Below are 288,358 nucleotides of genomic sequence, written 5' to 3'. Positions count from 1 at the left end.
GAGAAAATTCAGTGTCAATTTTTAAAAAATATATATTTTATTGATTTTTAGAGAGGAAGGGAAAGGAAGAGAGAGAGATAGAAACATCAATGATGAGAGAGAATCATTGATTGGCTGCCTCCTGCACATCCCCTACTGGGGATCGAGCCCGCAACCCAGGCATGTGCCCTTGGCTGGAATTGAACCTGGGACCCTTCAGTCCACAGGCCGGTGCTCTATCCATTGAGCCAAACCAGCTAGGGCAGTGTCAATTTTTATGACTTTGCTACAAATGCTGAACAATGACTAATTTGAATAAAGTTGTATATAGCGTGGTTGTCTTAGTATTTGTCAAGGTAGAAAAACTGGTTCACATGGAAGCCACCCCCCACTTCCTTTGTTCTCCAAACACATACCAATGATAGGCAAAACATCTTTTAAACACAGTTGAAATGCATAACCATCTCAACATCAAGATCAGCATGTTTTCAAACCAGAACCGGATACAAACATAAAGATATTATCATATAAAGATACTATCATATCATATCACAGGTGTACCGGGCAGTCATATTGTTGTCTGTGTAAATGGCTTCCCCTGGGGTAGAGCTCCCATGGGACCAGGAGGCCAAAAGTGCTCCACAGAGGGCAGCAGCTGGACCAGGTTGTTAATAAAACAGCCAATAGGAGCTGTGAAAAGATATAGAACCCTGCTCAGGACTGTGCTTGGCATTGAGTGGCATGTCTGCCAGAGTAAACATTTGTCATTTGTGGCTGCTTAATATTTTGACCACCTTCCTCACATGGTGACAATTCTCTATGTTGTCTTGCTTTCCCAAAGTGGAAGTCAGAAAATCTGCATTCCTGGAATTCCCTGGAGCTAGGCTGCAGGCACACTCCTCTTCCATGCCGATCAGATGCGTCTCCATGAGGGTGTGGACTTGATAGTGAGAAATGTGTCATGTCCCACAAAATTCATAGGTTGAAACCCTAACCATCACAGTGACTTGTTTGGGAATAGGGGCTTAAAAGAGGCAGTTAAGGAGGTCATAAGGTGGGATCTTAATCCAATTGGACGGGTGTCCTTATAAGAAAAGGAAGAGACACCAGGGATGTCTGAGCAGAGAGAAAAGGCCCTGTGAGGACACAGGGAGAAGGAGGCCATCCTCAAGCCAAGGGGAGAGGCCTTAGGGGAAACTAGCCCCGCTGACCCCTTGACCTTAGGTGGCCCGAACTGTGAGAAATACATTTCTGTTGATTGAGTCCCCAGTCTGTGTCCTATGTCAGTGGAGCTGACTAGCAGCCAAGGTGACACAGCATCCCACGTGTGCCAGAGGCATCTCTCCCTTGGAGCTGGCAGTAGGGGAGGTGCTGGTACCAGTTCTGAAGGTCATCAGGAAGAAGTGGAAGTGGTACTGCTGTTAGCATAGCACCTGTGATGTCGTCAGGCATTGCTCTTAGTTGTGTAGTGCCAGAGCTTAGTGTTCTAGCCCTGCCCAAACCCTCTAGTTACCTCACATCTATATATATATAAAAGCCTAGGTGACCAAACCACCAAACAACCAGTCGACCGGTCACTATGATGAGCACTGACCACCAAGGGGCAGCCACTCAATGCAGAACTGCCCCCTGGTGGTCAGTGTGCTCCCACAGCAGGAGCGCCGCTCAGCTGAATGACAGGCGCCAGACGCAAGGCTCATGGCTGGCCACTGCAGCCTGGAGACCGCATTGGAGCAGCAGCGAGCCTATGGAGTGGCAGCAGTGGCAGCAGGAGCAGTGGGGCCGGGATGAGCAGGAGCGGCAGGCAGGAGCAGTAGGCAGCATTGGACAGCCAGTTTCCGCCTGATCCCCACAGTTTATGCTGAGGGACCCCACCAGTGCATGAATTCATGCAGCAGGCCTCTAGTCTTTTAGTAAATATATTTTTCTGTTTAAACATGTCATTTGCAACTAGTAACCCTAATCAATAACAAGATTTTTCTGGAGAAGATAGTGTTGGAGGAAACCTGATTATAGTGACTTAAGCATGAGCAATGCTTGTCATGTACCAGGTAGTCTTGAGGTGGGCAGTCCAGGGTGGACGATTTACCCTGATCTGTTGTCCTTACTATGTTGCTTTGTCCTCAATGTCTTCTATATCAGGGTCAGCAAACTCTTTCTAAAGGGGCCAAAGAGTCCTGACTGGTTTGGCTCAGTGGATAGAGCATTGGCCTGGGGACTCACGGGTCCTGGGTTCGGTTCCGGTCAAGGGCATGTACCTTGGTTTCGGGCACATCCCCAGTAGGGAGTGTGCAGGAGGCGGTTGATTGATGCTTCTCTCTCATCGATGTTTCTAACTCTATATCCCTCTCCTTTCCTCTCTGTAAAAAATCAGTAAAATAGATTTTTTTTAAAAAGGACAGGGGGGGGCCTAGAGAGTGGCTGCGGCCCAAAGGTCTTTGTCATAGCTGCTCCACCCTGCCCTCTTCACACAAACCAGACACAGACTATGTAAAATGGGCATAGCTGTGTTCCAATAAAAGGTGATTCACAAAAACAGGCAGCAGTTGGAATTCGGCCCTCGGGCTGCAATTTGCTTATCTCCTGTTCTACATCCACACTTCAGGAAGAGGAGGAGGGCTTATGGCTTATCGGCCAGAGCTGTCATGGACTGCCCCTCGCTGCAAAGGCAGGTGGATGATGGAGCATTTTTAGTATGTACGGCCTTCAGAGCAGCGCTTCCCAAACGTTTTCATGCCTTGTCACACAGAGAAGATGACATTGTGCAGCATGGAGGGGGAGTGGTTGATGCTACTTACTGTAGAACAATGTGCCCAGGGGCAGTGGCTACCCCAAGACCCACCTGCTGCTGCAGGGCTGGCGGGAGCAACCTCTCCGGCACACCTGTAGCCCATTTGTATTCTGTGGCCATACACTCCGCTCTGGAGAAACATGTGCAAGAAGGAAGGATGCAGGGCCCCGCAGATGCCCAATGTGTGCACAGCCTCGGGGGCTGTATCTACAATAATTTACACAAATGCAAACTCCCAGACAGAATAGGAAACCTGATTTTAATCAAATATCTATTCTAAATTTTGATTGCAACTATCTCTACAAATAGGACAATCTTAAAATGTTTTCATAACATGGTGTGATGCTTATTCTGGTGCTTACTGGGAAGTAGAGTTGACTCTTCAAATTATAGTTTATTCATCAGAAATAAGGGTTTCTTTTTGTATCCCAGGAGTGGCTGTGACAAGACACCCCAGCACTGGCCAAAACCACAAAGCTCCATATTTTTGGACCAGTGTGGATATTTAAAAATAATTCCAAACCCTAAAAGCCTTCCCTCTGCCCAGGCGCAGCTCCTGTTTTCTCTGATCCCTTTAGGTCCTGTCCTCCCTTTTGTACTCAATCCCTGGCTCTGTTTGTCCTTTGGGTTTCCTCCCTGTTCCTGAGACACAAGGTGTTGTTATGGGTTGGCTCAACGAGATAGACCACCGACTCAGAATTTAAATTTAATAGCCGTTATTAAGCTGGCCAGCTGACCACAGCCCATACCTTCCCCCTCTGGGAAGCCTCGCGGCATGTGGTAGAGACCAAGGGTGCAGTATGATCCTTTATAGCAAGACAGTGTTAAGAAAAATTAACTACAAAGCATTCCATTAAGGTTAAACAGAGTCACACCTGGCTGGAGCATATCATAACACATTGACCCTGACTCACTTCTTACTCATACATCCCCCCTCTCCCTCCGAGCACATTCAATTTCTCATGTCTCATTTCCCCCCCTCAACACATTCCGTAACCTTCTGTAACCCTTCCATGCCGCAGTCCCTCACCCTAGCACAGTGTGCCCCAGAGCTGCCGTGGTCATAACTAGAGAGATGTTTCCTGACACGCCTTTGAACTTTTCTGTGTGCCTGCCTGGTATTTGCCGGTGGCTGCAGATGATGGGCTATTTGCTAAATGGTTCTTCAACCAGAAAGATGAGTACTGTTTACTTAACAAGAAGCCAGGAAGTGGGTAGCACGGGAGTTGGTTTGGCAACTCAATAATGTCACCAAGGACCAGACTCTTTCTGCTGTCCTTGGTAGGACAGGTATGTTTTCCTTCGTGGACACAGCATTAACTTCTTGTCACACTGTCCAAAGCATGAAGGAAGAGGGGTCAGAGGTTTTCTCTTTCTCCACCGCTTTAATATAAGAGGAGAAACTCCCACCGTGTTTGCCCATACATCTCAGGCAGCATGGGCCACTTGCACAACCTTGGATTAAACCAGTGGTTCTCAACCTTCCCAATGCCACGACCCTTTAATACAGTTCCTCATGTTGTGGTGACCCCCAACCATAAAATTATTTTTGTTGCTACTTCATAACTGTAATTTTGCTACTGTTATGAATCGTCATGTAAATATCTGATATGCAGGATGTATTTTCATTGTTACAAATTGAACATAATTAAAGCATAGTGATTAATCACAAAAACAATATGTAATTATATATGTGTTTTCCGATGGTCTTAGGAGATGCCTGTGAAAGGGTCGTTCGACCCCCAAAGGGGTTGCGACCCACAGGTTGAGAACCACTGGATTAAACAATGGCAAGGAGAGAGACTGGCAAGAATGGCTCTTAGACCAATCATGATTCAACCCCCATGACTGAGCACGCCATTGACTAGACAGTGGGATTCCATGAGCAAGAAAAGGAGGGATGGTTACTGGCTGGGTAACCAATAGCCCCATCACCTCACCTTCAGAGCTATGAGTCACCTTCCTTAATGCCTTTTCCTTACAGTTGGACCAAGCTTCCTGGGGTCAGTAGAGGTCCTGCCGTCTCTGTCCTTATTGTCCCCTCTTGGAGTCCTGTTCCAAGGGAGGCTAAATAGAAGTTTTAAAAAATATGTGTTCCTTTTGGAATACTATCCAGCAATAAAAAAGACAAAGTACAGATATATGAAACAACATGAATGAATGCCACCGATAATGTTATGTTGAGTACATCCTGCGTGATCCCACTTATCGGAATATCCAGAACAAGTAAAGATATTTTAAGATGAAAAAGGTCAGAACAGTGGTTACCACTACGAGTGTGGGGATTACCTGAGAGGGGACACAAAGAAGCTTTCTGGGAGAAGGGAAACAGCCTATTTTGTGATAAAGTATGGATTAGAAGAGCAAATCATTTGTCAAAAGTGTCCTAGAAGCTGCATTCATCTCAGTACATTTGACCTCAGTAACTGAGTGGGGAGAGATGACGTAAGAATGGCAGAATGTTGCTAATTATTGGAGCTGGTTGACAGGACTATGAGGTTCGTTATCTTTATTCTGTTTCTTTTACACACTGAGTTTTTAAAATAAAATAAGTATTTTCTTCTATCTCCTTCATTCCAACTTGATCTTTAGTGTGTATCTCCTCTTTATGAGACTTTTCTGCAGAAAAGGGGCCTTGGTCAGCTCCCTTTGCTGCCCCTGTGAGTGTCGGGGTGGTTGGGCCAAGGCCCAGGTGCAGGCTCTGCCTCCATCGCACCATGGACCCTGTCTTTGCAATTTGTAATCTTTGAGCTCCTTGAAATAGAGATGGCCACTTCCCTGTGTGCCTAGCCTCTAGTACAGAAAGCCCTGTTGAGAGTGGGTGCTCACCCAATGTTTGTGAATGAATCAATTAATGGAAGAGTTGACTCTTCAGATTGTCATAATAGGCTGTAAACTTTTCAAAAATAAGTGTATTATAGACAGAACCCAATTTATAAATGAATTCTACTCCAGATATTTAGTTATTAACTGGACTTCTTTTTCTTACTGGGATATAATCGACATGTAACATTATATTCAGGTTTACAAAATAATGACTCGGGTCCTCACAGTCTGACATCTTGGTGAGGCAGCAGCGGAGCCCTGCTCTCCGAGTTTCCCTGTGCCTCCGAGGATGACAAGAAGAAGAAAGATGCTGGAAAGTTGGCCTAGAAAGACAAGACCCTGTGAATAAGTCAGGGGTCAAGGCCAAAAAGAAGTGGTCCAAAGACAACGTTCAGGACAAGCTCAATAACCTGGTCTTGTTTGACAAAGCAACATATGACAAGCTCTGTAAGAAAGTTCCCAGCTACAAGCTTATAGCCCCAGCTGTGCTCTTGGAAAGACGGAAGATTCACAGCTCCATGGCCAGGGGAGCCCTTCAGGGATTCCTCAGTAAAGGACTTATTAAACCAGTTTCAAAGCACAGAGCTCAAGTAATTTAACCAGAAACACCAAAGGTGGAGATGCCCCAGCTGTTGGAGAAGATGCATGAACAACAGGTCTTACCAGCTGAACATTTTGAAAAATAAAACTTTATTAAAGGAATAAAAAACAAAACAATGATTTAATATTTGTATACACTGCTAAATGATCATCACAATAAGTATAGTTACCATCCATCACCATACAAAATTACAAATTTTTTTTGGATTTCTTGATGAATTTCTCCTGAGTGGTAAAGTTTCCAGATCAGCTACAAAGATGGTGGCCTACTCCTAATTATAATCAAGGTGCTGGGCTAAATTCCTTCTGGAAGCTCTAGGGGAGAATCTGTTTCCTTGTCTTTCCAGCTTCTGGAAGCCCATTCCCCCATCATTCCACCTCCTGCTCTGTTGTAGCACCTCCCACTGCTGTTTGGGACCTTGTTGCCTCCCTCACAGGATACTTATGATTATATTTTAGGGCCCATTGGGATAATTCAGGGTAACCTTCCCATCTCAAGATCTTCACCTTAGTCATATCTGCAAAGTACCCTTTTACCATGTAAGGTAACCTTTGCAGGTTTCTGGGGTTGGGCAGTAGACACCTTCAGGAGCCATTATTCAGCTGACCCCACCCAGCATTCACCCAAGGATCCAGGGTCCAGGGGCAGGATCAACAGGCCAAGTAAAAAATTCACATGGAAATGTAAACTTCAAAATATTGAAAGTATAGAAGAGACAAACCATCCACTGCCCCGTGAACAAATCAACACCTTTGATTTTTTTCCTGTTTCCCCTCTTGTCATTGGCTCAATGCAGACATGCTTTTATGTAATCACAGTATCAGATGAGTACAATTTCCTGTGCTGCTTTTTTCACTTAATATATATTTTTAAATATTTGTAATTGTAACTGAGAACCTGTTTTAAATTACTTTTAATGTAAGGAAGGTAAGATACTTCTTTAAAACACTAGGGACCACTGAGATTAACAGAGTGCAAAAGGATTGTACCCCAGTGTTCTTGCCAGGACCTCTATCACCATTCCTCTCCTAAAGTCAACATTAGGGCCCCAGCCCCAGTCCTCTGACATTATGCCCCAGGACAGTTTAAGATGCTTTAAATAGAAATATGTCTCATTTCTCCAGAGAGGACATACAGATGGTCAATAGACATATGAAAAAATGCTCAACATCACTAATCATCAGAGAAACGCAAATTAAAACCACAATGAGCTACCACTTCACACCCGTCAGAATGGCCATCATCAATAAATCGACAAACAACAAGTGTTGTCCAGGATGTGGAGGAAAGGGAACCATTGTGCACTGTTGGTGGGAAGGCAGATGGTGCAGCCACTGTGGAAAATAGTATGAAGGGGAGCCCGCTGTATGGGAGAACATATTTGGCAATGATACATCTGATGAAGAGTTAATATCCAAAACATATAAGGAACTCATACAACTTAACAAAAGAAAGACAAACAATCCAATTTAAAGAATGGGCAAAGGACCCAAATAGACACTTCTCCAAAGAGGACATACAGATGACCAAGAGACATATGAAAATATGCTCAAAGTCACTGATCATCAGAGAAATGTAAATTAAAATGACCATGAGGTGTCACCTCACACCTGTCAGAGTGACTGCCATCAACAAATCAACAAATGATAAGTACTGGTGAGGATGTAGAGAAAAGGAAACCCTAGTACACTGCTGGTGGGAATGCAGACTGCTGCAGCCATTATGGGAAAAAGTATGGAGTTTCCTCAAATAATTAAATATGGAACTGCCATTTGACCCAGTCATCCCACTCCTAGGAATATAACCTAAGAAACCCAAAACACCAATCAGAAAGAATGTGAACTTCTAAGTTTATAGCAGCACAATTTACAATAGCTAAGATCTGGAAACAGCCCAAGTGCCCATCAGTAGATGAGTGGATAAAAAAAGCTGTGGTACATTTATACCATGGAATACTATGCAGCAGTAACAAAGAAGAATCTCTTTCCCTTTGAGACAGCATGGAGGGACCTGGAGAATATCATGCTAAGTGAAATAAGTCAGTCAGAGAAAGACAAGTATCACATGATCTCACTTATATGTGGAATCTAAGTAACAAACTGTTTAACAAAGTGGATCCAGAGACATGGAAACATGGAATAGAGTGTGGAATCTCAGAGGGAAGGTGGGTGGGTAGGAGATAATCAACTAAGGACCTTGTATGCATATACTAGTATACATGGCCCATGGACACAGACAATGGGGTGGTAAGGGCCTGGGGAGGGGGGCCGGAGCAGGCTGGAGTGAGTCAATGGGGGAATAAGAGGGACATATGCAATACTTTCAACAAAAAAGAATTAAAAAAAAAAAAGCAAATAGTATGAAGGTTCTAAAAAATTAAAATTGGAGCTGCCATCTGACTCAGCAATTTTACTTCTGGGTATTTATCCAAAGAAATACAAAATATATACATATAATTAAAAATGTATGTACCCCTATGTTCATTGCGGCATTGTTTACAATAGCCTAGATATGGAAGCAACCTAGGTGTTCATTGACAGACAATTGAATAAAGAAGATGTGGTACATATGTACAATGGAATATTACTAAGACATAAAAAGAATAAAATTTTGTGACAACATGGATGGACCTAGAGGGTATTATGCTAAATGAAATACATCAGACAAATAAATATAAATACCATATGATTTCACTTATATGTGGAGTCTAAAAAACAAAACAAATGAACAAACAAAACAGAAAGAAACTCATAGATACCGAAGACAAACTGATGGTTTCCAGATGGGAGGGGGTGGAAAGGTGGGTAAAAAAGGTAAAAAAGATTAAGAAGCACAAATTGCCAGTTATAAAAACATGGATGTAAAGTATAGCATAGGAAATATAGACAACAGCATTATAACTATGTATAGTGTCAGATGGGTGCTATACTAGTATTTATTGGGGGGATCACTTTGTCCGTCATATAAATGTCTAATCACTATATCATACACCTGAAACTAATATAATAATGTATGTCAACTGTAATTAAAAAATAATTTTTAAAAATGTGTCAACCCTTTCATATCATTTGTAATCCCTTTGCTTTCTGCTGATGCAAAGGACATGTAGGAGTCACATGGATGGTGGGGAAGAGAAGAGGAAATAAATACATTAGAAGGAACACTGAGCAGACACTAGCCTGTGTATTATTATAAGTTTATTTCTGAACTCACCCCAGCCTAGCAGCTGAGCCATTTGAAGGCTGTCGCACTGGCTGACTGTTTGGGCCTCTCTTATACTTGAAGTATTTCCTGCTGAAACAGCGGCTGAATATGTCCCCCACCGAAAAGGAAAAAAAACAGCCAGCGTTAAAAATGGCCTGCAAGTTTATTCAGTTCTTGCATCCAAAGGTTATTCTGAATCTGCTATTTTCTCATGTTAATCCTATAAAGGTAAAGCAGGCACAACTTGGACTGTATGAGAAAAAGCCCAACCCAGCCCTTGGGCCTGTGGTTTCAATAATTAGCTCAATGTGCTAATGAGAGTCTTTAGGGAGAACAGCAATAATTAATGGGTGAATTTCACTTTAATAAATGTATAAGCAATTTTCTAAATGCAGATGGCCGAGTCTGCCCTGATGGCTGCACCTAGAGCCACTCAATATGGTAAGTGTCTGAGGAAAGTGGTTAATTTGTAAAATGCTCCATGATCCTGATTAGAAGAGAAATAATGCTTATGTTTGCTTTCCAATGTATTATTCATCTCACAGTCCAACAACTCCATCCTCACCCCCACCCCTACCCCCACCACAATGTCCTAAGGCTTTTTGTTGCTCTATTGTCCTAAATGGGAAGACACCTATCTCCCTCCTGGGGGAGCAGAGGGGGGGGGGGGTGGTGTAACTGGGCTCCCCCATCTGTGAGCTTTCTCTCACAGTTTCTATTCCCAAGGCCAGCGGGGTCTTTATCTTCTCTCTCTGAAAACCCTGAAGAGCCAGACTATGGTCCACGTGAGATCACTGGCACTGTTTTAGAGAAGGTGCCTTCCAGGAAATGTGACACTCTGTAGCCATCATTTCCTTAAGAAATAATTTGCTAGTAGTTGGTTATAGACATTTAAAAACACCAGTGATAAAAAAAATAAAAATAAAAATACCAGTGATGACAGGGAGCTAAGAGAAGAAGTGAATTCCTGTCTTCGTTTAACCAACCCTGTGGGGTCAGCTTTGTCTTCCTATGTCACAGGTGAACCTGGACTCCGATTTGAATCGGGATTTCAAGGCCTTTGGAGCTGCTCTTGCCAATGGATTAAGCACTTTCTTGGGTGCACCTATTGGGAAAACACAACAACACAACTACAATGCAATCAAACTGATTTGCATCAATGAACCTGAAAAATGACAATAAGTCAAAATCCATAATAAGCCTTATCTTGACAATAAAATCTCAGCTTAACAAATTCTCTATTAGCTAGATTCAAACGGATTGCAAAATCCAATGAAATGGAAATGCCTAGGCCTGTGATTTGGTGTTTTAAGAATCAAAATGGGAAAGTGTTCCCACTCATTGCTTTTGCTTAGGAAAAAGATGAATGACAAAACCACCTGTTTGTGCCTGGAGCAGGCTCCTACTGCACTGGGCATTCCCCACACTCACTGGAGACCTCGTCACCACCGTGCACCCCACACACCGGCACTGACACTCAGGAGGTGACTGAGGAACTGCAAGCACATCAGAACAGGCCCCGCCTCACCGTCTTTGTCTGACACGCCTGAAGGGGAGGTAAGGTGCCCCATTCAAGGGACACTTTAATGTACATGAAGTGGAATATTTTTTGCCTTCAATAAATAATGAGTAGCAAGCTAAGTTAATTAGATGCTATGATTTGATAAATCAGTGGTTCCCAAACTTATTTGGCCTACTGCCCCCTTTCCAGAAAAAATATTACTCAGAGCCCCCTGGAAATTAATTTTTTAAAAATTTTAATAGCAATTAAACAGAAAGATATATGTATTAATGTTTCTACCTTTTTCGTAAAATATAGTAAAGAAAGGTGTAAATTAGAAACATTGAAGTTTGAAATTATGAAACTATTTATTGAACTCAGAATAGAAAGGTAATACAAAAAAAGTTAAAACAAATGCACCTGTGGCCATCACCGCCCCCCTGGATGGCTGCAGCACCCACCAGGAGGCGGTAGCGCCCACTTTGGGAATCACTGTGATAAATAGACTCTGAATCCAGCACAAAAGTCCAGTGCAGTCACAGAATCTGTATGGTCCCAGAATCACAGGGTTTTACTAAGAATCAGAATGGAATTTGGGCTGTCAAGTTTTAATAGATGAGAAGAGGTTTGGGGACTTGCTCAAAGCCGCTGGATAAAACAGCTCCCTACCTACAGACAGCCAGACGGCGTTCTTCAAGACCCATGGGGAAGCTGAGAGCTGCCTGCTGGCTTTTTTCTTGCCAACCCCCCTCTGGGGCAGGGCCATCATCACTGTGGTCTTGGCTGGATTCTAGTCTTGGGAGTAAGTAGGCTGTTAAATTTAGACAAGGGCAACAGATTTAGCAAAGTGAAGAAGCCAGCATGGCCACGTCAGCATGCACAGCAACTCTACCAGATGTAACCGATGTGTCTGCTGGAGCCACCCTCCTAATTCATGGATCCTGGGAAGGCAGGAGAGCAGTGATCTGTGTCTCATTTTCTAAGCAAGCTAAGAAGAGAAATTCAGGCCTGGTTTCCTCTCAGGATATTGGTTATTGGGAATTGAGTCCTTTTTTAAAAAAAGTGCTTGGAAAATTTGTGCTAAAAGTTAGAAGAGGGTGTGAAGGGCCAGGAGCACACAAACCCCTCTGGACACTGGTCAGAGGCCCTAACTAAACCAGGTGAGCCCATCTTCTCTGTTATGAGAAATCAAGGACCACTGAGAGTCAGCCACAGTGGCTGGGACTGCATTGTGGGCTTTTTGGTCTAGTCCAGGGGTGGGCAAACTTTCTGACTCGAGGGCCACAATGGGTTCTTAAACTGGACCGGAGGGCCGGAACAAAAGCATGGATGGAGTGTTTGTGTGAACTAATATAAATTCAAAGTAAACATCATTACATAAAAGGGTACGGTCTTTTTTTTTTTTAGTTTTATTCATTTCAAACGGGCCGGATCCGGCCCGCGGGCCGTAGTTTGCCCACGGCTGGTCTAGTCTGAAAAACCCTCTTACCCATATGGCATTGAGATGGAGACCATTTACTGAACTACTTCTGTGGTGATGTTAAAAAATACCAGAGGAATTGTGTAGACCCTGTACACCTCCACTGGGTGTGCCCAACTGGAGATTTTCATCTCCTAAATGATTCATTCATTTATTCAACAGCTCTTTAATTGACCACTCTTTTTTTTTTTTGCCAGGGACTAGTGTTGGGGATAAGATAGTGAGGAGAGTGGATTCAGGTCCTGTCTGCATGGAGGGTACAGTGTAGCAGTGGAGAGCAATAAAGGATAATTGCCATTGTAGATCAATTAAGTAACACACCCCAAGCTTTGTTATGGGAATGGTGGTGGTGCCTTGGGTGTTAATGGGACAGGTGGGTCTAGCTGAGCCAGCGAGGTGCAGGCTCTAGATAGCAGAGAGATCTTACAGTCAGAATGCCCAGATTACTGTCTTGTCCCTGCCACTCACCTGTTCTGTGACTTAGGGCAAGTATACCCATGGTAACTATTGGCTGGCCAAGAGTTCGTGGCCAGAAATTCAGTTTGTTGAGGGAAATTGAGTTTATTCAATTAACAATAGCAGCAGTCTAAGCAGCAGAGAGGGTCTGGGTGTCTGTCACAGGAACATGGTAGCAGGGTTCAAAAAGTAAGGCTGGTCTTGGGCAGGGAGGTCCTACACGTCAATGAGCTGGTCCCTGACCCCAGGCCTGACCCTAAGGCTCTGTTTTGCATTTCCTGAGACAGTTAGATGGGGAGTACTTGGGGCATCAAGAGAGATACTCCTGTGTTGGAAGCTAGTATACATTCTGAAATCAGAAAGATTTCCTAACGTTTTCTTCTTGCTCTCCTTTAGACAGAACGAGCTCAATCCAGGCCACATTCACTCCTGTCTGTCCGCCTTGCTATTCAGAGGAAGACAGGACCATATTCTTTTCTCTATCTTCTCACTGGAAGCATAAGAAGTGGGGACACCTGTCCTGTGCATGTCTGTAAGAGAGTTTAAGTTCATAGTTTAGGTTTTACTAGTAGAGTGCAATCTGAGCCCATTAGAGAGAGATTGGGCTCCTGACATACACAGAAAACAGTGCATTAGCCTATTTCCTTCCCGTAAAGACCTGTAAAAGCCAGTGTGATTTGTGCAGAATGAGGTTGATGCAGCCAGCCATTGGCTTGGGTAACCCCAGAGGCACTGAAATACCCAGACAGGGTCAAAGAAGGGCTGGACGGGGGCAGGTGAGGTAGCAAGGTTCTGTGCCTGATATGGAATGTGAACTACTTTATCTTAATACTCATAGTCATCAGATGGGGTCCCCATGAGCCCCATTTTATGGATGGGGAAGCTGAGGCTCAAGCCATTTGCAGGCCAGACAGGAAGGAGGTAGTGGAGCTGGCTATTGCTGACTCCCACTAGGAGTGGAGCAGCCCCAGAGAGGAAAGTCCCCACGGGGTTTGAATCTTGCCTTTGCACCCACTAGCAGTCTTGGGTAGGTTCTTGAACACAGTCCTTGACTTGTGTGATCTCAGTTTCCTCATGTAAGTAACCTTGCTTCACAGGACAGTGTGGGAAATTAAAGCAGAGAATGCACCAATGTGCTTATCCCAGCACCTGTGTCTTGGACTAAATAAGGGAAAATACAAAAAAACAAAAAAAGCCAAGTGCCCCGCAGCCATCGCCAGCTGCCCCAAAAGCCTCGATGCGGGGAAGCTTTAGTCTGCTCAGCATAGGTCCAGACAGGGGGTAGACAGCACATGGAGCAGCAGCTTCCAGCTCATTCCCTGGACTTTTGCCTTGGGATTCCTGGCTTCCTCATCTAGGAGCAGGGGTAATTGAGTGGCACACCCTTTGGGGAAACTTTGAGGATCACTCATAATTATTTAGAGCGCTTTGAGTGCTCAGGATTAAGGTTGATCATAATGATCATCACTAGGACACTAATGAACTCACCATATATTTTGCCTAGGAACCACATCTTTGAAAATCATTATTTGTAATTTTACAAATAGGATGGCCCCAGCTTCATCAGCTGCCAGCCAGGAGACTTAAAGGAAGATCCAGGAGGGCCCTGGACTGAGTCTCTGAGCATCCCAAAGGTGGAGTGGGGACAAACCACCTCCTTGAGAGTCCCTTGCTTCTGAGTCAGTAGATACCACACTAATATAGATGCTGGAATCAAAATAGCTCTTTCTAAGCTGTTGAGAACCAGGTGGCATCCCCCTTCTCTCCCTCTTCCAAGTCAGTGGTCCACCTACATGTTACCTCTTCCCAAATCACTGCAGTCAGAACGCTCACCTGAATGTTCTTTGAAAGAACATTTATTTGTCAAATTCTAACTCTGTTCTAGGAGCTGTGGAAGGAAGCTTATTTCTTCTCTGCTGCTCAGAGACTATCAGGGCTGTGGTTGCAGAGAAGAAGCGGACCGTTTGAGATGGGAGAGTAGGAGGGATGGAAGAGGGAGATGAGTTATGGTGACTATGGTGTGATTTGAGGGGGTTGCTGAAGGCCACTTGCCTTCTTTCAGGGTCTCAGTGGCCCCATGAGGCAGGAAGCATGCCTTTTTTTTAGAGGAGCTCTGATTTTGCAATCCCAACACCCAACTGGGCTGCCAATCACTATGGTTTGCAGCTGGTGGAGGTAGGAGAGCAGAGGATGCTCATGGAGGGATGAGTGGGGACCACAGCTGCACGCGCATACACCGTGTGGGGTGCCTGCACTGATGTAGAGAAGAGTGACACAGGGGAAGGACACAGGGAGAGACCCAAGACACTAGCAACAGGCTCTCACCTCTGCCACTTGGCTCCTGCTTCTCAGCTGGCCATGGGAAGAGTTCACCGCAAAGGTCCCTTCCGGCTGACTCTATCGTCTACATACCTCGCAGATACCATGTTAAGAAGCTGGTGCAAATCAAAGGTCATGTGTGATGTGGATCCCAAGATGCTTCCAGAATCGCTATGCAGGCTGCACCTGTTGCCCTTTGGGTCTTCGTTTTGCCTCTTCTTAGTAGTTCTGTTGTTGCCTGAACTCCTTACAGGCTCTAAGTTCTTTGGAGATCCAACAGTTGTGCTGGTGTCTGCTGTTTACAGATAATCTGGAGGCTTCCTGAGGCAGAACTGAAACCAGCACTTAAAGGGGAAAGATGGCGGGACTGGGCTACGGAGACCTCTGAGTGGTATCCACAGAGTGGTCTGCTCACATGCCCTGCATTGGGAGGCAACATGGCCTTGGGAACCCTCTGTGCTACCCTGAGAGGCCTCATGAATCATCTCCACCTTGTTATTAACTCAGCTTACACAGCTCCTGACTGGGCTGCTGCCTAATGCAACATTTTCAATGTACCTCATGTATGAGGAGCTCAAGAGAGCATAATGTGTAACTATGTCTTCTTAATAAGTCACTCACTGCATTGTGAGGGACAATTCTTTCATTGATGTCTGATTTAGGAAAAGTAAACCTCTACTATGGACAGTCTCTGAGTAATTTGGTCCTAAAACAATGACCTAGAAACAATCAACAACGGCAAGCCCTGTTAGGGAAATGGGGCTTTCCATGGGCGGCTTTGAACAACTCAGAAGTCATAGGCCCAAGAGATGGACAAATTCCCAGGTTCAGACGCACAAGGTAGTCTGAATACTCTGGATGCCACTTCTCCAAGCCCAATGGTGCTGAAGAAGACTTCCTGTGGCCTCCCGGGAGGGACCGGGGCACACTCCAGTGCCATCTGTTGGTGATCATGCAGCAAGTTTGAGGGTGTTCTCTGCAGAAGCTTTTTACCTATGGGGTTTATTATCCTGCTTGGAGCTCCTTTAAATGATGACAATCCATGCCAGCATTGTTGCCTCTGGTCTGTTTACTCCCAGCTCCCTTTAGGGAGGAAAAGGCTGGAAACTGTGTCCTAATGGCCAATTAGTCCTAATGCTGCGTAGTGTTGACTGTTTAGTTACCACCATATTGTGTACAAAACTAATTGTGGTGAAAGCAAATGAATGGTCAGGAAACAAACAGGCTACTAGAAAATAATTACTTGGAGTGTCTCTCTTTAGTACCTGCGCAGCGGATTTCATTATCGTCAACAGCCTCTAAGCTGCTCGAAATAGTGGTATTTGTCATTTTCATAGAAACTTGATAATGACATTAATTTATCTTAATGGCCTGTTCTATTGTTATAAATAGTAAAATTAGCTTAAATTGTCTTGCTTTTGCTGGTTTTGGATGGCTGCAGAGGCCCTGCCGTAGCCGATGAGTAGATAATTTGGTGTGCTTGACAGATTTCCAATAATTTGTTATGTGGAGCATGAGTAATGCTAGTACCATTAATGTTCATTTTCCTCTAAATTCATTACTGCCCTTTTCCCTTTTATCTTTTTTAATGTCTGGGCCATTTTTCTATATTTCAAGTGGAGCCACAGAGCCTGTTCATATTCAGCCGGCTATTAACATTCTGCACATAGCGAACCTCCCCCAGAAACGGCTCCTTATGAAATGATGAGCCTGGATGCTGTTTAGGACAGAAACACAGGAGAAATGGGGGGCTTCCTGTGTTGGGGCCTGGGTATAATTAAATCAAATGTAATTTTAAAGAAATTTAAATGTTTTTCATTTTATGGCAAAGGTAAAACATACTCAAGGGAGAATCAAAGAAGGCCTAAAAGCATTAATACTACTCGTGCCTCCCTTTCATATCACCCCTGCTTCATGGCATTTCATCAAAGGTGAGTGGGCAACATTCCCTATTCATCCGATTCTAATTAACCCCCAAAATGTTGTAACTAGTTTCATTTGTCTAAGCAGATATGTTGACATAATATCTGGAACAAACGGGAAGACCAGAAAAACTCAGAATTGAGTTTATTCACTCTCAGTTCCGAATCTTTGTCTGTATAGGCTGGGAAAGACCACAGAATCAGTTGCTTCCATCTCTCCGCATTTTCCAGATACATCTCTTCTTTTTTCATGTCACGATATGAAGGCTTCTGAGTAATAAATAGGCTGATTAGAGCTTGTTATTATTTTAATAATGTGTATGTTTTCCCTAACAAACATGAAAAAAAAAATGTGTGCAGCCATTATCCTGGACAGGGAAAGGACATGGAGACTCAAAGCTATTTTTTTGTGTTTTTTGTTTGTTTGTTTGTTTGTTTTATTTTGTTTTGACAACTTGGGCAGAATGGAGGTTGAAAGGTCAGTGCTTATAGATGCGAATTCTTAGCCTGAGAGCCACAAGCCAGCCCCCTACCACCATCACCCCAGGTGAAAATGCTCCTCTGGGGTATAGTGAAAATGTAAGCATAATTGGTGAAAAATAGGCTTTTACATGATAAATTATGTCTTTTAAAACAGTAAACTTAACAGAAAAGACTTACTTTCTTATGATGCTTTGTTCTCAAGATGAGAGCAATTCTCCTTCCTGTAACTGTGCACAACCCACCCAGTGGTCTCACTGGGGTGCTGAGGAAGGAAGAGACACCAAATTTTTAAAATGAGACCCTGGACATTTCTGTCAAACCAAAAGTCCTCAAATGATGACTTTCCCACTGAAATAGCAAATAATCATTTAAATACCTTTTTCTGTTCATGAGACAAAATGATTTCTTTTTTCCACTGATACAAACAGATTTTAAAAGCAGCCTGCTCAATAAGATCACCCAAATGTACTTTCGAGTGTATGCCTGGGCCCTTCAAACCTTAGGGAGGGATGAAAGATAATGTACTAATAATGTGGTGTATCAGAGGAGCAATTCATAAAATATTTATCTTAAAGCAGAAAATGTGTCTATCTGCCTTGTTCATTTATAAAATAATAGTTTAGGGGAATTAGGTACCAGCTAAATCCCTTCGTCAATGTGGTTGGTTTCACCGAGAGTCCATTAGACTAGGTTATGTATCTGCTAGGAAGATGCAGCCTGTCAGTGGAGCATAATGGATCATGAAAGATAAATGGAATTAGGCAATTGAATAATTAGAGTAGTGTCCGCCAGCACGGCTCTAAGTAAAGGGTGCAGGAACTTCCATTAGAAACCTCCCTTTCCATGGTTAGAAATCCATTGGGGGAAATTTGGCTGGTGCTGGAAGTTAGTGCTCTTTGGGGAACTAAGGGGAAAGACTCTCCCCATGGGTATCCTGGCACCCAAGGCCAACGTTGGGTGATTTAGGGTCCACAGTGCTAAGAGGAACTTAAGGTCTGTCCCTATCCCTGCCTAAGTAGGTCTCCCATGCACCAGATTTGATGAAACGGGACATTTCCCTGGGGAGGGGGCAGTGTGATCTGCTCCTCTGTCCTCAGGCTTGGAGCACTCAAAGATGCCTTAGGAAAAGGCTATACTGTGAATGGTGTGCCTTGGGCTTGTGCCATATACCGCCTACACAACTGTGCTCAGCCACCCTTGAGGGCCACTTCTCCAACACTTAGCACAGTGCCTGGCACACAGGGGCTGCTCAACAATATCTGATTAATGAACAAAGAAAGTATGACTTTTACTGAATTCAATGAGAAGTGAGAGAAGACAAGTTGCACAAAGATGGCCCCACCACTATTGACAATATTAGACAACCTGACAGCCTTTGACAAGACAAGGTTAGAAGAATAGGTGTAACTTCCCACAGGCCCATTATGAGAAGAGACTAGGTCTCTGGGTCACTTTTAAGTAACCCAGAATCTATTCGTGACTCAATAAGCATTTTTTGAGCAGCTATTTTTTGAGCAGCTACAACATGCCAGGCTATGCCAGGTGATAGCAATAAAAGATGACTCGCAAGGTCCTGCCTCGAGGGCTTCTGGATCCTGGGGCACATCCTGATGGAAGAGAGGACTGTTTCCAGCGCAGGGGACTGTGAAAGGCACCTCAGTGTGCCTGGAGTGCCTGCGGAGTCCAAGGACATTTGTGTGATAAAAACTGCATAAATATGCAAACGTCTATTTTAATTCAACAGCTTCTAGCTCTGAACACTATGGCTGGAAGGAAAAGGGGTTTTTATTAAAGACTAGAGGCCCAGTGCATGAAATTCGTGCTGGGGGCGGGGAGGTGTCCCTCAGTCCAGCCTGCAGTCCAGGAGCCCTCAGGAGATGTCCTACCGACAGCTTAGGCCCACTTCCCTGAGGGAACGCACTGACCACCAGGGGGCAGCTCCTGTGTTAAGCATCTGCCCCTGGTGGTCAGTACGCATCATAGCGACCGGTCATTCCACTGTTCGGTTGATTTGCATATTAGCCTTTTATTATATAGGATGTGACTATGTGTAGGGGGAAAGGCAAAATCACCTGGCCTTTGGCTTGGCCTCTTATTAGCAGGGAGACCTTGGGCAAGTCACTGAAGGTCTTTAAGCCCCGGTTTTCTTGGTGTTCATGGAGTTGTAAGAGCCAGCTCACAGGGGTCTGGGGATCGAGTGAGAGACAGTACACCTGAGTGTGCTGTGAACTCTAAATGTTCACTTTCTGGTTATGGCCCTCACTATTTACTGGAAGTTCAAACAAGTCCGTGTAGCTTTTATTCATGAGACACATTTGAAATAGGTCGTGTTGGCTTATTTCATAGAGGAGACTGAGACTTTAGAAGGCTCAGGTATATGCTCTAATTCGATGGCTGTAACTAATGACATGGCAGGGCTCAAACTCAGGTCTGCCTGGCAAGAGGCTCTTGGGCAGCAGGTTTTGTTTGGCCCGCACAGAGTGGGGTCCTGGCACAGCAGGAAAGGTGCTGGCTGGGTGTACGGACAGTCTCCACATCCAAATCCATGATGCTATGCATAAAAAAAAGTAGTGTTCAAAGCCACAAATTCTTAATTATGCACATTTTATATCTCCTGATATGTAATAAAGGGGCCTATTTTCTTCTTTCTTAAAGTAGTAAGTTGAAGGGAAAGTCAGTCCTTCTATGATCTCCAAGGGCTTGGGGATGGGGGTGAGTGAAAAGAGGGCGCCAAGCTACAAGTACAGTATAATCTTGCTCATAACAGTAACAACAAAATCAACTGGGGGCATTTGGTGAGTTTTTGTGATAAAAATTCTGTAATCATTATTTTACTGAATACTCATAGCAACCCATGAGGCAAGAATTATTCCAATGTTCTCAGCAAGAAAACTGAGGTGCGGGGTGGGGCGGAAGAGAGAGACAGCAGTATATTGTGCTGTTCCTGAAAATAGGCTTCTTCACTCTGCAGGGGACCTGGGGTGTTATTATTTCTTGGTGAATTCTTTCAGTTTCCCAATCACAGAGGAGTGAATGAGGTATTCTCTCCATATGCAGTTTGACATCCCGTCAAAGAAGACTGACGGGCCTGGCTTGGGTCACATGTCCGTTCTTGAAGCCATCACTATGGTCAAGGGAGATGAGTAATATAATTGACCCAGTGAGAGCTGGGCCCTTAAACCAAACAAACACCCATGTCTTATTGGAGAGCACAAGACACTTGGTTGGAAAGTTTGTAAGGAGGTCATTCTGATAAAAGGGAAGTGTGTGGAAGGCTGCCTGGCCTGTTTATTGGAATTCTGACTTAAGGGAATGTTGAAGGCAGCGCCCTTAATTTATTTCTTAACCTTTCCAAACAAGCCTGTGCATGTGCAGACCCCCGGGTGTTTACTGGAATCCCTATGCTTAATCCCTGGATGCCCTTGCCTAGAGGACAATGTAAACACATGTGTCCTCCCAAGTTTACTCACCCTACTGATGGTATCAAAAGATAAAAATTCCAATAAAGGCCTAATGAGGCAGACAATCAAGGCTGCCTGGCTCCTTCAGCGGGCTGTCCCTTAGCCCTCTCCCCCCAGTCAAGGTATGTAGGAGTAATCTGTTCATCCATTGTTCAGCCCAGGCAAGGTGGTGCCCCGTGTGAGGACCAAGGAACACAGTGAGACGCTGCGGAACCCTCGAAAATGAAGAGGAAGGAAATGAAAGTAACTGTGCAGTAAGTCATTGGAGCCCACTTGGGATTTCCAAGTTCTAGGGAATTGTTTTTCAGTTAAGGTTTCACAATAGGACAGCAACTATCCACCGAGTAACATCCCTCTGTTACATAAAAGTTATTAAATGCAAATGGTGCCTATAATTTACAATCCTTGGTTCCCTGATGATGGAACATTAGATGTTGATCTCTGGGAACAAGTAGGCAGGAATTTAAAGAGAAATCAGGCTCAGGGAAAATGTGTGCCTTTATCATCTTTAACTATGTGGGCTCTTGTTCGAGCTGCACCATGCCCATTTCATATCGAGGATCAAAAGCCCACAGAACACCAGGATGATTTACCACCGCCCCCTCCTCCTGAAGTAGAGCCTGTAAAGCCTGTAATACGTAAGATTCCCGATCCTCTGCCTCCTGATTGGGAAGGCTCAGAAAGAAAAAATATGGGAAATAATCACTTAACCCCCCCCAAGTCTTTTTCCTGGGAGGATTACACCTGTAGACCTGCCTTCCAGCAGGCTGCAGAAATAGCGGGGGGGGGGGGGGGGGGGGGGGGGGCAGGGAGCACTCCCATTTAAAAAAAAAGATAGTACTTTCACTTTTAAGCCACAGAAGGCCAGTGAGTTATCTCTGTTACAAAATTTACCAAGAAAATGCCTTGAGTAATAATAATTGGCTTTAAAATTTCAAAGTTGTTAAGGCAAAATAAATAAAACTAAAATGAAGGTTATATGATAAAGCTTTTTCAGTGGTAATTATATATGCCTAAACATAGTTTTCCAAAGTGTTTGGTAACTTAAAACTTTGGAGTTTGCTGGATTAAATAGTAAAAATTCTTAAATATCTAGGTATTTTTAAATAACAGGATACGAAATACTAATCTAAATTTGCCACATATGGAAAATCTAGAGGATGGATTTGAATCTGTTAACGAATAAGTCTTGGATTTTATTTGAAATATCTCTTAAAATGTGAATGTATTGCTAATCTGAGGAATGTTCATTACTTATATTTCACCTAAAAATTAAGGGTTCTAAGGGTTAAGAATTCTAACTAATTAAAAAGAAAGTATGGCTTTGGTGTAATAAAGCATGAGGCATGGAGATGCATTTTGAAGGAAAAAGAAAGTGGTTTCTAGAGCTTGTTATTTCTGAAAGTTGTAAGGTTTCTGAAGAAAGATTTGTGAAAGTTGTAGAATTTTGTGAAGAGAAATGTTGAAAAGAAGTTATGTAAATGACACAGGCCAGTAAGCCCGGATAAATAGAATAGGGAAACTGAGATGGTTAAACAGCAATTTGGAGCCGTCTAGTAAATCCTATCTTCCCTAAACCAAGGACACTTAAGAGTAAATGATTTGCATTTTGCCTCCCTAACCAGAGGGTATAACCAGATGGTAAATAGCTTATATCAATGTACTCTGGGAGACTGATAGCAGAAATCCAATTACAGTGGAGCCTTGACTTACGAGTGTCCCGACTAACGAGTTTTTTGAGATACCAGCTGTCTCTCAGCCAATTTTTTGCATTGAGGTGACAGAATAATTTGAGTTAATGAGCTCCTTAATGAGCTCCTTAACGAGCTCGGTCTCAGAACAAATTAAACTGGTAAGTCAAGGCCCCACTGTAGTGTCATTTGCTGACCACACCCAAGGACAAATGAAGTGAGAAACTTTTTCTTGACCTAGAATTGGCTTTAGATCATTCCAATAAGCCTTCTGAAATGCTTCAAGTGTTTGTTTTTTCTCTCATGAAGGAAAATTTTCTGCTTAAGGTCCATGGGAAGCTTTGTCAAACAATAACTATATTATGCTTCCACTTATAGCTCTAATTGTTATTCTGGAATCTTGTGTTTTGCAGAAAGGACAAGATTCCATGTCATTTGCAAGTATTGCTGATTCTTAAACTTTTTGTTTTTCTGATATAAGGAAGCATTTTTAAAGCAAATTTGGTAAATTACATATATTCTCCCCACCTGTCCCTACAGAATTTGGCAATTTTTAATAAGTGGCAATATGTTTCTTTATATGAATTCAATAAGACCTGTTTCCAATTGTAGCTATATTAACCAAGATAAACTGATAATGGACCTGTTTATAGCAGCCATGGCTTTGCCACCTTTTGTGGAACTTGGTCCATCCAGCATTTCACGGGAATCCCTTACAATCCACAAGGGCAAGCCATCATTGAATGTGCCCATGCTACCAGAAGGTATGCTAGTAAAACAAAAAAGGAGGAATATGGGACTCAAGGACCCTGCTACACTACTATCTAAAGCATTCTTTACCCTTGATTTTTTGAATTTGAATGATCACTTTCTATCCCCCATAGAGTGTCACTTTACTTCTTTAGCATCAGCTCAAACCACAAGTCTTGTGGTGAGACATGGGTATTAATAACTGGATGGGACCTAATGCATTATTAACATGGGGGAGAGGATATGCCTGTGTTTCTACCCCCACAGGGCCCTTGTAGATTCCAGATCAGCGGATTAAACCCTACCATGGCATGGCACGGGATGGATCCTTTTCCCAAAATGAAGAATTTAAAGGGCCTGGGGACTCCGCAGCCCAGTACATTGCTCCTTCCCCGGACCCAGATGACCCCTGGAACAACCTGGGGAATGATGAAGAAGCTGATGGCAGAGGCTGAGCAATTGTTGGAGCATACTCACACTCCACACATTCCAGATAACTAACCATTGCTCTTTTTGTTTTTCTTATAGTCTGTAAAATCGGGACTCCAGCTGTAAACGAACTTCATGGACCCTGACATTCCAAAGCAGGAAGTTCACCACCTCCCTCTGTCTTCTACATTCAGCAAAACAAAAAAGAAGGAGATGTTGGGGAGCACAAGAGAGTTGGTTGGAAAGTTTATAAGGAGGACATTCTGAGAAAAGGGAAGTGTGTGGAAGGCCGCCTACCCTGTTTACTGGAATTCTGACTTAGGGAAGACTTAGGGGAGTGTCGAAGGTGGCGCCCCTAATTATTCCTTGACCTTTCCAAACAAGTCTGTGTGCATATACAGACCTCTGGGTGTTTACTGGAATCCTTATGCTTAATCCCTTGATACCCTTGCCTAGAGGACAATGTAAACTCAGGTGTCCTCCCAAGATTACTCACCCTACTGATGGTATCAAAAGATAAAAATTCCAATAAAGGCCTAACGAGGCAGGCTATTGAGGTGGCCTGGCCCCTTCAGCTGGGCCGTCCCTTAGCCCTCTCCTCCCCAGTGAAACTGTGTCAGAGTAATCTGTTCATCCATCGTTCAGGGCTGCTGGTCAGCCCTGGCAATGTCTTATACCTGATTTTAAGGGAGATGCATCTGATCTATGAACATTTAAAAAGCACAAGTGACAAAAGAAAAAGAATAGATGAATTGAACTTTATCACAGTTAAAAACCTTTGTGCTTCATTATTAAGAAAGTAAAATGAAAACTCAGAAAAGGAGACGCACATCATACATTTATAAGGGACTTCTATCAAGATAATATAAAAAACTCTTACAACTCAACAAGAAAAAGATAACCCAAAGGATTCAAATACACATTTCTCTGAAAGATTTACAAACGGCCAATAAGCCCGAGAGAAGATGCTCGACATCATTGGTCATTAAAGTCATGCAAGTCAAAACCACAATGAGACCCACGTCACACCCACTGAGATGGCTATCAGAAAAGACAGACAGTAACAAACGTTAGCAAGGGTGTGGAAAATGGGGCCCTCATATATTGCTAGAGGGAACGTAAAATGGTGCAGCTGTTTTGGAAAACAGTTTGACAATTCCTCAAAAAGTTAAACATGGAATTACACATGACTCAGCAATTCCACTCCTAGGAGTATACCCACGAAAATTGAAAGCATATATCCACACTAAAATTTGAATATGAAAGTTCATAGCAACATTATTCATCATAGCCCAAAAGTGAACACAACCCAAATGTGCATTAACTGATGAATAAACAAAATGTGAGGTAGCCATACAATGGGATATTATTCAGCCATAAAAAAGGATGAGGTACCAATACATGCTACAACATTGGTGAAACTTAAAAATATAATGCTAAGCGCAAGAAGCCAGTCATCAGAGACTACATAGTGTATAATTCTATTTATATGACATGTCCTAAATTGGCAAATTCATAGAGATAGAAAGTAAATTAGTTGTTGCCAGGGGAAGGAAGATTTGATATTGGTTGCTAATGGCTATAGGTTTTTTTGAGGGTGATGAAAATATTCTAGAATTACACATTGATGGTGGTTTCACAACTTTGTGAATATACTGAATTGAACATTTTTAATGTAGAGAATTAAAAAGCAATTGACCCTAGCTGGTTTGGCTCAGTGGATAGAGCATTGGCTTGTGGACTGAAGGGTCTTGGGTTGATTCCTGTCAAGGGCACATAACTCGGTTGTAGGCTCCTCCCCAGCCCAGGCCCTGGTCAGGGTGCATGCAGGATGCAACCAATCGATGTGTCTCTCACACCAACATTTCTCTCTGCCTTTACCTCTCTCTTCCATGCTCTCTAAAAACCAATGGAAAGATATCCTCAGGTGAGGATTTTTTTAAAAAGCAATTGAATTTCTATGCATGTGATACATTTAGAAAATATAAATATATACTAGTATTGTTTATAATATCAGCAAAAGCACAAAATATGTAGGAATAAATCTAACACAATTTTTAGAGAAAAATTAAAAGGCATTGAAACATTTTATTTTTCATTTTAGCAGTTTTTCATGGAAGTTTTATATAAGATTTTTGTACTCTTGCATTTATTCAACTGTTTCTTCCTTATATTTTTTCCCTTTTTTAAAAATATATTTTATTGATTTTTTACAGAGAGGAAGGGAGAGAGATAGAGAGTTAGAAACATCGATGAGAGAGAAACATCGACCAGCTGCCTCCTGCACATCTCCTACTGGGGATATGCCCGCAACCCAGGTACATGCCCTTGACCGGAATCGAACCTGGGACCTTTCAGTCCGCAGGCCAACGCTCTATCCACTGAGCCAAACCGGTTTCAGCTTTTTTCCCTTTTTATTTTCTCTGGACAAGATTGGCTTTGGGTTGAAGGATCTTTTGCAGTCTTTGTCTAGTATTGATTAGTGATGGCCACCTTGCTGGGGTGAATGCCACTTGGACACTTGTGCCCTTGCCTCCTCCAGCTCATTCAGTGTAAACGGCATAGTTCTTCCTGTAAGCCTGGGCTGCTTTGCCAGTGTGCTGACTTTCATTGTGTCCTTGAGTGACCTGAACCTCATCATCCTTTTGTGTGGGCCTGGATAAAACCTCGTTCTTCTGTCTCAGCTTTTGTAGACAGAAGACATGATCTTCCCATGATTTTGGCAAGGGGCATTGATGTGCCTTTCAGAGTTCTTGCTCTAGTCCCAAGTTCCAAAGGGATTGAACTTCATTTTGGCTGCTGGTGTGTCAGCGATGGCCACAAAAGGGAAGAGTTGAAAACATACTGAAAAGACCCCCACAATGTAAAAAAATGAAGTTCATGGATAGAAAATGTTAATTTGGTAAATATGTCAGTTCTCTCTGAATAATCTCAATGCAATTCCAATCAACATGCCAATGGGTTTTTTCAAGGATCTTAGCAAACTGAATCTAATATTTATGTAAGAGTAAAGAACTAAGAGCAGACTAAGAATATCTGAAGAAGAAAAAGGCAGAGGGACTCTCATATCAAATATAAAGTCTTGCCCTGGCAGGTGTCGCTCGATGGTTAGAGCACTTGGCCTGATTCCTGGTCAAAGGCATGTACCTGGGTTGCAGGTTCAATCCCTGGCCCTGGTGGGGGTGCATTCAGGAGGCAACCAATCAATGTGTCTCTCTCGCATCAATGTTTCTTTCTCTCTCTCTCTCTCTCTCGTTCTCTCTCTCTCTCTCTCTCTCTCTCTCCGTTGTGTCCTCACACGACCTGAACCTCATCATCCTCCCTTCCACTCTCTCTAAAAAGCAATGGAAAAAAATATCCTTGGATGAGGATTAACAAAAAACAAAAACAAAAGGTCTTATTATACAGCTGTTACCATTGGAAAAAAAATAAAATTGAATCCGTGTGTAACATCATGTAGAAAGACCAATTTTGATGGAAGAAAGATTTAAATGTGAAAGGCAAAACCTAAATATAGGAGAGTATCATAATGACATAGACATAAGGAAGAATTTCCTTTTTAAAAATTAAATGTATTGAGGTAACATTGGTTAATAAGATTATATAGGTTTTGCTTTGGCCAGTGTGGCTCAGTCGGTTGGAGCATTGTCCCATACACCAAAAAGTTGAAGTTTCGATTCCCAGTCAGGGCACATACCCCGGTTGTGGGTTTAATCCCCACTCAGGGAGAGTTTGTGAGGCAACTGATCAATGTTTCACTCTCATATTGATGTTTTTCTCTTTATCTCTCTCCCCGTTCCTCTCTCTAAAAAAAATTTATATAGGTTTCAAGTATACAATTCTATGATACATCATCATTTGCATTGTGTGCCCTCCACCCAAAGTTAAATCTTCTTCTGTCATCATTTATTTCACCCCTTTGTCCTTTAGTACCCCCAACCCCTTCCCTCTAGTAACCACCATACTATTGTCTGTGTCTATGAGTCTTTGTTTCCTTGTTTTTCTTGATTGTTCATTTGTTGCTCTCAATTTATAACCCCATAGGAGTGAAATCACATAGTTCTTAACTCTTTCTATTGACTTATTTTGCTTAGCATGGTATTCTCAATATCCATTCATGTTGCTGCAAATGAAGTATTTCATTTTTTCTTGTGGTTGAGTAGTATTCCGTTGTATATATGTACCACATCTTCTTTATAATCGTCTAGTGACTTCAGTTATTTCCATGTCTTGGCCACCATGAATAATGTTGCAATGAACATATATCTTTGAACATAATGTTGCATATATCTTTGTGAATAAATGTTTTCAAATTTTGGGGGTAGATGTCCAGAAGAGGGGTTGCTGGGTCATATGGTAATTCTATTCCTAATTTTTTGAGGAATAGTCTCCATACTATTTTCTATAGTGGCTGTATCTACCAGCAGTGAATGAGGGCTCATTTTTCTCCACAGCCTCTCCAACACTTGTTATTATTTATCTTGTTGATAATAGCCATTCTAACAGGTGTGAGGTGATATCTCATCGTAGTTTGATTTGCATTTCCCTAATAGCTAGTGAAGTTGAGTATCTTTTCTAATACTTGTTGGCCATTTATATGTCTTCTTGGGAGAAGTGTCTGTTCAGGTCCTCTGCCCACTTTTCAAATGGATTATTGTTTGTTTGTTTGTTTGTTTGTTTGTTTGGTGTTGAGTTGTATGAGTTCTTTATATATTTTGAATATTAACCTCCTGTTGGAGCTGTTGTTTGCAAATATCTTTTCCCATTCAGTTGATTGCCTTTTTGTCCTTTTGGCAGTTTCTTCTGCTGTGCAGAAGCTTTTTAGTTTGATATAGTCCCATTCATTTATTTTTGCCTTGTCTTTGAGGTCAAATTCATAAAACCTTCTATAAGACTCAGGTCCATATGTTTAGTACTTAGGTTTCTTCTATGTAATTTACTGTTTCAGGTCTTATATTTTGGTTTTTGATGCATTTTGAGTTATTTTTTGTATATGGGGACAAATAGTAGTCTAGTTTCATTCTTTGTACATGGCTTTACAATTTTTCTAGCACTAGTTATTGAAGAGGTTTTCTTTTCTCTATTGTATGTTTTTGGCTCCTTTGTCAAAAATTATTTGCCCATATACATGTGGCTTTATTTCTGGGCTCTCAATTCTGTTCCATTGGTCTGTGTGTCTGTTTTTCTGCCAATACAATACTGTTTTCTTTAATTAATTAATTAATTAATTTTTTTTTAGAGAGAGAGGAAAAGAGAGGGAAAGACAAACATTAATGTGACAGAGAAACATTGATCAACTGCCTCCTTCTCGCCCCCTACTTGGGATTGAGCCCTCAACCCTGGGCATGTGCCCTGTCAGGGAATCAAACCAATGACAACACTCAACCAACTGAGCAACACTGGCCAGGGCTACAATGTTAATTTGATTATTGTCGCTTTGCAATATAATTTGAAGTCAGGGAGTATGATACCTCCAACTTCATTCTTCTTTTTTTTTTTCTTTCAGGATTCTTTTGGCTATTTGAGGTCTTCTGTGGTTCCACACAAGTCTGTTGATGTTTTGTTCTTTTTTTTTTAATGTCATTGGGAGTTTGATGGAGATTGCATAAAATCTATATATTGCTTTGGGTAATACAAACATTTTAACTATGTTGGTTCTTCCAATCCAGGAACATGGAACAGTTTTCCATTTTGTTGTACCTTTTTCAATCTTTTAAAATAATGCTTTGTAGTTTTCAGTATCTAGGTCCTTTACATTGTTTGTTGAGTTTATTCCTAGATATTTTATTGTTTTTGTTGCAATTGCAAAAGGAATTGTTTTGTTCCATTTCCCCCCTGGAATTTCATTGTTAGTATATAGGAATGCAGTGGATTTCTGTACACTATTGTTTTAAATGTATATTTTTATTGATTTTTAGAGAGAGGGGAAGGAGAGGAATAGAGAGATAGAAACATTGATAAAAGAGAAACATTAGTGGGCTGCCTCTTGCACGTCCCCTACTAGGGATCAAGCCTGCAACCTGGACATGTGCCCTGACCAGGAATTGAACCGGTGACCTCTTAGTTCCTGGGTTGATGCTCAACCATTGAGCCACACCAGCCAGGCTGTACACTGATTTTGTATCCTGCCATTGTACGTATTTATTGTTTCTAATAATATTTTAATGGTAATTTTCCCCTCTGTGTTCATTTTATTGCAGCGGTTCTCAACCTGTGGGTCGTGACCCCTTTGGCGGTCGAATGACCCTTTCACAGAGGTCGCCTAAGACCATCCTGCATATCAGATATTTACATTACAATTCATAACAGTAGCAACATTACAGTTATGAAGTAACAACGAAAATAATTTTATGGTTGGGTCAGAACATGAGGAGCTGTATTTAAAGGGCCAGAAGGTTGAGAACCACTGTTTGAGTGTTTTAATCATAAGTGGATGTGTATCTGATCAAATGCTTTGTTCTGCATCTATTTTTATGCTTTAATTTGTTAATATGGGGTATCATATTGATTGATTTGCATATGTTGAACACTTGATTGTGATGTATTATCTTTTTTTAAATTAAAAAAAATCTTTATTGAAACTATTACGTATGTCTCCTTTTTCCCCCATTGACCCCTTCTAGCCCACCCTGCCCCCGACACCAGGCCTTCACCACCCTATTGTCTGTGTCCTTGGGTTATGCGTATATGCATACAAGTTCTTGGGTTGATCTCTTCCCACCCACCCACCCTCCCCTGCATTGTATTATCTTTTTGATGTGTTGTATCCGATTTGCTAATATTTTGTTTAGAATATTTGCATCTGTATTCATCAGAGATAGTGGTTTGTAGTTTTCTATTTTTGTGTTATCCTTGCCAGGTTTTGGTATCAGGGTTATGTTGGCTTCATAAAATGTGTAAGGAGGTATTGCCTCTTCTTTGATTTTTTTTGAAGAGTTCAAGAAGGATATGTATCAAATCATTGACTGTTTGAATTGATCTGTAGAGAGTGGAAGGGAAGGGGAGAGACAGAGAGAAACATTGATGTGAGAGAGACACATTGATTGGTTTCCTCCCACACGCACCCCACACGGGGCCAGGGATTGAGCCTGCATTCAAGGTACGTGCCCTTGGCCAGAATCGAACCCATAAGCCTCAGTCCACTGCTGACACTGTAACCACTGAGCCAAACCAGCTAGGGCAACTTATCCATTTCTTCTAAGTTATTGAATTTGGTGGCAGATAGTCTTTCATAGTATTCTTGTATGATCTTGGTTTTTCTGTGATGTCTGTGGTAACTTCTCTTTTATTTCTGATTTTATTTATTTGAGTCCTTTCTCTTTTTTCCTTAGTGAGTCTAGCCAGAGGTTTGTCAATTTTATTAATCTTTTTAAAGAACCAGCTCTTTGTTGCATTAAGTTTTTGGATAGTCTTTTTGTTCTCTGTTTCTCTTAATTCTGCGCTAATTTTGTTGTCGTCGTTGTTGTTGTTAATCCTCACCCAAGGATATTCTTCCATTGATTTTTAAGGAGAGTGGAAGGAAGGGGGAGAGACAGAGAGAGAAACATCAGTGTGAAAGAGACACATCAATTGGCTGTTTTCCACACACACTCCGACCAGGCCAGGGATGAGCCTGAAACTGAGGTACGTGCCCTGGACTGGAATCGAACCTGCAACCCTTCAGTCTATGCTCCAATGTTCTATCCACTGGGCAAAACCAACTAGGGCAAATTCTGCTCTAATTTTCATTATTTCCTTTCTTCTGCAGACTTTGGGCTGCTTTTGTTTTTTGTTTGTTTGTTGTGTTGTGTTTCCTAGTTCTTTGAGATGCATGTTAGGTTGTTTACTTGGAATTTTTCTTGTTTTTGGAGGTAGGCCTGTAATGATATAAAATTCCCTCTTACCACTGCATTCACTTCATCCCAAAAGTTTTGTCATTCTCATTTGTCTCTATGTGTCTTTTGATCTCACCTTTTATTTCATCTGTGACCCAGTCATTTTTAATAGCATGTTATGTAATCTCCACATATTTGTGGATGGATGAAGTTTGTTTCCTTTTTTTGGAGTTGATTTCTAATTTCAAAGCATTGTAGTAGGAGAATATGCTTGGTATGATTTTAATAAGATTCAATAAGGAATAATTTCTTAACCAAGTTCCCCACAGTACTAGTTATGAATGAAAAGATTAGTAAATGCAATTACATGAAAATTGAAAACTCCATTAATCAAAGACAACATAAAGTGAATTGAAAGACAATGCATAGTGGTATCCTGGATTGTCCTGGAAAAACAGGTAACCTCTGAATAAAATCTAGAATTTTGTTAATAATCACATATACCAATGTTGGTTTCTTTGTTTTGGCAAATGCACCTTAGTAATGTAAGATGTGAACATTAGGAAAAGTTGGGTAAGTAGGGGATGAAATTTTCTGTACAACCTTTGCAACCCTTCTGTAAATCTAAAATTATTCCAAAATAATTTTTAATCTGGGAATTAATTTTTACAATATATGTAATCAATAAAGTATTAACTTTAAAGCACTACAAAATATCAACAAGAAAAAGTCATGCTATCCCCCAAAAAATGGGCCAAAGTCATGAATAGATATTTTTCAGAAGAGGAGAAGTTAATGGCAAATAAACTTTAGGGAAGATGACAAACTCATCTTAATAAACAGACAACTATAAATTAAAGCAACAGTGTCATCCCATCTCAATCAATCCTCATGAACTTCTGGTAAGAATGTGAAATGGTACAGCCACTCAAGAAACAATTTGGAGGCCAAGCGATTCCTTTTCTAGGTATGTACCCTAGTGTTGCTGTTACTCTTGCACTTGGGTGCCAAGAGGCATCTGGAAAAATGTTCGCAGCAACATTGCTCAGAAAAGACAAAAACTGGAAGTGACTGAAATGTCCATCAAATGTCCATCACAGTATGGATAAGGAAATCATACTGTGACCGCACAGTGGAATATTACACAGCAGTGAAAATGGGTGACTGTCAGCAATATGCATAAGTAAGAATGAGTCTTAGGGAAAATGATAAATCAAAAAAGTCTCAGAAAACTAACATATAGCATATTTTATGAAGTTCAAAATCAAGCAAAATAACTTTATATTATAAAACTATAACTAAAAAACACACACCAAGGAGTTGATAAACAGAAAATTTAGGATAATGGTTGCCCCAGGGTTGAGGATAAGGCAGGGGGATAGGTCCATCCTTGGCGACATACTTGTTTTCAGGTCAGAGGGTGGGTTCTCACATGTTTCCAAAATTTATGAGAGGGTTTTTTTGTTTGTTTTTTACTCTAGTGTTTCTAGAGGAAATGGAATCTTTTAAAGTTTTCAAGAGACAATGGAAGCATCCACATGTCTTCTCAGCTGGAATTAATGCCCAGAATGCAGAAAAGACTGCTGATCTTAGTCACTTTATGGAGAGGATATGGTGGGTGCATCATATGAAGTGTTATTCAGCCGCTCACCAAACCTGCACCGGGAATGGTGAGTGCTCCGGCCACTGGTGCTGGGGGACACCGAGATGAGAGGGACATAGCTTTGTCCACAAGGTCTCTATGCAAAATCTTCTGGAGACCTGGCTGTATGCTGAAATGTGGGGGATCATCAAGAAGCGCCTCTTCACTCTGAGCCCCATCTGCCTCCTACAATTCCCAACTCAGCACCAGCTCCGCTGTCTGTGGCGATGTCTGCGCGCTTCCGCACAGCCTACAATGATGAAGGCAGCAGGTGTGTGCCGGGTCATTCAGGGTAAACATCCGCATTTCCTCAATCATAAAGCACTTGACAAGGATCCCAGAGCTCCCTCCCGGACGCAATCCATATTCTCTTGTCCACCGTTGGGAGTGCCCACAGGAACAGGATGCGACGAGCTCAGAACAAAGGACAATGGGCACTCCCTCCCTTCCTGTAGACGCTATGCTCCAACTGTTATATAACTGAAAACTGCACGGGCGGCCAGGTTACATGTGAATTATATGAGTTTGGGGCTGTCAAGAATTTCTAACTCCCCTCCCACCCCGTCTTGTACTGATGCAATTAATTATTTGAACCTAAATGAGACACTTTACCTTTTAAAAGGTCATCATTTTAGTTTCAGCTTATTAAGATCTTTTTGAATCCTGGTATTTGGTCTTCTAACCTTTTAGCTGTCCCGCCTAGCTTTGTGCCATTTTGAGGTAAAATATCAACTAGGAGAACCCCAAGAACAGAGCTCTGACCTGTGACATCACAGTCTCTTCTCAGTTGCCTTTGAAGCATTGAAAATTAGTTGATATCATTTTTAACCATATCTTAATAGCTCCAAATATAATAGCCGCCATTTCTCATCTCAGAAATCTTTTTTTTAATTACTTTTGCCCTAGCCCCATGGTCGGCAAACTGCGGCTCTCGAGCCACATGTGGCTCTTTGGCCCCTTGAGTGTGGCTCTTCCTAAGCCTTAGGAGTACCCTAATTAAGTTAATAACAATGTACCTACCTATATAGTTTAAGTTTAAAAAATTTGGCTCTCAAAAGAAATTTCAACCGTTGTACTGTTGATATTTGGCTCTGTTGACTAATGAGTTTGCCGACCACTGCCCTAGCCGGTTTGGCTCAGTGGATAGAGTGCTGATTAAAGGGTCCTGGGTTCGATTCTGGTCAAGGACACATGCTCGGGTTGCAGGCTTGATGCCCCTGGGGGCGTGCAGGAAGCAGCTGATCAATGATTCACTTTCTATCTTTCCCTTCCTCTCTGAAATCAATAAAAATATTTTTTTAAATTACTTTCACCATGGAGATTATACTTTCAGGCCATTTTATCCCCAGTTCAGGGAGGCCAGCGTGTTATTCTTTTTGTTTAGGTGGTGGTATAATTAACATTATATTAGTTTTAGGTGTACAATGTAATGACTTTATATTTGTATATATTGGAAAATGACAACCATAAGTCCAGTTAACACCCATCCCCATACATACTTACACATTTTTTTCTTGTGATGAGGGCAAGATCTATTCTTTTAGCAATTTTGAAGTATATAGTAGATTATTATTATTATTATTATTACCTATAGTCACGTTGCTGTACATTACAACCCCAGGACTTATTTACTTTATAGCTGAAAATTTGTATCTTTTTGACCCCCTTCACCCATTTTGCTTGCCCCTACCCCCTGCCTCTGGCAACCACCAATCTGTTCTATGTATCTATGAGCTTTCTTAAAAATTTTAGATTCCACATATAAGTGAGATCATATGGTATTTGTCTTTCTCTGTCTGACTTATTTCACCTAGTGTAATTAGCATAACACCCTGAAGGTGCATTCATGTTATCACAAATGGCAAGATTTCACTCTTTTTTTTCTTTTTAATCCACCTGAGGAAATTTTTAAAATATTGATTTTAGAGAGAGGAAGGAGGAGAGAGGGAGGGAGAGAGAGAGACAGAGAGAGAGAGAGAGAGAGAGAGAGAGAGAGACATCAATGTGAGAGAGAAACATTAATTGGTTGCCTCCAGGACACACCCAGACTAGGGACTGAACCTTCAACCTAGGATGTGCCCTGATTGGGAATTGAGCCCACAACCTTTTAGTGTACTGGATGACACTCCAACCAACTAAGCCACCCAGCCAGGGAAAGATTTCATTCTTTTTTATGGTTGAATAGTAGTCAGTATTCCATTTTGTGCATATGTGTGTGTGTATACATATCCTTTATCCATTTATCCATCGATGGACACTTAGGTTGTTTCTGTATCTTAGCTGTTGTAAATAACCCTGCAGTGAACATGGGGCACATATAGCTTTTCAAGTTAGTGTTTCCACAACTCTCCACACTGTTTTCCTTAGTGGCTGCAATAATCTACATTCCCACTAACCATGTACAAGAGTTACCTTTGCGGAGAAACCAAGATGGCGGCATAGGTAAACACTGGAAATTGCTGCCTCGCACAACCACTTTAAAAATACAACTAAAAGACAAAACGGACATCATCCAGAACCACAGGAAGGCTGGCTGAGTGGAAATTCTACAACTAGAAGGAAAGAGAAAAGCACACTGAGACTCAGAGGAAGTGCGGAAGTAAAGTGCAGAGGTACAGAATGCGCACGTGGAAAGGGCTGGCAACTGAGGACGTGGTTGTCTTTTTCAATCGGGAGGGAGACACAAGCTCCGACTGCTCTGAACTCCAGTTCTGGGCGAGTCTCTGGGGACCCAGACTCATACAGGGAGAAAATGAACTGTCTGGCATCAGTTGGAACTTGAGGGCGGCTTTCTCTCAGAGGTGCTTGCAGCGATTACTGAGGTACACTGAGACCCGGGGCCTCTTAGGGCAGGACTGAAGATCAGCCATAGCTGTTTGCTCTGCCCTGTTGATTCCCTGAGACCCCGCCCCACCCAAGCTGTGGCAGAGGCTTTTGCATATGAATGACCTGGCCCTTTGCAATCTAAAATTACCTAACAAACTGCAGCTGGGTCAGAGAGACCCAGAACATCCAAAAGAAGGCCCAAGGCCTCACAGCAGCTTGCATTGCTTCACAGCTGGGCCTCATCTGGGCACCTCCAAATCCGAAACAAAGAAGAAGAATCTGCAGATCTCTCCATAGCTCCTGCTGGGTAGCCTCAGGCAGAGGCTAAATTAGCACCTCCTTAGAGATCAAAGTGCCAGTGTATCCAGTGGTCAGAGTGGGACCATCCAGATTACAACTCCTCAGATCCATAAGCGACACACTCAGGGGGCAGACTCAGTGAGCACCAAAGCCCCACTGAAGCAAACCTTGCCCCATAAGGGTGTCTCCAGCACAGAAGTTCTCCCACTGTAGACACAGCTGATTCTCACAGCCAATTGGCCTGGAGGTCAATTCCTCCCAGTGATACCAACCACAATCAAGGCTTAACTACAACAAGACTGTGCACACAGCCCACAAAGGGGTGCACCAAGAGTGTCCACCTCAGGTAATTGGGGAGGCTGAGCTACTGGGCCCTATAGGACACCTAGCACAGAAAGCCACCCTATCAACACAGGGAAGCAGCCAAAATGTGGAGACAAAGAAACAGGTCACAAACGACAGAAATGGAAGAAAGCAAACGACTGGATATAGAGTTCAAAACCACACTTCTAAGGTTTTTCAAGAATTTTCTAGAAACCGCTGATAAATTTAGTGAGACCCTCAATAAATCTAGTGAGACCCTCAATAAATCTAGTGAGACCCCCAAGGATATGAAAAAGGACCAAACAGAAATTAAGCATACACTGACTGAAATAAAGAATATTATACAGAGATCCAACAGCAGACTAGAGGATCACAAGAACCAAGTCAAAGATTTGAAATACGAAGAAGTAAAAAACAAAAAGAAAAAAGAAAAAAGAATCCAAAAATATGAAGATAGTGTAAGGAACCTCTGGGACAACTTCAAGCATCCCAACATCCGAATTATAGGGGTGCCAGAAGAAGAGAGAGAGCAAGATATTGAAAACTTATTTGAAGAAATAATGTCAGAAAACTTCCCCTACCTGGTGAAAGAAATAGACTTACAAGTCCAGGAAGCACAGAGAACCCCAAACAAAAGGAATCCAAAGAGGACCACACCAAGACACATCATAATTAAAATGCCAAGGGCAAAAGACAAAGAGAGAATCTTAAAAGCAGCAAGAGAAAAACAGTAAGTTACCTATAAGGGAGTACCCATAAGATTGTCAGCTGATTTCTCAACAGAAACTATGCAGGCCAGAAGGGAGTGGCAAGAAATATTCAGAGTGATGAATACCAAGAACCTACAACCAAGATTACTTTACCCAGCAAAGCTATCATTCAGAATTGAAGGTCAGATAAAGAGCTTCACAGAGAAGAAAAAGCTAAAGGAGATCATCACCACCAAACCAGTATTATATGAAATGCTGAAAGGTATTCTTTAAGTAGAGGAAGAAGAAGAAGAAAAAAAAGATAAAAATTATGAACAACAACTACATATCTATCAACAAGTGAATCTAAAAATCAAGTGAATAAAAAAATCTGATGAACAGGATAAAGTGGTGAATATAATAGAATCAGGGTCATAGAAAGGGAGTGGACTGACTATTCTCGGGGGGCGGTGGGGAGAGGTGTGAGGGTGCAGGAAGAGACTGTACAAAAATCATACACCTATGGATGAGGACAGTGGGGGGGGGGGGTAAGGGCAGAAGGTGGGGTGGGAACTGGGTGGAGGCGAGCTATGGGGGAAAAAAAGAGGAACAACTGTAATAATCTGAACAATAAAGATTTAATTTAAAAAAATCCCCAGTGTGCGGCGTACAGGAAGCATCTGAAAAAAAAAAAGAGTTACCTTTGCTCCATATCTTTGCCAACACTTGTTATCCCTTGTCTTTTTGATGATAGCCATTCTGACTGTTGTGAAGTGGCATCTCCTTGTGGTTTTGATTTGCATTTCCCTGATGGTTAGTGATGTTGAGCATCTTTTCAGGTATCTGTTGGCCATTGGTAAGGATTGTTATTCTTACTAAAATGTCTTACTAAAGTGTCTGCACTGAGTCAAATGTCCATGACAGTCAAACCTTGGGAAGTCCGTAACAGCCTCTCACTAGTTTCTCCAGAATCTTTTACTGTGTTCTTGATGTCATGTTTCTATGTCACTCACCTTCTTTTATTACCTAAACTCTTTTCATCTTTATCCCTCTTAGGTTTCTTTTAACCACCAGCACGTGTCTAACCTAATTTTGAATTTTTTTTCCTGTTGCCTATAAAGATGAAATTCCCCAAAAGCAGGTAATTTGGATGTGTGGGAGTGTGGGGGGGGGGGGGGGAGTAAAAATGGAATGTCCTGACCCAAAATGTTCCTAAAGTCCCCTCCCAGCTATGGGGCCAGATACAGACTTGGGAGCAGGGGTAAGAGGTGCCAACTGTTGAGCCAGTAAGTTCCACTCCAGATGTCTCTAGCAGGAGGGGCCACGGAGGTACACCGTGCAAGTTACTTTACTTAATTTCTACATCTATCAAATGGAAATGATAATACTCACTTTGCAGGATTTGCTTTGCTCTGGGTCAGTGGACCAGATTCTGCTTTTGTCTCTGTCCCTTCCCAGCTAGTGTCTGTAGAAAAGCTCCACCTCTGTTTCTTCCTTGTCAGCAGGGGGTCCATCCACATGTCCTCTAAGGTCTCTTGCAGGGCTAAATGCCAGGTGCGAGGTAATTTTCTTGAGTTCAGTGTTCGTCAGAGGAACACACAGACCGAGGTATGGTTAGTCATTTGTTTATTTTGAAGAAACACCTACTGCACAGCGTGCGTAGGAGGAAGGTTTGCATCATACGAATTATTTTCCCATTTGAAACCCAGAATCTCACTCAAATGGCTTCCCAACCCATATTGTACTGAAGTATCTTGTTTGTTCCATTAACTATTCACAGAGTCAACTGGGGAAACATTGTTATTAATTTCAATGGAAAGCTAAAATGCAGTTCATTTTCTATAATTGCAGGCCCACAGTCTAAAGAGCCAGCAAAAGCTTTTAATCTGAGGCATTTTTAGAGGAGTATGATCAGAATTACATTGAACATCTTTTGAAGGTACATAATTATGAAAGCCTCAGAAACATTGGCATTCAAAGAGCTCTATACCATAGATGATAAACTCGCATGCAATGAACAAGCCAAATTGCTGTCTTAGTTACTCAGGATGGAGAAATGCCCACGGGGAAGGGGGGCAATGCTTGCACACCTTGCTTTTCCATTTTATGCCAATGATGTGAGCGCTTCATACGTGGGAGGGCATACTCCCTCTCCCCTCGTACATGTAAGATTTTTGTAGCCTCAGGGAGCCTGCCCTCCTGCCAGGACCTCACTCAACACCTCTTCCCTGGGCAGAACGGGAGCTAACACTGGGGAGCACCTGAGGGTGGACACGTCCTCCGGCCACCAGAGGGCGCGAGAACGCGTGCAGCCCCACGTCCCTCCCCCAGCTCAGTCGCGGGGCGCGCAGCTCCGAGGTTCTGAAGGTCTCAGTAGCCCAGAAAAAACGAAGCGGCTCCTCCTTCCTCCAGACTCTCCTGAGCCTCAGGTGTTTGGTCAGGGCTGGCTTTCGTGGTCACCATTCGAGGAGGACAGAGCCTCACAGGAGGAAGGGCGGGGGCAGAGGGGGAGTGACCCAGAACAGCCACAGTGAGCCCCGGCCCCAGGCAGGGTCACCTCTCAGCTCCGCGGACGGCGAGAAACCACGTGCAGGAGAGAACTTGTCAGCTTTCGTACAAAACTGCAGGTCGTTTCACAAACCTACCCGGCGACAGCTGCTCGGCCAGGAAAATGCAGAGACAACCAGGCGTGGCCCGCGCGCCACAGACGTGCCAGCCCGGCCGGTTCAGCACTGACACCTGGATGGAGGGGGGCTGCCCCTGGACCTGCGGGGGCAGAGGGAGGGAATCCTTCGCTCTGAAGGGGACGGTCCGAAAGGCTGCAGGGAAGCAGCGAGCAGCCAGCTAGCTTTGGCAGATAGAGGTCCAAGGTGGAGGGACACGGGGGCAGCAGCGGGAACGAGTGTAGGAGGAAGCGATGGAGAAATGCCCGCGGGAGGCAGGTTGGGGCCAGGGTGGTGGGGCCCCTGTTCACACAAGGCAGGAGAGGAATCTGGACTTCCTCCCATGGCCCTGAGGAACCAGCTGGCGGGCGGCACGGTCAGATGTGCAGTTCACCTGGACCACCCCGGGCCTTTGCTGTCACCCTAGTTAGATGGGAGGAGGAGGCGCCTTTACCACCGTGGGCTGAAGACACAGGGAAGCAAACTCCTTACTTCACGGGGCCCCTGGGGTGGGGGGCATCCTCTTCAGTGTCTTTGGGTGGTAGGGAGAAAACATTAGAATTCTATTTTTTTCCAAAAACTAAAAAAATTAAACTTTTCAAATAGTTAAAATACAGATTAATGCTGGCATCCTCATCCAGTCTGAATGTCAAAAGCACACGTGATGCGGTAGGTAAGATAAGCCATTACAAAGAGAGGTGGTTCTCAGGAAGGGGTATCAGAGGGAGCCCTCGTAGCTCCACTTGCTTTCAACATGTTGTGACTTGAGTACTTTGTATACATCCGTTAAGTGGATTTAAGGATTTTATTATTTAGTGTTAACTAAGTTAAACCTTGAAAATGGATGGGAGCATGAAAAGAGATTAATGCAAAGAAATGGCAGATTGGCAATATTAGGAATGAAGGCACAAGTGAGCAGAGAGAATGGCGGAGCTGAGGCCTCTGGGCCCTTCATCAGCCGCAGCACAGAAAGGACAGCGAGGGGCTGTCAGGTGGGCAGTCGTAGGCCACCAGCGTTTGTTTTAAGGAAGCCAGCAAGCCCATCATTTTAAGAAAAAGATGATTTAACAATAAGTGAGACCATAATTTTCTTCCCCCAGAGGAAATGTATGCTATTGGGAGAGCATTTTGGAAATAGGAAGTTTGGAAAAACGCTCATATATGGACCTGAAATGGAAAAAACAGCATTTTCTAATTATATGAAAATCTACCAAATCTCTCCTTACAGTATTTTGAAACCATTTGTCCAAAATGTAAAATTGTGAGACCTTTTGATCAGCATGCAAAAACTGACTGACATCAGAAAAGATGAAAATTTGCCAGCAGAAGTGAGTGTGTAACCTCGCCCCAAATGCCCTTCATCCACAGGGACTGACCAGTCTCAGGGACTTATTTGTTTGCTGTGACAGCCAAGTACCAAGGTAAACTAGATCCTACAACCAGTCTTTCCAGATTTCTGTATCACATAATGCAAAATTCAGGTTAGAAAATGAATGATGAGCCCTGGCCAGCGTGACTCAGTTGGTGGGGCGTCATCCCGTGCTCCAGGAGGTTGCTGGTTCGATTCCCTGTCAAGGGAACAGGCCTGGGTTTGGGGCTTGATCCCCAGTGTGTGTGTGTGTGGGGGGGCGCATGCAGAAGGCAGCTGATGTGTGTTGTGCTCTCACATTGATGTCTCTCTCTCTAAAAGTCAATAAACTATTCTTTAAAAAAATAAAAGATGCTAGTGAGATTGCTTCAACTAAGTCATTAATAGAGAAAAATTATTTTTACATTTTAATAAACTAAATCCATTTAAAATAGTATTTATCTTTCTCTTATCTTCATATTTTGTTTTATAATGAGCTTACATATTAGTAGATGTAATTGATCATTAATATTCCTACATTTTAGAGCTGGAAGGGAAAGTGCTCCTAATCCTTTACTGAGGGGCACACAATCTTAAATGTGAAGAAATCTGCTTGGATGCAGAGCATGGTTTGCAGCCTCTCTGAGCTCCCCTCCGGCACTGCAGCCCGATCCCGTGCTGGAAGCCCTTGGGAAGTGCTGTGCAGACACCCCTGTCCCCACGGCTCTGCTGTGCTCCTTCTTTGTGTGGGATCTTGGGTGCCTGCCTGGAGTGAGTGAGCAAGACCATCAGCGGGAGGGGAACTCTGGACCTGCAGAATGAAGGCTCTTCTGGAAACAGAGATGGGCTGGGGAGGGTCATGAAGCCTGGTGGGACCCAGGACAATGAGGGATGAGGTCATTATTACCATCCCCTCGAGTCCGCACAAGATAGAAAGACGAGGGGGCTGTTGGGAGGAGGGGTGAGGGGCCAGGGAGGCCTCAGGCTGTAACTCCAACCCGGACCACAAGCCGTTTCACCTGGCGCATCGCCTGCAAAGGGTGGGCCTTGATTTGGTACCTTCTCTGTGGCAGCACTTTGGGGACTTGAAAGAAACAGCAAAGCCCGGTGCCCGTCCTGAAGGCGCTTAGAGTACTTTTGCCAAAGCGAAGCTTCCACGCGTGAGAAGTGCAGCGCGCGCGCGCACACACACACACACACACACACACACACACACACGAAAGTGGGGCCCTGGAGAGGCCCACACCGAAGCTCAGGTCATGAGCTGCCCTGTGTGCTGGGGGCTGAGGAGCCTGAGAGCTGGCTAGGGGAGCTGTAAGAGGAGCACGTGGAGGAAAGTGCATGGCAGGCGGGGTTGGGGCCGAGGGATCATATATGAGAAGAAATTGGAGAGAAGAATGGAAATGAAGGTTCCGCCCTCTGGAACTAGGGGCTCCCGTGACCCTGGGGTGCGAGAATAGACGGACACTTGAAATTCAGCCATAAACACGTTGAAAGCCCAGTCAAAATGCAACAGAAAAGAGCTGTTGGAAAGACGTGTGGTTAAAAGCAGTGTATCAGGCCGGTGAAAGAAAAAGACAGAGCAGAAGGAGGCAAGGAGGAAAGGGGAGGAACCGAGGCACGGGCACCAAACAGCGGTGCAGAGGGGACCACAGTGGGAGGCGGGTGGGGAGGAGAGCGGGCAGGACCTGGGGAGGGCTCTCTCACAACCTGGCGGGTTATTTAGACTGCCCTGTGTCAGCCACTCCCTCATTCATCCCAAACCCGCCCTGTGCAAAGCCTTGTGGGTGCAGCAGCGACCTTGACAGCCCCTGACTGGTAGTGTACTCGGTGGGTTCAGCAGGAGGTCTGCTCCTGGTGGGATCACCCTGACTCTTGCTTCAGACAGCCAGTGTTCTTGACGAGGCCGGCAGCCCAGGCCAATGTAGCTGGCCCTGGGGAGGGCAGGGCCACTGGCTGTGCCTTTGGAGAACAGGCATTTTGTCAACGACACATGAAGTTTCTAAGAAGCCCTTTCTCATATTAACTTCTTCATTAAAGGAAATCCCATCTATAAAATCACATGAAGACAACTCTGCATTGAATATTGTTCTTATCATGAAGCAGCATAAAACAAGTCAGAGCTGGGCAGATCACGAAGTCTGTCCAGGTAGCAGGAACCGTCTGGCAGGGGCTGATGGGGCTGGCCCCGGGGCAATGTTTCCATCCCCCGCTGCTGCCTAGCATGGCAAATGGCGACAAGAGAATTGTGACCACGGGGAGGCAAATGTTAGGCAGGAAGACAAAGGCAAAAGCAGGTTAGAATGTAGATTTCTGATCCCCGGTCAGTGCTTACACACAAAGTCAAAGGGATGGAGCCCATAGCTGGTGTGGGATCTTTCCTGCTCTCATGTCAACGTGGGACAGAATGTAGCATAATGGATTCCAAGCCCCAGGAGCTAACCTCTGTGCCTCAGTTTCCTCTGCCTGTAGAATTGTGATAATTGCAGTATTTACCTTAGGAGCTTATGAGGGGCGAATGGGTTAAATGCATGTGTACACTGCTGAGCATATAGTCAACTTTCAATAGCTGTTAGTGCTTGTAAATTCCCTTAACCACAGAAACCAAATAATTTTTTTTTTTCAGGTTGAGATGTGGCATTTTTGGAGTTCTCCAAATTTTTTACTGAATTCAATGTCAAGTTCTCAACATATGCAGTCTCTGAATCCCAAAGTGCCCTTGAGAATTTCTGCAAAGATAAGTAATGTCAGAGTCAAGAGCAGGAATTGAGAAGAACGCCCACAAAGTTCCCCTGTTTAGAAATCAAAATGGAAAATTGGAAGGTAAACAGCTCAGATAGAAAGGATGGGCTGAAATTAGCTGGTTTGACACTATGAACCAAGAATGCCAATCTTTTTCAAAGTCAAGGACAAGAGTTAATCAGAACATAAATTTAGCGCAATTTGCAACCTTGCAAAATTCCTACTCAGTAGAATTTAACGCCTGACCTCTCCGAAGGCCTGGCCGAGTACAATGATATTATTCACTTTTCACCTGACTTGTCTACTTGCACTGTAACCGTCCCAACGGCAGGACTGTCCCTCAGTGTCACTTTTGCTGAATGCATGTGGACTGCATTCATCATGGGGAAGGCAGGCGAGAGAAGGGGTGGAAAGCATTTCTCTCTGTATTTTCAGGAAGTGCAGTGTGACCAGGAAACTGATGAAGTGCAGTGAGGTAGTCCCGCTATGGGCCGGTGCGGGGCGGGGTGGGGGTGGGGAGCGGCGCAGGGGCAAGGGAGGTGGAAGTTCTGGTTTCTGGTGTGTTTTCACTTGCCAGTTATGTGCAGATAAGTCACTTAACCTCAGTTTTCTTTATCGAATGGGACTATCTATGCCAAATGTACGCCATAAAGATATTATGAGAATCAAATGAAAGCTGTGTAACGAATGCAACAAGAGTGAAAGCAAACTGTTTACTGTATTGAATGTTAGACAAACGCAGGGTCACTGTGTCAGACATTTGTCACTGTGCTCCTTGAACATGTAGAGAAGGTAAACACCAGCAAATTTGCCTCAAAATGAAGCCAAAGTAGGTCAGCAAAAGTGAATAAATCCCTTTCATGTGTTTCTAGTGCAGAATCATTGTACCGATTCCAAACTACAGGGGTCTGGCTAACGGCAGCCATTTTTCTCATTTCCAAACTTTTTTGTTTGTTTATTGCTATTGTGCTATTTCTATGGTGGAAAAGTTCAAACATTCCCTTACTTCCTCTATTCCCTTATCCCATTTTTTCTTCGTTTGCTGGAGTGTTTGAAAGCAGATCCCAGATACATGTTATTTCATCAGCAAACACTGGCACATTCTACCCAACGTCTTGCAACAGCAGCCTGTGAACGCCTCCCTGCCTCAGCCTGTACTCCTTAACCCTTCGCCTTTCCCAGCTCAAGCTCACTGTGCAATCTGTTCTCTTAAAAGTCACCAAGGATGTAATCCAGAGACTGTCTTACAATTTCCATCCTCAGCTTCTCTGAAGCTTCTGTTGAATTTAAATCAGTGAGCACTGCACAAACGCCAGTTCCAGGCAGTTAGGTATGTGGGGGGCTGCATACCCAGACCTTGGAGGAGCTCACGGCCCCTGAGGGCACAGCCATGCGGGGGACAGAATGCACACAGCGGAAGGGCGACCGCAGGGGGAGGAAAGAATTTGGAGGGACAGTGCTGGTGCTGGGAAGCCTTGCAGCTGGCATTTGAGCTGGGCTTGGAAGGATCAGCAGGGCTTGACCGGCTGGGATCGTACGTTCCTGGGGGTGGGTGGGAGGTGGAACAGCATGAGCAGAAGTCTAGCCCACACAGAGCTTAGGGCCATGTCTGGGGAAGGTGACTCACTTCTGTGATTAAGGTGCATGGGAGAACCTGCTGATTAGTGTGTGGTGCTTAGAATACTCACAATAGGTTCAGAGTTCACAGAGGAAACTAAAGGTGGATAACTCACTTGTAGCATGATTCTTCCTGATTCCCAGGGATGAGTAAGTATAGTCTAGGTCTTTTAAGTGGCAGGAGCAGATCTAGGCTTGCCTGTCTCTGTCCACTGTGCCACAGAGCTGGCCTCCGTGTAACACGGTATCATGCGTGTACTAGCACAGATCAGCTTTTGCTACAGAGCAGAAGGAAAAGAGAAGTGGAGTCCAGCTAGCGTGCTGTCACCCAGCAAGGGCTCACTGCCCAATGTGCATAGAAGCCAATACTATGGCACCAGCTTTGGAGAAAAGGAAAAAGCTTTCTTGAGAAATCCATCAGCAAGGAGACAGGCTCAAATCTGTCTCCCCACCCAGGGTCTCAGACCAGATATTCCCGAGCAGCAGACCCTTTGCTTCTGAAAGGGTCCTGGCCCGCAGGCTGCGGTCGGTCCCTGTCCTTTGGCTCTGTGGGGGGAGAAACTTTGGTTCCGGGTGTAAATTGCAACATTTTCTCCTCTGCACATGCTTTGGCTGCATAACTTGCAGTTTTGTTCTGTTGTCTCTGAAAAACAAATCAGTATCTTGTAAAAACCAGGAGAGGGCCAGTTTGAGCTGGTTTTGCAGTTACAGTGCCATGAGCCCAGAGCCCATCACGTGGGCACAGCCGTCCTAGAGTGAGTGCCTCCAAGTGGGACAGAAGCTTCGAGAGCTTAAACAGTTATTCACAGCGCATCGCGCAAGTGACCCGTGATGCCTCCTTAGAGGCCTTCCCCTACCACCTCTCATTCATTTCCATCCCATGTTCTCCATCCACCTGTCGCCATTCTCTCCATAGCATTTCTCACCACCTACAATTATATTGCTTATTTTATTCTTTGTCATTCCCCTCTTTAGCTTGTCAGGTCAGAGAGAGCCAACAACTTGGTCTTGGTAACTGATGGATTCTGAGCACCTAGAATAGTACCGGGCACATGATAGATGCTAAATGTTTGTGGGGTAGAAGGAAAAGATTAATTAGTGTTTTGTGTATTGTGCTTGCCTAATGCCCATTTAAATATTAAAACAAGAAGAGATATTTTTCCTCCCAGTTTCCACACTACAGTTGGAAAGAGGGACAGGGACAAACTATTTCTGAAAGAGCAGTCACTCAGACTTGCCAACAGGGGAAAAACCTGAAATGAAGTAGGAGCTACATGGCCATGTCACAGAAGTGATTCTTATGCCAGGAACATGGACAAGGACCTTCAGTTCTAAGGTTCTATGATTTCGGGTCAATGTGGGAAAGACTACTCAGGGTGTGGGGACTTGGATGACATGAGGACATCATAGCCTTTGAGGTGACTTCTGAATGAGAGGAGGCAAGAGCTCATTTTCCTTAAACATTTACAAATTACCCGCAGGGTAAGCTTTGCTGCTTGTGAGCACCCACCTTCCTCAGCACAGGCTGGGACCCAGGCAGGAGTCTAGCCCACAGCGTCAGGGCCAGGCGAGGAGCCGGACTCAGACCATGAAGGCCGGCTGCACAGAGGCAGCAGGCAGAGAGAGGGCAAATCTACACAACTGTCTGGGTGTCGCCTCCCTGGGAAGTCAGTTGGTGGGACAGGTTCTCAGTCATGGGTATGTGCTCACCACATCCAAGGACCAAAGATGTTCTTAGATGGATTCTAGAATTGTGTGCGAAAGAAGATTTTTAATACAATCTAGGCAAAGTAAGGAAAAACTTTATTTTTAACAGCTGCCTTCACCCTCAGAACCTTGACAATGGACTTCTCATCCATCAAATCCTAAAGCAATAAATCTTTCTAACTTGACCTCTCTTAAAGTCAAGTCTGTAGGCAATCCAAGGAAGGGTTGTGGTTGGGTTCACCTGAAACTGTAAACTATTGAGGAAACAAGTCTGACAGAGTTTGTGCAATAGCCCAACTTCAAAGTGTGACTTGCAGGTGAGTGAACAGCTCAGATGGAAATCTTTGCGTCTGGCTCGGCGCTGCAGCCGCCTTTTCCTGTGGGAGGCACCTGTGCTGGGTGCCCTCGGGTCTCCAAGGCTAGTCTTCCACTCCTGTGTGATTACATTTCAGCCTCCTCCCCCTTAGACACTTGCCCGCCAGTAGGCACTGCACTTATATGTACAACTTTACTCCTAAAGAGCTTTTGTGTTGCCATAGAAATTAATTGGTAGCTTAGTTAAATGGAAGATTTGCACTGTAAAATGGCAAAAGAGCTTTTTGATAAGGACCCTGAGGAGTTGAAGCCTCCAATAGTAGAGAAGAGAGACTGAAGAGGGAAAGCACAATTATGTATTCCTAGCCAGTGACCGGGCAACAACTTACCAGGCCCATGTAATCTATACAGCATATTGCCAAACGAGGACAAATGGAATAAAGTCTGAATAATGAAGGATAAAGTTCACTGTTTTAAAGAAGTGATCCAGAAACATTTTGGTGATTGCCAGATAAGAGGGGTGGTGGTGGAGGGATAGGTAAAAAAGGTAAAGGGATTAAGAAGTACAAGTTGGTTGTTACAGATTAGTCATGGGGATGTAAAGTATAGCATGGGGAATACAGTTAGTAATAGTCTAATAACTATGTATGGTGTCAGATGGGTGCAAAATTCATCAGGATGATCACTTAGTAAGTTATGTAATGTCTAATTATTGGGGTGTATACCCAAAACTAATATAATATTGTATGGCAATTGTAATTGAAAAATAAAAAATTATTTTAAAAAAAGGAGTGATCCAGAACCCATCAATGCACTGTGCACATAGCTGGTGCGGAATAAATTCTTGCTGAAATGACTCTGTGGAAAGGAAACACACCAATCAGTTGAACGTGCATGGGTGTTCTTCAAGTGCTGAGGGCAATTTGAAGACAGCACACTTCAGCATGCAGCTTCAATATCCATTTGTTAATTCTTTATATAAAGTGCCAAGTTAACTTCTGCTCTAAGCACTCAAATACCCAATGAGGTTAAGTCTGAATTAATGAGGCTTTGCTATACTGTAACATGGGAACTTCAGGCATGATGAGCTGGTGACAACCCTTTGAAGCTGAAATTCAGGTTTGTTAACTTCGAATGTAATTTTAACCATTTATCTGACTAAAGCTTCAAGTATTGGAGGAACCAAAAAACAACAGCCCACTTTAGTACACAGAGTGGAAATCAACTCTGGAAGTTGCAGCAATGGAATCCGCAGACTCCATGTTCTTTCAGGGAGAAGAGTACAGTAGGGACGAGGGAGCACGAGACTGGCCGACAGCCTGTGGGCACCGTGCGGTAGTATCAGAGAAAACGAGCCCTCTAACTCTGCCTTCCAACTTTCCCTACAAAACATGCCCTGGTTTATAAACACAAGCTTCATTTGCTCCAGAGAAGTTGGTGGCAGGTATCTTTGCTGGACTGCTTTTTTCATCCAGCCCCCAGCCCTCCAAATGAGAAATGCTTTAGTCATCCAAACAGCAAACTGGCAACATGATGGTGGCGATGCTCCTGCATCCCAAGCTTGTATGAAATCTGCCCTTACACTAGGACTTCAACTTCACTGTCCAGGTCTACAAGTTGCCTGTAATCCCCTCTAGGCCTTCTGTTTCCTACACGTTCGTTGTGGGATATTACTGTAATGTTAAGAGCTACCATGACCTGTACTTATGTCAGTTTTTCTGTATTTCATGTAGTACAGAACGTAGATCTGAACAAATCTTAGACTACTTAAAAAATGTAATGACTAGTTGAAGAAAAAAACAGGGAGGAAGTAAATACTAGCCAACGTGTTAGACTGGAGGGTAACTGGAGACAAAGTTCCCTGTGTGGTGCACAGGAAGGGCAAAGCTATGGACCAACTTAAGACTTAATGTTAAGTGTGCACAAAGAGAAAGGGAAGGGGAACCACTAAATGAGCAGAAACAGACTTATATTCAGCAAAAGAAAACATAAAGCACAGAGAGCAAAGGAAGTTGAAAGCACAATATAAGAAGGAAAAAATAAAATAATGTAAATGGACAAAAGAAGAAATTGGCAGAAGAAATTTCAAAAGCAGATAAAAAACAGAACCTGCTATTTATACATTTGTTTACATTAGAATGATAAACTGCAGTTTATCACATCGTTACAAATTGAAAAGAGAAGTCACAAGTCAGGGGAACGTATATGCACCACAGATAATTCACTCAGTATTAATATCCTGAATAAAAAATTTATATAAGGAAAGTGCAAACAACCTATAGAACATGATCAAACAAGTTATTCACCAAAGAGGATACTGGAATGGCTGGTAAACATGTGAAAAGATACTAGATTTCACCAGTAATCAGGAAGATGCAAATAGAAACTACAATGAGATGCCATTTCACCCCCTTAATTCTGATTGGTTCTCCTGTGGAGCTGGTGCTGAATAACCACTGCCCCAGAGAAACTCTCCCGGTGCACAAGGAAGCTTAGTTCTCAGTGCTCACAGCAGCACTGCCAATGACGGCAAAAAAAGGGGGGGGGGGGGGGGGGGAATAATTGTTCATCAACTAAAAAACAGGTATAAAATTGTCAGTCACTGAATATATAGCCATGAACATGAACTTGAACTACATACAACAAACATTAATGCTGTTGAAGCAAAAGCAGTTAGTTGCTGAACACCACATAAGCATGGCATCACTTCTATAAAAACACGCACAACAAAACTGTGTTTGAAGGCTAAATAGGTTGTATAATTATGACGAGACACATGGGGAGACCAGAAAGAAGGTGGATCCTAGTAGAGAAAGACCTTCAACAGTAGTGGCTGTTTCACTTTGGTCAGTGGGTACACACGTATTCATTGTCATTTTCACAACTTTTTGTGTTGGAAAAACTGTTGTTAATTTAAAGAGTGAAAAAGCACAAAGACAAATCTTCTGGGAATTTTACTATGAAATAGCAGAGTCGAGGGAGGGTTTTTAGGAAAGAAATATGTTCCTGATATTCTTAACCAAGGATCCCGCTTCCTTGCTTGCACCACAGACAAGGCCTTCTCTTTGCAGCGCCTGCGCCAAAGGCCCCTCATTTCCCCGGCAGCTTAAAAAAAAAAAATAGAGCAGAATCCCCACTCTTTGTGGGTTGTGCAGTGATTTCTGGGGCGGGAGTTAGAGGAAAGAGTAACTTTATTGTGGAGAAAAATGATAAACACAACTTAGGTCAACATCAAACCAAGTAATAAATGATGTCGACAGTACATACACTCAATATGACATAAGGGAAACGGCACTTTACTGTGATCTTCCTCCCCAAAACTGGTAACCCCAGTCTAATCATGAGAAAAACCAACAAATCCCAGTAGAGGGCCTTGTACAACATCCCTGACCAGTGACATGGTCAAGATCCTCACAAGTGGCCCTAACCGGTTTGCTCAGTGGATGGAGTGTCGGCCTGCGGACTGAAGGGTCCCAGGTTTGATTCCGGTCAAGGGCATGTACCTTGATTGCGGGTACGTCCCCAGTGGGGAGTGTGCAGGAGGCAGCTGAATTGATGTTTCTCTCTCATCGATGTTTCTAACTCTCTATCCTTCTCCCTTCCTCTCTGTAAAAAAATCAATAAAATATATTTAAAAAAAAAATCCTCACAAGGGGAAGACTGACAGAATGGCACAGCCAAGAGGAGCCTGGGGAGAAATGACAACTAGTGTGTCCTGGATGGGATCCTGGAACAGAAGGTGAATACCAGGCTGAGGTTCTTCCTCTGGGATAGCCTGGGCTCCGCAGAACCAACATAATCTCTGATATTCAATGTCTTTTAAAAACTGCTACAGACAGTGAACATCAAACACCTATCTGACAAGTTTGTTTTCTTCCCCTGAGTGCACACCTATGACTATAGAAATATAATTTAATAAACCTTTAAAGAGAGAAAAAATGCTTGCCCCAAGAGGTGGGTAAAGATTTCCTTTTTTAAAATTAATTAATTAATTAATTTTTAAAATCTTTATTGTTCAGATTATTATAGATGTTCCTCTTTTTTCCTCCAAAAGCTCCCCTCCACCTGGTTTCCACTCCACTCCACCGACCTCGTCCATAGGTGTAAGCTCTTTGTCCAATCTCTTCCCGCATCCCCACAACCTCTTTCCCCCGAGAATTGTCAGTCTGCTCCCTTTCCATGCCCCTGATTGTGTTACATTCACCAGTCTGTTCTGTTCATCGGGTTTTTTATTCATTTGATTTTTAGGTTCACTTGTTGATACATATGTATTTGTTGTCACTTTGTTGTTCATAATTTTTTCTCTTTACCTTTTTCTTCTTCTTCCTCTTCTTAGAGAATAGCCTTCAGCATTTCATATAATCCTGGTTTGGTGGTGATGATCTCCTTTAGCTTTTTCTTCTCTGTGAAGCTCTTTATCTGACCTTCAATTCTAAATGATAGCTTTGCTGGGTAGAGTAATCTTGGTTGTAGGTTCTTGCTATTCATCACTTTGTATATTTCTTGCCACTCCCTTCTGGCCTGCATAGTTTCTGTTGAGAAATCAGCTACAGTCATATGGGTACTTCCTTGTAGGTAACTGACTTTTTATCTTGCTGCTTTTAAGATTCTCTCTTTGTCTTTTGCCCTTGGCATTTTATTTTATTTTTTTTATTTTATATTTTTTAAAAATATATTTTATTGATTTTTTACAGAGAGGAAGGGAGAGAGATAGAGAGCTAGAAACATCGATGAGAGAGAAACATCGATCAGCTGCCTCCCGCACATCCCCCACTGGGGATGTGCCCGCAACCCAGGTACATGCCCTTGACCGGAATCGAACCCGGGACCTTTCAGTCCGCAGGCCGATGCTCCATCCACTGAGCCAAACCAGTTCCGGCAGCCCTTGGCATTTTAATTATGAAGTGTCTTGGTGTGGTTCTCTTTGGATTCCTCTTGTTTGAGGTTCTCTGAACTTCCTGGACTTGTAAGTCTATTTCTTTCACCAGGTAGGGGAAGTTTTCTGTCATTATTTCTTCAAATAGGTTTTCAATATCTTGCTCTCTCTCTTCTTCTGGTACCCCTATAATTCGGATGTTGGTACGCTTGAAGTTGTCCCAGAGGTTCCTTACACTATCTTCATGTTTTTGGATTCTTTTTTCTTTTCTGGTTGGGTGTTTTTTGCTTCTTCGTATTTTAAATCTTTGCCTTGATTCTTGGGATCCTCTAGTCTGCTGCTGAATCTCTGTATATTATTCTTTATTTCAGTCAGTGTATGCTTAACTTCTGATTGGTCTTTTTTTCATATCCTTGAGGGTCTCACTAAGTTCCTTGGAGGTTTCTAGAAGATTCTTGAGTAACCTTATATAACCGTGGTTTTGAACTCTATATCCAGTATTTTGCTTTTATCCCTTTCGTTTGTGACTTGTCTCTGCATTTTGGCTGCTTCCTTGTGTTTGTTTCTATGTACTGGGTAGCTGCTAAGTCTCCTTGAGTTGCTAGAGTGGCCTTGTGTGGTAGGTGTCCTGTAGGGCCCAGTGGCTCAGCCTCCTCAGTCACCTGAGGTGGACGTTCTTGATGCACCTCTTTGTGGGCTGTTTGCACAGTCTTGTTGTAGTTAACCCTTGATTGCTGTTGGTATCACTGGGAGGAATTTACCTCCAGGCCAATTGGCTGTGATGATGAGCTGTGTCTACAATCGGAAGATCTGTTGCGTAGGAGACATCCTTTTTGGGCAGGACTTGCTTCAGTGGGGCTTTGGTGTGCACTGAGTCTGCCCCTTGAGTGTGTCACTTATGGATGTGAAGAGTTGTAATCTGGATGGTCTCTCTCTGGCCACTGGGTACACTGGCTGTTGGATCTCCAAGGAGGTGCTAGGTCTGCCACTGTCTGGGGCCGCCCAGCAGGAGCTACAGAGAAATCTGCAGATTCCTCCTCTTTGTATGAGGTTTGGAAGTGCCCAGATGAGGCCCAGCTGTGAAGCAAGGCAGGCTGCTGCTGCCGGGCCTTGGGCCTTCTTTTAGAAGCTCTGGGGCTCTCTGACCCAGCTGCAGTTTGACAGGTTTTAGGCAGAGAAAGGACAGGCCATTCATATGCAAAAGCTGATGTGCACAGCTTGGGTGGGGTTGTAAATTGGGTGGGGCAGGGTCTCAGGGAATCACCAGGGCAGAGCAAACAGCAATGGCTGCCAGTCAGCCCTGCACCGGAGAGGTCCCCAGGTCTCCGCGTCCCGTGCCCCCGTGCAGGAACAATAATCGCTGTGAGCATCTCTGAGAGAAAGCTGCCCTCGCATTCCTGTCGCGATGCCAGACTGTCCAGTTTCTCCCTGTGTGAGTCTGGGTCCCCAGAGTCTCATCCAGAACTGTATCTCCCTCCCGATTAAAAGAGCAGCACATCCAGGTGCCAGCACTTTCTGTGCCTCCGCCCCTCTTACCAGTCTCAATGCGCTTTCTTCACCTCTCTAGTTGTGGAACTTCCACTCAGCCAGCTTTCCTGCGGTTCTGGGTGGTAGTTGTTCTGCCTTTTAGTTGTAATTTTGATGTGGTTGTGAGAGGCAGCAAGTATAGGTGTTTACCTATGCTGTCATCTTGGTTCTCCAAGATTTCTTAAAAGAGGCAATGTCACTTGAGCCAAGTTAGCTCCTGTGGACATAGGAGGGCAAGGATGTGAGGGTGTGGGTGGTGGTTTAGATCTGAAGCAAGGAAGGGTGGAAGGTACAGTTGAAGAATAGGCAGGAGCCACATTTTGAAGAGACTTTCATGCTGTGCCATGCCCTTCTGACCTCCTTCTGCACAGCAGAGAACCATTGACAAATTTTAAACAGGCCAAGGATATGATCAGAACGATGGTCAAAATTAGTGTTTAGAAAATTTTCTCTGATAGGAGTTCATATTGAATATGGAGTGGCCCTGACTGGGTGGTTCAGTTGGTTGGAGTATCATCCTGTGCACCAAAAAAGGTGGTCGGTTCAATCCTGATCGGGGTTCATGTGGGAGGCAACTATTGATGTTTCTCTCTCTCCTTTCCTCTCTCTCTAAAATCAATAAACATATGCTTGGGTGAGAAAGAAAGAAGGAAGGAAGGAAGGAAGGAAGGAAGGGAGGGAGGGAGGGAGGGAGGAAGGAAGGAAGGAAGGGAGGGAGGGAGGGAGGGAGGGAGGGAGGGAGGGAGGGAGGAAAGAAGGAAGGAAGGAAGGAAGGAAAGAAGGAAGGAAGGGAGGGAGGGAGGGTCTGAAAGTAGGCTAATGCTTGGGGATACTGTTTTAGTTTGGAGGACTGAGATGGTGTACCTTAAAGCAATAGGACAGACTGTGGGAGCTAAGACTTAGGGCACCAATGGTATTCAAAATTACAAGATGGCTATCAAAGATGGTACTTAAAACTGTGACAGTCATTAGGTAGAAAGTGGTCAGAGCCATAAAACAAACAAATATGAAGGCTGGCTGAGGTTCTATCACAAGGAGGATAATTCTCTTGAAAGTGGAAGTGGAGGTAAGAGGAAGCAAGATGCAGTTGTGTTCAAGTTATGCCTCCAGATACAGGGCCATGTGAGATACACAGAAGGGAGAGCACTGCAGGGAAGCGGTAGAGGGAACTCTGTAAGCCTGTGTATGGGGGCAGCACTGAGGGCAGGGGGAGCCTGATGGAGTACTGAGGGGTAAACAGGACTGCAGAGTCATCTGAAAAACCAGATTAGGGGTCAGACACAGTGGCCTTGGTTTGAACTTAATTTATTAGAAAACCAGCATCAAGTTTCTTTTCATTAAAAATTTTTTTTGATGCAGGGAATGATCAAAGCCCCAGAAAAATAGAAACCATGTCAGGGCAGCTGGCCTGATAAGTGCTGTGACAATGTAAAGGTGAGGAGACCATGGCTTCTGTCCAATAGAAATACAAGGTGAGCCACATATGTAATTCAAACTTTTCTGGTAACCACATTTTAAAAATGTAAATATAGCCCTAGCTGGTTTGGCTCAGTGGATAGAGCATTGGCCCACGGACTGAAGGGTCCCGGGTTTGATTCTGGTCAAGGGCATGTATCTTGGTTGCAGGCTTGATCCCCAGTAGGGGTTGTGCAGGAGGCAGCTAATTGATGCTTCTCTCTCATGGATGTTTCTAACTCTCTATCCTTCTCCCTTCCTCTCTGTAAAAATCAATTATATTTAAAAAATGTAAAAATAAATGGGTGGAATTAATTTTAATAATCCTATATAATAAAAGCATAGTATGCAAATTGTCCCCTTGACTGGAGTTCATCCGGGAGTTCGACCAGTGGGTGGGCAGGCCAGGGGAAGGGAGGGAGGCCCTGGTGCTGGCAGGTGGCCGGGGGAAGGGAGGAAATACCCAGCCGGCAGCCGCTAAGGACCCTACCAGTGCATGAATTTTGTGCACTGGGCCTTTAGTATATTTTATATAATCCATACATCCAAGGTATTATCATTTCAATATGTAGCACTGGTCACATTTCAGGCACCCAGTAGCCACCCGTCTAGAGGTACTGGCACAAGCAAGTCACTAGGGATCATATGCCTAGAGGATGAGAACTAGAAGATGGATTTGTGTTCCTGAGGTTTAAGCTTAGGATATTGTAATGACAACAATGGTGCACAAACAAAAATAAGGATCACACATTGAGTTAACATCTGCTGTTACAGAAAAGATACAATGCTGCTATTATGGAAATGATGACTTTTATTTCCATCAAGAATGATCATCACACCATTACTTAAACATATCTGGAAAATCCTGAAATAATTTAAACTGAAGGCACAGAACAAATAGAAATATTTAACTGTTTAAGCTTCAAATGACAAAATTCAAATATTTCAACAGTAACAATAAATTATGAATAAATTTCCATCACCAAATATCATTCTGACCAAAAGCTATATAATCTTTTGTAATAAAACCAAATTAGCTTAAGCTGATTTCAACATTTCCATAATAAAAATAATATTGAAAAGTATTTCTTCTTTCAGAATACTCATTATACCACTAGGTTCAGTGAAAACTATTTTATATATAACAAAGTAGCAGTTAGGGTATTTGTTGATGGATGGCCACTCCCCAAGAAGTGACTCATTTTTACAAAATGTTTAAAAAAATAGCAAAGTGGGTTACAAAATTCTACTTGGGGAGCAGGAATAAAACTTGTTCCATGTCAATTAGAATATCAAAGCATTTCAGTATCAAATTGCTTCCAAAGCCAATCATGACATAACAGTAATATACTGCATGGGGCATTCCACTGTATGTTGGTTACCTGTCGACTACAGTGTGGCTCAGGGATTGAACAAGTTAGTAATAATTATTCCATTTCTTATTCATTCAAAAGAGATATATTTTAAAAAATCATTATAAAACTAACTGGAATAATTAGTGGCATGCTAGAATACAATGAACACAGCAATGCAATTGCTAAGTTTGAAAACAAAGTGGTCATGCTTCATAATACACTGTAGTATTTTGAAATATATCCTCTGATCATCAATACCATTCATTACAGAGGTCATTTGTAAATTAGCTCAGATTCTGAACTATGTTTCTAATGAAACTTTTTTCAAGTATGCACAATATTAATAAGGTAAGGGTATTTTTATCTTATTCACACCTTTATGTGTTCTTCTGAAGGTCAACCATATTGAATAAAGGACAAACATAATGGGCTGGTCATAGCTTTCAAAAACTTCTCAAAAAATATGAAATAGTCTAGTGACCAAAAACTGATAGAAAGATATTCATATCTAAAATCTACTATTTCAGATTTTAAAAAACAACACAGAACTTTTCACTTAAAAAAAAATAATGAAGTTCGTAAGTAAAGGACTAATGGTGAAAAATAAGGGTTTCTAAAACACTCAAGAATCTTACAGAATAAAATTTTAAAAGTCTAGTTTCTCCTACTTAGCTGTGTTGGATAAGTGTGTATTGAATGGTTTTATCTTTATGATCTAATTGCATAAATCACAAAAACATATCCAGCCAGGTTTACTGACAGAAGGATAATACAAACTCTAGAAAATAGTTTTAGCAAAAACTGCTTCAAGATTTTCCTATATAAAACATTTCTTTGGAAATGAATCTTTAATGCTTTTGTACTGTTCAAGTATATGCAGCTTTTAACATCTCTAGTACTAAACTATAATTATCTCCCAATTCCTGTCACTGGATAATGTTATCTTTTATTCTCTAATATTCTAATAAAGGTATGTTTTTTTAAATAAATCTCTTTTGTGGTGTCAAAATTATTTCTTCATCATCTCTGAGCACTGAGAGATTAAAGAAGAAATAAGTCAGAAAAATCACCTTATAAACAGTATGAAGTTTTGAAATGTTGGCACCTATGAAAAATGGGAAACGGTTACCATCCAAATTTAAAATCTATCCATTCCTGGCTTTGGTAGTAACAGCGATAGCAAATGCTATTGCTCTTGTCTTCACTGATACCAGTCTTGGGCATATGTAACTCATTATCTGATTAAGTCAGTGAAAACAAAGAGCCACCAGAAGTCCTCGAATCTAGCTGGCTGGGTCACAGTTTTGACAAACTTCATTCATTATTATAGGTCACATTCTGAAAATACGAACTCATAGGATTAGTGGAAGACTGTTTCCAAGAGGAAAGAAATGTGGCTAACTTGAGTTAAACCACTTAAACAACAACAAAAGAACAATCTTAGTGGTTTGGGGCCCTGCATATACCAGCTGTGACAATAGCTCCTAACAACCAGAAATACAATAAAACAAAAGGGTTTTTTTTCCCAAAACCTAAAAAAGAAAGATGTTTGACTCAAAACCAATTTCAAAATCTACACCAGGCTGCCAGGCCAGCAAATAACCGTGAGAGTGACTTTGTTCCTCTGCTCCTTCAACATGGGAACTAATGCGGAATGGCTCATGCCCACAGTTGACAGGCCGTTCACGGCCACGATCATGTCTCCACATCTGGACAAAGACAGACAGAAACAGAAACAGACTGTCATGATTTTCATGGTATTAAAACCACTAAAAAATATGTCTTTACTGATTTGAGAGAGAGGAAGGGAGAGGGAGAAACACTGATTACCTTGAGATTTGTTTAGCATAAAAATCAGTTTAACTTAACCATTAACTGTCAATGATTAGAGTGTATTATCTACTGTGAGAAACATCTGGGGTGAATTTTTTTTTTTTTTTATATATATTTTATTGATTTTTTACAGAGAGGAAGGGAGAGAGATAGAGAGTCAGAAACATCGATGAGAGAGAAACATCGATCAGCCGCCTCCTGCACATCTCCTACTGGGGATGTGCCCGCAACCCAGGTACATGCCCTTGACCGGAATCGAACCCGGGACCCTTGAGTCCGCAGGCCGACGCTCTATCCACTGAGCCAAACCGGTTTCGGCGTGGGGTGAATTTTTAAGTCTATGTTGCTTTTCCATGGCTACCCTCTGCCACCCTCTCTCCTTTAACTAGTGGGTGATTTCAAGGGCAAGAAGAATAATTTTCATGTAAGCATAAGGCAAAATATAATTAGGTGAATAAATCTTTTATGATTTTTGGTCTTTAGTTTGTAATATGAACATACTATTTTATTGTTAGTTACCTCAACTTCTTTTTGGAAGTAGGTGGAATGCAAATTATAAACTAACCGAGACTCAACCTGGTTAATTTAGCTAAGAGAATGGCTAATTCATTTCCCCCTACTCTTTCCTTACAAAATAATGCTTTCCATTGTATAAAATAATCTGATAAAAGACTGATTTGGAGCATACCAACCCTGATCAACTTTTCACAATATTATTTTGATGTAACTTTCTGTTTGCAAGCACTGTAATCTCTGTTTGTGCTCAATTCTGTCTACGATGTCAAATTTAATTTCTGCAAATTGGTTTTTTCATCAAAAACTAGGCACTAAGAACTTACAATCACCCACCTCCTCTTTGTTTGTATAATCTCTTGATATAATACCTTATTCTTTTCTCAGCACCTGAGTTTTGAAAAAGAAAAGAAGGCTGCACGGAGCCTAGCAGGTACTTTCTGCCCAGTGGTGACAACTGGCCGAGGGGTTAGTGGGAAAGGCTCTGGAGCCAGGTAGTCTGGGTTTGAGTTGCAGTCAACCACTTTCAGCTGTTTGATTGTGGGCAAGTTTCTTAACCTTTCTAAGCCTTAGCTACCTCGTTTATAAATGGGAATTACAACACCTCCTAGGGTTAAGAGGATTCAATAATCCAATCAATCCCAAGCACCTAGCACTGTGCCTGGCACACCATCAACTATCATACACTCGTTCACTAAATATTTGTTGAGACCTTACTACATATGCAAGGCACTGCTCTGGCTACCAGGGATGTAAATATAACGAAGTCCCCTCTCCCCCTCCCTGTGTGGAGCTTGCATAAATATACTGTTAGGCAGACATAAGTGCTGAGGAGAAAAATAAAGCAGAGGCATCTAATGACAGGACTAGACCTGAGTGAATTGTGTGGCAAAACTGCTCCGAGCTAGTCACATCACAGTATGTGCAGCGCAATGACTCATGTTCAGGCCTGTCATCAGATTAGAAAAATACAGCTATGAGTGGCAACACTGTAAAGGTAATGCTTCGTCTACATCAGGTTTGACAATATTTTCCTATAAAGGGCCAGATGGTAAATAAATATTTTAGGCTTTGCCAATCATATGGTCTCTGTCACAAGGAATCAACTCGGCCACTGTAGCTCAGAAGCAGTGACACACGACATGTAAACAAGTGAGCATGGCCATGTTCCTATAAAACTTTATTTACAAAAACAGAAAGCTGCATTTGGAGCTGATCCCTGGTCTAGATCATGTCCATCACAACAAACATGAATCACATCAGTAAATAACAAGACTCACTTTAATCTTCCATCATAATAAGCAGGAGTTCCCAAGACAATGGTTTTAATGAAGAAAGGCTGATTGGTGTGGTTCTCTTCATATCCACCAACAATACTAAAGCCCCAACTTCCCAAGTAGCTTCTTCGTAAAACTATATCATGGCAGCTATGAAGGGAACTATAAACAAATACAGACATCAGGAAACAATTAATGGAGGCAATTACAGCCTGCTCATCTTCGTTATAACTGCATACCATGTTATACTTTCCACCACTGGGAAAAGAAAAGGGCTACTTTATTTTCTTCTGAATGTATTATTCTGACCACCCACTTTCCAGCACAGGTGCAGTTCTACGTAGACTTGAATTTCTTTCACTTTTTTCAGCCTTCTCTTTCCAAGTGAATAACACACACACACACACACACACAGAATTTAAATAAAGTTGGTTATAAGTTACACTTCAGAAATTGTATAAAATGGTTCTAAACATGTATTTTCTTACTGTACTGTCAACAGGTCCTCCATTCTGATATCCATTGGTACCTCCAAAATTTGTATGGTGGTACGCTTGGCTGGGGTGGCTGGAGGTTAGAGCATCGGCCCATAGTCTGAAGGGTCCCAGGTTTGATTCCTGGTTAAGGGCACGTGCCTGGGTTGCAGATTCTATCCCTGGCCTTGACTGGGGCATGTAAGGGAGATAACCAACTGATGTTTCTCTCTCTCTTCCCCCTCTCCTCCTATCCCTTCCACTCTCTCTAAAAAATAAATGGAAAAAAATATCATTGGGTGAGGATTAACAAAAACAAAATAACAAAAAAAGTGGTATGAGGGTCTAGTACTGCTGACTTCAGCACTCAATTGAAAGAAAATGAGATTCCTAAAAAATGTAAGATCGCTATCCCTCTTTTTAATCTACACAAGGAGTTAGAATTTGTTGTATTTTCCTTCTTCACTTAACATGCTTCCATTTTAAGAGAGACTCTAGTTGACAAAATAGGGAACTCAAATATGGAAAATAGTAACAAAAATCTCCTATTTCAATTTTGGTGCATGGAATAAATAGATATCTAGTAGCTAAATCATCTGTCATAAAAAAATCTCCCTCCACAAGTTCCACATACAAGGTCCCTACAGGTCCCTGAGACATGAATTCTATTATAATTTTAGGCCTCTTTGTTGTTGTTTTAATGTTTTTTTTAAAGTTTTTTTTTTTTATTGATTTCAGAGAGGAAGGGAGAGGGAGAGACAGAAACATCAATGATCAGACAGAATCACTGATTGGCTGCCTCCAGCACGCTCCCCAGTGGGGATCTGGCCCGCAACCTGTGCCTGCACCCTGACCAGGAATTGAACTGTGACCTCCTGGTTCATAGGTCGATACTCAATCACTGAGCCACAATGACCTGGCAGCCTTTTTGTTTGTTTGTTTTTAACCAAGAAGACAAATCAGCAAGTTAGATTATAAACAAATAACCTAATAATCTGATTGGATAATCTAATAATATCCAATAATATCCTTGTTTCTTTATTGTTCTTTCTGTGAAAGTACTTTATAAACTAGAGTGCTATACAAATTCTAGTTATTACCAATTTATTCCAAATGAAGCTAGATAGCTCAGAAATTGGCACATTCTTATCCTTTATTTTTATTATAAATGAGTAATTTTCATACTTTGTTAACAGTCAAAATGTTTCATCATAGTTTGGTTTTAGGAGTCTTTTATATGTTAAGAATCTAAGCTGATTTGGAAACAAAGATACGAACACATTCTTCCTATCTCAATATCAAACTGTGCAATAATCACCTGGAGGTTCCAAGTGTTTCCATGACCAGACGCTGACCAAGTTCAGAACCCCTTGGCTAGTCAGTCAGTCATGAAGCAGTGAATTCTTCAGAAACGTGGTTAGGAGCACTTATGCTTGACTACCAATCATTGGGCTTAAGACTCTATGTCCAATAAAAACTGAGTTTTATACCCAGCCATTTTAGGAAAGTTAAAAGCATTAAGAACAAAGGGCTTTTAGAAAGCCTTCTGGGATAGGACAAGGCTCTGCACTTTGACCCCATGAACATGAAGGCTAAGCATGTATCAGAATGAACCTTGATAATGACAGCTTTCCTGAGCAAGAGACTGAACATCCCCTCTCAAGGCCTGCCCACTTATGAGCCTTAACAGAAACAGAAAAATGGCTTTATTAATTTGTATAAACGGACATCTTTTTAGCTTGGTTCTTATTATTACATTTACCTTTTAAATATAATAAGCTAAGAAAAATTACCATTTTCTTTTGTAACTTGATTTGATGTTGCTACTTTTATCTAAAATTTACTGGGTTACAGACTAATAAAAGTTGTAATTATGATTACTTCATAAAGCAACAAAAAAGCTGTCAGTACCTGGGAAGCCCAAGCCACATGATCCACGATGGGGACCAACTGGCATCATACTCATTTTCACTGAAAGTGCTTGGCTGCTCATCCGTGGCCTGGGTGGCCTCCTCAACAACCTGGACCTCAAGGGCTTTAAGGGCAACAGCAGGGGATGCAGCACTGGCTTTCAGCATAGCAACAGCCTCACTGTGACTTAAATTGGTCAAATCAATGCCATTGATATTCAACAACACATCACCTGTTCAAATGACAAGACAAAAAAAAAAAAAAAAATGAGCTGAGCTACCAAGTGATTATCTCCCTGTAAATTCTTCTACTGGTAAGCTAATCAACAAAAGTTAGTTTCAATGACTCAGATGAGATAAGGTAAAAGACCTTTTTTTTCCTTCTTCGTAATTTTTATAATACTGAGAAAAAATTCAACTCATGAAAATAATTCCAAAACAATTCAAAAATTTAAAATAATTTCATAGTACATAGGGAAAAATGTGGCTTGAGGCACTGCGATTCCACTGGAAGTCCAAATCCTTGGCCCTGGCATGTCATAGGTGTAGCTGGGTACAGGCCCTTGCACATTCAGTTCTCTTCTTTGAGCTTCAATGATTTCTCCTGTTCTTTCCAATTCAAAAATCATTTGACACTTTGCTAACTTACACATGAATTTTAATATTCTATGTTTACACAGTTTTATACTTAAAGACAGCCCCACATAGTTCACTCAGTGCAAACAGATCAGAATATGTAGAGAGAGGATATTCTTGGGCCTACACAAAGAAATGAAACTAGTGATTTGAACTTCTCTTCCTTGAGGGAGAAAAAAAGTATTTATTCCTCTGTCAAGTAATATGCTAAAAAGGGCAATGAGGATTAAATAAAAGGCTAGGAAAAAAAAGATTACTTCTGTAGGAAGCACACACACTTGTATCAAGAAACCTACAGAAAACTTCCTCTCCCAATTCATCTGTTATTCAGATTGTTAAAGCAAAACATTTTCATTGTAGAAAATTTAGAAAACATAATAAATAATAAAAAGGAAATAAAATTATCCCTAATTCTATAACTGGACAAATAACTGTAAAAAATAGCAGCCTTTTAAAGAGATTATTCATATAACATTCAATTCATTCAAAGTTACAATTTTATGGTTTTTAGTATAGTCACAGAATTGTAGAACCATCACCCATCATTTTAAGATCAACCCCCCCCCCCCCCCAAAAAACATGTACCCATTAACAGTCACTTTTCTTCCCCCAGACCTAAGTAATCACTAATCTACTTTCTATCTCTATAGATCTTCCCATCTGGGCATGCCATATAAATGGAACCACATGTGGTCTTTTGTGACTGGCTTCTTCTTTCAATAGGCATAATGTTTTCAAGGTTCACCCATACCAGTGATTCTCAATCTTCCTAATGCCGCGACCCTTTATTTTATTTTTATTTTTTAAAATATATTTTATTGATTTTTTACAGAGAGGAAGGGAGAGGGACAGAGAGCTAGAAACATCGATCAGCTGCCTCCTGCACACCCCCTACTGGGGATGTGCCCGCAACCAAGGTACATGCCCCCAACTGGAATCGAACCTGGGACCCTTCAGTCAGCAGGCCGACGCTCCATCCAACTGAGCCAAACCAGTCAGGGCAATGCTGCGACCCTTTAATACAGTTCCTCATGTTATGGTGACCTCCAACCATAAAATTATTTTCGTTGCTACTTCCTAACTGTAATTTTGCTACTGTTATGAATCGTAATGTAAATATCTGATATGCAGGATGTATTTAGGCGACGCCTGTGAAAGGGTCATTCGACTCCCAAAGGGGTCGCAACCCACAGGTTGAGAACCGCTGACCTATAGCTTGTGTCAATGCTTCATTCCTTATTATAGTCAAATAACATTCCATTGTACGGATATACCACATTATGTTAATCCACTCGTTAACTGACAGATATTTGGGTTGCTTCTACTTTGGTTATTATGAAAAATACTGCTATGAAACTTCATGTACAAGTTTTTGTGTGGCCACATATTTCCATTTCTCCAGGAACAGAATTGTTACATATCATGGTAACACTATGTTTAACTTTTTTGAGGAACTGCTAAACTGTTTTCCAAAACAGTTGCACCATTTTACATTCCCACTGGCAATGTCTGAAGGCTTCAATTTTTCCAAATCCTTGCCAATGTTTGCTATTGCCTGTCTTTTTTATTATATTCATCCTTGTGAGTGTGAAGTGGCTTTGATTTGCATTTCCCTAATAACCAATGACACTGTGCATCTTTTCCTGGGATTACTGGCCACCTGTATATCTCCTTTGGAGAAATGTCTATTCAGATCCTTTGCTCGTTTTTCAATTGGGTTTTTACCTTTTTATGTATTGAGTTGTAAGAGTTCTTTATGTACTCTAGATACAAGTCCTTCATCAGATATACAATTTACAAATATTTTCTCCCATACTGTGGGTTATCTTTTTACTTTCTTGGTGGTGTGGGTTCATCATCAAATTTGCAATTTTGATGAAGTCATTTATCTATTTTGTCATTGTTGCTTGTGTTTTTAGTGTCATATCTAAGAAAACCACCACCTAATCCAAGGTCATGAGTTTTCCTCTGAATGTTGTAGATCTTACATTTAGGTCTTGGATCCATAATAAGTTAATTCTTGTATGTGGCTTGAGGTAGGATTCCAACTTCACTCTTGAAAAAATAGCTTTTAAGACTCACTTTTCCACATGAATAAACCAAGTGTATGAAGAATGCTGTTTTTACCACTACCACTCCCACGTACACAAATAATATAGTATTGATGTGGAACGTGAACTTCTAAATGTGTTAATCCCCAAACCCACTATATTTTAAAGTTTGTCTTCTGCTCCATGTCCTCTGTGAACCCCTCCCACTTTAGTATAAGCAACATTTGTATTTTGGAGACATTTGTATTTGTATCTAGCCTGCCATCATGTAGGAAACATAAATTTCTTAGAGAGTCTTTTCTAGTATAAAACAGTCCAACAGTCTCCATAACTGTTAGAAAATGCCAAGCTGTGGCAATTTCCCTTTACAGTAGGCATTTTTCTAACCTTATAAAGAGGCTTTATGCTTACATATGCAAGGGACATTTTAATGAATTAAAAAAGTCATGTTTAAAAGAAAACTTTGTACATATTTTTTATGTACGAAGTTGAATTCAGGGAGATTCGGTGACATTATTGACAAACCTATCTTACCTCTCTTGATTCTGCCATCGCGTGCAAGGCAGCCATGAGGTGGCACACTGGTCACAAAGATGGGCAGTTCACCACTCTTACTTCCTCTGCCCCCAGCTACTGTCATCCCAAGGGACTCATGAGGTTCCTTCTTTACAGTAATGTGTTTTTCTTGGCATGTAACACACTGGGTAAGATCCTAAATCATGAGAGGAAAATTTTGTGGAATATATTTATTGGAATGAATAATATAAAACAAGGACAGCTTAAACTAATGTACAAACTTATGTGGTTACTGTAAGTAATTTTTTTTATCACTCAGTATAGAACTGAAAGTAATACACCGTTCCTCATAGGTACAAACACTACACTGATCACTGTGGATCATAATGTCAAACTTTGGATTACCATTTTTTCGTATGACTATGGAACTAAAACAACTTAGGACTATTGGCATGTGGAGGTTAAAGTAAAATAAGCACATCATTTATATGGTTACCTTAAAATCCAAGATATGATCAATTCTATAAAAGTAAATAATGTGCTTGAGTTTTAAGATTCTGAATATGAGCCAATTAACTTTTCTTCCATTTTTCTCCCCTATTCTTTGAAAGAAAAGTTGATAGTACAAGATTGTATTAATGTTACTAACAATGTCAACAATGGAAATATATGAATTATATTTTAACAAAATTTTAACATTTCCTTTAGTGACATAAATTCAAAGAGTTGACATGCACGTATCTGTTAACCAGGTCCTAGAATTCCAGGCCATGTGTCTTCTCTGGCCTGGACCCCTGCACTCCTGAAATTTTTATCAAGAGAACTATTTGTAATAACAGCAGAGCATTCCTAGAAGTAGTTATAACCTAGCAGAAAACTTGTAAATGTCTTAAGGTGGTCTCCTATCTAAAGGTATGAAATCTATGTTAGTATCCTTCAAAATGGGGCAAAACCATTTTATTATGAGGACAAGTCATGTAAACCTAGCCTTGAGGATATTTACTTAAACGTTTCAGCTCTCAGGTATTTCATTATTTAAGGGTAGGGATTCTATTTCTCTGCCAGCTGAGATGTATTCATTTTTTTTCCTCAGGAACAAAACATAACAACGTAAATGATTATACTGGGTAAACTTTAAGGAAACTTCTCAGGGTTCAACACCACATGAATGTTTATCTAAGCAGCTACTAGAAGCTTATTAGTAAACTAATATATATTTTAATTTTTAATGATTATAATCGCCTGAACAGGTTGTTTTGTGAATTTGTGTTTTGGCTTTCCCTAGGAGACCTTTATTTTTCTATATCAGATTTGACATAACAAGTGCAAGAGTAAATAGCTAAATTAACTCTTAAAAGTACATTTCATGTGGTTGTTCCAACTAACAGGTTTGCAGAGTACCTAGAATAAGAATAAATTCAGCATTACTATGTAAAACACTGTGACATAAAATTAAGGAGAATAAGAATTAGCAGAGTTAAAAGAGAAAAATATATGTACTTCAAACAAAATGAATCAGTTATCTATATGAATGTTGAAATAATTAAACACAATTTTAAAAATTGTCTTATGTGTTAAAATTATAATGTTGTCAGACATCCATATCCCAAATCATTGTAGAATTCAATGACACAAAAGATTCAATAATCAACTTTTGGCTTATACTACAATTCTTTAGGAATATATATCTTGTAAAGCAAGGACAAGCTATCTGAAACGACTACTATTAAAATTTCCTGTTCAAAACACTAACTCCTTTTCATAGTCATCATTATGAAGGCAAAATTATAGGTTTCCCTCATACATTTTGGTTTTCGTTCAAAAATGAGAACAAAGACTGTGGTTATAATTTTGTGTACGTATTAAGTAAACCAAAGATCAGTGACAAGTCTATACTTAAGCTCAGAAAACCAGACAAACTTGATGGGCCAAAAATATTCATGTCTTTAAGCAAAGCTTTTTTAGGGTACCCGTGACATTCCAAAGGTAATTACTTTCTCAAATACTGTACTTACATTAAGAAGCCATTTTAACACACAGGCAACTTCTATGGTTTTTAAGCAGACCAATGAATAAGTTTTTGTTTGATAAAGGAATTTAATTTTACTTAAGGAAAGTCACTTTTGAACCTCACATTTAGCTTATATTTTCACATAGTTGGGTGAACGTCATCGTTGAAAAAATCCTGGCCAATCAGAAGTTCAGTTCAAGTGAAGGATCCAATGAAGTAAGTAATACAAAAAATGCAGTGAAGTACCACCCTTTTTTGATTTCTGGAACTAAAGTTAGAGAGTATCAAAATTTTCAGTACAGATATACATGTCCTAGGAATATATTATAATACCAGTGAACTATTAATGAAGCTGTAAAAATGCTCAACATATGGGAATTTAAAATAATTTAGGGTAGTATTCCTATTAAGCTATAATATTTAAAAAAAGTGCCATACTAGTATGTATGAAAATGTATGATTTACACGTTTAATAATCACATATCTAATTCTGTTGTTGCAGGCAACCTGTTCAATTGCAAAGTATAGACTTGTCCATCACTGTCTTCATTTTGCTTTTTCAGTCAGACAACCAACTGCTGCATTTAAATGAGCAACCCAAGATAAAGCCCACTTTCAAGGAAGACTAAATAGAAAATTTTTTCTGGAAGATCAAACACTTCTCATCAATCACCTGGCAGAGGGACTTTCTTCACTAAGAAACCATCTCTATTGTCTGAAGAACTGAGACAACAGAGTCACTCTCCAAGGCAGCAAAACATGCACATTTCACCTCCTCAACACCTATGTTCACATTCTCCAACAGAATAACAGCCCTCATTTAAATTTTACCAGCTTGTAACAATGATCCTTTGAGGGTGGATAAATTAAAACACACAAACACAACGCCTCACCTTATGTGAGCTGGGTCTGCTGTAATACAGTGGCTGCGCGTGGTGCTGGCTGCTGCTCTGAGTTCCTGCTTCTCGGATAGTGTTACCAGGCTGGGGTTTCCCTGGTCTAGCAATTGTTAAATTGACCCTTTCTCCACTAGCCTGGAGGAAACACACATACATTACCACCAGTCATTAATGAAGCTTCTCATTGTAAAAATTATAGGCAGTATAATTTCCAATGCACTTATCGTTATACCAAAGCCTTGCTTGGGTAGTAAATGCAAGCACCTGGTGGTGGGGAAGAAGGAGGTCCATTTCATGAGTTAATATTTTAAAACTTCTGCAGGTGAATCACACACACAGAGCTCCTGGATATGCCCTCCCCAACTCCACCTCCAAAACAACCAAGGCAAAGCAGTAAAACTGCCTGTGTTCTCATCTCCCCTTGATTTCTTGAAAGGGAAGGTAACTTTTTATTTTATTTTTTAAATATAATTCTTATTGATTTCAGAGAGGAAGGGAGAGGGAGATAGAAACATCAATGATGAGAGAGAATCATAGATCAGCAGCCTCCTGCACGCCCCCTACTGGAGATAGAGCCCACAACCCGGGCAGGTGCCCTTGATCGGAATTGAATCTGGGATCCTTCACTCCGCAGGCCAACGCTCTATCCACTGAGCCAAACCAGTAAGATGACTTTTTAAAAATACTTCTTTGCCCTTTCAATACTAGCCCTGGCACTGAGAGGGTCACAGCAAAGGAAAGAAGATAGAAAGGAAGAAATGATTCAAAGCTTAATTAAAATCCATTGTGACTTTTGAAATAAATTTTATGGTGGCTACTTTGGAAGTAATAATCAATGAAACTACCCACAGCTTTGTTTTTGCCTGCGATAGGTTTGAGTCAAAATAGGACCAAATTTTTGAACAGTCCTGAAAAGAATGATTATAGAGATCCTGTATAACAAGACTATATATATATATATATATATATATATATATATATCCACACACACACACAGTATGTGTATGACACAGCCACATGTCCCTAAGGTTTATTATGGTAAGTTACTTTAGAGGTTTATGATGATTATTTTAAATTTAGAGGTCCATCATCTATATATCTGTATTTTAAACAGAGATTCATATTTAGTATATTTTCAAAATACTTTGTTACTTAATTTTTACTTTAAATTATTTTATCTTTGCTTTTAATGTACAAGACTAATTTATTTGATGTTGACTCTTGGTCATGACCACAATTTCCAATTTTATTATTATTTCTCTGGGAAAATAGGATAGCCTACTTTCAAGGAATTGTGGTAGAAAGAGGGGAACTCCTTCATAACTATAGTCAATAATGTTAAGAAATTACTCCATTTTTAGTTCTTAAATTGGAAAATAAGTGATAACCAACTTTAAACACCAATGAAAATCATTCTTATTCAAGCATTTTATTGCACTAAATAATTTCAGACAAGTTCTTTAGCATAACTGAAAGAACAGTTAATATATAGCCAAACTTCCAAAGCAGAGGCTGGGACTTGATCTAAAGGATAAATAACGAAGTAGAATGTTTAGAATTCTCATACTTAGAATTCTGACACTTCAGATTATTAGATCACACAGTGTGAAGTGATGAGATGCTCCCTTTGTGACTTCATTTCAATGTACAGGATCATTTTCATTATGCTTAACACCTGATAACTACTAAATATTTCATAATCAGTATTTCAACTTTACTGGAAAACCCTGTTTACAAAACTTTAAACAGAAACAAACCATTGATCTTAGATTGCTTCAAAGACAAAATTCTTTGCATGAGGCAATTAGGCTTGAAACAACGAATCAACATTTGCGTTTAGGCTAACTTTAAACAGACTGCACATGTAATATTCCAGGGTTTCAAACACAGCAAAAGAGTTGTGTTAAAGTCAAGGTATTTTAAAATGCAGGATGCCCAAATGACAATACCCATGATTCATAAATAAGTAGCATGCTTTGTTACTAGGTGTATAAATTAGTATGGTCTGATCTTTACAGAAGGAAGTTTAGCAAAATGTCTTAAACTTGAAAACAAAACATAAGTTATAGAACACAACATGCCCACAGGTATTAAAAATCATGATGTGAATCTACACTTACTGTTATGATAAGAAGTCCACAACATACTGTTGACGTAAAGAAAAAGTTGCAAACTCAGAATTTATAAGATAAGTGCATATGTTAAGTATTTGTGTAAATATGTACCTATATACCTGTGTAGTATACACATTTTTTAGTGACTATCCACCTACTTTAATTCCTGATGCTCAATTATATTAATTCTTGATTTCCTTTAGAGCAGTGGTTCTCAACCTCTGGCCCTTTAAATACAGTTCCTCATGTTGTGACCCAACCATAAAATTATTTTCGTTGCTACTTCATAACTGTAATGTTGCTACTGTTATGAATCGTAATGTAAATATCTGATATGCAGGATGGTCTTAGGCGACCCCTGTGAAAGGGTCGTTCGACCGCCAAAGGGGTCGCGACCCACAGGTTGAGAACCGCTGCTTTAGAGTGTTCTGTTGGGCTTACTTAAAGAAAAAAAAAAAAAGGCACTTTTGTTTCACCCTGATCTTTTTAGGAGATACCCACATTGGGTTAAATGCCATGGCATGTTGCAGAACCTGAAATCTTCTCTGGGTAGTTTTCTAAATTTATCTGGTTTAATACTCTTCCTAAAAACATGGTTTTTCTGTGATGATAACTATCCTTACTTTTTTCACAGGGATACTGTGAGGAGAAATGTTATGTGTTTGAATTGCTTTAAATTCCTTAAGAGGAAAAAAAAAAGGCATTATAGGGATGGCAGTTATTCTTAATAAAAAACGACTTTCTATTTTTATGTATGTTAGAGTGAAGATGGAAAGGTAAGAGATGAGGTAAGTCACAACCTCGGTAATCACAGATCCTTTGAACCTTACTTTTCTCATTTGTTATATGTGGACAACACCATATGTTATGCTTAGTGCTAGATGGAGCCAAGGGAGCAAATGAAAACTTTAGAGACTGCATTCTATAAATAGCCAGCCTAAAAGTTCATGGAACACAATGCTTAGAAAAGCTTCTATCTATAATGAAGTTATACCACTGTGGATTTTGAAGAATTTAAATAGCTGTGCTTGATTTTTTCAATGAAATATCAAATATGCCCAGATTTTTATGTTATTGGCCAATGAAAACAAAATACTGATATATGGTAATGAAGGCCAAGCATCAGGAATGCATATCTCAAGTGTACCTGAATGATCTGGGCAGCCAACTCAGGAGTTCCGTGCTTCAGGTCATGCCCATTGATGGCGAGCACACGATCATTGCTGCTGAGCCTGCCGTCCTGCGCAGCAAGCCCCCCTTCCAGTAGGTCAAGAATAAAAACTCCTGGCTCATCTGTCCTTCGTACAAGTTTGATGCCGAGCTGTTCACCATAGTCCCGTTTATAAAGAACCACATTGAAAATCTCTTCTCGTGGAGAGTTCCCATCAGAATGGCTATTCACTCGGTTACCGAAGCGTCTCTCTCGAAGCACAGTGAGCTGTAGGGTGCTGCAGGGCTGTGAAAGGACAGCCCTGGCATAGTTGTGCGACACATTGCTAATATCATAGTTGTTGACCTAAAAAAAAAAAAAAAAAAGAATTATGACTATACTGTGACTATCTTCTGCCCCCCACCCCATTTATAGAAATACTAGTAACATTTCCCAAGGAAACTAATATTGTAAAAATGATATACAATCATTATTTACAAAGAAATCTACTCTAAAAACATATTAAAGTACAGAATTCCTAAAATTAATTTACAATTAGCATTAAGTAGAGAATAGCAGTTAGGATTACAGGGTTAGTGATAGTCTTGAATTAGCATCCTTGGATCTGCTATGTACTAGCTGGATGATCGAGGGCAATTATAGAACTTGTTTGAGTATGTTTCCTTATGTGTAAAATGTGTTACACATGTGGGACTGAAATTAAGGTAGGAAGAAAAAAATATACTCCATGTATATCGGTAAAACAGAAGAAATTACAAAATTCTAATGTTTTACATAAAAGAACAGCAAAATTCACCTTCATATAATTTAAGTTCCACAGTACCATGATTTTTCAAGTTTTAAATTTATGAATAAGAGCAAAATGATACAAATTAACAGAATTAAAATTGATACCTGAAGAATCTGGTCTCCAGCAAGGAGCCTTCCATCTCTGGCAATTATCCCATCCCGATAGACTTCCTGGATAACGATGTTAATCAGTGGTGTTTCATTGCCACCCACAACGCTAATTCCTAACTGAATGTAAGGATTAGATCGGTGAATTTCAATCGTGGTGATTTCACCTTCTGGTAAACTAGGTGGCTGTTGTGTGGCTGCGAAGTTAAAAATGAGAAAGAAAAGAGAAAGAAAATAAATGTTTCATATTTTGATGTTCTTCAGGTAAATAAATCATCTTATGTTAATATATGATTAAAAACTAGTAATACCACTGGATAAGAAAAAGATAGTGACAAAAAATATCTATACGTTAAGATTATCTAAACATTTCCTCTTTCAAAGGTGATCAGTATATAACCAACAAATAGCTACTATGTATCAGATCACTAGGGAAGACACAATGATCTGATAAAGAAATATTAAAAGACAGTCATCTTGTCCTAACTATAAGAGAAAGTCTGAACCATTAACATCTGTGAACATGCAAGGCAGTTTAAGGAAAAGACTAACTTTGTGGTATGTAATCGCCATAGATGCTGAGAGAGTAATCACATCACCTCTAAGAGGTGGGTGTTGAGCCTTGGGAGATGAAAAAAGTTATAGCTGTGGCAGGGAAAATTGGAAATGTTTAGTAAAATTTGAAATTTTTAAGGGAAAATCATATTTAAGAGTAAATACCTAGGGCCAACTACGAAATATGCCCAATATCTAGGACTACAGGCTTTCTGTTTGCTCCTAGTCGGTTGTACAGTCAGATTAGTGGCTGACAGCAGAGTGCAGTAGTCACAAGTGTGGCCTTAGAGACAGATATCCAGCCATTTCTTGGCAGTATGGGCTTGACCAATTAATCTCTCAAGACTCAATTTTCTCACCATTAAAAAAAAATCCCTTAATACTGTAACAAGCACTTAATCAGTTAATTTATGTGAAGTGCTTGGCACAGGACCTGCCACAGAGTAAGCACTTAATCCAAGGTATTAGTTTTGTCATTCTTGATGTTACTGATTTCTTAGACAAGAAGCAACAAACTCTGAACATAGGAGCAAACAAGAAGAAGCTGTTAATTAATGACTATCGAATTCATGAACTACAACAGAAGAGGGTGGGGGCATCTTCCTCCAGGGTAAAGGTCATGTTCTGTTTCTAAAATGCCAATTGTTCAAATTATAGACTTAGGGTGATTACACCCTATCTCAATAAAATTATTTCTTTTAAGAGGAAAAAAATGCATGTTGAGAAAATTGGAGGGTGAAGTAGGAAGGAAGTAAATGTCTGATTTGAAAACATAAAAAGAAAGAGGTACTAGCACATACTATCAGCAATGGTGCTCTCCTCGAAGGCAGGGTTGTCCAGGCCAGGCTCCTCAGTCCATACAGGAAGAGAGGCAGAGGTCAAGTTCCGTTCGGCGGGCACTGTGCCTGTCCCTGAGCAGTCCGTTTCGGGCGATAGGGTACTTGGGAGATCTATTATAGTGGTTCCATTTTCATTCTCAATCTCTGTCTGAGTTTTACTGGTTTTCCTTCTCTCTAGGGCAACTCTCTGATGAGAAGCTCCAGGACATCTAGAAAGAGAATATTAGGTGGTTTCCAGATTATTTGAAAGGGGGAAAAAAGTGATTAATGGCTCGTACCACAACAAAAGAATGGCAGTGGCTTCTGTTGCATAAAGCACCTAGAGGTACCCATATGGGTACATAATTCCACTTGAAGTAAGTTCTTACCACTCCACATAGTGAATTTAAAACAAGGCATCAGCATAAACAATGGTGTGGTATATATCTCAAAGAATGTTTCAATAAAAATTTGAGCATATATTAGTACCAGAAACATATACAACAGTATAGTATACAGTATAGCTGTCTCAATACTGCAAGAATTATTCTGAAATTCTGAGTACAACCCTTTCTACAGGTTTACTGACTTAAGTACAGAACTGGAAATTAGCGCTTAGACCTTAATGCCCATATGCCTCTGCACTCTCACGGCCGATGTCACACATTTACTCAGTAATGATAGCAAAACATTTGAAGGTTTACACTTTGCAGGAAAACAGAGCAAAGGCCCAAATAACTTTACTAGTATAATAGACATGGAAGGAAATAAAGAAAACATATCTCCTAGTTTGTAAAATTAGAATTGCAATAGTGGAATTACAGTTATGCTATCTAAGTTAAACATATATTCCAAGTACTTGGGAAACTTACATAAGCACTAAGAAATAAGAACTATTAACTTGTTTGATTTTATTTATTTAAGCAAACAAAAGGGCACAAGGTGCTTGTTTAAACATTTAAATAAAGTTTTACACAGATATTAGAAGTGTCTTTTCCATCTGACCCGTTTACTGGAGAACATGACTAATACCCAGTTTGAAGAGTGGGAGAAGGAAAGGGGATTAGTGGAGAGCTAGATGCACATCCCTACAGCCCAACATGACTCAGACACCATGTATTTTCATATTGGGGTAAGCAGGGACACAATTTTATGTCTAGGATCGTAGATCTTCATTCAATGACAATATTGTTTAAAAATGTAGCATTTTGATAAAAATTAAGTATAGGATTAAATTAAATTAAAATGGAAAGCTATCTCTTAAGTATTAAGAAATAAAATTTCCCTCATGAACTAAAGATTGAAGTACTGGATTTCAAGTTCTTGAAAAGAATCATTAGGAAGTTTTTACCCAACTTTCTCCCACTAGTTATTTTCTATTCCTCTCATTAAGAAGATGACTGACTTTCCCTACTGCACTGCTGTGCAGCACCCTAGGGAATGTTCCTACAAGGACTTGACAAATAAGTTTGAAAATTGTATCACTGAAAAACTACTTTTGTAAGTAGATTTAATTAGAAATGCATTTAAAAATATTTTCTTCAATAAAAAATTGAGACAAAACTGGATCATAAAAAATATTTGTGACTAAACAGATAAACATTTAAGTTCCAAAATGTATATCATACACAAATTTATACATGGGCAATAGCTAGTCTTCAATGAAAAACATGGACTAGGAAAGGGAAATACAAACAGAATGTGAACACTGGGAATTAGCTCAGCTAACAAACAAAAAACTCCTACAAACTAAATAACTACAAAGCCTATCCTTATTGTTGTTAAAAATGAAAAATAAATTTTAAAAAGATAATCTGCCCTGACTGGTTTGGCTCAGTGGATAGAGCATTGGCCTGCGGACTGAAAGGTCCCAGGTTCGATTCCGGTCGAGGGCATGTACCTTGGTTGCGGGCACATCCCCAGTAGGGGGTGTGCAGGAGGCAGCTGATCGATGTTTCTAACTCTCTATCCCTCTCCCTTCCTCTCTGTAAAAAATCAATAAAATATTTAAAAAAAAAATTTTAAAAAGATAATCTAAAGTTGTTAGAGAGGTAAAGAAACAAGTATACTTAAATTCCCAATGGGGCAGCAAATTGCTAATAGGAACTAAATAAAGATACTTTAAAATATGTGAAAATATGAAAGAGTGATCTTAGCCAGCACTGGAGAAGGCTACAGAGAGAACCTTTGAGAATACCCATCCTATATAATAAAAGCCTAATATGCAAATTGACCAAATGGCAGAATGACCGGTCGCTATGACACACACTGACCACCAGGGGGCAGACACTCAATGCAGGAGCTGCCCCCAACCCGCACGCCCCAGGCCAGCCAAGGTGGGTGCCAGCAGGGCCCCCCATATCATCCTGCTGGTAGCCTGTAAAGGGAGGCAACAGGCGGCGGCAGGGGGCAGAGCCAGCCGGAGAGTGGGCAGTGGCAGGAGGTGGGGCCAGCTGGCAAGTGGGCTGGCGCCACCCCCCTATTGCCCCACTGGTCGCCCTGCAGAGTGAGGTGACCAATGGCAGCAGTGGGGCGATTGGGGGTTGGGGCCAGCTGGTGAGCGGGTCAGCTCGGTCCCCCAATTGCTCTCAAGGCGGTGCAAGCAAGGGATGGGGCTGGCAAGCAGGCAGTGCCAGGCTGGCCAAGGCGGGTGCCAGCGGCCCCCGCCCCCCCATCACCCTGCCGGTTACCCCACAGATCAGCCTTGACCGCCGGCCAGGCCTAGGGACCCTACCTGTGCACAAATTTAGTGCACTGGACCTCTAGTATTTAAATAAGATGGGACAGATGAGTAGATTAAGAAAGAACTAGATGAGAGGAGACAAGGAGAGCAAGACTTCAAAGTACGTAATCAAGGGAGACAAGAGTGTCACCAAAGAAAAAGTGGCCAATAACACAAATGCCACACAAGGGACAAATAAGATAAAGATCAAAAGCATTAGTTTGATTAAGCATTAAAAAAGTCATGGTGACCTCAGAAAGAATACTTTGATGCTGAGGGCAAAAGCCCAAACTATAATGCCAGCATTTCTGCTACCTTAATACAAGCATCTACAAAACACTAAGAATTACAGGGCTTAAGTAAGAGAAATGAGAAAGACCATGCAAAATCTGTACACCTGGGAATTGGAATGGCTGCTAATGGGGATGAGTTTTCTTTTTGGAGTGTTGAAATGGTCTAAAAATTTGTAATGATGACTGCATACTTCCATGAATATAATAAAAACTACTAACGTGTACGCTTTAAAAATAGATCGACTTTTATGGTATGTACCTTCCTTCCTAGGGAGGGAGCTCTATTGCAGGTATGTTTTTTAAATTTTAAAAATAAAATCAAAAAGCTCTTACAGCAACCAGAGCCAAAATGAGGAACTTCCTCCTTTCCTGCTGAAGGTTATACTTCCATTCCCATTAGTCTGGCTCTTCTTATGGAGAAAAAATTACGTAAAACTTATAATATAGTGGCATCATTCCCCTATATAACAATGATTCACATTAGGAAATATACAGTGTAACAGCATACACGATCTTATTAGTAGCAGTATTAGTGTCGGTGGTGGGGCAGCTGTAATAGAAGTAAAATAAAACAATGCATGGTTAGAAGTGAAATAAAACTTGATACATGGTAAGTGCCAGCACAATGACAAGTACTTAATGAAACTCAAATAATATGAGCATCTTAGAAACAAGAAAAATGAGCCCGGCCTGCGTGGCTCAGTGGTTGAGCATCAACTGATGAACCAGAAAGTCACAGTTCGATTCCTGGTCAAGGCACATGCAGGTTGCGGGCTTGGTCCCCACTGTGGGATGTGTAGGAAGCAGTTGATCGATGATTGTCTCTCATCATTGATGTTTCTCTCTCTCTCTCTCTCCCTCTCCCTCTCTGACATCAATACAAATATATTTTCAAAAAAGAAAAATGATAAAAATAGTTATGGGTTAAAATATGCAAAAATAAATTCAAGTGATGCCAGTGAAAATGGTAGGTTAAGGATACCTGAAAAGCCTCTCTTTCATAAAGCAATGTGAACACTGGCAAAAACTGTTAGACCCAACTATTTCTGAGATCTTGAAATTAGCCAAAGTTCGGTAGCAAGCCAAAGTGCATTTATTAAAGAAAAATGGCTAAATTTCAGTACAAACAGTGAGCTCTATGGCATTTGAACTTGCCCCGTTTCCGTCCCCATCTCCTTAGCTCCATAGGAGCCTGGAAAAACAAATGTCCATAATCACAGTTGGAAGGGTAGACTGGCATGCTTTCAAAGCCCCATTTCTTGATAATTGTCATTAATTGACCTGTTGGTTCCCTGAAAGACCCCACTCACAAGGATGTCTTTTAACTAACCTGACTTGGAGCTCACCCAGTAAAGTCAAACTTTACACTGGGGGCATTCATTGGGGAAAAAATCAGAGGCAACTGTTTAAGATTGTGGCTGCCTAAGGAGGGCAAAAAAGGCTAACCAAAAGTGTTGCTGTTGTTTTTTAACACTAGGGATAGAAATTTCCATAGGGGTTTTGACATGTCCAGGCTGTGTGCATGCATCTGAAATAACTGAAAAGGCACTGAGCTCTCACTTCTGGCTGATCCTGACATTTTGTGAAAACCAGCAATGAAGGCTAAGGAGGAATTGTCTATTGCCTGAGTGTTGAAGATGTGCCCCACAATGAACACAGAGTCCCTCAGAAAGACTGGGAAATTTATTGGTTACAGGCATTTAAGGAATTATCTGTCTGACCATTAGCTGGCCATAACCTGAGCAAAGATTTTGAAGAATTAGTTTAGAAATGTCACTGAACAAACAGACAACAAACAGCAAAAACAAATCCTGAAAAAGGAAGAAGAATCTGATTTCCAGAGCTTCTATATTACATTATTTAAAATGTCAAGTGTTCAATAAAATTTTTTTAAAACATCCAAAGAAACAAATGAGTATGGCCCCTACACAGGAAAAATAGCAGTCAACAGTAACTGTCCCAGACATTTGCCTTATCACAACAATGACTTAAATAAAATATTATAAAAGTGTTCAAAGAACAAAGAAACCATGTCTAAAAACCTAAGGAAAATATCAGATTGTTTTACCAAATAAAAATATCAATACAGAAATATAAGTTATAATAAAAACCAAATAGAAATGCTGTATTTAAAAAATGAATAAATGAAATGAAGAACTCACAGCAGATCTGAACAGGCAGAAGAAAAGAATTGGTGAACTTGAAGTTAGGTCAATTGAGATTACCAGTCTGAGGAATAGAAAGAAAAAACAAATAAAAGAATGGACAGAGTCTCAAGAACCTGTGAGACACTATAAAAAATATTAGATATGTATAATGGGAATGCCACAAGAAGTCAGAGAGAAAGGGGCAGAAAGAATATTTAAACACGAAATGACCAAAATCTTCCCAAGTATCATGAATCTTGAAAGCAGCAAGAGAGAAATATCTCATTACATAGAAGTGACTCTCAATAAGATTGGCGGCTGATTTCTCTTCAGAAACCATGGAAACCAGAAGGCATGGATGACATAATCGAACAGCTAAAAAGAAAAAGAAAACACAACAACAAAATCACAAGACTTTCAACCAAGGAGTCTATATCCAGCAAAACTATCCTTCAAAAACAGGAGAACTGAAGACATTTCCAGATAAACAAAAACAAATATTTTGTTACTAGCAGATCTGCCATACAAGAAATACTAAAGTCTTTCAGATTGATATGAAAGGTATTTAGACAGCAACACAATCCACATGAAAAAATAAATAGCACTGATGAAAGTCACATAGATAAATATGGAAACAGCATAAAAGTATTTTTTAATAGCTCTTCTTTTGTCCTATCTGGTTTAAAAGACAACCACAAAAAGTAATATTATAATTCTGTTTTGATAGGCATATAATGCATAAAGATGTAATTTGTATAACTATAACAGCACATAGGCAGGAGGAAGGAATGGAGCTATATATGAATTTTTATATACCAGTGAAATTAAATTGGTATTAATCTGAACTAGACTGTTATAAATTACAATGTTAATTGTAATCCCTAGCACAACCACTAACAAAACAAAACAAGTATATATATATATATATATATATATATATATATATATATATATATACACACATACACACACACACACACACACACAGTTGGTTGGAGCATTGCCCCATATACCAAAAGGTCCGGAGGGTTTGATTCCCAGGCAGGACACATACCTAAGTTATGAGTTTGATCCCTGGTGGTGGTGGTGGTGGTGGTGGTGGTGGTGGTGGTGGATGCGGGAGGCAACTGATTGGTGTTTTATCACACACATCTATGTTTCTTTCTCTCTCTCTGGAATAAATTAAAAACTGTATATATATGAACAGAAATGACAAAAGAATTAAAATGACATACTAGAAAATATCTATTTAACGTAAGAGGGAAAAATTGGAGGAACAGATAAATAAAAATGAGATACAGAAAGTAGCAAAGTGGCAGACATAAATCTTACCTTATCAGTAATTATATCAAATGTAAACAAATTAAACACTCCAATCAAAAGTCAGTGATTGGCAGAACAGATTAAAAAGAAAACATGATCAACTATATACTGACTATAAGAGACACACATCAGATTCAAAGACACAAATAGGTAAAAATTAAAAGGAGAAACAAAGATACACCATGCAAATAGTATCTTTTAAAATATATATATTTCTATTGATTTCAAAGAGAAAGGGAGAGGGAGAGAAAGATAGAAACATCAATGATGAGAGAGAATCATTGATTGGCTGCATCCTGCACACCCCTTACTGTGGATTGAGCCCACAACCTGGGCATGTGCCCTTGACTGGAATTGAACCCAGGACCCTTCAGTCCATAGGCCTACACTCTATCCACTGAACCAAACCGGCTAGGGCGCAAATAGTATCTTAAAGAGGACTATGTAGGTATACTAATTTCAGACACAATAGATTTTAAGACAAAAATTATTTCTAGTGAAAAGAACATTTTACAATATGAAAGGTTCAATTTATTAACAAGTTATGACAACTATAAACATAACCACAACATATCCCTAAGTACATGAAGCAAAAATTATAGAATTGCCCGGCTGGCGTGGCTTGGTGGTTGAGCGTCGACCTATGAACCAGGAGGTCCTGGTTCAATTCCTGGTTGGGGCACATACCTGGGTTGTGGGCTTGATCCCCATTAAGGGGTGTGTAGGAGGCAGCCAATCAATGGTTCTCTCTCATCATTGATGTTTCTATCTCTCTCCGTCTCTGAAATCAATAAAAATATTTTTTAAAAAATTATAAAATTAAAATAAATAATTCAACAATAGTAATCTAAGATTTCTACTTTCAATAATAGATACAACAACTAGGTATAAAAACAAGAAAAAATAGACTAACCTAACAGATATCTATAGAACACTTCACCCATCAAGAGTGGAATACACATTCTTCTTGAGTAGACATGAAGCATTTTCCAGGATAGACCATGTGCTAGGCCATAAAAAAGAGCTTCAATAAAATGGAAAGGATTGAGTTGTACATAGCATGTTCTCCAATCACAATTTAAAATGGATCAAAAACCGAAATATAAGAGCTATAACTAAAAAAGTGTTAGGTGTAAATCTTCGTGACCTTGGAGTAGGCAATGGTTTCTTAGATATGACACCAAGCCAAGGAAACAAAGAAAAATAGATAAACTGAACTTCATAAAAATTAAACGTATTTGTCCTTGAAAGGACGTAGGAAAGTGAAAAGACAATGGATAGATTGCGAGAAAATATTTAAAAACTGTGTATGTAATAAGGGTCTATAACCAGAATATACATAAAATGCTAGCAACTGACAAAAACACAGCAATCCTATATAATAAAGAGATAATATGCAAATTAACCCTCACACCCTCACAAGATGGCTGCCTACAACCAGGCTGGCAGGGGGGTTAGTGAGAGACTACCAAACGACTGAACAAGCAGGCTGCATGGGGCAACCAGGCCAGCAGGGGGGTTAGTGGGGAAGACCAAATGACTGAACAAGCAGGCTGCGTGGGGCAACCAGGCCGGCAGGGGGGGCCGTGAGGGGCAACCAGCCTGGCAAGGGGGGCAGTTGGGAGTGACCAGGCCAACAGGGGGGGCAGTTAGGAGCAACCAGGCCAGCAGAGAGGGGCAGTTGGGGGTGACCAGGCCAGCAAGGGGGGACAGTAAGAGGTGACCAGGCTGGTGGGGGGGGGGGCAGTTAGGGGCGGCCGGGGCAGTTAGGGGCAGGCAGGCCGGTGGGGGGATGCAGTTGGGGGTTACCAGACTGGCAGGGGGGGCAGTTGGGGGCGATTAGGCTGGCAGGGAGGGCAGTGAGGGATGACTAGGCTGGAGGGGGGGGGCACTTGGGTGCAACCAGGTTGGCAGGGGGGGCAGTAAGGAGTGACCAGGCTGGCGGGGGGGGGGGGGGGACAGTTAGGAATGACCAGGCCAGCAGGGAGGGGGCAGTTGGGGGTGACCAGGCCGGCAGGGAGAGCAGTTAGGGGCGATCAGTCCGGCACACAGAGGCAGTGAGGGGTGATCAGGCTGGCGGGGGCGGGGGGGGGGGGCAGTTTGGGACCACCAGGCAGGCAGGTAGGTGAGCGATTAGGAGCCAGCGGTCCAGGATTGTGAGAGGGATGTACGACTGCCTAGGTTTAGGCCCAATTCCCGGGATCGGGCCTAAACCGGCAGTCGGACATCCCCCAAGGGGTCCCAGATTGGAGAGAGTGCAGGCTGGGCTAAGGGGAAACCCCCCGCCCCCATTATAAAAATAGACTAATAATTTTGAACATTTGTTCATGTGCTTATTGGCCATTCAAATATCCTTGGAGAAATATCTATTCAGACACTTTGTCCACTTAAAATTGAATGACTTGAGCCCTGGACAGTTAGAGTGTTGGCCAAGCACCGAAGGGTTGTGGATTCCATTCCAAGTCAAAGTTATGTACCTGGGTTGCAGGTTCGATCTCCAGCCCCCAGACAAGGCATGTACAGGAGGCAACCAATCAATGTGTCTCTCTTACATCAATGTTTCTTTCTCTCTCCCCGCCTCCTTCCCACTTTCTCTAAAAAAATCAATGGAAAATATATCCTCAGGTGAGGATAAACAATAAACAAACAACAAAAAAACTGAATGATTTGACTTTTTATTAACTGTAAGAACTCTATATATAAGTCTGGATACTAGACTCTTATCAGATACATGATTTGCAAATATACCTATCTGTTTTTTACATTATATATGAGAAAAGAATGCTGGTAAGAATGTGCCAAACTCACCCGAGCTGGTTTGGCTCAGTGGATAGAGCTTCGGCCTGAGATTGAAGGGTCAAGGACACATGCCTGGGTTATGGCCTTGATCCCCAGTGAGGGGCGTGCAGGATGAAGCCAGTCAATGATTCTCTCTCATCATTAATGTTTTCTATCTCTCTCTCTCCCTTCCTCTATGAAATCAATAAAAATATATTTTTAAAAATGTGCCAAACTCAAACTTTCTTCCAAGCTAAAATGTGAAAGTAAAAGAGCAATCTTGCCTCAGCCTATCCTGACCCATAAAGGCTTCAAAACCATTGGATGAATCCTGGCTATTGTGGCTCAGTAGATAGAGCATTGGCCCATGCACTGAAGGGTCCCTGGTTGGGTTCCTAGTCAAGGGCATGTACTTGGGTTGCAGGTTCATCCCTGGTCCCAGTGGAGGAGCGTGTGGGAGGCAACCAATTGATGTGTTTCTCACACATTGATGTTTCTCTCTCTCTCTCTCCCCCATCCCTACTTCCCTTGAACTCTCTCTAAAAATATCAATAGAAAAATATCCTAGGGTAAGAATTAACAAAACACAAACAAACAAAAACACCATTTGATGACCTAGGTCTCAGCATGGAAAAAGACTTCTTTAGAGGTTTTCTCTATAGTGTACACACTTTTTACCAGACTGTTAAATTGTTACGATTTTTAAAGAGGAAAATAAAGTGGTCCTGAACCTTGTCATAAACTAGACACAATGCTCAATTTAACAACAAAAAAATATTTACAATTCCTATAAGCTTTACATGTTAAACTGTTGAGGGTGAGGCAGGAGTGAGGGGTAAAGCAGGGGAGGAGGGATGTTTTATAGTTGATGGTGTTTGGCAGAATTTCACAAAGGAATTACTAAAATGTAATATGCTTAGTACAATATACAGAATATTTCTTAAAAGCTTTAAGTCTCCTTTCAAAGATGGGCACTTTTTCATGTCTTAAAATTCTTCATTGTTTTACTAAATATAATCTGTTAATAACTAGTAATTTTATTTAAAAACACATTCATCTTTCATAAATATTTTACTTTTAGTTGTAGCTGAAAAGTCAGTGGGCCAAATCCTAAAAATTCAAGAACAAAGATACATGATATCATAACTTTTATACAATGAATCACTCGCTGGTGATAAAATTCTATGCATATTCCATTGATTTTTAGAGAGAAAAGAGTGGGAGGCAGATATATATATATATATGAGAGAGAGAGAAAGAGAGAGAGAAAGAGAGAGAGAGAGAGAGAGAGAGAGAGAGAGAGAGAGAAAGAGAGAGAGGAAGAGAAACAATGTGAGAGAGACACATCGATTGGTTGTCTTCCACACTCACCCTGAACAGGGGCTGGGGATTGAACCTGCAACCCAGGTATGTGCCCTTGACCAGGAACTGAACCCATGAGCCTTTGGTGCATGGGACAACGTTCTATCCAATGGGCCACACTGGTCAGGGCTAAAATTCTACTCATTTCAATGAAACATCAATTCCTAACAAATGAGTGAGAGGTTTTCAGAGATGAGCCTCAGTCATAATCTTATTCTGTGCCTCATGACATCACTTTTGTTACTACTGTGTGTTAGTTTTAAAACATGGCTATCATCACAAATTGAAGCCTCTTCTTGCATCTAGGAGGACTGCTTCAAATAGAGTAGAGATGGTGTGTGGCTTCAAGGCTAAATCATACAAGGCCATGCAGCTTCTGCCTTATTCACTGGAACACTGAGCATCATGTAAGAACTTGACATACAGTGAGGCCACCATGCTGGAGAGGCTACCTTTAGGCTCTGCAGCTGACAAGTCCTAGCTGAGCCGTGCTGCTGGTTATCTCCATCAAGGTGCCAGATGCGAATAAAGAAGACATCTTGGAAGTAGCTTCTCCAGTTCCAACTGTTGCAGTACCTGTCCTTCAGTTCTTCCAAGCTGTGGCCTAGATATACTAACGTAACAAAGACAAGCCATAGCTGTGGCGCCCTGTCTGAATCTCTGACTCACAGAATTCATGAGCAGAACCAAATACTTGTTTTATGTCACTGTATTTGGGGTGGTTAGTTTCTCAGCAATGGATAACCAGAACATAAGTAAAAATTTAACTGGACAAACATGAGGTGAGTGTCAACTTTGCACAAGGGAATTCAAAGACTGCTAAAGACATGGTTCTTGCCTTCAAAGAATTTACAACCCAGAAGTAGGCTCTAACCTGCCATCGTTTACAGAGACTGCTTAACAACTAACAGTATCTGGCACATAGTAGATAATATTTACTGAATGAACAAATGAACTAAATATTATTTAGTACTGAGTGTTGGATAATAACCATTTCTACTTAAATTTCAACTTATTTATTTATTTTTAATCCTCACCTGAAGATATTTTTCCATTGATTTTTAGAGAGAGTGGAAGAGAGAGGGAAAGACAGAGAAATATTGGTGTGAGAGAAACACATCAATTGGTTGCCTCCTGCACAAGCCCGACCAAGGCCTGGGCCAGGGAGGAACCTGCAACTGAGGTATGTGCCCTTGACTGGAATTGAACCCAGAACCCTTCGGTCCGCAGGCCAACACTCTATCCACTGAGCCAAACTAGCTAGGGCTGAATTTCAACATTTTTAATTGAGAAACTACTCAGGCTGTTAATCACACATCTGTTCAAATGGGATATAAAAATTCTATTTTATAATTTACCATTTTTTATTTTTAATAATTAATAGTTACTCTTAGGTGTTTATATCAATCAAGTCACCCACCATTACAAAAGGACATATTTTTCAAATTATCTTTCACAATATAGGCCTAAGACACTTTGGAAATTATTACATTAGTAGCTCAAATATTAATAAGCACACTGGAAAATAGAACTTTAAACTAGACATAACTGCTTGCACTTTATCTACCTATAAATGAAAGAAGAGTTTGCAATACTTCAACTATACACAGGCAGACCTCAGAGATATGTGGGTTCGGTTACAGACCACCACAATAAAGCAAGTCTCACAATAAAGTGAGTTGTAATCGTTTTGCTGGTGGAGGATTTGCCTTCAATTTGTAAAAACAAAAAACCCTGCAGCATGTGTAAAGCACAATAAAGCAACACGCAATAAAACGAGGTATGCCTGTATTAAATTATTGTACATATTATAGGTAAGTGAATATTTCTAACAACGTTTCCTGACCAGTGTGGGTCAGTAGATGAGCATCAACCTATGAACCAGGAGATTCCTGTTCAGGGCACATGCTGGTTGTAGGCTCAATCTCCAGTAGGGGGCGTGCAGGAGGCAACCAATTGGTGATTCTCTCTCATCATTGATGTTTCTATCTCTCCCTCTCCCTTCCTCTTTCTGAAATCAACACTCAAAATATGTTTTAAAAAAAATTTATATTTAAAAAAAATTTACTAACAATTTTAACATATTTTTAAAAAATTTACTAACAATGTGAAATTTTTATCTCACTGCTATCAAAATAATTAGTAACTGAATTGAGACTCTGCTTAGTTCCTCTAATATCCCACAACTGATGTTCATAAAAGAACTACAAAAGAACCAATTCCCGAAAAAGAACAGTTCTACTGAGAGAAATAAGACAATCCTAACATATTCTTTAACCTCCGCTGTACCTAGGCCTGACCCAGACTAGCATATTAAAAAGTTTGGTGTCTATTTCCAGGAGGTCTGTTACCATGTTCGGGTTCCCTGCCTTTTGTAGACTGAAGATGCACAAAAAACTAAGGCTACAGCGTTTTTAAAAGCTTATATAACTATCCTACACTTTTTCTTAACCTGTTTTTAATACAGCTTAGATTTAAGTAATAAATCTTCATGTTTCTGATATGTTAAAAATAACATTCTTTCTCATTTTTCAAATTATTTCTAAAGGGTGCAATCATTTTATAACACTGATATTAGGAACAGAATGAACATGTATACTCCCATGGGTAGAAAACATTTACTACCACATAGCAGTAGAGAACATGATTTAACCTGTGGAAAAGTCAGATGGCATATTAGAATGGGAAAGAAGAATATGGAAGTTTTAGTCTAACTATATTAACTAGCACTCTATATTTGTGACCCAGTTTCCTGATTTATAAAGTGAGGAGATTAGATTAATATCTTAAAATTCTATGATTTTATGTGTGAATATAATGACAAGCTATTCTACTAGTATGCCAGATTTATACTATTTCTAAATCTACTCTAGAAGGTAAGGCAAAAGTAGGTTTATAGTTTTAAGTACATGAAACAGTTTATTCTTGTATTATTATTTACTAGAAGCCCGGTGCACAAAATTCATGCACGGGACGGGGGGGTGGGGGGGGGGGCGTCCCCTCAGCCCAGCCTGCACCCTCTCCAATCCGGGACCCCTCGGGGAATGTCCGACTGCCAGTTTAGGCCCGATCCCTAAACCGGCAGTCGGACATCCCTCTCACAATCCAGGACTGCTGGCTCCTAATCGCTCACCTGCCTGCCTACCTGATCACCACTAACTGGCCCCCCTGCCAGCCTGATCACCCCTAACCACCTCTGCCTGCTGATCTGATCGCCCCTAACTGCCCCCCTCCCCCCGCTGGCCTGGTCGCCCCCAACTGCCCCCCTGACAACCTGGTCACCCTCAAATGCACCCCCCTGCCAGCCTGGTTGCCCCCAACTGCCCCCCCCCGCCAACATGGTTGTCCCTTACTGACCCCCCTGCCGGCCTGGTCACCCGAGGCAGCCTGCTGCTCAGTCACTTGGTCATCCCTCACTAATGCCCCTGCCAGCCTGGTCGCCCCATGCAGCTTGCTGCTCAGTCGTTTGGTTGTCCCTCACTAACCCCACTGCCGGCTTGGTTGCCCCACTCAAGCCTGTTTGGTCGTCTGTTCGGTTGTTTCAGATGCGATGGCCCCTGGCTTTTTATATAGAGAGATATAGATTAACTAGAGGCCCAGTGCACAAATTCATGCGTGGGTGGGGTCTGGCTGGCCCAGCCCCAATCAGGGTGAATTACGGTCAGGCCTATTGGGAGGAGGAGACAGTGGGAGGTTGACCGGCTGGCCTGCCCTGGTTGGGGCCCAATCAGGGCAGGGCCGGCTGGGAGGAGGGCCATGGGCGATTGGCCGGCAGGCCCCGCCCCCAATTGGAGTTGGGGGGCTGATCGGGGGTCAGAGGCCAGGGAGGGGCAGTGGGAGGTTGGACGGCCAGCCCCACCCCCAATTGGTGTGTGGGGGACTATAGGGGGCAGAGGTGTCTGGGGAGAGGGGCCACAAGCTGATCGGGGTGGTGGGGGCTGATCAGGGGTGGGGCCGGAGGTGGGGAGGGGCTGTGGGTGGTGGGTTGGCTGGCTGCGCTAAATGGGGTGGAAGAGCAGATTGGGGGCCAGTGGCCTGGGGGAGGGGCCATTGGTGGTTGGCTGGCTGGCCCTGCCCCTGATTGGAATGGGGGGGCTGATCGAGGATGGAGCTGGCTGGGGGGAAAGGCCGTGGGCCGATCGGGGTGGTGGGGACCCAACGGGGGTGGGGCTGGCCAGGAGGAGGGGCTGAAGGCGGTTGGCCAGTTGGCCCTGCCCCTGATTGGGGTAGGGGGGCCGACCTGGGATGGGGTGGGTGGGGGGAAGGGCTGCAGGAGGTTGGCTGGCCGACCCTACCCCCTATTGGGGTGGGGGGGGGGGCAATCAGGAACGGGGCCGGCTGGGTGGCGGGGGCTGCGGGCCAATCAGGGTGGTGGTGGCTCATGGAGAGTGGGGCCGGCTGGGGGGAAGGGCCATGGTGGGGGGGGGGGGGGGGGTTGGCCAGCTGCCCCGCCTTTAATCAGGGTGGGAGAGGCCAATCAGGGGCAGGGCTGGCTGGAGGGAGGGGCCACTAAAGGTTGGCTGGCTGGCCCCACCTCCCGATTGGGCCCGTTTGCTGGCCGCAGTGGGCGTCATAGTGATCAGTCGTTCTGGTCATTATGGTGTTCTGGTCGCTGGCTTTTTATAAATACTAGAGGCCCAGTGTGCACAAAATCATGCACAAGTAGCTCACTTCCACTTGCCTCAGCTGGCCACCCTGCCCTTGGCCGCTCCTAGTTCTCTGCTGCTAGCAGCTTGGTGCCCTGCCCTCCGCCGCTCATAGCTCTCCGCCGCTTGTAGCTCTCTGCCGCTAATAGCTCCCGCCCCGCCCTGCCCCACTCGCCACGAGAGTCGCTGCTCATTTGGTCATGATGGCGTTATGCTGTGACAGCCACAGGCCTTTTATATAAGAGATAGATTATTGTATTATTTTCCATACAAACAACTGTAAACCTACTTCTGCCCTACCCTGTATTGTACTATACATTGTTTTCACATAACTTAAAATTATTCCAGCTTTACACTACACAAGTGACTTAAATTTAGAAATGAATACATTTTTTTCTGTCACTTTATGTGATTCCACTTACTTAAGACATGAGATGCATTTTATTCCTTCCTAAGGGTATAAAGATCAAGAATTTACCAAAGAAAAATTATAAATCTCACTAAATAATCAGCTAACTAAATTACCTAACCTTTAAAAAAGTTTTTATTAGGACAAAATTAAAACCTAAATGTTTTAAAATTTCCAACCCCTAGTTCTTATTCAGACTAGTCCCTAAATGCAGAATCTTTTCTTTTTTAAAAAAATACCCCTCACCCAAGGATATGTTTATTGATTTTTAGAGAGAGGAAGTGGAGAGGTGGGGAGAGAAACATCAATCAGTTGCCTCCCATATGTGCCCTGACTGGGGATTGAGCCTGCAACCTTTTGGAATATGGGACAATGCTCCAACCAATACACCACCAGACCAGGGCCGAACACAGAATCTTTATAAGACCTTGGGCAAATAAAATCATATGTACCATTTTCAATGATACAACAAATCTATCATTTTCATTGGCTACATAATATCCCACTGAGTTTATGTACTATTGTAATTTTAACTCTTCCTCTACTGTTAATTAGATTGAGTTTAATTTACTGAACAATGCACAATGTTGCAATGAACACCCTTATATACAATCTTTCCTTTTTTTGGATTATCTGGATAAAAGGATATTTACATTTACAGTTTTCTAAATGTCTTGAAAAAGAGTCTATCATTATATCCTGCTACCCATATAAATAAATATAGCAGCTTCATATTTTACCAGCAAAAATATTAACAGGTATACAATGGTACTTCACCATAGTTTTTGTATTCATGTTTTTTTTTTATAAATACTGATATTCTATACAACTTACTCATTTTTGTATCTCTTATATTTTATTTGTCCATTTACTTATTGATGCCTTTGTAGTCTTTTAATCAATTTTTTGAACAGCCATTTTAAAAACCTAGAGTCACTTTTCTTTCTTTCATATTTTTTACTTACCTGTTTTTAAGATGTGCCTCCAGATCACAGCGCTGCATTACATCTTGGCACACTGAAGAAAAAGGACATGCAACTAATAATTTGTCCAGAAGTTTATGAACTAGAATACTAGACTTCTTACACAACTTAAAGTGAAGTCTTTTTCTGTCCAATGGACAGAAATCTTTCTCTTGTAAGAAGTTTCTGAGGCACTTGCAGCAGAATGTGTGTCCACAGGGGGTATCTAATGGCTGCAACAGAGGCTGCAGGCAAATATGGCAGACCAGGTCATCATCCACTTCATTCTGGTAATTATACAAGTGATTTTCTCTTGTCCAGTGCTGCTGACCACATTCAAAACACAGAGGATTGAAGGACGAGGAGGTGTGTTCCACCGATACCATCTCATCACTTGTTGTTCCCATTTTGAATCAACTGAAGCAGTTTCTGTATATTCATACATTAGATTTCTACTTCCACTTCAGGTCTGGTTTCCTTTAATAGTTAGTGATGTATCTGACTAAAACAAAGGGTTTCTAGATTAACAAAAAAAAACAAACAAAAAATAATTAACACCCACCAAGAGAGGCTAAAAGTATTAATATAATATTACCAGTTAACTTATTTTTTAGTAAAATATTAAAATTTAGGTCATGTTGGACTTAGAGTAAAGATGGTGAAGTAGAATGTCAACTGTAATTGAAAAATATTATACATTTTCAAAAACAGTAAAAAATATTAAAAAGAAATCACAGTAACATTTAGAACAGGTAACAAATTAGTCATAAAACATAAAAATGATATTAATTTGCTAGTTGGGTAAGAATGAATTACACCGCCAAGTTCTCAGTAAAAAAAAAAAAATTGTGATTAAAAGCAAAGATGTCATATACTATATGACATGGCATAAGAAACAATCAATTTGTTTTATTTACTAACTGAAATCCACAACTACCTCACTGCTCAATGATTGTTTTAAAGACCATTAATCTACAGAGTATATAATCTAATTTGAGGTATACTACATAATACATTTGCACGGGCAATCCCAATCATGGTTCTTTGCTACTGACTGGTTTTATGCATTTGTAAGACAACATCAAAGATTGCATCTCTAAATGTAGTTTCAAAGATAATTCAGTGTATGTTTAAAAAATGGCCTTTGCTCCACACTATGTTTGGGGAGAAATGGATTTCAAAATACCTATGATTTGAATATTCTCTCTCTATATAACATAGATTATACAAAGATAAATATTCATAGCATATATGCAACCGTTATAAAATACAATGCTATTTAATGCCATTAAAAAAAAAATCCTTATGTAATTCAATTAAACAAATAATGTTATAAATTTCAATTCTGCCCTAACCGATTTGGTTCAGTGGATAGAGCGTCAGCCTGTGGACTCAAGGGTCCCAGGTTCGATTCCGGTCAAGGGCATGTACCTTGGTTGTGGGCACATCCCCAGTGGGGAGTGTGCAGGAGGCAGCTGATCGATGTTTCTCTCTCATCGATGTTTCTAACTCTCTATCCTTCTCTCTTCCTCTCTGTAAAAAATCAGTAAAATATATTAAAAAAAAAAAATTTCAATTCCACCTCATATTATTCAATTATTCCATTTGTCCTGGCTTGCTCAGGGCAGCAGCAGCAGAGTGTGCGTGTGCGCGCATGCACGTGTGTGCGGATGTGTGTACACGCACACATCCCCTCCAACACAATACTCTTAAAACAGCCTACCCCAATTTAGTGTAGGCTCCCCTTAGGTGAAGTTTCCAGATTCCTGCCGCTGGAGCACCAGGGGTTAAAATTCAACACTAAAGGCAGCAGCCGTCTCTATTCATTTTTCTGTTCATATTTACAGTGTCTAGTATGTGCCAAACATTGGACAAGGGCAGAGAAGTAGGGAGAGGACAGTTAAGCAAACCCACTATTAAAATTCAATGTAATAAGTACTCTGAGAAAGTTATGCTCAGGATGCTATGTGGACATAGAGAAAAGGGAGAAGAACTGGCATCTAATTTAGTTTAGTTTTGAGGCCAGAAATACTTTCAAAAGGAGAAAAAATACGCACTGCTGGGTTGTGACAGGAAGCATTAACCCAAGAGAAAAATGGACAAGGGCATCTTAACCCTACCAGACCGCTGTACCGATTTTTCAGTAATTTCTACACAAAGGTGGAATATTGGCGCTAGATGAAAGGTAGATTAAAGGTAGACCTATTTTCTACAATGTCTTCAAGTTCCATCTTATTCTAACCACTTGTTTGCATGTAACTAACATTTTCCTATATCATGTTGGTTTTTTCTCTTTAATGCTCAGGAGCCCAGGTATAGGGGACAGTTAGGTTCAGGGCCTCAGGTCTGGTAGGATTAATGCTAAGTCACAGGAGCTTGAGAGTACACATATATTCAGGGAATATGGAGCAGATCAAGACCTCTGAGGCAAAGAACAGGGTTAATAGAACAGGGTAAGCCAGGCTGCAACCGCTGGGACCGCAGGGGCTGGTCGGGCTCCCCGTGGGTTTGTGCAGGAGCATGTCTGCGAGGCCGGCCTGGAGAGAGCGTGCTGCCCGCCTGGCTTCCATGCGGCGCCACCGGCAGCCCAGAGGCCCATGCTGCGCCCAGGCCCGCAGCATCCGGCCGCGCTCACCGCACCTCCATATGGGAACTCAGGTGCCGTAACTTAGGCAGAGGGGGATACACGGGGGCCTAGGGGCCCTGGTGCTGCCCAGGGCCCAGAGGTTGGCTGGGACCTGACCTTCCACACCAGATGCTCACACTTCGATTGCCAGCCAGGCCTAGGCACCACACCCGTGCAACAATTTCGTACACCGGGTCTCTAGTATTAAGATAACCTTTTATCTTTATCATCCTATATAATAAAACCCTAATATGCTAAGTGTCTGGTCAGCCATTCAACCAATCAAAGCATAATATGCTAATGATATGCTAAGGCCACTCAACTACTCACTATGATGTGCACTGACCACCAGGTGGCAGACAGTCGACCGGTCGACCAGTCACTATGACATGCACTGATCACCAGGGGGCAGATGCTCTGACTGGTAGGTTAGCTTGCTGCTGGGGTGTAGCTGATTAGGACTGAGCGAGAGGGGCCGGACATGCCCTGGAGCCTTCCCGTTGCCCCTCCCTGGCTGGCCAACCCCCCGTGTCTCTCCCTGGCCCTGATTGTGCACCGGTGGGGTCCCTTGGCCTAGCCTGCACCCTCTCACAATCCGGGACCCTTCGGGGGTGTCGGAGAGCCAGTTTTGGTCCGACCCCACAGGCCAAGCCAAGGGACCCCACTGGTACACGAATTCATGCACCAGGCCTCTAGTATTACTATAATTATTTTTCCCAAGCCTCCTGTTTGCCTACTGGCACAAAGAAGTCAATTTTCATGTAATTGAACACATTCACATTCCTGTCCAAAAATTCTTCCTCTACTTATATTCCCTCCACTATAAAAAGAAAAGATAAAGATTTGCCTCTATTTTCTTCATATGTGTAGTTTTAAAAAAGTGATTATCACTCTCTTCTGATTGATATGCAGTATGAGAATAGATTTAACTTTATTTTTCTCCCAACTGTTAAATAATTGTCCCAGTTCCAATATATCTGACTCACATTTATTTCAAAACCTATGTCATCATTATTTCCCTCTCAATGACTCTATTACTGCACTTTCTATGGCACTTCTGTACTACTCCAGTGTCCTATAACTAGAACCAGAAACTCCTTTGTTTCTTTTTCTCACTTTTGCCTCATTCCCCATACCCAGTCACTAAGTTCCTATTGACTCTACTCTGGAATATGTTACTTATGCTTCCTCTTCCTCCATCCCCACCACTATGCTTAGATTAGGCCTGTTGCACTTGCTTGTTTGGTAGTCACTCAAAGGTTTTCAGTCTTGGTCCTCTCCTCTTTGTCCTTCACAGCACTAGCATCCAAAACCCACTGATAAATACTTTTCTGTAGCCTCCAATTGCTTCTACAAAATGAAAGACTGGCACTTAAATCTTCAAAACTGGCTCCTTTAGTTTCATTTACTGAACACAGTTCTACACATTCCATGCTTTGGCTACACCAAACCTCAATCATGCTATTCCTTATGCCTGGAATGTCCTTGCCTACCTTTTTGATCTGCAGAATTCCCACCCACATTTAATGGCCAGCTCAGGCAAACCCTATGCTAAGAAGTGCCTTCTGATCAAACCCAAACATAATTACTCATTCCGTCCCTTACACCACCATTTACTACTACAGTCAGTATGCCCCGCACTGCTGTGGGTTAGCAATCACTTGTTTGCATGTGTTTGCAGGGCTCCTATAGTTTAATGGTGGGAGCATGACATGGGTGGAGAATAAAGATCTTCATGATCTCTTGGCATGAATATTTTCTTCAGATGCCAAATCAAAAGTATCTGTATTAAACTTTCTCAAAAGTGACAGATTTCAGTAACATAGCTTGTGAAATGTTAAAAGGGGACTAATTAGACCAAGAAGATTCCAGAGGAAGGGAATAAAAGAAAATAGGAACTTCCTATTATAGGAAATTCCCTATCTCCATAAATAACTTGTACAGAAGTCACATACTCAGAGAACACCACCCCAATGCAGCAAGCATGTGAATCTGACCAGGACCTATCTGTAGAGGTACAGAATTAGGCCAAACACCTAAGACTGTGAAAAAGAATTCATTCAGGGAGAAAACCAAGATGGCGGCATAGGTAAACACCGGAGATTGCTGCCTCGCACAACCACTTCAAAAATACAACTAAAAGACGAAACGGACATCACCCAGAACCACAGGAAGGCTGGCTGAGTGGAAAATTCCATACCGAGACTCAGAGGAGGCGCAGCGCGGAAGTGAAATACTAAGATGCAGAGGTGCGCACGGAGCGGGCTGTCGGCTGAGGGCGCAGTTGTCTGTTTCAATCGGGAGGGAGTCACAGGCTCTGAGCTCCAGTTCCGGGCGAGTCTCTAGGGACCCAGACTCAAACGGGAGAAGCAGGACTGTCTGGCATTGGTCGGATCTCGAGGGCAGCTTTCTCTCTGAGGTTTGCAGCGGTTGCTGGGACACTGAGAAGTAGAGCCTCTGGGGACGGGACTGAGAGCAGCCATAACTGCTCGCTCCGCCCACCCTGTAGATCCCCTGGGACCCGCCCCGCCCAAGCCCTGCCCAGAGGCATTTGTGGGATAGCCTCAGGCAAAGGCTAGATTAGCACCTCCCTAGAGGACAGAAGTTCTCCCACTGCAGACACAGCTGATTCTCACAGCCAGTTGGCCGGAGGTCAAATCCCTCCCAGTGATACCTACAACAATCAAGGCTTAGCTACAACAAGACTGTGCACAAAGACCACAAGGGGGTGCACCAAGAGTGTCTACCTCAGGTAATTGGGACACTTAGCAAAGAAAGCCACTCTATCAACACAGCGAAGCATAAAAAAATGCCGAGACAAAGAAACAGGAAACAAATGACAGAACTGGAGGAAAGCAGGCTGCTGGATATAGAATTCAAACCCACACTTTTGAGGTCTTTCAAGAGTCTTCTAGAGTCTGCTGATAAACTTAATGATATGTACAAGAAATCTAATGAAACCCTCGATGTTGTGATAAAGGACCAACTAGAAATTAAGCATACACTGACAGAAATAAAGAATATTATACAGACTCCCAACAGCAGACCAGAGGAGCGCAAGAATCAACTCAAAGATTTGAAATGCGAAGAAGCAAAAAACACCCAACCGGAAAAGCAAAATGAAAAAAGAATCTGAAAATACAAAGATAGTGTAAGGAGCCTCTGGGATAGTTTCAAACGCACCAACATCAGAATTATAGGGGTGCCAGAAGAAGAGAGAGAGCAAGATATTGAAAACCTATTTGAAGAAATAATGACAGAAAACTTCCCCTACCTGGTGAAAGAAATAGACTTACAAGTCCAGGAAGCACAGAGACCCCAAACAAAAGGAATCCAAAGAGGACTACACCAAGACACATCATAATTAAAATGCCAAGAGCAAAAGACAAAGAGAGAATCCTAAAAGCAGCAAGAGAAAGAAAGTCAGTTACCTACAAGGGAGTACTCATACGACTATCAGCTGATTTCTCAACAGAAACTTTGCAGGCCAGAAGGGAGTGGCAAGAAATATTCAAAGTGATGAATGCCAAGAACCTACAACCAAGATTACTTTACCCAGCAAAGCTATCATTCAGAAGTGAAGGTCAGATAAAGAGCTTCACAGATAAGGAAAAGCTAAAGGAGTTCATCACCACCAACCCAGTATTATATGAAATGCTGAAAGGTATTCTTTAAGAAGAGGAAGAAGAAGAAAAAGGTAAAGATACAAATTATGAACAACAAATACGCATCTATCAACAAGTGAATCTAAGAATCAAGTGAATAAATAATCTGATGTACAGAATGAACTGGTGATTATAATAGAATCAGGGACATAGAAAGGGATTGGACTGACTATTCTTAGGGGGGAAAGGGGTGTGGGAGATGCGGGAAGAGACTGGACAAAAATCGTGCACCTATGGATGAGGACAGTGGGTGGGGAGTGAGGGCGGAGGGTGGGGTGGGAACTGGGAGGAGGGGAGTTATGGGGGGAAAGGAGAGGAACAAATGTAATAATCTGAACAATAAAGATTTAATTAAAAAAAAAAAGAATTCATTCAGTTGTATCTAAATTTCTTTACATGATAGGAACTCACCAGACCGTGGAATTCTACCTGTGAATAAGTCCCTAAGACTAAAGGGTCCTATTTTGCGCATGCATGGGGTGGATGAACAGAGAGAGATTCTGAGGGATGGACTGTGGTAGAGACAGGAAGCTAGTGGGATTGGCTAAGCCACTAGAGCGACGGTTCTCAACCTGTGGGTCGCGACCCCTTTGGCGGTCGAATGACCCTTTCACAGGGGTCGCCTAAGACCATCCTGCATATCAGATATTTATATTACGATTCATAACAGTAGCAACATTACAGTTATGAAGTAGCAACGAAAATAATTTTATGGTTGGGTCACAACATGAGGAACTGTATTTAAAGGGCCTGAAGGTTGAGAACCACTGCACTAGAGAGTTCTGAGTCAAGAAATGATGTGCAAATGTCTTTGTGTTAGGGAAGATCACTCTGGCAGAAGGTTTAGCATAGGTAAGGGGAGTGTGGTATGGCAATAATGAAGGAAGGCAAAACAGGAAGTCACTGCAATGGTCAAGATGAATTGTAATGAGAACTTCAACTATGGTACTGAGTAGGAATAATCAAAGGAGGGATGAATTTGAGCAACATTTTAAGATGTAGAAATTTAAAAAAAAAAGATGCATGATGGTAAGAGAAGAAGTTAGCATACCAAAACAGGCACGAACATAGCAAAGAAAAAAGACTTTAAGTGAACTCTTCATATTTCCCATCAAAATGTACCTATAATAATAAAAAAAACTGATGACATTAAAAAAATGCACCTGTATTCCCTATAATTCAAGATTCGTTTCTCCGTTATATACATAAGAATTTCCTGATATCTCCCAAATGCCAAAATTTAATACTCCATTTAACATTATACTCAGTTAAGAAGTAAAATGTCTTTCAAGACTTATAAAAAATTGTCCATCATTAGGAGTTGAAGTCTCATGTCCTAACCTTCCACTTTAAACAACTAGGGCACTGGACTAACTGGGCTAGATAATCCATAAAGTTTCTTCCAGCTGAAACATTTCAGCGAAGTGGGGTGAAGGGAACATGGAGGAGGGGAGTCTCACCATTATTTAAAATAAAAAGACAATGCCCAATATCATAAATACACAGGGTAGCCAGAAAAGACTGAGAGGTAGGCAACTAAAAAGAGAGCAAGTGAACACAACAAGCACATGTGGTAAAGACAAAATATTAGGGTTTTTGTTGTTAGACAAAAGGGGATAAAGGATAAGAGTGGTGTCAAAAAGAGATAAACGCTAGTCTAAACTAACAGGGATTTACTCATGAGGGTAATTTTGATGTCTAAAGGGAATAAATTAGAGGAGATAATTATAATGGCTAGTATTTATTTACTAGAGGCCCAATGCACGAAATACATGCAAGAGTAGGGCTTCCTTCCCCCGGCTGCCAGGACCCAGGCTTCCTCCAACCGCTGGCAGGCACCCGGGACACAGGCTTCCCTTCGGCCGCTGGCAGGCACCCGAGACCCAGGCTACCCTCCAGTTGTCGGCAGGGACCCGGGAACCCGGATTCCCTCGCAGCCCCGGCTTTGTCTGGAAGGTCATCCGGAAGGATGTCTGGTCTAATTAGCATATTACACTTTTATTATTATAGATTGAGTTTTTACTATGTGTCAAGCAAAATATTAACTGAGATGGGGAATTAACAGATTTGTAGACAGTCCTTGGGTTACGTCGGACTCGACATATGTGGTTACATTGCCATCTCCCATTTATTTATAAAAAAAAAAGTTCCATCATTTTGACATATTTATATATGTGCTTTATGTTTTTTATTATTTATTTACCTCAAGTAAAGGTCAAGAATTGTTATCTTTCTTTAAATTTTTTTTACTGTTTCACTTCCTTACTGCTGTGTATGTGCTCCATGTGAGCGACATAGGTGCTTATGTAGGTGGGTTCCAACTTACAGAGAAAATCTCGATACGTCGCGCCGTATGAACGGACTCCGACGTAAACCGAGGACCTACTATACTCTTCATGATAACCCTGAGTTTGATATTATCCCCATTTTTCAGATGAGGAAACTGAAAGAACATTAGGTAACTTGTTCAAGATCCCAAAGCTAGTAATTGATGGAACTATGATTCGAATCAGGCAATCTGATTCGAGAATTATACTTTTAAAAAATATATATGTATATACTTTAAAAAGTATATATACATGTAGTTTTAAAGACTTAAGTCACTAAACCAGAAAAATCGTAGAAGAAAACAGAGACAGTTAAAATTTCAGACATTTCTCACAGCAATATTTTTGTAGATATATTTCCTTAGGCAAGGAAAGCAAAGGAAAAAATAAACAAATGGGACTGCATGAAACTAAAAAGCTAAAAAGCTTCTGCATAGCAAGAGAAACCATCAATAAAATAAAAAGGGAACATATTTGCCAATGATAGATCTAATAAGGGGTTAAGTTCCAAAATATATAAAGAATGTATACTACTCAATACCAAGAAGACAAAAAACCCAATTAAAAAAAGGGCAAAGGACACTTCTACAAAGAGGACATACTGATGGCCAATGGTCATTTGAAAAAATGCTCAACATCAATGGTGATCAAAGAGATGAAAATTAAAACTACAATGAGGTATCACCTCATGCCTGTCAGAATGGCTATCATCAATAAATCAACAAATAATAAGTGCTGGAGAGGATATGGAGAAAAGGGAACACTCCTGCACTGCTGGTGAGAATGCAGATTGGTGCAGCCACTGTGGAAAACAGTATAGAGTTTCCTCAGAAAATTAAAATATAACTGCCTTTTGACCCTGTGACCCCACTTCTGGGAATATATCCAAAGAACCAAAACAGTAATTCAAAAGAATATATGTGCCGGAGTCCATTCATTGTCTTCACTAGCTGAGTTTAGACAGAACCCCGCCCCCCCCCCCGCCCCCCCCAAAAGCTAGTAGCCATTGAAAGTCCTAGTAAAGGTCAGGGCTGTGCACCACCCAGTTAATCTAGGAACCATTCAGTTAATTTAGGTAATAATAGTTGAAGCATCCCCACCTTAGTTCCCTTCATTCCTTAGATAGTTATGTAGATCCTTGTTGATTATTGTTCATCAATTACTCTGCCTACACTCGGAAATCTGTTGATAAGCTAATCAGTTACTCTGCCTACACTTGGAAATCTATTGATGAGTTAATCAGATACTTTTGTCTACTCCTGAAAATTGCTGATCTGTGTGTCATTGAAACTTCCTTTTCTTAAGGGCTACTCCAGATCAATAAAAGATTGGAGCAGCCTGAGCATGGGTGGAAGTCCTTCGGGACTTGCCCGCCTGGTCCTCCAATATTGCAAAATTATCTCGTGTCTTTTTCTCTCATTTGCTGTGCGGCTCCTCTTTCAGGTACCGAACCTTACTCCACGCAGAACGTGGAGGGAGTGTTACTCGACATATATGCACACCTATGTTCATTGAAGATTTACAAAAGCCAAAATCTGGAAACAGCAAAAGTGTCCATCAGTAGAAGAGAGGATAAAAAAAACTGTGGCACATTTACATAATAGAATACTACTATTATTCTATTCTAAAAAAAACAGGCAATCTTAACTTTTGCAATAGCATGGATGGACCTGGAAATTATTATGCTAAGTGAAATAAGCCAGTCAGAGAGAGACAAATACCATATAGAACCAGAGGCATGGGTACATGGAACAGACTGACAGCTGTCAGAAGGGAGAGGGGATTTGGGGACTGGATGAAAGAAGATGAAGAGATTAAGCAAACACATAGACACCAACAACAGTGTGGTGATAGCCAGAGGGAAAGGGGAGTGGGAGATAGGTGAAGGTGGGCAAAGAGGGGAAAATGGGGACAGAAAGAGACTTTGCTTGGACAGTGGGAGTACAATGCAGTGTGCAGATGATGTTTTATTGATTTTTACACTTGAAACCTGTATGTTTTTGTGAACCAATGTCACCCCAATAAATTTAATTTTTAAAAAAGGAAAAAAATATTAATTCACAAAGCACTATGGGCAACGTTAAGGATTTGGGTCTTTAGTCTATAAATGTAAAAAGTTATCAGAGGATTTTAAGAAGAATGGCAAGATGAGATCTATATTTCAAAACTTATTCTGAATATATCCTATATAATAAAGAGCTAATATGCTAATTAGACCGAACAGCAGAACAACTGTCTGGACAAAGCTGGGTCTGCAAGGGCCTGCCGAGGCTGCGAGGGGCTGAGAGGGCCAAGCCTCTTGCATGAATTTTGTGCATCGGGCCTTTATTTATAAAATGAGAATTAAGAGAAGTTTGAATGAATGGGGGAAGTCCAGTTAAAAGGCCATTGCAGTAGTCCAAGAAGAAAAGATAACTTGAACTAGGACAGTGGTAGTGTACAAAAAGAGAGTTGAGATTTCAAAGGTTAAATAGATGGGTTGAATATTGTGTGGGAAGTGAGGGTGAGAAAGACTCCCCAGGCTATTGAGGCTTATAAAATAGTCAGTAGTGCTCCTCTCTAGGGATTGGTGCAAGAGGGATCAAGAGTTGCAGTTTGGACATATTGAATGTGATATGCCTGTCAGAGACATTTATCTAAATTAGGATACCCAAATCTGGTGACTAGAAGACAGGTCTGGACTTGGAATGTATGTCTGGGAGCTATTAGTATAAGAAGACAACTGAAGATATGAAAAGTAAGTATGAGTGCTTACAGCTCTTTTTGAATTTGTCCAGCAGGTCTTCCGGCTTTTACCGGAAGGCCCTAAAAAAAAAAGAAAGAAAAGTAGGTCATCTAGGGAGATAGTATAGAGTGAGAGAAGGGATAAGGACCAGTAAACATCAATACTTATCCATTTCAGGTTCCGAATTGTATTTTTGTAAAAATAAACATTCAATGTGGATTTTTAAATACAGCAAGATTAACATATAATACATTCATCTTGATCTTAAACTTACCAACCTAAATCTTTTGCCAAAGAAACAGGATCAGAATGATTATCAGGCAGATAAGGATCAAAGAGATTCCTAAATTATAATTACAAGATTGAGATAATATAAGAGATGCAAATGTAAAACTATTTGGGGGGGGGGGATACTTCCTTCATAGCTTGATAAAACAAAATACATACTGATTGTTTCAAAAGTACCATAACATTTCCAAAATCAAACCCAAGATCATCTCCACCAAAATGTGGTACTCCTGCAGTGAATGGCATCACTAGCACTCCCCATATAGGCACATAAGCCAGAAACTCAAGTAATTTTTGATACTGCCCTCCTGCTCACCTTCCATATATAATCTATTACGAAGTCCTACCAATTTTCCTCTGCACAATTTTGTTCTGACTTAACTCTTGAACTTTTTTTTTTCTTACAACAGTCCTCATGACTTCACTTTTCCACTCCACAGATTTTCTATTGGTTCCTTGAAAGGGTCAAGCTATCTGTTTTGACTCAAGACCTTTGCAAATATTCCATCTGCCTGGAATATTCTTTCCCACTACCTTCTCCTAGGTAACTTTTTCCTCATCTTTCAAATTCTGATTTCTTAAACATAACAAAACAAAAACCTTCCATGCTAGCACTCAAGACTAGGACAGGTCCCTTCTTATATGGTCTTATAACATCTATGTCTTTCCCTCGTAGTACTTACCACAACAATTATTTACTTACATGATTACTCAATATCTGTCTTCTCTACTAGATTGGAATCTCTGTAAGTGCCGGGCCTGTGCTCTGCTCATTATAGACTTAGCACCAAGCACACTGCCTAGCAAGCATGAAATGATAGATAATAGTTTTAAGTAAATCCTTAATTCTAAATTACTAATAAAGTACTCAGCATATCTAAAGGAGAGAAAGAATTTAGGCTGGGTCTCTGACTCCAAGCCTTGAGTACATGAGCCCTATATCATAAAGACTGCCTCTCTAGTTTGAGACAGGAGGGTCTGGTTGACAGGAGAGAAAAAAAGGAGGGATCAAGGGTCTAGATCAGCACTGTCTAAAGGAAATATAATGTGCAGGATCTAGAAACCACATTAAGAAAAGAAAAAAAAAACAGGTAATATTCATTTTAATAACATATTTTATTTAATCCAATGTATCCAAAATTATTATCATATCACCATGTAATCAATATTTTAAAATTATTAATGGGGTATCTCACATTGTAATTAAAGTCTTTGAAATCAGTGTGTATTTTATACTTACAAAACATCTCAGTTGGGATGAGCCACATGTTAAATTCTCAAGAACCACAGAAGACCAGTGGCTACTGGACAGCACAAATATGGGCATTTATATCTATATGAGGAAAAAAAGTATATTTAATAGGAGTAAGATAGTCTTTTCCTTCGAAGAACTTACAATCTAACCATCAGATACAACTATTATACAAGCAAAGTATATGTGACAGGGACATACCAACCAGTCTGTAGAATCACTCAGGAAATAAAGAAGCCCTTAAGCAATGGTACTGATAGATACATACAGGTGAGCACCGTTGTGGAAGATCCTTTCTGCAAATGATAGAAAGCCTGACTAAAACTGGCTTAAGTAAAAAGCCAGATGGTTGTGACTGGACTTAGGATTCTTTCACCCAACTCTGCTTCCTGTGGATTGGGCTCATGTTCAGGCTGTACCTGGCAGCCAGTTTCCAGCAATTTTAGGGTCACAAAGTCATAGCCCTTAGTCAGCTTCCACATTATGCCAACAAGAGCCCCAGAATGACACCTTCCTATCTCTGATGGTCATGTACTCATCCTGAACCAATCACTGTAGCCAGGGACATGTGATGCTTTAATGGGCTAGACCTGGGTTACTTGAGTCAATGCCCCCATAAGCACATAGACTAAAGTAGAGAAAAAGTGGATCCCAAAAGAAGGGAATTAGGAGCTGGAAGTAAGGTGAGTGGATGCCATGCACACATACTCAGAAAAGTCTACTACTTTAACTTTTTCTCATTCCCAAGCACCACTCTAAATGTTAATCATTAGCACATTGCTCATTTTTAGCAGCCTATTGATCCACTATCTTTAGGGAGGAATCGATAGATGTCCTTGGTCCTAAGTGTCCATTCAGGATCGATCATGAATGCGGACTATTTTCATCTAAGCATATTACCTTACTGCTTTACTTCCTCCTCAAACAAACTGAGTCTTAAAATTCATTTCCAGAGATTTAACTATTCTCTCCTAACTCTATTTATCCACTATTACTATATGCCAGACACTATGGCACTAATTGCTCTACAAGCATTACTTAACTTAATCTCTTCAACAAACCCTATGAAGTAGTTACCATCACCATTTTATACATAAGGAAAATGAGGGTCTGAGGGATTAAAACAAGTAGGCTGAAAGGGACTAAAATGGGAGTCAAACTCTGGTCCATCTAGTTTCAAAGTCCATGTTTGGTGGTCCTGAAACTGATAAAATTCTACCATTCCCTTCCTTTTCCCCATCAATAAAGAAACAAAAAGACATTATTATAAGCAATATGCAATACAATCCCAGAGAAACCACATGATTTTTAACAATTTTTCTGAAAGCATTGCCATTGTCCTACTCTTTGTAAAAACAAAAACAAAAAAAGTAAAACTGTGATGATAGCCGCAAAGAAAGGCAACTGTACTAATGAGCTAGAATTAAATTTCTCTGCAATCTGACTCTTCAAATAAGGCTATGATCTAATATAATAAGAGCAATATGCAAATTAGCTGGGACTCTGTAATGTCACAACTGATCTACAAGCGCGGAGAGCTACAGGAGGGCGGTGCAGCCAACTATGACCAGCAGAGAGCTACCAGTGGCAGTGGGCGGGGTGGCCAGCTGAGGCAAGCGGCAGCAAGCTACCATGCGCAGGGCTACTAGTTTAGTATAATTAACAGTAAAGATAAATTCTCAGACAGCCAGAAGTTCACATATGAAATTAGGAAAAAGATCACTGCAGCAAAGAGAAACAAAATAGAGTTTGTAAGAATACATCATGCACAAACAATTCCATTATAAATTAATATTTTTCCAATAATTTATTTTATTTTTTCAAAGCTTAGCATTTTACAGCAAATGCTTGTATTTCGCAAGCCTACCATTAACATTTTATATACTTGCTTTATCACAGATCTACCCATTTTTCTAGCCATTTTGTTTTTTTAGGCACTACAAAGTACATTTTTGCACAAGTCAGTACACTTCTCTTTAAATATTATAGCATGTATATCATTAACTAAAGTTCAATATTTGTTTACATTTTTCTTAAGTGTGTATTCACTGAGTTTTTGACAAATGCATATACCTTTGTATCTCTATTAAGATATAGAACATAACCATCACTCCAGAAAGTTCCCTTACCTCCCCTCTAATCAATATTCTGATTTTTTTCCATCATAGATTACTTTTGTCAATTCTAGAATATCATATTCATGAAAACAACAAATATGAGCTCTTTTGGTTAAGGCGTCTTTTACTTAGCATGTTTTGAGATTCATCCATGCTGTGATATATACAAGTAGTCTGTTTCTTTCCATTGCTCAGCAATATCCCATTGTATCCTGCTTCTTACTGATGGACAACTGGGCTGTTTTCAGCCTTTGAGAATTATGAATAAAAGCTTATATAAACATTCTTTCAATAAACATATGTTATCATTTCTCTTAAGTGAATATCTAAGAGTAGGAAGGTTGGGCCACAGGTTAGGTATATACTTAACTTTTTTTTTTTTTAACTGCCAGACCTTTCCCAACGTGGTTGTACCATTTGATGTTTCCACCAAGAATATCTGAGTTCTGGTGGCTTTGTATCCTTGCCAACATTTAATGTTGCCAGCCTTTTAAATCTTAGTCATTATATGTAATCACTTAACATTTTAATTACTTGTGAATTGCAACTATTTATAAGAAGATTATTATAGCTCAAGAATAACTGTGTTACATAAAATATAGGGCATTAAGGAAAACTACAATATTATAAATACACTAGTGGCCCAGTGCACGAAATTCGTGCATGGGGAAGGGGGGGGTGTCCCTCTGCCCGGCCTGCACCCTCTCCAATCTGGGATCCCTCTTGCAATCTGGGACCGCTGGCTCCTAACCACTCACCTGCCTGCCTGTCTGATCGCCCCTAACTACTCTGCCTGCCAGCCTGGTCGCCCCCAATTACCCCCCCTCTCCCCCCCCCGCCCCCCCCCCCTGCTGGCCTGATCACCGCTAACCACCTCTGCCTCGGCCCCACCACCATGGCTTTGTCCAGAAGGACGTCCAGATGGTCTCCTGGTCTAATTAGCATATTACCCTTTTATTAGTATAGATTTTATGTATAACTTTTATATAAACTTTTTACTATTTTCTAGAAGTCATATGATTGAAACTATACTTTCATTTAGTGTCTTATAAAAATTATGCTGGCAAATATTAGCACTGTTACATAGAAAACTAGTGCAAAGTACTAAATTTTCTTTCTGGTCATCTCTTACTACTTGATAACATCGACAATTTATGGCTCACTTAACAATATATAATTTAGGATCCATAATATGAACTGAATGACATTTGTTAAGCAGAATACCGTTAAAGTCTACCTTTAAAATATAATTCCTATTTTCTATACTCAAAGAATATTATCACCTTTCCCAATATTAGCTAAAATTCCACCTTTCCATTTTGAAATTGTAGTTAAGGTCTTTCAATTAAGTTCTACAGAAAGAATAGCAAATGATGCTACCCCTTAAAATAAAAACCAAAAACACACCTTGGTACAATTACAACATCTGAATTAGCCTGTAAAAGCAAGATGACTGTCCTAGAAATGAGTAAGTCACTACTTGAATATATTGTGCCCATTTCATGTAATCAATGCATTACAGAACTCAGTAGGTGATTTCCCAATTAGTTAAACTGCCAGCTATCTGGTGATGACAAAGAAAAATTACTAACCACAGAGGCTTCCAGACGCCACCAGCAGTGCTTGAACAGGTGAATAGCTTCAAAGCCAGGTCTCTCTTGTTATGCATTGTCCCTTACCTGTTCATATACCCTGAGTGGCCAGATTATTATGACCATCTGACGTTTGTAGGCAAGTTAGCTATAATTTCACGCTGAAGTTGCTAAAGCAGTGGTTCTCAACCTTCCTAATGCTGCGACCCTTTAATACAGTTCCTCATGTTGTGGTGACCCCCAATTTCATTGTTACAAATTGAACATAATTAAAGCATAGTGATTAATCACAAAAACAATATGTAATTATATATGTGTTTTCCGATGGTCTTAGGCGACCCCTGTGAAAGGGTCGTTCGACCCCCAAAGGGGTCGCGACCCACAGGTTGAGAACCGCTGTGCTAGAGGGCCAGACCATTATAAATAAGGAAGCACGTTGTTTACCACAACAGTAGAAGTGATTTTTTTCTGAAGATATGGGTAAACAACTCGATTTAACAGCCTTTGAACGTGGGATATATTTAAATGTGAGTGGCCAGATTATTACGACCACCTGACGTTTGTAGGCAAATTAGCTGTACACTGCATAGTATAGGATATGGAAGCCAAAGGCCTGTTCGAACACCTTTGCTGTCTGCAGTTACCAAGATAAAATGTCTCTAATTCACACAGGAACACAAGGATTGGACAGTCGAGGATTGGAAAAAAGTCATGTGGTCCGATGAATCACGTTTCCAGTTGCATCATGTAGATGGCAGAGTGAGAATTTGGCGGAAACAGCATGAAAGCATGCACCCCACATGCATGAGTACAACCCTTTAAGCTGGTGGGGGCAGTGTTACGGTTTGGGGCATGTTTTCCTGGCATGATTTGGGCCCTTTAATTCATGTGGAACAACGTCTGAATAGCACAACATACCTAAGTATCGTTGCTGATCAAGCTCATCCTATCATGTTGATGGCGTATCCCAATGGAGATGGCTTTTTCCAACAAGACAATGCGTCATGCCATGGTGCTCATATTGTGCAGGAGTGGTTTCAAGAACTTGAGGGAGACTTTACCTTGCTTAGGTGGGCCCCACAATCACCAGATCTCAATCCAATTGAGCATTTGTGGGACAAAGTTAAGAGCCATCAGGCAGCTGGTTCCACAACCATCAAATCTCACAGAACTGGACAGTGCTATTCATCAGGCATGGTGTCAGATTCCTCGCATTACCTTTCAACATCTTGTGGAGTCAATGTCAAGAAGAATTGCCGTAGTATTGAAGGCAAAAGGTGGCCCAACGAAGTACTGATGGGTGGTCAGAATAATCTGGCCACTCATAATAATATATATTCCATGTTCAAAGGCTGTTAAATTGCATTGTTTACCCATATCTTCAGAGAAAAATCACTTCTACTGTCGTGGTAAACAACCTGCTTCTCTATTTATAATGGTCTGGCCCTCTAGCAACTTCAGTGTGAAATTATAGCTAATTTGCCTACAAACGTCAGGTGGTCATAATAACCTGGACACTCAGTGTATACCAAGAGGCAGCCAGTGCCTAAATAGCTATTTTAAGTTGTCTTTGTACACAAATACCAGGACTGGGACATAAATTTCTAAGAAATGTTGCCTGTTTATTAGCCTAATATCACTACACTATATAGTAATAAACTTTAACTCAGTAAAAGAAAATGACTGCAACTAATGTACCCCTGCCCCCCATACACACATCAAAAAAGCAGATGCCTGCCCTAGTCGGTTTGGCTTAGTGGATAAAGTGTCAGCCCATAGATTGAAGGGTTGCAGGTTCGATTCTGGGCACTGGTCTGGAGCATGGAGGCCACCAGTCTATGTGTCTCTCACATGGATGTTTCTCTCTCTGGCTCCCCATCCCCGTAACACTCTCTCTAAAAATCAATGAAAAAAAACCCCAAAAACCCTTGGGTGAGGATTAATAATAACAAAAAGCAGAGGCCTCACAGAGATTTTTTTAAATTAAATCTTTATTGTTCACCTCACAGAGATTTTAACACATACTCATCTTATTAGTACCATTCTTCAAAGCAGAACTTGTTTTTCTTATGTTTTTCCTGAAATATTTTTCTTGCTAAAAAAATATGAATTTACAAAAAAACCCATACTTAACACCTATTTTCCACATGCTGTGCTATGATGCCCCCTGATGGAGAGCAAACACGGCCAGTGGAGCCTCACAACTTGGCGGAGTCAATGGCACACACTGCACACATGCTCTCTAGACCCACACTAAACTGAATGTGTTCTGCAAAATGAATTGTTTTTCTCAATTCTCATTGCATTGTTTACCCATATCTCATTGCATGTTTACCCATATCTTCAGAGAAAAATCACTTCTACTGTCGTGGTAAACAACCTGCTTCTCTATTTATAATGGTCTGGCCCTCTAGCAACTTCAGTGTGAAATTATAGCTAATTTCTTTCTGCCCTTTATTTCGTGATCTAGGCAAAAGTTTGATCCATATGACTACAAACGATATGCATGCAATAGTGCTGAAAACAAAGATGTAGCTCCCAAACTTTAAATGAAAGTTTTGCATGCTGAAGTACCTTCAAGGAGACAGTATAAAAAGTAAGAAACAGGACGCCCTAGCCAATGTGGGTCAATGGTTAGAATTCTGGCCCTAGCTCTGAAGGGTCGTGGGTTTGATTCCAGCTCCAGGGCTCACACCTGGGTGGCAGGTTCAATCCTTGGCCTCGGTTGGGGTGCATGCAGGTCTCTCCCCCCACCCCCATTTCCACTCTCTAAAAATCAATGGAAAAATATTCTCAGATGAGGATTAACAAAAATTTAATAAAATTAGAGGGTGAAGAAGGATTACAGGAAGTCCTTTGAAAATATAAAAAGCATCATCAATTTCACTGAAGATTAGGATGTTGTTAAACAGTTATGAATGGGGATAGGAACTATGGATGTGAGCTATAGTTTATGTAGTAAAAGCTATTACACATTATTTTTTATTACTCTTGCTTGTCTATCTTCTAGGTTTTCAATGAATATCTATTATAAAGTGTTCTACAATTTAACCATTTTCATAACAAAAAGTGAAAATCCTATTATTCCACAGATAAATATTTTAAGAAAGAAAGAAGGAAAATCTAAGGCCCCTAGGGTCAATGTGAAAAATACTCTAGCTAAGATCATGTTACAGGTGTTTTTTTTTATAGCAATCCATTTTCTTATGCTTGCTCCTAAATTGCTATTTTTATCAGATTTTAATGGAGGGAGAGACACTACTTTGTTAGAAAACACCATAAAAATAAATACAGTCCTAGCTAGTTTGGCTTAGTGGATAGAGTGTTGGCCTTCGCAATGAAGGGTCCCAGATTCATTTTGGGTCAAGGGCACATGCCTGGGTTGCGGGCTTGATCCCTGGTGGGGGTGCGTGCAGGAGGCAGCCAATCAATGATTCTCTTTCATCATTGATGTTTCTATCTCTGTTGGGGAAGATTCCTCTCTGAAATCAATAAAAATATTAAATAAATAAATACAAAAACCATGCAGGTAATCATCTCACTAAACAAGTATCACTATAAAAAGGGTTAAATCAAATCAAATCAAAGTTCTTGCTGACAGCTCATTACAAAAGTCAAGGTACATATACATTTTTAGGTGTCATCTCTGTAACAAAGAAGCAATCACTCTTTTTAAAAACATTTTTTAATATTTATTTTTTCATTTCTAGTTTACCTTTATTATCCTATATAATAAAAGGCTAATATGCAAATTGACTGGATGGTGGAACCACTGGTCACTATGACGTGCACTAACCACTAGGGGGCAGACGCTCAATGCAGGAGCTGCCCCCTGGTGGTCAGTGCACTCCCATAGGGTTAGCACTGCTCAGCCAGAAGCCCTGAGTTGGGCTAATGGCTGGCGAGCACAGTGGCAGTGGCAGGAGCCTCTCCCACCTCCGCGGCAGCACTAAGGATGTCCGACTGCCGGCTTAGGCCCGCTCCCGGGGAGCAGGACTAAGCTGTCAGTCAGACATCCCCCAAGGGGTCCCAAACTGAGGGACCCCCCCCCCTCCCCAAGTGCACGAATTTTGTGCACCGGGCCTCTATTTTATATTAGTTTCAGATGTACAGAAAGTTGTTAGACATTTACATAATTTATAAAGTGATCCCCCTCATAAATCTAGTACCCACCTGGCATGATACATAGTTATTACAATATTATTGCCTATATTCCCTAGGCTCTACTTTAAATCTCTTGACTATTTTGTAACTACCAATTGTACTTCTTACTCCCTTCTCATTTTTCACCCAGCCCCTCCCCCATCCCATATTGCAACCATCAGTTTGTTCTCCATCTATCAGTCAGTTTGTCCATTTATATTGTTTAGATTCCACATAAAAATAAAATCATATGAGATTTGTCTTTCTCTGTCTGACTTATTTTACTTAGTATAATACCTTCTAGGTCCATCCATGTTACTGCAAATGGTAAGATTTCATTCTTTTTTATGGCCGAGTAATATTCCATTGTATATATGTACCACTTCATCTTTATCCAATCATCTATTGATGAGAACTTAGGTTGCTTCCATATCTTGGCTATTGTAAATGAACACAAGAGATGCATATATCTTTTCTAATTAGTGTTTTAGATTTCTTCTTTAGACAGACACCCAAGTAGTTCTATTTTTAATTTTTTGAGGTACCTCCATAAAGTTTTCCATAGTGGCTGCACAAATTTGCAATCCCAACAACAATATATAAGGGTTCCCCTTTCCTACATTCTTGCTAATACTTGTTGTTATGTTGATTTATTCATGATAGTCATTCTGACAGGTGTGAGATAATATCTGAATGTGGTATTAATTTACATTTCTCTGATGATTAGTGATGTTCAACATCTTTCCATATGTCCATTGCCTATTTGTATGTTCTCTTTGAAGAATATCTACTCAAGTCCTCTGGCATGTTTTTTGTTGTTGTTGATTTGTATGTCTTTATGAAATTTGAATATTAACCCATTACCAGATGTATCATTGGCCAATATCTCCTCCCAATCAACTGGATGTCTTTTCACTTTGTTGATGGTTTCTTTTGCCGTGCAAAAACATTTCAGCTTGATGTAGTCTCATTTGGTTATTTTTTTGTTTGTTTCTCTTGCCCAAAAAACTATATGAACAAAAATATTACTAAGAGTAATGTCAGAGAGTTTACTGCCTGTGTTTTCTTCTAGGAGTTTTATGGTTTCAAGTCTTACATTTGATTCTTTAATCCATTTTGAGTTTACTCTCGTATATGGTATAAGAAGGTGGTCTAGTTTCATTTCTTTGCATGTATCTGTCCAGTTATCCCAACACCACTTATTGAATAGATGTCTTTACCCCACTGTACAGGGTTGACAAAAGTAGGGTTACAGTTGTTTATATGGATAAAGACATGCATGTTATTATTACAATAGCTTTATTACTAAAAATAATGTCACAATGGCACAGTGTACTTAGGTACAATCTCCTAAGTGCTCAAATTGCCTATCTTCATTATTGACACATTCTTGTAGCATACTTGCTATACTCAAGCACACTTTAGTAGAGACCTACTTTTGCCCCCCTCCTCCTGTATGTTCTGGCCTCCTTTGTCATAGATTAATTGACCATACAGGTATGGGTTTATTTCTGGGCTATTCTGTTCCGTTGATCTACGTATGTGTCTGTTTGCATACCATTTTAAATACTTTAGCCTTATAGTACAATTTGGTACAAGGTAGCATGATACCTCCAACTTTGTTCTTCTTTCTAAAGATTGCTTTGGCTATTCGGAGTCTTTTGTGGTTCCATATAAATTTTAGAATTATTTGTTTTAGTTCTATGAAAAATGCCATTGTATTATATATGACTGTTTTCTTAATTTCTCTGATAGTTCGTTATAGGTGCATAAAAATGTGACCAATTTCTATATATTAGTTTTGTATTCTGCTACTTTACGGAATTCACTTATCAGTTCTAGTTGCTTTTTAGAGGAATCTTTAGACTTCTCTCTATATAGTATCAAGTCATCGGCAAATTATGACAGTTTAATTTCTTCCTTACCAATATGGATGTCCTTATATACTTTTCTTGTCTGATGGCTGTGACTAAGACTTCTCGTATTATGTTAAATAAAAGTGGTATAAGTAGGCATCCTTGTTTTTAATCTTAAGGAAAATGCTTTTAGCTTTTCCTTACTGAGTATGAAGTTAGCTCTGAGTTTGTCATAAAAGGCCTTTATTATGTTGAGGTATCTTCCCTCTGTTACATTTTGTGAGAGTTTTTATCACAAATGGACACTGGATACTGTCAAATGCTTTTTCTGCATCTACTGATATGATCATATGATTTTCATCATTTGTTTATGTAGTGTATCACCTTAATTAATTTGTGGATATTAAACCAACTTTGCATCCCAGGAATAAATTTCCCTAGATTACAGTGTATGATCCTCTTAATGTATTTCTGGGTTTGGTTTGTTAATATTTTGTGGAGAATATTTGCATCCGTGTTCATCAGAGAGATTGGCCTATAATTTTCTTTTTTTGTAATGTCTTTGTCAGGTTTTAGAATCAGGGTACTCCTTCACAGGAGGCCTAACATGCTGCTGCTGCCATGTCTCTAGTGATTCCTGAGAAGTTCCAGCACATTTTGTGAGTATTCAACACCAATATTGATGGCCAAAGGAAAACAGACTTTATCATCACTGAAATTAAGGATATGGGGCAAAGATATGCTCATGTGGTGTTGAGGAAAGCAGACATCAATCTCACCAACAGGGCAGGAAAGCTCAGAGAGGATGAGAAGGAATGTGTGATCACCATTATCCACAGAATCCACACTAGTACCAGATTCTAGACTGGTTCTTGGACAGAAGGATGTGAAGGACAGAAAATAAAGCCAAGTCTTTGCCAATGGTCTGGACAACAAACTTCATGAAGACCTGGAGCAGCTGAAGAAAATTCAGGCCCACATAAGGCTGCACCACTTCTGTGGTCTTCATGTTCAAAGCCAGCACACCAAGGCCATGGGATGCTGGGGTTGCAGTGTGGGTGTGTCCAAGAAGAAATAAATCTATAGGCCTTGTATGTTAATAAATAGCTTATACACCTAAAAATATGACCTTAGGAGCCATCCCTCCTCTTGCATTTTTTTGAAACAGTTTAAGGACAGATATCAATTCTTCTTTGAATGTTTGGTAAAATTCACCTGTGAAGCCATCTGGTTCAGAACTTTCGTTTACTGGGAATTTTTTATTTCGTCAATTACCAGTCTATTCAGATTTTCTGTTTCTTCTTGATTCAGTTTGGAAGAGTGTACGTTTCCAGAATTTATCCATTTCTTCCAGATTGTCCAATTTGTTGGCCTATAACTATTCAAAGTATTTCTTATAATCCTTTGTATTTGTTTCAGTATTCACTTCTCCTCTTTCGTTTCTGACATTATTTGTGTCCTCTCTCTCTCTCTTTTTTCTTGATAAGTTTGGTTAAAGGTTTATTAATTTTATCTTTTCAAAGAACCAGCTCTCAGTTTCATTGATCTTTTGTAATTTTTAGACTCTATTTCATTTATTCACACTCTGGTATTTCCTTCTGCTAATTTTGGCCTTTGTTTGTTGTTTTTTTTCTAGTTCCTTTAAGTGTAAAGTTAGGTTGTTTGAGATTTTTCTTGTTTCTTGAGGTAGGATTGTAATGCTATTAATTTCGCTCTTATAATTGCTTTCATTGTTCCTCATAGATTTTGGGTTGTGTTTTATTTTTGTCTCTTTGGATTTCTTTCTTGACCTCATTGATTTCTTCCTTGATCTCACTGTTAACCCATTCATTATTTAGTAGCATGTTACTTAGCCTCCAAGTATTTGTGTGTTTTCATTTTCTTCTTGTAACTGATTTCTAATTGTGGTTGAAGAAGATGCTTGATATAATTTCAACCTTCTTAAATTTATAGAGATAGTTTTGTAGTCTATATTAGAAAATGTTCCATGTGCACTTGAAAAGAATGCATATTCTGATGCTTTGGTGTAAAGTGCTATTAAAATATCCATTAAATACATATTGTCTAATATGTCACTTAAGGCTGCTGTTTCCTTGTTGCTTATCTGCCTGGATGTTCTATCCTTTGATGTCAACAGGGTGTTAAAGTCCCCTGCAATTATTGTATTACTGTTGACATATCCCTTTAAGTCTGTCAATATTTACTTTATGAATTTAGGTATGCCTAGGTTGGGTAAATGTTTATGTTTATAAGGGACTTATCCCTATATTATCATGTAGCTTCATTCTCTGTCTCTTGTTACAGCCTTTGTTTTAAAGCCTACTTTGTGTAAGTATTGCTACCCTAGCTTTTTTGTTGTTTGTTTCTATTTGCATGAAATATCTTTTCCCATTCCTTAACTTTCAGTCTGTGTGTGTCTTTCAATCTGAAATAGGTCTTCTGTAGACAGCATATGTATAGGTCTTGTTTTCTTATCCAGTCAATTATCCTATGTCTTTTGATGGGAACATATAATCCATTCACATTTAAGGTGATTACTAACAGGTATGTAGTTGTCAGTTCCTTATTTATATATTTTCTTCTTTTTTTTAAAAAAATGTTTTTATTGATTTCAGAGAGAGGAAGGGAGAGGAAGAGAGATAGAAACACTGATGATGAGAGAGAATCATCAAACAGCTGCCTCCTGCACGGCGTCTACTGGGGTTCAAATCCACAACCCAGGCACATACCCTGACCTGGAATTGAACCAGTAATCTCCTAGTTCATAGGTCAACGTTCAACCACTGAGCTACACTAGCTGGGCTCTTCTTCTTCTTCTTCTGAAAGAATTCCCTTTAACATTTTTGTAATACTGTTTTCTTGTCTAGGAAGCTCTTTATCTCTCCTTCAATCTTAAATCCTTGCTGGGTAGAGTAATCATGGTTGCAGGTCCTTGCTTTTCATCACTTTAAATATTTCATGGCAACCATTTTCTAGTGTGCAAAGTTTCTGTTGAAATATCAACTGACAGTCTTATGGATGCTGTTTTATAGGTAACTAACTGCTTTTCTCTTACTGCTTTTTCTTTTGAAAATGTTTTTACTATGATTTTAGGGAGAGAAGCAGGGAGAGGGAGTGAGATGGAAACATTGATGAGAGAAACATCAATCAGCTGCCTCCTTCACACCCCCTTACTGGGGATCGAGTCCACAACCAGGCAATGCCCTGACTGGAAATTGAACCAGCGACCTCTTGGTGCATAGGGCAATGCTCACCAACTGAGCCACACTGGCCAGGTGTCTCTTGCTCTTTTAAGATTTTCTCTTTGGCCCTGGCCAGGTAGTTCAGTTGGCTGGAGCATCATGTTGTACACCAAAGGTTGTAGGCTTGATTCCCTGTCAGGGATGTACCTAGGTTGCGGGTTTGATTCCAAGTTGGAATGTATACAGGAGGTAACCAATCAATGTCTCTCATATCAATGTTTCTCTCTCTCCCTGCCCCTTCCTTTCTCTCTCAAATCAATACAAACTTGTCCTCAGGTGAGGATTAAAAATAAAGGTTTGTCTTTAACCTTTGGTATTTTAATTATGCTAGTCTTGGTGTGGATCACTTTGGGTTCACTTTGTTGGTGACTCTGCATTTCCTGGGATGTGTGTCTATTTTCTTTACCAGGTCATGGAAATTTTCAGTCATTATTTCATCAAATAGATTTTCAAAACCCTGGCTCTCTGTTCTTTCCTTCTGGTACTACTATAGGCAAATTTTGGTATGCTTAATGGTGTCCCAGAGGCCTCTTAACTTTCCTCATTTTTTAACATTCTTTTTTCCTTTTGCTGTTCTGATTGTTCCCCACTACCTTACCAGGTGTACCGGTTAATAATGTGGATTTTGTAATCAAAGAAAGCACGATAATTTCAAGAGAAACATCAAAAGTGCTTTATTCAAAGTAATGTCCATCGCTAGCTACACACTTCCCCCATCTTTCAGGTAATTTGTGGATACTGTCCCAATAGAACTTTTCTTGTTTTGAGGCAAACCATTCAGAGACCCAATTTTCCACTTCTTCATACGTTTTGAAGTGCTGCTCAGAAAGTGCGTGTGCCATCGATCAGAACAAGTGGTAATCTGAAGGAGCAAGGTCTAGTGAATACAGCAGGTGAGTTAATACTTCCCAGGCAAGATCTTTTAATGTGTCTTTAACTGGTTTTGAAGTGTGTGATGGTGCGTCATCATGACGCAAAATTACTTTGCCATGTCTTCTGGCCCATTCTGGTCGTTTCATGATCAAAGCGTGGTTCAAACTGATTATTTGTTGTTAGTAGCGATCAGTATTAATGGTTTCACCTGGTTTTAGAAGCTCATAATACACACCTTCCTGATTGCACTAAACGCGGAGCATTGTCTTCTTTCTGAAGCGATTTGGCCTTGCAGTTGATGTTGATGGTTGACTTGGATCAACCCATGACTTTGTGCTCTTGGGATTCTCAAAATAAATCCACTTTTCATCGCCAGTCACAATTCGATGCAAAAAAGACTTTCGTGTCGTTGAAGCAACATTTTACTGATGACTTTTCGGTTTTCCATTTGTCTTTCATTCAGTGGCACCCATTTTCCTTTCTTTAAAATCTCTCCCATTGCTTGTAAACAATCAGAAATTGTTTGCTGAGCAACGTTTAATCTTTCTGCAAGTTGTTTTTGAGTTTGATACACATATTCATCCAATAATGCTTGTAATTGTTAGTCTTCAAACTTTTTCGGTTGACCTGGACATTCTTTGTCTTTCACATCGAAATCATCACTTTTAAAGTGTTTAAAGCAGTGTTTACAAGTATCTTGAGATGGAGCATGTTCATCATAAGCTTCCCGAAGTATATGATAACTTTCAGCAGCAGTTTTCTTCAAAATAATGAATTAAAACTTCCCGCAAATGCTCTATTTTTGACACGAAATTTGACATTTTTAAGCGTAAAAATATCTATGATGTGCCCTAACCGGTTTGGCTCAGTGGATAGAGCATCGGCCTGTGGACTAAAAGATCCCAGGATGGATTCTGGTCAAGGGCATGTACCTTGGTTGCGGGCACATCCCCAGTAGGGGGTGTGCAGGAGGCAGCTGATCGATGTTTCTCTCTCATCGATGTTTCTAACTCTCTATCCCTCTCCCTTCTCTCTGTAAAAAAATCAATAAAATATATGTTTTTTAACAAATATCTATGATGTTAACACCTTCAGAAAATTTGACATATGAAGTTTTGAAGCTTGCTGTCAATATAACAAAACAGCATACATATAAAATCGCATATATATCAACATATGTGTAACTCCATCTATTGAAAAAAATCCGCATTATTAACTGGTACACCTGGTGTCTTCCATATCACTGATTCCATCCTCTGCTTCATCTATTCTACTCTGATTCCTTCTAGTGTATTCTTTATTTCTGACTGGTTCTTTTCTATGGTTTCTATGTTCTTTTATTGCTTTTTGTTTTTGTTAATCCTCATCTGAGGATATTTTCTCATTGATTTTTTAGAGAGTGGAAGGAAAGGGGAGAGACACAGAGACAGAAGCATCCATGTAAGAGAGCCAAACCGGCTACTGAGCAAAACTGGCTAGGGCTCTATGTCCTTTTCTATGCTTACTTTCTCTTTGTTGAAGTTCTTTCTCTATGTTCCTTGAGAAGTCTTATAACCAGTGCTTTGAACTCTGTGTCTGGTAGATTGCTTGCTTCCATTTATTCAGTTCTTTTTTTCTGGAGTTTTCTCCACTTCTTTAATTTGGGACATGTTTCTTTGTCTCCTCACTTTGGCTGCCTCTCTGTATTTGCTTCTATGTATTAGGCAGATCTGCTATGTCCCCTGGTCTTGGCAGGGTAGCTTTATATATAAGGGACCCAGTGACCCTCTTTAGCCACCTGAGCCCGGTGCTCCAGGAGTGTCCCTTGTGTGGATTGTGGGTGTCCTCTTATTGCAGTTAAGCCTTGATAGCTGTTTGCTAATCAGTGAGTAGGGATGATCCTCAAGCTAACTGGCTGTGAAGACTGGCCACAACCACAGTGTGAGGTGACCCTACAGAGTGGGATTCACCCCAGTGGGGCTCTGGTGCCCAACAAGACCTTGGGTATGCCATTCATGGAGCTAATTAGGTAGTGTTCTATTGTGGTCTGAGACTGGCTACCAGGTGTGTTGATTCTGGGGCCTCTTAGAAGGGACTCCAGTGCAGGCCAAGGTCATCTGCTACCTGTGCTCAGCCTCTGGTGCCTTTCAAGCTGCTTTTCCTTCACTGGAGCCCAGCGTAAGAGCCTGTGAGTGAGCCTGTGCATGGGTCCTTTAAGAGGACACCTGGATTTTCAGCAACACTCCATCTCATGGGGACAGAATCCTCACTGATTTCACAGCCAGCTGCTGGCTCTGGAGCCCTGGGGTGTGGAGCTGCAACCCCTCGCTCCTTAAGGGAGCACCCATATAGACAAGATAGTACTCCCGATTCTCAACCACTACACGTGGGTATGTGACCAGCCTGTTTCGTGTCTTCATCCCTCTTATAGGTCTCAAAGTGGCCTCTACTTTATATCCTTAGTTATAGAAGTTCTGTTCAGCTAGTCTTTACGTGGTTCTCCAGGTTGAGTGCTCTATAATTTAGCTGTAATTTTGATGACATCATGGGAGGAGGTAAACACAGCACTTACCTACTCCACCATCTTGACTGGAACACCAAGAAGCAATTACTCTTAAACCCCTTTACCCTTTCAAACATTCCACCACTTAAGCTCTAAGACCACTAACAAAAATTAAACAAGAAGCTAAAGTGTTGTGTTAAGAACACAACAAGTCCTTTCTCCAGTTTTAATAAAGATAGAGATAAAGGATGGTCATATGATGGGTAGGCGGGAAGATAGATATGGTAAGCAATCAGCTTTACCCGTTCAGACTTTATGATTAAAAGCAGGGTTTCTCTAAAACCATTCACTGCATTATCAAGAAACATCCCACTGAGTTGTATTTTTTTTTTAAACCATCTTACTATGAGCCCTAGAAAATAATTGCCTTTTACACAAGGAACCTGCCTCTGTGTTGGTCAACTATGTGGTTTAAAATGAAATGATCTTTAAAGTCCTTTTCAGCAAGAAGGAATGAAACAATTAAGGTTCTATCAGAACTTTATCTTTTCATAGAAACCACTCAGTAAAGAGTAATGGCTTTTAGATCAAATAGGTCTGACTTTAATCATAGGTAGCTATTATACTTTGTCCAAACTGTTTATTATCTCTGAAACTTTATGAACTTCCATTTCCTGAAATGCAAAGTACTGACCTCACAGGATTACCATGACAATACACTGCTAAATGAAACTTAAAGCTCCTAGTAGAGTGAATCCACAGAGTAATCACTCAAACGGTAGTTACTACAATGATTAATACTGACAGTTCTATAATTTTGTCATCTACAGTTCACAACCAAAAGGCAGGCAGTACAACAGTGAAAATTTAAAATCTTTATAGGGTGATACTCATAAATTACTGAGAACAATTTACCTTTTCCCCCCTCCACATCTAACATCATATTCTAATTGGAATCAAGGAAAAAGTGCCTTTCCCTCTCCCCCTTTTAGAAGAAAAGGAATGCAATCAATCCTTCTCAAAATGAAGGTATTCTAAAAGTACCTACCAAAAACATTAATATTGTAAAGGTACAGTCTGTAGAATTGATGGACCAAGATACTTCCAAATAGCAAACAGACTTGTTAAATTAAGTAATTTTTAATGCAGTATAATTTGTACTATAATACTCCTTAAAAACCAAGCTTTTTTAGCAAAATTTAAAATTTCCAAACAGATATTCTCCCATGGTTGTACTATATTTGCTAGATCAAAGTAACCAAGGAAATGTTCCATTTTCTCTTAGGTTATCATAAAGATGACTAAATTAATTTTTATTATGTTTAGCATTCCCTTTAAATAATCAACAGGGTCATGATTTATATGTTTTTAAAAAGTTCAAATAATATAATCATATCCAGCAGAGACAACCTCTGCAAGGTATGCTCATGTGTTCTTCAAGAGATAAATATTTTTTAAGGTAATATAATTCAGGTGAGATCAGCAAACAGAAGGTGATCAAGTTAAATTTCAAAAAGACTGGCAAATTAAATACATCTTGAGCTAATTTAAGTGAAGGTTCAGAACAGTATGTGTTTCAAAATATCTCTCTACACAGATATACCCCTGAGTTCATATGCACAAATTATGCCTAAAGTAAATACAATAAACTCCTAACAGCAGTCAGCTCTGGAGGAACTGGATGTTTAAGGGTAGTGGGAGTAAGACTTTTTCTTCATTATCTATTTGTACAGATTGAATTTTATGTGTATGAGAATATACCATGGTGGGAGCATGGACAAAAGGAAATAAAATAGGAAGTAGAAAGTAGCCACGCTTGGTTCCTACATACATGATTAGAAAATAAAGCAAACAAGAAGTCCACATCAAAAATAATAACAATTTTATGGAGCACTAAGAATGAAGTAGTATGCCCAAGACAATGCTTTATCTTCATTGCCTCATCTCTTTTTCAAAACTAAGTAAATCACAAACCTACATATATTTATCTACAAAGTGACTGCATACCATAAAAACTGGAGAAATGTTGCACAATAAGGATCTCTTTTGCAAAAAATACACATAGTTTATACCTATTCTATTCAAACACATTGGAATGTCCCGTGTTGTAACACTTTTCCAAGAATCAATTTAACATACAGCATAATAACAACAGTACACAAACATACAAATTTGTGTTCTCTTGTATTTGCTTCCACTACTGCTGCATAAGGGAAATTTCCTATCACATTCTTTGTTTCTAAAAATGTACCACAATGTCAACTGATGATTCATGGGGTCACACTCCAAATTCTTATGTACTAAAGAAAGCAGGACACAAGTCTTACACATCTATTGTAAAGACTATCAAATCAGGAGTTTTTTTAATAAGGTAACAATAGGTGGTATTTATTTAAACAGATGTGAGAAATTAAAAAAAACAACAACACCTGAAAATTGCACAAGGATTAATAAAATTATTTTCCCTTGTTTCCTCTCCTAAGACCTGGTAGGGTTTTATTTTTCTTAATTCAGAACATACAAAGAGTGAATATTTTGGGTATTTTGGGGATACTGATAGGTATAAACTCAAGTTGGTACAAACTTAACAAACTCCCTGCTTCATGAAAAGCCAAAATGATTTTCCATATGCCTTGCTTCTCTTAATTCCTGCCTACTTTTATTATTTCTTCATTGAACAAGAAATCTCCAAAAGAGAGTACAAAAGGGCAAGAAACAAAGATGACACTGGGTGTTCTTTTGGCCAGGATTAGTTAAAAATTTCCCTGGTGAAGAAAACAAATTATTAATAGCTGAAAGGAACTCTGGTGACCAGCTGTAGATTTAATCACCATAACAGACTTGAGATCTGACCATATCATCTTATTTTCTTCCAGGTATTGGCCATTAGACTTTATTAATTGGCTAACTTGTTTAATGTTTATCTCTGCTACTGCCTCCCAGCATGTAAACTCCCTAAGAACAGGGATCCATTTAATCTAGTTCATTGCTATATTTTTACCATATAAACTGTGTCTATCACATTATTGACAAACAGTAAATATTCAGTAAAGAAAAAAGATACATAATCCTGTACTTAGCTATCTCAGGACCCGCACAATCACAAAAATGCTGAAATTTGTTTTCACATGAGAATATTCTTTACTTATAACTTATAATAATAATAAACTTTTGCCTTGTCACAGACTCTCTATGCTTAAGTTCTATCATTTAAATATAATATTTGTTTTGAAATATAGTAGTTGTAATGAAACTGGAATCTTGACATCTCATTTTCTGAGAACAAGAACTTCTACATCATTTTCATATCCCAAATATCTAGGATGGTACACAGTAGAGTAGATAGTCAAATATTTATTGAATAAGTGAATTATTTTAAAAAAATTATAACTGCGTCGATGCCCTCGCTCCGCAGCCTGCGCTCCGCCGGCGGTGGCTCCACCCGACATTGTAGCCCAGCCATCCGATATGGAGCATGCCTTTACCCCGTTGGAACCCCTGCTTCCCACTGTTTCAGATTATGTGATTAACGTGAAATGGAGGGAAGGCATGCATTGAAGCTGGTTGTCAGCAGCGGTTATTCTCAATGTAATTGGCTGGTGTGGTCATTTTGCAATATTAAACATTTTTTTATTTACCAGTTAAAAATAAATAAATAAATAAATAAAAAATAAAAAATTATAACTGGTAGGACTATTTGTAATTTTTACTTTCTTTGCATAGTTTAGGATTTCCTGAATTTTCTATTATTTAGCATGTATTATTTCCATAATTTAAAAAATTCTGATATTAAAAAATACCACATGTACCATTATGCTCTCATGTACTTGATAATGTATGTAATAAAGCAAATCAGATGGCTGTGTTACTTGCTTCCTAGAAATTATCAAATAGAAAAATACTCTTTAAAACAGAGATGTAATTATTTTAAAATTGAATTATTTTGAAGAAGACTAGGCTTTATCTTCCAGAAAGCTATCCTTCGATAAATCCTTGTATACATAGAGAATAATTCTTTGTTTTTTATTAACAAAACTAGAGGCCCAGTGTACGAATTCGTGCAAGGGTGGGGGTCCCTCAGGGTGGCCTGCAGGGATTGGGCCCCAGCTCACACCCCTAGGCTCGCAGCCCCAGCTTGCACCCCCAGCCTCGCAGCCCCGCCTGGCATTCCACTGTGGCCTGGTGCCGCCCCCTCACCTGCTCCACCATCCCACTGTGGTCCCACTCTCGTCAGGGCCCATTGGGGCCAGCAGCACCTCCACTGCCACCCGCTGCCAGCGCCGCGTTGCCGACATCTGCCATGTTCCACACCACCCCCTGGTGGTCAGTGCACACCATAGTGAGCGGTCGAACTCCTGATCAAACTCCCAGTCGAACAATTTGCATATTAGGCTTTTATTATGTAGGATTATTTTCTTTTCAAAAGGTCCAGTAACCAAAAAAGAGTAATTCTTTATGAAGACATAAAGAATACTGTATTGTGACCCAGCTGGCATGGCTCAGTGGTTGCGCACTGACCTGTGAACCAGGAGGTCACAGTTTAATTATTGGTCAGGGCACATGCCAGGGTTGTGGGCTTGATCCCCACAGCGGGGCATGTGGGAGGCAGCCAATCAATGATTCTCTCATCATTGATGTTTCTATCACTCTCCTCTCTTCCTCTCTGAAATCAATAAAGATATATTTTAAAAAAAGAATACTGTACTGTGAATAAATATTTGAAGAACTACTTTTTTAAAAAATATATATTTTATTGATTTTTTACAGAGAGGAAGGGAGAGAGATAGAGAGCTAGAAACATCGATGAGAGAGAAACATTGATCAGCTGCCTCCTGCACATCTCCTACTGGGGATGTGCCCGCAACCCAGGTTCATGCCCTTGACCGGAATCGAACCTGGGACCTTTCAGTCCACAGGCCGACGCTCTATCCACTGAGCCAAACCAGTTTTGGCTGAAGAACTACTTTTAATGGCCCATTTTCCTTTCTTCCAGCACCAAGTTTAACTTACTGCTTCTGGCAAAACCAAACTGTAAGTAAAGAAAATTCAGTCACATTGTCTCCTTTAGAAAGGCTATAATCTGAGCAACTTTATAATATAAGGGAAAAAGTTAATAAAATATACAGTAGTTGAAAATTGGCTTGTTAAAAAAAAAAGAATAAAAGAAAGTTGATTTGTTTGAACCAACTTGATATTTAAGAAGACACAGATTTGCCCTGGCCAGTTGCTCAATGGTTAGAGTGTCAGCCTGTGGACTGAAGGGTCTCGGGTTTGATTCCTGATCAAGGGCATGTACTTTGACCAGGCTCATGGAGGCAATCAATTGATGATGTTTCTCTCTCTCTCTCTCTCTCCCCTCCTCCTCCCTCCTTCCACTCTGTCTGAAAACCAATGGAAAAAATATCCTTGGGTGAGGATTAAAAGAGAAAAAAAGAATACGTAGACTTTATCATCTTTCTGTATCCTGCAAAATGGATTCATTAAAAAAATTTTAGCCCTTTCTGTAAATAGCTACCAAAAAAAATTCCAGACTCAGAATAAATCCTGAAAAGTCTAATTGTTATTGATTATATATCATCAAAGGATAGATAAATTCAAATGTGCTGACAAATGTACTCTATATAGCTGGAAAAAGAGTAGGTCAGAGATCCAGAAAAACTGTATCTATTTTTAACAAACTCTGAAAATAGTCTACTGAAGTATCAATTAATATATCTCATCTATAATGAAAGCACAAAGCCTAAAATAAGGGAAATTAATGAGGTTAATAAATATTTCATATAAGTTCTAATTGCTATGGATACTTTTGAAATCTTATTAAATGGCCTTGACAGAACAGTCTTAAAAGGGATACATGGCAACTACTGACCACAAGGAATACATATTTAGTAGTAGAGGCAAAGGATGCAATCACGTGCACTCTGATACCTGGCTTCTTCCCAAGCATTTTATTTTTTATCTTCGGCTAGCCCCAGACTATTGACTGCTCCCATATTGGTGTCTCACAACTCTAAGAAACAAAAAGGAAAGAGAAATTCACACTAGAATATCCCACTCAGCACCATTTGAGAAGTGTGTCCTAGCCTAATCACTATTCTCAATCCTTCCAAATTAAAACTGTTCTATATATTTCAGATCTTTCCCTTTTGTTTCTTATAAGCAAGGTCTCAGAAGTATGTTCAAAATATTTTGTTTGCACCTTTACCTTACACCATATTAAAAAACGGACCCAAATTGATTAAAGACCTAAACATAGGACCTGAAACTACAAAACTCCTAGAAGAAAAGATAGAGGTAAAGCTTTATGACATTGGATTTAGCAAAGATATGACACCAAAAGCATAGGTAACAAAAGCAAAAATAGACAAATTGGACTATATCAAACTTAAAACTTCACATCAAAGGACACAATCAAGACAGTGCAAATGGGAAAAAATACTTGTAAATAGTATGTCTGATAAGGGGTTCATATCCAGAATTCTATATAATAAAAGTCTAATATGCAAATTGTCCCCTTGACCAGGAGTTCAACCAGGAGTTCGACTGCTCACTATGACATGCGCTGACCACCAGGGGGCAGAGTGGAACTTGGTGGGCGTCGGTGACACGGCACTGGCAGCGGGCAGCAGTGGAGGTGCTGCTGGCCCAATGGCCCCAACAAGAGCGGGACCGTGGAGCAGGTGAATGGACAGTGCCAGGCCAAGGCAGGTGTGAGTGAGGGGCCCAATCACCAGCAGCAGTGGGCAGGGTGACTGCCTGGCTCCCAGGTGTTGAGGGAGCGTGGCGGGGGTCCTGGCCCCAACCAATCGCCCACAGATGGCAACCAGCGGTCGGCAGGCCCTGCTCACCTGACTGGGACTAAGCCCCAGGCTGGGATGGGGAACTGCGGGTGGGTGGCAGCAACGAACCTCCCAGGGCAGTGCCTGGGGGGTGGGGGTCTGCGATCTCTCGCCGGCTACCTGGGGGCAGGGGTGACGGGGACAGAGGTGCGGTGAGAATGTGGGGTGTCCACCAAGCTCACTCTCATTCCCCCTGCTACCCTCCCTCAGGACACCAGGGCTCAAGTGCTGGGGAAGAGCCCACACTCAGGTGACGGGTGCCCGTGAGGAGTCCGCCCTGAATCCATGCAGCCTCTTCCAGGTGAGCTGGGCTGCAGCCACCGGGACAGCAAGGGCCAGTTGGGCTTCCCATGGGTTCGCACAGGAGCCGTTCTGCAAGGGCAAATGGGAGAGAGTGCGCTGCCCATTCACCTTCCATGTGGCGCTACTGAGCAGCCCAGAGGCCCATGCTGTGTCCTGGCCTGCAGCGTCCGGCTGCGCTCACCGCATTTCCACGTGGGGACTCAGGCACCGGACTCAGGCGGAGGGGGGCACATGGGGGCCCAGTTGCTGCCCAGGGCCCAGAGGTCAGCTAGGACCTGCCCTTCCACACCAGACGCTCACACTGGCCTAGGGACCACACCCATGCACAAATTTCATGCACCAGGCCTCTAGTATATAAATGACTCCTATGAATCCACAACAAAAATCAAATAACGCAATTTCAAAATATGCCAACAACTGAGAAATTCTCCAAAGATGATATATAAATGGCCTACAAGCATAATGAGGAGATGCTCAACATCAGTAATCATCAGATAAATCCAAATCAAAACTACAATGAGATATCACCTCAAACCTGTTAGGATGGCTACTGTAAAGAAAAACAACAACAGGAAATAACAAGTGTTTATAAGAATGTAGATAAATTGGAACACTTATGCACTGTTAGTGAGATTATAAAATATGCAGCTGCCATGGACAACAATATAGAGGTTCTCAAGAAATTTAAAAAAGAACTACCATATGATCCAGCAAAAGCACTTCTCGGTATAGAATGGAAAGAATTTCAAGCAGGTTCCCAAAGAGATTTCCACACCTATGTTCACAGCAGCACTATTCACAATAGCCATGAGGTGGAAGCAATCCAAATGTTCATTGAGAGATGAATGGATAAACAAAATGTGTATTCCAATGTATAAATACAATGGAATATTATTCAGCCTTACAAAGGAAATAAATCCTGTCACATGCTACAACATAGATAAACCTTGAGGCCATCACACTAAGTGAAATAGCCAGACATAAAAAGACAAATACTGTATGATTTCACTTATATCTAAATTAATCAAATCCATAGAAATAGAAAGTAGAATGGTGGATACCAGGGACTAAGGGGAAGGAGAAATGGGATTGTTGTTTAGTAGGTACAGAATTTCAGTTTTGCAAGATGAGGAAGTTCTGGAGATTTGCTGCACAACAATGTGAATATACTTAACACCACTGAGCTATATACTTAAAAATAGTTAAGATGGTAAATTCTATGTTACATGCTTTTTTACCACAACAAAAAGAACCTGGATGGGGGGTAGGGGTGGGAAGAGCAATGGTGGGGGATAAGGACCCATATGTAATAGTTTAATCAATAAAGAAATTTTTAAAAAGCATTTAAACAAAGAACCTGGAGCAGTGAAAAATATTTTTCTGTTAAATTATTTTGATAAGACTCTTTTTACTTTAACCACTGACAATTTAGCACCTGTACTGAGATATGCTATAAGTATAAAATATAACCAGATTCAAATACTTAATATGAAAAAGTCAAATATCTTATTAATACTTTTATATTGATTACCTATTAATACAGCTTTAATAAACTGTTTTAAATAATATAAATACTAAATTTAAAAATATTTTGTAACTTGAGGGTACAGCAAGGTCATTGGACTGGAAAGTACTTATAGACTAATATGAAAAAGCCAGTGAGGAGAAAGGGATTAAATACAGAAGGAAATTAATTAATGAAGCCTCTCCTGAAAGAGACTTTGAAGGATGAGATAGATCAAGGGCACATGTGGATAAGCTAGACTTCAACAGATCTGAAACTGATAATACTGGTAGGTAAGTTAAGAAGGGGAGGGACAGAAATCTGAGAAGTCAAACCAGATCATGAATCGACCAGATTACTGTAGAAGAAGTGAGGGTTGGATAAAAGAGTCTGTAAATGATGAAGGTTTGAAATAATCTATGAGTGATGAAGAACAAAATCCTTATTAGGGCCAAAAAGGCCTATATGATCTGGCACTATCTACCTCCCTGGCCAATCTCTCCCAGCTCTCTCCCACCAGCTTCTCACCCTCCCTCAAAGTGCTATCCACTTCTGACTGCTTCCTCTGAGGAGGATTTACCTGTTCAACACCTCCTCAGACAGATAGATCTGTTCAAACACAACTTCCTCAGGGAAGGCTTCAGTGACGCCCTGCTCCGTGGACAACAACCTATGCCAGCACTGTCAACAGAAATAGAATGTGAGCCGCATGTCATTTTAATTGTTCTAATAGCCATATTTTAAAATATATATTTTTACTGATTTCAGAGAGGAAGGGAGAGAAACATCAATGATGAGAGAGAATCATTGATCAGCTGCCTCCTGCACGCCCCACACTGGGGATCAAGACCACAATCTGAGTATGTGCCCTGGCTGGATTGAACTATGACCTCCTGGCTCATAGGTCAATGCTCAACTACTGAGTCATGCTGGCCAGGCTAGTAGTCATATTTTAAAAAATAAAACTACTGAATGATTTTTAACATTTTGTTTTACTTAATATATCCAGAATATTATCACTTCATATATAAAAATTATTGAGATATTTTACCTTTTGGGGATATAAAGTCTACAAAATCTGGTGTGTATTTTACACTTATAGCACAACTCAGTTGGGATGAGACACATTTCAATAGCCACATGTGCTAGCAACTATTACTGGACAACATTGCCCCATACTATTGCTTCAAAGCACTTACCATGTTTTGTAACTATAATGTGTGCTAATATTCGATGAATGTCTATCTCCTCTAGATTGTAAGCTCTATAAGGATACTCCAGTATTCTTAGCACTAGTTGACTGAGGGGAATAGGGGAATGGTTGGTTGTTTCAGAGCCAATTATCTACATTAAATGTCTGGCCTTTTCTTTTTTTAAATATGTTTTTATTGATGTTAGAGAGAGAGGGAGAGGGAAATAGAAACACCTATGAGAGAGAGTAACATGGATCAGCTGCCTCCTCCACATCCCCTACTAGGGAGAGAGCCCACAACCTGTCATGTGCCCTGACCTGGTGACCTCTTAGTGCACTGGAAGATGTTCAACCAACTGAACCACACCGGCCAGGGCGAAGATCTGGCCTTTTAATGGTGCTACGAAAGCACCTCAGAAAAGAAGCAGGAGAAGCAGAGTTAATCAGGGATGTTTTCTGGCAGGCACAGCACAAAAACAAGTTCAAGAGAGGCAAAGGTAGCAGTGAAAGTGCTTAACAACGAATTCAAATTGGACAGGGAATAACTCAAGGCCAATAAATGTAAATACAACAGGTAACAGGAGGTGGAATGCAATAAGGGACTGGCAAGATGTCTTTGTCAAAAGGAAGGGTGTTGTAATATAAAGTGTGGGTGTGAGAGAGCTAGATGGATAGGAGGATATAGTCACAGAGCAGGGTATATAATTTTAAGATTTCTATTGTGGAAAATTTTGGGGAATGTTAAAATATAGCAGAAGTGAAGGTCACTGGAGTTGAAGAGCTAAGGTACTAGAAATCAAGTGTATTAGTCACCCTATTGCAAATGCTTAACTCTTTGACTGAATGTTTTTAAGATTTCAAGTTCTACAAGGGCAGGGACAAATCTTTTGTGTTCCACATAGCCCAGGGTTGATCACATCATGGATGCTTAGGTATTCCATGAATATAATTACATTGAAAGTCAAAGTTCAAGCATTAAGCTCACGAGGAAGTGGTAATGGCCACAATACAATAAAGAAATAATGTATAAGCGAAGGACTCCACTTTACTTGTTCAACAATTATTTATGCAGTTTAACTGAACAGTATTAAGAATTCTGATAAAGGATTAATTTTTCAGATTGGTTGCCTAATCCCAATTTGGGGGGAGGGAGTAGGTGATAGGGGTATCAATATTTCCTAGACTAGCTTTGCTTTTAACTAAAAATAAAGTAATGGCCAATAGATCCTTTGGAAGCTTTATTATAGCCAAGCACATTTTGTTTTACATAAGACATAGGTCCTCATAACTTGGTTATAAACATTTTTTGCAGTGGCCCCTATTACATATTTTACAGCAATTTGTTTTTTTGTTTTTTAAATAATTCTTTATTATTGAAAGTATTACATGTCTTTTTTCCCCCATTGACTCCCTCCAGCCTGCCTCTGTTCCCTGCCCCAGGATCTCACCACCCCACTGTCTGTGTCCTAGGGCCATGCATATCTATATACATAAAAGACAAGCAACAGGAATGCCAGAAGGACCAGCGACCGCACTGTGGCCGGCCAACAGGCCCAATGGGGGGCGTCCCCTCTCCCAGGCCCCCCACCTCCATTGCCCCCCCAGATCAGGGGCGAGGCTGGCTGGCCAACCTCCCACGGCCCCTCTCCCTGACCAGCCCCGCCCCCGATCGGCCCCCATCGGGGCAGGCTGGCCAGATCCCACCCATGCAGGAATTCGTGTACTGGGCCTCTAGTATGCATATAAGGTCCTTGGTTGATTACCTTCCACCCACCCACCCTCCCCCAGCTCCCCTCCCAGATTCCCCACTCTGTTCCATGCTCCCATGTTTCTGGATCCACTCCATTCATCACAGTTTATTTTGTTACTTCGATTTCAAGTGTGAGTGAGATCATGTGATACTTGTCTTTCTCTGACTGACTTATTTCACTTAGCATGATACTCTCCAGGTCCCTCCATGCTGTCTCAAAGGGTAAGAGATTCTTTTGTATTGCTGCATAGTATTCCATGGTATAAATGTACCACAGCTTTTTTATCCACTCATCTACTGATGGGCTCTTGGGCTTTTCCAGATCTTAGCTATTGTAATTGTGCTGCTATGAACATAGGGGTGCAGACATTCTTTCTGATTTGTATTTCAGGTTTCTTAGGATATATTCCTAAAAGTGGGATCACAGGGTCAAATGGCAGTTCCATATTTAATTTTTTTGAGGAAACTATACTGTTTTCCATAATGGCTGCACCAATCTGCATTCCCACCAGCAGTGTACTAGGGTTCCCAAGGCAATTTGTTATTTAAAAGAACTCAAAGATTATCATTTTAATAAATACAAAAATTAAAACTCCATTTGTTTTACATATGAAAGTGGTATGTTTTTAAGTGGACAACACTGTTTACAGTATACTATACATATAAGCATATATGTATATTACACATAATAGTATACTTATATATTGTATATACTTATACTTTTACTATTGCCTATTTTCTGCATGTTTCTATTTCTCATTTCTCCTACCCAGTCTAATTTTGAGAAAAAATCATTTTTCCACTACATAATTTTTCCATTGATGGATTCTGATTGCCAGAAGTAATAGTCCTAAGTCTCGAGCCTGGAAAGATAAAGGTGTGAAGTGTGCTTAACCCTCTCTGCCCACAACACTTCTGCTTCTTTCTTTTCAGCTTTTCTTATCAAGACACCAGAGACTCCACTCTGGAGTTTTGCTAATACCCAAGAGAGGACAAAGTTATGACACAGCTATTGTCAGTTCAACTCTGCAGGAAGCAATATCCCTAAACAAGTCTGTTTCTCCCTATCGCACTAATATATACATACATAGTTGTATATATAAGATATATTTGTATCTATGTGCACAAATATATCGTACATACGTACACACTTTTTTTTTTTCAACCAGCACAGCTTTCTAAGTAGAATGGAACCTATAAAATGAGACCTTTGATTCTTCTAGAAACCTGGATTGTGATGTGGAAAGGTGGGCCTGGAGCGAACCTTTGCCCCATATGCAGAGAAAAGTGTCTCTGCCTAATAAAATAAAATAAAAAATTTGGATTTTTGGGGGGCAATCAGAAAGGAGAGAAAGAAGGGAGAAAGGCATAGAACCAATCAGATTATATGAGCCTGGAGTTCCCCTGTGATGGTGGCCAAATGTACTTAAAAGATTTTAGAGATGCCTAATATTCAACATCAACACTCATGGTATTGCTATAGCATAAACTACTTCTCTGACTTCCTTTTACCCAAATCTTCCAGAAAGCGTACCAAACCCACAAAGGCTTTACTTTTTCTTTCCATTCTTTCCTAGCTCCTGTTGGATACATCTGTCCAACAACTTCATCACAGACATCTCAACCATCCATTAGCAGCTGACTAGGTTGGTCCAAAACTAATTTATCTTCCCTTCCCCACTCCTACCACCAATTGTTTTTAACTGCTCTTTCACATATCGTCTAACATTCCATTAGCTCATTAATGTCGTCATCACTAAAGAAACAACTAATATTTATTGAGCACTTGTAATGTACTAGGTACTCTGCCAAGGGCATTATGTGCTTAATTTCATTTGATCTTCGAAACCTACTAGACAGGGACTATGATCATTTCTGAAACATTAGGAAACCAACACTCAGTCAGGATGGTAATTCTGAGGGTAAGTAATAGAATTTAACCCTTATTCTGATTCCACAGCAAGCTTAACCAGTACACTCCAATGCCTCCAGTCAAAAAACCTAGGAATCATCCCTCTCTCATTAATCATACCAGTCACTTACCTAATCCAACCAATTATACCTCCTAAAAGACAAATCATTTGTACTTCCACTGCCTGCACACAAAGTAACTCACATTTACCAAGTTCTAACCACGTGCCACGTATTATTCTAAGTAATACAGATGTTTTTCCAAGTTTCATCCCCCAAACCCTATGAAATGAAGAATCTAAGGAAAAAAAAGAGGGTACATAGTGAGTGACACAGCCAGATTCAAACCCAGACAATTATGAATCGAGAAGCCCTGAGCACTTACCACCTATAGTGTAACAGCTCCTATTGTGTCTCCCTAACCCCCATCTGGACCTCACTATTCTCCACTGCTGCAGATATCTTTCTGGAATGCAAATGTCATTATGACATTCTCCTGGTCCAATTTTCTTAATTTGGCAGACAAAATCCTTCCTGTTTCTGTTCAATTCAGTTCAGTAAATATTTGAGTGCCTGCTGTGAGCAAGACAAAGTGCTAAGGGCTCTGAAATGAGTAATACACCAGCCCCTGACTACCGCACCAACCTCAGACCCTGTGTGCTTCAACCGGATTAACTACATGCAGATCTCATAATGCAACACCCTATATGTTAGTCCCTCTGCTCACAATGTACCTGTCAAAATTCCACATCAATCTGAAGTGGGATTTTGACTATGTGAGGCCTTCCCTAACAAACTCCAAGCAGAAATGCTTCCTCTTAAGTTCCCACAGCACTTTGCTCAAATTACTTTCAGGCAGCCAGTGAAATAGAGGTATGGATCAGCTTCCAAATGAGACTATAGCAAAAGCTGACTCCTGCCATCAATGCCTGGCATGCAGTAGGCACTCTACCATTTGCTGAATGAATAAATAATGAAAAATATCTAACTTGATGAGGAAAGGAGAGGAACAAGATACAGAATTAGGAATGTTAACACACAAGTGGGCCAAATTAAAAGTAGTGTGATTCTACTTTGGTCTACATTTTACCCCTATGGGAAAACTCACATGTGTGACTTGGACAAACTAAAAAGGCAAAACTTTGCCCTAGCTGGTTTGGCTCAGTGGATAGAGCGTCAGCCTGTGGACTAAAGAGTTCCAGGTTTGATTCCAGCCAAGGGCACATGCCTGGGTTGTGGGCTTGATCCTCCCCCCACCCCAACCCTGACCCTCCCTGCCAGGGGGGAGACGTGCAGAAGGCAGCCAATCAATGAATCTCTCTCATCCTTGATGTTTCTATCTCTCTCTCTCTCTCCCCCTTCCTCTCTGAAATCAATTTAAAAAAATTAAAAAGGCAAAACTTTGTTATTCAGCTTTGACAGGCCAAAAAGAATACTAGATCAAAGTCCATTTTTTAAAGGGGCATGGAGATAGGAATCAAAACAATTAAAGTAAATAAAATTGAACTACTGAGGTCCAACTTCATCAGTGCTGTGTCACAGTACATTCAAGAAAAAATAAAAACCAAAATCTGTCCTGGAAATGAAAGCCAGTTTACAAATAAGTACCACTCAGCAAGAACGGGAAATTTTTAAAGTGCAGGCAGTTCCCCTATACCAGAGCTCATCATTGCTTTTCACTCAACCTCATTTCTGGTTTCTGTGATTTAAAAAGAAACATCTATACAGTTAAGCCCAGTCCATGTACAGTAGCTCCTGGCAGATATGATGTCTTGATTCATAGCATTATATGTAAACTGAAATATCAGAAGAAACAGCACACATAAGTCAAAAGTCCTTAGCCAAAGCAGGGCATAAAGCTTTGCAGAGCGAGCGATGCATTTCCTGAATGGTGCTTTGTGTGCAACTGCTTCCAAATCGAGCTCCGTATTTTGAAATCCCCTCCTCCTGATGTGGAAGATGTTAAATCTCTCTACCACTTTCTCCTGCCTAAAGAGTAAGGTGACAGAATGGCTACTATCAACAGATCAACAAATGACAAGTGCTGGCAAGGATGTGGAGAAAAGGGAACCCGAGTACACTGCTGGTGGGAATGCAGACTGGTGCAGCCACTATGGAAAACAGTATGGAGTTTCCTCAAAAAATTAAAAATGGAACCGCATTTGACCCTGTGATCCCACTTCTGGTAATATTTCCTAAGAAACCAGAAACACCAATCAGAAAGAATATATGCACCCCTATGTTCAGAGCAGCACAATCTAAAATAGCTAAGATCTGGAAACAGCCTAAATGCCCAACAGTAGATGAGTGGATAAAAAAGTTGTGGTACATTTACTCCATGGAATATTACGCACCTGTAAATACAAAAACAAAAGGATCTCTTAACCTTTGAGACAGCACGGAGGGACTGGAGAGTGTCATGCTAAGCGAAATAACCCAGGCAGAGAAAGACAAGTATCACATGATCTCACTCATATGTGGTTTCTAATGAATAAAATAAACTGATGAACAAAACAGATCCAGAGACACAGAAGCATGGAACCGACTGGGGATTCTGAGGGAAGAGGGGAAGATTGGAAGAAACTAACCAAAGAACTTATATGCATATATGCATAACCCATGGACACAAACAATAGATGGCCTGGAGGGGGGCGGGTGAGAGGTGGAGGGAGTTAATGGGGGGAAAGGGAATATCTGTAATACTTTCAACAATAAAGTTTGTGGCGGTTTTTTTTTAAGAAAAAAAACATAGATTTACAGGCAACAGGCTGGGATGGAGGATATGGTCTCTTCCTATTCCTTTGCAGGGGGACAAGACCCAATGTGAGGCAGTCAGTCCCACTCTGACTCATGACAACATACACGCAGGAAATAAGAACTCATCCCCATCTCTCCCCTCCCTAAAGAAGCAAAGGGCGCAAAGATCAGCAACACCGCCGCCAGAACCACCAAATGGAAACAGCCGGGGGCCGCCCGCCTCTCCCAGGCGCCTGCCGGGCGGCGGGCACGGGGCGCAGGGCAGCTGGTCCCTCCCGCCCTGGACAGGCGCGGCCAGCCCCGCACGGGTCCACGCTGCCCCGCGGCCGGGACGAGAGAGGAGGGGAGCGGTGGAGGACCGCTGCGGCGCCGCTCCGGCCGCCTCCCCGGCGCAGCGCCGCCCCAACACCCCACCGACGCCCGCACCTGAGGCGGCAGCCCGGGACCCGACGGGAGTGCGCGGAGCGACGCGGTCCAGACAAAGTTACTCACTGGGGAAGCGCGGCTGTCCCGGGCGCGCACCGGCTCCGGGCGCCGCAGCCCAGAGCCCGCTCCGCTCTCCTCGGCCCGCTGAGGGAGCCTGGAGCGAGGCGGCCTCCGCTCGGCCGGGAATCGCTGCCGCCACCGCCGCCGCGGCCGCTGCAGATTTCCTGGCAAGAAGCAAACTCTGGCTAAGACTTCACTCCTCAACCGCCCCTGCTGCCTTCCCGGGGGAAAACGCCAGGGCCCCGCCGCCCAACCCGACACGCACCTGGACCAATTGGCGGCAGAACAGGGCGGGAGAGGGCGGGACAGAGAGAGCATCCGCCTATCCGAGGGCTCAGGGGGCGGGTCCGGCCAGAGCCGTCACTCCCGAGTTAGAGTGAGCCCGCTGCGCCCCGCGCCGCCTACCCTCCCCCACCCGCTCTCGCCCGGGTTCTCCGGATTACCTGGTTTAAGACGGGCTCCGGACTATCCGAGGGCCGCGAGGGGCACTGGGTAGCGCGAGGAGGCAGTGACTGTCTAGGGGCATTCAGGAAGAACAGGTGGCACAGGAGGCAGGAACGTAGGTGTGCTGGGCGAAAGGACAGCTGGGGTAGGGTGGTAGGGACAGGGGTTGGCCGGAAGGAGGAGGAGGGCGAGGGGGGCAGGAGAGCGAGGAAGGGAAGACTGTTGGTGAAGAATAACTGAGGGGACGGAGAGCGAGTCTGGCTGGAAAGGTTGCCAAGGCGGGGGAGGGGAAACCTGAACAAAGGTGAAGAGGTTGAAGAAGCCGAAAGGGGAAAGGGGAAAGGAAGTCCCAGGCGAGGGAGCACGTACTCCAGGGGTAGAACAGATCCTAGGAGAGAACGGAGGGGAGGGGAAAGTTTCCTTCCAAACTCTCACTTTCCCCCCAAGAGAGCAAGACAAACGCTTGTCCTTTGACCCAGCTGAGATGTGTAAAGATCCTCGGTCGGACAACTACCGTCTTCTTGACCCTACCCTATTCTACTGGGAAATTTATTAAGATGTGTTATCAACTATAGTTTAAGCCTGACGTTCCATGAAAGCCCCCCAGGGGCTGGGGTCCTGCGCGAGAGTAACACCGTCCCCCGTGGGTCCAGCAGCAAGTCAAAAAGAAGCCGGATTTGGGCCCTAAGTGGGAAGGTGATTTGGGGGAGGCAGGCGGGCCGCGCCCCCTTCGCCCACACCTGGGGTAGGGCGCCAGGGGCTGAGCTCCAGCGCCCACAGGGCCGTCTCGGCCTCGGGTGGGGCGGGAGCCCGACCCCACCTGCCCCGCTAGCTCTGCGGCTGGACTCGCTCCAGAAGCTCCAGGGACCCGCTGGGGCCCGGCCCCGCCCTCCTCGCGCCGCGGGCGAGTGTGGGCGGGGCCTGGGGCGCTGCCGAGGCTCCTCCCCCCTCCTTCCGCCTTCCGCTCCTCCGTCGGTCGGTTGTTCCTTCCTGCTTCTCTCGCACGCTTCGCGATATGGGGCAGAGCGTCCCGACCGCCAGCTGCACCTGAACACCCCGGAAGCCGTCTCCGCGATGGAAGAGGACCAAGAGCTGGAGAGGTAACGGCCGAGGAGGCGGGCGGGCGGGCGGAGGGGGCGGGAGGAGCGGGCCGCTCCCGGCCCCGGAGCCAGCGGCCCAGGAGGGGCCCGCGGCCGGCCGGGGCCTCGGCCTCTGCGTCCAGGCCCGACTGGGAAGGGCGGGGACGAGAGAGGGAGGAATGGGCGCCTGGGCGGGAGAGAGGGCTCCGATTGGGAAAAGAGGAGAGGAGTCAGGGATGTGTTTGAGTAGAAACGCTCATAACACTAGAGACCAAGGAGGGAGGCAAGTTGTGAGGAATCCCCAGACTGCCCGTCCCGGGTTAGAACAGCCGGAGTCAATCGGCCAACGTGTGAAACCACACGCCGGGCCTCCGTCCCGGTGCTGTGGCCCAGCTCCCTCCTCTGCTCCGAGTTCTCTTTCTCCCTCCTGCCTGATGGACTCTTCTCAGACTTCCCGAGCTAGCTTCCTTACCTCCTCCAAATGGAAGCCATAGTTGGGCCTGCACGGTCATCATCTGTAGCCTCTAATCTTAAAATAATCTGTGTTTCTCTACGCCTTTCAACTCCCTTTCCGTGCTCTAGAATAGGCTACCCTATTCTAAACCTATCCTTTCTTGTGATTCTAGCAAAAGAATATTTTAGCAAACATTTAAGTTTGTGTTTTAAGAAAACTCCCCTGTGGCCGTGTAGATGGTCGAATGGAGTAGGGAGAAACTGGAGGCAATAAATTAGGTATTTATTGATAAAATACGTGGAGGCAGGAAAATAAAGGGCTAATGTTAATAGTTTTATGTAGTTGGAGTGCATCGAGTATTAATGTGTTGCAATTGTGATATAGTAAATGAAAAAAAAAAGCTAGTTACAAAACCATATTCAGTATGATCTCATTTTTATAAAAAATATGTATGTAGAAAAATGTCTGGATTGAAGACCTCAATGGCTGAAGGCGAGAGGAAGACAGCTCTGGAAATGGTCCAGGCAGCTGGAACAGATAGACACTGTGTGACATTTGTTTTGCACGAGGAGGACCATACCCTAGGAAATTCTCTTCGTTACATGATCATGAAGAACCCGGAAGTGGAATTTTGTGGTTACACTACAACCCATCCTTCAGAGAGTAAAATTAATTTACGAATTCAGACTCGAGGTGCTCTTCCAGCTGTTGAGCCATTTCAGAGAGGCCTGAATGAGCTCATGAATGTCTGCCAACATGTGCTTGACAAGTTCGAGGCCAGCATAAAGGAATATAAGGACCAAAAAGCAAGCAGAAATGAATCCACATTCTAGTCCTTGTGCACTATAGAGGGAGGAACATCCTCTGGGATATTTTCTTCGTGATCTTGCAAAACCCAGAAATAGAAGTTTATGATTACAACATGATCTGCTCTTCAGAAAGGTGTGATTCTAGCTATTAACTCATTACAGCTGTGGGAATCCCTGCAAGAACCTTTGTATTCTAATAAATTCCCTCTTTAAACTAATTTGAGTGGTTTCTGTTCCTTGGTCCTAAAGGTTGACTATTTTGGGGGTTTTTGTTTATTAATTGAGCCAACATGGAAAGTGAGGAAACTATGAGAAAAGCAGGGGCCTAAACAAGGACTTTTTTTAAAGGGAATTAAAAGAAATAAGCATTCATGGCTGTGATTGGGGGAGAGGGAGATGTGCAGTAAAGCATGACCCCAGATAGACTCTAATTTTTTTTGGGGGGGGTGGGTCTGGGAGGGGGAAAGCAGGAAAGAAAGATGGAAGTAGCGGGGGGGAGAACTTGGCTTCTTGCTTCATGTATTTTAGCAATTTATAAGAAAATTCTTCCTTTGCTGTGATTGGTAGATTGGGTAAGGGTGGGGAATAATTTGAAAAAACTGAGACTTCTGGTTTCACATAGAATTGAATTTTAGGTAGTATCAAGCTCCATCATAATATTTATAGGATAGATACCAGTTTACTGCTTTATTTTGACCTAAATAGGTCAAGAGAGTTTAATTCTATTAGAGAAGGAGATTACTGGGATGACCAGATAACTTTTTCAGTCCTTAGGTATCTTAAGGATAGCCCATGGTTACATAAAAGAAGCAGTATTTGAAAGAAAGTAAGGACAGGAAGAAAGAAAATTCCATGTGGCCAAAATGATTTTTTTAAAATAAGATATTAGTGAATCACATCTAAGAGCTGTCCTGTTTATCTCCTCAAACTTGATTCATATCTATCCTACACCAACTTGATTCATAATTTACCCTAAATGTCTGTCAACCTTTGAACCTGAGCACCCCACACCCCAGTACTCTATGCATTGTTCCCTCTTCCTGGAGGATTCTTACTTCTGCCATACTGTAGTGTAGGTAAGAACTTAGATGTAAGACTCCCCATCCTAGTTTGGGTACTTGCCTGTGCTTTCATTATACTCTGTTTCCTGGTCTTGGATTTACTATGTGATTGTTAGTGCTTATGTTGTCTACCATTATACCAACTTGTAGCACAATGCCTAATAGATAGTGGACCATTAGTAAATACCAGATGAATCCATGTATATGTAGCCTTTTATTCACTCATATCAGACCTCTTCTACTGACGTGCCACAGAATCTGCATTTTCTATATGCAACTTCTTTAGATAAATATATTTTGTTTTTATTGATCACCTAGCTAGCATATACAAGGTCCTAGGATAGATATGCTAGTGGATGAGACACAGGTCTTATGAAGTATACATTATAAAAGGAGTAAAAAAATTTTACATTGTATTTGGGGGGGCGGGGGGCGGGGGGGGGGGGGGGGGAGAGAACATGAGAGGAGATTCTACTTTAGGTGTGGAAGTCAGTGAAGATCTTCCAGAAATTACAGAACAGAAGGAACTAGCTGTGCAAAAAGGAGAGAAAATGCATTCTGGGGGAATAGTATGTGCAAAAGTCCAGAAGCTGAAAACTGGTGTTTTGAGGGGTTAAATGTATTGAAAGAAGATTTATATATCTGTAGTGTGGTAAGTAAGGAGGACAAGGGCCTATCCTATGGGTTCAATGGGAAGAAGAGCTGGGGTAGTAAGGAGTTGGGTGTTAGTACAACAGGAATGACCTCTGAATTCTTTGATTACAAAAGTGAGGAAATGAATTTGTACAGAGGCCAGAGTAGAAGCAGAAACTTTGGTGTGGCCTGGGAGGGCAGTAACCTAGTGATAGAGAAAAGCGGGTAGATTGAAGACGTATTTTTGAACCAAATTTGTACAGAATTGGTAGACCTCAGGAATTGGATGTAGAAAGATAACTTCTACCTAGATTTGGGGCCAAATTACTGAAATGGGAAGCTTAAGAGGGAAAATAGGTTCGGAGGTGGAGAAGATGATTAAACTCAAAAGTTCCATTCTGAACATGGTAGATAGTAGATATGTGAGTTTAGAAGCTGTGAAAGAGATCTAATGAACCTAGAGCAGGGGTGGGCAAACTTTTTGACTCAAGGGCCACAATGGGTTCTTAAACTGGACGGAGGGCCGGAACAAAAGCATGAATGGAGTGTTTGTGTGAACTAATATAAATTCAAAGTAAACATTTTTAGTTTTATTCATTTCAAACGGGCCGGATCCAGCCCCCGGGCCGTAGTTTGCCCATGGCTGAGCTAGAGATTTACCTAGTGAGTTCTTGCCATAAAGATGATGCAAATCCATAAAAGCTTGAGTGTGGGAAGAAGAGGGCCCAAGCCCAAGTCCTGGGCATGCTTGGCATTTAAAATTTGGGTAAAAAAGGAAAAGCCAGTGAGGTAGCAGGAAATTCTGTCGAAAGTGGAGTTGTGGAAGCCAAGGCTCTCACAGAGGGATATTGATGTTGAATGAGTTGAACATGAGAATGGAAAACATGTTTATTGAATTTAACAGGGAGGTTGGTGAGCAGTGGGCAGCATTACTTTAGTGCCTAAGAAGACTAGACATTAATAATCATTGTACAGAAGAAGGACTTCATTTGGGTTTTCCAGTAAAGAAAATATACCACAGGACATTGGGGAGCTATATTTAAGTGGCAGCAGGGATGAGGAAAGATAAAAGTCATGGGGTAAGGATAGAGAGTATTTTCCTAGGGTGATAGTAAGAGATAATTATTAAAATGATTACATACCAAAGGCTTTTAGTATATAACTAGAGGCCCGGTGCACAAAATTCGTTCCCTGGGGTGGGGTGGGGGTGGTCCTCAGCCTGGCTTGCGCCCTCTCGAAGTCTGGGAGCCCTTGGGGGATGTCCAACTGATGGCTTAGGCCCGCTCTGGGCCTAAGCTGTCAGTCAGACATCCTTCGCGCTGCCACAGAGACGGGAGAGACTCCTGCCACCACTGCTGTGCTCGCCAGCCATGAGCCTGGCTTCTGGCTGAGCGGCACTCCCCCTGTGGGAGCGCACTAACCACCAGGGGGCAGCTCCTGCATTGAGCGTCTGCCCCCTGGTGGTCAGTGCGTGTCATAGCAACCGGTCGTTCCACTGTTTGGTCAATTTGCATATTAGCCTTTTGTTATATAGGATAATAAAAGGCTAAGTGACCATCCGACCAGCCGGTAGGTATGATGCCTACTGACCACCAGGGGGCAAACGCTCAACGCAGGAACTGCCCAGCTGCGGTGGTGACTTCACAGCAGTGGTTCTCAGGTGATGCACGCCAGAACCAGAGAGGAGGGAGCCTGATTCCTCACACTTCTATTATAGAGAAAGGGCGAATAGTGATATTAAAATATTTCTTCTAATTAATTTACTTTCAATATGCATGAATCCATGCACTGGGCCACTAGTATATAATAATTTGCTTACCTAGCACTTTCCATTTTTCAAAGCACTTTACAAATTATAAATTGCATATAGCTATAATATCTAAATGCTCTAATTAGTTGGTATAACACACAGGTGCCTACAGAATCTGTAGAGATAAAGTGTCTATATAAAAAGTTCATTCAGTACCATTCTGACCCAAAGAGTGTCTTGTATTTCAGGAAACCATATCAAGTTCTATGGCCCACCATTTTGTTTCCCTTGAACAAGTTATTAAGATTGTAGCTATGCTCTGGCCAGTTTTTCTCAGTGGTTAGCGCATCAGACAGTGGACAGAAGGATCTCAGGTTCGATTCCTGGTCCAGGGCATGCATGCTGTACCTGTACCCGTATTGTGGGTTTGTTCCCCACACTGGTTGGAGCATGTTCAGGAGGCAACCAATCAATGTGTCTGTCTCACATTGATGTTTCTCTATCTCTTTCTCCCTTCCACTCTCTCTAAAAATCAATGGAAAAAATATCCTTGAGAGAAGATTTTTAAAAAGAGAGATTGTAGTTAGCTCCAGATCACTAGACAAAAGTCATCAATTTTGGTTAGCATAATTTTAGAATCAAAGATAATCTTTGTAATATCCCTCCAACTAGGAAGTTTACTCGAGTCCACTAGTGTACTTTCAAATACTTATAAAGATCCCAAATCTTTTGAGCTCAAGTTTTTAATGTTGTTTTGTTTGTTTGCTATTTGAAACTTTACAAACTATCCCAGTTTGGTTAATGGATGGTTTGTATTTTTTTTCCATCATGAAATTTCTTCCAAACCTAAATTAGTGGATCTCTATGCAACAAATATGTACATAGTCATGGCACAGTCCTGAGAAATGGTGCAGATAAGAGATATGAGTCTGTCCTAAAAAGCTCTATGTGGTTTTGGAGAGAAGACAGTTGTACATATGAAAAAGAAAACAGATTGCATTTATGATGAAGTGCCCTAATGTTCAGTGTAGAGTATTATGTGCTGAACATAGAATGGTATCAGTGAGAGACACTATTGAAGCAGTGATTGTTTCATGAATACCCCCTCAGCCAGCCACTGTGCTAGGCACTGGAGATAGTTCCCTGTCTCCCAGTGTAAATGAGCCATTAAAGACTCTTGAGCTAGAGAATGCCATAAAGGTTTTGATTTTCACCCCACACCTGTGCATAATGGATGAGTAAAAGGAAACATTGGGAGACAGCAGTGAGTTGGGCATATGTAACAGTCCAAATGTAATATAAGGCCGAGTTATAGGAATGGAAGTAAAAGGATGAATACCAAAAAGCTAAAAAAGAATTAAAATAACTTGGAGACAGATTCTGTATAAGGTTGAAAATTCTGTATAGGGTTGAAAATGGTCTCATACCCATGTCATTGACCCCTTTATTTTCCTACCACCCCCTCAAGACCCAAACCAGAATGCAGGATAGACCATCTTGTTCCCAGCCTGTCCTTGCTAATGGGAGCAACCACTCTTACCTCCTTCTCTCACCCTTGTTAGAAGAATTTACATCTTAGACAAGAACTTTAATCCAGGACTACAGATGTGAAGATGGGGAATAGGAGGAGGCAGTCAGGGCAGTAAACTGACAGACTCTTAGAGCTGTCTGCCTTCACCAAGTTGCTCTTCTCAGAACATTTCATTCATCTTATTCAATCCATAAATATTAGTGAGTACATATATATTCAGGCACATTTAAGAATGTAGCAAGGAACAAGTTGCCTACATGCAGTTTATTTTCTAATATAAATAAGTGCATAAATATATAATGTAATTTAAGGTAGTGGTATAAATGGGAAGTAAAAGAATGATGGGGGTGAGAGGGCACTGAGAGACGAATAGTTAAGGAAGGCCTTTCTGAAGAGGTGACATTTGAACAGAAATAACAGAGACCAAGCATAAAGAAGAATATGCTCAGAATTTTCTAAAAGATGAACTTAGATTATTTACCATAGAAAAAGCAAAATTATGAACCTTTTTAAAGAAAAACTTACAGCATTGTGTCTGTGTGGGTTTTATTAGTACCTAGATTTATATCACATTTTTAATTTGTATGTTTTTACCTAATTATAGAAAAGAATATTAAGTTAATGTCTGGGACACTAGGATATTGTGTAGGAGTTTTGAATTGGCTAGTATATATATATATATATATGTATTAGGGGAGTTGAATTTATTTTAATGGGACTTTTTTTGTATTTTTGAGAAAAGCGTATCTTTCTTAGAATCAGAAGTTGGTGGGCTTGTGATCCTGCATATCTTTTCAGGCTAAATAACTGAGGCAGTATAGTGTAGGAACTAAGAGGTTGCACTATTGAAATCATACTGCTTGGATCTTGGCTCTAGACTTTAGCTATATGTCCTTGGACAAGCTGTTTGACCTCTTTGTGCCTTCGTCAGTAAGATTGGGATGCTATAACTATTATTCAGCCCATCATTTCTGCTGGATATAGGATATTATCGGTCCCATATAGCATACTCTCAATCAATGTTAGCTATTGTTATATCATTAATTCTGTCGAACAAGATGGCTTTTAGGTGAAAACTTGAAAACAAAAAACTTTAGTAACCTGTTATTTTTTTGTCTCTAGCCCACGCAGCACTATAATATAAATTTGTGAACCCCAATATGGAATGTTATCAGTATGCCAACACCATTGCTTTTCAGAAAAATAGTTTAAAATAACATTCCTATTAATAGGATATAAATAAAAATAAAAGATAAATGGATTGTGTTTCTCCTCTTTCACAAAGAAATTAAGATTCTGATGGAACATTTATAATATTTCCCAAGATTCAAGACAAAGGTTAAACCGGAAGGAAAAGCAAGTTCTACAGCAGATAGATACCTGGTTTGGTACTGAAATATCTGAATATTTATTGGAAGCCAGGACTCAAGCTAGGTCAGCTAAGTATAAAATTGCAGAAAATGGGATATATTAATATTTTATCTAATCATACTAATCCTCTGTAAATTCTATATTTGTTAATTAAGGCACTTAATATATGTCAAAAAGAAAAGTTGCCTATTTGAATTTCTAAATTTATCATGCTGACCTGGGTCAAACCTCAAAAAAATTGTACATAATACCTCAACCAATGCTAGTAAAAGGGCTCCAAGAGAAAATCAAACTGCCGGGAGCATCTAATCAGACAAAGACTGAACTAGTTGGTTTAAACAGTTTGGGTTTTGTTTGTCTGTTTTCTTTTTCAAGGGTGAAAGAGGCTTTCTAAGGGCCTCTCTTTCAAGATAGTACTGTGTAGAGATGAAGGATAAGGCCTCTGAAGTCAGAAGATCTATCTTTCACATTCCTAACTTGTGAATGTGGGAGAGTAACTTAATCTTTATGAGCCTCAGTTTTCTTATCTGTAAAATTGGGTTAGTAATACCTATTTTATAGGGTTATTGTGAAGACTAAGTGAAATAAAGCACTTAGCACAATGCCTAAGTACTGTATATATAATGTGCAAATATTAGCTATTGCTATTATTGTTATTATATTGGTTATTGTTTAAGCCAGTTCGTGGTAGTTGGAATAGTAGCCTTCATAGTACTGGTTATGCCTCATTATCCGCAGCAGTCCTCAAGGCTTGCTTGCTCCAACTGGTCTCTGCCCATGTTATCACCTGTGACTGGCTGTCATACTGGCCTTCTTACTTTTAAGTGTGCCTCGCTTGTTCCATATCAGAGACTTTCCCATTTACTCCGAGAGACCATCCTTGACCACCGTATTAGTTATTTATTGTTGTATTACAAATTGTCTTACAGCTTAGTGGCTGAAAAAACAACAACAAACATTTCTCATAGTTTCTGTGGATAAGGAATCTGGTTGGAGCTTGGCTGGGTGATTGTGACTTGGTCTTTCACAAGGCTGTAATCAACGTGTCATATGGGCTGCAATCATCTCAAGACTTGAATGGGGGATATTTTACTTCCAAGCTCATTCACATGGGACTGCTTCATGCCATGGCATTTGGCTTCCCCAAGATCAAGCGATCCAGGAAAGGGAGAGAGCTAAAGATGGAAGCCACAGTCTTTTTATATCCTAGTCTCAGAAGGATAGCTCATGACTTCTGCTGTATTCTGTTTGTTACAAGTGACTCAATAGGTCCAGCCCACACTGAGGGTGAATTTTACAAGGGTGCCCATATCAGGAGGAGAGGATCCTTAGGACCTTCTTGGAAGCTGACCATACTTGCCTTCTCTAAAATAGCATGTGTGCCTACATATAAACCTCCACCATTTTCTTTCTTTTTTTGAAATACATTTTTATTGATGTCAGAGAGGAAGAGAGAGGGAAACATCAATGATGAGAGAGAATCATTGATCAGCTGCCTCCTGCAACACCCCCAACTAGTGATCAAGCCCTGCAACCCGAGCATGTGTCCTGACTGGAATGGAACCATGACTTCCTGGTTCATAGGTCGACACTCAACCTCTAAGACACGACTTCTGGGCCCTCTACCATTTTCTATCCCTGACCTTCATTCCTTTATAGTACTCATCATTAACTGATATCTTATATAATAAAAGCCTAATATGCTAGGTGTCTTGTCATCCAGTCAGCCATTCCACCAATCAAAGCTAATGATATGCTAAGGCCGCTCAACCACTCACTATGACATGCATTGACCACCAGGGGACAGACCCTCCGACCAGTAGATTAGCTTGCTGCTGGGGTCAGGCCAATCAGGACTGAGCTAGATGGGCTGGACATGCCCTGGAGCCCTCGCGAGTCCCTCCCCGGCTGACCAACCTCCCGCGTCCCTCCCCAGCCCTGATCATGCACCAGTGGGGTCCCTCAGCCTGGCCTGTGCCCTCTTACAATCTGGGACCCCTCGGGGAATGTCGGAGATCCAGTTTCGGTCCAATCCCGCAGGCCAGGCTGAGAGACCCCACTGTTCATGAATTTGTGCACTGGGCCTCTAGTTATATATATATATATATATATATATATATATATATATATGTATGTATGTATGTATTATATGTTGTCTGGCTCATTTAAATATAGGCTCCCTGAGGGCAAGGGCTTCATCCCTGTTTGCCTGTGTATCCCTAGTACTTAAAAACCCTACCAGGCATAGAGCAGGGTATCATTAGTATTTATTCAGTGAAGGAGAATGCATACATGACTAAATGTCAGTGTTGGTATGACTGCTGCAACGGAGGACAGACTGCAGAGGACTGATGGTATTTCATGACATTAGTTTGTACACTCATCACATAACACTTGCATACTCAGCCACCACAGTTAACAAGCTTTGAGAAGAAGAAAAAATTCTTGAGTGAGGCAGGGAAGCATGCCTCTCCTGTGGCTTCCATGTGAGAGCTGAGGTGATAAGCATCAAAGAGCTTTGATAAAGGTAGTTATACTTCGGAATCGTTTCATTTATGTCTTCTCTCTCCCCAAGAGCCTTAGATACTGCCATCCCTACCACCTTTGTCCCATGCTACATTTGTTACCTTTGCTCTTACTAGTCTACAATAAAGGGTAACATATCTCCCACTTGAAGTTGAAAAAAGGACATTTTTGTTTTACAGCAGCAACAATATGAAACAGTGATAAGATTATCCTTGGACTCTGGTCCCCGCAGAATTCCAGTGGGGCAAAAGTTGTAGAGTTATTGTTTTGGGGACCATGAGGAGGAATTCAAATGATTTGACTCTAAGGTTTGCTGTTTTGTCAATGCCAAATAATACATTTATTTCATGACCTGCTGTTTTGATAAATTGATGTCAAAAAATTATAAGTAGCATTGCTTTGGAAAAAAATGTAGACTATATGTATTTTATTTCAACAGCTGTTTTTGAAGTCCTGCTGTGTCCCAGGTACTAGGCATGCAAAGGTGAATCTTATTTGGTTTCTGCCTTTGTAGTTTACAATCAGGTTGGACCAAAGAACTGTGAATACATGTGTCATTTCTTTCTAACTCTTTCACCTTGTTTAAAATTGTAGCCCCTCCCCCAACACCATATGACAGTATCTACAGCCCCAGGAACAGTGCCTGACCCATAGTAGACGCTCAAGAAAATACTTATCAATAAATGAATAGTATTTTTTCCCCCACTGAATATCCTAAACTAAATTTGAATTTGAGTGGCTGAAATAACTATTCTATAAATTTTGGAGTTAAAAAACACAAATTTGTGGTTGTATGTCTTTTGCTCCATAGTCTATCACATATAAATAACAACAGACTGGGACTGTCAGGGAGGAGACAGACTAGGAGTTCTTTAGGTAGTCATGACAAAGATAGAGTGGCAAAGACAGAGTGCCAGAGAAGTAGACTGCACAGTGGGGACCTAGTGGACCTTACAGATGGATCCATCTGTTAGGTGGTCCATGAATCCAGAGAAATCAGTGAGCCAAGAAAAGTTGGGCATGTTGTGTGTACACATCTAAGAAGGCAGGACTTGGATCTGGAAAGCCCAAATTTGGCTGTAAGTGAGTATATCTCACATTAGTGGGAAATTCCCCCTCTCAATGCGGCCACGGTTGGTTTTGTGAGCACCTGCTCTACATTATACCTACTGCATGGTTTCAGATTTGGGTCAATAACATTTCAAAAAATAAATCTAATAGGGTTAACTGATGTATGCTTGCTTAGGTTTTATTTTGCTTTGAAAATGTACTTTCCCTTGCTTTGGTAGAAAACTGTCAGAAATTCTAGTCTTTGTATGGCCTGATAAAAGGTAAAAGCCTCCAGTGCGTGTTTTCCACAGCAATTAATTCTGACACTGTCTGCCTAGAGATAGCACAGACCTCACAGGTTATAGGCTTAGTCCTACAAGGCTGCACACCACCCCCACCTCTATTCCCAACCCTTCCGAGGCCCATTTCATGTCCAGGTTGTTACCTGGGCTTCTGACAAATGGGCTATAAATTGGGGGTTCCCATGACCCCTTCTTCAGGTTCAATTACTTTGCTAGAGCAGCTCACAGAACTCAGAGAAATATTTAGTTATATTGACTAGTTTATAATAAAGAATACAGATGAAGAAATGCATAGAGCAAGGTATGGGGCAGGGTGTGGAGTATTTATGTCCTCTCTCCCTTAATCTCCCCATGTTCACCAACCCAGATGTTTTCTGAACCCCCATCCTTTGGAGTTTTTAAGGAGGCTTCATTACATAGGTGAAATTAAGTCATTGGCCATTGTGAATGAACTCAATCCCCAGCCGCTCTCCCCTCCCTGAAAGTCAAGGGATGGGACTGAATGTTCCAACCCTCCAATCACCTTGTTGGTTCCTGGCAACCAATCCCTAGTTAAGTTACCAAGGGGCTTTCCTAAAATCCATTAATATAACAAAAGACCATTAACACGACAATTAATTGATCCAGTTATCTTGGATCCTCCTGAGCTTTCCAATTACAGCTCTTAATTTCTCACTGGCATGTTTGGTAAATTATATGGGATCTCAGAATGAATTTTAATTGGAACTCGGATTTCAAGTTAAGGATCACACATCATTGAGATTCCCCACCTAAAGTTATTTCAGACCTTGTTTTGCTTGCCTTCTCTGTCCTGCATACTTAAACTTAAACCATGGTGCTTGGAATACTTCACAGAGTTTTTATTCAAAAGTGATTAATATAAATTTGGGGATATAAGCGTCAATTATCATCTCTTTCCCCGAAGTTGAAGAATAAAGAGGATAATCATCATGTTCTTTGTCAAAGTAAAAGTTGGATTATGTTCTGCATCAGACCTTGTGATCTAAACTTTCCGGACTTGGTTCTACAGGGGTTTTTTTTCTCCTGTTTTTTGTTTATTTGTTTACATGACAGATTACAATTTGCCCTTAAGTGGATGGGGAAAAATTGGGGATTCTAGAGCCTTATGATTAGAAACTATTCTGCTGAAAATTGCATGTCTTTAGAAGTGTCAGCCTACAGGTATGTCACTGTCTGCTGCCCAGACTTGTAGCAAGCAAGCTACTAGTAAAGTTTCCTTTCTATTTTCTTGTTTCAGTAAGTTGGTCCCCATCTAAGAGCGTTGTGCTAAACAAGCTAGGGCATGAGGAAGCCAACTGGGCCTATTCTTAGCCAAAAGCAGACAGCTTAACAGACATGTAGCTGTTACTATGAAGAAGACCGATTCACCTAGCTAAGTGGTAAAAACCAGTTTAATCCTGTCTCAAGGTAGATAGTGTTTATCACATTTATAGAAATGGAAACTGAGGTTTGCAGAAGTAACCAGCTTAAGCTTATACAGCTTATAAGTAAATACAAACCCAGGAATGCCTGACTCCTTAGGCTCAGCTTTTAACGTCCACGATGTTGCCTTTGTTACCTCAGGTACATATGAAGATACTAAAGCTTTGCCAGATGTTCAGTTTGAGAAACTAAACAGTTGATCAGTAATCCTTGTTTACGTCTAAATCCAGGTTGAAACATGCTGGAAATGGGGCTGCTTTTTGTACATCTTAACCATGAAAAGGGTCAATGAGTTAGAGAATATTTGGTTAAGAACCCAGATATGGGTTCACTAATACTTAGTTCATAAAAATTACCATTTTTTATAATGGTAAACTCCACTGGCATTATTTTAAATACATTCATTTTCACTGTTTAATCTATATTGTACCAAAGCTGTACTTGATCATCCTCAAAATGTAGAAAATATCTTAGGTAGACTAGAATATGGAGTCAGAAGTTAGAATCAGGTGTACTGCTTATTGGTTGACCTTACTGGTGGACAAATCAGCCTCCCTAAGCATTAATTGCCTAACACATACAAAGTGGACAGTGACTTCAAGGGTTCTTCTGAGGGTCGGTGATATCATTATATTATGCTGTTAACCACTTTATGTTGGCTTCTTTCCTTGCATGTTATAGTAAAAAGAGTCTTGTATATACTTGGGCCTGTATGAAGTAATATAGAAGTTTAGTATATGGCCTAGTTTCTATCAAGCAAATGCTGAGGGAGAATTGTGAATTAGGGATTTGCTATTTCAAATCAGTTGTGAAAGTATGGTCCTGAACATTTATATTAACACGATGCCCTTTTTGTAAGTATAAGACCTTGGGAGCAGGCCCAATTATGTTGTTTGGGTAATCAGCATGAATTGTTTCTCAGAATTTCCCCTGAAGTCTCAGTTGGGTACCTGTTCCATTTTTAACACAGTCTAAATTCTTCCTTAGCATTGCTCCAGCCAATCCAACTGCAGCAGCAAGCATGGGTTGTATGTCAGTGGTAAATGAGATGTTTCTAAAGTATGCAGCAACTTAAAGCATAGCAGCAATACAGGTACAGAAGATTGTGTTTAGGTTTTTTGATATGTTGTAAAATGAATCTTGAAATATTTGCTCCAGAACATGTTTTCATATTTCCCTTCTCGGCTATATCATTGCATGTAAATAATTTTTAAGTCTGAATGGTAGCTCAGTTGGTTAGAGCATCTTCCTGATACGTCAAGGTAGCGGGTTTGATCCTTGGTCAGGGCACACACAAGAAGCAACCAATGAATGGGCAAATCAGTGGAACAAGAAGTCGATGTTTCTCTCAAAAAGAAAAAAAAAAGTCTGAATAGTAAAATTTACTTTAGAGTTTGCTGGTTCTTTTAAATATGTTTTTTATTTATTTCAGAGAGAGGGATAGAAATATCAATGATGAGAGAGAATCATTGACCAGCTGCTTCCTGCATGCCCCCTATTGGGAATCCCTGACTGGGAATCGAACTGTGACCTTCTGGTTCATGGATTGATGCTCAACCACTGAGACACATCAACAGGGCAGAGTTTGCTGGGTTTTTTACTGTATTACATCTGGTTTCTGATGCCCAAATCCCCAGTTGTATTACTCTCTGTGGTTTCTTTTCTTTTTTTGATTGTTTGTATGGTGTGATACACACTTATTGGTTTGATTAATCAGTAATGGAATTTTCCATGCTTTGGGATTTTCTCCTGTAGTGGTTAGTCCCATGTGCTTGTTTCTTCCCTACTCTGCAGACTTTCTAGTGATCCTTCCTGTGCTGCTGCATTTAGCATCTGTAAGAATATGTTCGCACTAAAGCAAATTTTCCATGCTTTGGGATTTTCTCCTGTAGTGGTTAGTCCCATGTGCTTGTTTCTTCCCTACTCTGCAGACTTTCTAGTGATCCCTCCTGTGCTGCTGCATTTAGCATCTGTAAGAATATGTTCGCACTAAAGCAGAATCCTGACTTCTTCCCGTTAACAAAAAAGAATCGCTGGGGTCTTTACAAAAGAATGAAAAACCTTATTTGCACAATTGTGTAGTTTTGGCTGACTTACTGTTCAGTGAGCTTTGAACTTTTATCAACATTTTTCCCAAAGCAACACTACTCCCAAAGTTAGTTTTGCTTTTATATTTAACTGCTTAATTCCACTAACTACTACATTATAGAAATAGAGTTGTGGTGTGTTTTTATTTTCAAAACACTTGTATGTCTGTTAAGTAAGATTTTTTAAATTGTAAAATAGGGTTGACATTGCCTTGTGCTACTTAAATTCCTTGTTATCAAATTAGCACCTGAAAAACAACTTGAAACTTGACACTGGAATGTTTATAAAGAGTGAAGAATTTACTGATTGGGTTCAATAAGTTATTTTTTATAGTAGATTGTTATACTTAATTACTGATGTAGGAAATTCCATGGTGGATATACTATTTATCCAGAAACTTTCTCTGCCAAAGTACTCTTTGATATCTAAAATGTGAAAGACAAAAAACACCTGCTTGTCCAGAGAGGCCCAGTGCTAGAAGTCCACAGGGCAGGAGGGCTGCACCCTGCTCCAAGTGGGCTGCATCCTCTATTTCACTGGCTCTCTCTCCATCATCTCTTGCCTCCTGAAGCCAGACCGAAGTATCAATATGTTTTCTTCATGGGATAAAAATTGCTTAATTCAGTTGATGACTGATAAATTATTTATCTTGAAGTAGCACCTTCAAGAGACTACTTTCCATGTGTGTTAAGTGAAAATATACACGGAGTGGCCAGATTATTATGACCACCTGACGTTTGTAGGCAAATTAGCTATAATTTCGTGCTGAAGTTGCTAGAGGGCCAGACCATTATAAATAGGAAAGCAGGTTGTTTACCACGACAGTAGAAGTGATTTTTTCCTTTGAACGTGGGATACACACACACACACACACTCACTGAGTGGACAGATTATTATGACCACCCCATCAGTACTTCGTTGGGTCACCTTTTGCCTTCAGTAGTGCTGCGATTCTTCTTGGCATTGACTCCACGAGATGTTGAAAGGTGATGCGAGGAATCTGACACCATGCCTGATGAATAGCACGAATTAAAGGGCCCAAATCATGCCAGGAAAACATGCCCCAAACCATAACACTGCTCCCACCAGCTTGAAGGGTTGTACTCATGCATGTGGGGTGCATGCTTTCATGCTGTTTCCGCCAAATTTTCCCTCTGCCATCTGCATGATGCAACTGGAAACGTGATTCATCAGACCACATGACTTTTTTCCAATGCTCGACTGTCCAATCCTTGTGTTCCTGTGCAAATTGGTTTTATCTTAGTAACTGCAGACAGCAAAGATGTTTGAACAGGCCTTCGGCTTCCATATCCCATATGATGCAGTGTACCGCTAATTTGCCTGCAAACATCAGGTGTTCATAATAATCTAGCCACACTGTGTGTGTGTGTATGTATGTGTGTGTGTGTGTGTGTGTATATATATATATATACACACACACACACACACACATATATACATATACACACCATGTTCAAAGGCTGTTAAATCGCATTATTTACCCATATCTTCAGAAAAAATCACTTCTACTGTCGTGGTAAACAACCTGCTTCCCTATTTATAATGGTCTGGCCCTCTAGCAACTTCAGCACGAAATTATAGCTAATTTGCCTACAAACGTCAGGTGGTCATAATAATCTGGCCACTCAGTGTATGTTGTTATTGATTTTAGAAAGAGGAAGGGAGAGGGAATGAGAGAAATGTCTTTGTGAGAAACATCGATTGGTTGCCTCTAGTATGCACCGAACCCGGGAACAAACCCGCAACCCAGGCATGTGCCCCAACCAGGACTTGAACCATTGATTTTGCCGTGCATGGGACGATGCTCAACCAGCTGAGCCACACCAGCCAGGAAGTCCTACACATTCTGGAACTTTCAATCTTCATGTTTTCCATTTCTTGGTTCTTGGTTCTAAGTATATTTTATAATCATTTGATGAATTAGATACAGATCTACAAGGTATGGACAGCTTATCTTTTAGCAGATTACTGCAGCCTTGACACAACTGAAGGAAATAGCTTCAGCAGGCTGACCAGACTTTCTGCTGAATAGGCCATTCTTGGGGCTGAGATCCAAGAACTCTGAAGCATTGTTTTGGACAGTCTGCAAGAACTGCAGATCATTTATATGAAAGAAAGCTCTTTTAGGATTAAGAGAGTTGTTTACAGACCATGGTTTGATGAGGTGGTTTTTCTGGTATGTGGTGTGTTTATCAAAGGACAAACTTCAACCCGCACTAAAGAAAGCCATAGAAGCAAACTTTAGAGCAGCGATTCTCAACCTGTGGGTCGCGAACAATGAAAATACATCCTGCATATCAGATATTTACATTATGATTCATAACAGTAGCAAAATTACAGTTATGAAGTAGCAACGAAAATAATTTTATGGTTGGGGGTCACCACAACATGAGGAACTGTATTAAAGGGTCGCGGCATTAGGAAGGTTGAGAACCACTGCTCTAGAGGCTTTATAGTCTAATAATTCTTTAGTACAGTTATTGTGTGTTTTTTCCTTTTTGCATGATTGTTTGGTGAGAGTTGGAATTTTATTTTACATTTATTTCATATTTTCCTGCCCTTTTACTAAGTTCGAGCAGCCGCCTCATTAGCTTTTCTCTGCTGTGTGATATTGGCTCCCTTTCACACCCATCTTCCTCTATTTTATTCCCCCCCCCCCTTTTTTTTTGCAGTTTTCTTTTCATTAATTTTGTTCTTCAGAGTATCTGTTCTTTTAAGGACATCATAAAATGCTTTCATTGAGTAAAAGAACTCAATAATTATTTTGACTTTATGTTCTTTGGGTTTATTTTTATTTCAGTAGGGCATATATATATATACTATATTTAAACTTACTAATTGACCTATCAAACAAATATATTGTTGCTGATATTGGTGTAATTTATATACTTTTCTATTCAGAGTTTACTATTTCTAAGTTAATTCTCTACCATCCCCATTTCACCTCCACAAAGTTTCTTTACTAAGAGATGCTTTTCTCCATTACTTTTATAAATTTACCATGGCACATTTAATGTCTTATAATATGAACCAAAATGAATCACTGTACTTCTGGGCAGCTCCTTAATCAGGATTTAAGAATAAATATTTGTAAAAATACTACTTTCAATATGAAGTCATTTCATTATGTCTTTTCTACATGAGGTGTCTTATGAACTGAGAAATAAGATTTTTCTCTAAGAGCTAAACTAATAAGAATCATCCCACATATTAACTTATTAACTTAAAAAATGATCTCTGTAAGAATAGCCCACCCTCAGAGGTCACATAGAAAAGGGTGGCATTGGACATTTGAGAATGTCAAAGTCTAGGTGAAGGGACTAGAGTGTTATCTTCACTGTAGCAGTTCTTGTCATAAAAACAAATAAATACAATAAAATACTGCTGTCATCCCTTTACTTGTCTTCTCTCTCACCAGCCTGGACTTCATAAGGGTTGAGGTCATGACTTTTAACATAGCTGTAGGGTAAGGGTTTTCTAAGATCCTGGGCCCTATAGTCAACTGCCTGGGTTCACACCACAACCCCATCACTTAAAGGCTTTATTGCCTTAGTAAGTTTCTGGGACCATTATTTTCTTATCTTTTTATCTGTGAAAGAATAGTTACATAGAGGAGTTGTGAGGATTAAGTATAAGATCCATGGTGCGTAGGCACTGTATTCATTATTATTTTTCATGGTATCCCTGGTGCTTACTATGTCAGTATTCAAAGGAGAATTTCCTTTAACCTGGGCAAGAAAGTCAGCCCCTATATATGCAAACACGGATTTCTCTGTCACTGGGGATCCAGCGCTTAGGACAATTCATAACCCAGGAAACAACCTCCTCATGTTTTGATTTGCATCCTTGAATGAAAGGAAGCTTGCATATGTGGACATTGGTGGACTGTACCACTGTTGACTTTAGAGTACAGGAAGGATTTGAGTTGCAAAAGTGTTTAGAAGAGGAAAGACACATTAACTTGTCAAAACCATCTCAGCATGAATGCAATACATTGTACCATAAGAAAATATTATTTCCCAGTAATGCTAAGCTTCCGTTTTCTTGCTTGTCTTAGGATTTCAGTTCATGGTTCTGGAAGTGCTCATGACTTAGTACAGTATTAGAAATAGTTATATTTGGAGGCTAACATTTGCAATTTTACTCATATTACTTATACTAGTATATGTGTATGTTTATATAGAACCTAGATGAAATTTTCTACTGATTTATTAATCATATTATTTTGCAGGGAAATTTTAAAACATAAAATTTAGGTTATCAATTTTTTACATATTAGGTAATTACATTTTAATATATTCAAATTTTATTCACATTAAATATAGTTACATTTTCTTTTTTAATACTTTAGATTATTACAGTGCATAGAACATAATTTATGTAAAAATCTTGATTATAACAATAGGTGATTTTGCTGAAATCGAGGTAAGAAAATACATTTTGTGGAATATATAATATGAATTGTATCTTTTTAAAATCAGTTTTAATTAATTAATTTTTTAATTTTTAGTTTATTTTCAGTATTTTTTTTTAATCCTCACCGAGAATATTTTTCCATTGATTTTTAGAGAGAGTAGAAGAGATAGGGAAAGACAGAGAGAAATATCAATGTTAGAGAAACATCGATTGGTTGCTTACTGCATGAGCCCCGACCAGGGCCTGGGCCGGGGAGGAGCCTGCAATCGAGGTACGTGCCCTTAACTGGAATCGAACCCAGGACTCTTCGGTCCACAAGCCGATGCTCTATCTACTGAGCCAAACCGGCTAAGGCTACTTTCAGTATTATTTTGTATTGGTTTCAGGTGTGCAGCATAGTGGTTAGATAATCACATACAGTACTATACAAAGTATTCCCCCCTGATATTTCCAGTACCCACCTGACACTATACATAGTTATCGCAGTATTATTAACTATACTAGAGGCCCAGTGCACGAAATTTGTGCATAAGTATGGTCCCTAGGCCTGGCTGGCGATCAAAGCGCAAGCATCTGGCGTGGAAGGGCAAGTCCCAGCTGACCTCTGGGTCCTGGGCAGCACCTGGGCCCCCGGGCCCCTGTGCGCCCCCCTCTGCCTGAGTCATCAGGCCCTTGCCCGGCTCCCTCAGTGCCTGGGAGCCAGGCAGTGGCCCTGCCACCACTGCTGGTCACAGTCTGCGGGGTGATGGGCAGGGTGATCAGGCCCCCACCTGGCTCCCTCAGCACCTGGGAGCTGGGTGGTGGCCCTGCCCCTGGCCACTGCCGCTGGTCACCTTTTGCGGGGCCGTTGGGCCCCACTTGCACCGGCTTGGCCTGGCACTGCCCACTCACCTGCTGCACCGTCCTGCCGCGGTCCCACTCTCGTCAGGGCCCATCGGAGCCAGTAGCGCCTTCACTGCTGCCCGCTGCCAGCACCGCGTTGCCGACGCCTGCCATGTTCCATGCTGCCCCCTGGTGGTCAGCGCACGTCATAGCGAGCAGTCAAACTCCCAGTCAAGGGGACAATTTGCATATTAGGCTTTTATTATATAGGATTCCCTATGCTGTACTTCACATCCCTGAAACTATTCTTTAACTACCAATCTGTACTTTTCAATCCCTTCACATCTTCACCCAGTCCCCCAACCCTCCTGCCCTCTGGCAGTCACCAGTCAGGTCTGAATTATGTGTGTCTTTATTTCTGTATTTATCCAAATATTACCAACTCATTAACAGAATAACTAATGTGTGCAATTAGTTATTTCTAACATCTTTGATACTATGTTGACTTTTAATCATTTTTAAAAATCATAGTTTTACACTTGTTTTTATTTTTGTATATATGTCATGGTAGGAGTTAGGAAGGAGTATAATTTTTTAGTTTATTTTATAACTTTTTAATACTTAGAACTATGGTGTGTGGGACTTTATTTGCCTCTTGGTGGGCCTGAAAGAAAGGACCAGTTGCATCCATTGATGTGGAGCATGCAGGGAGATCAGTAAAGGCTATAGAGCAGGAAACATCTGATCCCTGTCCAGTGATGAGGATGTGGCTGAGTGGAGAACTATTCAGACAGAGTGTAGCCTAAGCAAAGTTCTTCCATTCATTCATGGCAACTGTGGGGCTGCAGTCAAGCTGGGTGTCCTAGCCAAATTGGGCTTCTAGACAAACTAAGGCCCCAGGGGTGGGCAAACTTTTTGACTCGAGGGCCACAATGGGTTCTTAAACTGGACCGGAGGGCCGGAACAAAAGCATGGATGGAGTGTTTGTGTGAACTAATATAAATTCAAAGTAAACATCATTACATAAAAGGGTACAGTCTTTTTTTTTTTTTTAGTTTTATTCATTTCAAACGGGCCGTAGTTTGCCCACGGCTTCCCTAGAATGTGGTAATCCCACAGGGCATACAATGTCTGGCTGAGGCCTTGCAGAGAGGCCAGTAGCGCGCCCCCCCACCTCCCCCCCCCCCCCACACACACACACACATCTCCAGTATCTGTATTAGCATCCTTGGACTCCCAACACTAAAGCACTTTCATTTCAAAGCACAATTAGCAACTTTATTAAGAGATGGAGTTTAGCCCTAACCGGCTTGGCTCAGTGGATAGAGCGTCGACCTGCGGACTCAAGGGTCCCAGGTTCGATTCCGGTCAAGGGCATGTACCTTGGTTGCGGGCACATCCCCAGTAGGGGGTGTGCAGGAGGCAGCTGATCGATGTTTCTCTCTCTCTCTATCCCTCTCCCTTCCTCTCTGTAAAAAATCAATAAAATATTTTTTTAAAAAGAGAGATGGAATTTAGAGAATGCTAACAATATGTGAATGAAGTGGGCTTTTAACCATTTGCATAATGAAGCAAAAAACTGGTATTTTGATTCTAAACAAAGGCCATTCACCTCTAACTGGTAGGGTACTAAGGGAAAAGTACAGTATTTCTAGATATGAAATGTTGCTGAGATTTTCAACCAGCCCAAGAGGATTAAAGACCTCAATTGTGACAGGAAAAATTCTGTTTCAGTGTCTTTAGTCAGTGTCTGCAGTGTCCCACTGACATAATATGTGATGCGTCTGAGGCTGTGTGGGATTGTTGTGCTCCTGTTCAAATGTGGCCACTGCTTTAGATATCACAAGGAACCAGCCACAAATTCCGTCATCTCATTTCTTTGCCCAGTGACATGTTCTTACTTTTTCTCTCCTGTCTTCACCTTCCTTGTCTTGCCTCTTCCATCTTTCCCATCACCTCCTCTTCTGGCTACAGATACAGTGTTTTTATTTTTAAATCCTTGCATTTTTGACATATTCCACTCACACCCAGAACTTGTTCATTCCTCAAATCTTTATTTAGTATCTACTGTATGATAGGCATAGGAAAACTAAGATGAAGTAGACAAGTTCCCTGACCACTAGGAGTTAAGTCAAGTGAAAAATACCTATCATATTTCTTGTGCTTCTGATAAAATTCAGAACACTTGGACCTAATTGAATACCTTATTTTATCCTCATAACAATCCTGTGAGGTTTTATCATCATAGTAAAAAGCAAGCAACAGCTTTGATATCTCCAGCCTTTATTAAAATATGTTTTTCTCTGGTCTATGTTGGTTTGAAATAAAAAAGTCTTATTAATCCTCCACTCAAATTCATGCTCCTGCATCTTCCTTCAGTGATTTATTGGCATAAGTTGTTTTTAAAAAATTAAGCAGCTTTTATCACAACTTCCCCCCCCTTTGTTGGATAATAAATAAATATTGGGACTTCCTCCATCCTCCTAGGTAATCCAATATTTGTTTCTAAAGCACATATTTAACATATACAGTCACCAATAAAACTCTTCATGGAAGGGCCTCACTCAGTATAAATCATCATACCTTACAGAGCAAGTGCTGGGTGGAAGTTGGCTAAATTTAACAATTTACAGAACTAACTTGCACCTCCATCTTTTATCCATGAATAATTTTTTCATTTCCCAAATGACCTCAATGTCCCTAGTGAATTTGCCTGTCTTCAAAAACCTTTTCTACAATTTAAATTTTCATACCTCTCTTTATAAGTGATAGGTGACCCCAGACAGTTTGATATTTTCTGAAATTAAATAAGGATGGCCTGAATTTCTTCATCTATGTCTATACCTGAATTGCTAAGTAATACATTGCCCAGTCTTTGTCCTATGTGTTCTGCCAATCTGAATGATCATGACCACTAATACTGGTCAGGAGCTGGTACACAGCTGTTTGCATATATCAGCAGGGATTCAAACCATCTGTCCATATCTTTTCATTAGAATGTTTTGTGGTCTAACAGCAAATCCTTACTGAAGATCAAGTAAACTGTTGAATTTCTCTCTCTAAGCCTGAGTACTCCATTGTGGGAGGAAATTTAGATTGCTGTAGTAAAGTTTCTCTTAAATTTTGCCCAGTGCTTTGATGGATAGTACATGTGGACGATAGTGTAAGCTGGTTACCTTCAGCATTGGTGATGTGCTGGGACTGTCAGATGCCTCTCAGTCATAAGAAGCCAGTGGTGCTGCATTTAATTTTCCAGCTTTCTAAGTCTGTGCTGTTCACTGAGTCATGCTTGTTTGAACATATCACAGTCTTCAGAGTAGTCTTAGATGACTTAGTGCCTTATTTGAACCTCTTTCTTCATCCATCATGTAACAGATACCAGACTTCACAGTTAGTTAATCAAAAGTGGTTTTATTTATTTTTTTTATTAAAAAAATGTTTATTGATTCCAGAGAGGAAGGGAGCAGGGGAGTGAGATAGAAACATCAACGATGAGAGAGAATCATTGATTGGCTGCCTCCTGCATGCCCCACACCAGGGATCGAGCCCACAACCTGGACATATGCCCTGACCAGGAATCAGACCATGACCTCCAGGTTCATAGGTCGATGCTCAACCACTGAGCCACGCAGACCAGGCCAAAAGTGGCTTTTTAAAGAGGTAAGGGAGTCACAAAATGTGGAAAGATCTAATGCTCATTCGGTCTTTATTTCCTTACTCTCTATCTTGGTCTATTCAGGCTGCTAGAACAGATACCACAGACTGGGTGGTTTAAACAAAACATTTATTTCTGTCAATTTTCTGGTTCATGGACAGCCATCTTTTCGCCATGTACTCACATAGCAGGAAGAGCCAGGGAGGTCTGTGGGGGTCTTTCATACGGACACAATCCAAGTCATGAGGGCTCCACCCTCATGATCTAATAACCTCCCAAAGTCGCTAGTACTATCACATTGGGGTTAGGATTTCTTTTTCTTTTTTTTTTTTTTGGCTTATAAACAGAAATTTATTTCTCATAGTTCTGGAGGCTGGTGAATCCAAGATCAAGATGCCAGCATATTCATTGTCTGGTGATCGCCTACTTCCTGCTTCACAGATGGAGTCTTCTAGTTGTATTCTCACATGAAGGGCCTAGGGAGCCCCATGGATTCTAAACCCATTATATAAGTGCACTAATCCATTCATGGGGGCTCTACCCTCATGATCTACTCACCTCCCAGAGGCTCCACTTCCTAACACCATCACATTGGGGGTTAGGATTCCAACATATGGATTTGAGGGAAACATTAAGACCATAGCAAAAGGCTATTGCTAGGTTCCACTGGTATCTTACATAAAGAAAATTAAAAACTGTGGGTGTTTAACAAGCAACTGAAAGCCAAGTTTTTTTTCTTATCAGATGTATCATTGGCAAATATGTTCTCCCATATAGTGGGTTCCCTTTTCATTCTGATGCTGTTTGCTTTTGCTGGGCAGAAGCTTTTAATTTTGATGTAGTGCCATTTGTTTATTTTTTCCTTTGTTTCTCTTGCGCTAGGCATTTGTATGAGTGAAAATTTTATGATATGAGATGTCTGATATTTTCTGCCTATGTTTTTTTCAAGCATTTTTATGGTTTCAGGACTTACATTTAAACCTTTTATCCATTTTGAGTTTATTCCTGTGTATGACGTGAGTTGGTAGTCTAGTTTCATTTTTTTACATATAGCTGTCCAATTATCGGAACACCATTTATTGAAGAAACTGTCTTAATTCCATTGTATGCTTTTGCCTCCTTGTCAAATATTAATTGAGTGTAATGGCTTGGGTCGATTTTGGGGGTCTCTGTTCTGTTCCAATGATCTATATGTCTGTTCTTGTGCCAATATCAGGCTGTTTTGATTACAGTGGCTTTGTAGTATAGCTTAATATCTGGTCTTATGATCCCTCTAACTTAGTTCTTCTTTCTCAGTATTGCTTTGGCTATTTGGAGTCATTTTTTGGTTCCATATACATTTTTGGAGTGTTTGTTCTAGATCCGTGATGTTTGCCATCTGCACTAATAAAAGAGAAACATGCGTATTAATCATCACTCCGCCACTCTGCTACACCCACCAGCCAATCAGAGCGACTATGCAAATTAACCCAACAAAGATGGCAGTTAATTTGCATATGCAGGCGCGGAGCGAATACTGAAGATGGCAGCAGCCATGGAGCTGGAGCAAGCAAGAGGCTTGGGTTGCTCCCGGCGACTGAGGAAGCCAAGCTTCCCGCCGGCCCTGGACTCTGTTCAAGGAGGGGCTGGGGGCCTGGACTCCGCTCAAGGAGTGGCTGGGGGCCTGGTGGCCAGGGGCTCCACTCAAGGAGGGGCTGGGGGTCTGGGTTGCCGGGGGCAATCCAGGCTTCCAGCCTGCCCTGGGCTCCGTTCAAGGAGCTGGAAAAAAAAGAAAGGAGGGGCTGGGAGCAGCCGGAGTGGAGAAGCCAAGCCTCGCTGCTGCGACCGGACCAAAGGCCTGAGTCCAGGGTGCCGGCGGAAAACTGGTGCCGGCAGCCAGGGGAAGGAAGGCCTATTGCGCGAATCTTTGTGCAGCGGGCCACTGGTTGGTATTATAATAGGGATTGCATTGAATCTATATATTGCTTTGGGTAGTATGGACATTTTAATGATGTTAATTCTACCAATCCATGAACATGGTATATTCTTCCACTTGTTTATATCCCTTTCTATCTCTTTTTTCAGTGTTCTATAGTTTTCCGAGTGTAGGTCTTTTGCTTCCTTGGTTAAGTTTATTCCTAAGTATCTTAAATATTTTGTTGCAATGGTAAATAGGATTTTATTTTATTTATTTATTTATTTATTTATTTTAGTTTCTCTTTCTGAGAGTTCTTTATTGGTGAATGAGAATGCCATCAGTGGTGTGTTACAGTCCCCTACTATGATGGTATTGCTGTTGATCTTTTCCTTTAAGTTCTCCAGAAGTTTATTTATGTATTTGGGTGCTCCTATATTGGATATGTTTACCAGGGTTATATCGCCTTGTTGTATTGATCCTATTAGTATTTTGCAATGGCCGTCATTTTCTCTTGTTATGGCCTTCATTTTGAAGTCTATTTTGTCAGATACTAGTATTGCTACTCCAGCTTTTTTTAAATTTCCATTTGCATGGAAAAATAAATTTTCATCCTTTCACTTTCATTCTTGTAAGTCTTTTGTTCTGAGGTGGGTCTCTTGTAGACAGCATGTATATATGGGTCATGTTTTCTTATCCATTCAGCTTCCCTATATCTTCTGATTGGAGCATTTAATCCATTTACATTTAAGGTTATTATTGATAGGTACTTATTTATTGCCTTTTTAATTCTTTATGCCTATGTTTCTCTCTATATATATTTCTTCTCATTACAGCTGTCCCTTTAGCATTTCTTGCATTGCTGGTTTGGTGGTGATAAACTTCTTTAGCCTTTTTTTGTCTGTGAAAAAAGGTGTCACTGTCACCTTCTGTTTTGAATGATAGCCTTGCTGAATAGAGTAGTCTTGGATTCAATTCCTTAGTATTCATTATTTTGTAGACTTCATGCCACTCCTTCAAGCCTGAAGTGTTTCTATTGAGAACTCAACTGATAGTCTAATGCAGTGGTTCTCAACCTTCTGGCCCTTTAAATATAGTTCCTCATGTTGTGACCCAACCATAAAATTATTTTCGTTGCTACTTCATAACTGTAATGTTGCTACTGTTATGAATCGTAATGTAAATATCTGATATGCAGGATGGTCTTAGGCGACCCCTGTGAAAGGGTTGTTTGACCGCCAAAGGGGTCGCAACCCACAGGTTGAGAACCGCTGGTCTAATGGGAGTTCCCCTGTAGGTTACTTTCTGTCTCTTTCTTGCAGCCTTTAAGGTTCTTTCTTTGTCTTTGTTTGTCATTTTAATTATGGTGTCTTGGTGTAGGTCTTTTTTGGTTCATCTTGATTGGGACTCTGTGCTAACTGGATTTGTATGACTTTTTTCTTCACCAAGTCAGGAAAATTTTCTGTCATTATTTCTTTACACAGGTTTCCTGGTCCTTGCTCAGCTTCTTTTCCTTCTGGCACCCTTATTATGTGGACGTTGTTTCATCTCATGTTGTCCCAAAGTTCCCTTAAACTCTCCTGCTTTTTAATTTTTTTTCCAATTGCTGCTTTGATTGTGTGTGTTTTTTGACCTCGTTTTCTAACTCGCTGGTTTGACCCTCATCCTCCTCTAGTCTACTGTTGAATTCTTCTAGGGTGGTCTTTATTACAGCTACTAGATGCCCGGTGCACAAAAATTTGTGCACTCGGGAGGGTTCCTCAGCCCAGCCTGTGCCCTCTCTCAGTCTGGGACCCCTCGGGGAATGACCACCTGCTGCTGGCTTAGGCCCGCTCCCCTGGGGATTGGGCCTAAGCTTGTAGTCAGACATCCCTCTGGCAGCCCTCGGGGGATGTCCACTTGCCAGCGGGGAGCAGGCCTAGCTGCAGTCGGACATCCTTAGCGCTGCTGAGGAGGTGGGAGAGGCTTCCACCACCGCCACTGTACTGGCAGCCATCAGCCTGGCTTGTGGCTGAGCAGAGCTCCCCCTGTGGGAGCACACTGACCACCAGGGGGCAGCTCCTGCATTGAGCATCTGCCCCCTGGTGGTCAGTGTGTGTCATAGTGACCAATGATTCCCAGTTGCTCTGCTGTTAGGGTCAATTTGCATATTACCCTTTTATTATATAGGATAGAGGCCTGGTGCATGGGTGGGTCCAGCTGGTTTGCCCTGAAGGGTGTCCCAGATCAGGGTGGGGTCCTGCTGGGGTGCCTGGCCAGCCTGGGTGAGGAGCTGAGGGCCGTTTTCAGGTTGGCCACACACCCTTCAGGGAGGGGGGTCCTGCTGGGGTGTCTGGCCAGCCTGGGTGAGAGGCTAATGGCTGTTTGCAGGCTGGCCACAGCCCCTTCAGGGTGGGGGTCCCTGCTGGGGTGCCTGGCCAGCCTGGGTGAGGGGCTGATGGCTGTTTGCAGGCTGGCCACAGCTCCCAGCCACCCAAGCTCCCAGTGGAGGCTGGCTGGAAGCAGGTATCTTGGATTTATTTAGCTTCTATAATTGAAACTTCATTGCCTTTTGCAGAGGCCACAGCTGGCCAGAGCAGGCGGGAAGCTTGGCTTCCTCCATCGCCGGGGCAACCAAGCCTCCTGCTTGCTCCAGCTCTGTGGCTGCCGGCTGCCATCGTGGTTGGGTTAATTTACATATAGTCACTCTGATTGGCTGGTGGACATGGCTTTGGCCTAGCAAAGGTATGGTCAATTAGCATCTTTGTCTTTTATTAGTGTAGACTAGGGGCCCGGTGCACAAAAATTTGTGCACTCGGGGAGGGGGGGGGGTCCCTCAGCCCAGCCTGTGCCCTCTCTCAGTCTGGGATCCCTTGGGGGATGACAACCTGCTGGTTGAGGCCTGCTCCCCTGGGGATTGGGCCTAAGCTGGCAGTCAGACATCCCTCTGGCAGCCTGGCAGCCCTCGGGGGATGTCCACTTGTCAGCGGGGAGCAGGCCTAGGCTGCAGTCGGACATCCTTAGCGCTGCTGAGGAGGCAGGAGAGGCTCCCACCACCACCACTGTACTGGCAGCCGTCAGCCTGGCTTGTGGCTGAGCAGAGCTCCCCCCTGTGAGAGCGCACTGACCACCAGAGGGCAGCTCTTGCATTGAGCGTCTACCCCCTGGTGGTCAGTGTGTGTCATAATGACCAGTCATTCCCAGTTTTTCTGTTGTTAGGGTCAGTTTGCATATTACCCTTTTACTATATAGGATAGAGGCCTGGTGCATGGGTGGGGGCTGGCTGGTTTGCCCTGAATGGTATCCCGGATCAGGGTGGGGGTCCCGCTTGGGTGCCTGGCCAGCCTGGGTGAGGGGCTGATGGCTGTTTTCAGGCTGCCCGCACCCCCTTCAGGGTGGGGGTCCCCACTGGGGTGCCTGGCCAGCCTGGATGAGGGGCTGATGGCTGTTTTCAGGTGGGCCAAGCCTGCAACTGAAGCTCCCAGTCTCTCCTTTTTTTCTTTTTTTTCTTTTTATTCCTGGATTTATTTACCTTCTGTAATTAAAACTTTGTTGCGGCTCCAGCTCCGAGGCCGGCTGGCTGAAAGCAGGTTTCTCGGGTTTGTTTATCTTCTATAATTGCAACATTGTTGCTTAGACTGGAGCTCAGAACCCGGCCGCGCAGGCGGGGAACCTTGGCTTCCTCCATCACTGGAGCAAGCAAGCCTCATGTTCGCTTCAGCTGCGTGGCTGCCGGCCGCCATCTTGGTTGGAAGTTAATTTGCATACCTGCTGATTAGCCAGTGGGAAGCGTAGCGGAGGTATGGTTAATTACCATGTTTGTCTATTATTAGATAGGATGTCATTCTTCATTTCCTCTTGATTCTTATTCATGTTCATGTGTTTTTTTTATTATTCAACTGCTTATAATTGTCATTTAGTTGCTTGTAATTCTTATTCAGATGTTTGAGCATCCTTATAACCATTACTTCGAATTCTTTATCCAACAAATTACTTGCCACCATTTCATTTAGTTCCTTTGCTGGTGATTCCTCCTTTTCTTTCATTGGGGGTTGTTTCTTTGTCTTCCCGTGTTAGTCCATTAGTCTGGGGAGCTGTGTGAGGTGGGTGCGTTCACAGTGGCGGGTCTTGTGTGTTCAGAGGTAACTGGTTTCACCAAATCACAGCGGTATATCTAATCTTCTGGTGGCACCAAGTTGGCATGTCCTGTCTCTGTGGCACGTCCGTGCATCCAGGGAGTGGGGTGGGGGCATCAGTTTATGTCTACCAGGCAGTATTAGGCAGCAGCGCCATTTGCCCAGGGGCACTGGGTAAGACACAGTGGGTCACAATGTCAGGTTCATGTATCTGGTAGTATTGGATCATGGTGGCAGGGCTGAGCATACTACATCAAGGCAGTGGGGCCAGTTATCCAGTGGCACTGGGCCAGACATTCTGGTTTGGGGCAGCAGGTGGGGTTAGGATTTCAATATATAAATTTTGTGGGTGATAAAAACATTCAGTTCATAACACTTTCCTTCATTTCTTAAGAAAGTGTAAGTAGATCCATTTAAGTCCCTGTCTATCTTTTGAACAATTACTTGATATTTAGCTTTTCTGATTTTATTTCTTTAAAAGTCTCTCTTTTGTTCATTATTACATTTGCCTTTCAATTTCTGTTGTGTCAATTCAATTGCTTTAAATTTCCTGCTATCCTTTCTATATCCCGATATAGTTAACTCTCAGTTGATTTGTGAGAATGAAAAGAAACACAGACCCAGATAACTCAAAAGTAATTTGTTAGACTTTGGATTTTTAAGATGATTTTGCACTGGATTTGCATTCCCGTTTGGGATTTATTTAAGCTGCTATTATGATTAGTTTACATTCCTTAAGCATGTACCAGCTGGCTAATGGAACAAACAGGCAGGCCTGAGGAAGCTGAGCTAGGATGGATCATTGAAAATTGATTGTAGTTTGTTCCTGTGCCCAGAATACTGTCTGCTTAATGATCTAGCTTTCTTGAATTTCTTGTTTTTATTAAAGTTTATATTCTAATAAAATAAATTTGTTTTACAAAAAAACTGTAAGATGCTTAAAGGATAAAGTATAGAAATTACTGTACCTAAAGTTAAATTTGATGTTTTAATTGTTCATATTCTTTATGTACTTAGTTCTTATATATTCTCCTGTTTGCTTTTCCTGTATTTTCATTTTAGATTAAACTGTTTCATAATCTTTGCTAATTTAAGTATTTAGCCTCTGAAAATGTGCAATAGAAAATGGACTTGCTATCTCCTTACCCAGGAATTCATTAGCAAATGTTCCAGGCTACAGTAGTAAGGAAAACTGGCTGACTTTCTATTTTTCCTCCTTAATTTTGAAGGTGATGTTATTTCAAGAAAGGACTACATAATTGCTAGGAATTGTTTTCCTTCTTGGAAATGAAGCCTTGCAGAAGGCTTGTACAGGAGAATTTGGGGTGGGAGGTAGCGAATGCTCAACATTCTTAGGACAAAGCAGTGAGCAGTCCTTCATTCCTTCTGCCCTCTAGGATCACCATGTCACCCACTTCTCCTCAAATGAGTGTGGAAGCAATGGTAACTCTATTAAAACTTTTGTGGTTTTTTTTTCATGTATTTTATTTTTGCCTCTTTTAATGATAAAGAGAAAATGTCTTCTTTAGGACTTGCTGTGCAAATGTTTGTGGAAGAGATAGGAAGTATAATAGACCAGGAGATTCGTAGCCATAAACACATGGGTCCTTTTGTTTCTCCTCTTCTCTGATCATTAGCAATATTACCTTGGGCAAGTTAGTCAAATCAATTATAAATCCATACCTTGGGTCAACCCCAACCATATGTATGGGGTACTGCTTCCCACACTTGTGGGCTTTACCTATGAAAAGACGGGGATGTCTGAATGCCACCCCCATCCAGTTGAGCCCCACCTTTTATCATCTTTCAACACAGATGACTTCGTTTCACCTCAGGCATTTTTTCTGATGCATATACCTTCTTTTCCCTTTGATTGTAGTTGTAAATCAGAAAGTTTCCTTGATCGCAGCAAATAAAGTTAACAACAGTGCTGGAGATAGTTTTAAATAAATCAGAACTACCAAAGAATCAGTGTCAAACTTCATAGCTTTAGACCAGGGGTCCTCAAACTTTTTAAACAGGGGCCAGTTCACTGTCCCTCAGACTGTTGGAGGGCCGGACTATAGTTTAAAAAAAAACTATGAACAAATTCCTATGCACACTGCACATATCTTATTTTGAAGTAAAAAAACAAAACGGGAACAAATACAATATTTGTATTTGCATGTGGCCCGCGGGCCGTAGTTTGAGGGCCCCTGCTTTAGACAGTGCCTGGAATATACCTTCTGGGTCCCTACAAAGTTCCTGACTGAGTATTGTTTCCTGCAGACATATAGCATTCCAGCTGTATTATGACACAAATTGGCTTGTCCAGAAAGCTAACCAAATATTTTAACCAAGTTTTTATGGGAAAATGCATTCTAGTTTATTTATAATGGATACATAGTTTATTCATATTGGGGAACTGTCCAAACAAGTTCTTCCTTAATTATTTTTTAACTAGGGACCCAGTGCACGAATTCGTGCACCTTGAAAGGAACTGTGGGCCACGAGGCTGTGGTGGGCACAGGGGTGGGTCTTGGCCCATACTCTGCACCCCTGCCTGGCCCCTCCTGCCATGGGCCTTGGTCCCCTCTCTGCTGGCAGCCCTGCTCCTGCCGCCACTGCTCCCGTGTGCTGATGGCGCCAGCCCCACTTGCACTCGCTGCTGGCACCATTGGCGGGTGCGAGTGGCGGCGGCTGCCCCGATTGCTCCTCAGGAGAAGGGGGAGGTGGAGAAGCCCTCAGGGGCAATTGGGGCTGGCAGACACCGCTCACACTCACTGACGGCACCAAGCAATTGGGCCAGCGCCAGACGCCAGCAGCGGGTGTGAGCTCCAGCGCTAGCAGCGGGTGTGAGCACTGGGCGGGACCGTGGCGCATGGGAACAAAGAATTTTCAGTAACCACCAGAGGCTCACCCCGATGACAGCGACTGGCGCCTCGCCTTGGTCTGGCACCCCTGCTCACCTGCTCCACCATCTCGCCACGGCCAACACCCGCCATGTTCCATGCTCTACCACCTGCTGCCGATGCCCACCATGCTCCGTGCACGCCACCTGGTGGTCAGCACACGTCATAGCGACCGGTTGTTCAGTTGTTCTGCCGTTCAGTCTATTTGCATATTAGCCTTTTATTATGTAGAATTGCTTTTGATGTCAGGAGGAGAAAGAGCACATGGGTGAATCCAAATATGATTGACTACCTGTTTTTATTTGGAAAATACCACACTAATTGATGGGAATAAGGAGGTATATTTGGAATATTCTTATTCTTTGATATTTTGTACTTACATCTATAAGGATGAAAAAAAGATCCCTGTTTCAGAGCTGGATAGGATAAATTTTTTATGAAATATTGTATGAGGCAAGCCCTCAGATCACATCAATAGAGTGTAGTATTCTTATTTTAAAGAGGTGGAAGGAGAAGCTTGTGTGGTAATCAGATGCATTTATCAACTCATACCAACAGGCTAGGCTGTGAAACATAACCTCATTGAGCAAGTTGGGGGTTAAGAAGATGCACAGTTGGTCAATGTTTCAGTTCTTCATTGACCCTGTTAGTGGGTCCTCCCAGAATGGATTAGAAGGTGTCATGCTGCTGAGTTACCTGAAAAGGCATTTTTTAAAGATCTTACTATTAATAAGTTTATTGAAAAATGTGTAAGTTACAGAAAAATAGCCAGATATATCTGTTGAATATTAAGAGGGTGATGAACAGTTTGAAAGCATACTATTAGGTATATGTAAGTAAATACCAAGAGAAACAGATTTAAAATTGTTGAAAATTTTTTTGGTGGATAGGGACAAATGATACACAAGACTGCTGCATTTTATTACGAGTCTTTAAATAGTATTTGTCCTTTTGTTTGTTTGTTTGTTTAATATAGTTTTGTTGATTCCAGAGAGAAAGGGAGAAGGAGAGAGAGATAGAAACATCCATGATGAGAGAGTCTCATTGATTGGCTGCCTTCTGCATACCCCACACTGAGGATTGAGCCTGGAATCCGGGCAGGCACCCTGACTGGGAATCAAACCATCACCTCCTGGTTCATAAGTCAATACTCAACCACTGAGCCATACCAGCTGGGCTAGTATTTGTCTTTTTAAGCTATGTGCATGCTTTGATGAAATAAATATAAAATAAAATATTTTTATAAGCTAACAGAATGTTAATATCATTTGAGAAATAGTAGATAGTATCTGTAATAGTACTATAACAGTAAGTCCCAGAATATGGTTGGTAATTAAATGTTTTTATATAGAATCAATATATAGTTATCCAGTTTCAAAACATTCTAATTAGATTTATAGTTATGCCTTCGGACCAAAACTATATTTGTTTGTACCCTTCTACCCTTTTTTTTCTTAACTTATTATTTACCAGAGGCCCAATGCACAAAATTCGTGCACTGGGGGAGGGTGTCCCTCACCACAGCCTGCACCCTCTCCAATCTGGGATCCCTCTCACAATCTGGGAATTATTGATCTGCTGCCTCCTGCATGCTCCCTACTAGAGATAAAACCCAAAACCCAGCATATGCCCTAACAGGGAATTGAACCATGAACTCCTGGTTCATAGGTCAACACTCAACCACTGAGCCATATCAGCCAGGATGTCTTCATTTTTAATGACTACCTAATCTTCTACTATATGGATATGCCATTTAGCTAAGCCTTTTTTAGTAAACATTTAAGTTTTCTACTTTTTCTTCAGTTGTTAAAAACTTGTTTAATGACTGTCTTCATACATATGGTTTTGCATACTTATTTCAGTATTTCATAGGATAAAGTGGAATTTTTAGGTCAGCAGATATGCATTATTTTTAAGACTATCATGTTATCAAATTGTCCTCTAGAAATGTTATGTCAGTTTCAGTCCCCATTAGTAGAGAAAAGAATATCCATTTCTCTACTCCCTCACAGATGACAAAAACAGTCTCATTATTGTTGGGTTAATTTATATTTCTTAGAAAAATAATGTATTTGAACATTTTTAATATGGATATAGTTTGTCATTTTGTCTTTAGTTTTTAGTGTTTTTCTGCATCATATAAAAAGTGGTTTTTTTAAATTTTTGTGTTCAAAAAACTATCAACCATTTACAAAAAAAAATTTCTCCCTCAATTTTGAAAATTTATTTCAGAGCTGTTCCTTTCCAACGATCACATACAGTTGATTTTTAGAATTTAGTGGGGTGACTACCTCTCAAATTTCTTCCTTTTTCCTACCAGGAAAGCAATAGAAGAACTGCTTAAAGAGGCAAAACGTGGGAAAACAAGAGCGGAAACAATGGGACCTATGGGTTGGTGAGTACTTGAGTAATCTTCCTTAAAACTTAAAATAAATATTAAAGAAAAAAGCCTTCTTTAGCATATAGAGGGATTGTAAAACCATAAATGTAGAGGAAATCACTCAAGGCAAGTGGTAGAGAAGAATACCACTGAAGACTGAAGCTGAGAAACTCTAATGACCTGAAGAAATGGGCAGAGGGATGTATATGGAGAATGTCTGTCATGGTTTTATCATCCATTTGGTTCCCAAATCCCCAAGAATATATACATACTGCTGTGCCTAAAGGCACCTATGTGAGAGTAATGTTATATCAGTGTTTATTGTTTAAGAATTCTGTTTTAATTATAGTTATTAGTAAATTAAATTTTACTTTAAAAATTCCTAATTGTATGCATTTTGATTATGTGACAAATTCAGCCATATAGAACTTAAGTTTACCTTTGCAGTTTCTATATAAAATAGAGCTGGTTAGCCCTAGCCAGTTTAGCTCAGTGGATAGAGCATCAGCTACAGACCGAAGGGTCCCGGGTTCGATTCCAGTCAAGGGCATGTACCTCGGTTGCATGTTCTTCCCCGGCCTGGGCCCTAGTCAGGGCTCGTGCAATAGGCAACTAATCGATGTGTTTCTCTCACATCAATGTTTCTCTCTGTCTTTCCCTCTCTCTTCCAGTCTCTCTAAAAATCAGTGGAAAAATATCCTCGGGTGAGGATTGGAAAAAAGAAAGAAAGAAAAATATCCATGGGAGAGGATTAAAGGGGAAAAAAGAAGAAAAAGTAAAATAGAGCTGGTTAAAAGTTAGTAATATAAATAAAGGAAAAAATTAGCCCTAAGAATAAAGTCTACTCTTTTAAGCATTTCTTTAGCAATAGCATTCCCATTCAATAAATATGCTGATTTTAGATCTTTTATCTATAATTTAAAATTTATTATGATGGAGTATTGTGAGCCATTAAAAAGTAAAATATAAAAATAGAATTCCTGTCAAGATGGCAGAATAGGTAAAGGCTGTGCTCACCTCCTCCCATGCACATCATAATTACAACTAAAATATAGAACAACCATCATTAAGAACTGCCTGAAGATAAGCTGAACAGAAGTCTGAAAACTAAGGATATACAAAAGAAGCTATGTGGAAACTGGTAGAAGGGATTGACACATGAAACAGGCAGGCCCCACAACTATGGTGGCCATTAAGAAACAGGAGGGATATCTTTACTGTGGAGATCCCCCCTGGGGAGTAAGGGGTCCCAGCCTCACAACAGACTCCTCCATCCCAGGGTTTTAGTTTGGGGAAGCAAAGTCCCCATAACTTCTGGCTCTGAAAACCATCAGGGATGGTGGCTGAGTGAGATAAAGGGCTGCAGGAGTCCCAGGTGTTCCTCTAAAGCAGCGGTAGAGAATGTCCGGCCTCCAGGCCATATAAGACTGAAAAATCATTTGGTCTGGCCCTGCCAAGGCATTAGGGGTGAGTTAATTTGACCAAATATAGTAGGCTAATTTTTAAGTTGATAATTTTGTATGGCCTGAAAATTATGTTATAAATATCCAAACGGCCCTTGGCAGAAAAAGGTTCCCCACCCCTGCTCTAAAGGGCCTGCATGGACTTAATCAGTGACAGACTCACTTACTCTAAGCCCCAGCAGCTAGAAAAGTGCCAGGGACTTATCAGGAAGAATTAAATTATCTGGCTTCAGAGGAAGGGCTGAAGGGGTAGCTTTCTCCCAGATAGAATTGCAGGCAGACACATTTTCCTTTGTTAAGCCCTCCCCCCACAGAGCCTGCTGTCTCCATCAACCTGGCTAACACGTTCACTTGGTGATTCCATAAGACCCTGCCCACCCAACTTGCAGGCTCCCCCAAACCGCTTCCAGTGGCTTTTCCAGACAAATGGCTAGTGTCACGTCACTCTGAGGGCTTTTCCTAAAATGTCTCAAAGGTTCACAAACCCCAAACAAGCAGCAGCTGGCCTCAGCCATAAGCTGCCAAATAATTGGCAGTAATGGATGCTGGCCTTGGTTCCAAGCTTAGCCTCGCTAGGCACCTCCAAGCCCAGTAAGTGGCAACCTTCTGCAGATCACTTTGTAGTTCATGTCAGATGACCCAAGGCCAGGCACAGGCAGCAGCTGACCTTGGCCTACACCAGAACCCCTCCCAAGAGGACCCAGAACTAACACACCTAGTGGTCAGGTTCAGACCACACCAGAGCATCATCCAACCACCTCCACAAACCACACACCCAGAGGGCACTGGGTGCCAGAGCTCCACTTAAGTGACTCCTGCTCCATGGGGTCAGCGTTTGCACAACAACTCCTCCACTGTAATCATGGTCATTCCTCCAATCAGCCTGAGGGTCAGTCCCTCTCATTGATGTGCTAACAAGAATCAAGGCTCAACTACAGCAGGAAGCAACACACCTGGAGCACCTGCTCAGGTGACCAGGGAGACTGTACCACCAGGCCCCACTGGGCACCTACTACATAAGGCCACTCTATCAAGACCAGGAGATATAGCAGATTTACTTTATATATAGAAACAAACAGAGTCCGTCAAAATGAGGAGACAAAGAAACATGTCTCAAATGAAAGAGCAGAACAAAACTCAAGAAAAAGTACTCAGCAAAATGGAGATAAGCAATCTACCTTGCAGAGCTCAAAACACTGGTTATAAGGATGCTTAGTGAACTTAGCAGAAGAGTAGATGAACTCAGTGAGAACTTTAATAAGGAGATGGAAAACAGCCCAGCCGGTGTGGCTCAGTGGCTGAGCATTGACCTATGAGCCAGGAGGTCATGGTTCAATTCCTGATCAGGAAGCAAAGTCCCCATAACTTCAGGCTCTGAAAACATGCCCAAGTTGCAGGCTCAATCCCCAATAGAGGGCATGCAGGAGGCAGCCAATCAATGATTCTCCCTCAATATTGATTTTTTTCTCTCTCTCCCTGTCCCTTCTTCTCTGAAATCAATTTTTAAACATTTTTTTTAAAACATAGAGAACATAAAAATTAAGATAGAAAACTTAAGAAAGAACCAATCAGAAATGAAGAATACACTAACTGAGATGAAGAATACATTACAGGGAATAGTAGAGTAGATGAAGAAGAGAATCAAATCAGCAATTTGAAAGAAAAAGGAAGCAGAAAGCACCCAATCAGAACAGGCAAAAGAAAAAAATATTTTAAAAAATGAGGATAGCCTTAGCCAGTCTGTTTCAGTGGATAGAGTGTCAGCCTTTGGACCAAAGTGTCCCAGGTTTATTTCCAGTCAAGGGAATGAGCCTCAGTTGTAGGCTCGTCTCCAGCTCAGGCCCTGTTCAGGGTGCATCCAGGAGGCAACCAATCGATGTGTTTCTCTCACATTGATGTTTCTCTCTGTCTTTCCCTCTCTCTTCCACTTTCTCTAAAAATCAATGGAAAAATATCCTTGCATGAGGATTAAAAAAATAAAAATGAGGATAGTTTAAGGGGCTTCTGGAACAACATCAAGCATGCCAACATCCACATCATAGGAGTAACAGAAGGAGAAGAGAACGGGATTGAAACGTCTTTAAAGAAACAATGACAGCCCTGGCTAAGTGGATAGAGCCTTGGCCTGTGGACAAAAGGGTCCTGGGTTCACTTCCGGTCAAGTGCATGTACCTCAGTTGCAGGCTCCTCCCCAGCCCAGGCCCTGGGCTCGAGCAGGAGGCAACCAATATGGAAAAATATCCTCGGGTGAGGATTAAAAAGAAATAATGACAAGAAACTTCCCTAACCTGGCGAAGGAAATAAGACATACAAATACAGGAAGCATAAGAGTCCCAAATAAGACAAACCCAAGAGGCTCATACCAAGATGTATCATAATTAAAACGTCAAAGGTTAGAGACAAAGAGAATCTTAAAAGTAGCAAGAGATAAGCAGTTAGTACAAGAGAGCTCCCTTAAGACTGTCAGCTGACTTCTGAACAGAAAATTTGCAGACCAGAAGGGAGTGGCATGAAATACTCTAAGTGAAGAAAAGAAAGGACTTGTAACCAAGATTACTCTACCCAGCAAAGCTATCATTTATCATTTAAGGAGAGATAAGGAGCTTCCCAGGTAAGAAGCAGCAAAAGGAATTCATCACCACCAAACCAGTATTACAAGAAATGTTAAAGAGACTTCTTTAAAGAAAAAGAAGAAAAAATAAGATAAAAAATATGAATAATAAAATGGTCATAACTACTTAATGTAATTCTTAACTCAATAAGGAGTCAGTCTAAAAATGGACAAAGCATTTGAGTAAACATTTCATCAAAAATGATATAAGATTGTCCAATAAGCATATGAAAAGATGCTCAAATCATTAGTTATTAGGAAAAAGCAAATTAAAGTGACAGCTACCACAACGCATGCACTAGAATGGCTTAAACAAAAAGTAAAAAAACTTCCAGTACTAAATAAAGGTGAAGATGTGGAATAACTAGTTGGTGGAAATGTGAAATCATATAGCCACTTTGAAAAACAGTTGACAGTTTCTTACATAAATACATTCATAATTCTTCTAACCAAGTTCCAGAGAATTGGAAATTTAAGCACACACAAAAATCTGTACTGAAATGTTCCTAGCAGATTTATTCATGATAGTTTGAAAATGGAAATAACCCAAATATCCATTAGTTGATTAATGGATAAACAAATGGTGGTTATACCCATACATTGAATACTAGTCAGTAGTAAAAAGGAAAAGAACTACTGATGCTCACTGCATAGATGTAATCTCAAAAGGATTGTGTTAAGTGAAAGAACCCAGACACAAAACATCACACAGATTCCATTCATATGACATTTTAGAAAAGCTAGAACAGATCATTGTTTCCCAGGAAGTGGGGGTAAAAGGGAGGGATTTACTACAGAACTTTTACAAAGGATAGAAATGTTCTATATCTTGGTAATTGCATGACTTCATACATTTGTCAAAACTTGTAACTCGCCCTGACCGGTTTGGCTCAGTGGATAGAGCGTCGGCCTGCGGACTGAAGGGTCCCGGGTTCGATTCCAGTCAAGGGCATGTACCTTGGTTGCGGGCACATCCCTAGTAGTGGGTGTGCAGGAGGCAGCTGATCGATGTTTCTCTCTCATCAATGTTTCTAACTCTCTATCCCTCTCCTTTCCTCTCTGTAAAAAATCAATAAAAAATATATATTAAAAAAAAAAATCAGATTTAAAAAAAAAACTTGTAACCCTATTTTTTAAAAGGATAAATTTTATTCTGTATAAATTATACCTCTGAACCTGGTTAAAAAGAAAATAATGTCATCATCTTACCATCCCTAAAGATAGTCTAAATCTAGGTAAAGGTCATCAGTGGCTGTTAAATTTATCAGATAAAAAATTGATAGGGAACTTCCTGATGACTACTTCAGGCTGACAACACCTGAACTCTGATCAATCTTTGCACCACAGTAGGAAGAGCATAACACCACTTAAAACATCCTTGTCAATTGAACTCAAATAAGTTTAAGTCTCCAGTTACAACTACTAGTTTGCAGGAAATACAGAGGGCAGAGAAACATGTTAAACGACACTGTTGGGATAAAATCACACAAAAAAACAAAATGTGGGGAATTCTACGGAACAAACAACCTAGTTTCTTTAACAACCAGATTGCAAGGAGAAAAGGAGGAAGAGGAGTATCCTATGAATTAATAGATTTGAGACACATCAAGTAAAACGTGTAGCCTGTTAGAATCCTTATCCAAACTAACAGGTGGGGGTATTTGATGATATTAAGGAATTAATGTCGATTTTTTTATATGTGAAAATGGTATTCCTGTTATTTTATTTTTTAAAAGCTATTATTTTTTAGAAAATCACCCTGATGTATTTTATAATAAAATGAAATAATCCAGTGTGAGTCTATCTGTATATAACACAGATTCAATAAAATACCTACCTCCTGGAAGGACAATTGTAAAACGTCAGTAAGATTATATGTCCGAAAACCCTCAGCATGGTTTCTGACATGGAACAATCAGTGAATGTTAGTTAAATCTGCTCATCCTTCTAGTTGTCTGTCCTTTACTGAGATAAACTGTCTCTGCTAATGGGAATCACATTAGTACAAACTTTATTAGGGGCAGGCTGCTTTGATTTTTGGTTTAAAGCAGGACCTTCATCATTGGTCCAATCTAAAGAATTAGCATACAGTAAAATCATAAATTCAGATGACTTGACAAGTGAATAAGAAAATATTAGAGTTCTTGCTACATGAGGAGTGTTCAAGATCATTTTCTAGGCAGCTGGAATTCATTCATTCTGACCACCCTAGTGCCACGTATTGGCTAGTAGAACTTTCTGGTAGTACAATAACTAGTTTATCAATGTCAGCTCTCTGCCCACTTTGGAGAGTTACCACATGTACAAGGTATCTTGAGATTTATGAAAGTGTTGATGTACTCTTTGGGTAACATTTCAGTTAGGTTGGAGTTCCCAAAGTTATGGAGGACCCAGGTTCCTTTCAGTTTTCAAATCTCCCAGCTATAGAGTGTCATTCTTTTCCACATGATCTAATATAGTAGCAACTATTAAAATCCACATTTTAGTGAGCAGAAAGGAAGAAGAAAGAAAGAAAGCAAACCTCTCCTTTTAAGGACACTTCCCAGAAGTTGTATATACCATTTCTACATTATACTCCATTGGCCAGAATTTAGTTCCATGTCTTCCTAGCTTCAAGGCAAGAAATTTAGGGGTTTTGTGGGGGTTTTTTCCCCAGGCAGTCGTGTGCCAGATGAATATCTGGGGTGCTTTACTACTGAAGAACAAAAGAATGGATATTGGGGGGAAAGGGGACAACTAGCAGTCTCTTCCCATAAAGGAGGGAGAAGCATGCTGGAAAGAAAGTAAAAGATGGCAGGAAAAGTAAGATATTCCAAAATTATAAGATAAGTCCTGGGAAAACAGGATATGAAACTTACATTTTACCATTAGTCTACATTGTTAGTTTTCTCAATTGTCTTATAACAATGGTCCTCAAACTTATTGGTTTTAGGAAACTTTATAGTCTTAAAATTTATTGAGGACACCAAAGAATTTTTTTATATGGGTTATATCTATATTTGCTGTGTTGAGCAATTCTTACAGTATTTATTAATTCATTTTAAAATAGTAATAAACCCATCACATATTAAGGTAAAGAATATTTTTATAAATATAACAAAATATGTATATTGAGTAGAGTGGCATTGTTTAATGTTTTTGCAAACCTCTTTAATGTCTGGCTTATAAAAGATACATGGAATTTCATATCTGCTTCTGCAGTCAATCTGTTGTAATAGGTTATTTTGGTTGAAGTAGATGAAGAAAATCTGACCTCACACAAATATGTCTTTGGAAAAAGAAGTATTTCAATGGCCTTTTCAGAAAACTGTGATGTTCTTTTTTCTTTTTTTTTAATATATTTTATTGATTTTTAACAGAGAGGAAGGGAGAGGGATAGAGAGTCAGAAACATCGATGAGAAACATCGATCAGCTGCCTCCTGCACACCCCCTACTGGGGATGTGCCCGCAACCAAGGTACATGCCCTTGGCCGGAATCGAACCGGGGACCCTTGAGTCCTCAGGCCGACGCTCTATCCACTGAGCCAAAACGGTTAGGGCTGTGATATTCTTTAATACTACATCAAAACTTTGCAAGTAACCTCAACAAGTGGTAGTTCCCTTCTTTCTCAATTTTTTTTTTTTTTTACTGATTGATCTTAGGGACAGGGAAGGAGGGAGGGAGGAAGGAAGGAAGGGAGATTTGCTGTTCCACTTACATATACAGTCATTGGTTGATTCTTGTATGTGTCCTGACCAGGGATTGAACCCGCAACCTTGGCATATCAAAACAACACTCTAACTGAGATACCCAGCCAGGGCAAGTGGTAGTTTCTTAACATTCTTTTTAATAATGTGAGTTTTCATTTCTATTATAATAAAACCCCTTGATCTATCTTGCACTTTGACTGGATCTTCTACTCATGCATGATTTTGTAATATCATAAATTGGTCAACTAGAAAATACTGGTTTACTGAGCTATGAAGATCTTTCAAATATTGACACATTTCATTATGTAATATTTTTTAAAAACACATTGGTAAATATCACCACTAATCTCACCAGAAAAGTCTTTTAAGTTTTGGGAACCAATCAAGTTCAAAGTTTTCCAGAACTCTAATTATCTTTCACTTGAAAACACCAATTTTATAATTGGCAGTGAACACTGAGTTCTTAGTCCAGCATACCCTAAGGATGTGGGCTATAAAAGGTCTGGCCCAAGCACAACCATGACTTGCTTCTGCTCTCTGGTGCTGGGCCAAAGAACAGCTTCCCTTCGTGCTCATCCTGAGAGAACACCTGGTGTTCGTTCTCTCTCTCTCTCTCTCTCTCTCTTTCTCTCTCTCTCTCTCTCTCTCTCTCTCTCTCTCTCTCTCTCTCTCTGTAAATAGAAACGTTCAAGTACTAATCCATTGGTTCCCAAACTTATCTGCACAGTTCAAATCATCTGGGAAACTTTCAAAAATACATGTCTGTGTCCCACTGTCAAAGACTATTAGTTTGGGGTATGGCCTGAGCTTTGGAGTTTTAAAAAGACACCAAGGAGCCCTAGCTGGTTTGGCTCAGTGGATAGAGCTTAGGCCTGCAGACTAAAGGGTCCCAGGTTCAATTCCGATCGAGGGCACATGTCAGAGTTGTGGACTCAAGCCCCAATAGGGGGCGTACAGGAAGCACCCGATCAATGATTCTCATCATTGATGTTTCTATCTCTCTTTCCCTTTCCCTTCTCTGAAATCATTTATATATATATATATATATATATATATATATATGTGATCCTAAAGTGCACACAAATATGAAAACCACTACACTGATCCCTATTTATTAAAAGGAATGATACCAACCTGCTCTACAGAGTTCACAGCATCCCCATACGTCTCCCTGGCAGACAGCCTGACTGCACTCGGGTAGCCAGGTGTCCAGCCATAGGTGTCCCTAGCCCTCCATCCCTGTCAAGTGGACTTCCTTGGGCAGATCTGTAAGGAGTAGACAATTTTATTTACTAGAAGGTCTGTTTTTCTAAGCATCTAGAAAACTTTTATATTTGCTTTAAAATACAACAGGAGTAAGTGGCATTACTTTTTTCTCTTGGATATTCCATAAAGTGAGCTTGGTGAGGTAGTTGAGTCATTGCCAGAAAGAAATTGCTGAACTAAAAAAAAAAATGCAAGTACAATGCCATTTTTATTTTATAAAAAAAAAAAAAAGACCATTTGACACTCTATACTTTCTAAATGTATTTCAGTAAAGAATCTCTTTAGAAGTGTCCTTTAGAAGAGACCTTGGAGAAGCTAAAATATTGCCATATGACTTGCACAGATTTCAGAAATGTGCCCAGCTTCATTGTCTACAATGCTGTTTTTATTCTGTTCATATTCACTTTAGCTTGTCTATACCCAGTATAATTTTTTAGTCTAATGCCTGTGGAATTTCAGCCTTATATGTGGAAAGGCTTATTTTTTGATACAAAAAATTCCAAAGATCTAATCTGACAGAAAATGATTCTCCAGTTTTCTTGACCCAGTTGTTTTAAGGCAGGGTAGGGAACCTTTTTTCTGCCAAGGGCCATTTGGATATTTATAACATTTGTGGGCCATACAAAATTATCAACTTAAAAATTATAGTATATATCTAGAAACAAAGAAGTGAAGTTCTAGTCCCATGAGAACTTCACTTTGTGTAAAGGGACAAGTGGCAGTATTTCAGAGCCAGATGTTCCCCACCCCTGTTTTAAGAGGAATGACATTTTGGGCTTTTCTGTTTTGGCATGGGGTCAATCTGGTGATAAGGGGAACCATCACTTACATTGTTCTTCTCTTTTTTATTATATATATATATATATATATATATATATATATATATACACACACACACACACATACATATATATATATATTTAAATTGATTTCAGAGAGGAAGGGAGAGGGAGAGAGAGATAGAAGCATCAATGGTGAGAATCATTGATTGGCTGCCTCCTGCATGTCCCCCACTGGGGATCAAGCCTGCAACCTGGGCATGTGCCTCAACCAGGAATCGAACCATGACCTCCTGGTTCATAGGTTGACTCTCAACCACTGAGCCTCAACGGCCGAGCTGTTCTTCTATTTTATGTCATCAGCTTTTGATTATTGGAAAGCACATGATTTCTCTGGTCTTTATTTAGGCATGTGTTTTTTTACTCATTTGAATATTCGCAGAGCACCAGTAGGTATGTTAAGAGGTCAGGCACTGGTAGTAGTAAAGAAGGCACTCTCCTGATGGAAAGGGACAAGTGAGCAGGTGAGCTCAGTGCAGCAGCTAGAAAGAGAAAGGGCTCCAATTTCAGAGTGACACATGGATGAAGCTCTTGGCAGTATTTCAGGGCCACAGAGATCCAAAGCTTTTTACTTCATAGTTTAAGAACATGGGGCCCAAAGACGTGCCTAGGCCTTGGCTAGCCAACTGCTGATGGGACTAGAACTTCACTTCTTTGTCTCTAGCTATATACTTCCTCTCTTCTGTGGATCATTGTTAACGTCAAAGTATCACCAATGCTTCATGCCCCTGCTTCCCACTTTCCTTCGTATCCAATTCTGAAAGTGCAACAGAGAGCCCAGAACAGCCGTGGGCAAACTACGGCCCGCGGGCCGGATCCGGCCCGTTTGAAATGAATAAAACTAAAAAAAAAAAAAAGACCGTACCCTTTTATGTAATGATGTTTACTTTGAATTTATATTAGTTCACACAAACACTCCATCCATGCTTTTGTTCCGGCCCTCCGGTCCAGTTTAAGAACCCATTGTGGCCCTCGAGTCAAAAAGTTTGCCCACCCCTGGCCCAGAACATGTTTTGATTGGATCAGATAGCTGTGTAAATGCTTTGTGCTACAGAGGGTGCAGGTGGCCAAGGAGATAGCCTGTTGTCTATCCCAGTACACCACTGTGTATAAGTCGGCTTCTGAACTTCATCTTCCCATAGCTTCTTCCTCTTGGTAGTCCCCTAAAAAGCATAAATACTGAGACAGAGTCTAGTATTTATCTTTACTTCCGGACCTTGCCTAATGCCTTATATATGAAAGATTCTCAGATTTATAAAAATAAATAGTATAGCTATGTACATCTATGTTACTTTTAGGTGTAGTGTTACAGGCAGAGTGCAGTGAAAAACCTACATGGGCCTCAGGACTGTTGTATGCAGGGTAATTAAGGATTAACAGTTTAGTAATGGGGAGCGTAATACTATAAAAGAATTTCTCATGTGGCCACATGCTGAGGCATTTGATTGCCAAATTACAAACCACCCTGGGTGGTATGATAGTTGTGGCAGCATTAAACAACAAAGTGAGTTGTGATCAACCACAACCTCGGGATTTGAAATATTGCCCTTGTTTCATAGCATGTTGGAAGCATAGTTGCACTTGTTTCTACTGGTGTTACTTTAAACTTATATCCATGAGAGTGCACATATATGTACAGAATGGAAGATAAAATGCTGTCTGCTCGTGTGCGGATGAGTTTGGCTGTAGAATAAAGGAATGCATTGGGATGCATCACCTGGAACCTTGCTTCCATGATCCCAAGGCCTCTATTTACCTAACCATAAAAACAAGAACCATAATTTCCCACTGCCTGTTGTTCTTCCTAAATAGCAAAGTCAATTCAAGTGTATGGGTAGTTCTCTGCCTTTGTCCTTGTTGACACTGTGTTCAGATCTGCGTCTTGGTGCCTGTCCTAGACGAAGAAGCCTCAGCTGCACACGGACTGATAGGCTTTTTACCTACGGTTTATTTCTGAACTGGTCTGGTAATTACCTATCTGATTAGACTGCAGCACACCTTCCTTCTACCCCATCTGGGATAGTGCTGAGAGGAGGGCTCTAGAGTCAGACCCCTGGTTCCAATTCCAGCTTTATGCCCTATGGTTGGAGAAATGAAATGAGGTGACATTGGTAATATCATAGCACAGGTGATTGCTTCATAAGTGTTGTTATTCTTTTTTTAAATATATTTTTATTGATTTCAGAGAGAGGGAGAGAGAGATAGAAACATCAATGATGAGAGAGAATCATTGACTGGCTTCCACCTGCACGTACCCTACTGGGAATTGAGCCCACAACCCGGGCATGTGCCCTGACCAGGAATCCAACCATGACCTCCTGGTTCATAGGTCGACGCTCAACCACTGAGCCATGCTGGCTGGGCACCATTATTATTATTATTATTATGACTGGCTAGTGATCATATGTCACTATTGGATGGGTCATATTCATGAGACTTTTAGAAACCCAAAGCGGCAGGTTTAAATCTATAGAATGCTACTACCTCCATCCTTCAGCAGGAGAGAGACAAAAGTCTTAAAATCTGGGGGGAAAAAATCAATTTGTCTTCCCCTTTTTGCTTTCTAGGCTTATTATATAGTTTACTGTTTTTCCTAAGTCAAGTATGATAACTGCAGGAAGAAAGTGGCTTATTTTTGCAAATTATGTTCTACAGTATGCCTACTCAAAAAAAAAAAAGCTTACTGTCCTACCTAACCTTGATCAATCTTAGCCTCTCTATGGCAGGTTCTCTGGAAATCTACCTCCCCTGTGGGTGCAGAACCCTTCAGCACAGCTTCTGAGGTGACGCTTCAAAAGTAACAGGAATGGCCAAAACCGGTTTGGCTCAGTGGATAGAGCGTCGGCCTGCGGACTGAGGGGTCCCGGGTTCGATTCCGGTCAAGGGCATGTACCTGGGTTGCAGGCACGTCCCCAGTAGGGGATGTGCAGGAGGCAGCTGATCGATGTTTCTCTCTCATCGATGTTTCTAACTCTCTATCTCTCTCCCTTCCTCTCTGTAAAAAAATCAATAAAATATATTTAAAAAAAAAAAAAAAAGTAACGGGAATGGCTTCCCTTTTAAAGTTTAGCATAGACAGAATGCTGGGTCTTGAGTCCAACGGCGCTGTCAGGAGCACTTTCTATATTTAGAGTTTTATATCAATTTATGTTGTCAGTATCTTAAGTCTGGCTCTTCCCACATGAGCTAGTATAACTTTCTAAAACCAAAAATAAAAATAACTATTCAGGGTGAGAAAGTAGACATTGTGTGGGTCAGAGCTGCAGACAGGAAAGTGGCCGCCCTACCCTGTGGGCCTCCTTCAGTCCCCCACCCAAGCACACCTTCAGCATCGCCAGTGACACACACAGCAGAGACAGCAAGCAGCCACAACCTATGCCCTTACTGCAGGGCTCAGGGTTTTACCTCAATGCTGGTATGAAAAAGGCTGTAAAGCAATTGAGCTCAATACTCATTAATGTTACTCATCTAATGCTAGCTTGTCATGTCATCTCAAATACAGAAAAACATGGCTCTAACAAAGAGCTGAGAAACAGGAAGGCAGAGAGATCAGTGAAATGAAGTAATATCCTGACATGATGCATGAGAACAGAGTAATTTTCTGAAGGGTGAACATAAAGAACATGAGAGAGAATCCTAAATCTGGAAGGGACTGTGGAAACCACCTACTTACTTCAACCTTTAGTTTTATATCTGAGGATCATCTATGAACAGAGTTTAAAAAACATTAGGAAATGCAAGTTATAAGCTCAGAGGTAACACCCAGTTTCCATTGACCCTGATACCCATGGAGAATTGAGATAGCCTGGAAATACTGAAACTTTTTCATTTTAGCTATTTTTATGAAAATTTCTATTAAATGTCCCATTAACTTTTTCTTGATGGTGTTTTTTTTTTTCTTTTTTGATATGTTTCTTATTGAGAAACATAAGATGTTCTACTCAGTTCTTGATTGGCTTATTCCAGGAATTTGAAACTGGGATGTTCGTTTGAGTTACCATCGTGGAAAAACTCCCTGGTGTATTAATTTATTTGAGTACTATATACTTTTTCATGAATAGAGAGTGATATAATAATAATATAGGTCTTTAATTCCTGGTTTAAAGCTCTTGGATCCAGATTACCTTCTAAATTTAGATATGAATTTCACACTTTAGAAAGGTACAGGAGCACATATGGTGTGCACTAAAGGTACCCCTAGTGGTACTTGCTCAGCACATCATTTCTTTAGCAAAACGTATGAGTGCCTACCCTAAATGGACCAAAGACTGGACATAAATACCCAGTGTGAGCTTAGGTCATTTTGCTGCCAAATGAGTTGTAGTATCATAAAAACAACTTGATTTTCAGAGGTTTTTAAATTTTGGAATTGGGAATAAGAAATTATAGACCCAGAGGTAATGTGTATTGAAGATTTACCGTATGCCAGGCACTGTGCTAATAAGCGCTTTATGCATAATCTCATTCAAACCTAACAATAATCTTACAAGGTAAATATTTCTGACTCCCATCTACAAACGGGGGAAACTGATTTACAGAGAAATTAAGTAACTTGCCCGTGCTCAGACAGCTAATTAAGTAGTAGAGGTAGGATATGCACCAAAGCTAACATTTACTGAGTGCTAGTTATTAATGAGGTATTATTCTAAGCACTTGACATGTTCTCATTTGATCTGCATACATCCCTTTAACATAGTCACTATTATTACCCTCATTTAACTGATAAGAGGCAACGGGGAGATTATATAATATATCTCACATTTAGTCTAATAGATAGTATGATTCCAGGACATGTGTGCTCAGCTAGTATACCGTGTTGTGTGAGTTCATAGCAATAAAAAGCTGGCTGTAAAAATTCAGCAAAATTAATTACCACATTAAGGCCAATGTGATTTCCTCAAACATCAGCATTGATGTTACTCTCCTTATATTTTAACATACTTAGTGAAGATTTTTTAATTATACAGAATCATTTATCACATGTAACTTCACATCTGCTTGCAACCACCCCCTTAACATTAACCTGCTTTATTTGTTAATAGAAATTGAATGAGCACTGGCCATCATTTCTAAAATGTGTCCTGGCATGTTTGGGAGAAATCACTTTTGAAACCTCCCCACTCCTGCTCTCAAGAAAATCAGTTTTCTCTAAGTCACCCTTGATTTTTCGTCTTGAATCAAATGCCAGGCATAATCAACATTAAGAATGCCACCTTTGATGTTACAAAGAGATGTAAATGCCAGTTTTCTTGTGGATATTCTGGAAAACTACCTTATTCTCTGAGTAGCTCTTTTGTCTTATTCTCAGTTGCTCTGTTGAGACAGGGAGCATGTCCTCTGGCAGCCGTTGCTCTCCTTGAACTTGACCGTTCCCCAGTAGAACAAGAGCTCTGTTCATCTTGGCTAAGCAAGAGGTGTTAAAGATGATCTCACATGGGTGATAGCAAAATATAGTAGAACTCACCAGGAGTTACAAAGGCTTTGTTTTAAGACCCTGGATTATTGTCCCATTTGGCAATAATCATTTTTCCTCATATGTTTAATCTAGGGATGAGCTGACTAGATATACCAACACTGAGATGGCCCACTCCAATGAAGATACCCTAAATTCTTCTGTAACTGGATAGTTTTCACCACTGTTCCTAGCCTTCAATATTCAAGGGATGTATGTGGGCCACGAGGGGCAGTAGCATTTTATATTACACGTTAAAGGATAGTGTTTCCTGCAGTCTAGCAGCGTTGTGCTGCTTTGTGACACCAGTGTGCCATACTCTTTTGAATCTTCGCTGAGTTGGCAATCGCAGTGGTTCAGGTTTCTTCACCAAAGTAGTACCTTGACTCTGGTACCCTATGGAGCCACTGAAGTAAGAGCTTGGCCTGCCTGTCATCACACACTCTCTTATTGTACAGAGCACCCAGTGCAGAGGTATCTCCAGGAGGAATAAATGGCTTTGCCTTGTTACCACTGAGGCCGAATGATGCTGGTGTGCTTTTTCTGGAAGCTCAGTGAAGCCTGACAGCTACAGAGAGCTAATCGTTTTGTCCACCCCGTACTTGCAGACCTGTTTTTTCTTTGTTCTTCGTTATCACCTTTCCTCTTTGCTCCTCATCTCATTTACCTTGGCTTCTAAACTCCAGTGCTAAAAAACACCTCCCCCCAAAATTCCAGTGCCATCGCTACCTCTAAATGTCTCCACTGCTTCTACTGCACTCCATTGTCCTTTCCTCTTTACATTCTCTTCTAGCTCATTCTGTGCTAGTTCATTCCCCTGCCACTTTTTCTGGCCTGAGCATGAACCGCGCCTAGCACATTGGGTGTATACACCATCCCTGATTCTTCTCGGATGTTTTCTCTGTCCATATAAGCTTAAGAGCTGCATATTTGCAGCAGGAGACATTTTTTTTTTCTCCTTTTATTTCCAGATTCAATGCCATTCTGGTTGCTTGAGGTGGTCTGACCTCCCTATAGATGACACTAGGCTGATGACTGCTTATAATTCAATTACACAGTCATAGGCTACCAAATCACTACAGTAGGGTGCTGGTGGAGTGATTTGGAAGTAATGTGTGAGATTTTCTTTGAAGTTTGATATAGAGATGAAGAATATAGAATCCTGCATTCATTTGAAATACCAGTCAGCCCAATATTGGGGATCAGTATCTACCTACAATTAGCTCATCATATGGCAAACCGCTCAAGGCCAAGTGAAATATGCAGGTTTTCATTTGTATGGGGTTTTCTTTTCCAAAATGATAGGTTTGCTACACCTGAAAAATAAATACTGTGGTATATAAGCGTGACTCAGCATGTTAATTAGCAGTTAATTAGTTACATTCTCCCTCCTGGATGAACTTGAATCATGAAGCTACTCAGACATACACTGCACAGAAATGCAGCCAGAGGGTGGATGTGTGCACAGTGCTCCCCAACAGAGTAAAGGCTGCAGTCTTAAAATAGAAAGTGAAAGAGGTTTTTAAAACGTAAAAGGTGATTATTGTATTTTTATGGACTTTTTTTAGATTTTTCAAAATATATTTGTATTGATTTCAGAGAGGAAGGGAGAGAGAGATACAAACATCAGTGATGAGAGAATCATTGATTGGCTGCCTCCTGCATGCCCCCTACTGGGGATCAAGCTCGAAACCTAGGCATGTGACCTTGACTGAAATCAAACCCAAGACCTTTCAGTCCTATGGATTTTCTTTTTTGACAATTTTTATTTCTAGAGTAGATAGGTCATTTTGCTCCAGTATTCACGATTTAGCAGGGTATACTTTTTTCCCCTTGATAAGGGACTCATTTTTTCTCTGGTAATTAAAAGCAAGCCACAATGTATTTCACTCAAAATGCAGATTGTAGTCAAATCAGTCGTTTATTGTTTAAGTAGAAAATATTAAATGATTCAGTTAATTTGCATTGCAGTCAATACCTATACATACACATAGAAGTAGAGTTAGTCCGAGTGAGGACGAAAGGGTAAAAGTGTTCAGATGAGGTCCAGGCCTCAGGAATTCCAAGCATCTTGCTTTTCCCCCTTGTACTCAGAGTTTACACTAGGTGGCACGCAAGGAAAGCTGAACGGGTTCAGAAACTTGGCTCTGTTGATAGGAACTCTTTGCCAGTAGCCATGCTTATGTTCTCAGCTTTGAGGTCAGCTATTTGATTTGTGATTGTTTTCTTTTCCCCTAACCCCCAGGATGAAGTGTCCTCTTGCTGGTACCAATAAAAGATTTCTCATTAACACAATTAAGAACACACTTCCCTCCCAGAAAGAGCAAGATCATGAACAAAAAGAGGGCGAAGAGGAACCTGCGAAGAGCCAGAACCAGAAAGAAGAAAGCCGAAAGAAGCACAGAGCCCACCCTTACAAGCCCAGCTTCCAAGCTCGAGGCACAGTCAGTCATTCTCCACCGAGGAAGCGGAGCAGCCAGGACAAATATGAAAAGCGGTCACGCAGGCGATGAGGCAGGGGGGGAGAACCAGCAAGACTGTCCCCAGTCACAGTGCTGTTACATGTGGGAGACTGGGATGTGCAGAGGTTATTGAGGACATGCCCTGAGCTGACAGAGCAGACACCTAAAAGCATTTTTACAGTAGGTCCTTTGTCCTTGTGACAAGCAAAAATGACCTAGAAACTCTTTAAGGAAATTAGTACAAAGGAACTTGCTCTGAATATGTCTTGGCCAGTGTAAGCTACTTCCACAGTGTAGTATACATATGTATTGTTTCTATTCTATTTCATTTAGAAATTGATTCCAAAATAAATGTAGAACATAAAGGTTTGCAGAGATTGTTAAAACTAGTTTCTGGGTTTTTTTTGGATGTGCTGCAATTGTAGTTATTTCTCAAATTTTCTCAAAAAATGAAATACTTGTAAATCCTGTGTGTTACCTTTTGGAGTGACAAATCTAAAACTTAGAAATCATTTTTAAGAAAAGTTATAGCTTTCCAAGGGCTAGAAATTTACCAAGAAACTCTTTGGTAACTCTGCATTTGTTTTCCTTTAAGTGAACAATGTAGGAAACTCTCAAATGGCTTTGAATTTAGTGCTCCATCAATGGGCAGTGGTTAAAGATTGGCTCTGTTGTCCCTTGTGCACTCTCACACTCATTCCTGAGATAAAACAGTTTTTCTATAGTTAGTTTCTTTTGAATATATAAGTTTTAAGGGTGCTTTAAAAAGAAATCTCTCAAAAGTTAAAATGGACATAATTATTTTAATGCTATGTCTTATTTAGCTAAAGACCTATAATAACCACTCTTAGTATAGGTGTTTCAGAAATCTTAATTTTAAATAAAAACGTGTTTACAATGCCCTTTTTGTTGTTGTTTTTCAATATCAGTGTCACTGTTTTAACATACAATTACAAATTTTCAAACCTGTATTCTTCCTTTTATACTCAGCAAAATGTCACCAAACACCCTTTTCCCTAGTCTACAAACGGAAGAAGAATCTGTCTCTCTCTGCCCCTCCCCAGTTTTCCAAAGCGGCTGAGCTTATGCCTGGCTGCTCCCAGATAATCACTCTGCCGCAGCCCTGCTCTCTGCTTCCTGGCAGCCAATAAAAGCCCTTTCTAAAAGCTAGAAAGGAGCACATCCGAAAAGTTCACTTTGGGCTGTTTATAGAGAAACCAGAATAGACTGTATTGCTCCCCCCCACCCCCACCACCACCACCACCACCACACTGCTCTGCCACAACCTCAGTCTGCTCTGAGCTAAAGGCCCAAGAGAGACAAACCCAGAGCGCTCTCACTCCATCCACCGAAGACCCCCCGGGTCTCTTCCTGCCACTCTCAAACACACAAAAGGAGTATGTGTATTCTTGGATCATAAGACTTCATCCAAATTTAGTTATGCATTAGCCTATATTATTTGTGTTATGTTTGAAATGTTTCATATTTAAATATTTATCAAAAATAGCTAGAGTTGTGAGGGTTTTTAAAATTCTTGTTATAATTTAAAAAGTTGAATTAAATCATTTGTCTATGCACTCTGTATAGAGCAAACTGGCAATTTTATTGTTCTTTAAGAGGATGATTTTAATGAGCATATTCTTTACTCAAAAGTAAAGGAAGCTCTTTATCCTAATCATATTACCTTTCTTATATAATTGTGCTAAAGGATGAGTGTTCTACAAAATCATTTTCCCTTTAAAAAAGCTCTGTTCTTCTGTCTTTAAAACCATCAAGGGTAGCCATAGTTTCCCATATATATCTGTTCTTATTCCATGTCTATTCAGTAAATGTTAGGGAAGGATTGGGCCTGAAATACACACCCTCCTACTTCTGTGGTTAACATACTGGCCCGGCAGAGAGCTTTTGTTCAGTGTTAGTATCCGTTCCACAGTATACATTTAGAGATCGCACAGCTCAGGATAGAAGTTAGAGAAGTTAAACCTTAGTCCTGCTTCTGCCATCAGCTACCTGCGGAGCCTTATCTGGATCACTTCTGGTCATCCTCCTCATCCATAACTAAAATGGTTGGACTGAGTCTCTAATTTTTAAATAAGTAGAGACAAAAGTGCAAAATGTTTACCCCTAAGTTTTAGGAACTGTTTTCATGCTTCCACTAGAAAGCAAACAAGATTTAGACACAAATGTGAATTAGCAGAATTTATTTTCTGTTTTACCTCATTTTAGAAAACATATTCCTAAGAAATGTGAATGAAAAGCTGTGGTGGCTCACCTGTTAGTGGTTGGTCTTTCTGAACAGCCCATGCATGATGGGGGAGGGGTCTGGGTGGATAGTTTTACTTAGGGTAGGCTGAGTCCTAAAGGACATTTTGTTGGTCTGATTCTGGAAGATGGCCCTGGAGTTTTGAATTTCCCTGTGATATTTGGGGGTTGGAGGGGGCACGGGTGTTACAGGGAGTAGTAGATCTGCCTCAAATCTATTGGGTAAAATTTATCATTAATTATTGATGTATTTATATACTTAGCATGGCACTTATATTTTTATATTATAATTAGTAAAATCTGTCATTCGTAGAGGTCATGCCATTGTCTTTGGATCATAAGGAGTATCTGGTGGGTAGTCAGTGCTTGTTAATAGACAGTATATGAGGTGAATTCCTCATAAAGAAGCCTCAGCACCTGCTAAGGATTGTTGAACCCACAAATAGTCTTATCACAGGTAGGCTGTACCGAACATTGTGGACAGTAACATTTATTGTCTATCATTTCTGGGCCAAATGTTTTTAGGCCCTTTGTTCCCTAGCTTTATTGGGATTTATTTGTCATATAACATTGTGTTCAGTCTACAGGATACAGTGTGATGATTTGACGTTGTACTGCAAAATGATTATCACAATAAGGTAAGTTAACACATCTACTCCCACACATTTACCATTTTGAGGATGTTTGGTGAGAACACTTACGATAAGCCTTTTACCTGTGTCTACCTAGTCATCTCACAATCCCATGAAGAAGGTGCTATTGCTCCCCTTTTACAAATAAAGAAACTGAGGATAGGTTAAAAAGTTTGCCCAAGGTCATGGAGCTTAGAAGTGGCAGAAATGCTATCAGAAGCCAGGACTGTCTGAAATAAAAAACCTACGTTCTTCCCTGTACCTTTGGCTAAACTTGGCTTCCTGAGAACAGGATGGGCGTGTCTCAGTGGCCCCAGAAGTCCCAATTGAAGAGCCTAAAGCACTTTTATAACCAATGCACTTTATATTGGTTGAGATTTCCTGGAGACCTGAATGCAGAAGCCCCATCTAAGGAGCATTTGCATTGGAGCAGTGTTTCCCTGTGGCCAGTTTACATAACCATCTAAATCCAAGAGAAAACTCTTACCACTCTGTTGTTAAATGGTGAAATGGCAGCTGATGGAATATATCTAGGAGAAACTAAACTCATGTGAAGCAGATATTTTAGGTTATTTCACATTTACCTCTCCTTTTTCCCTCCACAAGAATCGAAAGATTTGGGAGTTAAGGAGTCTTAGAGTCAAGGCCTCTTTGGTTCTATGAATGACATCCTATGATCCAAGGAAAGTATATTTCCTCTCTTCCTTCCCTGCCTGGGAAAGGTGTATCAATACCTCATAGATTGAGCCCTGCCCGATGGCTCACCTGAGCCTAGATGATGGGAAGGCTAGTTTGCCAAATGGAAACTTGTTCTCAATTTGGAAATGACTGCCAAGAATCATGCACTCAGGAGCACATAAAGAAGTAAGTAAATCTACATTAAACTGACAGAAAACATCAGCAGAATTTAAACAATTTTGATTTGGATAACCATGCTATAAATCTTAGTAGAAGACCCTGGGTGTTATTGTTAAAGGCCAATAATAAACAGATTTGGGTGCATCATTAATAGTTGATTAGATGAGTGGTCTCTCCCATTTATCTAGATTTGTAATTTTCACTTTTGGTTTTTATAGCTTATAAAAATTTTCTATGCAAGACAAACTCCAGATATAACATATCTTACAAAGTACCTGAGGGAAATATTTCTCTACCAGATAAATGTGTGACCTGCCTTCAGAGGTGGTCCCTGTCCTTCCTAATTGTTTTTTCTCATTAGTTCGTCCCATGTTCAAGATGAACTAGTATGTATTGTCCAATTACAGCCTATCAGTCTGATGGATAGTCTTTCAAAGTTCAGTGCTAATTTACAAAGGAAAAACTGCAAGACTGGCTTTTAATCCTATGCCCTATATAAAGAACAACCATTCACTCACTCACTCATTCAGTAAACACTTGGAGAACCAAGCATCTATGACAAGCACATGCTGGGCTCAGACTTGTGCAATTTCACTCCTGTCCTCAAAACCTTCTTGGCCATGTTTGTGTCTTTCACATTTAAAGCTGTAGAGTATTTGAGCAGCATGTTATTTGCTTCTCAAAATGTTTTTGGCCCTGCCTGTGGGTGTCCAGTATTCCACATTTGGGAAACAGTTATTGGTCATCAGCACAAAAACTGCACAGATGCTTTAATCATTTCTTTAAAGAACTAAAATTTTTTATTTTCACGAGTTCTAAAAATACGTATATATCTAATGAATCTTAAAAATATATATGTGAATTTCAAAAATAACCAGCACAGAAGGTAACATATATATAACCAGCTCATGTAAAACTATTAGAAACTACAAAGAGCACAAAAAAAAATTGGCAAAAGATGAAATATTCGCAGAAAATACAAATGTTCAATAGACATATGAAAAAATATTCATCTCACCAGTAAACAAAAAAAATGCAAATTAAAATATCTTTTTTACCTTTCAAATTATAGATTCTTTTTTGTAATCCAACTGACAAGAGTGTAGTGATACTCACTCAAAAAACTTTAGCAACAGGGTACTGGCTCAATATTTCTAGGAATCTTTAAAATGTCCTATTTTGTTAACAAAGAAATCCTGCTTCTAAGAGTTCCACAAGTTTTGTATTCAATTTAGTATAGACCCTTGTCTAGATATTTGTTAAAGCTATTCTCTTTTCAATTATTTCATTTCTTATTCTTGCCTTTCTTTGAAAATATATATTTTTAATCCTCGCCCAAGGATATGCTTATTGATTTTTAGAGAGAGAGATGGGGGCAGGAGGGGGAGAGATGTGAGAGAGAAACATGGATCGGTTGCCTCCCATATGCACTCCAACCATGGGTGGAACCTGAAACCTAGCTGTGTGCCCTGGCCAGGAATCAAACCCACAAGCTCTTGGTGTATGGTCATCTCTCCAATCAACTGAGCCATTTGGCCATGGCTTGCCTTTGTTTTAATGATACTGCATGAACGAACTTAGCAATAATATCAATGTATAAATGTAAATAAATCACCTCTTTTCTTACATGTTAATTACATTCATTTTCCCATATTCCTTTGTAATTCTGGTCACAAATTATAATGTTGAGATGGTCTTTTGCAGGATGTGGTATCTGCTTCTAATTAGTGACCAATAAATGGTGTTTTTTTTCTCCTAAAGCCAGAACACACCAGATCTGGAAATCAAGAGGAAGCTGTGACAAATCTCAAAGTTTAAATTAATAATTCACTCTCAAAAACGTGTGCTCCCTATCTCTGAATCTGCACTCTGCAGGTCTGTTTTAGTATACCATGGAGAAAGAGCACTGCCTGGGGTAGTGGTACCATGCATTGGAAGTTAAGACTATCCCATGGCTGTTGTAGTCATCTCTTAAATCACACTGCTAAAGTGGGAATTTACCATAAATGTTAAAAGGAAATTGGCACTACATCTTGGGAACTGAAGGAAGCTTCAAAGAAAATTTGGAATATCTTTGTGAGTGATCATGCTCAGGGGTAAAGGTTCGTGGAAGACTACTAAAGCTTCAAACACCCATGGCCACATAGGCCAGAGTCATGCCTATTTCATACAATGCCTTACATAAATGAAGGTAAGGTGTTCACTTTAAATGGCTGAAGTCTGTGGCTTATGTGTTTGCCACCTAAGCGCAAGCTGGATTTTACCTTCATTTTGGACCCTATATTGTCTGTTCTATAAAACAAATCCTAACTTCATCTCCCAGCTGGTATCATACTTGATTTGAGTCTTCAATAGGAAATTCCATCATGCTAGAGGACCAGCTGCTTTTAGCTGATGGGATTTGTTGTAATAACAGTGAGTCCCTTGGACATATTGTCTCACTTCTGTTGCTATAAAATAAATTTTTTGACAGAATTAAAATTGTAAGGAATAACATGATGTATATAAGACACTTGGTAAGTCCAGAGATGAAGATGCTAGAATCATGGTGGACAGGAAAGGGAAATCTATATTCAGAATAAGTGTCTACTCTAATAAGCGTGAATGACTGCAATTTGGAAGAAGTTCCATGCAATTAACAAGCCACAGGAAGTTGGCTAATTCCTTCAGGACAGATACCTGATGGGGTTCTCCATTGATCTCTATTGTTAGCAGGTTGGACACTCAGCAGTGGTGGTAGCCAAATCAGCCTTATTGGCAAGCATGTTGTGGAGCTCATGCCTACCCTCTGTCCCTGCCACCATGTTTACCTTGTATACAAGCCTACTGGGAGGTCGAGGAGAGATGCTTATTGAGATCTACACAATGAATCATCTTCTCCACCTGTTATGAACTCCCTCTGATGAACAGTCACACGGGACACCAATTTCTTATACTGTGTGCATTCTAAGACATTTCTCTAGATACCCCTTGCCCAAACCTCCTTATCTCTAATTCTCTGATCTTGTTCCTGCCATGTCTCTAACCATCTGACCAAACCTTTATCCATTACATATGAATCAGTGAGATATGCACCTCTGACCTTCCCTTCTTTCATTTAAGATAGACAACCAAGTGCCCAATTAAAAGTTCTACTCACTGGGAAGATTCCTTTCAGGGCCCCCCATAAATGGGGCTAATAGAGCTGTAGTCATTCGTATGACCAACAAGCAGAACTTGTAATGAGGCCAGAGGGGTAGCTTGAAGGAAGTGATGAGCAGGGCAGCAGGAGTAGATGCATTGGGAGTGTAAGCCAGTGCACTATGAGTCTTACCTATGCCTCCAGGACCTGCTTAAGCCCGATTTCATATTAACACTTCATTTGAAATTGAAGTGCTAGTTCACATGTATGACTTTGGGGTGACATCTAGTTCAAAATGGGCAGTTCAAGCCATAGTGTCACTTGGTGTCCTATGATCAGGTGTTTAGTCTCTACCCAGACCCAGTAGCAATACTGAAACCTTTTCTCAATAGGAGATTAGTTATTTGTCCAAGAGAATATGGCACTTCTCCTAAATACCGTGACCTAAACCCGTGGTCGGCAAACTGCGGCTGGCGAGCCACATGCGGCTCTTTGGCCCCTTGAGTGTGGCTCTTCCTAAGCCTTAGGAGTACCCTAATTAAGTTAATAACAATGTACCTACCAATATAGTTTAAGTTTAAAAAATGTGGCTCTCAAAAGAAATTTCAATCGTTGTACTGTTGATATTTGGCTCTGTTGACTAATGAGTTTGCCGACCAGTGAACTGTAAGTCTCTCCTATGAGTTTTCCCTAAGCTCTACTTAGTATCTCCATCTGCTGCAGACACACTGAGTGTCACAGGCCTGGGGGTGACAGCCACATGCAGCCTGAACTAGTTAGAAAGCATTCTCTTGTTCTGGGTACCACTCAGATCTGATGGCTTCACAGATTTCTCAGTAAATGGGAAGAGAAACAAACTCAAATATGGTAGAGCAGGGTGCTACAGGATTTATTGTGCAGTTTTGTTTGTTAATCTTCACCCAAGGATATTTTCCCATTGATCTTTAGAGAGTCGAAAAGAGAGAGAGAGAGAGAGAGAGAGAGAGAGAGAGAGAGAAACATCGATGTAAGAGAGACACATTGCTTGGTTGCCTCCTGTACGTGCCCTGACCAGGGCCGTGCCCTTGACTGGAATAGAACCCGGGACCCTTCAATCTGAGGACCGATGCTCTATTCATTGAGCAAAACCAGCTAGGACAAGCCTAGGCACGAGCTTGTTTAAATGAATGGGGTGCTATTTAAAATTACATCAAGAAAGCACACATAAACTTGGTCTGCTCCAGGCAAATGAGTCACTCTAAATACATATTGCTTCCAAGATTCAAAGAAGCTCACCAATCTATGAGTCTTTTTCTATTTTGTGTGTTAGTTTATGTTGTTCATTAGATTCCATATATGAGTGAAATCATATCGTACCTAAACAAACAAACAAAATAGAAACAGACTCACAGAGAACAAACAGACAGCTGTCAGAAGGGAGGGGTGAAAAAGGTGAAGGGATTCAACAACAAAAGAACAAAAAACAAACAAACAAAAAAACCCACAAAACTCATAGACACAGACAATAGCATGGTGATTGCCAGAGAGGAAGGGGGCAGGGAGGAAGTAGAAGAGGATATAAGGGAGAGAAATGGTAATGAAAGGAGATTTGACTTTGGGTGGTAAACACACAATACAATATACAATTGATGCATTATAGAATTGTACACCTGAAACCAATATAATTTTTATTTTATTTATTTATGTATTTTTATTTATTTTAATCCTCACCCAAGGAGAATATATATATATTTTAGAGAAAGTGGGAGGGGGAGAGACAGAGAAAGTGAAACATCGATTGGTTGCCTCCTGCACACACCCTGACCAAGGCCCTTGGCTGTGATGGCATGGCACAGGTAATAGGATAATGCTAGAATCATAGAATGAAAAGGAAAATGGACTCTGTTTTTAAATTTTCTGGAAGAATTTGTATAGAACTTGCATTATTTCTTCTTTAGAGAAATGCATTGATGAAGACATTTCAACCTGGAGTTTTCCTTATAGAAATTTTTTTAAATTGAATTTTAGAGAGGGAAAGGGAGAGAGAGATAGAAACATCCATGTGAGAGAGAAACATCAATTGATTGCCTTGTGTATGCCCCCAATAAGGGACCAAACCCACAACCTAGTTATGTGCCTTGACCAGGAATCAAACCTGCTACCTTTTGATGTATGGGACGATGCTTCAACCAACTGAGCCACATTGGCCAGGGCCCTTGTGGACATTTTTTAAACTAAGAGTTTGATTTATTTAATAGATATGGAGACATTCAGGTGATCTATTTCTCCTGTGTTTTTTTTTCTTCACATGCCCTTACCCCCTTAGTGTCTGTGTCCATTGGTTATGCTTATATGCATGCATACAAGTCCTGTAGTTGATCTCTTATTCCCCCCTCCCCCTGCCTTCCTTCTGAATTTTGACAGTCTGTTTAATGCTTCTCTGTCTCTGTCTCTAGTCGTTCATTATATTCCACAAATGAGTGAGATCATGTGGTATTTATCTTTCTCCGATTGCCTTATTTCACTTAGCATAATGCTCTCCATATTTCTTCTTGAGTGAGCTTTGCTAATTTGTTGAATTTATTGTCATAAAGTTGTTTATAATATTCCCTGATTATACTACTAATTACTGTAATGATGTCACTTCTTTCATTCTTGATATTGGCAACTTATGTCTCTTCTCTTTTTTTTCCTGAGCAGATTGGGCTAGAACTTAATTAGTTTTCTTGATCTTCTACAAGAAGCACATCACTCCCTGTTTCCATCATCAATTACCTTCTATCTGTAGTCAACTCTCCTCCTGTCTCCCTCTTATAAGAGCTCTTGTGATTATATTTAGGGCCCATCTGGATAACCCAGGATAACTTCCCCCTATCAAGATCCTTAATCACTTCTGCAAAGTTTCTTTTGCAGACAAAATGCACAAGTTCCAAGGATTGTGACCTGGATATATATTTTTGTTGTTGTTAATCCTCACTCGAGGATATTTTTTCCATTGATTTTTAGAGAGTGGAAGGGAGGGAGGAGGAGTTGAGAGAGAGAGAGAGAGAGAGAGAGAGAGAGAAACATTGATGTGAGAGATATATGTCAACTGGTTGCCTCCTGTATATGCCCCGACCAGGGATCAAACCTGACACCCAGGTACATACCCTTGACAGGGAATCAAACCCAAGACCCTTAGGTGCATGGGCCAATGCTCTAACCACTGAGCACATCAGCCAGGACTTACATGGATATCTTTAAAGGTCATCATTTATCTGACGACAGCTCTTTCAATTACAATGGCATTCTATATAGAATTGTGTATCCTGTTTTTTGCCATTTACCATAATTTATTAGCAATAATTTGTCCATCATGAATGTGCTCAAAATTTATAGAAAAGGTTTATTCTCTTAAAAAAAATTTCCAGTGCAAAATAAAGGTGGAAATTCTTGGGATGATATGTGAAAACAAAGGCCCTATGAAAGGAAGCCACATACTCTGGTCTAGTAGGGGACACCATGAAAGTAAAGTATAAAACAAGAAAGGTAAGTTATAACTGCTTCATTAGTGTACTGAGCAGACATTTGTTGAGCATCTACTATTTGAAGGGCATGCGTCAGGTGAGGTAGGAGTGAGTAGAGAGAAGAGGAGAGGGAAACTAACATGAATAAGACAAGGTCCTGCTATCAGAGACATACATTTGGGGAAACAAGTTCAGAAACGATGCCACAGAAGGTAGAATAAGCTAAGTGCTAAGAATGAGGTTTCCATGTATAGAAGAGGAAGGGACATGGTCAGGAGGGGGACAAGAAGTTTCATGAAAGAAAACAATATTTGGTCTAGGGTTTGAATTTAAGCTTTTTCAAATGTTTATAATGGAAGCACAAACTTAAGGTTAACTATATATCCTTCCAACTGAAAAGTAATAAAACTTGGGGCCTGTCCTGATACTAGTAGTGTTATCATAAAAAGAATGTCAAGATTACTTCCTCAGTTGTACCAACTTTGAGCTGCCTCTTGACAGCCCAATAAAGAAGCAACATCAGGAACTTTTCAGAGAAAAGAAGAGAAGAAGGCTGATAGAGGATTGGCAAGATTGGAGGGAAGTGGCAGGGGTGGTTTCCTACCGGATCAACTTAGCAGAGCTGGAGCTGTGTTTCCCAGAATTCCCTTCCTGTGTGAATCTAGGTTAGGGTCGGGCACAGGGACTTGCAAGCGAAGCAGCATCCATTAAGCTCAAAATTGTCACAAAGTATGGGTACCACTGCAGCTCATGCACATGGTTGCTGATCTGCTGGCCTCCTTGTTGGTATGGGGCAGCATCTGGGCCAGCAGCTCCTCCAGCTCCCACCACATCTTCTCCTTCAGCTACTTTGAGTTTCAGGCCAGGCACAGGTTCAGCTCCATAGGAGAGTACCAGCTTCTTCTGTAGGCTGCCCATGCAATCCAGGTTAGAGGTGGTGGGAGACAGACACAGGTTCCAGTTTGTCTTGTGGTTCTGGTTTGTCTTGCTCTATTCTGTTTCACATCTGTGGTTTTTCCGTACTGCCAACCCTGATGGCCTACAGCAATGTATGCTCACCCGCAGACAACAGAGACAAGCGCTTTCCATAGACATCTTCACCAGCTTACAACTGGGAAAAGTCAAATGCCTACAGAGTCCCTTAGTGCATATCACTTGTCATGGTTCTGCTTCCCAAACTGAACCCTGAGTGATGCATTGTGGCCTGCTGCAATGGCCCTGTCTGATTAAAAGGTGTGTGTATGGGGGAAGGGGGGGGGGGTGCCTTTTTTATTACTTAGGAAAAGAAAAGTCCAAGAGATTGCTGACTTAAAAAATTTACAGAGCTATCATAAAATAAAAGGACCTTTTTTATTATTGGGAATTTCTCCCACAAAGTAAGTATTACAGACCTCAAACTGTGAAATCTTAACCTAATTACTAAGTTTTCTTTTAATGTTTTGCAAAAATTCTAGACTTTTAAGAAAATGAAAGAAGCCAACCCACAATCAAAGTATAACGTTGGTGTTAATCTCAAAATATTTTTATCTAGCTAAATCCTTTTCCCCCTCTTTAGAAAGCCTCTTGAGAAATCCCATTTGACAAGGGATATTATTACCGTTTGTAATGGGCAACATCAGGGCAAGACTTTTTTTTTCTCTTTTGTAAAATCAATTTGAGTTATTTACAATGAACTTAAAAACCATGAACTTTAATGAAAAAGCTTGACAGGTTTGATGTATGGTAGACTAGAGTTAATAAAAAAAAGCCAGAAAAAGATTTTTTCTTTTTGGCTGTAGAATAAAAACATGGGTCTAGCCACTCAGAGTTGCTTCTAAGAGAGCAGTGAAATAGAGTTGCCCGGTGATTATAAAATATCTACAAAAAACTAGTTAACAAAGGAGATGTAAATGTTTTTCCGTCAATGGAATAATGTAGCAGGAGGGGGTTGCGTTTCTCCCAACAAACAATCATTTGTGTGTGTGTGTGTGTGTGTGTGTGTGTGTGTCTGCAAGCTAGTTACTGATTGAATTGCATATTTTATTCAATTAGACTAGCCTATAATAATTATTTTTCAGGAGAACCACAAAATAGATAAGATGTGGGATATCTTTGTGGAAGAGTCTGCATTCCTGACACACAGGACAGATGTTTTTCAACACATTTCTTCATGCCTTCCATTGCATTTGCACTCCAGCTCCTTGCTTTGTTAATGCCTTCAAAGTAGTTGTAAGCAGTTTCTCAAACATAATCTTCAACCGGGTGTTTACTTTGACCACTGACTGTTGATTTAAAAGGAGCTCCCTTTTCAAAGGAAATCCATCCACTTTTCTTGTGTCTACAGGCAAGAGAGAATAATTGTGTCATGGCACCCAACCCCATGTGTTTCAAGCCTTGAAATGATCACAAAATTACTTTTCCCCTTTCACTTATTTTCTTCTTAAATCCTGTTTTACAGTAATCATTCAAATGACTTCACTACATGGTCAGCTAAATAATGGCTTTAGGAGGCTGGCTATTTTAAATAGTAGAAACTAAATAGCCACTTCACAGTACAAACCTTTTAAGAAGTATTTGTTTAATGAACAAGAACAGCCTGGAATATGAATGAAAATGTGTCGGAAATACAATTACATTTTTTTCAAAAACACTTTTATGCAAGAAAATTTAGATTTTATTCCTTGTTTGTAACTTCCTTCAAGATTGTATTTGCCATTAACTCTGCATGACATAAAGAGAAAAAGAATAGGACAAAAATTAGAAAAGAAAACATCTTTTAAAATTATTAATGACATCTACCTAATGATTTACTAATTAATATTAATTCAATGACTTTGAAATATAAATATCAAATAAGTTATTCATTTGGGGGAAACTCTATACCAAATTCTATCCCTTTCATCAATTCTTTCACTTTATTAACTTTATTTTTTGTAATGAGTTCATTATTTGGCTAAATTTAATACTTAAACTACAGAAAGATTAGAACTTGGCATACTTTAAATTAGGTTTGCTTCTCCTTTAATTTGGTAGTTTCTATTCAACTCCAACAACCTCCCATCCCTAAAGAATGACAACAATATCAAACAGCAATGGGGATACTGGTTGAGAAGGTGATTCCTCGTTGGGCTGGGGAGCTATTAATTGCTGAATGCGCTATGGTGTCTAAGAGGCTGGTAGAGGTGGATATATTCAGATATATTCATGAGGAATTAAAATAACTGGATTAAGCCCAGCCTGCAGGGCTCAGTGGTTGAGCATTGACCTAGGAACCAGGAGGTCACGGTTAGATTCCCGGTCAGGGCATATGCTCAATCCCCAGTGTGGGGCATGCAGGAGGCAGCAGATCAATGATTTTCTCTCATTCTCTCCCTCTCCCTTCCTCTCTGAAAGCAATAAAAATATTTTTTCAATTAGATTAAAATATTTTCTCAATATTGCTGTGGAAAATGTAAGGCTATAGAGAGAATGATGAAATTAGAAAATCACCATTTGGCAGTAATTGTTTCCGTTCAGAATCACCAATCAATGCTAAATTTCATGGGCAAAAGGAAAATTTTAAAAAGGGTATTTGCATGGTTTCAAAAATATCTCTCCATAAGATACTTGTTAATTACAAAGAGGGAATTTGCAGTGGAGAAACCTGGCTTCCACCTTAACCAAAGGTCAAAGCAATACAGTGTGCCTCCGAGGACACACTGAGAAGGACACAGAACTTCTACCTTATGTAACATGAATCTGGGCATGAAGAAACCAGATAATTCAAAACGGGGAACATAGACAAAATAGCTGGCCTGTGCTCTTCAAAAGTGTGATGAAGGACAAAGATCAGCTGAAATGGTTGTCAATTAATGGAGACCAGATTTACCTGACGACTAAAATTTTATTATGGAAATTATCGTCTGCATTTAAAAGTCAGAGTGTGTCAGAGCCTTGCCTACAACACCAGTTTATGATGATACAGTGACCCAATCCAAGGAATTCAAACAAAGGGATACAGATCAAAAAAGGGCACAACAAAAATAATTTCTGCCAAAACCGGTTGGGCTCAGTGGATAGAGCGTCGGCCTGTGGACTGGGGGGTCCCGGGTTCGATTCCGGTCAAGGGCATGTACCTGGGTTGCGGGCGCATCCCCAGTGGGAGATGTGCAGGAGGCAGCTGATCGATGTTTCTCTCTCATCGATGTTTCTAACTCTCTATCTCTCTCCCTTCCTCTCTGTAAAATATCAATAAAATATATATTTAAAAAAAAAAATTTCTGTCAGAGGTAATTCCGTGTAGTGAAAACCTGTGCATTTCACAGAACAAAAGTTATAGACTATTGAACAAGAGATTTTCCAAAATGCAGGCTAGGCAGAGCGTAAAAAAGAAAAGATGCACATGAAGGGGTGGGGGAAACAGACACCAGAGGAATTTTCCCAAGAGCCCTCCCATCACCTCTTCCACCGCCCTGTGTTTGCTGTGACAGGCAATCCTGGAGTGGAGTGAGGTTACCACAATAAACACTGTCCCATAAATAAATGCTCATAGGACTTTATAGGGTTTTGCTTTGTTTTCTTTTCTGCATTGAACTCTTTCTGTGGGCATTTTATTTTTTTTAAATATATTTTATTAATTTTTTTAAGAGGAACAGAGAGGGATAGAGAGAGAGAAACATCAATGAGAGAGGAACATCATCGATTGGCTGCTTCCTGCACAGCCCCTACTGGGGATCGAGCTCACTATCTGGGCATGTGCCCTGACTGGGAATCAAACCTGCGACTTCCTGGTTCCTGGGTCAACACTCTACTGCTAAGCAACACAGGCCTGGCATTTCGGTAATTTCTGTAGGTATTTTAAAGAAAATGAATGTGCCTTGCAAATTAAGGATTTTAATATTTTTGGAAATGAATATATAAAATGTATTGCTGACTTTTATGGCACTGAGAATATGAATTTTGCATAAGTATTTTTCATTTTAAGATATCACAATGCTTTTAAAAAAATTATCTTTATTGTTGAAAGTATTACAGATGTCCTCTTTTTTCCCCTATTGACCCCTTCTAGCCTGCCCCGACCCCTGCCCCAGTCTTCACCACTTTATTGTCTGTGTCCATGGGTTATGCATATATGCATGTAAGTTTCCCCATTAATCTCTTCCCACCCACCCACCCCCAATCCCACCCCACACCCCTGCCTTCCCTTTGAGATTCGTCAGTCTGTTCCATGCTTCTATGTCTCTGGATCTATTTTGTTCATCAGTTTATTTTGCAATTTAGATTCCACATATGAGTGAGATGTGTTTTTCTCTGACTGGCTTATTTCACACAGCATAATACTTTCCAGGTCCCTTCATGCTGTCTCAAAGAATAAAAGATCCTTCTTTTTTACTTCTGCATAGTATTCCATGGTGTAAATATACCACAGGTTTCTTATCCACTCATCTACCGATGGACACTTGGGCTGTTTCCAGATCTTAGCTATTGTAAATTTTACTGCTATGTACATAGTGGTACATTTATACTTTCTGATTGGTGTTCCGGGTTTCTTGGAATATATTCCTAGAATTAGGATGGCTGAGTCAAATGACAGTTCTATATTTAATTTTTTGAGGAAACACCATGCTGTTTTCCATAATGGCTGCACCAGTCTGCATTCCCACCAGCAGAGTACCAGGGTTCCCTTTTCTCCACATCCTCATCAGCACTTGATTTGTTGATGATAGCCATTCTGACAGGTGTAAGGTGATATATCTCATTGTGGTTTTAATTTGCATCTCTCTGATGATAGCAATGTTGAGCATTTTTTCATATGTCTGCCGGCCATCTGTATGTCTTCTTTGGAGAAGTGTCTATTCAGGTCCTTTGCCCATTTTTTAATTGGATTATTTGTCTTCCTTTTATTCACTTGTATGATTTCCTTATATATTAACCCCTTATCAGTTGTATCATCGGCAAACATGTTCTCCCATACAGAGGGCACCCTTTTTGTGTTGTTGTTGGTTTCTTTTGCTGTGCAGAAGCGTTTTATTTTGATATAATCATATATGTTTATTTTCTCCTTTGTTTCCCTTGCCCTAGAAGATGTATCAGCAAATATATTGCTATCACAGATGTTTGAGATTTTGTCTTTTATCCATTTTGAGTTTATTCTTGTGTATGGTGTAAGTTGGTGGTCTAGTTTCAGTTTTTTGCATGTATCTGTCCAATTTTAACCAACGCTATTTATTAAAGAGACTATCTTTACTCCATTGTATGCTCTTGCCTCTTTTGTCAAATATTAATTGAGCATAATGGCTTGGGTTGATCTCTGGGGTCTCTGTTCTGTCCCCATGACCTATATGCCTGTTCTTGTGCCAGTACCAGGCTGTTTTGAGTACAGTGGCTTTGTAGTATAAATTGATATCTGGTATTGTGATCCCTCCAACTTTGTTCTTCTGTCTCAAGATTGCAGTGGCTATTCAGGGTCTATTTTGGTGCCATATAAATTTTTGGAGGATTTGTTCTAGATCTGTGAAGTATTTTAATAGGGGTTGCATTGAATCTATAGATTGCTTTGGGTAGTAAGGATAATTTAATAATGTTAATTCTACCAATCCATGAACACAGTATACTCTTCCACTTGTTTATATCTTTCTCCATCTCTTTTTTTAATGTCCTGTAGTTTTCCAAGTACTTAACCAAGGTCTTTTACCTCCTTGGTTAAGTTTATTCCTAAGTATCTTAATTTTATTGTTACAATGGTAAATGGGATGGTTGCTTTAGTTTCTCTTTTTGAGAGTTCATTATCTATATGTATAAAAGCCTAAGAGACCGAATAACCGAACAACTGAACGACCAGTTGCTATGATGCGCCCTGACCCCCAGGGGGCAGATGCTCAACTCAGGAGCTGCCCCCTAGTAGTCAGTGTGCTCCCACAGCCAACCTCCCGCGTCCCTGATCACATGCATGCTGGCCAGGCTGAGGGACCCCACCCGTGCATGAATTCATGCACCAGGCCTCTAGTTGGTATATAAGAATGCCATTGATTTTGGGGTGTTAATTTTGTATCCTGCTACATTGCCAAATTCATTTACTAAATCTAGTGGGGGGTTTTGTGGAGTCTTAGGGGTTTTCTTTGTACAATATCATGTCATCTGCAAATAATGACAGTTTTACTTCGTCCTTTCCAATTTGGATGCCTTTTTTTGTTTTGTTTTCTTCTTGTCTGATCACTATGGCTAAGACTTCCAGTACTATGTTGAATGAGAATGGTGAAAGTGGACAACCCTGTCTTGTTCCAGTTTTCAGGGGGAATGGTTTTAGATTTTGCCCATTGAGTATGATAGTGGCTGTAGGTTTGTCATATATGGCCTTTGTTATGTTGAGGTATGGTCCCTGTATTCCCACTTTGGTGAGAGTTTTTAATAAAAAATGGGGTTGGATTTTTGTCGAATGCTTTTCTGTGTTCATTGATATTATCATATGATTTTTGTCTTTCAGTTTGTTTATGTGATGTATCACATTTATTGATTTTCAGTTGTTTTGGAAGATTGTATTTTTCTAGGAATTTGTCCATTTCATCCACATTGTCCAGCTTGTTGGCATATAGTTGTTCATAGTATTTGCTTATAGTCCTTTGTATTTCTGTGTTGTTGATGGTTACTTTTCCACTTTCATTTCTCATTCTATTTATTTGTGTCCTCTCTGTTTCTTAATGAGTCTGGCTAACGGTTTATCAAACTTGTTTTTCTTTCAAAGAACCAGCTCTTGGTTTCATTGATCTTTTGTGTTGTACTTTTAGTCTTTATGTCATTTATTTCTACTCTGATCTCTAGTATTTCCTTCCTACTACTTATTCTGAATTGTCCTTGCTTTTTAAAAAATAAATCTTTATTGTTCAGATTATTACAGTTGTTCCTCTTTTTTCCCCCCATAGCTCCCCTCCACACAGTTCCCACCCCACCCTCTGCCCTTACCCCCCCACCCCACTGTCCTCATCCATAGGTGTACGATTTTTGTCCAGTCTCTTCCCACACCCCCCACACCCCTTTCCCCCTGAGAATTGTCAGTCCACTCCCTTTCTATGCCCCTGATTCTATTATATTCACCAGTTAACTCTGTTCATCAGATTTTTTATTCACTTGATTTTTAGATTCACTTGTTGATAGATATGCATTTGTTGTTCATAATTGTTATCTTTACCTTTTCCTTCTTCCTCTTCTTAAAGAATATCTTTCAGCATTTCATATAATACTGGTTTAGTGGTGATGAACTCCTTTAGCTTTTTCTTATCTGTGAAGCTCTTTATCTGACCTTCAATTCTGAATGATAGCTTTGCTGGATAAAGTAATCTTGGTTGTAGGTTCTTGCTCTTCATCACTTTGAATATTTCTTGCCACTCCCTTCTGGCCTGCACAGTTTCTGTTGAGAAATCAGCTGACAATCGTATGGGTACTCCCTTGTAGGTAACTGACTTTTTTCCTCTTGCTGCTTTTAAGATCTTTCTCTTTGTCTTTTGCTCTTGGCATTTTAATTATGATGTGTCTTGGTGTGGTCCTCTTTGGATTCCTTTTGTTTGGGGTTCTCTGTGCTTCCTGGACTTGTAAGTCTATTTCTTTCACCAGGTAGGGGAAGTTTTCTGTCATTATTTCTTCAAATAGGTTTTCAATATCTTGCTCTCTCTCTTCTTCTGGCACGCCTATAATTCGGATGTTGGTACGCTTGAAGTTGTCCCAGAGGCTCCTTACACTATCTTGATATTTTTGGATTCTTTCTTCTTTTTACTTTTCCAGTTGGGTATTTTTTGCTTCTTCATATTTTAAATCTTTGACTTGATTCTTGGGATCCTCTTGTCTGCTGTTGAATCTCTGTATATTATTCTTTATTTCAGTCAGTGTATGCTTAATTTATAGTTGGTACTTTTTCATATCCTCGAGGGTCTCACTAAATTTATTAGCGGTTTCTAGAAAATTCTTAAAAAACCTTATAACCGTGGTTTTGAACTCTATATCCAGTAGTTTGCTTTCCTCCATTTCTGTCATTTGTGATCTGTTTCTTTGTCTCCGCATTTTTTTATGCTTCCCTGTGTTGATGGAGTGGCTTTCTGTGGTAGGTGTCCTATAGGGCCCAGTGGCTCTGCCTCTCCAATTACCTGGGGTGGACACTCTTGGTGCACCCCTTTGTGGGCTGTGTGCACAGTCTTGTTGTAGTTAAGCCTTGATTGTTGTAGGTATCACTGGGAGGAATTGACCTCCAGGCCAATTGTCTGTGAGAATCAGCTGTGTCCACAGTGGGAGAAATTCTGTGGTGAAGACATCCTTATGGAGCAAGACTTGCTTCAGTGGGGCTTTGGTGCTCACTGAGTCTGCCCCCTGAGTGTGTCCCTTATGGATCTGAGGAGTTGTAATCTGGATGGTCCCAATCTGACCACTGGGTACACAGGCTCTTGGATCTCTAAGGAGGTGCTAATTTAGCCTCTGCCTGAGGCTACCCAGCAGGAGCTATGGAGAGATCTGCAGGTTCCTCTTCCTTGTTTGGGTTTTGGAGGTGCCCAGATGAGGCCCAGCTGTGAAGCAATGCAAGCTGCTGTGGGGCCTTGGGCCTTCTTTTGGATGTTCTGGGTCTTTCTGACCCAGCTGCAGTTTTTTAGGTCATTTTAGATCTCAAAGGGTCAGCCCATTCATATGCAAAAGCCTCTGCACACAGCTTGGGTGGGGCGGGGTCTCAGGGAATCAACAGGGCAGAGCAAACAGCTATGGCTGATCCTCAGTCCTGCCCTTAAGAGGTCCTGAGACTCAGTGTCCTGGTAATCGCTGCAAGCACCTCTGAGAGAAAGTCGCCCTCGAGTTCCGCCTGCTGTCAGACAGTCCAGTTTCTCCCCGTATTAGTCTGGGTCCCCAGAGATTCACTCGGAACTGGAGTCAGGGCAGTCGGGAGCTTGTGCCTCCCTCCCGATTGCAAAAGACACCGGCGTCCTCCATTGCCAGCCCCTTTCCACGCGCCCTCGAGCCTCCGTACCTCTGCACTTTACTTTCACTCCTCCTCTGAGTCTCAGTGTGCTTTTCTCTTTCCTTCTAGTTGTAGAATTTCCACTCAGCCAGCCTTCCTGTGGTTCTGAATGATGTCTGTTTTGTCTTTTAGTTGTATTTTTGAAGTGGTTGTGCGAGGCAGCAATTTCAAGTGTTTACCTATGCCACCATCTTGGTTTCTCTGAATTTTCCTTGTTTTCTTCTAATTCTTTAAGCTGTAGGGTTAGATAGTTTATTAAATTTCTTTTTTCTTTCTTTCTTTTTTTGAGGTAGGCCTGTAGTGGACCTTTCCTCTCAGAACTGCTTTTGCTGTGTTCCATAGATTTTGGGTTGTTGTGGGTCCATTTTTATTTTTTTCTAGAAAGTTTTTAATTTCTTTCTTGATATTATTGGTAACCTATTCATTGTTTAACAATATGCTGTTTAGACTCCATTTGTTTGAAAGTTTTTGAGTGTTTTCACTCAAAAAGTTTTCTTGTAGTTGATTAGTAACTTCATGCCATTGTGATCTGAGAACATGCTTAATATGATTTCAATCTTCTTGAACTTGTAAAGCACTGTTTTGTTTCCTAACATGTGGTCTATCTTTGAGAATGACCCATGTGCACTTGAGAAAAAAATATATTTTGCAACTTTGTGGTGAAATGAACCTGTAAATGTCAATTAATTCCATCTAATCTAGTGTGTCATTTGGAGACACTGTTTCCTTGTTAATTTATTGTCTGAAAGATTAATCCAGTGAAGTCAGCAGGGTGTTAAAATCTCCTAATATGACTGTATTGCTCTCGATCTCTCCCTTAAAGTCTTCCAGAAGTGTTTTTTATATATTTAGGTGCTCTTATTTTGGTTGCATATATGTTTACCAGGGTTACAGCCTCTTGTTATATTGATCCTTTTAGTATAATGTAGTGATCTTTATTGTCTCTTGTTATGACCTTTATTTTGAAGCCTATTTTGTCAAATATGAGTATTGCTACTCTAGCTTTTTTTTTTTTTTTCATTTCCATTTGCATGAAAAATATTTTCCATCTCTTCACTCTCATCCTGAGTGAGTCTTTTGTTCTGAGGTGGGTCTCCTGTAGACAACATATGTTTGGGTCATGTTTTCTTATCCATTTATCTTTCTTATGTCTTTTCATTGGAACATTTAATCCATTTACATTTAAGGTTATTATTGATAGGTACTTATTTATTGCCATTTTAATTCTTTATGCCTATGTTTCTCTCTATATATATTTCTTCTCATTACAGCTGTCCCTTTAGCATTTCTTGCATTGCTGGTTTGGTGGTGATAAACTTCTTTAGCCTTTTTTTTTTCTGGGAAGCTCTTTATATAATTATCTTTTTGAATGATGGCCTTGCTGGATATAGTAGTCTTGGTTTCAGATCCTTGCTTTTAATTATTTTGAATATTTCATGCCATTCCCTTCTGCCCTGTAGAGTTTCTGATGGAAAGCCAGTTGACAGCCTTATGGAAGCTCCTTTATAGGTAACATTGCTTTTCTCTTGTTGCCTTTTTTTTTTAATCCTCACCCAAGGATATTTTTTCCATTGATTTTTTTAGAGGGGATGAAAAAGAGGTAGGGAGAAAGAGAGAAACATTAAAGTGAGAGAGACACATAGATTGGTTCCCCCCCATTTTCACCCTGACTGGGGCCAGGGATTGAGCCTGCAACTGAGGTATATGACCTTGGCCAGGAATCAAACACGCAATCTTTAGGTCTGTGGGTCTATCCTCTAACCACTAAGCAAAAACAGCCAGGGACTCTTGCTGCCTTTAAGATTTTTCTCTTTGGCTTTCATTTTTGGCATTTTAATTATGATATATCTGGGCATGGACCTCTTTGGGTTCTTGCTTGGGACTCTCTGTGCCTTCTGAACTAGTAAGACTTTTTCCTTCACTAGATTAGGGAAGTTTTCTGCCATTATTTCTTCAAACAGATTCTCTATCCCTGGCTCACTTTCTTCACCTTCTGGTACACCTATGATGTGAATGAATATTGTTATGTTTCATGTTGTCCCACAGCTCCCTTAAGCTGTCCTCCTATTTTTTAATTGTTTTATTTTTTTCTTTTTGGTTCTCAGATTGTGTGATTTTTTCTACCCTGTCTTCTAATTCACTGGTCAAATCCTTGGCTTCCCCTAATCTGCTGTTCATTCCTTCCAATGTGTTCTTTATTACTGCTATGTCATTTTGCATTTCTGACTGGTCATTTTCATAGTTTCTATATCTTTTCTCATGCTGTTGATCATCCTTGTAATCATTATTCTGAACTCTATATCTGATAAATTTTTTATCTCCTTTTCATTTAGCTCTTTTTCTGGAGAATTCTGTTGTTCTTTCATTTGGAGCTTATTTTCCTATCTCCCCATTTTGGATACCTGCTTAGGTTTGTTTCTATGTATTATTTAGATCTGCTATGACTCCCAGTCTTTTTGGAGGGTCTCTGGTGTAAGACGATGTCAGATGCTGTTTGTGACTGGCTCTGAGTTCCTAGTTTGGAGCTATCAGCAATCCACAGCTTGTGGCTCTCTCTGCTAGGGCTGCATGCCTTTGGAAAGGACCAAGATGTGCTCCAAGGTCTACTTTTCCTAACCTGGGTTCAGAAGTAGGTCAGGCAAAGACTCAAAACATCCAGAGACCCACCTTCGTCTGCAAGCTGATTGTTATTTTTCATCTCTTAATGAGCCTCAGACTCTAGACCACAGCAAGATGTAAACTCCCTAGGGTGGGGCAATTGCTTACTCCCTCCCCCCACTGCCCCAGGCAAAAGCTGCCTGGATGGTAAAGATCTACCTTAGAAAGATGTCCTCTGCAGTGTGGGGGAATGACTCAACACAGGAAACCAGGTGTCTGCCTTTCGAACTCTAACCTCAGAGTCCCCAACCCTGGATTCTCCTCACACAGCTATAGCCCACTCTGTCTTCCCTCTGCTGGAGCCCAAGGTGAGTGACTGCACACAAAATTTTGTGCATTGGTCCTTTAAGAAGGTGCCTGCATTTACAACCATCTCTCCCTGGCAGACAGCAACTCCACTGCTTTTCACAACCAGATGTTATGTGGGTTCCTTTCTAATTTCTGGTGCTCTGGGATGGGGATCCCAGCTTGGGGTTTAGACCTCAGAGTTCTCAGTGGGAACTCCCATAGCTGAGATACCCCTCTGGAACTTCAGCTACTGTCATGGGAGCCTGGCCAGTCCTCTTTCACCTCTGCACTTCTTACCAATCTCTATGCAATCTCCACTTTAGATCTTTGATTACAATGGCTCTCTTTAGCTAGTCAGTTGATTAGTCAGGATGGTTTTTCTACGTATATTTTAGTTGTGATTCCAGTTTGGTCCAGGGAGAGTGTCAGTACAGCTTCCACTTAATCTGCCACCATTTTGGAATCTCACCAAATGCTTTTGAATGATGCAAAATAGCTAATTCTTCTTAAAATAATTTATTAACATATAAGATTTCAAAAAATACATAAAATATTTCTAAGTTATATGTACTGTTAAAACTCATTAATTTCCTATAATTTATGTGGTATATTATATATCATACTTATAAAAGAATGCTTTTAAAAATCTTCCTACTCAAGCAACCAAGCCAGGCTTTCCTCTTCTCTTATAATCCATAGCTGGAACAATTTACATGTCAAATTAGCATGCAATAACCTTCCTGTTGTGTGGTGGCTTCATGAATAATTTCTACTTTATTAAAACATGATTAATTAACTAATTAATTAAAGCAGGCCATGCATGGGTAATAATGAGAGTGTCTTGTGCCCTGGATTATTATTAGTCCAATTCTGTGTATCTGAGGTTCAACATAAAAATTACACTTGAATATATGTGTTCAATGAGTACTCTTTTATCCTAAACATTTAGCATTTAAGTTAAAAGGTGTTTTTGAAATTTTGCAAGGTGAGAAATTATAGCTCTGGGAATTTATATATACAAAGCTGCTGTGGAAAAAATATGCACAAAACTTTATGGAAAGTGAATAAGTACATGAAAATTCATTAGTCTTGTGTAAGAATTGAATTTAATCTATTTCTATAATGCCCAATGATGATTTTAAAATGGGAATTATATTCATTCATTCATTCAATAACTATTTATAGAGTACTTACTATGTGACAAACCTATTCTCTAGAGGATAGAGAATAAACCATTGATTTGGGCTAGGTGGAGGTCATTGATAACCTTGATGAGAACAGTACCAGGGGAAAGGGAAAGAAGAACCCTCGTTAGAGTAATTTAAAAAAAAATAAGAGAGTCTGGCCAGTGTTGCTCAGTGGTTGAGTGTTGACCCACAAACCAGGTGGTCACTGGTTCAATTCCTGGTCAGGGCACATGCCCGGGTTGTGGGCTTGATCCCCAATAGGAGGTGTGCAGGAGGCAGCCAATTGATGATGTTTCTCTCTCATTGATGTTTCTATCTCCTTATTCCTCTCCCTTCCTCTGTCTCTAAAAATCAATAAAAACATTAAAAAAAGAAAATAGGAGGTAAAGTCAGGGTAGTGAGTCTACAATATTGTTTACTTTTACAGATCTTCTACGGAAATAAACAATATTGGGTTATAGTTGGAAGTAGAATAGAGTCAAGTAATTTTTTTTAAGTTGAAGATAATACAGCATATTTGTAGGTTAAAGGGAATGGCCCAGTAGAGAAAGAGTAATTGATGATGCAAGAGAGAAAGAAGGACATTTCAGAGCCAAATTCCTAAAAAAAGTGAGAGGGAGTGAAATTCTAGTACCAGCAGAGGTCTTGGCTTTAGGGGTAGAGGAAAGGCAGCCTATGGAGGTACAGATAGGGGTCTGCTGAACAATTTGGTCATGGGAAGATGAGGTAGTTTTATTTGCTACACTTTCTTAATGAAATATGGAGTTAGGTCAATATCCGGTTTGGTATGTGTGTAAGATTGGAGGTCTGAAACAAAAGAAGAGAGTGCAGAAATGGCAGAAACCTAATTTGATAAAGGCACAGAGTGAGATGGCTGGACAGTGCCATTGATGGTAGTAAATTTAAAGTGAAAACTGTCTGTGTGGTGTACACTTAAAAAAAAATACTCTTGCCCTAGTTGGTTTGGCTCAGTGGACAGAACGTCAGCCTGAGGACTGAAGAGTCCCGGGTTTAATTCCTGCCAAGCGCACATGTCCAGGTTGCGGGCTCAATCCCCAGTAGGGGGCATGCAGGAGGCAGCCAATCAATGATTCCTTCTCATCATTAATGTTTCTATCTCTCTCTTCCTCTTGGAAATCAATAAAAATATATTTAAAAATAAAAAATTTAAAAAATACTCTTTATTGTTGAGAGTATTACAGATGGTCCCCTTCCCTCCCCCACCCCCCATTTTCCCCCTCCATCTAGTTCCTGCCCAACACCAGGCCTTCACCATCCTATCTGTGTTCATAGGTAATGCATATATGCATATAAGTCCTTTGGTTAATCTCTTTCCGCCCCCCTCTCCCCGCTTTCCTCTGAGATTTGTCAGTCTGTTCCATGTTTCCATGCCTCTAGTTCTATTTATCATCAGTTTATTTTGTCCATTAGATTCCTTGTCCTTTTATTTTTAGATTCAATTGTTCATAGATATGTTTTATTGCCATTTTATTGTTTATATTTTTTATCTTTCTTGTTGTCCTTCTCCTCCTCCTCCTCCTCCTCTTCCTCCTTCTTCTCCTTTTCTCCTTCTTCTTCTTCTTCTTCTTCTTCTTCTTCTTCTTCTTCTTCTTCTTCTTCTTCTTCTTCTTCTTCTTCTTCTTCTTCCTCCCCTCCTTCACCTCCTCCTCCTTTCTCTTCTTAAAGAATACCCTTCAACATTTTATGTAATGCTGGTTTGGTGGTGATGAACTCCTTTAGCTTTTTCTTATCTGTGAAGCTCTTTATCTGACCTTCAATACTAAATGATAGCTTTGCTGGGTAAAGTAATCTCAGTTGTAGGTCCTTGCTATTCATCACTTTGAATATTTCTTGCCACCCCCTTCTGGCCTGCAAAGTTTCTGTTGAGAAATCAGCTGACAGTCATATGAGAACTCCCTTGTAGGTAACTAACTGCTTTTCTCTTGCTGCTTTTAAAATTCTCTCGTTGTCTTTAACCTTTGGCATTTTAATTATGATGTGTCTTGATGTGGGCCTGTTTGGTTTCATCTTTATTGGGATTCTCTGCGCCTCCTGGATTTGTAAGCCTATTTCTTTCACCAGATAGGGGAAGTTTTCTATCATTATTTCTTCAAATACATTTTTTATCTTGCTTTCTCTCCTCTCTTTCTAGCACCCCTATAATTCAAATGTTGGTATGCTTGAAGTTGTCTACGAGGCTACTTACTCTATCTTTATATTTGTTGGATTCTTTTTTCTTTTTGATCTTCTGCTTGGGTGTTTTTTGCTTCCTCATATTCCAAATCACTGATTTGATTCTCAGTATCCTCTACTGTCGAATCCCTGTAAATTTATTCTTTTTTTTATACTACAATAAAGATGCAACCTTTTGGATAACCAAGAAAACAGGCCCACTTCCTCAGGAAATCTGGACTTTTCTTACTTATTGAGCCTATTGGACTGAGTCTTTTTTTTTTTCATTTAGTAGTTTTATTTTATTATTATTTTTAAATAAATCTTTATTGTTCAGATTATTACAGTTGTTCCTCTTTTTCCCCCCATAGCTCCCCTCCACCTGGTTCCCACCACCCCCTGCCCTTACCCCTCCCCCACAGTACTCATCCATAGGTGTATGATTTTTGTCCTTCCCCCCAAGAATTGTCAGTCCACTGCCTTTCTATGTCCCTGATTCTATTCTATTCACCAGTTTATTCTGTTCATCAGATTTTTATTCACTTGATTTTTGGATTCACTTGTTGATAGATGTGTATTTGTTGTCACTTTGTTGTTCATAATTTTTTATCTTTACCTTTTTCTTCTTCTTCCTCTTCTTAAAGAATACCCTTCAGCATTTCATATAATACTGGTTTGGTGGTGATTAACTCCTTTAGCTTTTTCTTATCTGTGAAGCTCTTTATCTGACCTTCAATTCTAAATGATAGCTTTGCTGGGTAGAGTAATCTTGGTGGTAGGTTCTTGCTAATCATCATTTTGAATATTTCTTTTTTTTTTTTTTTATTGCTTAAAGCATTACAAAGGGTATTACATATGTGTCCTTTTTCCCCCCCACCCTTGACAAGCCCCTGCCCTCCCTTACCCCCCAGTGTCTTATGTCCATTAGTTATGGTTATATGGATGCATACAAGTCCTTCGGTTGATCTCTTGCTCCCCTCCCTCCTGTCCCCCAACCCTCCCTGGCCTTACCACTGAAGTCCGACAATCGGTTTGAGGCAGCTCTGCCACTGTATTTATTATTGTTCAAAAGTTTGTAATGGTCTTAATTATCCATGAAAGAATGAGATCATGTGGTATTTTTCCTTCATTGACTGGCTTGTTTCACTTAGCATAATGCTCTCCAGTTCCATCCATGCTGTTGCAAATGGTAAGAGTTCCTTCTTTTTAACAGCAGCATAGTATTCCATCGTGTAGATGTACCACAGTTTTCTAATCCATTCATCTACTGATGGGCACTTAGGCTGTTTCCAGATCTTAGCTATGGTGAATTGTGCTGCTATGAACATCTGGGTGCATATATCCTTTCTGATTGGTGTTTCTGGTTTCTTGGGATATATTCCTAGAAGTGGGATCACAGGGTCAAATGGGAGTTCCATTTCCAATTTTTTGAGGGACCTCCATACTGCCTTCCATAGTGGCTGCACCAGTCTGCATTCCCACCAGCAGTGCACAAGTGTTCCTTTTTCTCCACATCCTCTCCAGCACTTGTCGTTTGTTGATTTGTTGATGATGGCCATTCTGACAGGTGTGAGATGGTACCTCATTGTTGTTTTGATTTGCATCTCTCGGATGATTAGTGACTTTGAGCATGTTTTCATATGTCTCTTGGCTTTCTGAATGTCCTCTTTTGAAAGGTGTCTATTTAGATCCTTTGCCCATTTTTTGATTGGGTTGTTTATCTTCTTTTTGTTAAGTTGTATGAGTTCCCTATAAATTTTGGAGATTAAGCCCTTATCAGATATGACGTTGGCAAATATGTTTTCCCACTAGGTGGGTTTTCTTGTTGTTTTGTTGATGGTTTCTTTTGCTGTGCAGAAGCTTTTTATTTTGATGTAGTCCCATTTGTTCATTTTCTCTTTAGTTTCAACTGCCCTAGGAGCTGTATCAGTGAAGAAATTGTTTTGGCATATGTCTGAGATTTTGTTGCCTTTGTATTCTTCTAGAATTTTTATGGTTTCCTGTCGTACATTTAAGTCCTTTATCCATTTTGAGTTTATTCTTGTGTATGGTGTAAGTTGGTGGTCTAGTTTCATTTTCTTGCATATGTCTGTCCAATTTTCCCAACACCATTTATTGAAGAGACTATCTTGGCTCCATTGTATGTTCATGCCTCCTTTGTCAAAAATTAATTGAGCATATTGGTTCGGGCTAATTTCTGGACTCTCTATTCTATTCCACTGATCTATATGTCTGTTCTTGTGCCAGTACCAGGCAGTTTTGAGAACAGTGGCTTTGTAATACAGCTTGATATCTGGCATTGAGATCCCACCTACTTTGTTCTTTCTCAGGATCGTTGCAGCTATTCGGGGTCTTTTTTTATTCCAGATGAATTTTTGGAGAGTTCGTTCTAGATCTTTGAAGAAGGCCATTGGTATTTTAATGGGAAGTGCGTTGAATGTATAGATTGCTTTGGGTAGTATGGACATTTTAATGATGTTGATTCTACCAATCCAAGAACATGGTATGTTCTTCCATCTGTTTATGTCTTCCTCTATCTCTTTTTTCAACGTCCTGTAGTTTTCTGAGTAGAGGTCTTTAACCTCTTTAGTTAAGTTTATTCCTAGGTATCTTAATTTTTTTGGTGCGATGGTAAATGGGATTGTTTTTCTGATCTCCCTTTCTGAAAGTTCACTATTGGTGTATAGAAATGCCTCAGATTTCTTGGGGTTAATTTTGTATCCTGCTACATTGCCAAATTCATGTATTAAGTCTAGTAGCTTTTTGATGGAGTCTCTAGGGTTTTGTATGTATAATATTATGTCATCTGCAAATAAGACAGTTTTACTTCCTCTTTTCCAATTTGGATGCCTTTTGTTTCTTCTTCTTGCCTAATTGCAATGGCTAATACTTCCAGTACTATGTTGAACAGGAGTGGTGAGAGTGGGCATCCCTGTCTTGTTCCTGTTCTTAGGGGAAATGGTGTTAGTTTTTGTCCATTGAGTATGATGTTGGCTGTGGGCCTGTCATATATGGCTTTTATTATGTTGAGGTATGATCCTTCTATTCCCACCTTTCTGAGAGTTTTTATCAAAAATGGGAGTTGGATTTTGTCGAATGCTTTTTCTGCATCAATTGATATGACCATGTGGTTTTTTTCTTTCAATTTGTTTATGTGATGTATCACATTTATTGATTTACGGATGTTGTACCATCCTTGCATCTCTGGGATAAATCCTACTTGGTCATGGTGTATGATCCTTCTGATGTACTGCTGGATCCGATTTGCTAAGATTTTGTTGAGGATTTTGGCATCTATGTTCATGAGGGATATTGGCCTGTAATTCTCTTTCATTGTGATGTCTTTACCTGGTTTTGGTATTAGGGTGATGCTGGCTTCATAGAATGAGCTTGGAAGCGTTCCTTCCTCTTGAATTTTTTGTAGTAGTCTGAGGAGGGTAGGTTTTAGTTCTTCCTTGAATGTTTGGTAGAACTCCCCTGTGAAGCCGTCTGGCCCTGGGCTTTTGTTTGCTGGAAGCTTTCTGATGACTGCTTCAATTTCTTCCATAGTTATTGGCCTATTGAGGTTTTTAGATTCTTCCTGATTGAGTTTTGGAATGTTGTATTTTTCTAGGAATTTGTCCATTTCCTCCAGGTTGTCTAGTTTGTTGGAGTAGAGTTGCCCGTAGTATTGTTTAACAATCATTTGTATTTCTGTGGGGTCTGTTGTTATTTCGCCTCTATCATTTCTGATTTGGTTTATTTGGGACCTCTCTCTTTGCTTCTTGGTGAGCCTGGCTAGGGGTTTGTCAATCTTGTTTATCCTTTCAAAGAACCAGCTCTTGGTTTCATTGATTTTCTGTATTGTTTTTTTGGTCTCTATTTCATTGATTTCTGCTCTAATCTTTATTATCTCCTTCCTTCTGCTCACTCTGGGGTTTTCTTGTTGCTCTCTTTCTAATTCTTTGAGTTGTAGAGTTAGATGATTGACTACCATTTTTTCTTGTTTTTTGAGATAGGCCTGTAGAGCTATAAACTTTCCTCTCAGGACTGCTTTCATTGTGTCCCAGAGGTTTTGGATTGTTGTGTTTTCATTGTCATTAGTGTCCAGGATGTTTTTAATTTCTTCTTTGATGTCATCGGTAACCCAATCAATATTTAATAACATGCTATTCAGCTTCCAAGTGTTTGAGTATTTTGGGTTGTTTTTATTGTAGTTTATTTCTAACATTATGCCATCGTGGTCTGAGAAGATGCTTTTTATGATCTCAATCTTCTTGAATTTGTGGAGACTTTGCTTGTGACCCAATATGTGGTCTATTTTTGAATATGTCCCATGAGCACCTGAGAGGAATATATATTCCGCAGCTGTGGGGTGAAGTGTTCTGAAGATGTCAATTAAGTCCATCTGATCTAGTGAGTCATTTAGGATTGCTGTTTCTTTGCTGAGTTTTTGTCTAGCGGATTTATCCAGTGATGTCAGTGGTGTATTAAAGTCCCCTACTATGATTGTATTGTTGTCGATCTCTCCCCTGATATCTTCCAGAAGTTTTCTTATGTATGTGGGTGCTCCTGCATTGGGTGCATATATGTTTACCAGGGTTATATCTTCTTGTTGTATTGATCCCTTTAGTATTATGAAGTGGCCTTCCTTATCTCTGGTTATGGCCTTCACTTTGAGATGTATTTTGTCAGATATAAGTATTGCTACCCCAGCTTTCTTTTCCTTTCCATTTGCGTGAAAGATATTTTTCCATCCCTTCACTTTCAGTCTGTGTGAGTCCCTTCTAATGAGGTGGGTCTCTTGTAGACAGCAGATGTATGGGTCATGTTTTTTTATCCATTCAGCCACTCGTCTTTTGGTTGGAGCATTTAGTCCATTCACATTTAAAGTTATTATTGAAAGGTACTTGTTTGTAGCCATTTCTTTTTTTGTGTGTGTGTGGCTGTTTTCTTTCTGAGCTTGATATTTCTTCTTTTTACACCAGTCCCTTTAGCATTTCTTGCATGGCTGGCTTGGTGGTGATAAACTCCCTTAGCCCTTTTTTGTCTGTGAAGCTTCTTATTTCCCCTTCAATTTTGAATGATAGCCTTGCTGGATAGAGTATTCTTGGATTCAGTCCTTTGCTTTGCATCACTTTGTAGATTTCCGTCCATTCTTTTCTGGCCTGATGTGTTTCTGTTGAGAAATCATTTGATAATCTAATGGGAGATCCCTTGTATGTTACTTTCCGTCTCTCTCTTGCAGCCTGTAAGATTCTCTCTTTATCCTGAACATTTGCCATGGTAATTATGATGTGTCTTGGTGTGGGTCTTTTCGGGTTCACCTTGTTTGGGACTCTCTGGGCTTGTGTGACTTTTTTCTTCCCCACCTCAGGGAAGTTTTCTGATATTATTTCTTCGAATAGGTTTTCTAATCCATGTTCATCTTTCTGTTGTTCTGGCACCCCTATTATTCGTATGTTGTTTCGTTTCATGTTGTCCCAAAGCTCCCTTAGGCTCTCCTCCTGTCTTTTAATTTTTTTCTCCATTTGCCGTACAGTTTGAGTGTGTTTTGCTTCCTTGTCTTCTAATTTACTAATTCGGTCCTCCGCTTCTCCCAGTCTACTGTTGATACTTTCAATGGAGTTTTTTATTGAAGCTATGTCGCTCTTCATTTCTTCTTGGGACTTACTTAAGTTGTTGATTTTTTCATGTGTTTCTTCTAGCTTCTTGCATAAGTAGTTGAGTTTTTCATCTGTTTCTTCTTGCTTCTTGAACATCTGGTGCATGTACTCTAGGAACCTTATTCTGAATTCTTTTTCCGTCATGTTGCATATCTCTTTCTCACTTAGCTGCTTTTCTGGCGAGTCCTCCTTTTCTTTCCTTTGGGGGTTTCTTTGCCTACCCATGTTTGATCTCGCTGACATATGTAGATGTTGAGATGTTCAGTGGCTGCTCCCTGGGTGGCAGGGGCTCCTTGGGTTGTGGCTGCTGCTCAGACGGTTGCGGTAGCAGCTGCTTTCCAGTTGGCAGCAGCTCCTCTGGTGGGTGTTGTTCACAGCTGTGTTGGCTCTTCTGGCTGGTGGGGGGAGGCTTCACGTACAGCTGCTGTTCCACAGACAGAGGGTGTGGTGATCAGGAGGCTGTGGTGATCAGGAGGCTGCGGTGGTCAGGGGGCTGCTGTTGCTTGGATCTGCTGCGTTGATTTAAAGGCACAAAATACAACAGAGCAAGGCACAACGTACCAGGCACTGAACACAAGTATATTCACAATATTAATAACCCCAAATAAAGGTGACCACCCGAATTAAGAGAATTAGGGGATAAGGGAGAAAGAAGAGAAGAAGATAAAAGAGAGAACAGAAAAGAAAAATAAGAAAAAAACAAACAAAAAAGGAGTGCAAAAATAGAATTGGGAAAAAAGAGAGGGGAAAAAAAGAGAGCGAAAAAAGAGAATGAAGTAGAAGCGGGGAAGAGACTATTTGTATGAGGAGCGAACTCCAATAGAACTGCCACTAATCTCGACAAATTCCAGCAACAGATCCCTGGAGATGAATGCAAACTACAAACCACCAATAATATCCAGAGGGGTAAGGGAAAACAGAAGCACAAAAATAACGGGCGTGGGGTGGGGGAGGGAAGGGAAAAACCAGCAGAAAAAAAAAAAAGAAAAAGAAAAGAAAAAGAAAAACAACCTCACAACCAGTCCTAAAAAAGAAGAAAAAACACAAAACAAAACAAACAAACAAATAAAAAAAAAAAGCCCAATATATTCAACAATCAAGAAAACAATAGAAAGATAAGAGAAAAAAAAATGTTTGGAAAGTGAAGAAGGATAAAGAATAGGTGTATAAGGATTTAGAGCAGTAGATTGGAAATAGGATATATAAGTAGGGTGGAATTAGACAGGGGGTAAAAAGAAGGAATTGGGAAAGTCTGGAGCAGGAATAGGGTAAGAGAAACAGGACACCAAAAGGGGAAAAGTAAGGAAGAGGGTTTTAGCAAAGAGGTGAAATTGAGATAGGGAAAATTAATGCTAAAGGAACGATGAAAATAGAATGGAGAACACTAATCCCAAAAGAAAATAAAGAGAAAATAAAATGGCACTTTAAAAAATGGTAAAATGGTAGCAGTAATAATACTGGTTAAAAATAAAAATGTGGTAATTGAAAGGGTAAAATCAGGTGATGGAAAAAGAAGAAAAAGAGAAAAAAAAATGGTTTCTTAGTAAAAAGGTGAAAAAATTAAAAAAAGAAAAAGAAAAAGAAAAAATTTGCAGTAGTGATGGTCTTTCGGTTCTTCTACTCTTCAGCCTGGTTCGCCTTAGTCCTGCCAGGTATTTAGGAGAGTGTTGAATTTCACTGCATTATACTGTTCCTCCGTGTTGTAAATCACAGTCCTGATTTTAAAGCAGGCCGTATTTGTGATCCAGTCTGCCTTAAATTGTATTCCCCTAAGAGTCAGTTTGTGGCTCAGCCTCTGGGTGGCAGTGTTTTTGGGTTGGCCTCTGAGGCTATACAGCTTCTCTATCCTTTTTTAATCCTTACCCTGCTCTGTGTTGTTGGTGGGACTGAAAATCCCTCTATAGGCCAGACCCTGGTAACTCCCAGGGACTAATCAGCTTGTTTTAATCCTTTATCTCATACAGGGTGGAATCTGGGTGTGGCTGTGCTCCTTGCCTGGGGGGCTGGGGGGAGGAATTCCACCCTCTGGAGGAATGGCTGCCCCAGTCCTGGGCCCAGGGGTGTCTCAGCACTCAATTCGCTGCCACCTCCTCCGGCTCCCCCTCTTTCCTCAGCCTCTCTCCAGATTCCCCTCGTCTGCACCTTCACCCTCTCTTCAGCACAGGTGAGTGTCTGTATCCGAACTGTCCTATGAGCAGGGTTCAGTGAAAACAAAGAAACAGACAAACGCCGGCCGGCCGCGGAAACGCTCCTCTCTTACCGGTCTGGGAAACGCTCCTCTCTTATGGGCACTGCATGGTCCGGTCAGTTCCTCAGGATGCCCCCTTTAGTCTCAGTTCTCCACAATCACAAAATCCAAATCTCAAATCTCCTGGCGCCAGCAAACCCGCGGAACTCCTTACCCCGGTCAGGGTCTGTGTCTGTCCCAAGAGACGCGGCTGTCTGCCATGCGGTCTCCCTCCGACCCTCTGGGCTCAGGTCTGGCAAACTTTCCTGCCCAGATCCCTGGTTTTTAACCTTTCCAGGGGAGGTCTGCCCTTCCCGGCTGCAAACCGTCTCACCAGCTGAGTAAATTTGCCAATTCGGGGTGGGTGTTATTAGTTTCAGCTGCTTACTCCGTTTGCTCCGGGACAAGACCTGGGACGCGTCTGCCTATATCGCCGCCATCTTGCTTCCCTCTCTCCATTTTGAATATTTCTTGCCACTCCCTTCTGGCCTGCATAGTTTCTGTTGAGAAATCAGCTGACAGTTGTATGAGTACTCCCTTGTAGGTAACTAACTGCTTTTCTCTTGCTGCTTTTAAGATTCTCTCGTTGTCTTTAACCTTTGGCATTTTAATTATGATGTGTCTTGATGTGGTCCTCTTTGGATTCCTTTCGTTTGGGCTTCTCTGCACTTCCTGGACTTGTAAGTCTATTTCTTTCACCAGGTAGGGGAAGTTTTCTGTCATTATTTCTTCAAATAGGTTTTCAATATCTTGCTCTCTCTCTTCTTCTGGCACCCCTATAATTCAGATGTTGGTACGCTTGAAGTTGTTCTAGAGGCTCCTTGCACTATCTAAGATATCTAAGAGGATATGAGAGTAAAATCTGCCTTCCAATGTTTAAGAAGCCTGAGATAAATAACTGGAAAACCAGCATACAAGCTCTAGAGCAGGGGTGGGCAAACTTTTTGACTCGAGGGCCACAATGGGTTCTTAAACTGGACCGGAGGGCCGGAATCAAAGCATGGATGGAGTGTTTGTGTGAACTAATATAAATTCAAAGTAAACATCATTACATAAAAGGGTACGGTCTTTTGTGTTTTTTTAGTTTTATTCATTTCAAATGGGCCAGATCCAGCCCGCAGGCCGTAGTTTGCCCACGGCTGCTCTAGAGTCAGCCCTGGAATTGGAGAACCAGTTAACCAAGCTCCTGCTAGACCTGAAGACCACAACGTCTGCCAAAAAATGAATATGATGTCTTATGCTTCATGGAAAGTACTAGTACCTGGATGAACAGAAGAGTAACACAAACCACCTGCAATTCTAGCTAGGATATCATAAGGAATTAGAAAGGCCCAGGAGCAAGAAGACCCCTTTAAAAAGCCTGCTGATGCGTTAGGTAAATAGACCTAACATCTGGAGGCAGCAAAGCAAGTCTTCCCATTGTAATAGGTCCCAAAATCAGCTACTTAAGAATCTTGATCTACTCTATTTGACAGAAGACTGCTTTCCTTCATCGGTGTGTGTACAAATAAACCTATTTTTGCATTATTAAAGAAGAAGTACAAATCAGTAGTTACAAAACAGTCATTGGGATGTAAAGTACAGCATAGGGAATATAATCAATAATATTGTAATAACTATGTATGGTGTCAGATGGGTACTAGATTTATTGGGGTGCTCACTTTGTAAGTTATATAAATGTCTAATCACTGGGTTGTACACTTGAAACTAATGTAATATTACATGTCAACTGTAATTGAAAAATAAAAATTATTTTTTAGAAATGTTATCTTTAGCCTGCCAGAGGTCTGAACCAGGTGACTATTAGTTGGGTCCCAGCTACAGTTTTCTGCTGCCTCAGGGACTGCTGATTACTGGGGGGAAGCTAGGTTTCTGAGGGGACAAGGGAGAGAGAAAGAAAGAGAGAGAGAAAGTTCCAGAGCTAGGAGTTAAAACTAAATTTCATCAAAGTCATAAGGACCCTTGGTTTCACTCTGTTACCCCATCTTTCTTGAGGAAATCAGACAACAAATCCTATGATTTGCCTTTGACTTGCACAGTGCTTTTCCTTCCACAAAGATATAAAAGAAAAATTCCTTTTTCTTTCCCACAAACTCCCAAGATGAACATTATAGATTAGAATTCGCATTTTGCCAAATTTAGAAGTCATTTTCCTGTGTCGAGAAAATAGGGAAGTTGGGAATTGAATGCTTTTGGAATGGGATTACTCTTTTAATCAATTAAATTTTGACTGAATTTCACTAGATTCTGATATTTATGCACATTCAGAGCACTTTAAGTCCTCTGTTTTTCTGTGGGTTCTGTCCCAAACCACTTCCGAATCATCAGTGTTGGCAAATGTGCACATAGAGGTCTAAGTGTGTGCAGAGGCCACTGCAGAGCCAGGAACGCCAGACAGAGAAAGACAGAGGACTCCGATTTGTGGTCAGGCTTTGCTGTAATGTCTAAAAGCAAAAATGTTTCAAATGACAACATTACATAGTGGTTGTTGACCAAGTATTCGGGAGCCCAGATGTCCACCAAGCTGGAGGACAGTGACTTACAGTTTTGCATCTACGCTGGGTAGAGACCAGAAAAGATTGTTAGACACGTGCTGATTCGGTTCCATTTTAGCCACTTTTTCATTTGTGCCTAATTAGTACAAACTTCCCCAAAGGAGCTAAGGTTCACTAAGGCTTTTCATTCATGGCAGAGGGAGTATGCAGCGAGAAGCTGGTGAAGGGAAGCCTCACAGTGAATTGTTCCAACTATATCTCTGTTCAGTGTGTCAAATACATTCTTGAGGCAGGTGCTTGAATTCACAGGCTCTTTAGAGAGAACTTAGCAGCCCCAGGAATATATTGGTTAAGAAGAAGAAAGGAGGGGTGGGGGGAGCACACAGCATCAGCTGCTACAAGGGAAAAAGCTAATCGTAGAAACTTCTCTGCCAGAGAGGTGCAGCTGTCAAAGCAATAAGGTAAATGAGTCTCAGACTAAAATGGATTTTGTAGGAGAACTGTGTTCTCTGATAAATAGGGGAGATTGAACTCCAGCACCATCCCGCTATTCCTTGGTAATGCCCCATTTGGGCACTGACTGGGTGGTCTTAAGCCCACTGCCACCCTGGCTTCAACCGGCCACACCAATCAAGGCCCTGCAGCTGAGACCCTGGCTGACCTGCCTCAGGAGCCTTTTACAAACTCTGATTCACTCATTTGTGTGGGATGCTTTTTTTGCTACTTTATTTATGGGATTACATAAATGAGCCATTAAAAATGTAAATCTTCAGAACAGTGGAATAATACAGATTTAAACAATAACCTCAGGCGGTACAGTACAGAAACAGGCTATCGCCCCATCGTGACTATGGCAACAATAGGGGGTTCAGGGAAAGACAGAGAGGAGAGAACTAAAGCATCCCGCACTGTGGCAGTCATTGGCACCAGAGAAAGATTAGGGTGTTTTCTTAAGGAGTATTAGAACAATAATGAAGATGAGTCATTATAATCAACAAAGGAGCTGTGGCATCCCTCACACAGTGCAGGCCTGGGGACAATCAGGCCACCACAGATTGGAGAAGTTGGTCCCATCTCATGGCAAAGTATTTAACCCTTTTGTGGCTTTTTTCAGAAGCAAAAAAACAAAACAAACAAAAAACAAAGAAAAGAAAGAGGGAAGAGTTGGGGACCGAATCACTGTCATTTCCTTATCTTGTGATAATTTTAGGGTTTTTTTTTTTTTTTTACTCTGTTTCTACATGTGAATTCTATGGGGTCTTCTCATCTGGGTAGTCAGGCCAGAACAAATGCTGCTCTTTTTCTACTGAGCAGGGCATCCCTGAGGGAGCAGGGGCCCTGTGTCATGAGCTGCCACCTGGTGACTTGGGAACAAGGCAGGGGAGGCAGGGGTGCTGAGCCTGGCTTGGGAGACACGAGGGGAGGAGTTTCACCTCAGGGTCCTCTCTCTGTGCCCGTGAAACTGGGAGAGGCAGCGCACCGTATGCCAGGAGCAGACTGGCAGAAAAGGCCCAGCAGGGTGAGGAGTGGAGCCGAGGGTGGTTGTAAAAATCTACTTCAACAGTGAGCTGCGGGCACTATGTTCATAGCAGCTCTCTTCACAGTCGCCAAAAGTGGAAGCAGCTGGGTGTCCTTCAATGGATGATGCATGGATGAACTAAATGTGGTCTATCCGTACAATAGAATATTATTCAGCCTCAAAAAAGAAGGAAATTCTGACACATGCTACAACATAGATGAACCTTGAATACATTATGCTAAGTGAAATTAGCCAGTCACAAAAAAGGGCAAGTGCTGTATGATTCTACTTATATGAGGTTCATAGAGTGGTCAATTCACAGAGACAGAAACTAGAATTTGGGAGGTTGGTGGGTGGCTTCCTCAAAAGCCACAGCAAAGGTCTGTGTCTTGAATAGAGTTAAGTGGAGTGAGTACCTTAGGATTACATGCTTGTGCTTAGCAGAGGAAGCCTTTGTAAATGTGAGATCTAATTCAGACCCTGACAGATAACATCATGGAAGCTGAGATGCTCTGAATTATCAGACACTGGGGCTCTTTCCGCTCAGCTTTTCCTTGGCATGGGGTCCCCCAAACTGCAGTGGGCCCTGAGGTCCCTCTGCAAAGTTGAAAATCACTGCCCTCTTGCCTCGCCTTTGCAATGACCACCCTGCAGCTCTGACACCTGAAGGGTCAGCGTGTTGCTGAGGGCTCCATGGTGGGTATGCAGCATGGTGGGTGAGTCATAGGTTTCCCGACAGGGAAGGTGCCCCAGAAAGAATAGACTTGCCCCTGAGCCCCGGTGAGATTCTGCTACTCTTGATGCCCAGACACCCCTGTCAGCAGGCAGAGGCAATTAGCCTTTCCTATCGTTTCCTGTTACAGCAACCTCATTAGTCCCCGCAGGCTGTGGAATCCAGGTAAGATGGGTTCAGTTATAGCTGCCTTGGATTGAAATCAAACAGCTTCAAGGTCTGAGTTGGGGACCGAATCTCCTAGGCAGCCTTTTTCTGGGGGCTACTTATCTTGTTGTCTCTTTGACTTTTCCCCCGGCCCCCAAATTTACCCTCTTCTTCCCTCACCGCATTCCTGGAAACCTCCAGCTACTATCCCAAAGTAGTGGCCACAAGCTTTATAAGGTATAATCATTTGCTTCCCAAAGCCAATCCAAGTCAGAGAGAAAAGGCCCAATTCATGGCTCTTTGAGGAGGTTGTGAGGAGAGAAGGCACAGACAGAATGACCCTTCACATCCCAACTCACCGAGTGCTTCTGATCACAGATTTGTAGAACTCCAAACCCAATAGGAAGAGTTTACAACAACCTTCCAGATAAGAGATTGTCAACCTTTGCCACATGTTGGAATCATCTAGAGAACATTAAAAATATTCAGTCCTAAGTGCAGCCTCCAGAGATTCTGATTTGACGGTGGAGGGTACAACCTGGGTATCCAGAGTTAAAGCTCCCCCAGATTATTTTAATGGTGTATCTTGGGCTGAGAACCCTGGTCTAGAGGTACTGCAGATGAGTAAGCATTGTGAACATTTATAGAGTGCTTTTATCTTAGACTAGAAGCCCAGCGCCAAATCGCACCGCCCTGCCCACCCGCGAGCGCCTCACCTACTCCCAGCCCCACACACCCGCACCCGCCTCACAGCGCCCACCTCGCCGCGCCCACCTGCCTGCCTGCTGCCTGCCCGCCGGCCGCCAGGCACTCGGGCTGCTTCTCTCCGACCGCCTGCCAGGCACCCACCTGGGACCCGGGCTGCTTCACTCTGGCCACCGCCGCCACCCATCCGTTCCCCGTGGTTCCCCGTCTGGTCATACGGTGTTACGGCCACAGGCCTTTTATTATTAAGATGTCATAACCACTGGCCTGTCACAGTTTAGGACAGCTGAGAAAGGGTTGCAGAGGCTATACAAAGTATGCAGAGTGGGGGAAACCATGTATTTTTCTGTTTCAACTAGGAAATGAGGATGGATGGCCCAAGAAAGACCTGGGTGAAGACCTGTTATGTCCAGAGACAATCTCAGTGGGGATGAGAGGTGGCCACGTGGCTGCTGGAAGGATCTCAGAGAATCTGAAACAACAGTGTTGCTGTGTACTTAAATAAATTATTTACTTAGAAAATTTGGAGGTGGGGGGGGGGGGATGAAAGAATACTTCAACTATACTGACTTCTTTATCTGTAGAAAGCCTCCTATCCTCTCATACCTCCATGCTTTTATAGATTTGGGTTCATCTTCCTAGAATTCTTTATCATGCCTATCTTCTCTTCCTCCCTAACCATCCAAATTCCAAACCACACTCATCCTCTGGTTTTAGATGAGTGATGTCCTCCCTTCTTTACAGCCAGGCACTTCCCTTACACCTTGAACACGTCCACTCACTGGGCCACACTGCTGTGAAGTGTCATCGTGTCTAGCTGTCTCCCCAACTCAGTGCCTGTTCAGTGAGTCTTAGAGCTGCTCTTATCTTTTGCCCTTAGTGCCTAGCACTGTGCTTAATATATATTCACAGAGAAAGACTTAATCTAAAAGTTTCAGCATAAACGAATGAGTAGATGAAGAAATATCTATTCAGTAGTGTGTACATAGTTAAGAATTAATTTAAGAATCCCATTGGTTCTTAAGTAAATAAGTTATTGAAGAGTTTACTTTTTACAAGTGTTGCTAATCCTATGTTGTTTCAAGTATTTTGAATAAATGAATGATTAGAATTACTAGGATAATAAAAATCACTAGCACATTATGGTATTCCCTGTGTGCCAAACTCATCACTAAGCACTTTAGATACAGAATGTTTTCTACTCCAGACTTTACACCTGACTACAGTCTGGATATATTGTGTCTGTGCACACACACACACGCGTGCACACACACACACACACACAGGCACACCACACATCTACTGATGAGTGGAATCTTTTTTGTTTACTGTTGCTTAAATATATTGGTATTCCTCATCAATGTCTTACAAAAATCGAAACCATGTTGTGAGTTTAGGTTTTCCAGCCCAAATTCATATAACTTGTGCTGATCTAATGCTTTTTCTATAAAATAGATAACTTCAAAAGAGTTGTAAAACAAATGCTGTGGGTCTCAAAGAAAGATGGTTTCCTTGGATATTGGTCCTATTAATACTGCTTTTCATTTTTCTTTTCTTTTTTTAAAATTTATCTTTATTGTTGAAAGTATTACAGATGTCCCCTTTTTAAAATTTAAATTATTTTTTATTTTTCAATTACAGTTGACATATAATTTTATTAATTTCATATGTACACTCCAATGACTAGACATTATATAACTTACTAAGTGATCGTCCCAATAAATCTCAGACCCATCTGACACCATACATAATTATTAGAATACTAGAGGCCCGATGCATGAAATTCGTGCAAGAGTAGGACTTCTTGGTCCTGGCTGCCTCACAGCCTCAGCTGCCTCACAGCCCTGCCCCCTACCCACACCTGCCTTGGCCTGCATCCTCTGCCACACACCCCTGGTTCCCCAGTTCCACGGAGCCCCCCATTGATCGCCTTGCAGAGGGTGGCCTGCGGCTCCCTCTTTGGGGTGATAACAGAGCCCCCCAATTGATCACCCTGCTGGCTGGGGGCCTGGGCCTCCCTCTGTGGGGCGATCATGGGATGACGGCAGGCCCCCTGACCAATCGTATTGCACCTGCCTTGGCTGGCCTGGCACCAGTGCATGTCTTATCCTGGTCATCCAGAAGGTCATCCGGACAGTCGTTCTGCTGTTCAGTCATTCGGTCGATTTGCATATTATGCTTTTATTATTATAGATTATTGACTATACTGGTATTCCTTATGCTGTACTTTACATCCCCATGACTATTCTGTAACAACCAATTTGTACTTCTTAATCCCTTCACCTTTTTCACCCATCCCCCTAATCCCTCTTATCTAGCAACCATTAAAATGTTCTCAGTATCTATGAGTCTGTTTCTGTTCTGCTTGTTCCCTTGTTTTGTTTTTTAGATTCAATTGTTGATAGATATGTATTTATTGTCTTTTTATTGGTCATATTTTTTATCATTTTTTCTTCTTCCTAAAGAAGATCCTTTAATATTTCAGATAATACTGGTTTGGTTTGGTGGTGATGAACTCCTTTAGCTTTTCCTTGTCTGGAAAGCTCTTTATGTGTCCTTTGTTTCTAAATGATAGCTTTGCTGGGTAGAGTAATCTTGTTTGTAGGTCTTGCTTTTCATCACTTTGAATATTTCTTGTCACTCCCTTCTGGCCTGCAAAGTTTCTGTTGAGAAATCAGCTGACAGTCTTATGGGAGCTCCCTTGTAGGTAACTAACTGCTTTTCTTTTGCTGCTTTTAAGTTCCTCTCTGTCTTTAACCTTTGGCATTTTTATTATGATGTGCCTTGGTGTGGTCCTCTTTGGGTTCATCTTGTTTGGAATTTTCTGTGCTTCCTGGATTTGTATGTCTATTTCCTTCACAGGTTAAGGATTTTTTTGTCACTATTTTTTTCAAATAAATTTTTTAAAAATATATTTTTATTGATTTCAGAGAGGAAGGGAGAGGGAGAGAGAGAGAGAAACATCAATGATGAAAGAGAATCAATAATTGGCTGCCTCCTGCATGTCCCCACTGGGAATTGAGCCCAAAACCCAGGTGTGTGCCCTGACCAGGAGTTGAACCATGGCCTTCTGTTTCATAGGTCAACCCTCAACCACTAAGCCACACCAGCTGGGCTCAAATAGGTTTCCAATGTCTTGCTATCTCTCTTCTCCTGGCACCTCCATGATGTGAATGTTGGTACACTTGAAGTTATCCCAGAGGCTCCTTATACTTTCCTCATTTTTTAAATTCTTTTTTCTTTTTGCTGTTCTGATTGGGTGTTTTTTTGCTTTCTTATATTTCAAATTGCTGATCTGATTCTCAGTTCATCTACTGTACTGTTGACTCCTGTATATTATTCTTCATTTCAGTTAGTGTATCCTTCATTTCTGACTGGTTATTTTTTATGGTTTTCATGTCCTTTTTATGCTATTGAAGTTCTCACTAAGTTCATTGAGCATCCCTATAACCAGTGTTTTGAATTCTGTATCTGGAAGTTTTCTTGCTTCCATTTCATTTAGTTCTTTTTCTGAAGATTTCTTCTGTTCTTTCATTTGTGACATATTTCTTTGTCTCCTCATTTTGGCAGTCTCCTTGTGTTTGTTTCTACGTATTAGGTAGAACTTCTATGTCTCCTGGGCTTGGTAGAGTGTTCCTATGTAGTAGGTGTTTTTAGGGTCCTGTGGCACAGCCTTCCCGGTCAAGCTGAGTACTCTGTGTGCCCCACCCCCATATGGGCTGTTTATACCCTCCTGTTGTAGTTGAGCCTTGATTACTATTGCCATGTCAATGGGAGGGATTTACCACAAGGCCAATTGGCCACAAGGACTGTATGTGAACACTGACCACCATGGAGGATCAGCTGTGCAGGAACCTACCTCATGGAGCAGGACTTCAGCAGGGCTTTAGTGCCCACTGAGTCTTCCCCTTGAGTGTATCACTTGTGGAAATTTGTTGGATAGTGCTTTGACGTGGTCTGACACTGTCCACCAGGTATACTGGTTTTGGGGCCTCCTGGTAGGTGCAGGCCAAGGTCAACCACCAACTATATTCTGCCTGGGGCAACCTAGCATGAGATACAAAGCAATCTGCAGATGGCAGCTACTTGTGCTTGGCTTCAAGGTGTCCAGGAGATGCAAACCAAGGCCATCTACTGCTAGTGTGAGGCCTAGGGCCACTTAGTGAGAGGTACAGGGCACACTGAGGCCAGATGCTGCTTGTTTGAGACATTTTAGGAAAGTCTGAAGCATAAGCCAAGACATGCCATTCATATGGAACAACCACTGGAAAAAGCTTGGGTGAACCCACAAGTTGGGTGGGGCAGGCATCTCAGGGAATCATCAGGGTGGGGCAAACAGTGTGAGCTATGTTGATGGAGACTCAGATATGGTGCCTGCCTCTGTGGGGAGGTGGGCTCAGAAAAGGAATAATGCTCTCTACTGTCAGGATTAACTGGCAGATCCTGAACGATGGATGAATCATTATTCTGACAAATGTTTTTATGAAAGAGAGGCTAAGGGACTACTTGGCTATTGTCACCAAGTAGTCCTGTTCATCTGTCTTCTTTGGTTTTTATTGTAATAACATCTTGAACTAAAATGAACTATTAGATACTATCAGCAGGGTAAGCATCCTTGAGAAAACATATGCATCCTTTAAGCAAGGACGCTTTGAAGTCTAAACATAAAGGTTCTAGTAAAACACCCAGGGGGCTCAGACTTGTTTGGAAAAGTCAAGGTAGGGGCTGCCGTCTTCGGCAAGGTTCCCCAGAGGCATCTGTCCTTTCAGAGATTTCTTCTTCCAGACCTTTCAACCAAGTCCCGTGCTTCCCCACACTCCACCAGCTCTTTTGTCTGACAGAGAGCTGTCCCCACAGCTCTCACCCTGATGCCAGACATTCAGTTTTTCACTATATGTCCCTGCTGCCTCCAAGTTGCTTCCCCTCAGTGGAGCTCAGAGGAAGTGAATTTGAGTAAGTCCATGCAGGGCTCCTTAAGAGAAACTGCCTGGGACTCTAACAGCCCTCTGTCTCATTCAGATACAATCTCCATTGGTTTTTACAGCCAGAAGTTATGTGGATTATATTCTTCCTGGCACTGGAACCCTGCACTGGGGGCCCTGGTGTGAGGCTGGGACCCCTTGCTCCTCAGGGGGCACCTCCACAGTTGATGTATCCTTCCCAATTTTTATCTGCCACATGTGGGTGTGAGACTAGCCTGTTCCACATCTCTGTCCCTCCTACCAATCTCAATGTGGGTTATTCTTTAAATCCATATTGTAGGACTTTCATTCAGCTAGATTTCAGGTCATTCTGAATGATGGTTGTTCTGTAGTTCAGTTGTAATTATGATGTGGTTTGGAAGGAGCCGAGTATTGCATTTACCTATGCCACCATATTTATTCGAAGTTTTCATTCTTATTTTCTACAAATTGGGGTAAAGGAGGGAGGATGGAATAACTTGTCCAAACTTCATGACTACAGAAAGACATTTTAATTTTCTAAATATTGAGAGAAATGGAAACTTCCAGATTATGAAAATCATCCTGTCAGGTCCTTTTTAAAATTTTTTTATCTCTATTGTTGAAAGTATTACAAATACCCCCTTTTCCTCATTGACTCCCCTTAACAGGCCCTTTAAAAGAAAATTTATCTTTGTTGTTGAAAGTATTACAAATATCCCTCCCTCCCCCATTGACTCCCCTCCCCCCACCCCAGGCCTTTGCCATACTATTGGCCCTGTCCATGTGTTATGTATGTATGCATATAAATTCTTTCATTAATCTCTCCCCATCCACCCACCCCCTCAGGTTCTTTTTATTTTCAGATTAGTGGAGCATTGTTAAGTGACATTGAATTCACAGGGTCAAATTCTTGTTGTTAGCTGAATGATTTACAAATTGGCAATTAGGCTCAAATAGGTTGATTTCTTATTGCTTCTCCAATCTCAAGTTGGGATAGAAAACTTTTGGTGACATGATGTGAAAAAGTGGGTTAGTAAATCTGATGATAATGTGGAGGGGAATGGTTATGATGATGGTGGTGGTGGTGATGGTGATAAATGAAGAAGAAGAAGAAGAAGAAGAAGAAGAAGAAGAAGAAGAAGAAGAAGAAGAAGAGAAGAGCTACTAGTATTGTTGTTATTCACACATCACCAGGATTTACTGGTTAACATTGTGACAACATAGATCATTTTCTTAATACTAACAATATTGTAAAAGTGCAGACTATTCTGCAAGGATTGCCAATTGGTCTTTTGTGCCAAATCAAGCATTTTCACTTGCATAATGCCTTGAAGTTTTATTCATTTTTCTGGGCCCTGAGTTGGCAAGCAAAACAAGAACTTGGAGGTGTAATTTTTTAATGACTTCAGCCAGAGGCCTCTGCCCAAGATCTTTCTGCCCCTTCCCCACTGAGAAACTTGGATTGATGTTTTTAGTTGTTTATCAAAAAATGAGTAAACAAAACCTGGTGACAACATTGCCTCTTCTTTCATAATGTTTGCTATTTTAAGGCAATCAACATTTTAAAATTTATCTTCTATCTTTGCCTTCTTTAAAAAAAAAAAACCATTAAAGTTCACTAGCCAGTTTAAAAAAAGATGATACAAACAAAGCAGGCTTTTTTCCTCCTCATGAACTGTGTATATAATTACTTGAATCATGTTGAATTTCACCCATATGCTGGGAAAGGGGGGAAAAAAAACACAGCAAAAATAACTACTGTGAATTCAAACTGCAAATGAATGGATCCGGCCTCATTCATAAATGTCATATGAAGCTTTGGTTAAAAAGGCAAGTCTGTCATTCCAGGGACAGCAGCTGTTGTTATGTTGAACAAAATGGATACAAATGGGTATTATTTTAAAGTGAAATGCTTAATTTCAGGCCTAACAAGCACACTGTCCTCTGTGGAGCCCTGTGTCACACGAGCCACGATCTCCAGTAGAGGGCTTGATTGCACAGGAAATCAAGCTCACAGGCTGCAGCCAGGGGGACCGCAAACACACTGGCAATGTTTGAGTTACTATGGCAATCACAAAATAGGAAGGCCTTTTCTTCTTTTCCCCATCTCTGCATGCAGCCACAGCCTGCTCCTGAATAGGCCACATCTGCAAAAAGTTTTAACACGGTACTCAGATAAAGAAAAGGATCCCCAAAATGGGCACTGACCCGTCTCAAAAAATGTTGCAAATTTTACATACAAGAATTGGGGAGCTGGGCCACTTTGCACAGGTTATGTCATAATGCACACACAAAGGGATAAAAGCGCATGAAGGCTTTGGCTGTCAGATATTGAGAGGAGGGAACAGCAGAAGTAAATGACAGCTTAAATGCAGATGTAAGGAGAAAAGTCAAAGATGGGTGACAGAAAGTTACTGGTCAATGAATAAGGGAGAAATTTCAAACACACACACAAAAACCAGACAAAAGGGTAAAATACAATAAAATCTATCTATAGAGATTTACTGAGAAAACCCCCAAAGCATATTTAGCAAATCTTAGAACTATGAGACCCTGTGAAACGAACACATGGCCCTTTAGATGGGGTCTTTGTAGACTTTTTGCATCCCACCACTGTTTCCATGCAACTTACCGACAGGCTGAGGATGTTTTCAAACAATGGCGGAGGCCCCCGGGAACTGATATTTTAGACACAGCTTAAAAAAATGTCTGTTTGCTGACTATCTATCTATCTATCTATCTATCTATCTATCTATTTATCTATCTATATATATATATAGATAATCCTTGGTAACAAGCCTTCCTTGGAATCAAGGGGACTGGCTCACGCTAATTCCTAAGGCATTGGTTTAGATCAGTGGTTCTCAACCTTGGCTGCACATTAGAATCACCTGGGAATCTTTTTAAAATCCTGATTTCTGGGCCTCATCCTCCGGAAATTCTGTTTCTTTGTTATGGGGTGGGGCCACAACATTAGTAACAAAGAAACAGAATTTCTGGAGGATGAGGCCCAGAAATCAGGATTTTAAAAAGATTCCCAGGTGATTCTAATGTGCAGCCAAGGTTGGGAACCACTGGTTTAGATTGAGAAGGCTCTCCCCCAACCCCCACTTTCCTGAACACTTTTTAAAAAATTGACGTTTATTCAGATTTTATTTGAGTCTCCTCATCTCTCCCAGGTTTAAGAGTGGGTGGCAGTTTTCTGGAATGGAGCTTCCTACGCATGCTCTTGGCATGAAGGGCACCATCTTTAGGCTTTAGAATAATGTGGTTCAGTTCCTCTCATGGCAAATTCAACCCACCACCCCTCTACTGAGCCAAAGGGGTAAGCAAGGGTGCATTCCCTCTTGAAAAATCCAAGTGTCAAGAAGAAGCAAAAATAATGAAATTAATCTTCTGTTCTTTTAACTTAAAGACCTATTCATGGCATGAAAGCAATTGGAATAGACCTGGGTGGGTAGCAGACTGAAAAGCCGCCATTTGCAAGAGTTGAAACTCAGAGGGAAGAATACTTTTAAATAGCATGAACTCACCACAAAAAGTCCACAGTGCTGAAAGGCATCCAGAGTCCAGTAAAACTGACACTACATTTCACATTCATTGACTCTTGTTCTTTTGGGGGAGTTTTCGTATGAAGAGAAAGAGACAATGGAAGACAATAGTGCTACCTTATCAAAGTTCATTCATGCAGCTATTTCAAATACTTTTAACTGCTTGTCAATAGGTCTTGCAAGTCTCTGAGATTCTAAACATTCTGTCACATTTGTGTACTAACCACTTAAAGTTCTGCTAAAGCTTTGTGACCTGGACTGCCTCCCCTTTATGTGGGTCAAAATGCAAGGCGAAGCCATTGTGTTAAACGGCCTTCATTAAATTCATTGATTTGACCTGTATTTTAAAGACCAAAAGTCAAATGGAATGGGAAGTTAAAGTTCCCATACAAAGTCTTCTCCTGGGCACTCTTTGGCTCCCTTGAATTATCTGGTGTGCAGGCAAAGGACATTTTAGAGCTGTTTGAAGTCTGGCTTGCAGCTAGACAAGCTTTTTGGGGGAAAGTTTGGGTTTGTTTTTAATTTTATGCATGGATGAAACAAATGCTAAGGTTGAAGGAAGCTGTTGTCTTGAACTTGATTTTCTTCCTGAAGAGGTAGTTTTGCCCCCTTCTATACTCACAAGGCTGCAGCTAAAGCTGCCACTCTCTACCAAGGAGTACCTGCTCCTGCTCAGGACTCTCGGAGGGTGAATTGTCACCCTTTAAATCTGTGTGCACTTTTGGACTTGAAATGAGCTTGAATTTCCTTTTGGGCATATTGAGGAATGTTGGCATTTTTTTTAAAGCCCTATCTTTTTTGGGGTGAGGGTTTTTATGGCAAAAATGGTTACAAACAGTCCTCATTTACGTGGTGGGGAGCAACGGAAGAAGAGGTATTGCCAATAAAAAGCAGAAAGGTACCTTTCAGTTACAAGTCCACCTTACCCTGCTGTTTCTTTTCTCTCTCTCCCATTTTGAACCTTAATCATTCTCCTATATTTTCCAATTAAAATGAGTAGAAAAATCATCCATTCATTTTTTTCATAGAAAAAACAGCACAGATCAAACTGTTGATGCCACTTACTAAATACTGCAATTCTGAAGATTTATTTATTTTTTTTAACTAGCTCTGCCAACACAATTGGGCCAGGAGAGAAGATACCAGTGAGATGCAGTTAAGGAGTCAGAACCTCACGGAGATGAGGCGCCCTGAGAAAGGCAACACTGAGTGAACACTGGGAGGCTCTCTGTCTAACTAAGAAGGATGCAAAAGCCCAGAGGTGAATGTACTTGTAGAAATCTCCAAACTTCTGGGACAGAGTTCTCAGAAGTCATGGACAATTATAATTGTGCCCAGAAAGCTGACTCCTAATTGTTGCTAGGTACTATGACAGGATCATTGTTGAGGGAGCTATTGTTATCCTCACTTTATAAATGAGGAGATTGAAAGTCAAAGGTCAAATAACTTTCCAAAGTCACATAGCAAAAAGGTGGCAAAATAGAACCAGGATCTATGTGATCACAAAGCCCACACTCTGAGGGAAACTGTGCAAATTTCTTCTAATCACCAGTTGCTATGAATCTGTGGATTTCCCCGAGCGGCATAAAAGAACATGTTAAATTAAGTATTGGTAGTCACTGGTGGGTATTATTGCTGTAAGATAAGAGGTATTTTCCTGATGTAAAAATATATTTCTTGGGAAGGATGTAAACAGTAGTAGAAATCAGGAAGGTAGGCCAAGAAAGTGAACTGTTAACTCTACGCTCACCCTCACAGAAATCACACCCATATATTATGCCCTGTCTTCATGCTGTCCCCAGAGTATGTTCCCTAAGACTGAGATAAGAGATGGAAAGGTGAGCCTGGAGGGGCATGATCAGGGCCACCATTCCATGCCCCCTACTCTGTTATTTAGCTCTGCTTACCTGAGGAGTGTGGTCTCTTACGACATAACTTGTACTGATATTTAATGTCTCTGGAAAGTGATTGCTTTTCTTTATATTTTTTCCATCGTTCATATTTTTTTTCCCTGAACAGAGTATTAAGTTCAATATGTATCTCTTAGAGATGAAGACACTAGAGCTTAGAAACCTTTAGGTCCTAGTTTATTGTCCTCCATGATAGGCATATGACCTTGTATTCAAAGGGCAATTTTTTCCCTTCCTGCATCTGAACTTTAAAAGTACAAAGGGAATCTTTTGATTTGTGACCATTCTTTCTTGTTTTTGTTGTTAATCCTCACCTAAGGATATTTTTTCCATTGATTTTTAGAGAGATTGGAAGGAATGGAGGGAGGAAAAGAGAGAGTGAGAGAAAGAGAGAAACCTTGACGTGAGAGAGACACATTGACTGATTGCTTCCCACATGCGCCCTGACTGGGGCCAGTATTAAACTCACAACCCAGGTCCTTGGGCCGATGCTCTAACCATTGGACACACTGTCCAGGGCAACCATTCTTTATTTTATTTTATTATTAATTTGAGAAACCCATGGCCTGGGCTGTCTCCTCCTCAGTTTTTAGAGGGGTCAATTGCCTCTCTGGGGCCCAAAACCAAGACCACCCCAGTAGGCCTGGATGATAAAACATGGAACCTTTGAGAAGCAGCTCTATCCCAAGACCCCATCCCCATTCCACTCCACTGGGCATTTACCTCCCCCATCACAAAAGAAGACTGGAGGTTTGTCCTCTGAGGAGGGCCTGTGGACAAAAACACATGAGACTGCCTTTTAAAGAACCGGAGGAGTAGGCAATCATGTGCTGAGTGCATGCCCAGTGCTGTAACAGCCCCTACGCCACCTCCACCCCAGCCTTACCAGTTACATTTTCCATCTGCTCCCAGAACATGAGCAACCGGACTCTTATCCCCTAGGCAGGAGATTTGGAACTCTTTTCGCCCCAAAATAAATAGATACTGACATTGGAGATTCCTTAAGAGTGAACTCACCAAGACCACTGTACAGTGAAACACAAAGTCAACTAACCCACAGCTAAAGCTTCCAAACAGCTTTATAGACCCAACTCTAAATTATTAGCAGATGTCAAGGATTAACAGATGCCTGACAACCCCCAAATTAAGAAAGGCATTTGTAATAAAATAGAGACCAAGAATAGAAAGAAATTCTACAAATTTATCTGAGGATAAATAGTAAACAAAACTGACAAGACCCTTGTCCTCATGGAGGATGGGTCATGTTAAAAGCCTATTGAAATAATCCAGGAGGAATTCGCCATAGCTAAGATTTGGAAACAGCCTAAGTGCCCATCAGTAGATGAGTGGATTAAAAAACTGTGGTACATCTACACAATGGTATACTACACTGAGGTAAAAAAGGAGTTCTTACCATTTGCAACAGCATGGATGGAACTGGAGAGCATTATGCTAAGTGAAATAAGCCAGTCAGAGGAAGATAAATATCACATGATCTCACTCATTTGTGGAATATAATGAACAACATAAATTGATAAACAAAAACAGATCCAGAGACAGAGAAGCATCAATCAGACCATCAAACCTCAGAGGGAAGGTAGAGGAGGTTGGGGGTAAGGGGGAAAGATCAACTAAAGGTCTTATATGCAAGCATATAGGCCTAACCAATGGACACAGACAACAGGAACATGAGGGCATGAGTGGGGAGATGGGGGGTAATGTGGGGATAAGGACACATATGTAATAACTTAATCAATAAAAAAATTTTAAAAAGAGAGAAAGAATCCAGGAGGGATTATTGGCAGGCTGGGCAGGGGGAGGCAGGGAACATGGGAAAAGAAGGTCAGACTCTGACCATATTTTAGGGTAGGGCTAATAGGATTTGCTGATAACTTAGCTGTAGAATCTGAAAGAGAGGAATTAATGAATTGTGGATGACTCCATGAGGAGGAAGATTGGAACATGGTTTGGTACCTATAGAATTTGACATGCTTATTATACATTCAAGCAGAAATGTCATTAAGCAAGTGGATGTATGAGTCTGGAGTGAGGGAGAAGTCCAGGCTAGAGACAATTGAGGACTCCTCATTCTTCCTTCTATGCCTTTCCATGCCCTGCTGTCTGGATCAGCTGAGGACATTGACCTACCCTTGTGAGATGGAGGAAGACCATGGTGAACTTGGAAGCAGAGAATACAGAGCACCCAATCGCTATGACTATTTTCCTGCTAGATACTCAGTACCTGGTTCATACTAGAGCCTTGTCAGGTGCCCTGTAGAAAGCTCTGCGCTTCTTCAAATTCACAGGGAGCCTAACACCACTCTCTTCTCCTTGGAATCTTCATCTAACAGTAACAATATTGCCCTTTCCTTACACAAATAATTTTGTGCTTACTACTTATTTTTCAAAACTAAACCAATATGTAATTTGGGATATGTACACAGGCATTAAAACATCCGAAGTGAAAGTAAATAATTAACCTAAAAGTCAGGATATGGATAACTCTGGAAGGAGAGAGAAGCAGGCAACTGGGAAAGAACACAAAAGACTGGCCATTTTCTATTCCTTAATCTGAGTGAAAGGCACATTGACACCCGCTTAATATTGTTGCTTTAATTGTAAATAAGCATGTGGACACTTCTGTAGATGTGATATATTTCTCACTTAAAAATGCTTAAAGAGCCCAGCCAGCGTGGCTCAGTGGTTGAGCGTCCACTTATGAACCAGAAGGTCATAGTTCAATTCCCGGTCAGGGCACATGCCCGGGTTGCAGGCTCGATTTCCAGTAGGGAGCGTGCAGGAGGTAGACAATCAATGATTTTTTTTCTCTCATCATTGATGCTTCTCTCTCTCTCTCTCTCTCTCCCCCCCCTTCCTCTCTGAATTAATAAAAGCATATTAAATTTTTTTAAATACTTAAAGATAGAAATGAAGTGGGGTTAGAGGTTTTTTAAAGTGATGAAGATAAAAAAATAAAGGGCTGTTTGAAGTACGGTGGTCAGAAAGGCTTCTCTGAGGGAGTGACAACTGAACAGAGACTGGAATGAAATGAAAGCTCAAGCAATGCAAAGCCACTTGGGTAAGAGTAACATTCCAGGCAGAGAAAACAGCAGCTACAAAGGCCCTGAGATGGGAATGAGCTTGATGTTTTCAGGGAACAGCAAAAAGACAGTGAAGGAAGGGAAGTGTGTGTCAGAGAGGGGCCTGGAGCCAGGTGGTGTAGGCTCAGTGGGCAGAGTTTGTTAGCTATTTCCATCAGTACTGTTTTTAATATTGATATTATTCCCAATAAACAGAAAGCCTTTGGATGTGCTTGAGCAGTGGAGGGATGGGATCTCATTTATGTTTCATAAGAATGACTCTGGTTACTTTGTGGAGGATAAATAGATGGTAGGGGTGCAAAAGTGGAAGAAAGAGGCCACCTTAGGGAGCTATTGAAATCATCCTAGGATATTTTTAGGCTATTTCCGATATTTGGCTATCATGAAAACAATCCATATATCCAAGCCCCAAATGAGGTAACATTAAAATTAGTCATAATGAACTCTTGATAGTCTCCCTAAATCCATTTTTCCTTTATATAATAGATCTGTTTTTATTCAGCAATTCTCCTCTTCCCTATGATTGAATAGAAGTAAACCCCATCCTCAGCTTCAGCATAGACCCTGCTTAGTTTAAGCAAACCATGGGTAGGACTGGACCTTGAGATATGGTTCTGGTCAACAGAATATGGGGGAATATCAGCTGTCTCTGACTTCTGTTAAAAGTCTTTTTTTACTCTCAGAAAAAAATTGTCTCAGAAAAAAAGAGTGTCCCCTTTTTATTATCCAGAGCATGACAACATCCAGAAAGGGGAGGGAGGCCCATCTCTTTCTGGGCCTTCAGCCTCAAGCGAGAGAAGAGACAGCACAGAGAGGAAGGCAGAGCGGGGAGAATGGTGGAGAAGACAAGCTGAAGCCTTGAAGTGCCTCACCAGGAGCTGCTCCTCCTCTGGACTTCTCTGGGTGAAATAATGAAAGTCCTAATAATGAAAGTCAAGCCAGCTGGGAATAGGCTTTCTGGTATTTGCAGCCAGACGTACCCTAACTAATAGTATAACCTCATTCTGGGGCTCAACAGTCCCCATCAGCTGGTCCTTAACCTTGAACCTCTCTTCAAAGTCTTCTCCTGGGAGATTCTAGAAGGTGATTTACATGTGCTCAGGGACATCAGCACCCTTTTTTGCCTGTCTGTTTACTCACAAATCCTTTGAGGGAGTATCTTTAGCATGACCACTTGTCCCCTGTGACAGGCTGACCCCTGCCAAAAACACTGTGTCTTGTTCTCAACGTGTCCATTCCTGGAGGTGGAAACAGTCCCCACCAGCCTTCAGTGTGAGCAGCACCAGGCCACACATTTTATGCAAAAAGGGAGAGTATAATTTCTTCCGTATTTCCTGTCATTAGCCTCTGGCCCAGATACCTAAGCACCCAAGCCTCCATTAGTTACTACCCGTCCTCATCACATCAACTTGTGCAAAATATATGTGGAAGGGTCAGGACACCAGCCTCATCTGGATGTTCAGCAGAATGCCAGACTCTGAACCACAATTTAGGATTATTTGAAACAGCCCTCTCCATAAGCTTAAGCTGTATTTGTATCTCTGATTACCAGTTCCTCTGAAGACTGAATCCTAGAAATGGAATTACTACTCTTGATAAATATAGAAAAAATTTGAAACATTTCCCAGTATTTAAATAGACAAATCTTTCCATCTTGTCTTAGTCTGGATCAAGTACCAAGTCTGAGAGGCAAGTACCAAGACAGGATTAAATGTGCAAGGTTATTAAGAGAAGTGAGGGAAACTAGGGAGTTAGTGGGGGAAGGCAAGGAGGGCTGTCAGACCATGATGCAAATCTGACCCTGTGTGAAGGAGAGAAGGACGAAAGGTAGGATGAAAGCATCCTGGACTGCTCTGGAGTCTAAGGAAGGTTTGAAAAAGCCATCATGGATGTCTCTAATCAAAGTCAGCAGTTGCTCTCAGAAGAAACCATAGTGGTAAATCTTCATGGCCTTGAGTTTGGCAATGGATTCCTAGATATGACACAAAAGCACATGTAACCAAAGAAAATGTAGAAAAATTAGACTTCATCAAAATCAAAAACTTTTGTGCATCAAAGGACATTTATTATATATCCTAAGAAACCCGAAACACCAATCAGAAAACTAGTATATGCACCCCTATGTCCATAGCAGTACAATTTACAATAGCTAAGATTTGGAAACAACCCAGACTACACTATGGAATACTATGGAGTTGTAAAAAAGAAGGATCTCTTACCCTTTGAGACAGTATGGAGAGACCTGGAGAGTATTATGCTAAGCAAAATAACCCAGTCAGAGAAAGACAAGTATCACATGATCTCCTATATGGACTCTAAAGAACAAAATAAAGTGATAAACAAAATAGATCCAGAGACATAATAACATGGAACAGACTGACAAATATCAGAGGGAAGGTAGGGGTGGATAGTGGATGGGAAGAGATTAACCTGGGAATTTACATGAATATATGCATATCTCATGGACACAGACAATATGTGGTGAAGGCCTGGGAGGGCTGGGTGTAGGGTTGAGGGGGTCAATGGAAAAGAAAAAAAGGAGGACATCTATAATACTTTCAACAACAAAGATAATTTTTTAAAAAGGGATATTTATCAAGAAAGTGAAAAGACGATCTCCATAATGGGGAAAAAATATTTACAAAAGTAGGGAGTTAGTGGAGGAAGACAAGGAGGGCCATCAGACCATGATGCAAATCTGACCCTGAGTGAAGGAGAGAAGGATGAAAGGTAGGATGAAATACAAATTCTTTAAGGAACTTGTATTCAGTATATATATATATATATACATATATATGGAAAACAAGCAAGCTCTTGCCCTGGCCGGGTGGCTGAGTTGGTTGGAGCATCATTACACCAAAAAGCTGAGGGTTCGATTGCTGGTCAGAGCACATACCTACATTGCAGGTTCAATCCCCAGTCAGAACATGTATGGGAGACAACTGATTGAGGTTTCTCTCTCATATTGATGTTTCTCTCTCTCTTTTTCCCCCCTCTCTCCCTTCCTGTCTCTTTAAAAATCAATAAAAACATATCTATCCTCGAGTAAGGATTGAAAAAGAATACTCAGCCTTGATAACTTTTAGAAAAATAATCCACCTCTTACAGATTAACAATAAAAAATAAATAACCTGGTTAAAATATGGGCAAAGGATTCTAATAGACATTTCTTCAAAAATAATATGCAAATGGCCAGCAGGCATCTGAAACTATGCTCAATGTTATTGGTCATTAGGGAAATACAAATAAAACCAGTGAGGTACCACTTCATACACACTAGGCTGGCTGCAGTTTTAAAAAATGGAAACTAGCAGGTGTTAACGAGAATGTGGAGAAGTGGGAACGCTTGCGCATTGGTAGTGGGGATGTAAATCCTTCAACTGCTGTGGGAAAGTTTGTTCGTTTCTCAAAAAGTTAAATATATGATTATCATATGACTCAGCAATTCTATTCCTAGGTCTATACCCCAAAGAATTGAAATCAGGTACTCAAACAAATACATGGACACACATGTTCATAGAGCACTATTCATAACAGCCAAAAAGGAGAAACAGCCCAGATGTCCATTAACAGGGATGTTATAACAAGGATGAACCATTAAAAACCTATGCTAAATGAAAAATATCCTCAGGTGAGGATTAACCAAGAAATATATAGATATTAAAGAAATGCTTGTTTACAGAATGCATTTTTTTCCATTCAGTAACATGGTATGTCTCATATCTTAATTTGCTTAAACTGCTAAAGCAAAAATACCATAGATTGGGTGGCTTATAAACAATAGAAATTTATTTCCATAGTTCTGGAGGCTGGGAAGTCCAAGGTCAGGGTGCTGATAGATTTAGTGTCTGGTTCATAGACAACTGTCTTCTTACTGTGTCTTCACCTGGTGGAAGTGGGGAGGGAGTTCTTTGGGTCTCTTTTATAAGGGCACTGATACCATTCATGAGGACTCCACCCTCATGAGCTAATCACCTCACAAAAGCCACATCTCCAAATACTATCATGTTGGCGAAATAGGTTTCAACATATGAATTTAGGGGGACACAAATATTCAGTCTATAGTATCTTGTCATTTGCTCATAGATTGTGTGTGTGTGTGTGTGTGTGTGTGTGTGTGTGTGTGTGTGGTGTTGTTGTTGGGGAAAGTTTATTTCTAACATAAAGGGATTTTTTTCTTCTTATATGCTCTAATTGACTATTTTTGTATAAAAACACTATGTTGTTGGTTTTTTAAAAATATATTTTTATTGATTTCAGAGAGGAAGGGAGAGAAGAGAGAGAGAGAGAAAAACATCAACAATGAGAGGGAATCATTGATCGGCTGCCTCTTGCATGCCCTACACTGGGAATTGAGGCCGCATCCCGGGCATGTGCCCTGACCTGGAATTCAGCTGTGACTTCCTAGTTCATAGGCCAATGCTCAACCACTGAGCCATGCAGGCCAGGCAGCACTATATTTTTTTATATTTATCTTATATCATGTCACCTAGCTCAATTATTTTGATAGTCTTTCTATTCTTAAATTTTCTGTACAAATTACATTATCTATAAGTAATGATAACTTTTCTTCTCCTTTCTAATAATTATATTTTTGTTTCCAGGACTGCCATGGACAGATGCAAAAGCATAATTACACAATTCCAAGAGCATCATTCTCATAGACTTATATGAATAATATTCCTTGGAGTTGTGCAATATAGTGTGTTGGCAGTTTCCAATTTTCCAGTGTTAAATAACAATATACCCTTGCTTGTTATTCTTTATTTTTATTCTTCTACTGTTTCACCATTGGGGATATTTTAATGGGAGTTTGAGAATGTATGTAGTCATTGTTTAACCTTAATCTAGGATTTTTCCATATGTTATGACCTATAAAACCCTTTACAAGGTAGTCGAGTCATTCATATCCTACTTTTCTAGGTCCACCAATAGTGTCTCCATCCAAGATCCTGATTAAAATGTTGAATAGGTCATGGCATGGTTGTCACCAGAAAGTTTCTTCTATTCTCTCCAAGTGGATTTTGTTGTTTTTACCTACCTAGCATTCATTCTTCCTTCTTTTGCTAACAGTATCAAATTTTCTTTGGAGACCATCATCTCATATTTAAAGTGTTCTGTTCATTCTTTATTATAGTACTTATCACTCTATAGTAGCGGTGGGGGACATCCAGCCTGTGGGCCATATAAAGCCCGCGAAATCATTTGGTCTGGCCCTCCCAAGGCATTAGGGGTGAGTTAATTAAATGTTTGACCAAATGTAGGAGGCTCATTTTTAAGCTGATAATTTTGTGTGGCCCATGAATGATGTTATAAATATCATAATGGCCCTTGGCAGAAAAAAAGGTCCCCCCTCCCCCCTACCCACCCTGTGTTAGTGGTTCTAAAAGTATTTCCAACATTCCTTCCTACTTTGAGGTGGTGCTCCAGCTGCATCATCTGCATCTTGACTAGAAAGTGTCTTGACCCTTCTTAAGACAGTGGCTCACTAGGTGAGTGTGGGGCCGATTCAAGGGGAAATGCTGGGAAGCTCCAAAAAGGTAATTCAAATTTCCTTGAGAGAAGAGAGGTTCACAGGAGATTGTAAAGTACCTTTTTACTCCTGGACTGGTCTCTGGATGAGTCCCTACCCAACAAGGACATTTTCACTGACTAGTCTTCATGTCCAACCCAACAGTGACTTTTTGGTCCTTTTGGGTAATGGCTGAGTCCTCTCACCACTCTTCATTCCTTGTTTTACAAGCCCCCAAGGAAAAGAATGTCTCAAGTATTCTTCCTCAAACTCTAGCTCACTTCATCACCTATACTCAGTTTTTGCTCCTACTACCAGCTGCTCCTCCACCTGGCATTGCTTCCTGAAAGGAACCCTTGCTTCAGATTCTAGTGAAGGTCTTCTGTGGTGAACACACTGTCATGCATTATGTCATTTACTCTTTACAAAGACCTGTGCGGTAGTAATACTGTCACTCCCATTCTATATAATAAAAGCCTAATATGTAAATTGTCCCCTCAACCGGGAGTTTGACCACTCACTATCATGTGCGCTGACCACCAGGGGGTGGTGCAGAACTGCTGGCAGGCCCTGATCACCTGATCAGGGCTGGCCCCAGGCTGGGATGGGGAACTGGGGGTGGGTGGTGGCAACCAACCTCCCAAGGTGTCCAGGCAGGGGCAGGGGGAGGGGCTGCAACCTCTCACACGCTACCTGGGGGTTGGAGTGATGGGGGCAGAAGTGCAGTGAGAATGTGGGGTGTCTGCTGAGCTTACTCTCTCTTTTTTTTAAAAAAAATTAAATCTTTAGTGTTCAGATTATTACATTGGTTCCTCTTTTCTCCCACCGTAACTCCCCTCCATCCAGTTCCCACCCCACCCTCCGCCCTCACTCCCCACCCACTGTCCTCATCCATAGGTGCACGATTATTGTCCAATCTCTTCCCGCACCCCCCACACCCCTTCCCCACCCCGCCCCCGCAAGAATAGTCAGTCCATTCCCTTTCTATGTCCATGATTCTATTACAATCACCAGTTCATATAGTTCATCAGATTATTTATTCACTTGATTTTTAGATTCACTTGTTGATAGATGTGTATTTGTTGTTCATAATTTGTATCTTTACCTTTTTCTTCTTCTTCCTCTTCTTAAAGAATACCTTTCAGCATTTCATATAATACTGGTTTGGTGGTGATGAACTCCTTTAGCTTTTTCTTATCTGTGAAGCTCTTTATCTGACCTTCACTTCTGAATGGTAGCTTTGCTGGATAAAGTAATCTTGGTTGTAGGTTCTTGGCATTCATCACTTTGAATATTTCTTGCCACTCCCTTCTGGCCTGCATAGTTTCTGTTGAGAAATCAGCTGACAGTCGTATGGGTACTCCCTTGTAGGTAACTGACTTTCTTTCTCTTGCTGCTTTTAAGATTCTCTCTTTGTCTTTTGCTCTTGGCATTTTAATTATGATGTGTCTTGGTGTGGTCCTCTTTGGATTCTTTTTGTTTGGGGTTCTCTGCGCTTCCTGGACTTGTAAGTCTATTTCTTTCACCAGGTAGGGGAAGTTTTCTGTCATTATTTCTTCAAATAGGTTTTCAATATCTTGCTCTCTCTCTTCTTCTGGCACCCCTATAATTCGGATGTTGGTACGCTTGAAGCTGTCCCAGAGGCTCCTTACACTATCTTCGTATTTTTGGATTCTTTTTTCATTTTGCTTTTCCAGTTGGGTGTTTTTTGCTTCTTTGCATTTCAAATCTTTGACTTGATTCTTGCGATCCTTTTGTCTGCTGTTGGCAGTCTGTATAATATTCTTTATTTCAGTCAGTGTATGCTTAATTTCTAGTTGGTCCTTTATCACAACATCGAGGGTCTCACTAGGTTTCTTGAGGATCTCACTACATTTATAGGTGGTCTCACCAGTCTTTTCGAGGGTCTTACTAAATTTATCGGCGGCTTCTAGACAGTTCTTTAAAGACCTTAAAAGTGTGGTTTTGAACTCTATATCCAGCAGTTTGCTTTCCTCCATTTCTGTCATTTGTGTCCTGTTGCTTTGTCTCGGCATTTTTTATGCTTCGCTGTGTTGATAGAGTGCCTTTCTGTGCTAAGAGTCCCAATTACCTGAGGTAGACACTCTTGGTGCACCCCCTTGTGGGCTCTGTGCACAGTCTTGTTGTAGTTAAGCCTTGATTGTTGTAGTTATCACTGGGAGGAATTTGCCTCCAGGTCAATTGGCTGTGAGAATCAGCTGTGTCTGCAGTGGGAGAACTTCTGCGCTGGAGACACCCCTCTGGGGCAAGACTTGCTTAATGGGGCTTTGGTGCTCACTGAGTCTGCCCCCTGAGTGTGTCCTTTATGTTTCCATGGAGCTGCAAACTGAATGGTCCCACTTTGACCTCTGGATTTCCTAGCTCCTGGCTCTCTAGGGAGGTGCTAATCTAGCCTTTGCCTGAGGCTATCTAGCAAAAGCCTCCCTGCAGGGCTTAGGCAGGACAGGTCCCACGGGATCAACAGGGTGGGGCTAGCAGTTATGGCTGCTCTCAGTCTTGCCCTCAGAGGCTCTGCTTCTCAGTGTCCCAGTAATTGCTGCAAGCCCCTCAGAGAGAAAGTTGCCCTCGGGTTCCGACCAATGCCAGACAGTCCCGCTTCTCCCGTATGAGTCTGGGTCCCTAGAGACTCACCCGGAACTGGAGCTCAGAGCCTGAGACTCCCTCCCGATTGAAAACGACAACCGTGCCCTCAGCCACCAGCCCGCTCCGCATGCATCTCCGCACCTTAGTATTTTACTTCTGTACTGCGCCTCCTCTGAGTCTCGGTATGCTTTTCTCTTTCCTTCTAGTTGTAGAATTTCCACTCAGCCAGCCTTCCTGTGGTTCTGGATGATGTCCTTTCCGTCTTTTAGTTGTATTTTTGAAGTGGTTGTTTGAGGCAGCAAACTCCGGTGTTTACCTATGCCGCCATCTTGGTTTTTCTCTCTGCTGAGCTTACTCTCACTCCCCCTGCTACCCTCCCTCAGGATGTCAGGGCTCACATGCTGGGGAAGGCACCCCTCCCAGTGTGCTCAGGTGCTGGGTGCCTGCAACGAGCTCACCCCACACCTGTGCGGCCTCTTCTGGGTGAGCCAGCCGCAGCTGTGGATTGCAGGGGCCAGTCAGGGGCCAGTCTCTGTGGATTCGCGCAGGAGCCGGTCTGCAAGGCCGGCTGGGAGAGAGCGTGCTGCCCACCTGGCTTTCATGTGGCCCTGCTGGGGAGCCCAGAGGCTCATGCTGCATCCTGGTATGCCTTTTTCAGCTGTGCTCACCAAATCTCTGCATGGGGACTCAGGCACTGAGACTCAGGCAGAGGGGGGTATGCGAGGGCACGGGGGCCTAGGTGCTGCCCAGGGCCCACAGGTCATCTGGGACCTGCCCTTCCATGCCAGCCACTCACACTTCGATTGCTGGCCAGGCCTAGGGACCGCACCCATGAACAAGTTTCGTGCACCGGGTCTCTAGTTTTATAGAAAAGAAAACTGATTCAGGTTAAATAATTTTCACAAAGTCACCCACTATTGACTACTGACAGTGGGATACAAATCCTGAGTAACTGTCTACAAAGTCTGTGTGCTTAACACTATGGCTGTAGGATGTTCTTCTGCCTTCAGAAGTCAGCCCCTTTCCCCTTTGGCCAACCCCTCAGCCAATGGCAACTCCACCATCCTTGTCAGCATCCTTTGCCAACACCACCATTCAGCCACCTCTACAACCTGTGCCAACAATTCTTTCAAGAGCAAGACTTTCCTTACACCAGGGTTTCCCTACACTCAGTACTATTGACATTAGGGACTAAGTAATTCTTTGTTGTCAGGGCCTATTCTGTGCACTATAGGATATTGAGCAGCATTCCTGACCTCTGCCCAATAGATCAGTAGCATCCTCTACCCCCGAAAATATCCCAAGACATTGCCACATGCTCCTAGGAGGAATGGTGTGGGAGGCTGGCAAAATCACTTCTGGTTGAGAACCACGGCCTGAGGGCACTCATTCAGTCCATTTTTTCCCTGCTTTTGAGCCAGGGTTCCTGAGAAATTAAGGTCTATAAAGCAAAGCCTATCCCCACTATGGCACTCTAAAACACTATTCTCACTGGGACAATTGCCAGACCAGGCTTCTCCCCATCACTGTCCATGTGCTCCATGATGTACAGTCCCTTCTTGGGGAACTCAGGTGGCTCCAATGGAATTAGTTTAGTCATTAGTCAGACTCCCTTTCAAGACAGTGTGCATCTGAATTCCCTTCCCCCACTCCCACTCTCCTCCTTCCTCCCTCACTCCAGCCTTCCAGGAGGGACATTGCCTGCTCCCTTAGTATAACTGGTACAGATACAGGTTCCCCAGGCTCACCCTGCCCTGCTGTCTAGAGCACTGAGTACTTGTCCTCAATGGGATGGGAAAAATAATTTGGAGTCTTTCCCTGTGTTTTTATTTTTTTCTTTGGATTTCAGTAGAGAGCAATGCCTGCCTCTGATGCCCACTGACTGTCTCAAAGGAAGTTGGCTCCAGGTCTCTCTGCCTGGACTTTTTCTCTGCCCCATTCTTGAGGGATCAGAAAACAAAGAGTGAGGAGCAACAAAGTTTTATTTTCTCTCTTCCTTAAAATCAACTGCACCTTTATTTTTAATTAGTTATAATGCTCATTATATAAAGGGTGCTTTAAAACTATTAACTCATTAACTCTGGCAGCTACTTTGACCCCACCCTTCCTCTAGAGAAGATGAGGCAAGTGCTTGCCCCAAATGTCCCTTTTCTTGGATTTGGAATTAAAATTAATAGATTGGAGTTCTCCCTCTGGGTGCTTGGACCTCTAACATGTCAATGCAGCAGCCATCAGAGGCGATGTTTTCCATTCTTTACACCAAAACAACAGAGGAAACCAGTGTGCCAAGGGCAAGAGAAGAAGGAAGAAATACATAGAAAAGAGCAGAGCGAGTAGCAGAGAGAGGGCTCAAGTTCAGTTCCAGCTCCCAGCACATTCCTAAGTCCAGGGTACATCCTTGTCTCTGGGATCCCTGGCCCACTCCTGGATCTTTACAATAAACTCTCGTATTTTGCATAATGCATTTTAAATCTGTTTATATTTGGAAGCCAGTGGGATAATGCTTGTTACTGAAAGCCAATGTATAGACATTCTAGTGAAGAGAACCATTTATTGGCACTCATGTGGAATAAATGTTTCACATTGCCACTGTCAAGAGCCCCTTACAGTTACATATAAAATAAAGATTTAGACATAAATCAGGATGCATTTCATGAGAGCTGATGCTTGGGTGCTCTTTCTTTCCCTTTTAGGTGGGAGCAGAAGAGATGTTAGAAGTAAGACTCGGGCGGGGGGAAGCTGGCAAAGAAACCAGGCTTACCCTCTGCGGGAGACCAGGTCCAGGTCCTCACTCCAGGCATGACAGTAGGGGGAAGGCGAGGAAGCATGTGGTCAGGAAAGTCAGGAAAAGGCAAGAATTAGAGGGAAGGAGGTGAAACCTATAGCCAAAGAGGTTATGGCTATTAGTGCCCAGGAATCGGCACCCAGAGTGGGAAAGGATCTGAAGTACAGTCAACAAACAAGTACAAGCCCAGCCGTCAGAAGTCCTACTTCAGTACATGCATTCAACATCCTCAAAGATGTGAAATGTTTGCTTTCTTATGGATTCTTTTCCTACTTGCTTTCAGGTCAGAAAATCAGAGCAGAGCATGAATAAACCTAAGTTGATCCATTTGAGCCAACAACTGGTAGCAGATGTTAGGAAAGGAGAACTGTGATTCGAAGAGAGTTCTGATGTAGGCCGGGCCAAGGAGAGGCCTGAGCTTGTAGTTGTGCTCTGAGGGCTTGGCTCCAGGAAGCAAACCCTTCCCTACTATGGAGTCCAATTATGTGCTTATTCTTTGACACTTGGTGTTTTGTGCATTTGTTCGTCCAACATTTATTAGATGTCTACTATGTGCCAGGTATCTGTGGGTATCAAAATAAGATGGGAAGGGTACTGATTATATCAACCCATGTTCATTGATCTGGGAAGTATTTTTATCTAAAGACTGGAAGAGAATGTCCATTTAACAATAATATCAATAGCTGCCATTTATTTGGCCCTACTTATGTTCCTGGACCTATGCTAAGCCCTTCCTGTGCCTAACTGTAACCAGATAACCAAGGGTCCTGGCTGCCTGGCACTATTTGAGCCAATTAAGCAGAGACAGGGTTGAATCATATGCGAGCGTTTATTGCAATACTACCTGAAGTATGGGAGAGCGGCAGGTCATCCACAAAAATCTGCTTTGCCTCTCCCCATACGCCAGCTGCTTATATTGGGTAGAAGGACAAAGGTTACATGGGAAAGTAAGAATTACAGGCATGGGAAAGTGAGCAAGTATAACCGTTATAGGTTACAGGCAATGTGGGCTGAAAGGGTGGGCCTCGCAGAGGGTGAGTACTTCTGGGACTAGGTGTTTCAGCCATGAGGTTGTAAATCAAGCATGTCAAAAGAATATTTTTGCAGCCCAGCCAATATAACGGTATGTGAGAAATGTTTTAATAAAAGTTTTGCAAGTTAATTTTTACAATATCCTGTTATACATAATTATTAATAATGAACTACAACAGTCGCTAATGACTAATTACTATAATTGTGTTGCATTCATTTCCCTTACTCACCTCATGCGCAGGCACACCATTTCGCTCCACTAATACTAGCAGCGAATATTTTAGCAGCCAATTATGACAATAGTCTTGTACTGACTTGTTTGGTGTGCGCAACAGGAAATATTTCGCTTTTGGAGAACAGGAAAAAATAGGCTTATTTGCTCTACGCTTATTAATTTGTGCAGTTATTCGGTGTCTGGTAAGTTAATGTTCAGAAAAATATTAATTTTTATTAAAATGTTCTATTATTTTATGTTAACATTTACTCATTTATTTCAGCCCTTTGTATTCAGCATGTCTCTATTGAAACAAATCTGTTTCTGTGAAAATTGAAGCTTTAGTTTTTTTGTGGCCCACATAAACTTAAACCTGTTTATTTGGCCCGTGTTAGCCTTTGAGTTTGACATACTTATGGTAAATCTTTCCATAATGATAAGCAGTTCTCAGGGAAAAGAGGATGGACTGCATTCCGATGTTAGCTCCCATACCCCAGGGCCATGGTCGGCAGACCGCGGCTTGCGAGCCACATGCAGCTCTTTGGCCCCTTAAGTGTGGCTCTTCCACAAAATATCACGCACGGGCGCACACGTACAGTGCTATTGAAACTTCGTGGCCCATGCGCAGAAGTCGGTATTTTGTGGAAGAGCCACACTCAAGGGGCCAAAGAGTCGCATGTGGCCGCGAGCCGCAGTTTGCTGAGCCGCAGTTTGCCGACCACTGCCCCAGGGCATACAACTCTCAGCCAGGTTAGAATGTGCTTTTTCTAAGCAGAACAGAATTATCACGGTTAACGGAGCATGGTTAATATTTTTTATAATTATAGCTAGTCCCCAATATTTTATTTCTGCTCCTAATATAACCTCATTTCAGATGCTCAAGGACCCTAGAGGAAGGGCACTATTATTATCTCCATCTTACATCCAAGGACACTGAGGTGCAGATAAAGGCTAACTCACCCAAGGTTATGCAGCTAGTAATTGACAGAGCCTGGATTTGGACAGACAGCCTGGCCCCACAGCCTGTGCTCCCCAATCCTATATTATCCAAGAGTCATGATGAGGTGTGAGTGTTGCTGGATGAGAATGAGCCCTCCATTAAAAGGGACTAGGTGGGGGCAAACCTGGGTTCTCCCAGAAGGCCCAACCTTCAAGATTCAGGCAAAAACCAGTGGAAATGCCAAGCAGGGCACCTCAGTGGCCAATTGTTTGTGCTCTCTTTAGAGGACATAAACTGTGCGGGCAATCCATCATGGGCTGACTGTGGCGCCGGCTGCCGGCTCTCCCTGCCTCTGCTTGTCTCCATCAACATCATCCAGTTTTTAGACTTTTCCTAATTAAGAAAGGTTCCCACCAGCAACAGCAAAAATCCTCACCACCTCTTTCATTATCTCAGCTTTTCTTCTCCTTAATTACTATTGAGCTCCTGTTTGATTAAATTAGTTTACTGAGGTCCTTTCTGAAATCTTGGGGAAATTATCTAAAAATCATGAAATCAATTCCCTTACGCAGTTTTAATCTTTTATGCCCCAGGCTCAAAGGAGGATGGGCAGACAAGTGCAGGCCCTCTGAGAAGTGTGCAGCCCTACACTGCTTGCCAGCCTTCTAGGGCTTTTGTGGACCATCTGGGTCAATTTCCTTCCAAGTAAATGAAATGCAAATAAAAATTCCAGCAGTTTTTCAGCTGCCGGCTGCCCAGCTGATTAGCATGACAGAGGCTGGGAGATGAGGCCTGACCCGGTGCACTTCCCCTCATCTCATTAAGTTGTAACTCCACCACTGCTGCATTCATGGTGTTTATTGACGCTGAAAGGCGGCTTTATCCAAAACTAGCTAAATTCACATTCAGAGTTTTTACTTGGAAGTCTTGCCTACTGCAGCATCCACATGAAAGTGAACCTATTGTGGCGGGCTCATGTGTCCTGCTGATTCTGAAACAAGCTGGAGGTTTCCCAAAAATGTTGATTTCGCAAGTTTGTCTCCTTCCTTTCTCCTCCCCCAGCCGCCAAATGCACAGGGGCGCCCAGTGCAGGAAGAAGTAGGTGAGCGCGGGAGGAATTCCTAACTCATGTTCTGTGGATGCTGGGAAGTGAGGTCTATGAGAGCCTTTGGGTCTGGATGGGTCCCACATCTGTAGGTACCAAAACCCGTCACAGCTCACAGAGGTTTGAGAAAAGCTTTCTTATTGGGCACTAGCTTTGCAGAGACCTCTGGCCGGGTGCACAGCTCACCGATCACATCTCCTGGATCTCTGTCTTTGACAAAGCATCAGAAGGCAGTGTCCCTCTACCAAATATGAAAACATATCATGACAGCAGCCTAGATTTCCTGTGTGGTCCTCACAGTTTTATGACTTGGGCATTTGCACACCGAGAGATGATGATTCGCTTACCATGGAGGCAGGACCTGGTGAATTTTCACCTGCTTTTATCTGACAGAATGCCTGCAGAAGCTATACTCTGCTTCACCGAAGACAAGGCATGTTTATTTTTGGAAAATGAGAATGAGGTTCAAGAGGGGGAGGAAGTCATTATTATTTGTGATTCTCTAGTCATCACCCCCCTCAAGAAAAAAGGATGGTCAAACCCTATTTCTCTGACCCTGTTGGAATGATAGCTAGGGAAGAGCTTTGAAGTTGAGTTAATGAATGATCTGAGTGATGAATGACTTTTGTATATGAAAGTAAAACCTGAAGCTTTTTAGATTCTGATTAGCATTTAGCCAACTGGGTGTGCATGGATTTCTTTGGCTCAGTGGGCTGGGATCCTTTGACGGCGAAGAGTAGCAGTCCAGAAAATATTTTTTAACAAGTAAACAACACTGGACCTGTTGCCGTGCTTCACCAGTCCACAAAACCATCTTAATCTTTTGTTCACAGGTTCTGTGCTACATGTTATAATATTTAACCATTTCCATTATAATCTTTTCCTATGCTCTATTTTCTCTTAGGTCCAACTCAGCAGGTTGGTCACTTCACAGCTTGATTTCCATGACTGTTAATGAAAACATTTTGTTTCCTCTTCTGTTGGCCAAGAGGAAGGCGTGAGTGGAGCAGGGGCTGAGGGTGAGTGACCATCCACAAGGACTGCACGGAAGGCTATCAGATTTGCTAAGTTTGCTCAGCTACAGGTCCCAGCTCGTCCCATAAGGCTTGTCACTGTCCAGGAGCAAAGGATAGTCCCTGGCTGTGACTTTGGTAGAAGATAAGGGATGGCCGGGGCCAGGCCACCTTACTGTGGGCTGCAATGCAATCCAACCTCAGGTTTGAGAGTCAAGATAGCGTCTGCTGAATGGGTGCAGCAATTATATTGAGGGACGATAACTGAAGTGAGATTGCCTGCCTAACTATCTGAGTGGGAGCTGCTGCCTTCCAGAAATTAGCCAGAACCCATAACCTTAAAGTTGCCGTTTTATAAAGGCACCATCTGATGACACATTGTCTCACAGTGACCCTGCAAGTTATGTGTTGGCAGAGAATTGAGGTTCAGAGATCCACAGTGTTGCCTGCGCCACACAGGTATCCACTGCCTCGGAGCTGAGGTTGGAAGCAGTTTCTCATGGACCCCAGAGTCCATACTCTTTCCAATGCACTTTCCTGTCTTCTCCACACCATATATGCCACACATTTTCCATTTCTCAAATGCAGAGCAATTGTATCCCTCAGAGAAATACAACCTTGAACCATGTGCACCACACACAGGACATTTAGCAGCCCTGGGAGGAATCTCTTTGATGCTGCCCGTCACAAGCTGTTGGTGCTGCCTGACATATTGTCTGCCTAGCCATTTCCACTGAGTATTGCCACACCCCCAGTGGGGATGTGGGGTCTGGCCTCAGATTTCAGGGCTATAGTCTGGGCTTTGGCTTTTCCCATCTTCCCTACAAGCCAGGCTACACCTGGTACCCAGCTGGCCAGGCCATGGCTCTGTTACCTTCACACACCTGACCACCCCTCACTATCAAGCCTGTGGGAAGTGATCACCAAGTGCTGCAGGCTGACTCTGAAGTGACTGCTCTCCCCACAGTGGATCCGTGAGAGCTGTCACCTACCATGTCCTTGAAGGCCAGAATCACCTTTGTCCCATTTTTGATTATATGGAACAATAGTGTATCAAGGATAAGTTTTCCAGTTTATCCTACACAGGTAATAAAACAATAACAGTGAGAGGCTGGCTAGATAACAGGCACCACATCAAATTCTGTATGCTGTCTTGTGCATTAGATTAGTCAAGGCTACCCTTCCTGGGTCCAGCATCAATGGGTGCATGGTCTGCCTTGCTCTTCAAAGTGTGGTCCAGGAATCAATAGCATCTGGTCATCTAGAAGCTTGTTAGAAAGGTAGACTCTTAGGCCCCTCCCCTAGCCTACCAAATTTAAATCTGCATTCAAACAAGATGCCCCGGTGATTCCTATGTACCTTAGAGTTTGAGAAGCACAGGTAGAGAATGCTTTTTAAGAACATGATAAAAGAAAGAGTATGATTTTTTTTCTCAGGGTTTATAACTCAAATAAAACTACACAAGTGAGTTCTGAGCAAACTTGTTCTTGGATTTATGTTTCCTTTGTGCCTGGCAAAGGGTAGACAGAAGCTTCTTGTGAGCCTTGTCTGCCTTCAGCTTGTGGATGTGTCCCATGAGAAACCACTCCTTTTTTAACACACTACCCTTCATTTTCAGGTACAGGCTCTGGTACATGTAGTGGTCAATCTTCCTAGATTCACAGTATCTTCTGAGAAGCCGGTGAAGAATTCTCACCCTCCTCATCCAGGTTACTCTCTCAGGCATTCGAGCATTGGCAGTGCCCTTTTGCTCATCTATACCCATGTGCCTGGTCTTCCTGTGGGCCAATGTGTTTTTCCAGCACCGGTCAGTTCATCTTTGATCAGCTTCCAAACTTGCTGATGGGAGTTGGCATTGGTGAGTTCATTGATCTCATTGGGGTCTAACCAGACCTTTTTTCCACAGTGGAGGACTCTGGAGGCAAGCCTCTTCTGAAGCCCGAGTGTATGCATGGCTGCAGCTGCAGTGGCAAAAGGCTCAGAGCTTCTATTAAAACTTCTCATCCCTCAGAGGCTTTAATGAGCACAAAGAAGCCTTTACCCAATGACATCTGAGCAAGGGTAGGAAGCTAATATTTTTTAGTGCCTTCAAACGTGCACTGTATGACTGATCTCAGGTAGTCTCCACAGCAATCCTGTGAGTTGGGTATTTTTGTTGCTGTTTCTCTGTTTACAAGTAAGGAGGAGGAGAAGGTGGAGGAGGAGGAGGGGAGAGAAGAGAAAAGTAAACAGACTTAAGCACTATATAGTAGTAGCAAAGCTGGATTTCAATTCAGGTCACCTTGATGTCAAAGCCTGCACCTTTCCACTATATGTGAGGCTGACTCAGCTGCCAAGCACAGCACAGTAAACTTAAAGCAAGTTTAAATCATACACATCAGTCTGCTTTTATCTGGCAGGAAAATAGTTTAAGGCCAAATAAAAACATTTCATGTACAATTGCTTCTTTAGTTTCCTAATATTATATTATGGAAAGAGCAAGGTAAGGCATTGTTTTGTTTTCTTTTTACCTATAATGCTCTTCACGTCACTGTATAAGGGATTTAGGACTCAAGTTTAACCCTTAAAGAAAACATCAGAAAGGAGACATTTGTCGCTATAGTGAATAGCTATATTTGTGCCTATAGTCTATTTATGGCTATAGTGAATTCATCTACCCATCCTGGGACAGGGCAGCACAGCAGAAATAAGGGATCAGTGCGGTAACAAACAGGAGACACGAATACATCAGTCTCAGGGCTACGGAGATTTTGGACCACTTCATTAGGACTGTCGCCAAATGTAGGTACCTCCATATCAGAAAGTTTATCAGATAGAGACCCAACACTCAAGAGAGAATGACTAGCAACACATGGCCTTGCTCTTTCAGTAATCACTGAATAGGTGCCTTTTCTCTAATCCCAACCTTAGTTGGTTTGGACAGCGGCTCTGCTTGCCCTTGTTAAAAATAAATAAATAGCCCTAACTTGTTTGGCTCAGCGGATAGAGCATCGGCCTGCGGACTCAAGGGTCCCAGGTTTGATTCCGGTCAAGGGCATGTACCTTGGTTGCGGGCACATCCCCAGTGGGGAGTGTGCAGGAGGCAGCTGATCGATGTTTCTCTCTCATCGATGTTTTAACTCTCTATCCCTCTCCCTTCCTCTCTGTAAAAAATCAATAAAATATATTTAAAAATAAATAAATAAATAAATAAATAAATAAATAAATAAAACATTAAATGATTTGGGGAAAGAACATGGTTTCTGGGCTCCACTCATATTAATTTTCCAGGGAGTTTCTCAGTCTCACTTTAGGAATTTTCTTTCAAATTGAATAGGAGAATTGTGGATGCATTTCTGGTATCAAAATAAGTAACCATCCAAAATGAATGTACTGTAATCAAATAAGGACAACCCCCCCTCCCCCCAACCACCACCAAAAGATGTTTTCCTTTAGGAAATTAGTGGGACAGCATAGATATTTCAGGCAGACCCTGCTAAAATTCCACCAAGGAATTAAGAAGTATAATAGTTTTAATTAAACTTACAGAAATATGATTTGATGGGAAGATGAGAGAAAGGCTGCTTCCTGACATTCGCCAGGCCATGCGAGAAGAGTTTTCAGAGCAGTGGCTGATGTGGACATTGCATTCAGGAGAATGACAATTTATTCTTTCACAAAACTCTTCCCCCGTTTTGTTCCTTTATTTAATAGGTAGTAATAGTCTTAAAAATCTTTCTCTTCATCAGATGTTTGATCCCCTTGCAAAACTTTTGGTCTCTGAGCTTGAACATGGAGTTTTACTCCATCAATAACATGACTGTCATGCTGTAGTGCATTCTGAAGTTCTTCTGAAGAAAAATGAATCCAACCCATACCGCTGTGAAAGCCAGTCTCTGTCAGAAGGTACAGTGCACTTTCATATATGGCCAAACTGTGCAAAGTATTCTCTCAGCTCACTCCAAGAGACGGTCCAGGGAATTTTTCTGACAAAGGCAACAGGTCAACTAGTACTGGCCCGCAGAGTGATAGCTAGGGGCCCTCGCTGCCGACACCGCCATCTTTTTTTCACAAAACTCTTAAAGACCCTGACTTAATTGCTTAACTTCCAAGTAAGAAAGTGTTCCCATCTTTCTCTATGTTCCCTTCTCCCTGTGCCCTACTATTCACCCCATGCCAACCTCTCCTCCAGGGTCTCAAGCCCACCTGGTGTTTATTGGTCACTGGAAGAGTCCCCAACCCAGAAAACCTCCAGTCCTCCTTTCACTAAGTACTCCAGAGAACAAAACATATTCTCCCTCTTTCTCCTCTTCCCATCCAAACCCCTGTTTGGCAGCAATGCAAATCTCAGTTAAGTGTAGAGGAAAAATCAGGCCAACTAAACTAATTCACTCTAAGGTGTGAATGATTGATAATCCCATAAACATCCCATAGCTATTTGCATTTTTAAAGATCTTCTTTGCCCTACTGAATTTCTGTTTGCATGCATTTCAAGCTAGAGAAGCAGAGAAAGTTTTTTTGTTTTGCTTTTTTAAACCACATAAGCAACTTGGGATCTGTCATATAAAGGTCAGGTCATCTCATTTTAATCACTTCACTGGCTTAGTTAAAACCATTGGGCCTGCATTATTCTCACTGCCTTAATACTATGCTGGGGCCTGCCTTGGCCAAAGCAACCTGAATTAAGTAAGTTCTCTGCACTTGATCCTTGAAAATCTAGACCTAAACTAAGGGGGTTTTGTGTTCATCTTGCATCACTCTATCCTTGGCTGAACCAGACAGAAAGTTCCCCTATAACCAGTAGGGCTGCATGTAGGCCACACTTTTGTTGGCATGTAGCAGATGAGGAATGAAAGGAACTCTGAGTTTTATGAGTTTTATGTCTTCCTGCTGCCTGCCCTCTACCTCCTCATAGATTCTGCTCTAGTCCCTTAACCCTCTGAACTATGGATTGAGTTCCACATCGGAACTCCTGGTGATCACTCATTGCAGCGTGAGGGCATCACGGTGTGAGGGCGTGATGACCACATAGACTTTTATTAATAGGATTGTATTATTTTCCATATGAACAACTGTAAACTGACTTTTGTTTCACCCTGTATTGTTAGGGCTGCCAAAGGAGAAACACAGGAGGCCAAAAGTGGTAAAGAATTATGAATTTATTAGGTCATCTGGAGACCAGATGGGCTGAGCCCCAAAATGGCATCAGCACCCAGGGACAGGGAGTCAGAGATTTTAAAGAACTCCAGGTAGACTTTTTCAGCGGGGAATTCTCTGGGCAGGTCTGGATCCTGGGCAAGTCTGGAGGGGAAAGTTAACAAATATAATGTGTTCTAAGAGAAAAGGAATATCGATTGTGAGATGATTTAAGGATCAGTTTCCCTGGGGAGGGATATTGATTAAATTATTTGATCAGACCAAACATGTATATTAATACATTCATTTTTGTACTGACACAGTCATAAAATAAAATTTTAAAACAATTTTTTAGAGCCCTAGCCAGTTTAGCTCAGTGGAAAGAATGTTGGCCTGTGGACTGAAGGGTCCCAGGTTGGATTCCAGTCAAGGGCACATGCCTGGGTTGTGGGCTCAATCCCCAGTGTGGGGCATGCAGGAGGCAGCCAATCAATGATTCTCTCTCATCATTGATATTTATCTCTCTCTCTCCTTCTCCCTTCCTCTCTGAAATCAATAAAAATATATTTTAAAAAATTTTTGGAGGAAGAGGTCATGAAGGCAAAAGTGTCTAGAGCCCATGAAAGTCATAACACAGCCTTACTCAAGGTGACCTCTTCCAACAGTTTTTGCTGCTCCGCCACCTGTATCACTGTCAACTTTAGGAACAACCTCAGAAAAGGGGTGGCATTATTATGTCCACTGATAGAGAGGAAAAGAGGAACATAGAAGCTCAATAATTCTCTCAGAGTCTTGAGGTCAGAGGAGCTGCCTGACTGTGGCTAGATCATGACCTAGCACCGTGGTCGGCAAACTGCGGCTCGCGAGCCACATGCGGCTCTTTGGCCCCTTGAGTGTGGCTCTTCCTAAGCCTTAGAAGTACCCAAATTAAGTTAATAACAATGTACCTACCTATATAGTTTAAGTTTAAAAAATTTGGTTCTCAAAAGAAATCCAATTGTTGTACTGTTGATATTTGTCTCTGTTGACTAATGAGTTTGCCAACCACTGCCCTAGCAGATTGCTCGAGCAAGCGTCAAGGGATAGTGAATCAGCTTGCACATTATACACCTGGGGTGAGGTCTGAAGATGACAAGTGGTTTGCAACCTTCTCCCCACTCCCCAGGCCAATAAGTTTTGTTCTGTTCTGTAATCACCCACGCTAGGAGTCCCACAGGCAGGTACCACCAAATTATAGATGATGGGATGAGGTAAATGGCTTTTGCCAGCAGATCTGACCCAGTAGCAGGTCAGAAATGTTTTCTGCCCTTGCAAGATGCTGGCACAGGTGAGGATTGGCCATCTAAGCCAAGTTTCATCTGGTTGTCCCCTGTGAAGCCCAACCAGAGGGGCTCTGATGGAATTTCCCTGTGTGCTGGCTTTCTTCAAGGATAATTCCTTTGATGGTGCCAGGAGCCTGGCAGTTGCCTTTGAAAACTCTTGTTTTCATACAAACAATAAACTCTGGCCTGGAGAGAGCCAACTTGAGCCCAAACCATTCATCTTGTATTCCTTGCTCTCTCCCTTTCTTTAACTTAAAGGATCTGCAAAAAGTTAAAAATGGCAATTTCAGTGCTGTATAATAAGATGCTGAAATAAGAGTGATGTAGCCATGCTGGTTCACTAACACAAACAGTCACATAAAATATGCATGTGAGTACACCCCACTTTACAGGCCCTCAGGTGAGTAAAAGTCAAGACTTTGCAAATTGAATAATATGCTAAGTATACCAGTAGGTTGGATTTTTACCAGAATTCAGAGATAATTCCTTGTGCAAGTTCAGGACCTTTTGTGGTATTCATAACCTTGCATATATTTATGTATTTTATAAACTTGGATTTTAGTATATCAGGTTTACTCTAAGTAGAACACAAGCTATTTGTTAGATTCTGGAGTTCAACTTGGGACTCTAACTATAGCAGCAATATAAAGTATTAGAATGGAATTCATGGAAAAAAATTTAAAGCCCACAAAACTGTCTGAGGGATAGAAACTAAGTACTTGGAGGAAATGTATTAAGAATTGTATTAAGTAATAAAAACAGCAGAGGCGGGCATCCTGTACTCGGAAAGGATGATAATGTCCCTGACGTGTTCCCTGGGAGGTATGTTGCCTTTAAGTTGGTTTTCCATGGATTCAGTCTCTGGGCACATCTTCTCTATTTTCAAAACAACATCACATTTCTGCAGGGGTTGAGAGCAACCTGTGCTACAGTGATAAAGACCGTGTTTCTTGAAGAATATAATCCTCCGTCAGATGGCTGAGTACATAGATTCATCTGACAAATTTTACTGATCACCTACAAATTATCAAGTGCTCTGAAAGACCAGTTCCTGCCTTTTTGTAAATTACATTCTGGGGACAAAGCAGATATAACCAGGATGGCCATTGAGACAATCTTTCATGCACTTAGGAGTCATTGACCATTAATTAAAGAGTGATATAAAAATCCATTCTCAAGAATTTTGGGCTGGTGAGAAGGGTGATAGACCCTTTTGTAGACAGGCAAAGAGAGTTTGTTTTCTACTTTGTAATTTTTGCTTCCTGATACATAATATGTGCTATTAGTATTAATAACTCTTTGAAGCAGCTATACACTGAATATTATAAAAGACTAAACTGAAATTTGATATTAAGTTTGTGACAAAAGCCTATTGATGTTGATGCATCTATATTTCTGTCTCTCCCTCTCACTTCCTTTCTCTCTAAAATCAATAAAAACATATTAAAAAATAAAAACAAGAATATAGTATAACTGACAAAAGATGTCAATAGACTCCTTGAAATTAGTCTAGACAAGTCACTAAACCAAAAGACCTGAACAGACACTTCTCCAAAGAGGACATACAGATATGTTCATGGGTTGGAAGAATTAACATAATTAAAATGTCCATGCTACCCAAAGCAATCTATAGATTCAACACAATTCCTATTAAAATACCACCAGCATATTTCACAGAACTATAACAAATTCTCAAAAATTTATATGGAACTAAAAAGATCCTGAATAGCTGCAACAATCTTAAGAAAGAGGAACAAAGTTGGAGGGATCACTTTTAGTTGTCGTGGTGTTAGTAATTTTTTTTATTTGTCTAGCATATTTTTTCTACTTATTATTAAATCAACCCCAAATTCTTCACTCCTTGTTAAATCTCCTCTTAAGATGTTCAGTCACCTGAATGGTTTACAGATTTCATCTTCCTGAGAAACTCTTTGCCTCTCCAATAAGGAAGGACTGTTCTCTAGGCCTGGGCGTTCTCTCTCTCTCTCTCTCTCTCTCTCTCTCTAAATAATTTTTTTATTTTTCAATTACAGTTGACATACAATATTATATTAGTTTCAGGTATACAACCTAGTGCAGTGATGAGCTCAGCATGTCAGCATTTTGAAAAACCCTAACTTAACTCTGGTGCTATGTCACATATAGAAATTTTTTGATATTTGCAACCATAGTAAAACAAAGACTTATATTTTTGATATTTATTTTATATATTTAAATGCCATTTAACAAAGAAAAATCAACCAAAAAAATGAGTTCGCTTGTCACCTCTGACACGCGTGTCATAGGTTCGCCATCACTGACCTAGTGATTAGGCATTCTAAAACTTACTAAGTGATCATCCCAATAAATCTCATACCCATCCAACACTATACATAGTTATTAGAATACTAGAGACCCGGAGCACAAAAATTCATGCCCTGGGGTGGGGGGGGTCCTTCAGCCTGGCCTGCCCCCTCTCACAGCCCGGGAGCCCTCAGGGGATGTCCTACTGATAGCTTAGGCCCGCTCCCCACAGAGAGCGGGCCTAAGCCGAAGTCTGGCCTCCCTCTGCAGGAGGAAGGTGACGCTCCCATCACACCTCTGCTGCTGCCACTGCCAGCCTCCACGGCTGCCTGAGCCTTGGCTCTCACAGCCACCGGGGCTTGCCTGAGCCTCAGGCAGCTGCTACAGCTTTGTCCGGAAGGACATCCAGAAGACGTCTGCTCTAATTAGCATATTACCCTTTTATTAGTATAGATTATTGACTATATTCTCTATGCTGTACTTTACACCTCTATGACTGTTCTGTAACTACTAATTTGTACTTCTAAATCCCTTCACCTTTCCCCTACCCCTCCCATCCCTCTCCCATCAAGCAACTGTTAAAAAGTTCTGTATCTCTAAGGCTGTTTCTGTTATGCTGTTAATCTATTTTGATTTTTTAGATTCAATTATTGATAGATATGTATTTATTGCCATTTTATTGTTCATATTTTTAATCTTTATTTTTCTTCTTTTTAAAAAAAATATGTTTTTATTGATTTCAGAGAGGAAGGGAGAGGGAGACAGAGATAGAAACATCAATGATGAGAGAGAATCATTGATCGGCTGCCTCCTGCATGCCCCCTACTGGGGATTGAGCCTGCAACCCAGCATATGCCCCTGACTGGAATTGAACCTGCGATCCTTCAGTCCGCAGGCCAACACTCTATCCACTGAGCCAAGCCAGCTAGGGCTTTTCTTCTTCTTCTTAAAGAAGACCCTTTAACATTTCATGTAAGACTGGTTTGGTGGTAATGAACTCCTTTAGTTTTTTTTTATCTGTGAAGCTCTTTATCTGACCTTCAATTCTAACTGATAACTTTGCTGGGTGGAGTAATCTTGGTTGTAGGTCTTGCTTTTCACCACTTTGAATATTTCTTGCCAATCCCTTCTGGCCTGTAAAGTTTCTGTTGAGAAATCAGCTGACAGTTTTATGGGAGTGCCCTGTAGGTAACTAACTGCTTTTCTCTTGCTCCTTTTAAGATTCTCTCTTGGTCTTTAACCCTTGGCATTTTGATTATAATGTGTCTTGGTGTGGGCCTCTTTGGTTTCATATTATTTGGGACTTTGTGCTTCCAGAACTTGTATGTCTAGTTCCTTCACAATGTTAAGGAATTTTTCTGTCATTAATTTTGCAAATAGATTTTCAATTTCTTGCTCTCTCTCGCTTCTCCTTTTGGCACCCCCATGATGCAAATGTTGTTATGCAAGTTGTCCCAGAGGCTCCTTACACTATCTTCATATTTTTGGATTATTTTTCTTTTTTGCTGTTCTGATTGGGTGTTTTTGCTTCTTCACATTCCAAATTGCTGGTTTTATTCTTGGCTTCTTCTACTCTACTGTTGATTCCCTTATAGGTTATCCTTCATTCAGTTAGTGTATCCTCCATTTCTGATTGGCCCTTTTTTATGTTGTTTATGTTCTCACTAAGTTCCTGGGAGTTCTCAGTAAATTCTTTGAGCATCCTTATAACCATTGTTTTGCACTCTGTATCTGGCAGTTTTCTTACTTCCATTTCATTTAGTTCTTTTTCTGGAGATTTCTCCAGTTCTTTTATTTGTGACATATTTCTTTGTCTCTGCATTTTGGCTGCATCCCTGTGTTTGTTTCTATGTATTAGGTAGAGCTGCTATGTCTCCTGGACTTGGTAGAGAGGCCTTGTATAAGAGGGCCCAGTGGCTCAGCCTCCCAGGAGAGGCCAAGCTGTGAACCAAGGCTGGCTGCCACTAGTGCAGGGCCTGGGGCCACTTAGCAAGAGGTAGGAGGTACACAGATACTAGATGTTGTTCATTTGAGACATTTTAGGAAGGTTCAAAGCATGAGGCAAGAGAGGCCAGTTATATGGAAAAGCAACTAGAAACGGCTTGGATGGGCCTGCAAGTTGGGTCTGGCAGGGTTTCAGGGAATCACCAGGGTGGGGCTAACAGTGTGAGCCAGGTTAATGGAGACAGATATGGCTCTGGCCTGCCAGTTCTGTCGGGGGAAGGGCTCGGCCAAGGAACAATGGCTTCTGCCAGCACTTTTGTCTTGCCCCAGTGCCGAATACTTTAGTTCCTCTCCGTATGTCCCTGGTTCCTTTCAAGCTGCTGCCTCAGCACTGCAGCTTAGAGAGAGTGAGTCTGAGTAAGTCCATGCATGGGCCCTTTACGAGGAACTGACTAATACTCCAGCAGCCTACATGTCACTTAGCCATAATCCCCACAGCCCAAAGTTATGGCAGCTTCTCTTCCCAGCACTGGACTTCTTGTCCCAGCACTGGTGTGGGACTGGAGATGGGGGTGGGGGCAAGATATCCCTCCCAATTATAAACTATACAACGTCGATGTGGGATCAACTAGTTCCATGTCTCTGCCCCTCCTACCAGTCTCAATGTGGTTTCTTTAACTCCCTAGTTGTAAGACTTCCATTCAGCTAGATTTCAGGTGGTTCTGAATAATAGTTGTTCTGAAGTTTAGTTGTATTTTTGATGTGGTTGTGGGAGGATTTGAGTACTGTGTTTACCTATGCCACCCTCTTGATCAGAAGCCTGGAATCTCTCTTTTTGTCACTTCTTTGAGGAGTTCCTTCCCTTTTTTCTTGTGTTAGATATCCTGTTCCTGTATCCTCTTACCTGATTAGCTCTCTTGTTTTGGTGGAACACATTATCCTATAGTTGTCCAAGAAGGCTGCATAAGAAGAAAAATTCTTGAGACTTGGCATATCTGAAAATGTCTTTATTCTACCCTCACAGTTGATTGAGAACTTAGTTGGGTATAAAATTTTAAATTGAAAATATTTATCCTTCAGAATTTAAAAATTATCTCATTGATCTTTTAGCTTTCAGTGTTGCTATTAAAAGTTCTTAGCCATTCTGATTTTTTATTCTTTATATGAGATTTGTGGGAGTTTGTTTCTAGTGTTCTAAAATTTCTTATTGAAGTTCCCTGGTATGAGTCTATTTTGTTGTTGTTGTTTTGTTTGTGTCTATTTTTTTCTTTTGCATTAACACTTATGTGCCCTTTCCACTTATAATCTCATCTTTTAGTTCATGAGTTCATTTCCTCCTTTTTTTTTAGTTCTCTCTTTTGTAATATATGTTGCTGGGATATGGGATCTCCTGGATCAGGGTTCTAATTTCCCAATATTTTATCTTCTATTTTCATGAACTTGATTTTTTGCTCTATTTTCTTAGATGTTTTCTCAAATTTATCTCCCGATCCTTTTATCTAGTTTTCCTTATGTTATCTTATCTTTTATTATTAAGAACTTTGTTGTTGTTCTCTGTTATGTTTTTAATAGTAATATGGTTTTATTTTATGCTTATAGTATTTCTAAGAGTCTCACATTTTTTAGCTCCCTGCACAGTTCATTCATATATATATATACATATACATATTTTTTTTCAAGTTTATTGATTTTCTTTTTTTCTGTTCATGGTTTTCGCCTCTATCTTTCATATTAGAGACTTTTTCTCAGTATTCTGGTTGTTTCTTGTTTGTTTATATTTAAGAGTAGAGACTGAAAAGCTGATTAGAATCTCTCAGTGTAAGGGTAAGTGTTGTCAACTCTCAGTCTCCAATTTTGGACTGTTCTGTTTGTGGGGCCATTAATGTCAATATCTTTGTGCTTTTGTGCTGGTCATAGTCCCTAGAAAAATTCTTCAAATATCCCCCTGGAGATCAAATCCTAGCCACAAGTATTCTGTCATTTCATTTATTTGGTTTCAGTATAGTACTCTTGACTTGGGTGGACCTGCTACCTCCAGTATGGACATGCTCCAAATAATCACTCTCTGGTTAATTTTTCTGATATTTCTTGTTGCTTTAGGTAGACTCATATTAATTGGCTTTCATTTTTCTTTTGCTTACAGGAACTCTTTTAACATTCTTATAGTATGGCCTACTGGTGATAAATTATGTGAACTTTTGTATCTCTGAAAAAAAGTCTTTATTTCAGTTTTGTTTTTAAAAGATCTTTTCACCATGTATAGATTTATAGATTAAAATATTTTTTTCAATATTTTAAATATGTTGCTCCACCATCTTCTCACTTTCATTACTTTCTATGAGAAAATATCTGTCATCCTTATTTTATCTCTATGTAATGTAACTTCTTTCTCTGGTTACTTTTAAGGTTTTCTCTTCATCATTTAAGCAATTTGGTTATAAAGTACTCTGGTGTCATTTGTTTCATGTTTCTTTTTTTAACATTAAAATTTTAAAACATTTAATTTGATAAAAAACCTATGACCAAAATTATTTCACATAATTAAACTTATGCTGACTCTTCAATTAAAAAGACAGATCCACTGTCACAAGTATTTATATTTATGACTATTAAGATCTTCTTTTTCTAAATCTTCACTAACATTTATCTGTTTGAAAGATTCCTTGAGGTGGTATTTATACTTCAGTTTGAAAGTAGTTGAAAAATCCTCTTGCTGCTACTTGTTCAAAGGTTAAAAGTTTTCTCCAAGGTAATAGTTTTCCTCCATTCTCTGATTATAAAAATGGGAGCCCAGGTCTCTTATCTTTAAATTGTTTCTCATTTATTTGTGACCTAGTGTTTTTCTTTCCTCTTGATCTTCCCCTTGGTCTTCCTGTTAACTTATATTTCCTCTTTTTACATTTCTTCCTTTTTTTTCAGAATCTTTCAAAAATAGTTTTCAAAGTCAATGGTCTTGGTTCTAAATATGAGTCACTTGATGAATCTCTTGCTTGAACATTTCAGGTGAATGAACAAATTTTCTAATAGGATTTCTATGCCTCCATTTAGGTGAGTAAGGAAACACTGGGTTTTAAATAAGCTGCTACCAGAGGAAGAGTTATCACTTTGATTTCCAATTTCCATAGTTGAATCAGATGATGTTATGTAGTTCAGTTATGCATTTCTGGTATGTATTCTCCAAGTCCCTCTCAAAATTGTTATTCCTCACTTGTTCTTTGCTTTAACCAAATTTCCATTCAGGTTAGCAGCTTGCAACAAGCTCTGCCTTGGTGTGGGCCTCAGCTGCCTATTACCCCTGCAACCAGGCCTTGGAGGTCTGTATCCAGCAACCTCCGACCTCAGCACTCTAACAGGCAACAACCACCTGCCTCTGCAACTGGGCAGAAGAAAAGACTATGCCAACCACTTAATCCAACTAACAGTGGGGCCAAAATTTCACGATAACAATTTATCTCCGGAAGGAAAGTGAGAGGCGGGAGTTTGGGGGTGACCATTTTGGTTGCCACGGAGGGAGGAGCCTGTTTCATGTTCCTTGTGTTTGAGTTTCATTAGACTTTATGGATATGTTGAATACAATTATTCTTCAAGTATTTCTTCAGAAACTTTAATTACATGTATATCAGGCCACTTAAATCTGTCCTTCAAGTCATTGATGCTCTGTTGAGTTTTTCCATTTTTTTTATTTTTCACTGTTTGTTTTTTTTAGATAGTTTCTATTGCTATGTCTTCAAGTTTACTACCCTTTTCTTCTCAACTAATCCACTCTATTTTTTTATTTCAGGCATTGACATTTTCATCTCTAGAATTTTGATTTGGGTATTTTTGGGGTCTTTTTATTTTTTAAATATGTTTTTATGGATTTTGGAAAGAGAGGAAGGGAGAAGAAGGGAGAGAGAGAAACATCAATATGAGAGCAAAACATCCATTGGCTCCTCCCACATCTCCCCACCCCTGGGGATGGAGCTGGAAACCTGGGCATGTGCCCCAATGGGGAATTGAATTGGTGACCCTTTGGTGCACTGGATGATGTTCAACCAACTGAGCCACACCGGCCAGGGCTCTTTGGGTATTGTTTATATCTTCTATGTCTCTACTTAACTTTTTGAATTATGGAATACAATCATAATGCTTGACTATGCTTTTCTATCAATTTTAATATTTGCTTCAAACTACAACGTCATGTAATTTCCCTACATTCTGGGTGCATTTTTATTAATTGATTTTTCTCCTCATCATTGGCCATACTTTTCAGCTTCTCTATATGTATAATCTTTGACCCATGCCAGACATTATAATTTTTTCCTTGTTGTGTGCTCAATGTATTTGCATTACTATAAGTATTCTTCAGCATTGTTCTGGGAATGCAGTTAAGTTATTGGAAACAATTTGATCCTTCTGACTCTTGACCTTAAGATTTGTTAGGCAGGACAATACACATGTTTAGTCTGGAGGTAATTATTTCCTACTACTGGGTAACAATTTTCAAAATAATCCACTAAGTTCTTGGAGAATATGGAGGGTTTCCAGCCTGGTTGGTGGGAGCAAGTATTGTTCCTAGCCCTGAGTAAGCACTGAGCACCATGCCCTCTTATCGTTTGAATAGCTCTTTCCCGAACTTTATGCATACATTGATCAATATTCTCCTGAATACTTGAGGGGATCCTCTGCAGATTTTCAGATCCTTTCTCCATGCAGTTTTACCCTCTCCAGTACTCTATTCTGTAAACCTCTACTACTTTGGTCTCTCCAAACTTTTAACTTTGTCTTCTCAACTCTGGAGTCCAGAGGGCTCCACCTGGGTACTCTTTTCCTGCACTCTGGCCTCAATACTCTCTCATGGTACAATCTGGGGCAATTACAGGGCTCACCTCATTTTTTGTGTGCATTTTGTGTTTGCTTGTTTGTTGTCTCTCAGGGATCACTGCTCTTCATTGCCCAATGTCCAATAGGTACATGATGCCTATTTTTGAAAGGGAGAGTAAGAAGAATAGGGAGGACAAAGGGTAGAAAGAGAGGACTCCTGTCCTGTCCCCCTTGGAGCAGTATTTCCATGAAAGGGAACTGAGGACAAAAGAGACAATCAGGAGGTCTCAGTCAGTGATGGAAAGTCTCTGGATCTCAGTTTGCTTATCTGTGAAATGAGGACAGTGTTAACTGTAGGACTGTTGTGAGGACTGCAGGAGCCCACATATCGTGGGCACTATCTGTGCCAGGGGTCCTCAAACTACGGCCCGCGGGCCACATGCGGCCCGCCGAAAACATTTATCCGGCCCGCCGGGTGTTTTTGCCGCCGCTGCCTGTTGCTTAGCAGCCGACTAGTTTTTTTTAAAACTATAGTCCGGCCCTCCAACGGTCTGAAGGACAGTGAACTGGCCTCCTGTTTAAAAAGTTTGAGGACCCCTGATTCTGTGCCATGGTTGCTGTTATTGTAATTGATGATGACATAAGTCTTGAGGGGAGTTTAATGTTGATAGGCACAGATAATCAGGGGGAAAGTGGTGGCTTCTTACAGCCTCCTTTGCAAAGCCAGGTCTGGGAAATGTGGTTTCTTAGAAAACAATGAATGACACTACTGACAAAACAGTTGAAAAAATAGTTATGGTTGAATCACTTTCAGGGTCCCGCCCCTCTAGAAGTAACCAGAGACCAGAAACATCTGTTTGCTAAACATTTCAAAGTAATAATAATCTTTGATCTGCCTGGTGTCCTGCTTGATGATGAGATGGCTCTTTTAATTACTTCTTTCAAAACTATTTTCAGTCACACTCCTAACTCGTTTGGGTCAGAGGCTGGGAGTGGAGGTAGAACAGAAAAACCCCTGACTGAGTTCCCTTCAATGACACCTGCCATCTCCTTTGGACACTTGATGTCAAGTGTGGGTTTTTTGAAATTTCTCGCCTGAAACTATAAGCAGGTTGTTTTCCAACAGGAAATCATCTCTAAAATTCTCCTTACTGTGCAACAGAGAATGTGTAAAGCCAGCAAGCTCTGAACTTGCCATGGACTTACACCAGGATAGGGACTAAGTAGCCTTCAGGTACCCATTTCTTCTAAACGGCAGCTGTAGCCATGATCTAATGGCTCCCCCAGAGAAAGTCTAACTGGGCAGAGGAGGCTGGCATGACAGAAGGCTAGGATGTGAGATGGAGAGAAAGAGCACCTGTCTTTCTCTCCCCCTCACAGGCCCTGCAAACCCCAAAGATGCATCTGTCTCAGCCCTGCTGGTTCCCAGGCCAAAGACCATTTGAGAATGTGGTAGGAACTTCCACATGAAGGCAAGTCTTAGAGTCCTAGGCTGGAGTGAAGGGGAGTATATAGACTTACCCCCAAGACAAGTGGTAGCCTTCCATTTTATCCTGGGAACTTCTGTGTGGGCTCCATGCATGCCAGTTCCCAGAAGAGATGAGGCCTCAGCAGGGCATGAAATGACTGTTTGACAGAAGCTCCCAAAGCTGACTGAGCAACACTGAGAGAAGGATGTGTGCTTCCACCCTTTGAGCCACAAGAAGAAACTACGTGGACTCCTTTTCTTGCCCCCTTTGTGAGGGAGCAGATGCAGATGCCAGTCAGGAGCTGCCAGGCTCTGAGGGAGAAATGAGTCAAGGGCGTGTGCCCGCTTGTGGACTTTCATGCCCATCCAAAGGGGAATGTGAAGAGGGAGATGACCCTGGGTAGGTGTGGGTTCCAGGAACACTTTAAACAAACCATCAAATGTTAAATTGCTTTCTAGCTGTATGAGGTTGTTTTATGCTATGGCCACATGTTCAGGGACTCTAAACTGTTGCCCTCCTCTGGATGGCTGTATGTACAGGCTCAGGGGAGCCATTTGGAGCTCTGAAGTCCTGCAAATGATAGTGTTAATACCACTTTTTATTATTGAATATTTACTATATATCAATCACTGCCATAGGATCTTACAAGCATAATCTCAATTTATCAATCAACAAATACTGATTGAGAGTCTGTTCATGTCAGGCACTGGCATATATATATATATATATTATTGATTTCAGAGAGGAAGGGAGAGGGAGAGAGAGATAGAAATATCAATGATGAGAGAGAATCATTGATTGACTGCCTCCTGCACACCCCCTACTGGGGATCGAGCCCGCAACTGGGGCATGTGCCCTTGACTGGAATCGAACCTGACACCTTCAGTCCGCAGGCTGACACTTTATCCACTGAGTCAAACCAGCTAGTGCAAGCACTGGCATTTAATCCTCAACAAACAATGAGGTAAAAATGATTTCTCCCATTTTACTGGTGATGAAACTGAATTTTAAGAGAGGTTAACTGATTTACACAATGTCCCACAGCCAGCAGGTGGCAGAACTGGGATTCAAATAAAGACTATCCCTCTCAGAAATCAGTGCTTGTAACCACTTAGCCTCTTACCGAACCTTTGACTCGCACTGAGGATAAAAGTGACACATGGTGGTTCATGGACTGGGAAAGGATCCCATCAGCCTGTCCCCAAAGTGAGCTGCTAGGGATGAGCCTAGGGCAGAGAGGAGATAATCACCAGGCAGGTCTGAGCTCACTTTGGCCTGGCAAATAGCTTTCCCAAACACATCAGAACATTTTTATTTGGCCCACAAGACTACACTGGTTCTTCCTCCATTTGCCAATGTCACCCGCTCTCCAACTTTTTCTGCTAGTCTTGGTGCCACCTGGTTGAGGGTATTAGGCCTTTGCAGGCCTTAGGCCCACCCATGTGCAAGGACCACCTCTCCCAGTATGTGTGCCAACCCAAACTAGTTCCCACCAGTATATGGCATCTGGCATTGGCTGATAACTGGAGAGCCTGGGGTGGGGTGGGGGGGGCAAACAGGAGGAACCAAGACCCCATTGTCTGTACCCCTCCTCTCATCACCTGCCTTGGCCTGCCCAGTCTTTTGGACTGGGATTCTGTCTTGCTTTCCTGGCTAGAGTCAAGTAGCTCTGCTGATACTGAAGCTCTGGCCCAGCTGCTTGCCAGACTGACCCCCTAGATTAATTAGCTTTTGTCAGGGGCTAAGTCCTGCACCCAGTATCCCCACCTGCTGCTGGGCAGCTTCTTCCAAGTCTGACAGACCTCCTGCAGTCATCATGCTCCACCCAGCCTAGTTTCCACCTGCCTCTTTTTCCAAAGTGTCTGGAGATAAGGAATAAGAACCTTGCAGAGAGAAACTGTGCAATCCACAGGGTGGAGGCAAAGAGAGACATGGAAACTCAATGGATTCCAGGCCTGCAGGACCCCACTGTAGCTTGATTGATGGAATGTGAACCTCAGTTAAAAAGAGCAAATGCCAAGGGAAGACAGGTGGGTCTACCATTGACGGTTAGAAAAAGAAAAGTCCTAAGACCATTGTTGGCAGTGCCCATTCAATCTCTGTCTGGAAATAGTGCAGTTTAACCAAGAACTTGATCGTGCCTTGCCCGGCCAGTTTTGCTCAGTGGTTGAGCATCAACCTATGAACCAGGACGTCATGGCTCAATTCCCGGTCAGGGCACATGCTTGGGTTGCAGGCTCAATCCCTAGTAGGGGGCATGCAGGAGGCAGCCCATCAATGATTCTCTTTCGTCATTGATTTTTCTGTCTCTTTCTCCCTCTCCCTTTCTTTCTGAAATCAATAAAAATATTTTTAAATAAATAAATAAATAAATAAATTGATCATGCCTTGTCCCCATGGCAAGGTTATCTTCCAGGGAAGAGTGCATTTGTCTCAGTACTATTATTGAACTCATCTAAGCAAATCCTTGTGCTCCAATTCCAAGCTCACTAAACAACCTTCCAGTACTAATATTGATAACTCTTATAATTTTACTTTTAGTATAGTTCATACAATATGAAGTCATGCGTTGATCTGGTCCACTGGGCTGCTATGTTTTCACTATAAATTAGTAAGCGGATATTCTGGCTTTATGCATCAACCTATTGTGAGCTTTGAGAAGGTGAGTCAGAACTCCAAAGTTTAATTAACTCGGAAAGAAAGCAAAAGCTCTGCCGCCATAAGGCAGAGGGTCAGCCCTTGGCCCCTGTAGGCTGGCCTTGGGTGACCATCACCTTATGGGTGTTGGTCAACTTTCCCATCTTGACCTTGTGCCACTTCCACTCACCAGCCTGAGCCCTTTGGAGACCTCCAGCAGTGAGTCTAGTTCAAGTTTTCCGGACTGTTTGGCCATGGTGACTTGGATTTGCCTGGATGTCTCAGGAGACTTGAGACTGATTCCTAGGCTATCAACCAGGGCGAGGTGTGTCAGCTGGACCCAGATGACGTGCTCTGGGCACTGCAGGGACCCAGCCCTCACAGGGCCCTCACACAATCTCAGGCTTCCTCGTCAGGGGTCCTGTGGTGCATTTTGAATAGTCCCTCATGGAACAGATAATAACAGTACCACACATTGGTCCAGAGACTCTGTTTCCTAAGCATTTATACATCCTCTCGTTTGAGTTTTGCACCTCTCCCCTATGGAAAAGCAGGTAAGCATTTTCAGTTTTGCTTTGCAGTTGTGAACACTTGGGCTTCAAGAACGTAAATGCCTTGCTCAAGGTCACACTGTTTATAAGTGCTGGAACCTGCAGCTGACCCAGACCTGAAGGACTGCAAGCCCCAAGCTTCTTCATGTGTCTCCAGCTGCTGCTTATGCCAGATAGGCTCACAGCAGGGTGCCCCATATCAGTAGGTCAGCCCCAGAGTTGCCTTTCAGGACAGACTGCACACACAGGTGCCTACAGAGGATTAAATAGGACCCAGCTTCCGCCAGTACAGCCCACAGCCCCAGCTGGTGCAGGACACAGGATTTGCATCTTTCCCATACCCACAGGCATTCCTGTAAGCAGATCATCTCAGAATCTGCCTCCGGACAGAATTTGGTATTCAGGAAGGCTTCTTCGCGCTCTCATTTACCTGGATTGTCCAGGGCACCATGTGGCACCAAGAGCTGACTGGAACAATGCTTTCAACAAGCGCCGTAATGATCACTGATTTCACCCAGCCAAGGGGAGAACAAAGGAAGATGGTGTCACACATACCAAAGCAGCTTTCCGCCATCCTTAACACACTGACACCCATAATGCACAAGTGGCCAGCCCACTGCCTTTACTGCTTCCAATTCTTCTCTCCCCCTCAGACCTCAGCCCCTCCAACTTTCTCTAAATTCCCCACCCCTCAGCATCCTCAACCCTGTCCAGACAAGACAGTGCCTTCCCCTGCATGTCCTTGCTGAACAGGACTGGCAGGAGAGGTTTTCTCTGGCGATGTACAATAAACAAAGAGTTTTTGCTGGCCTGAATTTGTGAGGCTCTCAATAAACCTAGAGGAGGCGGCTGTGATTGTGTTTATTTGCACAGGAAAAAACTAAGGCTGGTTCAGTTGAGAGACATGGACAGAGAGTCTGGGTTCTGGAAACAAGGAGAAAGGGCAGAGAGTCGGAATAATGGGAAACAGAAGGAAGGGGAAGAAGCATGTTCCCACTTACGGAGCATCTGCCAACATGTGCACAGTGCCCTCACTGTGGTCCCTTTGTCACCTGCCAGCCGCCATGGCCTAACAGCGCAGGGTCACCATGTTGCCAGACACAGCCGGCGTATGTGGTCCGGGTGTGGGAGCCTGGGACAGAGTGAGTCCTGGACAGCCCTGTGGTGGGGAAAGCGAGCAGGTGCCCACTGCATGCTGCTCACTGGCAGGGCTCTGTTCCAGGCCGTTACCTATCTTGTCCCATATGTTCCTTAAAACAGCCCCATCGGGTAAGCTATGATTTCTGTTCTGAGGTAAGGAAACCACGGCTCAGAGAAATTGCTCAGGACCATGCACACACGGCTGGGAAACACAGCAGTGCCTGTCCTGAGAATCTGGGGAAATCTTTGAGCTCTGGGTGAGGTAGGGGTGCAGTGGAGCTCATACTAGCTCCCACCTCAGAGCCCCTCAGCAGCAGCCCAGGGGCGTGAGCCCTGGCCCATTCATTACTCTGTCACAGGAGAGGGTAGCAGAGGCCCTCTGCGTCCAGGGCTGGTCTCAAAGTGAGTGACATAGGGCTCATGGGACTCCAGGCCTGACACCCCCTTCAGGGCTGCTCTTCTTCTCCAGAGTGGCAGCAATGCATGACAACGCTGAGACCAGAGAGCCCTCTGCCTGGACTGGGGCAGGGGCAGGGGGAGGTCTGCAGCAGCCTGGGAGGGTCGTCTGCATGGAAAACCAAAAAGCACACAATGTGGTTAAATCACCCACATTTCTTATGGAAAATCTGCTCTCTAATCCTGGTATGCAGTGCATTTCCCAAGAAAGCTGGGCACATACTCCTCCCTGTCTTTCTCACTCACTCACACACACATGTGCTCACACTGTTCCATTTAGGGCATTTCCTTCTGCCTGCTCTATCGTAATTCTGTCCCAATTGGTTTCTTGTCCCACTTCAGCTAGAGGACTTTCCAGAACACAAAACTGACCAAGCCACTATTTTCTTTGAAACTCTTTGCTCTCAGGATAACATCCAGGCCCCCACCTGCCTGACAGGGCCTTCGTGTAGACATGCACTGTCCAGTATAGGCTATAAGTATGGCTACAGAGCACGTCCAAGGCATGGTGAGTGCAAAATACCCACCAGGTTTTGATAAATTAGAAAAATAATATAAAATATCTCAATAATTTTTATACTTGATTATATGGTGAAATGATATTTTGAATTTTAAAGTATATACTATTAAAATTAATTTCACCTCCTTTTAAAAATATTAAATGACTACTATAAACTTTTAAATTATATATGTGGCCGCATAATATTTCAATTGGGAAGCACTGGTCAAAATCACATTGATCTCTCTGGCCTCGCCTTTTCCCTGGCCTCACCCTTGTACCCCAGTCCTATAAAACTCCCTGCATATCCCCCAGAATGTAAGCTGTCTGTTCTGTGCCTTCACTCAGGCACCCCCTCTACATTCCCCTACTGTCCACTGAACAACCCCTTCTCATTGCTCTAACCTCAGCTCCTCTGACAAGGTCCCCAAGTCCTTCTTAGGCCCCCACTGTTCCGTGTGGGGACGTCCTGCCTTTCTTACATGTATGCAAGGTTTTGTGTCAGCAGAGACGGTGTCTTCTTTAAAAAATATATTTTTTATTGATTTCAAAGAGGAAGGGAGAAGGAGAGAGATATAGAAACATCAATGATGAGAGAGAATCATTGATTGGCTGCCTCCTGCATGCCCCCCACTGGGGACTGAGCCCGAAACCTGGGCATGCTCTCTTGACTGGAATAGAACCTGGTACCCTTCAGTCTGCAGGCCGACACTCTATCCACTGAGGCAAACAGTCCAGGGCAGCAAAGATGGTGTCTTAATGACCTCTACATGACCTTAGCTCAGCCACGGGCAAACTACGGCCCACGGGCTGGATCCGGCCCGTTTGAAATGAATAAAACTAAAAAAAAAAAAAGACCGTATCCTTTTATGTAATGATGTTTACTTTGAATTTATATTAGTTCACACAAACACTCCATCCATGCTTTTGTTCCGGCCCTCCGGTCCAGTTTAAGAACCCATTGTGGCCCTCGAGTCAAAAAGTTTGCCCACCCCTGCCTTAGCTCCTAGCACAGTGAAATGACTGGCCATCAAACAAGTGAATGAAGAGGAAGCATTGGCGTATGAATTTGACCTTCTCAACTCAGGGTGCCATCCTGGTTTCCCAACTTCCCCAGCCCTCTCTCTTTCCTGCAGTCCCTTGGGAGAAGCACTTGCCTCTTTCTGGTTCCTGGGGCTGAAGGACACCTCCCCCATGCCACCCAGATGACCGCAGACTTAGATGGTCTGTTCTTCTGTGATTTAGCCAAGAGGTGTCCTCCCAAGGGCAGCCTCATGTTTTCAACTTTAAGTTCCCCCTTTGGAGGGGCTCTGCTGAGGCCTGGGCTACACTGGAAGTCATGGAAGTGACAGCATTCTGGGTTGTATTTCCCAACTGCCCAAGATGAGCTCCCAGCTGCCTTGGAGGAACCCCCAAAAGGGAAGCAGTTATATGTCCCCTCTTCATTCCAGAGCCTCACCAAACCCCGCATAGTCTGATTCTGAACATCCTCTGACTGCCTGGCCCTGCCACTGCCCAGTCACGGTGGCTTGTGCTCACCCAGCACGCTGGGCCTAGCGCAGCTCCTGGCTCAGCCTGTCCCAGGAACACCACAGGGTTTCACAGTGAGCTGTGAGTGACCGCTGAGAAAGCTCAGTCCCTGGCGGGCACAGCAGGACTGTCTCATTCATGGCAGCTGAGACCTTCAAACAGAAACTCCATTCATCACTGCCTTCTGCCATGTGACCGTCCAAAACCTGAGCGCCAGGCCTGGCATTTCCCGGAGTCACCTGGATGGCAATCAGCGGGTCCTTTTATCCTTGGGCTTGTGCAGGAAATGTGCCTCATTCTAACATTTGTTCTCGAACAGGAGTCCAGACCAGGGGCAAAAAGTCCAGATCTCTATTGATTGGCCTAAAGGGGGGAGGTTAATTTGTGGTCTTTGCCTTTGGCTATTTATTACTAAAGAAAATAAAATAGTTTATTTTCATATTTGTGATGGGTGGCAAAAAAGACTTCAGCTTCTTTTCCCTCTGTTAAAGAAATATGACTACTGGATCTTAGGAAACATATGACCTTAAAGTCTGTTAAAATAGGTGAGGCTAATTAGTGCTCACTTGTGTATTTAGTTCACAATAAAAAAATCAGCCTAAAAAACTCTATGAAAAGAAAAAAATTATCACAAGGTGGAAAAGTAGAGTCTGCTCAGAAAGGCCCTTGAGAATTAGATCACAGATGCTAAAAGGTAAGTCATTCCTCAGAAAATGTTCTTCAAAAATGCAGACTCACCATTCTGAGACTTTGTCCTAAATATCATTTTATTCTTTAATCAAGAAGGTGATTAAAGTAAATATCAACTAACTACAATAACTAAAAGATCTGCGTGGACTCTGGTTTTGATGAGCTGAAAAAGAAACACCCTGGTTGCGAGAGCCCCGTGTTCGGATGTTAAATGAGGAGGAACAGTTGAGTGAGGGAACTTTCTGTGGGAAGCAGAGAAGGGCTTCAGTGGAAGGAGGCGGCAAAAAACACACAGAAATCTTGGGAGGGCGCTTGGGTTTCGCATGGTTTCTGGGATGGGGTGGGAAGACAAGCTATTTCAATAATTCTCTTTTTTTAAAGATGAGCCTGGCAGGCTGCACAGTTTTAGGACCCTCAGGTATCAAACCTTGAGTCAACCTCACTCAAAATTCTACCTTATAATTCCCATCATTCCTCTATGGCAGTGATGGTGAACCTAAGACACGCGTGTCAGAGGTGACACGCGAACTCATTTTTTTGGTTGATTTTTCTTTGTTAAATAGCATTTAAATATATAAAATAAATATCAAAAATATGCATCTTTGTTTTACTATGGTTGCAGAGATCAAAAAATTTCTATATGTGACACGGCACCAGAGTTAAGTTAGGGTTTTTCAAAATACTGACACGCCGAGCTCAAAAGGTTCGCCATCACTGCTCTATGGACTGAATGTTTGCATCTCCCCCAAATTCATGTGTTAAAACCCTAATCTCAAATGCGATGGTATTAGGAGGTGGGCTTTGGGCGGGGATTAGGTCATGAGGGTGGAGCCCTCCGGGTAAGATTAGTGCCTTTCCCAAAGAGACCCCAAACAGCTTGCTTTCTCTCTCTGCTCAAGTGAGAAACATGCCCTGTGAGGACATAACGGGAAGGTAGCTGTCTGCAAACCAGGAAGAATGTCCTCGCCCAGAACCCACCCCTGCTGGCACCCTGACCTCGGACTTCCTGTCTCTAGAACAATGAGAAAATAAATGTGGATTGTTTAAATCACCCAGTTTGTGGTGTTTGTCATAGCAGCCCAGCCAACTGAGACACTCGTGATTACAATTTCCACCCCAGAGGTGCCCCTATTCCCTTTTGTGTGGGCATTGCTGTTGGTGTGTGTGGTAGACATCCTCCGTTGGCTGGCCCAGTCACCCCCCAAACCCTTCTGTTGGTTCCCTGGCTCTCAGAAATCTCTGGTTCCTGATGAAAAGCCCATAGCCTATCCTTGATCCATCTTTCTTCTACTGTACCTTGCCTGGAACATGGTGAGGGTTAGTATGCAGCAGCCTTCTGCCCACCACCAGAGGGCCCACATGAAGACAAAAGACAGCAGATCAAGGATACCAGAGAGAAAGATAAGGAAAGCCTGGGGTCCCCGCAGAGTGTTGCTACCTGGCTGTACCACACATTGTTTTTAAGGGGAAAATCATTTCCTATGTGCTTAAACCATTTAGTCAAATTTCATGTCATTTGCAGCTGGGAGAAATCCTAATACATACAGGGACCTGGAGAGCGTTCATTACTTTATCATTCCTTCGGCTCTTTCAGGGAGGAAAGCCTAAAGGAAGGCTGCCCTGCTCACCACAGTCTGTTCAGCCCCAATAGGAACAGAGGGGACCCGACAGAGACCATGAATTGTGTTTCAGTGTCCTGGTATACATTTCAAAAAGTAGTCTTGGGACCTCTTAGAATGCCTGATATTTTACTGTAAGATTCACGAGACTATGTATGTTATCTGAGTCTTTGGGAATGATAAAGGCAGGATCAACTATAATTGTTCTATTTAGAGCCCCAAAGACAGACTTCTCTTGCCTTAGAGAGTCTAGAGCAGTGGTTCTCAACCTTCCTAATGCCACGACCCTTTAATACACTTCCTCATGTTGTGGTGACCCCCAATTTCATTGTTACAAATTGAACATAATTAAAGCATAGTGATTAATCACAAAAACAATATGTAATTATATATGTGTTTTCCGATGGTCTTAGGCGACGCGACCCCTGTGAAAGGGTCGTTCAATCGCCAAAGGGGTCGCGACCCACAGGTTGAGAACCGCTGGCCTAGAGACTGATGGAGACACATCTTGTCTCCCCAGGAGATTTATTCCAGCAGTACCTTTTGTGCCCTCATACCATTGGTGTGGGCAGAAAATGCACAATAGTCACACTAACAGGACTCTCTCCCTTCAGTCACACATTTCCCAATGGTTCACCTGAGCGGACACAGGAGAATGCCAGCTAGAATGCCAGAGACTGGTGGGGCCAATGGTGGATAATTTACTCTGACAGACCAAACCCTGCCTTGTTATCTGTGAAGAAAAGAGTGGATGGGGCCTGATGGCTTCCTGCCTGTGGTGGCCACATTAACCAGTCTTCTGAGGCCACATTCATGCCTCCTCCATTGGAAAATTCAGACCCAGTGCAAATCCTAGTAAGCCCAAACTTAAGTCTATTGTTTGAGAACTGGTTTCCAGTAGGTAATTTTTAAACTGTTTCAGACTGAGGAGAAAAAGGCTGGTACTTAGTCTCTAATGCTACTTATAGAATCTTAGGCAGAGTGATTATGTACCCGTCTACTTTACCTTACACTTGAAAAAGAATAAATATCACCACCACCACCCCTGCAGACCTCTATTAATCTGCAACACATTTTCAATCTACGCATTGATGACTAGGACAAATCTATTTCCTGGCACATTGATATAGTTATATTTCTAGCCCTTATGTTTAACCCAGCACCATTTCAGAATCAATTTCTATGGAGAGAAAACCTGGACATTTAAATCCATCAAAAAGGAGTAAATGAGCATTTCACATACATCTATCAAGAAGAAATGCCCCTTCTCCCCATCATTGTGGGGCTTTGTCAGTCGCCTGTTGGATGAATGTCCACGTAAGTGTTTATTAATCACTCCCGCGCTCACTGATGGGTCTGAACACTTTGCTCCTCTGTGTCTCTGACACGCACCAAGTAAGCGTGGGTTTCTCCCATCCGTCTCTTGAGCACAGTTACTTACTTTGTTAAAGTTAATTTCCACTCATTTCTGGCTTTGATGGGAGATTCTTTTATCAATTCAATTCATGTGTGTTGTCTGCAATCAAAGCAATATTGTCTGCTAATGTGAGCTATATTCTGGGCTCTTCCTCTACTTTATGCTAGCGCTGTCCTGGTCCTGAACTGGAGAATTTGGGGAAGAGGCTGTCACCCAGATAGGCCGCGGTGAG

General features: G+C 41.3%; 3 protein-coding genes, 1 non-coding gene and 4 pseudogenes across 12 annotated transcripts; 5 read left to right on the top strand and 3 right to left on the bottom strand.

Annotated features, from left to right (window-relative positions):
• The first annotated feature begins 5,210 nt into the window (after positions 1-5,210).
• Positions 5,211-6,245, top strand: LOC139006305 (small ribosomal subunit protein eS25-like; annotated as a pseudogene).
• Positions 6,246-56,580: 50,335 nt separating this feature from the next.
• On the bottom strand, positions 56,581-137,541 carry LNX2 (ligand of numb-protein X 2). Of its 9 annotated transcripts, XM_070409415.1 has the most exons (13): positions 137,346-137,541; positions 129,824-129,924; positions 104,281-104,373; positions 102,783-102,832; positions 91,413-91,927; positions 74,750-74,997; positions 73,392-73,591; positions 72,474-72,842; positions 69,207-69,347; positions 66,321-66,498; positions 63,101-63,332; positions 60,720-60,878; positions 56,581-58,802 (listed from the first exon to the last, which is right to left on the bottom strand). In XM_070409415.1, the coding sequence occupies exons 5-13, from the start codon at positions 91,814-91,816 to the stop codon at positions 58,667-58,669; spliced, it is 2,067 nt and encodes a 688-aa protein (XP_070265516.1). In that variant the 5' UTR covers positions 91,817-91,927; positions 102,783-102,832; positions 104,281-104,373; positions 129,824-129,924; positions 137,346-137,541; the 3' UTR covers positions 56,581-58,666. The 9 variants fall into 9 exon arrangements, with proteins under 9 accessions (XP_070265516.1, XP_070265517.1, XP_070265515.1 ...); XM_070409416.1 differs by lacking the exon at positions 129,824-129,924; XM_070409414.1 differs by lacking the exons at positions 129,824-129,924; positions 137,346-137,541 and adding an exon at positions 111,379-111,469.
• On the top strand, positions 102,773-102,835 carry LOC139007831 (U7 small nuclear RNA). The gene has a single exon (XR_011470979.1). It is a non-coding gene; the product is annotated as a U7 small nuclear RNA (small nuclear RNA).
• LOC139005228 (small ribosomal subunit protein uS13-like) lies at positions 114,622-115,078 on the top strand (annotated as a pseudogene).
• Positions 137,542-138,800: 1,259 nt separating the features above from the next.
• LOC139006776 (DNA-directed RNA polymerases I and III subunit RPAC2) lies at positions 138,801-140,522 on the top strand. Its single transcript, XM_070409423.1, has 2 exons — positions 138,801-138,883; positions 139,774-140,522. The coding sequence occupies exons 1-2, from the start codon at positions 138,858-138,860 to the stop codon at positions 140,147-140,149; spliced, it is 402 nt and encodes a 133-aa protein (XP_070265524.1). The 5' UTR covers positions 138,801-138,857; the 3' UTR covers positions 140,150-140,522.
• On the top strand, positions 138,801-192,774 carry LOC139006778 (protein POLR1D). Its single transcript, XM_070409424.1, has 3 exons — positions 138,801-138,883; positions 174,015-174,089; positions 191,642-192,774. The coding sequence occupies exons 1-3, from the start codon at positions 138,858-138,860 to the stop codon at positions 191,907-191,909; spliced, it is 369 nt and encodes a 122-aa protein (XP_070265525.1). The 5' UTR covers positions 138,801-138,857; the 3' UTR covers positions 191,910-192,774.
• A 71,555-nt stretch (positions 192,775-264,329) lies between these two features.
• Positions 264,330-264,691, bottom strand: LOC139005227 (SRA stem-loop-interacting RNA-binding protein, mitochondrial pseudogene; annotated as a pseudogene).
• A 9,208-nt stretch (positions 264,692-273,899) lies between these two features.
• On the bottom strand, positions 273,900-274,468 carry LOC139005224 (TATA box-binding protein-associated factor RNA polymerase I subunit D pseudogene; annotated as a pseudogene).
• Positions 274,469-288,358: the final 13,890 nt, after the last annotated feature.

Source organism: Myotis yumanensis, unplaced genomic scaffold, assembly GCF_028538775.1.
Source record: "Myotis yumanensis isolate MYYU_CA2020_CCGP unplaced genomic scaffold, mMyoYum1.0.hap1 SCAF_3, whole genome shotgun sequence".
Taxonomy (NCBI): domain Eukaryota; kingdom Metazoa; phylum Chordata; class Mammalia; order Chiroptera; family Vespertilionidae; genus Myotis; species Myotis yumanensis.
This window is presented reverse-complemented; position numbering and strand designations above follow the sequence as displayed.

Bases quoted from the DNA above. Each gene is read 5' to 3' on its own strand.
- LNX2 (XM_070409415.1), bottom strand. From the start codon at position 91,816: ATGGGAACAACAAGTGATGAGATGGTATCGGTGGAACACACCTCCTCG. The intron at 72,843-73,391 runs GTATCAATTTTA...TTTTTTTTTTAG, and splicing joins CTGGAGACCAGATTCTTCAG to GTCAACAACTATGATATTAG. The intron at 63,333-66,320 runs GTAAGATAGGTT...TCATTTGAACAG, and splicing joins CGATGGCAGAATCAAGAGAG to GTGATGTGTTGTTGAATATC.
- LOC139006776 (XM_070409423.1), top strand. From the start codon at position 138,858: ATGGAAGAGGACCAAGAGCTGGAGAG. The intron at 138,884-139,773 runs GTAACGGCCGAG...ATATGTATGTAG, and splicing joins GAGGACCAAGAGCTGGAGAG to AAAAATGTCTGGATTGAAGA.
- LOC139006778 (XM_070409424.1), top strand. From the start codon at position 138,858: ATGGAAGAGGACCAAGAGCTGGAGAG. The intron at 138,884-174,014 runs GTAACGGCCGAG...TTTTCCTACCAG, and splicing joins GAGGACCAAGAGCTGGAGAG to GAAAGCAATAGAAGAACTGC. The intron at 174,090-191,641 runs GTGAGTACTTGA...CCTAACCCCCAG, and splicing joins ACAATGGGACCTATGGGTTG to GATGAAGTGTCCTCTTGCTG.